The sequence below is a fragment of the Ambystoma mexicanum genome, chromosome 6q (genome assembly GCF_040938575.1).
Source record: "Ambystoma mexicanum isolate Mex_15411 chromosome 6q, UKY_AmexF1_1, whole genome shotgun sequence".
Classification (NCBI taxonomy): domain Eukaryota; kingdom Metazoa; phylum Chordata; class Amphibia; order Caudata; family Ambystomatidae; genus Ambystoma; species Ambystoma mexicanum.
The window spans coordinates 1,562,081,061-1,562,369,418 of NC_090937.1; the positions used below are offsets into that span (position 1 = coordinate 1,562,081,061).

Consider the following 288,358-nt stretch of genomic DNA (forward strand, 5'->3'; position numbering starts at 1 on the left):
GATGTGCAATGGGGTTTGCTTCAAGCCGGTTTAGACATAGTTCCTGAATCTACTAAATCTCACCTGCTATCCATAGTTTAAGTGGGCAGACAAATCACACACAATATGCTGAAGAAAACACTGGAGTCTGAACTCCACTGAAGCAGCAGCCAGAGTTTTAGCAAAGGGCATCTTACTTAAACACCACTTGTGGCTATGTAACTCAGGGTGTAAGCTGGAGATTCAAGCAACACTCATCAATAAACCCATTGAAGAGTCAACCATATTTGGTAAGGCAGTAGACAAAGCACTGGAGATTACTACAAAAGAGCACAAGACTATTAAGAACCAAAACCAAATTTCCAATAAACTGTTCGTTCAGCACGGTGTCTTCAACACCCGGCAGTTCTTACGGCCCTAGTCCTTCTCAACCAAGTTTCGCCTCTTCTAGCTACCCTTGGTATTCGCCACAAGGATCTTCAGCTAGATATTAAACCACGCAAAAGCGAGGATTTCGCTGTGGCAAAGGTAGGGGTAGGAGTGCAGCCACTAGAGGCTCCGCTACCGCTGCCAACAAATGACTCACCAGTCAGGGTTCCCCACCATGCATCGCCAGTCGGTCGAATAACATAATTTACCCACGGATGGGAGGGAATGACTTCCGATCAGTGGGTGTTAAAGACTCTGGTCGAGGGGTACTGTATAGAATTCCTCCAAAATCCACCAAAGACAGGAAAGATGACGCCAAACCATCTCCTCATCCTGCAGTTAGAAGTGGAGAGCCTGCTTCAAAGTGAGCTACAGAACTTGTCCCTGTTCTAGAAGTAAACAAGGGTATTTATTCAATATACATCTTTGTACCCAAAAAGGACGTAACCATGTGTCCGGTTTTAGATTTGCACCCTGCAAACAAGTATGTCAGGCCACGAAAATTCACATTAGGAGTTGCTGATACTCGTCTTATCCTTTAGGCTTGAGTACACAGCTGATTTCCTTCACCTTTAAGGCTTATGCATAGTCGTAATTTTAGGGGTGGACAAAAGTGTTCCCCTCCACCCCAACTTTCGTGGCACAACATTTTGTCCACCTCATTTAGCAGGGGCTACTTTCCTTTAGATGTCATGTCCCCCCCCAACATTTTCAACAAATCTACTCCATTAGGCTTACGTGCTCATCTTATCAGACTATAGTGCTCATGAATGTTGGTATTGAAGTGCTTTAGTGCAGATGACCCTTCAGACTAATTATTTTAAATCCTACGGAAAAAGAACAATAACCAGACAGAGTACAGCGACATTGGGAGAATGTTTGTGAAGTGTTGCACTCTCCACCACATGCTGGTTGAGAGTTTGCACTTTACAGGCATGTGAAATGATATTTTAATAGATACCTTTGGCAAGTCAAGCTTTGCAGAGGCGTCTGGATTTGCATGGAATGTCAGACAGCAATGTCACTGTGTGTTCCTCACCCTTTCTTATTGTTTTGGAAAAATGCTTCCCTTACAGAATCAGAGAATGCACAGTAGCTCAGAGACTGTGTACGACACTGCTGGCCCTTGAACATTTGGTGGTTGGTAGGGTTGTCCTGGCCGTGGGCCCCTTGGAAGATGAAGGTTACATTGGACTGGAATATACTGTGCTCATTACACCATTACTACTCAAATCTGGGCGGTATCATAATCATTGCATCTTTTCTCTTTGAGTATGAGGATCTTAGTTTATCCAGGTCATAGATCTCCTAAGTTCACGTTCATTGCATGTTGTTGCTCAGTCTTCTTCTTCGCTGCATCGCGGCCTCCCTGCCACCACAAGGCTTTGCCGGTTTGCTGACCTTGCACCCGCATCGGCCCTTCCAGGTAAGCCCAGCAAGGCTTTTACAGAATTTGACAGCGCTCCTTGGGCTACTACGGTTCCATTTACAAAAACTCCTGAATTTCATTGCGGGTTACTGCTAGAAGCACGGCTTGCGCTAATGCCTCTTTTTCTTCACCTGGGATTCCTCTGGATCTAACAGCCTACAGGGGGCACAAACACGTTCAACATTACCTACAATGGTGTCCCTCCCCAGCCCACCTGGCCTCTGCTTTGATTGCCCACCGGGTCAGCCTTAAGGGCCAATCGGAAAGCCGGCAGGCTTTGACGGCTTTCTCTTCCAGACCCACCACTAAGGCCCTGTCAGGATTCTGTCCAGGCCTTTCAGAGTTCGGAGGACCCCCCTCCGATCTCCTCCTCCACAGCACCTCACGCTCCATCACCTGCCAGCCTCATGGAACAGCAACCCTTCATGAAGCCAGCTTTCCCGCAAACTTTTTCCTCTAGAGCTTTGTTCACCCACTGAGAATACTTGTGAGTCATGTCCTGGACATTGTTATGCCTTTTTTTACTAACTCACACAACTGTTGAACCTAGGTGTGCCTATGCCATTCTGCCTTTCTATGCCTTACTATATCCTTTCTCCTCAATGCATTTCTGTGCTTTTTGGAAAATTCGAATCCCGGTGTGTTTTTATCAACTCTTCATCCCATTTTGCATTGCATTTCTGTACTTTTTGGTAAATTCGAATCCTGGTGTGTTTTTAACAACTCTACACCCCCAATTTTGTAACTCACGTGCTTCTATTGCTTTTTGGCTACTAGGCCGCCTGGTGAGTTTGTGTTTGTGCTGTGCCGTCTCTCCTCTATCTTCCATCCTTATATCTCCGCCACCCCTATGGCACTCACCACCTCCTCTATCTGTTCTAACTGCTATACTATCGCCTATCCTCCTTCTCTCACGAAGTCTGGAAGGAAACATTTTAAACAAGACATCCTGACCACTAACCCTGGTATACCCATTGTAGACACCTACATCAGCATAACCTCCAGACATATTGTCACTGATATCCTCTTTTCTGTCCCCTCTCCAGATCTTTGGACTCCTCATCTTATCTCTCCTCTCACATATTTACCCATTAATGGTGGCGCTAGATGGGAAGTACTCTTGGTGGGCTTTTACTCATCCAGGTGTATTATTGTCTATTGCAATGGCACTATCATGGTTCTGGGTCCTCAACCCAACCTCCTCCTCATATTCGACCGTCACTTGCCGTCCCTCATCACTTCCTTCCTACACCTGCTACTCCTTCCTCCTCTCTCTCTGTCCCCCATCCTCCGACTGGTGTACCACGCCCCTCTACCGCTCATCGGAAAACTTTCAAAGGCAGCGACTTGCTGCATCTAGCCACGCTTAATGCTTGCTCTACTATCAAACACTCACCTGACATCTGCCTCCTCCTTGAATACCTTCACCTCGATATTCACACTCTTACCGAGATGTGGTTCAATGTCTGCTCAGTCACTGCTTTTGACTCACTTCTACCTAATGGATACAAGACCATCTCCAAGTCTCGCCCGAACCATGTTGGTGCTGGGTTTACCCTGATCTTTCCTGAGTGGATCTCTTCCTCCCTCATACGCACCCAGCCACATGCCTCCTCCTGGTTCTCTCTCCCACTTCCTCCCTGGCCATTGCCACTATCAACAGACCGCCTGGCTCTATCACCCTGTTCCTCTCTGAATGGGCAGATTTCTCCTCCTCTCTCCTCTAAACTCTTTCTTCTGGGTGACTTCAACATCCACCTTGACTCCTCAATCATGGCGTCCAGTGTCTTCCGTGACCGCTGCACCTCACTCTCTCTCTTCATTCTCCTCTCTGGTCCTGCCCACTTGGCTGGACATACTCTTGATGCATTAATCCACACAGGACTAGTTATAAATATAGAGAAAAGCAAAATGATGGTGTTTTCAAGAGGTCCATGTAAATCACGTATCTACCTTTGCAAACTAAATGGTAAGAAACTGGAAAATGTTGTTACCTACAAATACCTGGGACTGCATCTAGAGAGTAATTTAAAATGGGACAAACACTGGTCTGAGACATAGCACAAATGTAACAAAGCACTGAACGTAATCAACAAATTTGTGTAGAAAGAACGTGGTATGTCATTTGAAACAGTCTTGCTACTCTATCTAACTAAAGTTACATCAATTATATTCTATGGCACTGAGATATGGGGCGGGCACCATATAGACATTCTGAGGAAATACCAAGCAAGTGCCCTTTGTAAACGGTTTGGTCTCCCTCCGGCCCTACCAGTTGAGTTACTATAGCTTGAATTAGAGATCACTGGCATTACATATGATGTTATTAGGAAAATCATGTGCTTTTGTACCAAAATGCTTAAGATCTCAAGCGTGACTATGATTGGGGTATTTATGGAAGCCTTTTGTAGACTTGAAAATTACCTCCAATTGGGCCAATTGTTCCGTGTGTGTATGAAATGGCAAGAAGGCTGCAGTTATATGAGATCATATGGTGGAATCCATATGATTAAAAGTCATATAAAGCAAAAGATGGTTGAACATAGTAAAGAACAGTACTTAACTAACTTGTTCGCCATGAAAAATTACACTAATTTCTGCTAATACATTTTAGTAAGCATATCAAGCCACTCTATATAACCGCTTACCCGAATAGTGCAATTGCAAAGCAATACATACGGCTTACATTCAATGTGAGTATTGCCTTACTGACCCAGGGTGTCTAGTTGGGGATCCCACGTGATAAACAGTACTGTAGATTGTGTGGTATGGACATTCTTGAATCCTTAGAACACCTTTTATTGGACTGTGAAAGTTTAGCTGAATTACGTTGAAAACATCTAATTGAGTATGACAATAGATTCTGTAAAGATGATTTTAGGACGATATAGCCTGCATTTTTAAAAGGTTGTGATTTAAATTTGATATTTTATTCAGTAAAATTTTATTGGAAATGTGCTGAAATTATGAAGATATTGAATTGTACAGTGGTGCTATGTTAAGATTGTATTATGTACTATACTCTCAATTGTAACGGTATTTTAGAATTATGAATGAATTGTACTATGTTAATTGTATGTATTTTAATTGAGGATAGTTTATTGTGTTGTTAGTTATGTTCTATACACAAAGCTTGTTGCTGTATGTGTATTAAATAAAAATAAATTAATCCACACTGATCTTTTGCTCTCCGAACCACTCACCACTCTCCTGGTCAGACCACTACCTCCTCTCCTCTGGGTCTTCTCTGTCGTCTGACGGCACCTCACCCAGTCCTGCCAACCTTGTTCACAGACACCTGCACAATGAAATGAGTGTCAGCTGCTGCCTTCGCATCCACATTCATCCCACGCTCTGCTGGCACTGTAGACTCATTCTTGCCCCAGTCATGAGGATCCACCTGAAACATACCACCAAGCATAACACCTGGTACGATTCTGAACTTGCAGCCCTGAAATCCAAGTGCAGAACTGCGGAACGGAAATGGCAGACCTCAGGCTCACCCTCTGACAAACTGGCCTGTCACCTTCTCCAAAGGCAATATCGACTATCCATTTGTTCAAAGGAAAGGACCCACATCCCGGCTCGCGTCTCTGGTGCATCCAACAACACGGCTGAACTCTTTAAAATCTGCAAGGAACTAGCCAATCCTTCCGCAGTCTCCACCTCGCCTCTTCCCTCTCAGGCCCTACGCAATGCATTGGCCACCCACTTCACTGCAAAAACTCAGGCCATCCGGAGCACTCTCTCTTCCTTTTCCCCCTTCCCTCTTCCTATCCCCATGCCACCTTGGGCCTCCCATCCTGCCTCTGCCTTTCTCTTCTCCTTCTCTCCTATCACATCCAATGAGGTCACTAAAGTTGTCCACTCTTTGAAGGTCTCCCCCTGTTCTTCCAGAACTATTAAGGACAATATCGGCTCTCTTGCCCATGCACCTGCTCATTTCTGCAATCAGTCTCTTGCTACCATGCTACCGGGTCTTTTCCCTCTTCCCTCAAGCACTCTCTTGCGTACCCCTTCCTGAAAACACCTTCTGCTGACCCCTCGTGTCAGGCTAACTACCTTCTCTATCACACCCTTCCTTGGGAAATTCTTGGAGAAGCTGGTCTTTCCCCAACTGACCGAGCACACTGAGCTTGTCGATTTCTTACATGACCATCAATCTGCAATCTGGATTCCGAGCATCCAGAGACACGGAAACTGTTCTCCTGTACACCAGTGAAGAACTGCTCGCATCTCTTGACTCTAACTCTCCAGCTGTTCTCATTCTACTTGATCTCTCCTCTGCATTTGATACGGTGAACCACTCCATCCTCATAAAACAGCTCATCGATACCCTTGGTAACTTGGAACAGGCACTGGACTGGCTGACCTCCTTTCTCACTGACTGCCCTTCCCAGGTTATCCTGGGCTCTTTCTCCTCTCCAACCTCTATCTCCACTTGTGGCATTCCCCAGGGCTCAAACATTCCCTTTGGATCTTTAACATCTATCTTGCTCCACTTGCACACCTAATTTCCACTTTCTCCTCTTACTTGCAGTGTTATGCAGATGACACACAACTCTTTTTCAAACTTTCCTCTTATCTTCTCCTTACTTCCTCCTTCATTCCAGACGACTTATCTGCCCCAGTCCTGGTGCACCTCCGACGATCTCTGCCTCAACGGCAGCAAGACTGAGATCCTTTCTACTGTGACTCCTACTCCCTCTTTCCTCCCTAGACACTGGCCACCTTCTATGGGATTGCAACTTTCTCCCTCATCTGGAGCCAGAAACCTAGGAGTCATCTTCGACATTTCTTTATCCTTCCTCCCTCACATCCAGGAACTACCAAGAAGGCCCACTTTCAACTCCACCTCCTCAAAGGAATCTTTCCTTTCCTCATGTTCCCTCAGAAGCTCAATGTCTCTAAATCTCTAGTACTCTCTCGGCTGAACTACTGCAACAACCTCGTTCTCTCTACGTCCACTCCAGCTCATCAAGAATAGAGCTGTGAGACTAATCCTTGGCCTCAAGCCCAGGGACTGCATCTCTCCAGCCCTGAAATCTCTCCACTGGCTCCCAATTGCTGCTGGGATCAAATTCAAATCCCTCTGCATCATCCATAGGGATCCCTTTGCTCGGCTCGCTCCCGCCTCTGGAACAGCCTCCACCTTCCTCTCTGTCTTCAGCCGGATCGACTCAAATTCCGAAGCTCCTCAAGACTTTCCTTTTCACCTCATCCTTCCCCCTCTCCCTCCCTTGCTAAACCCCACAGTCACTGAGATTGGAGACCAGAGCCGTATGTGTCCTTCTGGGTCCTGGCTTCCCCTACCCACCAATCGCCTTCCCCCCTCTCCCTCCCTTGCTAAACCCAACAGTCGCTGTGCTTGGTGACCAGGGCCCTTATGTGTCCTGGCCTCTGCCCACTCCCAGCACTTGCCTTTGGGCACCGACTGGCATGTGCTATCTCACAGGCCTCACATATTGATAGTTGACCACACTTACCATGTGATCTCTGCTAGGAACCTAACAGTCGCTTGCCATTTACTCACTAGCACCTTCCCTCTGTCAAACTCCTACCACTTACCCCCCTCCCTCGTCCCTTCTCTCTCTCTGCACTTGCACAATCCGAATGCTCACAAAGCCTAGTAGGACTGCCTCGTTTCTTTCTATTGATTGCTGTTATATCTGCCTTTCGATCCCATTTACCCTCCCCTTCCCCGGTTGGCTCTTTGAAACGCAATTTACTTGATGTATAAGCGCCTTAAAAATGTACAATAAATAGTTGGTAAAGGTTTCTTACTGGTTTCGCAGGACAAACATTGACCATGGTCATTTTTTCTTTGTCTTGCAGGGCTCTCTCTACCACACATCGCACAAGCATGCATGGCTCCATCTTGTCTGCTGTCTACATGGGAGTCTGCTCTACTTATTCAGCCGTAGTCCTTTTAATAATCGAAGATCTCAATTGCATTGCCCTTAATGTTAAAGGACACTCTTTTGAAAAGACTGATATCATTGACTACTGATGTTGCAGTCCTTTAGGAAACTCAACTACATAAGTCTGATGAATGCAGGTTGTGGGATAGTTCCTTTCCTCTGAAACCTATTTTAAAGGTAGGAAGGAACATACTTTTTGGAAGCAAGGGGCGTAAGAAACAAACATTAGTTGACTTGAATCTCTATTTATGCCTCTAATGACAAACAATCAGCTTTGTATGGACACTGTGGTTTTATGGACAAAGCTCATGGTCTTTAAACGTGGTGGAACTGTCCTTGGCAACAGGTCTAATGCATCTGTTGATCAAGCTAAGGTCCCAATGCATGCACCACTACAATAGGAAAATTATCCTCTCACCCCGGGAACATATATTAGACTCGGGACTAAACGACATATGGACACAACCACTGGAACATAACTATTAGCACATGGAAATGGTTATTGCCCTCCTCCCAGCCAAACGTAATATTTAGAGTGCAGTCAATAACTACTGGTATTAATAACTACTGGTATGGACTGTATTCTGAACAGTCTGTCTTCCTGTTGTGTCTTCTCTGTCAAAATTCCACAGGAGCTGCTGAACCCCACAGACCTTCCCAGGGTGCTTTGTTTCTATCTGTCACTATTCTCAGCTAAATCTAAGTCACCCCAGAAGGGAAAGTGAAAGTGGATAAAATAGCAAACAGATGTTTCCTGCCTCCTCCCACTGAGCAGGAATCTGCAGAACAGGGAAGAAAGAGAATAGACACAAGGTAAGTTGGCCTTTATGTGGGTCTCTCATCTCATTTATATTCACAGCCTTATTTGGTGTAATATACCTGTGCTCCTCCTCTAATGGCTAGGAGAAGAGTATTAGTTTTACTTGTTTTCCTGGTGCTGTATTCAGAAAATATAGAATCTTCTTTGGATTTACTACAAGCCAGTCCTAAATTCACTAACTATACCTAAGTAAACTAATTCCTTATGAATTATTTTTCCCCTTTCTTCAAAACTTAACTTTAATTTAGTTATCATTATTTCTTGAAAAAATGAAGAGTTTCTCTAAATCTACTGTAGAACTATATAGACATCTATATAGGCATTTTATTTTACTTGCCCTTACAACACTAGTGAATTAATGTCTCAAACGAAATGTGAGACGCTTGTAAACTCTCGGTTGTTTTGTGAAGTAATCTTGACTACTTGACAGAACTTCCTCCTTTTCTTCTTTTCCATGGTGTGCCTTCAAAATGCTGTGCTGAGCTTTGGCCTTGGAGAGAACTGTCTCCAGTCTGCGGGCAAGCTGGCAACTTCACAGGGACACTGTCCTGCAAGCGGTAGTGTCTAGCGCTTGCGCAGTTTGTACTGGTTGCATACTGCACTCCAACTCTGCAGTAACTTTTGAGTCTTTTTTTTGCTTCTCCTTTGAATAAATAACTGAAGAAATCTAAACGACTCCTGAACTTGTTTGATCCACTGCTACCTGACACAGATTATGTATACAAACCATTTGCTGTGCTCCCACTGTTTCTTCCCTGAAGAGTGTCCTTTTCCTTATGACCTGTTTCCTATAGACCTCTGGGTAGGTTTCTTCCTTAAATACTTCAGAATTTCTTAGTTTTCGTCCTTTTTCACTGGCGCTTAACAACATAGGACTCGTCTACTAAAATAGTTAGATGAAAGGCAGTTATTGAATGCTGCTAACATTTCCGGCTAGCTGCATGTTATGTTCCACAGCACGTCACTGCGCAAGGCTGGACACAGGGAAATAAACGTGCCGATGTTGCAAGACCTCCGGTCTGAAGCTCTGCAGTCGCGCACCACCTGGGTCTGGCCTGAGTCTGTTTCTTTACAGCTCCTGGCTCCATCATTTATTGCGCGTGCCACACGCAATACATAATATTGGCGACGAGGGGGCGTAACAACACACATATCAGGAGAGGAAGAGTCTCAACACAGCCATTGACAGATCCATGCATTAGAGGTGGGGCAATCTCACGCGTGTATTAAATAATCACGCAGGCAGTGTCCTCACAAAGAAAATGAAAGAAGGTAAAGCATCCCTTAACACACACTCACAGAATGCTGGGAAAAGAGAAATCCTCTCTACTAAGGTAACATAATGTTATAAACTGTTTTTTTTTTACTTTGGTTTATTCGCATTTTCTTATTGTTACAAACAGGTTCAATGCTGATACGAAGAGTATACAATCAACTAGCCCATTAAACCCATAACCCTCCTCCCCCCATGCCCCCACCCCAACACCGACCCTCCCCCGAATCCCTGCACCCAAACAGGAACTTTAATCTTGGGAGTCTCTGAATGATCTCTGCGTATCCTGTACTTAGGAGATGATGTGATTGGTGACCATATTGTCGGCTGAGTTGAGTCCGCCATTCCCCGGGCCGTGGGTGCCCAGTTTGTTTACAGCACGTCTCTGACCCCGTCCCCCCCTCTCATTCCAGGGTCCCACCTTGGCATCAGTGGACTTCCCATCCCCATGTCTGCTGCACCCCATACCAGTTCGCTAGGAATGAACAATAATCGTTATTCACCAATGCAGTCAGTTTGTCCATCAGGAACATGTTCTTCACTTTTTTCAGCCAGTCCTCCTTGGAGGAGGTCTCCGGGCTCTTCCACCTCTGCGCCAGCGCCACCCTCCCTGCCCTCAACATTGTTTCCCACATCCTTGGGTACCTATTTATTTCCGTTTCCTCCGGGGGGAGCCCCAGCAGCATCGTCAGAGGATTTAGTGGGAGAAGTTCGTCTGATACCTCCGCAATCCAGTCCCTCGCCTTCCCCCAGAAGTCTTGGACTTTTGGGCAGTGCCACCACATGTGGCTCCTGGTGCCCACCTGGCCGCATCCCCTTGGGCATCTTGGTGACACCCCTGGGAACATCTTTGACAGTTTCACCGGGTCCCTGTGCCACCCCTGCAGGGTCTTACAATTATGCTCCATGTCCGAGGTGAATAAGTTCCAGTGGAATGCTATTTTGAAAATCCTTGACCAAGCGTCCTCTGAAATATCCTCTCCTGCCAGGTCGTTCCAGAATGAGCGGAAACTCCTACTTCCCAGAAGGTTGTTGGTATTCAAGATTTTGTACATTCTAGATACAGCCCCCTTCCTTGAAGTCGCAGTGTCCAGGAGCTTCTCGAAGGGGGTCAACTGCCTCCTCAGGTTTTGACCCCATGACTGGTCGCAGAGGATGCCCTTGAGGTGGAGGTATTCGAAAATAGAAAGAAACCCATGACCGAGAGCGTCCCTTAGTTCCTCGTACGCTAGAAATTTCCCCTTTCTGAACATCTGCCCCGCCCATTCCATTCCCTTGTCTGACCAGATCTGGGAGTTCCGGTACCCCCTACCACCCAGTTTGAGAGGATGGCCCCAGAGAGAGGTCATCGGGGACGGCCATGAAGTGAGGTAAGCAGTCTGAGGGCCCTCTTTCCAGATTTCCCAGAGAACCCCCAGGGTTGGGTGGGTTTTCAGGTTTTTCGGGATTGTCTTGCACGGGGCCCACAGGAGGTCACGAACCTTCAGGGGGGTGGGCATCCATGTCCTCTAAATATGACCAGTATGTCCCCATCCATTCTTTCCTATGTTCCAGGAGGACACGCAGCTGGGCGGCGCAGAAATAAAGATGGAAATCCGGTCACCAAACCCTCCCTCCTCCCTAGGTAGAGATAGGATAGCCCTCCCGGTCCTCGGGGTTTTCCCTTGCCATATGAAGTCTCGTATCGCGTTCTGTAGATCTCTAAAGGTTTGATCGGGGACGCTGGTTGGGAGCGCCGTAAAGAGGTACAGGAGCCGTGGCAGAACGTTCATCTTTACCGCCGTCATCCGGCCATACCAGGACAGAATCATCTTACCCCATCTCCTCAGGTCTGATGTGATCCCTGCCATTATGGGGTCATAGTTGGTGGTGGCTAGTTTCGACAGGTCCCTGGTATGAAGGATGCCCAGATATCGTATAGAGTCCTTCCCCACTACGAACCCATAGAATCTATCCAGACGGTCTGGTTCCGGGTCCCGTACTCTCATTGGGAGGAATACTGATTTTGTTGTGTTGATTTTCAGCCCGAGAAGCGCCCAAACCTGGCCACCAAGGACAGGAAGTGGGGGAGCGAGGAGCCGGGATCTACCAGGTAGGCTAAAATGTCATCCGCAAACAGAGAAAGCTTAAATTCTACCTCACCTCTTCTAATCCCCCTGATATACGGATGAGCTCTGACCGCTATGGCTAGTGGTTCCATTGTAAGGACGTATATCAAGAGGGAGAGTGGGCAGCTCTGCCTTGTCCTTCGGGAGAGGGGGAAAGACTCAGACAACTTCCCGTTCACTTGGACCCTTGCTGTGGGGGCTCTGTAGAGTGCTGATATTTACTTCCTAATGTGTGCCCCGAAGCCCATTTTTTGGGAGGTGTTCCATATATCTCCATTCGACCCTGTCAAAGGCTTTCTCTGAATCCAAGGAGAGGACAGATGCTTCGAGCTCAGACACTTGGGCGTAATGAAACAGATCTATTGTTTTGCGAATGTTGTCTGACCCCTGCCTTCCTCTTATGAAACTCACCTGGTCCCCATGGGCCAGCTTTGGCATTATCCCTTCCATCTGCCTCCCCACCACCTTGGCCAGGATCTTTACGTCTATGTTTAACAACGATATAGGGCGGCAGGAAGAACACTCTGCAGGGTCCTTACCCTCCTTGGGCAGCACTGCTATTATGGCACCCATCATGGATTTGGGGAGAATGCCCCCCTCCAACACAGAATTGAAAACCTTCACCAGGTGCGTGGCTAGGGTAGAGCGGAATCGTTTGTAGAAGTACACTGTGAAGCCGTCCTCCCCGGGGGAAGTTCCCACATTCATCCCACTAATCACCTTTTCTACCTCCTCCTCAGTGACCGGGCCCTCCAAACCCTCCGCCATCTCTCTCGTCAGGGCCGGGACTTGAATGGAACTCAGGAAGTCCTCTATCTGAGCGTCGCCCCCGTCATATTCTGACGAATATCAATTTACGTAATATTGGCGGAAGGCCTCTCCTATGTGGGGAGTATCATAACCTACCTCACCGCCTTCACCATTCTACTTCTCTGGACCTCCCTCAATTTCCAGGCGAGGATCCTGTCCGCTTTCTCCCCTTTATCATAATATTTTTGCTTGACCAGCTGGCGACTCCTCTCTGTTTTGAGTAGGAGGAGGTCCTTTAGCTGGAGCCTGTAGTCCTCCAGGGTGGCCACCCGGTCGCGCTCAAGGGGCTGATCCAGGGGACCCCCCGGCTGGTGTCGGGCTATTTTTTCTCTCAAGGTCTTCTCCTGGGCCTCCCTCTCCCTTTTTTCTGAGCTCCTATTTTGATGAGAACTCCTCGTAGGGTTGCCTTGAAGGCGTCCCATAATGTGTGTGTGCCTACCTCCCCGTTATCATTTAGCTCAAAGAATTGTTATAGTATCTAACACTTCCTGAGCATGGCCCTCGTCCTTTAATAGGGCATTGTTACATTTCCAGCGTCCTCTGCGGTCTTTGAGCCATCCCCCCGCTATGGAGACGCGGACCATGTCGACCCTATGGCCAGAGATATATGGGCAGAGGGTCTCGTCTACCAGGATGTAATCAATTCTGGAATACGAAGTGTGGATAGCAGAATAATAAGTAAATGAGGGGTCGTCCGACCTGGGGGTCGGGATTGTATCCACCAGGCCCAGTTCTGAGTTAACCCTCTGGACGTTTTGTGCCATGGCTTTATCTGTGGACCTAATGTTTTGGGGCCCTACCCGCTTTCTGTCTGTGGCTGGGTCCAGAACCATGTTGAAGTCCCCCTCCCACCACCACTGTGCCCTGAACAAATAACTTGAGCCTGTCTCTCACATCTTCCCAGAATTGAGCTTGGCCTTCATTTGGGACGTATACTACTGCAAGGGTTAGGGGGGAGCCCTGTAGGGAGCCCCTTACCAACAAATAGTGGCTTTCGGGGTCCTTCAATATGGCCTCCTTTTCGAAGCCTACGTCCCTTGCCAATAAAATGGCCACCCCCCTTTTCTTTGTCTTGTGGGATGCGCAGAGGACCTCTCCAATTCCTCCCCCCTCACTTTGGGTTCCTTCCCCCGTGCCCAATGTGTCTCTTGCAAGAAAAGCAGGTCCAGTTTCGCCCTCCTGAATTCTCTACAAACCAGAGACCTCTTCGTAGGGGTGTTCAGACCCCGCACATTCGGGGTACCCACTCCCAGGGCCGGCAGATTATCAGTCGTAATCTAAGTTCCCTCTCTCTTGGTCAGCTTCATCACATTGTTGCTCCCTTCCCGCTCCCTTCGTCTTGCCTCTTGATTTCTTTCGTTCGCCTTTCCCCCCCCCCCCGGGTGGGCCTTAAACTTACCCACAACTGCCCCCCGGTCCCTATCCCATAAATAAGCACCCCAACTAACGCGTGACCCCCCTCGCCCCTTCCCGGCGTCAAGCCAGTTAGTTCAGCCATTACTGGCATTTGGCCGGACCACCAGCCTGCCCTCCTCGGCCTGGCGTTCAGTGCACTGCTCATTACTTTGAGACCCCCCCCACTGCTTCATCCCCTCGGTAGACCACCCTATACTTGCTGTTCAAGGGGACTCTGAATTCGGTGAATTCTCTAGAACTTCCACTACAGATCCGCCGCTGGTTGGGTCACCCCGACCATCAGCCTTCCGAGTCGTTACGCTCTCTGTCCATTGCGGGCGGCAGGGTGTTCAATTTTTTATATTTCCTCGAGCTGGTTTTTCTTCTCCTGGCGCCCGACTGGCGAGAAATGCCCACACCGATCGCCACTGGGCCAACTGGGCCCCTCCGGGAGGTTGGCTCCACCACATAGTCCTGGATGGCCCCCCTAATGACCTCTTCCGTGACCAGCATTGTCCATTGGCCCATGTATTCGAAGGCCAGGGAGAAAGGGTACCCCCACCTGTAGCGCACACCCTTCTCCTTTAGTAGCTGCGTTAGGGGGTGGCACATTCTGCGCTTGGCCAGAGTGTAGGCGGAGAGGTCTTGGAAAATTGTGATCTGGGAGTTGTTGTAGGTGATCACCCCCGCCTTCCTTGCTTCCTCCAGCACCTTTGCCTTTTCCGTGTAATAGTGGAACCGGGCCAGGACCGGCCGGGGGTTCCCCGCCTTTCCTCCCGCCCTGTACACCCGGTCGAACGTGAGCTCTGTTGTCATCTCTTCTGCGAACAGGAGGGTAATAATGTCTCTCACCAATCGGATTAAGTCTCTCTCCGTCTCTCCCTCCGTTTCAGGGACTGCGAAGAATCTGAGGTTGTTCCTCCTTTCCCTGTTTTCATAGTCATCCATCTGCCTGGCCCTTTCCTCGTCCCTCTTCTCCAGGGCCGCTAGCCTTATACCAATTTGAACCTCCTGGGATGCTGATGTCGACTGGTTGGTTTCCACTTGCAGAAGCCTGTCCTCGACCTTGTCCACCCTTTGGGCTATTTTTCAAACTTCTGAGCGATGTCAGATCGCATTTCCCTGATTTCCTGTAGGATAGAGGCGAAGCCCCTTTCCATTGCTGTCGTGGACTGCGTCGAGGCCTCTGGCTGGGCCATACCCTCAGTGCGGGTAGAGTCCCTAATATTGCTCCCTGTCGCCTTATAGCGATATAATTGCAGGGCCTCCTGCCAGTTCATTCGGGCATCCGGTGTGCCCACAGCGGGGTCCGCCGCGGTCCGGGGGCATTGGGGAGTCACCTCCAGGCCCCACCCGGTGGAGTCCGGACTGGGGTGTTCCAGGGGAGTCTGTGGGGGGAAGGCACCCCTCTGCGGGGAGGTAGCTTCCAGGCGGGCACACGCCCCACCAGCACCAGATGGGGGCCTCACACCTGAGACACTCCCCGAGGTCGGCGGTATTGTCTTTTATGCTCCCAGGGGAGGGAGGAATTGTTTTCTTTTTGTTTTGTTTTTTTAGTTTTTTTATTAACGGGGCTGGTGAGGATGAGCCACCGGGGCTACTCACTCATGGCGGGGGGACCACCGGTGCCGTTCCACCGTCTCCATCTGATGCCTCCTTTCCCCTCCTGGGTGATATCAGGCGGGCACACGCCCTGGGGATGGGCTCAGGGGCCACCACCTGTTTGAGTCCAGCCCAACTGATCTCCATCCCTCCGCCTGCCCTCGCCGCGGATGCGGGCCGCAGAAACCCCGGGACCCCTCGGGGGAGGGGTGGCCGTGCTCCTTCCCTGAAGACTGTAGTGCTGTGGGCCCGATTACACTGTGCGGGCCCTCCGCAGGCTTGTGTGTCTTTCGATGTGCTCGCTCCGGAGGGCGGGGGCCGCGGCTGCAAGGGTGGGTGGACGCAGCCTCTCCTAGTCTGCTGCATGGTGTGTCGCGGGGGGCCTCCGCTCCCGGGCCTGCGCTGCTGTCGCCCGACCGTCTCCGCAGAGTCTGGGGGGTGTTGAGCCCCGGAACCTCCGCCACCAGGTCCCGGATGCCGAGTTCGGGACTGCGCGCACTCTTTGTACCCCAGGCCGACACCCCGGGGAACACGCTCCGACCCGGGGGCGGGGGGGCGGAGAGAGCCTGCATCCTGCTTCGATGGGCTGTGCCTCCTCCCGCGGCCAATGATCTCTTCGCCTCTCTACCTTCGCGGCCCATACTCTGTCTTTCCGGGGTCCCCGAGCTTCGCTCTTTCGAGGGGTGCGGCCCGGGGGGGTCACCAACTCAATCTGGCCAAAGAGTCCGCATGGAGGTTCCGGGGGGGGCTTAATCCCCTTATTCGGCCCAGCGTCGGCGGGAGCACGGCGTTCAGGCAGCCATTACCTGTGCTGGTGGCTTCCCTACAAACAGTTTAAGGGGATGACGGCCACACCAAGCCCAAGCATGCCAACCAGCCTAGCACCCATATTCAGCCCAAACCTACCAACACAGGGACAAGGTGGTCTAGACATAATGATCGCCCCTTTCGACGCAACACAGGGACAAGGTGGTCTAGGCATACTGATGGCCCCTTTTGACCCATACATGGACCCATCCTCAGTGTGGCCTAGGTGGGCCATATGGATCCAGAAATTTGAGATGGCTATGGATTGCAGGGATGTGACAACCCTGGGGAAAAATGAGACCTACTGTTGAACGTGCGAGACGACGCATTGCACATTTTCAATTCACTGGCCACTGTAAACTGCACAGATGAATCCAAATCAGCAAAAGACACCCTAACCAACAATTTCATGCCACAACTGATTACTAAGAAATCTTTACTTTTTGCCCAACAGTACAAAATGAGGCTTAAAGTCTCGAGGCATACCATATAAGGCTGCACCGACTGGCACTGTCATGTGATGTTGAGGACGATGACAAGGAACTCGGGCCCAAATCATAAATGGCATGCAGTCCAAATAACTGAAGCGCATAATACAGAGCGAGAAGGGTTTCTCCCTGTCATGAGTAGTGCTATAGTATACCTTTCATCAAACTCAAAAGGGGGCGTGGTTTGCATAATGTGACAGGTGGCCACGCCCCTTTACCCGGAAGCCCCGCCCTAACCGGATGTCCCGCCCCTTGGGGTGTCCATGGCAACGTATGTCCCGCCTTAGCGGATGTCCCTGTGCTGTAGTGACGTCATGTGTTGTGTTGAGGGGCGTGGTGGTGTAGGAAAGGGCGTTTCCGGGGGGTGATGTCGTGGGTGATGTAATATTTTGGGGGCTAGGCGTGGTCTAGCAGGTGTGGTGACATCACGGGAGTGTCTCTGAAGTTTCCCCTAAGGCCTAACCTAACAGTGACGTCATGGCTTGTGTTTAGGGCGTGGTGGTGTAGGAAAGGGTGTTTCCCGTTGGTGATGTCGTGGATGAGGTAATATTTTGGGGGCTAGGCGTGGTCCAGCAGGGATGGTGACATCACGGGCGTGTCCCTGATTTTTTTTGTAAGGCCTAACCCAATAGTGATGTCATGGCTTGTGTTTAGGGCGTGGTGGTGTAGATAAGGGCGTTTCCCGGTGGTGATGTCGTGGATGAGGTAATATTTTGGGGGCTAGGCGTGGTCCAGCAGGGCTGATGACATCCTTTTGGGGTCAAGGTCCAGGGTTTTGATGAGATGATGTAGGTATGAAGTTGTGATGTCAGGGGGGCAGGCCGGTGGGCGTTGTGGGTGATGTAGTTGTGGGTCCACCCCTAGGGGTGGAGTATGGTGTATATATACAGAAGGAGCTCTGGAGAGAGGTAGACGGCGCTCTTGGAGTCTGACTGTACTATTTTCATAACGCTTACAATACCCCTGAATCATGAAGCGTTACAGCTACTACTCTAAGAATACAGGAGGGGAAGACGTCAGCAACACCGCTGAAAAGGCTGATAGTCCTAGAAGTCCGACAACAATAATTGCTGTAGCTGATGAGGAATCGCAAGGTCCCACTTATAGTGGAATGGCGTATGAGGATGAGTTGAGCCAAGGCATTTTTTTAATGAATCTGGGTGATATGACACCTCCTGATTCTTATCCATTTAAAGATGCTGATGGTGTAGAGGCTGGTATAATGGATGCAGACTATACAGAGGCCGACCTGAAGGCTATGGACGAAGCTATGAAGACTTCTGAAGAGCCTTTGTATGCGGATCTGGGGGTTTTGGACGAGCTGTTTCCAGATGTAGCCATGACCCCGGAGTTGGAAACAAGCGCTGATGAAGATCGGCTGTTTATGGAGACAGCAGATGCTGTGGAGGCCGGTTTGTCTATGAATGCCGCTGTTGCTATGGAGGCGGAGGCGGAGGGACCTGTTTTGTGTAAATTGGTATGTAGGAAAAGGGGTGTGTGTGTGTGTGTGAACTATGTGTTAAAAAAAATATATATATATATATGTATTGAAGAGTTACATTTCTTTCTTTTTTGAATTGCAGAAAACGGCAGATAAAGTTGACGGTACTGAAAGTCAGCGGTCTTCATTTAATACCGTCAATTTTTACTGTGTGTGCTGTTCAAAAATGATCGAAAGTCGAGCAACACAAGCCCGCAATATGTGTAAGAAGTGTGTTTGTTTAAAGCGCTTTGAAAGTTCTGATGAAGAAGAAGAGGAAGCTATGACTTTTTTGGAAACTTCAACTGTTCAGGCTTTTGCGGCCTGTGTAGTGAAAGTGTGTTTGAAGCGTGATTATTACCGTTGGTGTTATGGACATAAAAGCGATGACCCGCAACAGGATGCTCATGACTGTTTACTTCGGAATTATCACGCTAGAGCAATACGTCGGATATGTTTTCTGTTGAATTCATATAAAGGTTTTCAGCTGCTTAAAGCTGTATATAAAGGCATGGGCATGCGTGTACATGCTAGTATGGAGAGTGTTCTATCTAAAACATGGATAGAAATATACCATTGCCGCAATCCCGAGAAAAAATTGAGATCTTTACACATGGCTGGTCCTGTGCGTTTTAGAAACAGGGTAGCCCGTTTAATGGATAAAGATTTTTGTGACGTATACACTTTTGGGAATCCCCTGAAACCTTGTGTAGCACGCCGTAAACTGTTTTAAAGAGAGAGGAGAAATAAAGAGAGTTTTGTTTCTTATATGTGTATATTTGTTTCTAGGATAAGATTTCTGAAGGGCCAGCAAGGCGTGTGGATCGTAAACTGAAACCGGGCCGTGTATGTGTGGAAAAACTGTTATACGCTATGCTGAAAGAGCGGATATCGGAAATTGCCCCAGATACCCTGAAATATCTACAGATACCTACCCCCCGACCAGAGCCAATTTGTAAAAGTTTGATGTGTATAGGTAACATATGTACCAACACATGGCTCCCGGTATTGGATGAATACTGGCATTTGTACAAATATGATGTGGGTTCTTTATATTTACACCCTAGAGAGGTGTTACAGCAGCTGTTGGAGCAATTGTATGAACATTACTTTAGCATTAAAGGATACGTTTTACAGGATCGCGAATTGTATGAACTTTTAAATGCCTCAAGTGTTCTATGTATACAGAGTTATATGCGGGGGGAACGGGTAGTTTTGTATAATGCTATTTATAAGGCTGCAGAAAAAATATCAAAAAGGGTCACGTTGTGCCAGACGCTATATGTATAAGAGTTGTAATAAAATCATCTTTCAACCATTATGCCTTTGTTTATTTTTTGAAGTGTTTCAGCGGTGAACATCTATTATTGAAGCATGCATGAAAGCTATTATGATGAAAGCGGTGTTGGCAGTTATGGGGGTGTTGATGCTCTTTATAAAAAATTACAACAGGACAAGAAGCCTATCTCACGCGGAGCTGTTAAGGAATGGTTATCTGGTGAAGAGGCATATAGTCTTCATAAAAATGCTAGAAAACGTTTTAACAGAAGAAGAACAGTGGTTTCCCAAATAGACGAACAATGGCAGGGTGATATTGTGGATATGCGGACCTATGGGAAGCAGAACGACGGGGCGCAGTACATCTTGACGATTATTGATATTTTATCAAAATACGCCTTTGCCGAAGTTTTGAAGGATAAGACTGGATCAAGAGTGACGGCAGCTTTTAAACATGTTTTTAGCAAAGGCCGGGTGCCTGTAAAATTACAAACAGATGCTGGTAAGGAGTTTTTAAATAGACCCTTCCAAAATCTTTTAAAACAACATAAAGTGTATCATTTTGTAACGTATAACGAAGTTAAGGCGGCTGTTGTTGAGCGCTTTAATAGAACCTTAAAATCTAAGATTTGGCGATATTTTACAGCAAAGAATACACATCGTTATGTGGATGTATTACAACGTTTCATAGAGGCGTACAACCATAGCTATCATCGCTCTATAAAAATGACTCCAAATTCTGTAACGTCTGAAAATTCTTTAACTGTTTGGAAAAACTTGTACGCTGACATGGTAACGAAGAAGGTCAAGAAACCATCCTTGCGCGTGGGGGACCATGTCCGAGTTTCTAAGCTTAAAGGTGTCTTTACAAAGGGTTATCAGCAATCATTTACGGATGAAATATTTATAGTGACCAAAGTAACTGAAAGAGGGGGTTTACATCTATCAGCTGGTTGATTATGATGGTGATGGTGTGAGCGGTAATTTTTATACCGAAGAGTTACAGAAGGTCACCAATGAGCCCCAACGGTTTTATAGGGTTGAGAAAATTCTTCAGAGTAAAGGTAAAGGAAATAAAAAACAAAGTCTGGTAAAATGGACAGGGTGGCCTGAGAAATTTAACAGTTGGGTTAGTGCTTCATCTCTAAAGGATCTACAAAGCAAAGGCGCTCCCTGAGAAGATGGAAAGCAGTGGATTTTATATCACCTTACCCAGTAACGCTTCTCACGATACATTCCCAAACAATGAAATATCAAATTATTGTGTTAAAATGGCTAAACCCGTTGATTTACAAGGATTGTGGGAAGCGGGTCTAATGGAGATTCAATACCCCCATACCTGGGACACTGTGTCTAGAAGAGAGGCCAAATTTACCATCAAACGTGAAGGTCCTATTGAGCTGTTACACGCCAGTTTTCCTCATGGATTTTACAGCAGTATACAAGTTTTGTTGGAGGCTATCAATAAAAGTCTCGCAAACATTGAACGCTATTCTGATATACAATTGTTTCTGGATAAGGTGCAGAGAAAAGTATTTCTAAAATCGACGGATCTTACCACCGAGTTTATATGTAGTGGCAAACTTTTTCGTGTTTTGGGAACCGTTCAACATGTAAAAAGTACTAAAGATTTGGACAAAACACGTGCTGATATTGATGGGGGATTTTACAGTCTTATGATCTACAGTGATATAGTAGAATATCAAAGGGTCGGTGACTCGTACGCCCCGCTAATGAGAACAGCGCAGGTGAAAGGTGAAAATAATGGCATTGTTAATATACAATATATTAAACCTGATTATATACCGGTTTCTAAGAGTCATTTTGACACCATCAATATACAGATAAGGGATGATCAGGGGGAGTTGGTGTCATTTAAATACGGGAAGGTCCTAGTGAAACTACACCTACGTCCTAGGCGCGAAAAAGACTATTAAAAACATGGTATTTATGAAAAACTATGGGGAGCCGTACGTTTATAGGGATTATTACCGCCGACAAGCTGGTTATGGCAATCAACCTTACTTTCAAGGGGCACCCGTTATGTATGGTACGGGTTTCGGAAGTATTTTTAGAAGCCTCTTTCGAAGGGCTATGCCGTTTCTACGAAAGGGGTTTGAATTAGCCAAACCACATGTGAAAACAGCAGCCACAAATATTGCTAAAGATGTGGTGTCTACGGCTACAACATCCATCGCAAATCGATTTAACCAACCACCGCAAGAGGGTTCTGGGCTGGTTTATGTGAAAAACAACACAAACAAAAGAAAAAGGAAATCAGTACACAGATGGGGCCCTCCAGGAATGCATAAAAAACTAGGATCAGCAACAAAAACGGCTCAGAAGAGAAAAAGAACTCGCAAGAACAGATCGGTCAAGAAAAAAAAAAACAGCCCCGGCATTAATATTTTCTAAAAGATGGCGTTCATCCATTGTGCGTCGGGGGAATGTGTGAAATCTGAACTCGATCTGTTTGCTGTACCCCCGACACAAACGAGCATTGAAAACAGCTTTTTCATGGAAGTGGCGCCCCTTGCTGCACTATCTCCGCTAGCACCTATAGAGTTTTATATATCAGGCTCAACAGAGATGTATCTGGATTTAAATGACACGTTACTTTACCTCACTTGTAAAATAACAAAAGCTGATGGATCAGCTATCCCCGCAACGGCTAAAGTTGCTACGATTGCTTACCCTGTGGCTACCCTCTTTAATCAAGTGGATATTACGCTAGGCGACCGGCTGATTACACAGAGCGACAACATGTATGCGTACAGGGCCTATATAGAAAGCATTTTGAACTACAGTAATGACGCTTTGGACACTCAGTTTACAGCAGGGCTTTTCTATAAGGACACAGCAGGCCATATGGAGGATTATGCTCTAGATGGGGCTAATGCCGGTTTTATAAAAAGAGCTACACATGCCAGAGGGAGCAGAAATTTTGATTTACTAGGCCGTTTACACTCCGATCTATTTTTCCAGGAGAAACTAATGGTAAACGGCGTTGATCTGAAAATTAAACTTTCTAGAAATAAAGATGCTTTTTGCCTCAACAGCGATGATGCTGAAGCCTACAAGCTGATTATAGTATCAGCTAGTTTATTTATTAAAAGGGTGAATGTGTCGCCCACGGTCAGATTAGCTCATGCTGATGCTCTACAAGTATCAAACTTAAAATATCCGGTGGAGCGGACATCTTTGAAAATTTTCAGTGTTCCAGCGGGTAGCCGTGTCGCCAGTCAAGATAACTTATTCCTTGGACAGTTACCGAAAATAATCATCATTGGTTTTGTGGACAACACAGCTTTTTCCGGGGCTTACGCCAGCAACCCTTTTAATTTTAAACATTACAACATCAACTACGCAGCGCTTTTTAAAGACGGGGTCGTTATACCTTCTAAAGCCTACAGTCCCAGTTTTCAACAAAAAAATACAATTAGGGAGTATTTGGGACTTGTCTCCATCAGCGGTAAACATCTGCATGATAAAGGTTTTGTGATACCCCGGGACGATTATGATGGGGGTTATACTCTCTTAGCTTTTGATTTGAGACCTGATAATACATCAACCGGCCATTATAATCTTATTAGAAATGGTAATCTACGCATAGAAGTACGCTTTGCTGCAAATTTACCCAACACGGTGAATCTAATTATTATGGCTCTATTTGACTCGGTTATGGAACTCAACAATCAACGACAAGTCCTGTACGACATGTAATGGATACTTACCAGATCAAACGTTTTCTAAGTAAAGACAAACACGCTAAGAAAACATTCAAGGGTGTGTATTCATGTGATAACCTTCCAAGAGACATAAGTAATGAGCGACCCATTAGTCTTGTGGCGAACACCGATCCCCATGATCAGGAAGGCACCCATTGGATAGGTATGTTTATAAACAAGGATACAATAACAGTGTTTGACAGCCTGGGGTGTTTCCCAAGCCACCCCATATACAAAGGCGCTATCCTGGACTATGTGAAGGATATAGCACCCGTTATACATTATAATAAAACACCTGTGCAACATCCTGAAGACATCACGTGTGGCCAGCACTCCTGTTACTTTGTATCTAACATGTCTGAGAAACACTCGCTGATAAGGGTTATGCACACCTATTCACTGGACCTCCGGCAAAATGATGTCATGGTTACTGCTTTTGTGAATAAGAACAGCTTTCGGAGATCCCCTGTAAATGTTTTTGATCGTTGGCAAAAATGTACTCTTATTACTAAACCTTAAATTGTGTACACATATAAATAAACACATTTTCTTTTTAATTGAAACAGTCTTTTTTGTCTTATTTTTTCATTTATTTAATATTATATAAACATGTTAGACATGATCAAAATGATTAGACATAACGCCTTTGAAAGTATGAATAATATTTTTATTGCAATGAAATTATTATTATTTTTTTTGCAGACTGGAAAAGTAATAATAGTAAAAAAAAAATAAAATAAAAAAAAAAAATAATACAAAAAAAAAAAAATAAAAAAAAATAAAAAGATATGCATGTATATACATATTTTACAACGGTTAAAGATTTTGTTAAAGAAAAAATGAGGTTACACGTTAAACCAAGAGGCTCGTTTACTAGCTTTATTTTTTTTTCTTTTTTTTATTGACATTTCAGATGATTCAATAGCTGTTGTTAAAGGTTTGATCTCAGAGTCTTTTAAATTTTCCAACAGTTCGCGATGTCCCATATTTCCAATTAAAGTTGCGGGCAGGTTCACATCGGCAGCTGCTTGCATAAACAGGTCCCAACCTCGAGGTTTTGTGTGTCTTCCAAAAGCCTGAGGGTTGGTAATGCTGCGAACTAAATCGTGAACATTTGATCCTTTAACAACTGTTCCTTTATAGATAAATTCTCCCTTGTTGTTCCATGTTGCCACGTTTTTTTCACTTCCCATTTTGTTCATCAACAGTTCTGCATTTTTCCGATAACGGGGGTTAATAGTGTCCAAAACCTCCATTACGATAGGATCCGGGGCAGAGGTTGATAGGGAGGGCTTAGAGCTAATTGAAGGGTCTTCGGGGGGCATGTACAACATCAGTTTATTTTTCTCATTTTCGACCTGTCTAAAGTATGTTAAGTATTTTTGTAGAATAGTTGAATAGAGCCCCACTTTATCATAGTCTGATAAATCATGCCGCTTTAAAACCTCTTGCATTTCAGAGTCAAGCCTTAAAGTGGCTGATTTTCGGATATCTGCTTCTTCCCGCTTCGGGGTACTTATACCGTCCAACTGACGTTTGTCAACCAAATACATCTTTTGGGCATGCTCCATTAACCACCCCCTAAAAGCCTGGTAATTAGAGGCAATGCCAAACCTAGGAGTGCCCCTATAAAACCCCCAGATTGTTTTAGAAGCTTTCTTTTGGTTTTTATAGACGACCTCTTGTTACTCAGCTTTTTAAGGAGGGTTTTTTTCTTTTTTAAAACGCCTAGTTGCTGGGTGGATAACGGAACGTTACCTTTTATAGTGTTGAAGGCAATCTCTGCTATAGCTGATACTAGATCATCAGAGGCTGAGCACAAAATGGCCTTCCGTTGTTGGGGTGGAGCTGTTACTAGCATTTTAAGAAGAGCAAAATTCCTACGTATACGGGCCGTCATGGTAGCTGGTCGTCGTCGCTAATGAGGAAAGATTGTTTTTCACTGTGGTTTTCTAGACGTCTTTTGTACGTAAACCACGGGTATATCAGGAGGGAAAACACCGGTCCTCAATCTGTAGTCTTCTAAAGTGTTTGTTTTTAGATCCACCAAGAGGTAACCGTAAGGTTTTAAGGTAGCGTCTTCAAAAGCCTCCATAAAAAAACGGGTATTACCCGGGTACATCTGTCTCGCTAGGACGGTTAGTTGATGTTTATCTCTAGGGTTTTTAAACAACACTATATAGCTGGCGTTTAATGTTATGGAGCGGTTGCCCTTTCCGCGGTAGAATAAATTTTGAACAATGTAGCAAATGCTAAGGTTCCTGTGATGTGAGTATTGTGTAAAAGCTTTCTCGATTTCCGAGCTATGCCCTCCTTCCATCATAAGATCATCTACAATAATCATATTAACAAGATTTGGTGGTAGCAAGTGGTCGTCATTCAAAGAATTTGGTAAGCCCTCCACAAACTTCAGATGTGGTATTTTAGATGCCAATTCATTATACAAGGGCTGCCAGCAAGAAAAAAACCAAATAACATTTTCAGGAATGGTATTCATAACAGAGGGTGCGTTTTCTAATAGCTGCTTCATAAAATAGCTTTTACCACAACTAGAAGGTCCCGCTAACACGCATGAAAAAGGGTGTTGTAACCGGGTATCCATCGTATACGTTGTTCCCTTTTCAATAACCATAGGGTAATGTTTTGTAATTAGCAGTAAGCACACGCTTATCAAATACTACCCTCAAGGTTTTTTGCAGCGTTTCACTGCTAATCTCCCATTGTTTCTTTTTACGCACTATTGAAGGTTGATGAACTGTGATATTTTTGGTTATGTTGTTTAAAGAGTATTCTTGCACCAGCTCCTTTAAACTATCAAAATTAATTTTTATACTATTGCTAACATTTAAAGTGATACCCTTTACTTTCATACAGACAACGCTGTTGGATGTCCTATAAGAATAGGTTTTAGGACCTGCAGAAACAAATTCTACAATGTGCTCTCCCGGAGCTAGTTCGCTTGTTAAATTACCTAGATAATCACCCAGGGGTGGGTCCTCGTCACCGGGTGAGCTGACAAAAATAACAGAGTCAGTATCGTGGTACAAACAACGCTCTTGGAGGGCATCCATGACTTTATAAAGCTCCAAACGGGCGTGGGCTGTTGTAAAACATGCAATAAAAATGTTTATGTTGTTGGAGCACGTTGGGAACTCTTTCGCATACTTCCAGCAAAGACACGCTGTTTCCTCATCTATAAACTGTAAGCTTAAAATGTCATAGCCCAGGTCAAAAAGATAAGCGGTCAACTCTTCGGGGTCCGTTATAATGGTTGTGTTTGGAAGGTTGGTTCTTTGTGCAAATTTACCCCATAAGGAATTTAAACACAGTTTAGCTAACTGACGTCTAGAGGGATTGTTTTCAATGAACTCGGGTCTTAACCGTATCCCTTGGTGTTTGTAATACTCGTCTATATACCGCTGTCGAGATTCATCATCCTTGCAACTTTCAGGGTAACCCGACGCTTCCTGTTTGTCTCGAAGAAAAAGACAAATGTATTTTGTGAACAGCTCTACTGTAGCTTTCCCAAAGTGCCATATTTCATAAATTCTACCCAGCCTGTATCCTTTCTGTAAGGCCACTTGTAGCTCAACAGTACACCAGGTACCAGTAATAGAGCGTTCCTCGTCACTGTGTGTGCATTTCTCAGTTTGTTTTGTAGTGGCACAAGTCATACAAAGTGGGAACATTAGTTTTCCAGAAACTCTTTGAGGGAGCACTGGGAAATAAAGTTTTTTAGGGGGGTACACCTGACATTTAATCAGTCCAAAATATTGTTTAACATCTCCAAAATCTTCATAGATAATTTGGGGGTGTCCTAGCGGGTATGGTTTTGAATTGTTAACAAAGGGGTAGAGACTGGTGTAGTCAAAGTAATGTATCTTTTCACCAGGAGCTATCGCGTGGTAAAGTTTAACAGCATTAGTCCTTCCCCCAAAGAGAGCATCACGGGGTTCTAAGGGTTCTGGTAGATTTGTTTGTTTCAAAAAAATGTTTAGCCCCTCATCATTTTTTAGCATATCTGTCCATTCATGTTCCCAAAGTGTAATAACGCGCAAACCCTTGTTTTCAAGAAAATTCTTTTTTAAAAGTGTTCTTCTATGTAAATGGTCATTAGTACAGCCCATCATGGTGTTATAGTCATTTTCCTTATAGCATCGGGGGCACCCATGAAAAAAACAACCGTTAAATTCGTAGGCCAATTCCTCCCCATTTAGACACGCATAACCATCTAAAAAATAGGGACCAATCTTTTTTTCCCCTCCACGCAGGGCATGTTGTATAGGTATACCATCTTGATGGGACAAGTACATCAACCACTGTATAGAAGGGGTAGAAAAACGTTTTTGTTTTCCATGATACAAGTCGATTGGCACTAGAGCTATTGTTTCAGGCTCAAGAAACAGTTGTTTATATATATGCATACACATGCTAGCTAGCGTGATAAAAGTGAATGGATCAACATACGTCACATATTTTAACTCCTCTGGAGTATTGGGTTTTAAAATGTGCTCCTTTCGGGTTAGCTCAATGATACCGTTTCTAAAAATGTTACAGGCTGTTCTCAAAATATTAACATCTTCGTGACAATACCTTTTTAGCTCCCTCTTAAAATCAAAAACATCTTTACGGGCCTCTGAGTACCATTTTAGAAATGCCTCCTTTTCTTCAGACATCATAAATTCTGAACCATAGCACTCCACAGGAGGAATAGGACCTACATAGTTTTGATTCTGCTGGGTATTAAAAAAATGCGGAAAATAACCTTTCGACCCTGGAAATCCAAAAGCTTTAGGCAACTTACTTAACTTCATAGGCAAAAAATTTAAGCTGTCAATAAACCTAATTTTAAAGGGTATTACCTCTAAAAGTTTTAGCTTTGCACCATTCATAACCAGTTTGACTGCTACTCGTTCTTTAATCATTTCATGTATCAAAAAGAAGGAATCATACCCCTGACTGTTGTGTGCCAGAAAGCTATACCCCCTAAATTTCTCATCCAAGAAATTAGTAATAAAACGCTTAATGCAGTCTATACCATAAAAGGACCACGTCTTATCACCCGTCAAATGTTTGGCATAAACATAGTTTGGGACGTGTATGCCTGTCTCTTGCATACACTCTATATCAAACACAATGTAATCCTCAGTTTTAGCCACATCTTTTGGAACGGTCATGTAACACAAATGGTCCTCCATTGAAACAACTTCAATTTTACATCTAGGGCAAATTTTACCACGGCATTCATGATTAACATTTATAAAGCGACCGCATGAAACACAGTCTGTTTTCAAATAACATTGGGCTAAACCCTGCGCTGCTTTCTCAATGTGTTTTTTAAGGCATTGTTCAGACCGGGCAAAAGTTTTACATTTGGGACATTTAAACTTTGATTCGTCCAACACAAGACACCCATCTCTTTGACACATGTGACAATGTAATCTACATTTGTGAGCCATTCGATTGTTGTATATGTGACAACAAAAAGGACATAAATTCTTTACCCCTAGAAAAGCTTGTAGGTTTAAAATGCCGTAATAGTGTTTTTCATGATGTAAAAGGTAGACAGTGTTTTTATTAGAAGTGTCACCCTGGGGAAAATATTTCCAAATCCGATCTTCATTATACAAAATTTTGATCGGCACCCCAAAGTAATCTTCAAATAGACACACTTCATTAAAACCAACCATGACGTCAGGGGGTATACCCAGAGTCTGGTGGACCTCTAAAGCCTTTCTTTGTATGTAACCGTCAGTAACAGTTCTAGGCTCCAGCAGACCTATGATACTAGCAGCCATACATATATTTAAGTCCCCATAGTTAAAATCCAAAAGCCAACGCTTCTTCTTAGCCACAATCATACTGTAGAGTGTTTTCTTTAATGGCCTGTACACGCCACCCTCTCTAGATCTAACAACCACAGTTACAATTCTTAAGGGTTCCGTTACAAGAAGCTCAGCCTTACTTTGTAGCAAACGGCCAATGTTTTCTAAAAACTCTAAAACATCAAACACCTGTCGGTGGGTTCGTCTGGTAAAAAGAGGTCTATTTAAAGTAGAACTGTCTAAACGGATCTGGACAAAGTCATTAGGACCAGCAGATTCCAAAATGTGGGAAACAAGCCTCTCAACCGATTCTGTTATCAGTAATAGCGCGTGACCTGTTGATGTTATCCTATCTAGATTCATAAAACGAAAAACTTCATAGTATTCAACACTTTTATATTTTGGTATATCATGATGGTAAGTTCCCAAACTCTGTAAAAAAACAGTTTCTGTATCAGACGTGTCAGGTGTATCTGGAGAGTGAAGATCTAAATCTTTCTTTGCACGGCGGGTAATGATAGCTTTTGCTTTTTTTAAGCGTTTCAAAAACATTTTCCTCTGTCTCCTCGAGCGAAGCCATTTTAAACGCAAGGCCTTTGTACCTTTTACAGATAATTGTGGTATGTCTACAGGCTTAGGGGGTGTATGCACATCTTCCAAACCATACCCTATGGTGCTAGGGGATGTCATTACATCTATACCATTTGTGGACTTCCCAGGACCTAACACCGTCCTTAATGCTGTTATAGGGATTGTCAACTGATTTGGAACAGCCCTAGCTTTATTTTTTAAAGACTGCTTTTTATAGTCTTGGGCCAGTACATTGGTTTTAGATTTTATCTTAAACAAAAGGTGTTTGGCCTTACAAACACCTCGACGTGTATCAATTAAAGCTTTTTTAGTACCCTTTTGCTTTAATCTATACTTCTGGCAGCCTAAGTTTACTTTCTTCTGTATACCTGGTAAATGTTTTCCTTTTTCACTATTTAATACATCTACATCAAATAATCGCTTAGCAGTGTCACCCCTTTTATAACAGGGAACCGTCACCCGGGCGGCTGATGTGTTAACATGTTTAAAAGTATGTCGGGGAGACAACGGTTTATTATCAAGCTTCTGAAAATTGTTCACTGCACACATCCGTTTGTTTACACCATTTGGCCCTGTGCTTGAAAGATCTAACGGCTTAGGGGGGTCATTTAACCTACAAATAACAGAGGCATATATAAATTCTTCACAAGCTAATTTTATGTGGGAGTCTGAGTTAACTATAATAGGCTCTTTTACAGGAGGATTTACAACAGGCTCTTTTAGAGGTGGATTTACAATAGGCTCTTTTACAGGTGAGTCTATAATTATTATAACAGGTTCAGAAGCACGAGCTGTTGGTATATCTGGTACCAAAGGGACCTGTTTCAAATTCTGGAAAATATCAGCACCCTGCTCACTGTTGGGGCTTGTAGGTAAACACGTATATGGTATTGAATAATCTCCACAATCCAGAGACTGTTGCCTAATGGTATCCTGTATTGGGTCTAAAGCAGGAAAATCTCCAAGAGGGTCTTTTATAGGGGAGTCTATAATTATTATAACATTTTCAGAATCAGGGGCTATTGGTACACCTGGTACCTCCAACGCTGGTTCTAAATTTTGGGGAATATCAACATACCTCTCACTGCTGGGGATTGTGGGTGAATAGGTATGGGGCGGTGTACAGTATCCATAATCAGGAGACCGTGCCCTAACGACGGCCTGTATTGGGTCTAAAGGGGCTACTACCTTTAAAGAGGAAAACACATTAGACGGGGTAATATCGCCACAACCTCTTCTCTCCAGCGGCGCTCTATTAGCTGATGGGTCTATAGGTGGTATAACCTTTACACGAGACCTTGTTTTTTTATCACATCTAACAGACCGGACCTGAGGGGGATCAGCCGGAGTTACCTGAATACTTTGATCTTCCACAGCTTCACAGTTAGTCATATTTAAAACTGGTTGAACCCCTTTAAACCGTACATCTTTTTTCAAACTTAGTTTAGAGTTTTTTAAACATTTTTGGAGCCCCAAACACTCCTGATAACCCCCCTCCCTTGTTGTGCTAAAGTGTTCTGTGTAGGGCTGACCTGTTTTCTTCACACGAGTCGTTGGTGGGACCGCAAAGGGCGTAAGCGCAACACTAGACCCTAAAAATAAACATAATTAAAAGAACATTACAAACTCGAAGCAAAAGCCTATTCCTTATAAACATACACCATCCTATAACCTAATACATGCTTCCTTTTAAAACAATGAAATCAAATAAACACCTATAATAATATATCCCCTAGATACCTTTATAAACCTTTAATCTTTAAAGCTAGCAAGCATAAATAACATACCTTGCGTGCTGTCCCCTGAATAGGTCCTTTTCAAAATCCCCTTAAAATGCTCTAAGGTCTGGCCTGTTTTTTTCACACGATCGGCGGCCTGCCATCCAGAGGTACCATGTGCTAATCCTTTAGACTTCTTCACAACCCTAGACCCTAAAAAATTGACCATAACATAATCAGATACATGTTTACAAAACTAAAACATAAGTATGATTCCTTATAACCAAAGAAGCTCATAAATCCTATTAATTGTTTCCTTCTAAAGCATACAAAACCCATAAAAAATAAAAAATAAACTATCATAAGCCTTAAAGCTGCTAAGCAAACATAAATCACGTACCATGCGTATCCACCTCTAAACGCTTTCTTTTCGGCTGACCCTCAACATGTTCTGCTTTTCCCAACAATTGTAAATCTACATAAAAACATTATAACATTAATCCTTACATACTGCAGCCAAACACACACAAACACACACACACCACTATAAAATTAATTGGATTACCTTCCGTACACGTCTGTGTGTCTTCCACAAGTTTAGAATTTGCAGCATTTACATGCTTCCTCTTTCGGGAAGCCCTTTTCCCATAGACACGGTCTACTATAATGTTAATACATAAGCATACATTTTTAATTCATATGTGATTATACCTTGAACCCTGATATCCTAAGACTTCAGGTGTTCAAATAAAAAAACACTCTAAAATATCATTTACAAAACACACATGTCTAAATACATAAGCCACCTTGTGTCTTCACACAGTGTAACAAACGCACCATAACCAAATACAAACTAAAAAAATTCTGTTTAAAGGTTGCACCCTCCACTTATAAGCAAACCATGTTAAAATTCCTGCGTGTGTTACTTTTTTACTTAAAACATAATTTTCATAAAAACCATTAACTTGTAACCCAAATGATCCATTTTAAAAAGTTACAATGACCATGTTCATTTATACACTGCTGTTCAATATTTATCCACGGTGTCCTGGTCAGAGAAAAAATCAATAGTATAAACACACGTGTCTAAATACATAAGTCGCATCGTGTCTTTACACAGTGTAACAATCGCACCACAGCCAAATACAAACTGAAAATACCGTTTAAAGGTTGCACCCTCCACTTATAAGCAAACCCTGTTAAAATTCCTGCGTGTATTACTTTTTTACTTAAAACATAATTTACATAAAAGCCATTAACTTGTAACCCAAATGATCCATTTAAAAAGTTACGATGGCCCTGTTCATTTATACACCGCTGTTCAATATTTATCCACGGTGTCCTGGTCAGAGAAAAAAATCAATATTATAGATTGGCTAGTCAAATACAGCTTCTTTTTTTTTACTTTGCACGGGTCCCATAAGCATTGAAACATCTTTATTTTATCTAAAGTATCATGTGGCCGCTGTTTTCTTTTTTTTTTTTTTTCATTCATATCTAGAAAATATATTTTATTTGAATAGGCTCAAATAATTGTCTATCCACCCTACATTTAAAACTCTTAAATTCACAATTCTAAAACAACGAATGCCTGAAACCTTTCAAAAACTCAAAGTCCTTCGCTCTCCACCGCGTGTCTAACTAATCAATATTAGAGATTACCCACACATATATCCTTTACAAAGCGGCACACAACAAACAGGTTTTAAGCATCCACATTACCTTGTAAAGCGCCTATGTTCTCATCTTTAGCCGTATCTAATATAAATAAAACATACAGTATAGCTTTATTAGCCTCATACACAAACCTAAATACAATTCTTTTGGTTCTGCAGAACCTCCTACTTTTACATTGCCTTTTGTTTTATTCACAGAATTCTTTCAAACAATTTACCTTTTTCCAAGTATAACAGTAATTCTACACTTATAAAACAAAATACACATACCCTTGTCTAATATTTTTTGGCAGTCAAATTCATCGTAAAAGGACGGTGCTTCGTATCTCTAAATAAAAGGAATCAATAATTATACACCTTAAATCATTTTTAAAGATAAAAAAAAAAAAAAAAAAAAAATGCACTTACTTCGTTTCCAAACTCCATGACTTCAGGCGCAAAAGTGTAAATGAAAAGGCAGCTTTCCTGTTACCGGTATATTTATAACCTAGACTGTTTAATGTTTAGCTAGTCAGCCCACTTTATATCAATTTACATAGAAACGTATATCGTCAGAGATAAGACCCTAACCTCTTAGATCTGCGGACGTGGCCTTTTCCAAATGGTACACGTACACTCTACAAATACATACAATGACACGGCTTAAAATTCCATGTTCCATACAAAACGAAAGTAAGACTTCTTTTACAAACATGAGCCATTGCTACACATCAGAGTGCGACCGAAATATTGATCGTTCCCTCAGCGTCACAAAGCTTCTTTAAAAACACCAGTTAACTCTACATTGCCTGGATGATTCATCCATAAAAACCAAAGCTTTTTTTTTTTTTTTTTTTTTTTTTTTTTCTTCACCACATTTTACCACAACACAGCGCAACTTTTATAACTGTTAATCTTTTGTTATTTTGTAAGCACACACACACACACACACACACACACACACACACACACACACACACACACACACCCCCCCCAAACACACAGCCGCACACAACCAAACACACACCCAAACACACAGCCGCACACAACCAAACACACAGCCACACACAGCCACACACACAACCACACACACACACACACACACACACACACACACACACACAGCCACACACACACACACACACCCAAACACACACAGACACACACACACATATATATACCTAAACTTACAGGTTTTATAAATATATTTATCAATTAAAAAACATCCATAGCCCACCTAATCATAGGGTCAGACCATGCATACTAGCGCAAACCCCAAGAGCGCCGTCTACCTCTCTCCAGAGCTCCTTCTGTATATATACACCATACTCCACCCCTAGGGGTGGACCCACAACTACATCACCCACAACGCCCACCGGCCTGCCCCCCTGACATCACAACTTCATACCTACATCATCTCATCAAAACCCTGGACCTTAACCCCAAAAGGATGTCATCAGCCCTGCTGGACCACGCCTAGCCCCCAAAATATTACCTCATCCACGACATCACCAACGGGAAACACCCTTATCTACACCACCACGCCCTAAACACAAGCCATGACATCACTGTTAGGTTAGGCCATAGAAAAAACTTCAGAGACACGCCCGTGATGTCACCATCCCTGCTAGGACACCCCTAGCCCCCAAAATATTACCTCATCCACGACATCACCAACGGGAAACACCCTTATCTACACCACCACGCCCTAAATACAAACCATGACATCACTGTTAGGTTAGGCCATAGAAAAAACTTCAGGGACACGCCCGTGATGTCACCATCCCTGCTGGGACACGCCTAGCCCCCAAAATATTACCTCATCCACGACATCACCACCGGGAAACGCCCTTATCTACACCACCACGCCCTAAACACAAGCCATGACATCACTATTGGGTTAGGCCTTACAAAAAAAATCAGGGACACGCCCGTGATGTCACCATCCCTGCTGGACCACGCCTAGCCCCCAAAATATTACCTCATGCACGACATCACCACCGGGAAACACCCTTTCCTACACCACCACGCCCTAAACACAAGCCATGACGTCACTGTTAGTTTAGGCCTTAGGGGAAACTTCAGAGACACTCCCGTGATGTCACCACACCTGCTAGACCACGCCTAGCCCCCAAAATATTACATCACCCACGACATCACCCCCCGGAAACGCCCTTTCCTACACCACCACGCCCCTCAACACAACACATGACGTCACTACAGCACAGGGACATCCGCTAAGGCGGGACATACGTTGCCATGGACACCCCAAGGGGCGGGACATCCGGTTAGGGCGGGGCTTCCGGGTAAAGGGGCGTGGCCACCTGTCACATTATGCAAACCACGCCCCCTTTTGAGTTTGATGAAAGGTATACTATAGCACTACTGTCATGGATAGTAGAGTATGGGCAACAAAGAGAACTCTCCCATGCCAGTGACCATGACCCTGCAAAAGCGCCGACACATTCCAAGGCCAACGACTGCTTTAGTCACCAGCTGGTCACAACCCAGAGGAGACGCGAGAGAATCCAACAACAACCCCACGTGGCAGCCAAGAATACCAAGTCTGAACGGCTACAGATGGTGCAGTGGACAACATCATGGCAAGCAAAACTGCCTAGCACAAGGAACCATAAACAGCTCATGTGGCTGCTCAATCACTCCTCAAAAGTATGCCGATCATCAGGCCCACTGATGACAAACTGCCCTCCAGCCCCAAGGCTTGCTTCAAAGAAAAAAACATGCCAAGACCCGACAGGTAGAAGGCTGAAAACAACTCCTCAGATGACTCCACGGACGAGAAAGACAGAACAGCAGCGGCCGTGGAGGATCACCGTAAAGGAAGGTGTAGGAAAGAGTAGAGGGAAAGTCCACCTGATAACCGCAATAGAGTGTGGAAGGAGACAATCAACGAAAAAGAGAAGGCAAGTTGCATCATTCAAGTCGATGAGCAAGACGTAATAATAACCATTGACACTGGAGCCTCAGTGAACGTCATGTCGCTCGCAACACTGCAACGGATGAAACTCTGACTAATGCGGAAACACACAAACACGCTGTTATATGCATATGGCAGTAAGAAACCCCTACCTGTCATAGGGCGGTTTCGAATGACGCTCAGCAGAACAGACCTATAGATCCTGTTAAAAATATACGTTGTTGACACCGGCATAGAGGTCTACTGAGTCGGAGCGCAATTAATCCAATTAATCTACGACATCACAGACACAGATCACATACAGGACTTTCTAGCAAAATACCCCAACATACTTGACAGAATAAAAGGCAAGCTGATCAAACTGCACATCTCATTACTGTGCAGCCCAAGGCAGTGGAGCATAGCAGAGGGCTAATCCACATGCAAGACCTTGTCACAAAAGAGTTACATGAGTTAGAAAAGACGGACATAATCGAAAAAGTGACCGGTCCCACACCCTGGGTTTCCCCCATGCTAGTGACCAAAAAGCCAAAGCAACCAGGGAATATGCGTATATGCATTGAAATGTGCCTCCAAAATGCAGCTATCATCCGGGAGAGACGCATCGCACAGACCCTGGATGAAAACGTAGCAGACCTCACTAGGTCCAAGTTGTTCTCAAATCTGAACCTCAATGCAGGATACCACCAGCTAAAGCTATATACACTACGTTCTCGTTACACTTTGGACTAAGAGGGCATAAAGTACTGAACTTTACAAACAGTTCTCCAAGGTCTCCCAGGTGCACTGAATGTCAGTGATGACATCCTTATACATGCGGAAAACAAGGCGGAACACATACACAGGTTAGCGGCAGTCCTCAACAGACTAGATGAAGCCGGTTAAACAATTCACAAAGACAAATGTGAATTCCTAAAGGAAGAGTTGACATTTTTTGGCTAAGTGATTAACAGCAGGGGAGTAACAGCAGATTCCCTCAAGGCTGCAGACATTAAAGGAGAAACGCCACCCATAACACTCACGGAAGTGTGCAGCTTCCTAGGCATGGGGACCTACAGCAGCAGCTTCATAAACAACCTTGCCACGATCTCAGAACCACTGAGGGTTCTGATGAAATCAACCACCAAATGGGAGTGGAGCAATCTCTGTCAAGAACCTTTCAAAGGCATCAAAGAGTCACTGTCTGCCGACACGATTATGACGTATTACGATACCAGCCTACAAATGGAGCTGTATGTTGACGCAAGCCCTGTTGGGCTGGGAGCCTTCTAAGTACAAAACTTCCCTGCAGGTGAAATGCAACCAGTTGTCTTTCCCTCCCGAAATTCACACCAATGGAGCAAAGGTACTCCCACAATGAGAAAGAGGTGAATGATATACTATGAGGATGCAGACATCACCTATACCTTTACGGACTAAAATGTAAAGCCTACACCAACCATACACCTCTAAATCTATCTTCACTGGTTTATCACTGCACCCCCCTGCACAGATCGAAAAGTGTCTGCTACATTTTCAGCAGTACAAGTTTGACTTCATATATCAAGTAGGGCCAGACAACCGAGCAGACTACCTGTCGAGACATCCCTGCGCTGCGATCGCGGCAGAGTTCAGAGTCCACAGAGACGGAGGAGCACATCTGCCAGATAATCCAGGCCATGAAACCAAAGGCAGTCAGTCAGTCTTGCTGACATCACGGAAGCAATGAACGCTGACCCGTGCTGTGATTTGGTGAAAAACGGGATCCTATCAGGGCAGTGGAACTCTTTTCAACAGCATAACAACAACCATACAGCTGCAGCCAAGTATTTCCTCTCAGGTGTGTTCACGGTCCGCCACAAGCTATCTAACAAGATTGAGGGACTGATACTAGTAGGCGCACACATCCTTATAACACTCTATCTACAAGACATAATGGACACCCTTGCACACGAAGGGCACCAAGGCATGGTCAGAACAAAAGCCTGGATACGCAACAGAGTGTGGTTCCCAAAGGTAGTTGCAAGATCATCATATTGTCATGTCTGCCATGCCAGACCACAAGTGTACCAGCGAAGCATGAGCCCATCCAGTCAGCCTTAAGATGTACTTCACGATTCGAGGCAATGAGCATCAACTTCTGCTCTGTGCACGAAGGTACCCACCTCCTAGGAGTCATCGACGACTATTTCCACTACTCAGAGTAAGTCCTCAGAGAAAGTCCTCAACGGTGGCAGAAACAGTGCTGCAGATAAAGGAGAACATGTTCACCACTCATGTGCTACCACAATCCATATAGTGACAATGGACCAGCGTTCCAGGGTACAGAATTCACAAAATACCTGGACGACCTTCATATTCACCATTATCACATTACCCTGAAACACTTGTGTACGAGCGAGATAGAAATCAAATATCAATGTCAATACCCGCCGGTGACCCCAAGCAAACGTGGATGCCGAGCGGTTCATGAGGACTATGTACAATGTCCTCCGAATTGCAAAAGCACAAAATGTGCATTGGATGTTCGAATTGTACCGTTTCCTGAGAAACTACAGAATGACACCTTATCGTCGACCGACACACAAATCTATGTGCGCCCGTAATTCCGCAGACGAAAATGTTGACTGCAATTACTGTACAGTGCAATGATCACATAGATCACATCTGCCCACCTGCCCTGAGCCATAATCTGCACCCTGACACCCCAACACTGACCTTTACTGCAGCACAATCCTGTGTGCACCGCCGACATCCTTGTATCCCTGCGGCATCAGCTCCTCCCACTAATGTGGGGGTGGTGCTGACGCAGCAGGTTCCTTTTTTTAATCTTATCCCTCCGCTTACCTTAATGGTAAGCGGGGGTCACCCGCACAACTCCTGGCCCCGTTACTTTATCCAAGGAGAGCGGGGGACACCAACGCAACCTCTGCTCTGCTTGGGCACAGTAATGGGGGTCAGGATTTGTGTACAGTGCTCAGACGCATATTTAGTAATGCCGTTGAAATCATGGTGACATTATGGTACGATTTCCCTGACACACCACCGGTTGACCTCATGTATGGCACAATGTTGAACTTCTTCATAACACATCATCACAGCAAATGAGAGAAAGGCCTTGACTGATGCCATACACATGCATAGAGGATCAAGGCCAATGAGCACATGAGTGACAAACGACGGGCAAAGGAATCGCACCACAAAGTGGATGACCAGGTATTGGGTCCTCGAGAGTCCCATGAGATCAAAATTAGCAAGCCCCTTTGATACCACCCCCGGGACAGTAACAGGATGGGAACTAGGATAACAGCCATCCGAGGAAACAAGGCGATAGTAAGGAACGTGTTATGGTTCAAACAGATCCCAACGATAATGTAGAGGGAATACCACAGACCAACATATGTTAGGCGAGAGGGAGATACTCTCGGAGCCAACCAAGAGCAGACTGTCAGAGGTTACCAAGATGTGAGGGGGGGGATACCCGCCTGCAGCCCAGACGCCCAGGAAGAGAGGCTCGAACAGTCTGCCCCATTACCCAAAGAAGGCCAGTTGGCAAGCAGCCCACCTGAGGGTGGCACGTGTCATCCCAGGGAAACTAAGTGACTATGTGTGTGAATAAGTAATAATGGGGTAAGAAACACTGTAGAAAGTTATGTTATGATATTATTATGGAAAAAGGAGAGGGATGATATGTTGCACACCATGTCCCCGCCAAGTCGGGATGTGGGGAAATCAACGGGTCGCTGTTGCAGGACTTCCGGCGGGAAGTTCGGCAGTCGCACGACAACAGTAGATCATCCTGGGTCTCTTTCTTTACAGCACCTGGCTCCCCCATTGACTGCATAGCCCACACACAATACATAATACTGTGTTACCTCTGTCCAATCATTTCCCAGAAACAGCCCCTCCATTTTGATATGGGACGACGTCCATTTACTTTTAATCGCTCTTAAAGTAACATTTTTTTATTTCAACACCAAAACTCCAAAACAGGTATTGCTACTACCTAACGTGTGCTACTAGCTTTAGAAACCACAGGTGGTGACATTATCACCTGGTATAATAACCATTGCCCAACTTAACTTGGTGGCGGGTCATTATCCTGCGTTAATGGTGCCCCAATCGGTCTTTAAGGCTATATTGTATCCCAGAGGGTTCTTGAAGTGGCGACATCTGCCAAGACTGAGGAAACATTTCTGACTGATCCTCCTTGATCTTCTCTCGCAATTTACAGGGGCCTACTGCCAAAACTGATCTTCGGGGGAAGGTGGGTAAAAAAAAACCTTAGGGATCCTATACTCCAGTACACTTTGTGTAACCTACTATCCAACTAATTCAAGAATAACACTTGAGCTGCCATCTCTCCACTTACATTGTTGGAAGCCTGTAAGGCTGTTATTTCGGAGTGATTCCGAGTCTGTCAGCTTTCTTAAAGTGGGCTAAGTGGAAGAAAAAACCCAACAACTGACAAAAGATTCATGGGCAAATCCTGTAGCTTTTTACTGGCTAAACTCCAGAGGATTCCCTGGATTACTACTCCTTTTGACGATGGCCTTGTCAAACCAAGACACCAAAATGTTTGCAAAGTTTCAGGATACTCCCCTCATTATCACATTATGCCCTACCTGGTCGAGCAGAACCAGGCTGGATTTATATGTGGCAGGCTGGACCATTCACATTGCAGAAATTTGCAATTGAAACTCGACCACTTTCCCAAAGGACATCATGATGCTGGACACAGAGAAGGCGTTTGGTCGCCACAGTTGGCTATACTTAAATGAAGATATCATTACTCCGGAGGATAGCTCAGGGGCAACGCATTTGCCTTGGAAGCAAGACGACGCGGAACAAAACAGGTTTGATCCCCGGGTTGTGGATGCCCTTAAATGGGGAATGAGATAGGGCTGTCCATTTTCCCCTCTAAAACGTGTCCTAGCCATGTACCTCTTTACACAAAGAGTCTGACAAGACAAAAGCACCCTGGGTTTCCCTACCCCAAAATGTCAACACAAGCTGCTTATATTGAAAGAAGTTATTTTTTTATTTATGTGATTCTAGAGCTTATCAAACATTCGTAATTCAGGAACCTTTCCAGACAGTTGCTGGGTTAAAAATGAATTGTAAGAAATCCAAAGCCCTTACCCTGGCAGAGTCTCCATACACGCACTGCTCTATGGGAGCCTTTACTTTGCACTTGGGAGAAGAGCTATATTTTTAACGTATGCATTATCAGTACATCTATACGTTGCACACTGTGCATGAATAATTTACCCAACTTGCTGGTGGATCTAAATAAGGATTTACAAAATTTACAAAATGTATCAGAATGTAAGATTTCCCTCTCATGACTCGTCTATAAATGTAATGTATGCTCCACCTATTATATGTCCCACCAGCTCAACCCAACAATAGGTATGTCAAGATTTAGGGCAAAATTCACGCATTTCTATGGAAATTTAACCCTCACTTTTCAAGATGGATTATATTCCCTCTGCAGAGAAGGCCGGTCTTAGCCCCTCAGAACGTTATAGATATGCATTTGCAGCCCAACTCAAGATTAAGCTGAAATGGCATCTTCAAAAGACACAATTTGTCTGACACTACAATGGGAAGCGTGTATGACCACATCAAGCTCCAAAATTGAACAGGACTACACTGTTATGATTTATTTTGGCTGTAAACAAATATATTATCACTGCAAGTACTTCTCCACTTCTTCCAATATTTGGCAAAAGGCAGTTCACACTATGGCAAGACAGTGGGTCTTTCCATGCTGGGGCAGTGATTCAGTGAGTGTACCCGGCAGTCATCATTATGTGCCAGCATGCTTTTTATCTGACATAATCTGATTGTTATATTCATGTCCAAATTAGGGGTGGTTTTAAGAAGTGGCTCATCTATCAGGCTCTTTAGATTCCTACGTTTGACTGCCGAGCTATCCATAGCCCAGTGATGGAAACACAAGAAGGCCCATCCTATGTCTCTAAAGTAGGGCAACATTAGTCATCAATTGGCTATGGATCAATTAACATCCACTCTTTTCAATGCTTTTCCAAAGTATATTGACACATAAGCTCTGCTCTTGGAATACATTTTAAAAGAATCTATATTCTATCCACAGACCTGAATCCTGTGCAATTTGTATTTTTACTGAGGCACATCACAGCCCCAAAGGTAAATTCTCACTTGCACTTACCATAGGAGATCCATATATCATTGTTCTCGGACACAATTAGATTCTCAATTGGTAATATACTTTCCGAATGGGGGTTGTGCGGGGAAAAAGGTAGGCGTGCTTAGACATTTCTTTGTCCTTTTACCATATATCCAGAAAATGATTTCATTTTTCAATTTACTCTTGCCTGTATTATTTTTACTGTACATTATTTGTATATTTCTGTTATTGTATTTCTCTCTGAGATCCAAATAAGAAATCTAAAAGCGATTGTTAAAACACAGCGAAATGCCATTAGGTTCAGTTCGGCTTTTTCTTTCAATTGAAATGGGAAATTGCACTAAACAACTCTCCTGGGTAAAAAATGAGAATTGACCCGTCCATTGTTTAGCAAATATATCCAACATATCGTCTTGGTAGGATAGCTCAGGGGCAACGCACTTGCTTTGGAAGCAAGACGACGCAGAGCAACACAGGTTTGATCTCCAGGAAGGCACTTAGAAACCTATGGGTATTAATTATGCGCGGTATAAATAACAAATAATAATCAAATCCTTAAATAATGCAAGCATCTGCCTGAAAGTATTTTTCATGGACAAGGCCAATTTGAGTATTTTCTTTTCAAAACATTTCACACTTGACATCAATCCATCATATAGACATAAAAGAAATGATATACTAGCATGTATAAAAAGGAAGAAAGTCCTCCTAAATAATTATGGAAACACAACCAGTTATATCCTCAAGATCCAGTCTTTTCTCAATATGAATCCACATATTAATCAATGACATGTGTTTCCCTGGTTTGCAGATTCTACTGTTTAATTGATTTGGAGTTGCAATATTGGAAATAGTATTGAATTGGACTCAGATGAGTGGCATTTTTTCCTATAGTGCATCTCTGAGATCAGTGGGTAAAGAAGCCTCACCAATGCAATACTCTCCTGCCTGCCATACCCCATAGCTCTTCATCAACAGTTTACATTAACTGTAGTACTAAGACACAAGCACTATCTATCAACACATTGGAATGGCTTAACCAAATGCAGCCCCTCATTTATCATTGAGACCATGGTGTAGAACCTATCAATTACTAACACTTGAACCATTTAATAATGGCTGATAAAAAGGTATATGTGGGTCCCAGTAAGGAATATGGGAAGTTTCTCTCATGGTATATGAGGGTTAAAGCATTTTCTGGATGCCTATATGTTTTATGAACAGTCATATTTCCTTCTGGTTATAGAAGTCTAGAGTTTGAAAACTAAACATTATGGTTACTGTAGTTTTTATAATTTACAATGTTAGATGGTTTGGTATTTCTTATGGTTATGATTTGCATTTCACTGCGCTGTCCCCTGATCTTTCCATGTCCCGTCTCCCTCTCCTCTTTCTCTCTCCATATATCCATAAGCCCTTTCCTCTTTAATTTAAAAGTCTGTGTTGTGCCTGCTCAACAGGGGTCCTACGCCCTGCCTACTTTTGATATGATATTTCATGGCCTCCAATTTTGGCTTTGCTTTCAGACACCATTGCTCCTGTGTTTTCCCTGGCCATCAGAAATCCATTGACTGTTTTCTCTCCACCATTTCTGCTAAGAAAGTGCACAGTACATTTATCAACTATTTTTGAAGATATGTTTTTAATCGTATCCGGAGTTCCCAGGTCCTGTTTCATGACATCAATTCTTGTTGTAAGAATACTGTTTCATTGAACAAAATTGCTTAAATGCTTTGGATATCACCCGCTTACATCATTTACTTTAGAGTTCACATGTTCATATTCTTGGCCCTCTCTTAACTACTAGTTTTTCTAACCTTCTGGCGCCGTGACTTTCACATTTCACACATTTATGCACCTTCCGATGAGGTCTCATCAATAATGTGTACAGTGGCATGTCTCTCTATTGCACCCCAGTATTTGATATTTATCTAATAGCCAATGCTCCCTTCAGATTGCTATTCTTTAAGGCAAGAGGCACGTCTTCTAGTCATTACGCGTTTGTCTCATGTTTTTGACAAGATTTTCCTTCAGTCGCTTAAGCTTTGCCTGGGATGTTGAAAATAATTGGATCCCGTTGGGAATGAACAATGTCAGAGGGTTTAATTCCCTTCAAATTCAATCCATCTCTCACGACAATCCATCACGTCTTGTTAATCTCTTCAAGAAAAGGCCAGTCACTTGCTCAATATATAGGTTTATTTGTATATCTCTAAATACAGTTATTATTGCCTAAATGTTCCTCACATTTCATTTTGCTTAATTCACCCTCTTTCTATCAGAAATTCTATCTGGATAATGTTATCATGGGATTGCATTTGATGGCGTAATTCTTTGCTCTGTGATGCAACCGACAAATAAATAATGCACTATTGAGGCATGGTGGTATGATGTTCTGGTGACGATTGTATGAGCTCATTGAAGAAGAATCACAATGTTAATGTAGGCTGAAAATAAGTAGTTTATGGTGAAGAGATGGCAAGGGAGACTGGACTATTCTCACTAGTTGAAGACATTTAATTTTTTTCTCAAGCGAAAGATCGAAATCATGATACCTCACACTTTAGGAAGTCTTTTCATTGTGATGAAGATATAAACCTTATTGCAATCTGATTCTTTTCCACCTCAATCAAACATTTTTCAAGCAAGCCAACTTCCAATGTTGATAGCAACATCACTTCATTCTTTCCCACATCCCATATAACGACTATTCAGCGCCATAGTAATTCTTAGAATGGGCAATAACAACTTGCTGTATTCACAATTCAAACCTAAAGGTTTTCGAAAAAGCACAATATATCCAGGACAATGCAGCTGGTTTTCCTTTCCACAGATAATCAAGACCAAACCTAAAATATATGCATGGGTGGCTTCCAGTAAACAGCGGCTTCATGCTCAAACTAGTCGGCCATGCACAAAGGACGTACTGGAAACAATTCCCACCCTGCTTCATACCCAGTGTTAACCAATCTGAATCTAAATTGCAATTGATATAAAAATGGATTGGTGATAATATGCCATCGCATTATCAATCAGAAGTATGGGAGCAGTCTGTTCTCCAACTAAATTGGCTTGTTAAAGATTTGTGTGGTTTTCCAACTTTAGCCAACACCAGTCTATCAGACATGCATGAAAGCCAACACTAAGCTCACATGCATCTTAGTCTCCATCTGGCTCTGTCCCTATACGCTTCCTTGTAGATGTGTCTTCTCCACTTGTCTCAGCATCAGTAGTGCTCAGAGGCATTTTGACATGGCCATAGGCCTGGATCTTTAAATATCACAATATAACATGTTTATAGGCAATGTATTTGTATTATTTCTTTGCATTTGGCACAAACTATGCAGCAGTCTAATGCATAAAATTCAATGGTGTATACAACATTATCATCTATATTTTTAATACAATTCAAAATACAAAAGAATCCTCTTAGCACTAGACCTATTATTGATTCACATTAAAGGCCAACTGCTATAATAATGCCATACCCTTTGGAGATCAATTTAAATAAAACAGGGGCCTCAGATGAAATATAATAGGTTATTGCATCCAATTATATCAGGCGTCTTACACTAATAAACTGTCACAAGGCTATGTGGGTCGCAGGTGGGCTGATAGGTTTCAGCTACTGCAGAAACTTGCGTTTGGTGAGGCAGTAGGCTTGTGTCTGCTTAGGAGAGATGGATCTAAGGTCTCACCCAAGTGTAAACCAACTTCTGACTCGTGTGCTTTTGCCGACTTCCGTTTCCGCTTGACATCAAATATGTGCCTTGCCTTGAGCTCCTGTGGCATTTGTATTCTATTTACTACAGTCCCGGGCACAATGTATTTCCTCATGTCTTCTTTGGTTAGTTTGCTTGGAGATACCATGGTGCCCCCAGAGTGCACATTGATATTTGAATGATCAAACATGTCCTTAGCAAATGAGAGGTATGACCCAAAGTCAAAATTCTGCAGGTCCTCCAATTTGATTTGATGCTTCACTCCCTTAGTGCTGGCATTCCCTGTACGATGGACAGCTCCAGAAGGGGATCTTTCCTTCACAACCTCTTCTATTGTGACTTTCTCAGCGGCTTTCTTGTCGGGTAGCACTGGATGTGTCTGCGTTTTGCATTTGGAAGAAGGCTTACTTTCGGATCTTGGCTCTTCCTTTTGGGCCTTTACCAAGGCCTCCATTAGGGCTTTTTGATATCGTTCTTCTCTGTAAAGTAGCTTCTCAATCTCCCCCCGTCTTCTGCGGTAGGTTTGGCTGTCCACATCAGAGGTTTCCTCACTTTGATGCAAGAACGCCTTCTTCCGCTTTTCATCAAACTGCTTATTCTCCAGCCAGTCACAAAACGCCAGCTGGCAGAAAAGGTCTTGTTCTTTCTGTAAAAAAGCACATGCAACTATTATGTAGTACAATATTGTGAATTACCAGATAGGATTTGCTTTGGCCCACTGAAAGAGGTGATATTCGTATTCAGAAAGGTAAACAGCCTAGAATCCTAAGAGCATTATCTGCAGGTCAGTAACACTTCACTTTTTGTCAGAACTAATCTGATGTATGTCTCTCAAGCCCCAAATGTAGGTCAACACCAACTGATGCATACTTTATACTGCTCGAGACTAGCACCAATTATCATGAATATGAACACTGCTGACCACCTGGTTGTCGACATGGTTAATAGGCCAACAGAAACCCAAAAATTCAAAGAAAACCTGGGGAAATAATAAATGACTTTCACCACCGCCTTCGCGTCATGGCATCCACTATAGAATTTATGGATTTATGTGTTAAATCATTACTTAGAAAATTTGGATTTGTTTTAAATTCATGATTGTAAGGTTTCAAATACTGAAATAGACCTACAAGATAATGGTTGCATATTTAACACTCAGTTCATTAGACAAAATACAATACATCTTCCTGTTAGATTATTTGGAGATGATTTCAAATATGGATATTAAATTTTTAGACTATTGTGTGCATTCATTGTCGTCCTTATCCGTGGGGCCTGCCTCACGGCTAGAAGAAAAAATCATAACCCAGTCTCGGTGGACATTTATTTTCCCTCGTCAGAGAATGTAATAATTTGCAGAGAGCTGGATTATTTGAATATTACCGTTTTGCCTCCTGGATAATTGCCAACATGAACTCATATTTATATTGACATAAAATGTAGTCAGGTTCCGACCATTCTTCAGAGTCTTACTTGGTCTTTTGGAAGATGCTCACCATAATAGATTCCACATATTTCGTCTTTTAGGTTTAATTTAATTATAACTAAATAGATAATTTCATCCGAATGTTGTATGTGGTTGGGGAATTATATGTAAATGCAGTTTCTACACTGCAGGTGCAGTGGCCCAAAAGTAACAATCACAATTTGAAGTAGAGTATTGCAGAAATGGGTTGTTTATGCATGTTGCTTGAAATCAGTTCTTCGCTGCAGTTGCATAAACACATAACAGAGTCTAGTTGTAATTCAGGTTTGCATTGAAATACAAGTAGCAGTTTAAGGGATAAGATACCAGCAATTATTAAAGCAAAGCCTGATCAAGAGAAGAACAATACAGACTATTTAGACGTGCAGAGTGTAAGCTGCGAAGGGCAAAAGGCAAGTTTGCCCTTTGGAGTATAAACAATGGAAAACAACATGAACATATTTTAGAATAGAATTGTAGCCAGGAGAAGGGCCCTGTATGTGACTTCAACAGTGAGTTGAAATATGTGCCCTCTTAAATGTTTTTCTTTTAACCCAAAACAAAACAAGCTCAATCCCACTTCCCCTTTCCCAACCCGAGACCCTTCCCCAGATGTCCCCCCAAGCCCTGATTAGTGCTTCCCTTATCCTCTGCCCTTGTCCCAGCAGCTGGCGAAGGGCAGAGGATAAGGGACATTTCCTGTTTGACTGGCACCCAGCCCTGCACTGCAGCCCGCTCCACACCCAAACAGGGCTCCAGAAAGAGGGTAAGGGACATTGCTGATTTCAAATTTAGCCACACTAAAACTGATTTGGTTTCTGCTGCTTTACAATTCAGCCACCCAAAAAACTGAATGAGTTGGCTTCAGCTGCTTTAGAATTTGGCCACAATAAAACTGTACTGATTTGGGTCAGCTGTTTTAGAATTTGGCCACAATAAAATGGTACTGATTTGGTTCTGCTGCTTTAGAATTTAGCCACACTAAAACTACTGATTTGGTTTCCTCTGCTTATGAATTTAGCCACACCAAAACTGTACTGATTTGGTTTCTACTGCTTCTGAATTTAGCTACTCTAGAGTGCTACTGACTTGATTTTGGCTGCTTTGAACTTAACCAATTTGAAATTGTACAGGTTCGAACTCTACTGCTTTTGAATTTAGCCACTTTAAAACTCTACCGATTTGGTTTCCGCTGCTTTCGAATTTATCTACACTAAAACTGTACTGATTTAGTTCAGATGATTTAGATTTTAGCCTCACTAAAACTGTACTGATTTGGTTCCACCTCTTTAGAATTTAGCAACTGAAACCGTACTTTGTTTTTCCCTGCTTTAAAATTTTGGCAAACTAAAAATGCAATGATTTGGTTCCATTGCTTTAGAATTTAGTTGCACTAAAACTGTACTGTATTGGTTTCCGCTGCTTTAGAATTTAGCCATAGAAGAACTGCAATTATTTGGTTTCTGTTGCTTCTGAATTTAACCACTCTGAAATGGTACTGATTCAATCTCTGCTGCATTTGAATTTAGCCACTTTAAAACTGTACTGGTTTAATCTCTGCTGCTACAGAATTTAGCCACCTTTCAACTGCACTGGCTTAATCTCTGCTACTTCTGAATTTAGCCACCTGTCACAGGTACTGGTTTAATCCCTGCTGCCTTGAACCCAGTCATACTAAAACTTAAATGGTTTGATCTCCCCGGTTTTAGAATTTAGCCACACCAAAGCTCATCTAGTTCAATCTCTGCTACATTTGAATATAGCCACCTTTTTAACCTACTGGTGTAATCCCTACTGCTTCTGAATTTACCCATGCTAAAATTGTACTGATCCGTTTTCCACTGCTTTTGAAACTAGCCATTTTTAGGGCTTTATTGATACAGGTCCTACTACTGTAGAATTTAGCCACACCAAAGCTGGACCATTTCAATCTCCACAGCTTTTGAACTTAGTCACTTTTGAACCTGTACTGGCTTAATCTTTGCTGCCTCTTTTATGTCTCTGAATTTAGCCACACTACAACAGTACTGATTTCGTTTCTCCTGCTTTTGAATTTAGTCACATTAAAACTGTACTGATTTGGTTTCTCCTGCTTTGAATGTAACCACTTTAAAAACTGTACTGGTTCAATAACCGCTTTCGTTGAAGTTAGCCACAGTAAAGGTGTACGGGTTCAATCTCTACTGCTCTGAATGTATCCAATTTTAAACTGTACTGGTTTAATTTCTGCTGCTTTGAATTTAGTCGCACCAAAGCTGTACAGATTAAATCTCTGCTGATTCTGAATTTAGTTAAAGAAAAAGCTGTATGGGTACAATTTCTGCTGCTTTTGAAGTTAGCTACACTAAACCTGCACTGGTTTAATCTCTGCTGCCTTGGAATTTAGCCAAACTAGAGCTGTACGGGTTCAATCTCTACTGCTCTGAATTTAGACATACTAAAGCTGCACTGGTTCAATCTCAGGTGCTTTTGATTTGGTTTCTACTGCTTCTGAATTTAGCCACTCTAAGGCAGTACATGGTTTGGTTTTAGCTGCTTTGAATTTAGAGACTTTAAAACTGTACTGGTTTAATCCCAGCTGCTTTTGAATGTAGTCATTTTAGAGCTATACTGACTTGATTTCTTCCGCTTCTGATTTTAATTACTTATCTGGTTTAATCTTTACTGCTTTTGAACTAGCCTCTTTAAACTATACTGCTCTGATTCCGACTGACTTGAACTCGGCCTTGTGTAACCCTTCCGGTTTGAATTCCTGCTGCTCTGTTTTGACATCCTGAACTCTGCCACCTTTTTCTCAGAACCTACCTCTTCCAAACTCTACTACATTTACTCCCACAACCCCTCAATCCTACCAATCCGAACAGTGCCACCAATGAGTTTTGACACTTCAAATCCTCCCACTTCTGAACTTAGCCACCTGGAATTCTATTTCTTTACATTTTGCCACTTTTAATCTCTACGGCTTTGAATTTAGCCACCTTTTGTACCTTCAAGACCAGTGAATTTAGACACATTTAACCCTAACCACCTTGCATTCTCTCAAGACTGCACTTTCATCACCCTGAGTTCATCACCCGTAGGTTTAGCCACCCTAAACCTGGCCACATTGAATTCTGCTACCATGACTCAAGCCACTGTACGGTTCTACCTCTTCAAACTCAGCCATCACAAACTTTACCAATCCTGAACACAACACCACAAAGGCGATCAACTGCAAGACAACCACCACAGGGAGGTTACCACCCTTGGGAGCTGTATCCTTCAGTTCCACAAAATGTTTGCTGCTTCCAAACATTGCTACAATAAAGATGTGTGACATTCTCCACCATAAGGGTTGGTGGCCACAAAAGAATCCACCACCCAAGGGACCTCGCCGCACGGGGGCCTTCCTCCCCTAACCTAACTTTGCCTGCTGCAAGTGTTCCAAGCATACCACAATGAACTTTGGAAAACTCCAGAGACCAAGAAACCATGTCACCACAGGAGGACTTTCACTTTGTAACAACAGAGCAACTAAAGAGCATTCACTACGGTGTTAGCCTAACAAACACAATTGACTCAGCTTTGTATTTGCCCAACACCATAGCAAATCTGGCATGATGAGAACCAACAGGCCCTATCAACATCAGCAAACCCCCCAGCCAAGGGAGCAGACCACCGAAATAACTTGGTGCACAGCCACAACAATCCAACAATCACAAAACATCAACTGCAAATATATCCCGATTCAAGAAGGACAAATGAACGAGTATGGAAAAAAGAATAAGAAAGACAAAATAAACTACACACTCACCAAACAACAAATACTACCTACCAGAATTCACAACCCCTCTAAATCACCTGCAATCACCTCTAAACGCACTAGAGATCTGGACAATGACTAGATCAACAACATCATACATCTTCCGCTACATCTACAAACCAGCCACACCAGAAACCAAACAGCCCATGACAAAGGCCCCAGGGAATACTAGAGGAGCCCACACTATACTACCCAACCACCAGCCCCAAAACACAGAACCCGTCAATGGAGAAGACAACTACGAAAAGACACCAATAGAACCAGAGCTAGAATACCACAATCACTCATCACGTACACCCCTTGCATAACCACTGACTGTAAAAAGAACTACCCTGATAAACAAACATATAAATACAATGTCTCGGAACAGAGAATCCCATTGCGCAGCCCTATGGAACTCCTCAACGATGGGACAGATGACACAATTGCACAATAATCAGGCCAGCCCAACAGAGAGTTGAAGGACTGACTAACACCACCACCACCGAAATGCCAGAAATAACACTTAACAAAGAACAAGCCAAATTGCACACACTACACATGCAGCCTACGTACGATCTATGGTCAAAGCACAAAACAGAAATGTACGACCACTTAAGCAAAAGCGTCACAGACGCTCTATTCTTGACATACTTATGGCTCTCAGACAACTACAAAGTAATCACTCATGAAGCCATACCAGACAACTACAAACTATTGCAATCTAACAGAGAAACCCGAAGAGGAGGAGGAATCGCTCTAGCATACTGTCAGGTTCTTTCTCACCTGGATCCGCAGAAGCTGCTGAAACCCACAGACCCACTTGGGTGTCGCGTCTACAGCTGGCTATGTTTTCACAGCTGAACCCGTAACACCCCAGCGGGAAAGGGAAAGTGGATAAAATAACAAACAGATTTCCTGTCTTCCTGGATATATGGAGATCTGCAGAAATGAGAGAAGAAATTAATACATGTAATGCCATATACCTTTTAAACAATCTTGGTAAACATATTTGTAAACCTCATTCCTGTTACCTGTAATCCTCCATTTCAAGCTCAGAGGATAACTCAATTTCTTTTCTCAGACAATATGAAAACCTATGCAATCCTGACTTTTGCTGTTTATATATCTATTTCTTCTTGACTCTTTAAGAAAATAAAATGTTTGCTTTTAAGAAAATGTCATTAAAAATGTTCATCTGATTGTCTTAGTTGTATTATTCATCTTACTTGATCTCTCTTCTGCCTTTGACACGGTCAACCATGCCATCCTGCTCAACAGTCTCTGCGACAACCTGGGTATAACTGATCAGGCCCTGGTTTGGCGGACCTCTTTCCTCTCCGATCGACCCTCCCAGGTCCAACTTGGGTCCTTACTCTCCTCTATCTCTACCTGTGGTTTTTCCCCGTGGGTCTAACCTCTCTCTCCCTGGCTGTTCATCCAATACCTGGCACCTCTTGCCCACTGCATTGCCGCTCTCTGCCCCAACTTTCAGTGCTATGCGGATGACAATCAACTCATGTTCAGGCTCCCTTCCGCATCTTCTTCTCCCTCTCTCATCTCTGACTGTCTGTCTGCTATCCAGGAGTGGTGTGCTGCCAATGATCTCTGCCTTAAAGCCAGTAAGACCGAGCTCCTCATCGGCACACCTGCTCCATCCTTTCCTGTCACTCTCTGGCCGGCCTCTCTTGGCCCTCTTCCTGCTCCCACCTGTGAGGCCAAAAACCTTGGGTTCATCTTAGACTCAACGCTCTCCTTCTCTCCTCACATCTCTGATGTCGCTAAGAAGTCACACTACCAGATGCACCTCCTCAGAGGTATTCTTCCTTTCCTCTCCTTCACCAAGAAGCTCACTGTCTCCAGAGCTCTGGTTCTCTGTAGGCTGGACTACTGCAAAAGCCTCTTTCTAAATCTGCCTCGTTCTACTCTTCGTTCTCTGCAACTCATCCAGAACAGGACTGCAAGACTTGTACTTGGCCTCAAGCCCAGGGATCGTATCTCTCCAGGATTGAAATCTCTGCACTGGCTGCCAGTGGCTGCAGGGATTTAGTTCAAAACCCTCTGCATTGTCCACAAGGCCTTCTGAGCCCTAGGGTCTCAATACCTTCAACTCTTTCTCCTAAATATCTTCCTTCTCAAGCTCTTGGCTCATCCGCCTCAAACTCCCTCAGGGTAAGTCGCTTCTCCAAGCAACGAGTTGGTTGGTGGTAGATCTCTCTCTTCGGCCGGAAGCACCACAAAACCTTGCTCTTTGCTTCTGCTTTCTCTCCTCCTCTCCCCTACTGAACTGCTGGCTGAAACTGCACTGGCCTAGTAAGATCGTTGTCTCTGTCTTCCCTCTTTTCCCCCTCCCTTGCCTTGTCGCGCATTGAAACACTTGTGTATACGCGCTTTATAAATGTCATATCATCTCATTATTCTTAAAAGGAACTGCACCTATTTTAAACTAACTAGATGCAACTTTTGTTCACAAAACATCTTCTTGGATGTAAATGTCAAAGAAAACCTGTCGGAGCTTTATCTCCTATTCTTCTTTACTTTTATGCTCAGACACAAACTCCAATTGTATTTAAAGTACTTTGTTGTTCAGTGTCGTCTTTAGTTTGAAACAAACTTATCTCTCTCTCTCTCTCTCTCTCTCTCTCTCTCATCCCTACGATACCAGCAACACGAACACACAGGCCGCCTCCCACTGGCTGTCAATCACTGAGTAGATCTCTGGCTTTGGGTCTACGCTTGCATGCTAGAGAGATGTTGCCTTTGGATTTCCAAAAGCAACACAGCTCACACACATCAATGTCACTTACTTCAAAGAATCAAGTTCATTCAGCCCAAAATAACTCTGTTTGGAAAGTCGCTGCTGTGAAAAAGCTTTCGGACCAAAAAACCTCCTCAGCAGCGTGGCGTTTAAAATCTTCAGAAGGCACATGGAGAAACAAATGTAATGAGCGAAGAACTCGTCACTGTACTAATTTAAAGCATTTCCAGGAAGCAAAGTGTACTTAAGGTAATGCAATGCTTAATTCATTAGTTCAATAAATGGTACCTTTTAACCAGAGCACTGCACCCCACGTTATTCATCAATTGTCCCTTGTCGCCTCACCAGACCTGCATTCTCTCCTAAACTTCACGACAACCTGTTGTACGGGTAGTTTAGGTCCTAAATCAAAGGGGGAAACTAAAACGGACCTGCCTGTTAGAAATCCATGATGAGAGGTAGTTTAGAATGTTTTGTTAAGAGCACCAGGGACCATGGGTTGCCGCGCCCTCCATCTTTGTTATCTGTGCACTGGCAGCCAGTTGGTGGAAACTTGTAAAAAGGCCCGTGCTCATGGTGCCTATTGTGTGTGTCCAGAGAGAATTGTTATAGTTTCCACTAATTCGGCGCGTGTGCAGTTTCTTATGCTGGGATTTACCCCATTGTCTTTTGCTGCGTTTGAAAAATGTAGTTCCACAAGGTTTGTGACTTTCCTTTTTTCCAATCTTTTATTGTCTCAAATTCATCAATTGATGATATAACAGGTGGTGCCGACACGTTTTTCGAGCTAACAGGTCTTTTTCTAGGCTACCGTTCATAATTTTTAATAACAATGGATTCGATACATATTTGGTGCCAATGTGGTCCCAAGATCGGGCATTCACCATTTGTGATTGGGTGTATATCATGTGACATTTGTGTTTGGACATATTATGTGTTGGTGATTTAATTCCCAGTGATCGTGATATATATACATATTCATAGTGATTTGCAGATTGGCTCATACATTTTGCAGTCAAAAACAATTATCAATAGACAGTATTGAGTACGTGTTAAGGGTGAGAAAAGAAGAGATTTCCGTAAGTTTGGTTGGCAATGGTCCTAATTGGTTTAGAGTGTTTGGTAATGATTGGTAATGATTGACTCATTTGCAAGGGATCTCACCTGGTAGGTAAGATAGAGGGGTTGTCCTGGTTCCTGCTTGTTGCAGGTAGGTCAGTTAGTTACTGGGTAGTGGTAATAGCAAGGGCTCAGTCCGCCCAGTGCCTGGTTTAGCAGAGGTCAATACCTACAAATAAGGAATTAAGGTAAACTAGTGTGAATATTTCGTGCCCATGGGCTGAGCTACTGGGAATAGTTAAAAGACATGATTCCGTGGTTCAATTCATGTGTGGTATCAGTTGTTTCCATTGTGCGGTCCCGACAGTGGAGATGTGCCCAGTTGGGTTTCAGTTTTCAAGGTAATTATCATAATTAGGGCACTGGTGCCCTGGGACTCTTCCCTCGCTGTCCTGGAGCGGCTTCCGTGGGACGGGTCTTGGTGCTTATTTTGCCGATGATGTATATAGTATACATATTGCTGCCCCATATTGTGATGGCCGGGATCTAGATCTGTGCAGTGTTGGGCTTTGTTTGAGTGTGCTCTGACCATGGGCGCGCCGGTGCGTGAATACATATGATATTACGCATAAGGCGTTTTTACACAGTGCCTGTTCTATTAATTGCCGGTTAGCCATGGTGTGCAGACGGCGTTCAGTTGAGTATTAATTAGTAAAGGCATTGGTGCCCGGTGTCTTTTCCTACAAGGTGCCCCAGGAGGTGGCAAGTCTAGTAACGGTCCCAAGTGCTTTTAGCAGTGCAGGTTTGTATTTAGTCAGGTTGGTGGAGGGAGATGACGTGGGTGTCTGGATCTATACCCACCCACTGTCTCTTAGCTAATTGAGAGGTAGCCACTGTGGCTTGACAAGGCTCGCACTGGGTCAGAAGTGACAACAAGGTTACCAATAGGTGGTGACTGAGTTACGTGGTGCACCTGCATTTAAATCAAAGTAAAGCTAAATTAAGCGAAAGGTGCCGTGCGCGAGCTAGGGGAGCATCTTACCTCTCGTGTTGTATCTTTCTGCCTCTGGGTTCAGGTACAACTGGGGAGTGTAATGACTTGCATTATATGGTTTGTCAAACTAGTGTCCATTGGTCCATGGCCGGCAACCCTATTGGTTGTTGGGCTGTGCCTTCCGATTGGTTGCTAACAGCGCTGAATGCGGCTGTGGCGTCCTGGTGCGCATTGGGTAGAATTGGGCTAAAGGAGCCTAACTATTGGTGGGGGATCCTGTAAGGCAATCATGATATAGCTGTGCTTTGCGACCTGGCAGCATTGTGCCAGTGATGACATATATTTGTAATTACAGTAATCTGATGCAGGTATGTATTTATAGTTCATTCAGTATGTATGTATGCGCATTATGCGTGGCATTGGTCAGTTTAGTCTTAGTCCTTGTGGGTGAAATCGCGTTGGATTGTGTGCTGGGCTGCGGTATGGGGACAGTGCTCCCTGTGATAAAATCAAATCAAAGTCATGGGCTGCACCCAAGGGCAGGTGTTCCTGGTTCATTCAGGGTCTCCTAGGGTTGCAGTATTAAGCTGCGCATTGTCGTATGTCACTGTTGGTTGTGGTATGTCTGCCCTGCCAGGGCCGTGAAGCTGTTCTCATGGTGCCATATTGGCGTCTTGGTGTCAGTTGGGTCACCAAGATTGTACTAGTTCGTCCATGTAGGGGTCCAATGGAAATGTCAGGTAATGGGGGTCCTGGGAGATAGTGCCCAGAAAGGTGGACCAATGTCTGGATTACTACCTTTTCTCTGGTTGTACAGTGGGGTTAGAATAAATCAGGTAACAGTTACATTTTACAAGAAGACATTTAGCTCATGCTCGGTATTCAGACTGAGCTCCGTATTCCTTGTTTTACAAATTAGTCGAGCTTCATTTTGCCGTAGTCTCAGGGCTTGATTTCTTCCTCTGGAGTTTGGCTTGATTGTCTCAAGACCAAAAAATCTGATATTTTTCTGGTTGTCCATTTGATGTTTCTCTTGCCAGTGGGTGGCAGTGGATATCTTGCTTCAGTGGTTTTCAGGGAATGTAGGTGTTCCCTTCTCCTTGTCCTTAGTTCCCGTATAGTGCTGCCTATATATTTCAGTCCACATATGCGTTTTATTACATAAATAACAAATTTAGTACGACAGTTGATGAATTGTTCAATCTTTTTTTCATAAAGATTATCAAAGTGCACTCTATCGGTTGTGGTGGCTTGGGGACACATTGTGCAGGTTCTGCATTTATGGATTCCAGACCCAGTATGTTGGGTCAGCCAGTTCTCACCTGGTCCTGTATGAGGTTCCATGAATGAGGGACTGAGCATGCTCTTAAGTGTTGGCGCTCTGCAGTAGGTCATTTTCAGTTTCTCTGATATCCAATCCTTTATATCTTGATCTACTCCTAGGATATGCCAATGTCTAGTGAGTATCTTCTGAATCTTTGAGCTATCCCTGTTGTATTTTGTTATAAATCGGATGTCATTCATCTGTTCTGTGGCGTTCCCTCTTTGTTTTGTCTATAACAGCTCATTCCTGGGGATCGTTGATACTTGATCAATGGCCTGTGAGATGTTGGATGACTTGTATCCTCTTTGTAGGAATCTGTCGCTGAGTAATTCACACTCTTCTTTGTAGGAGTCATTTGTGCTGCAATTTCTTCTAGCCCTTGCGTCCTGGATCTTGTTAGTCTTAGGATGCCTTCTCTGTCAGCGGTGCGGTTTTTTGATCCCGCCCCTGCTTCCTCTGTATTTGGCCTTGCTACCCCCGTATTTGTTTCTAAGGGGTTCTTGAACTTCACCTGTTTGGTATTGGCGGGTTTGTTTCCCTTTCTCTATTTCCTTATTTGGTCTAAAAAACCGTATCCTCGTTGGACGCTTGCAGAAACAACTTCTGGTTCCGTAGATTCGCCAGGTTCATCCTGTTGGTTGGGTGCCTCCTCAGTCGCTTTGTCCTTATTACTTGTTCGAGGCTGTTCCGTGCTTTCAGATTCACTGTCAACGTCAGAGCTCTGAGGTGAGCTGTTGGGAGTACTTTCCCTTGAGGATGGTCTACAGTGTTCGTCATATTTTGGTTGAAAGGTGAAAATCCTGTTCTCTCTGTAGTCCTTGTCATCACTTGCAAATTTGCGGCATTTTCTAATCTTGACTTCATTCTGATGGTTTTTCAAAATATCATACATGATTTTAAAGTTTTTGTCCTTGGTGAGCACTGTTTTATCAGCCTCTATTTCTTCTTTTAGTGTGTCAATGTCTATGGTGATTCTCTTGTGCTCTCTGTCAGAGTGCTCTATCAGTAGCTCGAGAATGATTTTTGAGCCATTCATCACATCCTCTTCCCATAGGCCTGCTAAATCAGCATCCTCTGGATTCCTGAAGTCAGGAAAGATTATTATTCTCAGTCCACGGGGTAGTTTATCTTGTTCAAGATATGTTTCCAGGGTTATTTTCTCCCAAAACTTGTTGATTTCCCTCATGCATAGTCTTTCTAGTCTGATAAATCTGTACCGCAGTGTTTCCACTTGTGCAGATGGTGTTGCTGTTGGTTGTTCTGTTAGACCTCTGGGAATGAAGAGGGATTTGATATCCTCCTTTCTTGATAGTAGGTAGTCAGCCATTCTTTGGTTCATTGGGTTTGTTGGGTAGGCTGCGGTTGCCGGTTTCCTTGGCTTGAGGACAGTTTAACAGTTGCGTTAGGAGCACCAGGGACCATGGTTTGCCGCGCCCTCCATCTTTGTTATCGGTGCACTAGCATCCAGTTGGTGGAAACTTGTAAAAAGGCCTGTGCTCGTGGTACGTATTGTGTGTGTCCAGAGAGAATTGTTATAGTTTTCACTCATTCGGCGCGTGTGCAATTTCTTATGCTGGGATTTACCCCATTGTCTTTTGCTGCGTTTGAAAAATGTAGTTCCACAAGGTTTGTGATTTTCATCTTTTCCAATCTTTTATTGTCTCGAATTCATCAAGTGATGATATAACAGGTGGTGCTGACACGTGTTTGAACCTAACAGGTCTTTTTTCTAGGCTACCGTTCATAATTTTTAATAACAATGGATTCGATACATATTTGGTGCCAATGTGGTCCCAAGATCAGGCATTCACCATTTGTGATTGGGTGTATATCATGTGACATTTGTGTTTGGACATATTATGTGTGGGTGATTTAATTCCCAGTGATCGTGATATATATACAGATTCATAGTGATTTGCAGATTGGTTCATACATTTTGCAGTCAAAAACAATTATCTATAGACAGTATTGAGTACATGTTAAGAGAGAGAAAATAAGAGATTTCCGTAGGTTTGGTTGGCAATGGTCCTAATTGGTTTAGAGTGTTTGGTAATGATTGACTCATTTGCAAGGGATCTCACCTGGTAGGTAAGATAGAGGGGTTGTCCTGGTTCCTGCTTGTTGCAGGTAGGTCAGTTAGTTACTGGGTAGTGGTAATAGCAAGGGCTCAGTCCGCCCAGTGCCTGGTTTAGCAGAGGTCAATACCTACGAATAAGGAATTAAGGTAAACTAGTGTGAATATTTCATGCCCAAGGGCTGAGCTACTGGGAATAGTTAAAAGACATGATTCCGTGGTTCAGTTCATGTGTGGTATCAGTTGTTTCCATTGTGCGGTCCCGACAGTGGGGATGTGCCCAGTTGGGTTTCAGTTTTCAAGGTGATTATCATAATCAGGGCACTGGTGCCCTGGGACCCTTCCCTCGCTGGCCTGGAGCTGCTTCCGTGGGAAGGGTCTTGGTGCTTATTGTGCCGAGGATGCATATAGTATACTTAGTGCTGACCCATATTGTGATGGCCGGCATCTAGATCTGTGCCGTGTTGGGCTTTGTTTGAGTGTGCTCTGACCATGGGAGCGCCGGTGCGTGAATACATATGATATTACGCATAAGGCGTTTTTACACAGTGCCTGTTCTATTAATTGCCGGTTAGCCATAGTGTGCAGACGGCGTTTCAGTTGAGTATTAATTAGTAAAGGCATTGGTGCCCGGTGTCCTTTCCTACTTGGTGCCACAGGAGGTGGCAAGTCTAGGAAGGGTCCCAAGTGCTTTTAGCAGTGTGGGTTTGTATTTAGTCAGGTTGATGGAGGGAGATGCCGTGGGTGTCTGGATCTATACCCACCCACTGTCTCTTAGCTAATTGAGAGGTAGCCACTGTGGCTTGACAAGACTCCCACTGGGTCAGAAGTGACAACATGGTTACAAATAGGTGGTGACTGAGTTGCGTGGTGCACCTGCATTTAAATCAAAGTGAAGCTAAATTAAGCAAAAGGCGCAGACCACGAGCTAGTGGAGCATCTTACCTCTCGTGTTGTATCTTTCTGCCTCTGGGTTCAGGTACAACTGGGGAGTGTATTGACTTGCATTATATGGTTTGTCAAACTAGTGTCCATTGGTCCGTGGCCGGCAAACCTATTGGTTGTTGGGCTGTGTCTTCCGATTGGTTGCTAACAGCGCTGAATGCGGCGTGGCGTCCTGTTGCGCATTGGGCTGAATTGGGCTAAAGGAGCCTAACTATTGGTTGGGGTTCCTGTAAGGCAATCATGATATAGCTGATATAACTAAAACGGGACCCGCCTTTTAGAAATCCATGATGAAATGTAGTTTAGAATGTTTACTGATCTTTATTATGCCCTTCAACCAATCAAGCGCAAGCTGACCCTCCACCATCTTGACTTGGGATGATCTGCAACTCCTGATAATAATTGGTTAATGCAGAAACATGTTCCTTTTTTTTGATACAACTTCTTCCACCACACACATGCATGTATAGCCCGGTAATACTATTTTACTTTCTGAAGCAACCCCCCCCACCTTTTGAACTACCTTGTGCAGCCTTTCCACTCTGCCACGAGACCTGACACATACAAGATCACATCAGCTCCTCATCACTACCCTCAACAGACATAGAAGACTGTGAACCAGTCCTTGTGAACCTCAGGCTCAACGACCAATTCAACGTAATCTTCCTTCAGGCCTACAGACCGCTGGCCTATAACCCTAACTTTGCTGCAAAAATCACAGATGCTAACCTTTCCACAAATCACGATAACATAATTGTTCTGGAAGACTTCAACATCTGGTTTGAACGAGTAAATGAAACCACAACAAACTCCCTTAGTGCCTTAATGGAAACTCGTCATTTCAAATAAATAATGAACAGAGCCACTCAAAGAGCGGGACACACCCTAGATGCAATTTTCTCCACTGATGAACTTTTGACCGCTGCCCCACCGGTTCCAATCAAATAGAGCGACCATCATATGATCCCTTTCGCTGTCAAAATCCCAAGCTAAATGAAGCCCACAAACACAAAACTCCTGCCGATAAAGAAAGAAACTGGAAAAGACTAGACCATGCAACATTAACACGACTATTAGAAACTACCAAGCCATACACCTCCCACTTAAACAAAATTACACCAGACACAGTTATAGAGAACCTTCACACCTGGATACCAGACACATTAGACCACCTAAGACCTCTAAAACTCTTCAAACCCACAAGAAAAAAGTCACAGCTAGATTGTTCACAGAGGAACTGAGGGTACTGGAGAAAAACAACCATAAATGAGAAAAGCAATGGAGGAAGCACTTGTCAGGGTCCGGCTTGACTGAATTCCACAGGAGCTGATGCTGGCCCCACAGACCCTCAACAGGAGTTCACCTCTCAACCCTTAAATATAAGCTGAGCTGAAAACCCCAAGAAAGGGAAAGGGGAATTCGGAGAAAATAACAACGGAGACACTGCAGCCCTGAAACCGTCTGGTAGGCTCTGGTATCTGTGGTAAACAAATTCACCTGGTTACTTATATGATAATATAAACTTATTTTCTAAAATTATTCTAAATAAACTCTGAACTCTTTACCTCTTAAACCTCAGTAAAAGACTTAGAGGCTAATAATCTGTGTGGAATATCTTGTAAATAATATCTTGTGTAGTGCATATAGTTCAAAGCACTCAAGTCTCTTTAGAATCCTAAAGTGATGGCCCTTGCAAACACCTTTCAGAACTAGATATTCTTCTTGCTTCAAAGTTCTTTGAACTCTATGTAGTTTTTAATGCTTTTATAAAATGCAGTCTTTCTCTGAAGTATTGAATTCGATTTGCATAAATTACATTAAATAAATATTCTTTAACTTTCTGGAATGCTGCTTTCCTTCTTCGTGTGAATTGTTTCCTTATTTACACAAAGAACTTATAGTTTCTTCCTTGATAAGCGTGTGCGTTAAACACGTGAAATCAGAAGACGTGAAGAATTGTCCTCGCGTTTAAAATACACACGCGATTCTTTACCAAACCCGCGCTTGTGAAAAAATACGTAAACGCGATAAAAATAACACGCGCTAGTTAAAATGGACTCGCGCTCTATCGCTACCGAACTCACGCGGAGAAACGAAACATAATTCACGTAAAATAGTTCACGCGTTAAAAACAACTCGCGCTTAATCAAAATGGACTCGCGCTCTATCGCAAACCAACACGCGCTTTCCCATGAAACGTCTTTCGCGTTAAAAATGTACACGCACTAAAATTCACTTGCGCAATTCATTTGGGCATGCGCTCTATCGCTCTGAATACCCGCGCACTTTCAAAAAACACGTAAACGACGACTTGCAAGCTTGCGCACACATTAAACAGTCTTGAAGAACATTACACGCAGTTAATTAACTTTAAACTTCTACGCACAATCTTCAAGCTTGTTTTCCTTATAATAACTTTAACTGTAAATGTCTCTTTTCTCAAATAATTTTGAAACTTGTTAACTCTTTAAGTTTTCTTATAAAAGAAAATGAAAGTTCACTGTGACAATCTTAAAATCTTTAAAAGAACGATCCCACCTGATGTCTTCTTGTTCAAACTGGATCAGCTAACGATATTCTTACTTCTTTGGTAGATTTTCTGAGCTCTGAAAAGGCCTTACTTAAGGAGCTTAACTAATGTACAACCAACCACTGAATTTCTATGGATGAAAGGCAGTTTAGAATCTTGCTCACCTCCCAAGAATCAAACCCATTGTCCTTTCCACCAATCAGGCAAACCAAACATATCATTGTTCCTTTAACCAATCAGACTAAGTTTCTTTCGCTCCATCTTGACTTGGGCAAGCACAATGTTAATTCTATGTACAAACTCTTCCTGTTACTAACCCAGCCAGCTCTGATAGCACAACTAACCCAGCCAGCTCTGAAAGCACAATGTTAATCCTGTTACTCTTCCTGTTACTAACCCAGCCAGTCCTGACAGTACCCCCCTCTTCAAAGCCCTGTCCCAGGGCCTGGCTTAGCAGGGAACCTTTTGTGAAACTGTTTTATCAATTGAGGGGCATGCATGCACATCTGTTTGATCCTCCCAAGATCTTTCCTCAGGCCCGTATCCCTTCCAGTCAATAAGATACTGCAAGGTACCTCTAACAATCCTGGAATCTAAGATTTTCTTAACTTCAAACTCTTCGTCATTTTCCTCTGTGTAAACTGCTGGTGGTGGTTTTCCCAATCTAGTTCCTGACACACAAGGTTTCACTAAGTTGACATGAAATGTAGGGTGACTTTTGATACTTGCGGGTAATTTCAGTTTGATTGCTACGGGATTTATTATTCTTTCTATTTCAAATGGACCAATAAATCTCGGACTAAATTTAGTTCTTCCCTTTAAACGTAGGTTTTTTGTGGACAACCAAACTTTTTGACCCACCTGATAATGTGGTGCTTTTCGACGTTTCCTATCAGCAAATGTCTTAAATCGTAACTTACTTTTCTCCAAAGTTTCTTTAGCTTTCACTAAACCATCTCTAATACAAGTCAATCGCTGCTCAACCTCTGGATTGGAATACTCAGATGGCAACACTTCTTTCAAAAATCGTGGGTGGAAACCATAATTGCTAAAAAATGGAGAATACTTAGTAGAATCCTTGACAGAATTGTTATAACTAAACTATGCTAGCCAAAGAAGATCTACCCAACTTCCTCTTTCTTGCCAAAAAGCTCTAATATATTTTTCCAACTCCTGATTTACTCGCTCTGTTTGGCCGTTGGTCTGTGGATGATAACCTGAAGAAAGCTTTACCTCAATTCCCAACTCTGTACAGAAGGCTCGCCAAAACTTAGAAATGAACTGAGACCCTTGATCTGATACAATTTGTGTTGGTAGACCATGCAATCGTACCACTTCTTGCAAAAAACGTTTTGCCAGATTCCTTGCAGAAGCCTCTCCTTTCATGGGAATGAAATGCCCAGCTTTAGTTAGTAAATCCACAACTACTAATACTGTAGTGTAACTTTGATCTTTAGGAAGATCTACAATATAATCCATAGAGATTGTAAACCAAGGACTAGGGGGTACTGGTAAAGGATTTAATAACCCAGATGGTTTTCCTCCTCCTGACTTTACTCGAGCACAGACTTCACATGTTTTCACATAGTCTTCAATATCCTTTTTCATTTCTTTCCACCAAAACTTCCTTTCAACCAGTTCAATAGTCTTACGAATTCCAGGGTGACCCACCAACTTGGATTCATGACATTCTTGCATAATTTCCTTTTGCAGTTCCTTACTTTGAAGTAAATTTTAGAATGGACACATGGAAATCCTTCAAATAAATGTCTTCCAGAATCCTCTGCTAACAAAGATTGAATCGCCTCTTCTGGTAATTCCTTTTGAATCTTTTTAAGAAGCAGATTCTCTTCCTTTGTAGTACTTAGAATACATTTATCTTCTGCAATCACTGGTTCTGGTAATAATTGATTTTCAACTTCTCCCGAAGATCCTTGTCGCGATAAAGCATCCGCTTTACTGTTTAACCGCCCAGGCTTGAATGTTATCACAAAATCGTATTCTGAAAAGAAGAGTGACCACCTAAGTTGTCGAGGTGATAGTGTTCGAGCTGATTTCAAAAACAGAAGATTTCTATGATCGGTTAAAACGGTTACTGTGAATCTTGCTCCTAACAGATAATGCCTCCATTCCTGAAATGCCCTCTTGATTGCCAGGCGTTCTCTATCAGTAATCGTGTAGTTCACTTCTGCTGGAAGCAATTTCTTAGATAGATAGGCCACAGGATGCAACTGTCCAGTTTCAGGATGCCGTTGAGAAAGCACTGCTCCAATTGCAACATTAGAAGCATCTGCCTCCACAAAAAATGGTTGTGAAGGATCTGGGTGTAATAAGATCGGTCCAGATGTAAAACAGTTCTTCAATGTTTTGAAAGCTTCTTCCGCTTCATCTTTCCATTCAAATTTCATTCCTTTCTTCAATAATTTGGTGATAGGAGCAACAGTTTGAGAGACATTTTTAATGAATCTCCTGTAAAAGTTTGCAAAGCCCAGGAAGCTTTGGATATCTTTAACACAAGTTGGAGTTGGCCACTGTTCAACTGCTTTAATTTTCTTCATATCCATTTCCAAACCTTTGGGAGAAATCATAAAACCTAAAAATTCCACTTCCATGGTATGAAATTGGCTCTTTTCTAACTTAGCAAATAGTTTATTCTCCCTTAGTCGCTGTAATACTTTCTTTACATGTTCTTCATGTTGCAGTAGATCCTTAGAGTAAATGAGAATGTCATCTATGTATACTACTACAAAGATGTCAATAAAATCTCTCAATACCTCATTTATAAAAAATTGAAAGGCCGCGGGAGCGTTACACAATCCGAATGGCATTACTTGATATTCGAAAAGACCAAATTTTGTTCTAAATGCCGTTTTCCATTCATCACCTTGACGTACCCGCACCAAATGATATGCACCACGAAGATCTAGTTTGGTAAATACTGAGGCTCCTTGAATCTGGTCTAACATTACTGATATTAAGGGCAGAGGATATCTGTTTTTAATTGTTATCTTATTCAATGCCCTATAATCTATGCATGTTCGTAAAGTGCCTTCCTTTTTGGGAACAAAAAATAGTGGAGAAGCTGCTGGCGATTGAGAGTGCCTGATGAACCCCCTATTCAAATTTTCTTGGATGTAATCTTTCAAATGTTGATTCTCTTTTTCTGTTAAGGCATAGATGCGACTGCAAGGAATGTGGGCCCCTGGTTCTAAATCAATTTTACAGTCATACTCTCTATGAGGAGGTAATTCATTAGCTTCCTTTTCACTAAACACATCATTGAAATCATGGTAACACTTTAGTAATTCTCCAATTACAGCCCCTATAGAATGTACTATAGTTCCCAAATTCACCGAACTTTCCACTACTTCTGAACAATTACCACTACAAATATTTTCCTGAACTACTTCTTTACAACAATTTGTAACACAAAAAGCAGAATCCAATTTCACCACTCTTCTTCCCCAATCAATCTGAGGGTTATGATACGTCAGCCAAGGCATTCCCAAAATTATTTTCAACTGTGGAGTGTCAATTAATTCAAACACAATTTCCTCCCAGTGTTCTCCAATTTCCATTTCCAATGGGATTGTTTCGTGTGTAATTAAACCTGATGTCAGTTGAGACCCATCCACCACTCTCACATACTCTGGTATATTTATTACAACGTAAGGCACATTCATATCTTTAACCACATTCCAATCCATGAAGTTACCAGTGGCTCCAGAATCTATTACTACTGGACCGCTTCCCTTTAATTCCTCTTTAATATACAAGGATACATTCAATGTAATATGTGGTACCGCTGCTTGGATTGTATTTGCCACTTGCTGATTTTTGGAGCTGTTAGTAGATGCAGAAGTTTTTGGACACCAAGGGCAATTTCCAACAAAATGTCCTGATTTCCCACAATATAAACATAAATTATTCTGTCTTCGCCTATCCTTCTCCTCCTTAGTTAAAGGACCTCTCACTTTATTTACTCTCTCTGCATTCCCAGTTCTCAATTCTTATTTACAAATTCTAATCTTCCTTTATCAACTCTAGGGAAAACTCTTGGTTGCTCAACTCCTCCTCTTCTACGCTCAACCTTGCGTTCCCCTAATCTACAGTCAATTTGTATGACTAGATTAATTAAATCCTCACATGAAGTGGGTCTATTAACAATTGTAGATAAGGCATCTTTCAATTCCTCCTTCAAGCCTCTATAGAACAAAGAGGATTGCTTCTCTTCTGGCCAATTGCTCTCTAATACTAAAGATCTGAACTGTGTGATGTAAGACACTAAATCTTTAGTTCCCTGTTTTAACTCTAATAGTTCTCCATCAACTTCTTGAGATAATTGGCGTCTGTCAAACATCTTTTTAAATTCTAACTTGAAGGCTAACAAGTTCTTTAGTATAGGATTCTCTTGACCAACTAATAATACTGACCAAGTTGCCGCCTCACCAGTAAGGTAAGACAGCATAAAAGCTATTTTAGAAGCATCTGTATTAAAAGCTTCAGGTCTACAAAGGAAATGAAGTTCACACTGTGTAAGGAAAATCTGGCATTTCTTGGCATCTCCCCTAAAACGCTCTGAAGGTGCTAAGGGGACTGGACCTATAGGTATATTCAAACTTCCCCTACTTCTTCCCTGAGAACTCGTTCCTTCACCCAAATCCTCTCTAATTAACACTGGTAATTCTCTACTAGGATCCTCTGAATCTCTTGACTCCAAAGAAATGTCTTCACCCTTACGGGTAACCTTAGAGTTTAACTCTTCAAACTTGACTTGTTGACCTGGTTTTCTTTTCGCACAGCCCTCATTTCCTCCCTTAACTCTGAAAACATGTCCCTTATGGAACTTGCTACTGCCTCTGTGGGATCCATATCAGCTCAGGTGGAAAAAATTATTGTGGGCCTTTCATCCTGTCAGGGTCCGGCTTGACTGAATTCCACAGGAGCTGATGCTGGCTCCACAGACCCTCACCAGGAGTTCACCTCTCAACCCTTAAATATAAGCTGAGCTGAAAACCCCAAGAAAGGGAAAGGGGAATTTGGAGAAAATAACAACGGAGACACTGCAGCCCTGCAACCGTCTGGTAGGCTCTGGTATCTGTGATAAACAAATTCACCTGGTTACTTATATGATAATATAAACTTCTTTTCTAAAATTATTCTAAATAAACTCTGAACTCTTTACCTCTTAAACCTCAGTAAAAGACTTAGAGGCTAATAATCTGTGTGGAATATCTTGTAAATAATATCTTGTGTAGTGCATATAGTTCAAACCACTCAAGTCTCTTTAGAATTCTAAAGTGATGGCCCTTGCAAACACCTTTCAGAACTAGATATTCTTCTTGCTTCAAAGTTCTTTTAACTCTATGTAGTTTTTAATGCTTTTATAAAATGCAGTCTTTCTCTGAAGTATTGAATTCGATTTGCATAAATTACATTAAATAAATATTCTTTAACTTTCTGGAATGCTGCTTTCCTTCTGCGTGTGAATTGTTTCCTTATTTACACAAAGAATGTATAGTTTCTTCCTTGATAAGCGTGTGCGTTAAACACGTGAAATCAGAAGACGTGAAGAATTGTCCTTGCGTTTAAAATACACACGCGATTCTTTACCAAACCCGCGCGTGTGAAAAAATACGTAAACGCGATAAAAATAACACGCGCTAGTTAAAATGGACTTGCGCTCTATCGCTACCGAACTCACGCGGAGAAACGAAACGTAATTCACGTAAAATAGTTCACGCGTTAAAAACAACTCGCGCTTAATCAAAATGGACTCGCGCTCTATCGCAAACCAAAACGTGCTTTCCCATGACACGTCTTTCGCGTTAAAAATGTACACGCGCTAAAATTCACTTGCGCAATTCATTTGGGCACGCGCTCTATCGTAAACCCACACGCGCTTTCTCATGAAACGTCTTTCACGTTAAAAATGTACACGTGCTAAAATTCACTTGCGCAATTCATTTGGGCATGCGCTCTATCGCTCTGAATACCCGCGCATTTTCAAAAAACACGTAAACGACGACTTGCAAGCTTGCGCACACATTAAACAGTCTTGAAGAACATTACACGCAGTTAATTAACTTTAAACTTCTACGCACAATCTTCAAGCTTTTTTTCCTTATAATAACTTTAACTGTAAATGTCTCTTTTCTCAAAAAATTTTGAAACTTGTTAACTCTTTAAGTTTTCTTATAAAAGAAAATGAAAGTTCACTGTGACAATCTTAAAATCTTTAAAAGAACGGTCCCACCTGATGTCTTCTTGTTCAAACTGGATCAGCTAACGATATTCTTACTTCTTTGGTAGATTTTCTGAGCTCTGAAAAGGCTTTACTTAAGGAGCTTAACTAATGTACAACCAGCCACTGAATTTCTATGGATGAAAGGCAGTTTAGAATCTTGCTCACCTCCCAAGAATCAAACCCATTGTCCTTTCCACCAATCAGGCAAACCAAACATATCATTGTTCCTTTAACCAATCAGACTAAGTTTCTATCGCTCCATCTTGACTTGGGCAAGCACAATGTTAATTCTATGTACAAACTCTTCATGTTACTAACCCAGCCAGCTCTGAAAGCACAACTATAACCCAGCCAGCTCTGAAAGCACAATGTTAATTCTGTTACTCTTCCTGTTACTAACCCAGCCAGTCCTGACAGCACTACAAACAGATGGACAAAATAGGTACCAATGATTAATCCGGCAAGGCAAACGTAGTCCTCAAGCCACAAAAGCATACGATACGGGAGAATTCAACCTGCAACAAATCCACAAAAGGAAATGATTTGAATCATCAAGGAAATAACAAGCCCAACTTTATGCAACAACAGCATCGTCCCCTTGCAAGCTCCATGCGATATCAATACAGCCCAGCTAAGAGCAAGAATAGAAGCAATACAGCAGGCCATCGACACATCCCGCAAACAACATCCTCCCAGAAACAAACAATCAACACAACACTCAATTGATTCGAACCGATAAGCGAGGAAATCTTCGACAAACTATTAAAAGACACCAAGATATCTGGATTTCCCAGCGACACATGCTCACTGGACATCTACAAAAAATGACTCACCCACAAAACACCAACTATCTACATCCAACTACTAATAAGTCTATCCCTAAATACAGGAATAGTATCGATGTAAATGTAATTCAAATTAGTGTACATAAATCCTCTCCTTAAATGAGACGGGAAATACATATGAACCTACTAACTACAGATCCATATCAAACCTACCATTGCCAGCTAAAATCTTAAAGATTGACGTGTGTAAAACAGCTACTCATTCGCATAGAAACCAATGGAATACTTGACCAATAAAAGTTTGGCTTCAGACCCATAAGAGGAGCAGAATCAGCACTCTTCTCCATATGGGAAGCCGGAACTGAAAGAACCCACTTTGCACCATTTACATCAAACACAAAAAGTATCACCTGTGGTGTTCCAAAGGGATCAAGCCTCTCCCTGTTCCTCTTCAACATTTATTTTACCCCCACTAATGAAGTTCATCCAAACCTAGGGACTGACAGCCTATGAATCTTCAAGATAACTAATGACACTAATGAGAACATCGTCAATAAATGCCTCATTGACATAAACACTTGCATGGCAAACCCAACCAGCACAAAAATTATGATCTCCCCATGAGACGACAGTCCAACACAGACATCCCACACCTGGCCCCCCGAGCATGGCCACCCAACCGGAGATGTCAACAGTGATAATAAATCTGGGACTCACGTACAATGCTCTCACCTTGGAACCACAAGTGAACCCAGAAGCAAAAAAATTGTTCTACCTCCTACGGTTAATAAAATGGATCTTCCCCTACCTCATTTTCGCACACAGAACCCTTATGATCATCTCCTTGGTCTTATCTAGGATAGACTAATCACATAGTTTCTACCTAGGAATGACCAAACGACTCACCAAAAAACTATATTGCATCAGAAATTCTGCTGCAAGACTATTCCTGAGACTAAATAGAAGAGACCACATCACACTAGTCCCAAGACGGTCTACACTGGCTACCAGTATAGAAACGCATCAACTTCAAAGCCGTATGCATTGCCCAAAAATCATTACACAGACAAAAAGCCAAATTCACCCGAGCAAAAATCACTCAATACCAACCAAGAACAGATCTGGCATCAACCTCCAAATAGAAAGAAGACACTAAGAGAAAAGAAAATTTGGTGGCACCGCTATCTAATAGCCAAACTATGGCACTTGATCCCGAAAGAAAAAAAAACAGTGAAGACCACCTAACTTGCAGGAAATGCCTTAAAACCAGGCTATTGAACCCGCCAAGATAAACATAGGGCAACTATACAACAAAACCCCTCACAAGCGGAGAGCCCCTCCCCTTACAATGACTGCTTCTACAAACCATAAGCTGCAAACAAGGGATAAATACAGAATGAAAAAGATTAACATAGCTACAAATACCCAGAGATCACCCAATACCTACTAATCACTTCTCTCTTTGACATAACGAACACTGCCGGACTACAGAACACACGCCCAGAGGGTTAGTGAATCAACCAACCAAAACAAGCAAACCGCACATCATTCTCTAACCAAGCTACCAACCTAACAACCTCTGGCAACAAACAACTCAAACACTGCACACTGCCCTTCTGGACACCACAATCACAGTACACAAAACAAAACACACCCAAGAACCTCACACGCACAGACGCCAGTTCCTCCTGGTTCTACACGCATCAACAGATGAGCACAACATCTATCATATCCCTCTCTCCCTCACTAACCACCCAAACCCACTTTTCCTTACAGAGCAACATGAGTTCCTGGAGATCATGAGCATGTCAGTGGTGCACAGTACAAATCAATTCAACATAGCATAATATAACATTTGTGTGAATCAACGAGGTCATGAGCCAGTAAAGAAAGAAAAAGAATGTGATTATGCCCCACTAGTTTAAGTTGGGGACAGTTCCAGACGGATACTAGTAGATAACAGAGGATATCAAACGATTTGTATAAAAGAAGATACACTAAAAGTGATGACAATTTAGCAATCGCATGACACAGCAGATCTGAGTAATTCAGTCATCATCATATACTCCTGAGATATATGCCACTATCAGAGCTAATCTTCCCGAGTTTGTTGATTTGAGGGTGAAAGAGGCTTTCGGGGTGCTGTCTGTGTATCCTTATGAGCCTAGGGAGGTGATTTGTCACTCACAAGATGACAGCAATTTATTTCAGTTGGACAATGGAGGCCAAGGAGAAGGGCAGTCACATGAAGGGGAGGCTGAGATTCTAAGATATTTGAGAGTGTCCACAATTCCAAAAGATACTGCCACACAGTTAGACCAACGCACATAAATTCCTCCCCTGAACGAAGTCCAAGAGTTCTGTAAACTCATAGAGGAAAACATTTATGCTGAGAAGCCCGATAGAATGAAGTAGAGAGTGACAAATTCAGAAAGATATTTTTGGAATGGTTGTATTTGCCCAGGATGCATATGATTGTGGGCTCACAGATCTGTATTAAACCTTACTGGCATTTATGGGGATGTTTGAAACTATTGTTGGCCATTAACGGCAATCAAAATCTGTTTCCAGTAAAAGGCAAATACATGTTTCGCTGTGCATGGCTGGCCTTCGGGTGACAGTGTTGCGTCAAATATGAAGTGTGCTCATGGTGACATGCACCATTTTACAGAAAGCACTGATAAATATTGTGTCACCCGTCACTATGGGGTGAGTGCATTTCTCTTAGGTCAAGTATATATACTAAGGAACTCACCCTGCAGGTCTAGTGGGATTTTTACAAATGTTTTAGACCTGTGTGAATCACCCTATTTCATCCTGGTGTGAGGCCTAGCTGATTAGAATGGTTTATCTTCAGACTATTTTCTACCATTATAGAGATAATGGTGGATAATGTAACATTGTGTTTCAGATCATTACATATGGCGGGCACAGCATCTGTGAATCTCTGGTGGTTAGAGACTCTTCTATAAATGAAATAAAAATGCTGTTTTTGTGGCTCTTAATGTAAGAAGCCTCTGTCAGTGATGGGATCATAAGACGGAACAGAGTGATGCATGGTTTTGTGTGTGTGTGAGCTGGGCGAATGTTTCCCAAATTCCAGTAAGACCGGAGTGAGAGGATGGGTTGATGACCGGTAGATGCTATAACCTGACATCTTACTGAGACATGTAACATGATGATCTGAACTTTTCATCATGACGAATAAACTACTCTAGTGTCATGACTGACTGTCTGTATTGTCATCACTGTGTTCATCTTTCAAGACAACACCTGTTACATTTAAAGAGGAAGAAATGGTTCCTGAGGTGTAGTTCCTGAGGTGTATAAACGAGGCAGAGTAAATGCACAATGGTATGTTCAAACAGAATTGGGAGGAGCCTGTTGCCTCATTACACCTTCGCAGGAGGAGGAACTATGTCCTGCTCCATGTTCAATCTATACTGTAATACTATAATGCACATGAATTTCCCCCTTTGCCAGAAAGCACTGGGAACTCTGTATCTTGGTGGCCACTTCCTGTATCACAGATTAGCACCACGTGACCCCTCAATGTATGGAGGGGACAAACATTCATGTCGCAGTAGGAAGAAAGAGGTGACGCGTGCATACTATTGGACAAAGTTAACCTTTACCTTGTATTTTTTCTTCACATAATTGTCATCACCCATTAAGTTAATTTTTAATTTTTCCAGTTTTTGGATTTCTTCGTCCAGCTCTTCCTTATCCCGCATCCACATTGCATGACGGAGGTATCTAAAGAGACAGCATGGAGAGGACATACATTAGAAAGCGATCCACTAACAGTTTATAGAATATCTACACCATCACTGTAGTCCCCATTTAAATGCGGAATCATGGCATATTGTAGACATCAATTCCAATACAAAAGCATAATAGGAAACAGTAGCATGACAATAGCAAACACAAGAAATGACCTCTTCATTGGGCATAAAAACACTAATTCCACATACATATATGCATGGAAGGAAGGGATTTATGAAGAGCAAACCTAATTGGGAAACGACAGACCACTGTACATAGGTGACCCCCCCAAGTAGGTTACCGCTAGGGAGCAGGGTAGCACCCTACATATAACCTTGCTTGAAATAACTGGAATAGGTAGTGGGAACGACAAAAAGAGCTCTAGAGAGGGAAGCGTTGGATTCAGTGGAGCAATGAGTGTTTGGTGAGATGTTCTTTGCACAGTAGGGCTTTCAGGTTAGTTAATGTGCCTTCTACAGAGATATTTACTTCCCCTACAAGTAAGAGGGTGTAGTGCTAAGGGCAAGAGTTATTTGTTCTCAACTTGTGGGTGATAAGATTTATTTGCAATATTAGTAAAATGTTTTAAGTACAAAGATATAAACTGGGCATGGAGCACACTACACAAATGAACGCATAGCAGCAGATTCTCAAAAATGAATGCACATGAAGAACGCTTGTTTCATTTGCATTGGTTTTAGAAATGCAGAGGTCTCCTTATTCCTGTCAGTACAAAAAAAAACAACAAATTCCTATCTGTTTTTGAGGGACAGAAATGTAAGTTGGACAGTGTTATGGGCTCTGGGGAGGCCAGGCCTAAATCTAGTGCACACAACACGCCAGAGTCAGTGAGTGGGTAAAGAAACTGGCAAGCAAGAAGCAGCACGCTGCCTTAACTGGCATCTCACACGTGATCATGGCCGCACCTGTAGGTGACGTGCTGTGATCACTACAACATCAACACGTGACTGCACGCACCCTGCTGGTGACGTGCTTAAGTCACAACATCCCATGCCAAGGGCAAGACCAAGAAAACACTAACACAACTTTTCATCAAAAAAACAAGACTCGACCACAGAATCCATTTTCACTGCTAGTCTTGTCCACTCGCATTCTTGCAATGGTGGGCGTGAGCCTTCTTCACCTTCTTCTTCAGCCTTATTCGTGTTGCCTCTCCAGCATCGAATACCGGCGGTCTTTGCACGTGCTCCGTCAGGAAGAACACCTCTTAATCATCATAATCCACTATGGCCGCAACGTCGGCTTTGTTCCAGCACTCCTCTCCTCCGCCCTCTTCTGGCCAGCCGGCATCCTCCGCGAAGACCGCCATGTGGGCAACTACTACAGCCCACCTGATTCTCCATGACTCGGCCGCATTGGCCACGGAGACATCCAGGGGGCCATACAGAAACTGCCATAGTGTCCTGCCTTGTGGCACCAGCAACACTGCCGTTTTACCGCCGGACACGGTACTGCTTGCAGCATCCCGCCTTCACAGAACTCGCACATTCTCTGGAGTGCCTCTTCCTTGCCTCTCTTTAGTGTGGCGCTACCCTCTGCCCCTTCACCTGAGTCGTCTTCTTGCCCTGAAATCGGAGTGCATGTACGTCCACTTGCATCCCTTTCATGGCTGCTTCCATATGGGCACAAACACCCTGGGAAGAATGGAGGAACTATAAATGGGAAATGTAGTCAAATGAAGCAGACAAGGGAAGAAGTAATCAAACTGAGCAACGTCGAAAAGGGGAAAGGTCACATTGCTATCATGGATAACCAACTTAAAAAGGCCAGAGTAAGTCAGAAAGGCGCATACGCCTGGAACAAAGTACAAGAAGGAGGAATACATTTACAAATATCTTTCTGAAGAGAACTAAGGACTAAGTAGAGACATTACCTTAAGAGGAAAGAGATTCTCCTAAAATAATTCAAATAAGTCCAATGGCGGTAGGATCAGTTAGAAATAGGTTTGGATGGAGTACATATTAATTTCGGACTTCCTGACGACTGATGAGAGTTATTTATATAGGCAGGGCAACTCCTCTAGCAATAGGGAAAGATGGGCCTTATTATCATTATTTTAATAAAGAAACACTCACAATGTCTTTTAAGTGTCCGCCTCCTTCTTCTGAACCACCACACACATCAACCCCAAACACATGTTTCTGCCTTGTTTGGTGTATTGATGGATGTGAAGATCTGTCTCTCTATGACACAGACAGCAAGGGGTTCATGTCTGGATTACCCGTTTAACTTCCAAATTTGCAAAACTGTGGACTCTGCTGAGAATCGACAAGGCCAAATAACCTGTTCTCTGGAATGTTCCCACTCAGAAGGGTCTACAGCCAGATTTTAGGTCACTGTACCTTACACGAAGACAAATAACGATTTCCATATCACACTGGCCTCATCCACGAGGATAGTACAGCACCAAAATGCTAGGATAGTCTGCTCTCAGCAAGTGTGCATTACTGAACCTGAAGCCTCTGCAGCCAAGTAACCTCAACTTTGATCTCCTCTGTCAGAGAACATTGCTCTACAAAATGCACTGGAGTGCCGGAAAAAGTGCCTTGAGGGTCCTAATCTAAAACATACTTATAAAAGTGCCATCAAGTTTTTCTCTATACCCCAGCATTCCAGTTACTCATCCTTTTGATGCCATTCAATATTGATTTGGCATTATACCCCCAAAAATGTTTTATGATCTTTAGATTTGTTGAAGAAAGTATGTTAGGGAATGGTTATTCATTTGAATACAATTTGCATGTCAGAGGCTGATTTAGTTAGTAACCATAATAAAACAGTTTGGGATTTATTACAGGAAATGTTGTAATTCCTGGTCCGAATTGAGACCTGTGTGGAACGAGTCCATATTATGTATCCAAAATGCTTCTCTTTTTCGTAGGGCATTCATTCGATTTCCACCTGTTTCTGGTAGGATGATTTTGTCCATGCCGAAGAAAGTTCATTTGTACAGTTGATTGATTTCATGATTTGTTTAAAAGTGTGTTACCACGGGTGACCTTGGGTCTTTATTTATGATGGATCTAATGTGTTCTCCTATTCCGGTTTTGAGGGTCCTGATGGTACTCCCTATATAGAGTTTGTTGCAAAGACATTTAATACAATAGATGACATTCTTGCTGTTGGTATTGATTAGTTGTTTTATTTGTACTTGTTTGCCGTTTGGCTTCATTATGCTTAATTTCACATTGTCTGAATATTGGCACATCTTGCATTGGCCACATTTATAGTGGCCTGTAGCTGGTGGTTGAAGCCACTTGGTTAATGTTCCTGCTTCTGTGGATTGTTGCTGATGAAAATGCAAGGGGCTCAACATGTCTTTTAGGGTTTTAGTTTTCTGAAAAATGATGGATGATAGGTCATCTAGAAGTTGTTGAAAATCTGGATCCATTTGTGATATATTCCAGTTTTTTGCAATATTTGTTTTATTTGATAACTGTTTGTGCTATATGTTGTTATAAAGCGTGGTTTTGTTTGGTTCGAGAGATGCAAAATGTTGGGTTTATCTTTCAAAAGATCTTCTCTTGTGCGGTTTAAGGTTTTTGATAAGAACTGTTGAGGTGCTTGTGGCTGTATCCTCTTTGCTTAAATTTATGTAAAGTATTGTTGACATGTTTTTGGAATTCTTGTTCAGTTGTACAATTTCATTTGACCCTCAGCATTTTGCCATACGGTATGTTTTGTATTACATGAATCGGATGGTTACTTGATGCATGCAATATGCTGTTGAGAGCTGTAGGTTTGGTATAGAGTGTGGTATGGATGATGTTAGCTTTGACATAGAGGTGGAGAACCAGAAAGTTTATTTCCAATTGACTGTATTGTATAGTGAGTTTGAGATTGTATGTGTTGGTATTGAGGTAATTATGATAATCTATAAGTTCTTTGGAACCTTGCCAGATCATAATAATATCATTGATGTATCTACCCCAATAGGCCACATTGTTATTAATAGTGAATGCTGGGTGACTCCAAGCGTGTTGTAACACGAAGTGCCCCATACAGAGGTTTGCGTAAGTTGGGGAAAACTTTGCACCCATTGCAGTGCCTTGGACCTGTTTGAAAAGCTGGTGATTAAAGATTAAGATATTATTTGTCAAAGTAAAGTGTAGCATTTCTAAGATCATCATGTTTTGTTGGTGATAAGATACTGATCTCATTCTCAAGAAGTAGTTAACAGTGTCAATTCCTTTATTATGGAGGATAGTAGTATATAAGGCTGTCACATCTAATGTTACCAACCAAAAATCAGGTTCCCATTGAATATGTTCCAGCTGTTGAATTGTATGCTTCGTATCTTGAGTAAATGACGTGAGACTTGCTGCCATTGGCTGTAACTGGTGGTCTATATATTCTGATATCCTTTCTGTGAGAGATCAATACACAATCTCAGCCCACATACCGAGCAGCCTGATGGCTGCTTCTCCCACCCATCCATCTCCCCCCCACTCTGCCCTCCCCTCGGACCTCTCGTCCCTTCCCACTCCCCACCCCCACTTACCTGTTTGCTCTGTGTCCCTGCTGGCTGCCATGGAAATGGAAGAGGGGCTCTGTATCTTAAGTAAGTATTATGTTTCAATGAACGGGACTCTGCAAAGTGTCCCATTCATTGAAACAAAATACATTGCTCTTAGCACCCCCCATCACCTGGTTTCCAGAATTTAAAACTCTTGGTGCTGATAGCAATAACACCCGATCCGACGGGCCCATCATTAAGACCCTTGTTTTCAGGGTTATACCTTGGGCCCCGGGCCATTACCACCCGATCCAGCCCGCCGGATCGGCTGTTATTGCTATATTGTATTTTGTATTTTTATTTTATTAAATTTATAAAGTGCCTTTCGCCAAAGGCGCTGAACAGTAAAAATAATCCAAAAACAGTACAATAAAATTAATATAAATGAGTACAGGTTACATCAACAGAGAAAAAGTGAAGTGAGAGGGGAAGAGCATTCCAATGCTTAGGAGCCAAAAGAGAAAATGAGCGGAAACGAGACAGAGCACAGGGAGGCTTTGGAACAGTTAAGAGAAATAGATTCTGAGATTGTATGGGGCGTGGAGGGACACAGAACGAGAGTAGTGAGGAGAGGTAGGGTGGGGCCAAGCCATGGGTGCATTTGTAGACGATCAAAAGGAAGTAGTGAAATTGAGATCAGAGAGGATGTAGTAGGGGACCGAGGGGGTAGAAAAAAAAAGGAGAGTAACGATTGAGTTATAAATAGAATGAAGAGGGAAAAGGGCAGGCGAGAAACCAAGCAATGAAGATGAACAGTAGTCGGTACAGGAAAAAACAAGGGAAAAGAGAAGAAGTTTAGTAGCGTGAAAAGAAAGATAAGCACAAGCATAACAAATGTTAAACAGAGCATAACGGCAGGAGCGGGCAATAGAGGAGATATAAAGGAGACGGAGGTAGAGGGATCAAATATTACGCCCCGGTTGTGTCATGAAAGTGAAAAAGAAAGAGGATAGGGGAAGAAAAGAGGGTCGAATGGAGCGGATGATGCTGCCAACTGGATGGAAGACCGCGACAGCAGGAATCGACGGATGGAAAGTTGCAGGTAAGCAGAGACTGCTAATGAAGTTCTTTTGTCTCCTCTGCAGGTCCGCTATTCAAGGATCACCGGGTGCTGGTATCTGAACACGATGAGCATCACGCTGCTGGCTGCAGAATAACGCGAAGCACGTTCTGTAACTTGGGTGCGGTTTATATAGCCCTCTGTAAAGTAGTCCAGGTAAAGTAGTCCAGGTTACCATACCCTAAAACACTGCACCGCACAGTCTGGCTCCTAGGAACTAGACTGTATGGGTGCCTCCATGTTGGCTGCAGGCCTTCACAGGAAAAGTAGTCCCTTCAAGTCCCTTCATGCTAAAGTCCAAATCTGAACATGAGCCTGGCGTCAAAGGCGCCAGGACTGACTGCAGGAGAGTCTATGATGATAATGCAAGGTCCTTGGGGCCCCAAATGAGCTCTGAGTCATGACCCTACCTGGAATGTGACCATGCCAGTGGGGTTCTGGGTCACGGGTCGTGACAGCTATATGCTTGTCCAACGGCCAATGTCAACACTAATGGACAACTGTCAACTTCTTTTGAGTTACACAGGGGTATATGACAGGGGTGCCCACTGTCACCTCTGTTATTTGTTTTAGCCATTGAGCCGCTGGTGATTGCTCTGAGGTGTGATGCTGGGGTACGAGGTCTAACCTTTCAGGGAGTTGAACAAAAGATATGGTTGTATGCGGACAATTTATTGCTAGTATTGCAGGATTTGGCAGTGTCATTACCTACCTTGTTGAGCCTATTAGGCAGGTATCATGATGTAACTGGATACCAAATTAATTGGTCTAAGTTGGAGGTCTTACCGATTACGCGATATTGTGATAGATGTTTGGTGTCTGACTGGGGTTTCCAGTTGTGCGACAAAAGATACAAATGTTTGGGTGTTTGGCTGACACCGGTGATAGGTGATATGGCGGAAGAAAATATGACGGATGTATGTTAGGGCTCTGAAAATGAATCTTCAGAGGTGGTCTTTGTTACGTTTATTGCTCTGGGGCAAAGGGAACGCTCTTAAAATGAATGCGGCTCCAAAGGTCAATTACATATTGGGTCTGCTTCCCATAAATATTAGTCAGTTTTATTGGAAGAAAATTGATGGCTTTCTGCAGTCATTTCTTTGGCATGACAAGCCACCACGACTTCAGTTATGGAAGCTTCAACTGCCTATGGAGAAAGGGAGCCTGGTGTGCCGAATTTCAAAGCTTATCATTTGGCTTTTTCTAGTCACTTATAGTCCCCTTCTTGAAAGAACCCCCAGAAAGGTGGGCTGTGGTGGAGGCGAGTCTATTGGGCCCACTTCCTCCTAGGGCAATCCTCAGGGCGACAAATAGGCAATGTAGGAAAGTTCCATTGACTATGTTTTTGAAAGAGACATGGAAAAATGTGCATGAAATGTTGGGCTCTGTGGCTTTGAAGACTTCTCATGTTTGCATTTGGTTGAACCCAGTGATAGCTGATAGGGGTAAGCCTTTATTCTGGCCGGAGTGGTTTCTAGGTGGAATAAATTGGATTGGTGATATCAATAAAAGATGTATAAGAGAGGTGGATGAGCAGGGTGATGCAATTGTGAATCTCTTTCTTAAGGAGAGAGAACCAGGGTGCGGATCAATAGCTAGCAGGGTGTGCAATCAAATTGTGTCTAACTATAAAGAGAATACTGAACTAAAGGCGGATTGGGGCAGGAGATTGGGGTGTGTGATTTCATCTGAGATGTGGTTGGAGATGTGTGCTAATATAAAACTTTTCTCAATTAACTTGGAAGAACGATCGAGGCAAATAAAGATTCTCAACAGAGTGTACTGGAGTCCGGAAAGGTTGTTGAAGAGAGGTATGGTGGATTGTGATGACTGCTGGTGTTGTGGGAATGAAGTGGGTAGTTTGGAACATATGCTCTGGGACTGTGTACGAGTTTGTGGATTTTGGCAGGATGTGTGTAGCATTTGCTTGCAAATTCTGAATTTGGATATTGCATTGGATTTCAAAACGATGATTTTAGGAGGTGATGAGTTACTTGAGGATCTTTAAGTCTCTCAGAATAAAATGATGTTCAGAGGGGCTTGTATAGGCAAAAAGAAGATATTAAGGGGATGGAAATCACGAATTGCACCGACGGTTGTGGATTGGATTGAGAAGATGACTTGTCTTGCAAACATGGAGAGAGTAATCTACAGGAGGCAAGGGAAACTTACCTTGCATGCAAAGATTTGGGATAGCTTTCTGAAAATGTACTAGTTCTTTAACTGTAAATATGTGTTTTCCTATCTACATGTAGTTATATTGTTTTTGCTATTTATTATTGACTGTTAATTGTTGTTCTGCAAAATGTACAAATAAATATTCAAAGAAATCCTAAATAAAAAATAAAAAAAAATAAAAAAAATGCAAATTTAAACTACAACTCCCACCACATTAGTTGTAATAACAATGACTCCATGCACACAAAGTAGGAATCCTGCATAATAGGCCAGATTGATAGTTACAATTTCAATATAAATTTCATCATTTGTAATTGACTCACCCTCGCCAATATCCCAACCATTTGTAATAAGCTTGTTAATAAGTCAGTGTTCCGCAGATTTAATGTGTTTATGGGGCCCAACAAGTCATCCCATTTGATAAATACAGCTTTATAAGAACTGCAGATAACTTCATCCCTATTGACTCCCTTTCGGTGAGCCTGTGGCAACTGCAGGGACGTCATTTCACTAAAATACCAGATGTAGCGGAAGTGACATCACAGGACCCTTGATCTCTGATAACATCACAGGAAGTGATGTAATTTGACCCCACACCAAAGTGCCATCACGGGAAGCGATGGAACACAGTCTTTAACCCCTTAACAAAACAGGAAGCAGCATCACATAGCATTGTTATACACTCCGAAAAATAGTTACGATATCACTGTAAAGTGATATACATTTCATACAAGAATGGATCACAATATGTATTGTTAATATCAGCGCATATAGGCCCATTTACCAAATTACTATGAATGCAAGTAGACGTCCAAGGCCAAATAATGATGTGTCATTATACAGCACTAAGGCTTAAGCGCTTCATATAGAGCAAATATACATACAATTTCACTGACGACTATAACAATCAGAAAACCAGCCACTCCAGAAACAAAGAGCCACATGCTGCTGGCCAAAAGAGACACATTTTAGGGGTAGTTGCTACCCCTGGCAACCTCTAAATGACGTCCCTGGGGAATTGCAAGGGCCAATGGACATATTTGAAATATCTTGTCACTATTGTACAATTTCATAGTCCTTAAGGAGGTATTAACAGCAGTGGTGCAGCTTCCACACGAAAGTGCATATAATGCCTCTAAGCCTCACTCATGGAGCAGCGATTGAGCCTGATAATTACCTGTTGTTTCAAGGCTGTGTTACCATGTCCATCCCACTATTTACTTACGAATCTAGGGAATTACTTATGGGGATTCCAATATCGATGTTTTTGTGGCAGCGCACATCGTAGCATTCTCCAGACTTTCCTAGAAATTTAGCAGTTAAGGGTTTCAGAAGATCTTGGAAGCTGATGATTATGCTGCTTTTATTTAGTCTATAATACCCTGACACGCTTGTTTGGCCATAATGGCCCAGGGAGGAAATTGATGCCCCAAAGATAGCCAATGCCGTCTAAGACCCAGTAAAGACCACAACGAGGGTACGTAGCAATTAAAATGTGGAAAAAAAGAAAGCTGGCTATGTTTCAAGTTTTCAGTGAAGGGAAGAGGTGAGCAGGCAAAGGAGCAAAATGTAGCAGGGAGCCGGCCAAGAGAACCGGTGGTTGGAAAAGCAGTGCCTAAGAGGTGAGCTGAGATCTGTGCTAAAACGATCAGAGTGTTTGGAATGTAGGCCACTAGCAAAAGAATACGGTGCGCCACAACGGAGGAAAACAGAAGTTGATTACTACCATGCTTGATATCCCTAACCCACCTTCATTAAATTGCCTGCCACATAGGCAGCATATGTTATACGATTCATGAGTATCCTGAGGCCGCCCACAACTACATTATTATCCAGCAAAAGTCTACAAAGTTTACTTTCCCAAATGCAATGTCTTCTGAAGACAAATTGTTACCTTGTTTTCAAGAAATGCAATGAAAGTTCTACATTCTCGGTGTCAAGGGAGTTCTAATAAGTTCCAGGACATGATTTTAATATCTCTCTTGCTAGCTGCTAGCTATTTGAAGATTTCAAAACTATCATCCATTAACAAACGTAATAACATGCAGCCATCAATGTCTACATTTAAGGATAAGCTGCCCCCAAAAGTCCAATTCATGGGTAGTAGTGGAGACCCATTGTCATTGCCATCTGTTGGGTTCATACAGATGCAGACACTGCCACTGTTGACTCGCTGACATCACTTGAGGTGGATACATTAAAAGATCCATTAATCAAGCTTAGTAGTTCCTTTTTGATAATAACTCCTTTTTTGAACAGCTCTCTTTCAAATTTAATAAAGATTCAGCTATAAAAAAAGGGAAGTAAATGTGACATACGATATATCATTCCCACTGTTATTCCTATTAACGCTAAGTCTATAGCTTCAATGTCATGCAATAAAATTCCTTTTGACGCATGGACAGAACACATTCTCGCTAGAATGTTAGATCGCTTGACATAGGACATGGTTAATCATATGCTTTACTGTTTCACTCACCTGACACAGGATCTATGATTCCACATTTTGCTTAAGTCAATGGGTCTTTTCCCATAGGCATCCACTGCGTGGGTATCTGCTCCCGCTTCGGTCAGTACAACAATACAGTCCAGAAGTCCCTCATTGGCTGCCTGGTGCAGCGGTGTCACTCTGGTTTCAGTCTTTCTAAACACAACATTGAATTTGAATATAAACAGACCTTTCAGCATTTTTCACTGAGATTTGAATATGCATTCCATCGGCTAACAAATAGATGTGGGTATGTAATTTAATCTTTCCCACTTAACTATATATGATGCACTGTACAAGGTAGTGTGTAACAAGATTGGCATATTTGAGTCTTATGAGAACACAAAACCTGTGCCCCTGCTTTTTTGGAACTGGGTATCAACTTAGCCAAAATCACGGATGATCTGAACCCCCCCGAGAAGATTTTTTATCTCGGAGCCGAGTCTTCTGAAATATGTTTATTAATTTCAGAGAGAGTGAAGACAACAAAAGTGAGATAAAATCTAACACGGCTGATTTACATAGAAGTTACAAAGTCTTGGCTAAGTCAGGAGGATGTCAGAGTTTCTAGGAGTTAGTGCGAAGTAAATTTAAGTGCCTTAGTGCAATAAACTACTAAACATTTTTCTTTCAAACCTTCAATATGTGTTAGCAATTATTATCAGCCATGTATTTTAATATGCCTTCAAAACAAAAACACTATTTTTTGCATGAAATACTGCTCTCTCTCTCTTATGTATAGAACAAATATAGTTTAATGTTTAATGTTTCCAATTAATGCAGAACATAATTCAATGTTTCCAATAAGCACACATCCACCAAACATCAATCATACATGGAAAAGAAATATGCCATCTATATTTGATTTAATTTAATATGTAATGTAAGTGGTCTTGTACGGCGCATTTCTGCCGCTATTGACGCCCTTGCTGCACGTGATATGACAAAACCTTATGCCTGGTATTGTGACATCCAGAGTACAATTCGGGTTTATGAGGAAAAGAATACCAACCATACCTGACACATATTTAACTGGCTGAAGATTATCACTAAATCAATACAATATTAGATTTCTCAAATCAATAATTCACAAGTGCAAGTATGGGATGACACATATTTTGCGCTAAAGCTTTTTCAAGGCCTGTTGCGAGACAAACAAATAAGAGAACACATTTTTTCTATTCTTGTAAAATACCCAAACCTAATTTATTGAGAAAAATGCTGTTTTGGTAAGAAAAAATATATTAAAAGTTTTCATTTAGAAATTAACCTTGTTTGATAGGCACCAAGTCATGTTAGTTAACGTCTGAGGTATACCCTTAATTTTCCTTCTCAGTGGTCAATCATCTACTGGGGTTTCTTCAAAAATTATAACACTAACTATTGCTTATTCAAATTCAATTAAACGATTATTATGATCAGATGTTATCTATTTGATATTGTCAGAAGTAATTTACCTTGATGTACATTTATCATTGAGCAATATGTTGTTGAACAACGTCCGTAGGTAAAGTCACAATTTTTTATATTTGACGCATATCAGTCCTAATTTGGTAATGGTTGATAAGTAAGTAAGTATGTAGGTCAGTAGGTAGGTAGGTAGGTAGGTAGAAATCTTGTAGAGTGTCTCAGGAGAGGCATGAAGGTGCTAAAGTCAGATCTCTGAACAAACCACCAGGAAAGAGTCAAACTCTAGCGAACCACCAGGTCTGCAAGTGTTTCCAGATTCTAAGAAAAACAAATGTATGCATATGTATATTCAATGAAAAAACTTTGTTAAAGGGACGTTATGGTTAAGTTGCACTAATAAAAACCTATGAAATTCAATGAAAAAACTTTGTTAAAGCGATGTTATGGTTAAGTTGCACTAATAAAAACCTATGAAATTCAATGAAAAAACGTTGTTAAAGGACGTTATGCTTACAAGTAAAACCGAAAATCCTCAAAAATTCCCCAGTTATGGTAAGCTAAGCAACCGTAACTCGCACCACCACCATGCACTGCTAAGACTAACACCCAGAACATCAAGATGACATCAAATATGTCATTGTTTAGCTTACGATTACTGCTGAATTTCAGGGGTTTTTTGGTTTTCTTGTAACCATAACGTCCCTTTAACAACATTTTTTCATCGAATTTCATAGGTTTTTATTAGTGCAACTTAACCATAACGTCCCTTTAACAAAGTTTTTTCATTGAATTTTATAGGTTTTCATTGGTGCAACTTAACCATAACGTCTCTTTAACACCATTTTTTTCACCAAAAAAATATAGCAAGCTTCACATTAAAACTCTGCCATTTCCCACCTTCTAGCATCATTTTTAACACTTCTGTACTTTTTCCACTGTTTTTGCTTGCGTCAATGTCTGCGAATGTCTGACGTCATTGTGGAAATTCCGGACAGGCATGATGACGTGTCCATGAATGCGTTTACACTTCGCGTTTCGGGTCCTTGCTGCGAAACTGCTTTTTCTACTGATCTAGGAACTTTCAAGCTCAAAATGTACCCTTGCACAGCTCCTACACCTATTCTTACTCATTATACATTAACAATCTAGTACAAAGCACATACCTGGAAGAATATTAGCAAAACTGCTATTTATCTTAAAAATGACATCAGCTGTTGCCATCCCTCCTCCCCAAGAGCCACCGCCACCACCAGCTGGAGGACCCACACAACAAAAAAAGCACAGTATTTCAAAGACAATTAAGAGGACCACAAAGATGAGGTAGAGGAAGTGCCTACCTCTAGCAACCAGAGAGAATCAAGGGTGTGGCAGTTCTTTACCACTTTTGGGAATGTACCAAACGCTAAAGCTATAAAAGAGAAATGCACTGAGTGTAACTTTGTACTCCGTCACGGACTACCTGGACATTACTCCTACGGGACCACCTCCATGCGCCGCCACACCAAATCCAACAACTGCAATGCTCTCAGAAAGATTGTGCCTTTCTTAACAAGTAGTAGGCTGTCTTCCTCCACATCATCTTCCTCAACCAATACTGTAACCACACAGCCTACTTCTGTGGGACACAAAATCTCACCAGCTACCTTGCAAGCAACAAAAGAGGCTCCTGATCCATATCTTTGGAAGACAACAGTCCTCTGTATATACTGCAACACACCACTCAGCAGGGTGAAGCAATTTTGACATGCATTTCAAGCTGTAATCAAGGAGCATGAGAAACACTGCCCACTGCCTTAGAAGTAACACACATGCAACATCTTCCCCTGTCCACCTGTCCCTCCATTTAGTGCTTGGTGCCTCTTCCCTCATTTCGCTCCTCGCCTTACGTTCTAACCTCTCCTACAAACATTTTTTTTTAAACATCAAAGGAAAGGTTCCTTTAGGAACCACCTTTCACAGTTAAAAACTAGAACAAAAATAAATCTTATAGACTGCATCTACTTTACATTTCTCAGTAAAGTACTTAGACTCAATACGTTTTTCCAACATTTCCATTAGCATTTTGTGTCATGCTAATGGAAATAATGTGACGTTCATTCCCCGTTCCAGGGACCGGAACAGGGGATAACGGCCCAGCAGCCCAAGTTATCAGCCCAAGCGAAGTGTGTCTGTGTGCGCCCTGATGTCTGCGGGCTTTGGCGCGTTATAAATAAATAAATAAGGAGGGCTCAGGACCATTATCCTCCATTGCAGCTCCTGCAATGGGAGTTAAAGGCCATTAGCACCCCTGGTTCCCAAAGCGGGACCCCGGGGTGCTAAAAAATAGATTTTCCTTCCTACAGCGGCCCGCTGTATGAAGGAAAAACCTTTTCCAAGCTGACCACCATGGAAAGAGAAGGCGAGGCTCCGTACAGAGCCCCTCTTCCCTTTCCATGGCAGCCTGCAGAACCCTATGACAATATTACCACAAGCACATTTTTTTTCCCTTTCAAAGCTATCCTACTTTCGAATAACTTTACCACATAGGCGGTCCCAGGTGGACACGGCCACTTTAACAACATTTTTCGTCCCTTGCGGTCATGGCCAGTAGCCAGATTGTCCACGTCATGACCTTATACCACGACCCGGACAATCTGGCCACTGCCCATGGCCACAGGCTATACCTCAGTCACCAAAGGTATGTCACTATTTGTTGTACCTACATTATGACACTTGTCAAAAATAAAAACACGGGCACATTTGCAAAACCATGCTTTAAAGTCCTTGCCAATGCTCCTTACACGAGTTTGCTTGAAATCCGCCCATGTTTTATTTTTTCAAAAGTGTCAAAATGTATGTATATACAATAGTCATATAATTTGACATGATCCATTTAGTCTTTACACAAACATTGAAGGTTGGGTCTATAATCTTTCTCAAAACGTTTGTCCACATTCGTCAAACAGCAACAAAGTTATAAGCCATCTAAAAATCTTGAGACCCTTCTCTAATTTAGCCCCCTCATGAGACAATCCCACCAAACTTTAGAAAAACATGTATATATCGATCTAAAATCTTTTTGTTAAATTTTGTGTAGATTCGTCAAATAGCAAATTTATAAGCCTTTACATTATTTTGTGAATCCCCCTCTAATTTTGCCCCCTCTTGACAGAATCCCACCGGACTTTGAAAACCATTTATATATAGATCCAAAATCGTGTTGCCAACTATTGTGCAGATTCGTCAAATGGCACCGCATTTATAAGCCTTTACCATATTTTGGGACCCCCCCTCTAATTTTGCCTTCTTGACAGAATCCCCCACCAAACATTGCAAAACCATTCAGAATTAGGTCTCGAATACAATTAAAAAATTACATGCAGTTTCATTGAGTGGCGCCAAAGTCATAAGCCATCCAAAAACTGCTTTTCACCAACCCTCTAATGCAGAAATAGGCACATATGTCCTAGGACATCTGAAGTGTTTGCGGACACCGCAGGACTGCCCAGGACATCTGGAGTGTTCGCAGACTTTCTGGGGATGAAAAACACCATTTTTGACTGGCTTCTTATGGGCATATCCATCCCATCCTCATCACCACCCACCTCCCCAGAGATTGTTTGTTGAGTTTGACAAGTGCAATGTTGCGTTTTTTCTTATTTTTCCATCGCAGTGTTACACCATGATGTTGTGTAACCCTTCTTCATTGAGGTTGATGCTTCTGATGTAGTCATGTGGGGAGGGTTGTCGCAGCGACACATTGCTATGGGTCAACTTCATCCACTGCCCTTTTTCTCCAAGACGTTTTCGCCAGCAGAAAAGAATGAAACTATTTCTGATCTGGAATTGCTGGCTATTAAAGCAACATTTGAAGAGTGGAGGCATTATCTTCTGGGAGCAGGACATAAGGTGACGGTTCTCACCGATCACAGAAATCTGAAATGTTTACGATCTGCTAAGACCCTAACACTGCGTCAACCACGTTGGCCTTTGTTTTTTGGGGAGTCCGAATTCGTTATTACATTCAAACCTGGTCGCCTGATGCGGCAGCCCCACTTCCTTTGTTGGCAGATACACATTTAGTTGTTGAGAGATTCGAAAAATACGGATTTGGTGGAACAAATTCAACTAAACAGTGGAAGATTGGGCCGGAGAGGATCCAGTGAGGCGGACCAATGAGGGTCTTCCTTATTCAGATTCTAAGCTAAATCTTCATTTTGAGGGTCTGCGAGAGGAGGCATTGAAACAATGTCATGATTCGGTGCTAGCTCGTCATTTGACCTATAGGAAGATGCTGGAGTTGCTTCGTCGTGAATTCTGGTGGCAAGGAATGAAGGATGTTGTCTTGAATTATGTGAAGACTTTTGAAGTCTGTGATCGGGCCAAGACCGAGAATTAAACGCCTGCAGGCCTTAGAGTCTTTACTGATTCCTCCTCGCCTGTAGCGCACAGTTTCAATGGATTACATTGTGGACTTGCTCTTGGTTGTTCTACCATTTTGGTAGTTGTAGATTTGTTAACCAAGGCTGGGAACTTTATTCCAATCAAGGCCACTGCTACCGCTTCCTCCTTGACTCAGGCCCTCTTGCAGAACATAGGCTTCACGGCTTGACTAGTGAAGTAATTTCAGACCAAGGTTTGCAATTTGTTTGAAAGTTTTGGCAAGCATTTTGTAAGGAAATGGGAATTAACAACCTGACCATGAGTTACCATCCAGAAGGTAATGGGCAAACACAGGAGCTGGAGAAATATCTACGTTGTTATTTGCAGTCTGGGGAAGGTTGGTGGAATTGTTGTGGCTAGCCGAATTTTGTTATAACACCACCACAATGGACTTTACTACTATATCACAATTTTTTGTAAATCAAGGGTTTCACCCACGTTTCTTAAGTGAGATCATAGTGAAGGAGGTTCAGGTTCCTGAGGTGGAGGACAGGTTGAAATTAATGGGAGATAATTTAAAGAAGGCAGTGGAAGCTTTACAGAGGAGTTTGATGAGGAACAAAAAATTTGCATATTTAAAGCGTAGAATCGCTCAAAAGTATCAAGTGGGTGATGCTGTCTGGCTTTCAACTAAAAACATAGCCTTGAAAGGCAGAAACAATTTTAGTCCATGCTTTATTGGGCCATTTAAGATAGAAAGAGTTTACTCTCCAGTGACAGTGAATTTACATTTACCACAGGAATTAAAGATTAATCCAACGTCTCACGTTAGTTTGTTGAAACCAAGCTTGCAGGTAACTAGATTACACAAAATGACTGGGCCTGTGCTGATGGAGGGTTCTGGGAATGAATATGAGGTGCAGGCGATTCTGGATTACAAGAAAGTTCAAAGGTGATTAGAATGTTGGTGGTTATTGTCCTGAGGAGAGATCGCGGGAATTAGTGGAGGATGTGCATGCCCCTATATTTGTGAAGAATTTCCATCTTAGAAATCCAGAGATGTCTGGCCCTGGGTCACGGCCTTACAGAGGAGGTACTGACAGGGCCTTACGGAGAAGATACTTCAGGATGGGGTAGGTGGTGCATAAGGTTGGGGGTGTTTTGCCAATTGATGAGGTGTTTGAAGTGAGTGTTAGTGTTTTTTGCGACAATGATTTTTCCTTGACAGAGGTCTCATCAGGGACTCGAATTAGCCCATTCCAAGATGGAGGAGAGTTCTCTAGCAGCTGATTGCTTTGGGGCTAAGAAAGGCAGCTTGGAATGATAGGTAGAATTCTAAACTTCCTTTCATTCAAGACATGAACAGAGCAGGTCCCAGAAAACATGGAGTCCTGATCATAACTGAGAAAGAAACTGAAAATCACTAAGAAATACCAGATGAAGTTTCCCCTATCAAGACCAGAACTCCAGAGCTAAGTGTATTTAGTTGAAAAGTTAAATCTTAGAGATCGCTGTAAGAATATAAAACATCAAAACCTCTAAAAGATAAAACCAATGAAAAAAGTTGTAAATAATTGTAAATGTTTAACAAGTTTTTAACTGGGTACGCACTCGTTGTTTTTGGGGTTTAGCAGCTGTAAATTCAGAAGATCTTTTTCCAGCTTGAGTAATCGAGAACAGTTGTTGAAGCAGCAAGGCCTGGGAATCAGAGGAAAGGACCTCAATGTATGCGATTGCGTAGTGATATGGGTTAGAGGCTTCATGGCAATACAGCCCGTATGACATTGGTGCAAAGCTGAGTGAGAAGCGCAGTCAAAGTAAACATTATAGGTGCAATAGAAAAAGAACTGGTGGAGCGACACAGAAGCACGGCAGCACAGTTAATTAAACAATAGCAGGACAAGTAAGGTTTGGCAGCACTGCAGGCTCAAAAGATATTTCAGAGAAAAGATAGCACAGTGTGCATGCTGCGAAGCGAGGGTAGGCAGCAAACAGCTTATATCTCGTGGGAGAAACCAGAAAGAATAAAACAAGGTTAATGAAGAGGTTAAACAGGTGGGTCCATAAGCAACACGCTGTATAGAAGCAGTGAGTTATATTAAGAAGAAGATCAAACACAGCAAGGCAACAGGTCAGGTCAGCAACCATTTTGGCCAAGAGAAGTACAGTAAAGTTCAGAGTTTTAAAAATAGCATTCCCACGCAGAAAAGGAACATTGAAAAAATAAAGACACATTTACAGATTAGTCTGAAGAAAAAGGTTTAGCAAGACATCCTGTGAATTCCTCTAGTTGGAACTTAGAAAATACACAGAATGCAGTCCAGAGTATGAAGATTGAAAGAGGATTGAGAGGTGCCTTTTAGCTGTATTAGGAGGCAGACAGGTAATCAAAGGGAATAGCTCAACGAGAAGCGAAGGGAGAGCAAGAGGTGAGGAACCCATAGTAACCAGGTACTAACCTAATGTATTTGGTTTTTAGGTCTTCAGCTCATGATTGAAGAGAGAGAAGGGAAGAACGCCATAAGCAAAGTCCTATCATTTTGTTATTTTATCCACTTCCCTTTCCCTCCAAGTTTTTGGGCTCAGCAGTAGTCACTAAAACTTGTGGAGTTCACAGCCTCAAAGGGGTTAATGGGGTTCATCTTCAGCTGCCACCGGATCAGAAGTTGGGACCTGATAGCAGGGCAGGCCTAAGAGTAATGTCAGTCCAATTGACCACAGCTGGTCGAGTGTTCCTCTCGCTTAACGGTAGCAAGTTTGAGTTGTTCTCCATCCCTGCCCTTGTCCTATCGGGATGGTGCGATACATTACAATAACAAATAGTTTCAGAAATGATCTTATGTACAGGAAAGTTAGATGTTGATATTAGCCCATGGAGTGAGGAGTTAAAGGGACTGTATCTCCGACTCGTGTCCTTATCCCCATTAGAGGAGTTCCTCTCCATTAGGTCCTCCCACATATTACCACCACTAGGGGGACTATTGGTTTGCGGCTGCATCCCCCTAGCCTCATGGAATGAAGCTTCCTACTGGGGATAAGTGAAGCTATCTGAAGCAATGTTGCAAACTCTAATCAGCATGTAAATTTCAAGGTCCCAGCATTCAAGACCCATCCAACCATTGTGGTACCCATCATGATTCCTGAATGCCCACTAGGTGAAAGCCTAATATCTCCTATAAGTAAAACAGCCCTCATCATATATACTACAGCCTAGCTCTTGAACACTCTTTAAGATGAGGGCCTATGGGGCCTGGCAGTATGCCCAACTGCACATCCTTGTCCTAGGGCAAGGCCTGATTAGTTACCTCTGATGAAACTGGGCTATCAATTCAGGTACAGATTCTGAGTTCGAAATCATCGCTGGTAATAACCTCTCTTGGGAATCATGGATGGTAGCCTATGTTGTAGAAGAAGTGTGACAACATAGTGGAATCCTTAACAGGGTTATTGAAACTGGACTCAGCCAGCCATATCAAATCCATCGAACTACTACCAGGTGTGAAGTAACAGCTAAGATATTACTCCAGTTCTTGGTTGACTCATTTCACTTGCCCTTTGGTCTGTGGGTGATAATCTGAGAACATATCAACCTTGGTCTCCAATCCCTACAAGAGGCCTGCCAGAGCTTGTAAATAAGCTATGGGCCCCGATCAGATATGACTCAAGAAGACCGGGAAGTCGGACCGCGTTCTGCAAGAAATTCTCTGACAAGGGCTTCCCTGTCCTTATTGGAACCAGGCATTGCTGGTTGCTATAATCTGGACAGCACATATGCACCTAAGTCGCTGACACTGGACATTTTGCCTGCCTTTGGTGACAGGGGCAAGGCCACCAGGTCTGTGGCAGAGGTCGAAGTGGGCGGGAGCGGTCGGGAGCGGTGCTCCTATACTTTTTATTTTTACGCTTCACTGTTCCTATACTTTTATTTTAAAAAGAAACCGGTCTGGAATTGTTTAGTTTTAAAATAAGAACTTAAGAACTTGAAGCTTCCACTTCAGTGCACATCACTGAACATTCCCATAAACAGCAGGTGTGTTTGTTTGGGGCCTTGGATTGGATGTCTGAAAGGGTGCAGTGATGGGGTTTGTGGGGAGCAGGGGTAGGCCAGCGGGGGAACATATTTCCACTACTTTTTTTCACCACCATCTTGCACCTGGAAGTGAGACCCCATTTGATACATTATGGGCATGAACATAAAGGATGGACTACTCCCTCGAGACAATCATTGTCTTTGTTCTAGAAAATGCAGGAATAGTGTGATGAAGGTCCTGTCAAGTACCTTTTGATACCTTGGCGTTGGGCATCTGTAGGGTATTTAAGGACCAGGCTTGGAAGGTGGAGTGGGTAAGTGTGTTGTGGAAAAAAATCATTCTAGGATGCTGTCCGTTTGTACTGCAATACTAACTGAAATAAACCCTTCTGATTATTCAATTGCCTGAAATTAAGACAATTCTTTGTTTGACGTTCACACACTGGTGGTTTTGTTCTTGGGGAATGCATAGGATTAAGAAGTCAAGCAGTGTCATTCAGGAGCCATACGTGTGGCACATGTATTCAAGGTTTAGGTTAATCACATAAACATATGGAAGGAGGATGGGAAAGGGAATTAGGGTGTAATAACAACGTGAGATTGAAACTGTCAAAATGCAACAGCAGCCAAGAGCACTGCAGTTGTAAGGATGGATATTAAGGGCATATCAGGCTGAGAGTAGGTGATGGTCCAGCTCAAAAACAGCCCAAAATTGCCATTTCTAGTTATAAAACATGGAAGAGCCTATGCTGGGTTTGGAAGGTTAAATGTTGGAGATGAGCCCCTACAACCTGGACTTCTAGCAGTCCCCTAATTGTGTGTAAGGGAGTTAACAGAGCCATTAGCAGGGATGTGAGGTGGTAGGGCCAAGGATGGGAGGTAAGGTGGATGGGACATCAGAAGACTGCACGTAGAGGATGGTACGCAGAGTATGGGAAGTGCTGGTGTTGTTGCCTGTGTGGCCTTGTGCTCTTTTTTTGGGAGGGCTTTGCCTTTACCCTTTGTCCTTCAAGCCCTTGTATGGAGTTTCTGCTAGTTCCTGTTGTAGTTTGATGGTCTTCGGAGAGTGGAGAAGACTTAGGGTTAGGGCAGAGTCATGATGATGGCGAGCACCTTGCAATCTGGTTGGCAGGAATTTTCATTGTGGGTACGCCCACACCTTGCTGACATAGAATACGAGGGATGTGTGGATTTTGCTGTAATGCATGCTTACCTGACATATGGAGGCTTCTTGGGCTGACGTCACTTCAGCTCACCAGTCATCCTCTGGGCAGGCGGGTTGATTGTTAGGAGGTTTTTTGCAGAATTTGGGCACTTGTGTATGGAAATGTGATAGAGGGAAGTTTGTAGGGGATTCCCTTTAGCCATTACATACCCCGTTGGTCGCACATCCACCTCTGCATTTCAAGCAGTCTAATGAAAACAGCCTGTATAGCAAGCCCATTCTATGTACTCTCGCGATAAAGGTTACATAGTACAATACTTTGATATCCTACTTCCAAGTAAGGCACAACCCTATCTCCACGTGAACTAATAGAAAACCTGCCATCAAATACTTAGTAAACATTTTGACATCAAGGTGGCAGGGTTTTTCAATTTTACTGGACCAGTTTGACAACACCATTCCCTACCCTTCTGTTTCCGATAACATTCACCTTTATACAGTCTATTCTTGACTATGCCACTCTTGGCTAAGGCTTGGCAGTCACATAATTAACATTCAGGAGTTTGACCTGGGCTACAATGTATAAAGATGCCTGGACAAATAAAGATGCCTGGACAAATAAACCATCACACTTCCAGGTTTGCCTGAGCACACGGTCACTGCCCTCATGCACTGTGCACTAACTTACAATGCTGCATTTCTGCCTTGGAATAACAACCCAATTATCACACCACTTTAAGACATATCTGTCTCCTCCTTGTGGAGATTGACTTATAAAGACATTGCTGATTTTCATCTCTAATAAAGATATACGTGTTGATCTTGTCTGTATTTATCCTAAGGGAGTTACTTCTGGGCGGGTTGGAATGTGGTTATCAGGGCCGATAGTCTTCAAGGATCCACTGCTTGTCCCACAGAGCCCACAAGCCTGGTGCTCCAGCTGTATTGGGAAACCTGATGTTAACTGTTAAACTTGGGGCGGGGTGGTGGAATGAGATGGGGAATAAAATAAACCCAGCCTCTTCTGCTCTCAATGTCTGGGGCTAGACAACATAAGGTGAAAACACTTTTACTACTCATAGTTGTCTCTGAAGTGTTACCTCCTGCCCATCCTGGCATTGTATGCATCTTCGTTCACCAAACACCTGCCAGATGTATGGGCTTCACCTATCCCTGCTTATGCATAAGATGCAAACATTATGCTGCCTTTGATACCCTTGACCATAAAGCCCTTTTCAACATCCTAGCCTCATACATGGACTTTAATGAAAGAGCATTTCAGTTGTTTGCCTCATACCTCTCCAATAGGGATCCCAATAAAATGCCAACAACTGGCAAATCAAGCACTGATCATTCACAGAAAATATGGTCAATATTCACTTCTACCAGTGCTAACTTTTTATAAACAAAAAGCAGTGCCAGTGCTCATATATGGAGCAGAATGTGCACTAGGTAGTTCGTATCACCATTGGAATACTTTGGAAAATACATTTTGGTCCAAGGTCTTATATCTCCCACGAGGAACCCCGACAGCATGCATCCGCTATGAACTTGTGTTAATATCCATCCATGCCAGGGTTTGTTGGAACATGCTGACCCTGTATAGTAAAGTCACAAATACAAATACTCCATTGCAATTTAAAATCTTGCAAAATATAGAAAATATCATTGAACAAAATGTACTGACAGCCTGGACTGATTGCTGTAAAGAAATCTCAGAAGATCTTAATACCAACGTTGAAACACTTCACACCAATCCAAATTCGGTAAAGATACGTTTGTGGAGATATGACTGGATTGCAGCTGGGGATCTAAGAAGGAGTTATAAGATTATGAAAGATGTCCCCTGTGAGAAACGAGCTTTCAATGAAATCCCAAACTATTTGAAGCTATTTCCTGATTCTCACCGACGAAAGCTACTTCAAATTTCGTCTGGATTTGCTTAGGACAAAGGAGAGAGAAAGTCTGTGGTTAAAAAGGGACTTAACTTCTAAAATCTGTAGATTTTGTGGATTGCAAGATTAAAACGCTGAAACATTTAACTCTTTTTTGCATAGAATTATGTGCAGAGAGAACCACATGTTTAGGAGAATGCATCTTAAAAACACCATGCCTAAGTGCTGATGATTGGTGGCAATTAATGTTTGATGAAACAGAGAGACAGCTGACAATCACTTTAACATTCTTTCTGGATGTGTTAGATGTGCGCCTTAGTAACTGTGTTGATGAGAATAGGAAGATGAAGGAGATTCTTATTTAACAATCAGTAGCTTTGCACTTTTTCGTTTTTTGTTTCTTCTTAGATTCTTACAATATTGTTTTTGTTTTGTTATTTCTTCTTTCCTTTCTTGTTCGGTAGGAATATACTTGACTTTAAAAGTTTTGAGGAATGAAAGTTGAAATGTATTTATGTGTTTTAATTGCTGTGTTGGATGAAATGTATTTTAAAGGTTTGCAATAAACCATATAAAATAAAACAAAATAAAAAAAAAATAGAGATCACATCTTCCAGATGGGCCCAAACCTATCCCAGCAACACCCAGTAATCTGCAGAGTTCTGCAAGGCTCTATTTTGTCTCGTGCCGTTTTCAACATCTACATGGAACCTCTATGGTACCTCCTCTCCAACACTGACATCAAGATACAACCATATGCAGATTAATATGAGGCTCAAACTAAAAAATGTCAAGCGCTAGGAGGCATCCATTTTGTGGATGAGCCTCCTGTGCTTGTGTTAAGTTCTGCCCTTGCGGCACTAATGAAGCAAAAGCCAGCCAGCTGTAATAAACAAAAGCTACCTGTAGGTAGCTTCATTAGTGCCGGAGAGCCGAGAATGCAGGCAGGAAGGCAGCATCCCGTTATGCTTTTTAATTTGTTTTCCTTCCTTTTATTTTCATGGCAATCATAAATACATATATGTTGTATTTATGATTGCTGTGGTTTTCTTTCTAAGTTTCCTGGGCTTCTCCTGGCCGGAGGAGCCCATGAAACTTAAAAAGAAAACACAGCAATTATACAACCACGTTGTATTTATGACTGCTGCAGCTTTCACTTTGAGCCTCGCACACGGGAAACTAGAAAAGAAAGAACGTAGCAGCAATTATGAAAACTCTGCCGGCAGCCGGCAAAGTATTTATAATTGTTCTGCCTTTCATTTTACGTTTTCTGTGCTTTCCTGGGCTTGGGGAGCACAGAAAACATACAATGAAAGTGAAGGCAGCCTCCTCTCCATGTTAAGCTCTGCTATGGCTGCAGTAAGCAAATGCTCCCAGTAGGGGGCTTTTGCTGCTTGATTAGTGCTGCCAGAGCAGAGCTTAACATGCACAGAGGAGGCTGCTTGTAATCACAAAATGGATACCCCCCAGTAAACACTTTGAGCCTCATTTGCTCAAAACTTTACATAGGAACTTTCTTTAAAAATATGTTTACATATATTTTTGATTATTGCCCATCTTTTGGGATAATAACATTTTAGAGTCAACTATTCCTTCAAGCACTATCGGTTATTACCTGTGTTTACCTTAAGCCGATGCAAACACAGGGGTTATTACTTGGACATAATGTATATAACATGAAGATTTAAGTAAAAAATGGCGAAATGTCCAGAGGGCTGACCCGGGCTCCTTTTTTGCCCTCCTCGAATGGTATCGACTTTCCTTGGGCTCATGGATCTGAGATTACTGATGGATGGGATTGTTTGAGGTCAAAGTGGTCTACTGAGTTGAATTGTGAGTTGTCACAGTGTGAGTGGGAAAAGGCGACTAAAGAGGCAACCTTGATGAAGATGGATCTAAAGTTACAACTGATACAGCAGAAAATTGCATGCAGGTTGTAATGACTCCAGAGCAAAAGTGTTTGTTGGGGCTCCAGGACGATGATCATTGCTGGGGGGGTGTGGTGATGGTGGGGGACTCTGTTACACATGTTCTGGGGATGTTCAAGGGTTGAAGTGTTTTTGAGATAAGCCCTTGAACAAATTGAGTTAGTTGTGACCACGGATATTTCAAGATACCTCAAATAGCCATTACGATGGTGAAGTGGGTGCAGGAAGGGTGCAAACTTTTACTTGAAAATGTGGACAGTCACAGCATTGGTAATTGCTCAAAAACAAATCCTAAAAGTATAGAAAACAAGGAAAAAACCACAAATTGACACTTGGATAAATGAGTGGATCATACTGTCCACCTATGAGAAAGTGATGTATAAGAAAAAAGATTGTTCTGAAGACTATAAAACTATCTGGACACCCCTTAATAACTTGTACAGGTGATTCTGGTTTGGTCTGGATCATTGTGATGTTGTTCTTGTTTATGTGATTGTGCACAAATGGTTTTAAATTAGTGCAGTATTTTTTCAATTTTTTTTTTACTTTTGGGACAAATTATGCATTTGTTGTTTATTATAGGATTTTGTCATCGTTTTTCACTTTTTTCTACTTGTTTGTATTTATTTTTTATTCATTTAAAAAATGTTTTTCATAACTATTGGTTAAATTGATTTGTCTTTATTAGTACACCTGTTGATATGTATATCGCATTGCAGAGAACTACATTGTACTCATTCTGCTATTTTTTCGTAATTGTAATTGGTTATTTAAAAACGCGCTTCATACCCAGAGGTTTCTAAGCGCAGACCAGGGGATCGAACCTGTGCTGCGCCGCGTTGTCTTGCTTCCAAGGCAAGCATGTTGCCCCTGAGCTTTCCTCCCCAGGAATTTGTTACACATTACTATATATTTTACATTTTAAATTCAGTTTTTATTTTTAAAAGGGTGACATAAGGTGATTAATATGACAGATTTTATCAGACCAGGCCTTTAGAAAACAGTGCAACATAGAAAGTACTGGTGATAAAAGTTAAATAGTGTTGCTTAGAAGGATTACAAAAAATGCTGGCAGCTAGTAAATGACTCATGCAGGAAAATATAAATGGGGGCTAATCCTGTTCTTTCAATGGCCTGGTTTTCTTAAATTACTCAGACATTTGGTAACTCCAATAGTAAAGTGGCTAAACTAAACCCTGAGAAATTGGCAAAAGGGACTATAATTCTATGACAAGACAGGAGGCTCATATTATGCATTCAATCTTTACTCTGAAACCACAACAGCAAAGAAAAAAAAAACTTTTACAAACAAAAAAGTTAGAAAACAGAACTAAATAGAGTTCAATGTCAATGCAAGGGGGGACTCCCCAATCCATCATGGAGGACAGGTCATGCCCTGCAGGAGACCAATGAGCAGGGACCCTTCCTTATATAAGTCCATTACTCTAAACCCAACTCCTCTTTCTTTGCTACTGACAACCACAGCTAAGTCACTCCTAATTTTGTTGTGCCCTGCATGTTTGTCAGTAGTTTTCCTTGATAATATATTGGCCTTAATTTATGTGAATGTATTATATATATCTTTGTATTTTTGGATGCCTTTCATTTTGAAAGGGAGGAGGTTTTACTTTGGTATCTTGTTTAATGGCAGGCCGCGTGCGGCCGTTACTTATTTATTAAGGAACAATTTGATACTTTAGAAGGCTCATTAATGTATATGTTTCATGTTTTACTTTGTTTTTGACAAGCGCTGGTCTGTCAGAGGTTTCGGTTCAGACCCGGCGCGTGCAAGAGATTAATTATGTGAAGTCTGCCGAGTACAGTAAAGCTTCTTTGGGCAGTGCCGCCTTTGGGAACCGAGGCACGCCGGTTTGTCTGAAGCTTCTGTTCAGACCCGGCGCGCGCGAGAGCAATAATGCTCTCTGTCAAAGTTTGGGCGTTGCTGCCCTCTAGGCCCGATGCACGCCGGTCTGTCAGAAGCTTCGGTCAGACCCAGCGCGCACGAGAACAGTAACGTTTCCCTTCAGTGTGGCCATTGCCGCCCTCTAGGCTCACGTGCGAGCTCGGTGTTTCGTTTTTCTTTATTAATTTCTCAGTATGGCCATTGCACCCTCTAGGGTCCGCACAAGGGCTCTATGATTTACATTAAAGAAGCCTGTTTCTGTGGAACACTCTTTAAGTGTTCTGACCTGTACCCTGGAGGTTGGGAGTTCGAGCCACTCCTCCAGCTTAAACATTTTTTTTGGGGAATGTTGTGAAAAATAAATTTCAATTTACTTCCATGTTTTCCTATCATATTTATTTATATATTGTAGTGTATGTATGTATATAATATTTAAAGCGTCTGCTGCAGCCGGAAGCAGGTTAGCTCAATGGTACAGCTGCATGTTTTCCAGGCAGGAAAACCTGGGTTCTCTTCCCGGCATGCCCACTGTGCACATAAGTGTATGTGCATGTTTTTTTATATATACATATACATATTTTAAATTGATAAGTTTTATTTGGATATTTTAGTTGACATTTTATGTTTATGTTTGGCGCGGATCCGCCTGTTCGAGAGTCTGTTGCGCTGCCAGTCTACAGCTTTATGTTAAGCGCTGCTCTTGACATTGTTGATCTGTCTTCACTATAGGTGTGCCTTAACCTGCTCGGTTTCAGGTTTTGCCTGGGTTCTACTGCGAGGTGCTCCCTCGTGTACTGCTGGTTATCACGCCCTGCTCGGGCGAGCAGTTGGAGGTACACTTGCTCAGTGTATTCCTCCCTTAAAGGTCAGCAACTTTGTTTGGGTGCTGCATATGGCATTGGTGATTACCTTAACTGTTTGTGTGCCATAACCTGCTCGGTTTCAGGTTCTGCCTGAGTTCTAATGTGAGGTTGCCCCCTCGTGCACTGCTGGTTATCACGCCCTGCTCGGGCGAGCAGTTGGAGGTACACTTGCTCAGTGTATCCCTCCCTTAAAAGTCGGCAGCTTTGTTTTGGTTAGGTGCTGCATGTGGCAGTTGTCATTATCTTCCCTTTAGGTGTGCTGTCACCTGCTCGGTGGCAGGCTTGCCTGTGTTCTTCTGCGAGGTGAACCCCTTGTTTAATGCTGGTTCCACACCCTGCTAGGGTGAGCTGTTCAGATGCACTTTCTCAGTGTACTCTTGTGCTAAACAAATTGTTTAAATGATGCCTGGACAACATTTGCGTTTTCGGACTTGTCAGTAGCCCGAATAGCTCAGTAGGTAGCAGCTACTATAAGGTCGGGGTTCGGACCCCTGTGAGGGCGTAAACCCTCTTCCTTGGATATTTTTATATTATTTTATTTATATTATTTTATTTATTTATTAAATACCTTAAAGAAATGAGTGTTTGGAGGTAGTTATAAACAGACCCATGTGGGGGGTTGTTCCTTCCTCTCTAGCCATCACTCAAGTGTTAACCTTTGTCTTTTAATTAAAAGTCTGCCGCCCTTTACCTTAGTTAGTTTCAGGACAACTCAGTCCTTTCCTTAGGTTTTTGCTTTCCCCAATAACAATTGCTCCACCCAATACCTGTGCGGATTAAGATGCAGAATTTTTCTCTCGACATGAGGAAGAAAAGAATGAGGAGTTATGCCCCTATTGAGGTCTGCAGGGCTTGATGCTCTCTTTAGTGAGTGGCATGTTTCGCTTACTATTTGTCCCATTATGACATTCATTATACTATTTGGATTATTGGTGGAGAAAAGAACAGCTCGGGGATATCTGTTCAGATTTTGTTGCAAGGCAGGTTGGGCAACCATGTTCTAATTCGATGGAGTGTTTGGAAACACTTGCTGGTATCAGAGGGACGAGTCGCCAAATAATAACGTTCTGGCGCCTGCCCATGGGTTTCCTCCCAAAGCTTGACCTGTGGTTCTGCTAACCGCCTAGCAGTGTGTTCAAATGTCTCCTCTGCTCGAGGAGCACAAGCAGGCCTCTGCACCCTCAAGAGAGTTGTTTAGCCTCTTTCGTTATATATTATATATTTTTTTTTTCTATAGTGCAGCGAATAGAGTGCTGGTTTTCACATCCGTACTGACCCAATTGCTGCAGGTTCTTAATTTGGAGAGGCCTAAATCAGTCTTTCAGTCTGCCCCAATCGATAAGTGAACCCCTCACCACACACCGTGGGTAGTAGTGATGAGCAACGTCCGTATACCAGAGTTTGCGTAGCACTATATAAGTGCTATTTTGCTATGGGCAATGTGTTTTGCTTTTGTTCCCTTCCCCTAATTCCCATAAGTGGCCAGTCAGCCTCTCACACATGCAGAGACTCAGACCTCAGGGTTTGAAGGGACAGGGGTCCCAGTATTCTTTCACAACCTTTCATTTACGGAGTAGGATATTTATCCCAGAGTCCTTTCCCCCATCATTCCCCTTCCCGCTATCCTTGGGGGAGGTTGCATCATAATATTACACCTCTTGGAGTGTCACCCGATGGTTTGCGTTTTTTCCTGTTTCAGGAGTTCGGACTCATGACCAATGCAGGCTCGCACTGAGCATTTCCCTCCCGTCAGTTTACTTTCCTTTGCGCTAATTCCTGGTATTTCGATAAGTAAGCGGAGCCCCTTCCACGATCAGGGGGTTGGTTAGAAGTGCAAGTGTGTAGCTATTTTAAGGGTGTACAGCAGGGCTTTAGCGTGGTCCTCAGGGTAGCCTTCGTCTGGGTTGCAAGGTTTTCCTAACATAAGTAGGGAGGGTTCTCCTCCTTGGGAAGGCTCAATATTGTCAGGTTTCCGTCCCCTATTCAGGCTATTTTCACTTATTCAAGTTTCTTTCCCATTATTTCTCTTTTATTATCCTTTTTTAGATTAGCCTTGTGTGGGTGGGAAGTTTTCTATTGTAGTTGGCTTGGCCTTAACTTCCTGATTCAGAATCCTGTTTCTGACCCAAGGCAAAATGGAGTTTCACAGTGACAGCTCTGATTGGTTAGAAAACACTGCAGAACAACAATGAACATTCTAAACTGTCACTCTTTGCCTTTCATCATCTAAGCCCCAGCTGAGAGGACGTGTGTAGTGGCTGCTCCTGCTTAAGACTTGGGCCTGGTGGATTTTATCCTTCAGGCGCTAGCAGTTGAGCGGCTACTTTCTTGGGGGTTTCAGGAGAAGTTCTCAGCTGTCAGAAATGCGATTTGAAGACAGGAAACTCTGAAGATCTTTAGGAAATCGTTCTGGAGATAAGTGACTTTGTTTAGAGATTGTTAGACTGCCGCTCTGTTTATCTTAAAGACATTTAGGTGAGAACCCGTAAAATGTTTACTTTGAATTTATTTTTTTAACTGTTTGAGTGCGCTTGAAATTAAGCGCTAGGTTAACGGGTGAAGGCTATTTGTTAAACATGTACTACGTGTAATCTGAAACTAACCGTTGAACCTTTGCGCGTGCGAAAATTATTTAACGTCTTTGATTCCTCGCGAGTGAAAATTGCGCGTGTTTTCCAGCGCGTGTGCTTCCTAGCGCGAGAATCTGTTTGCCCCGTGAGAACTCTATTGCGCGTGTGTTTTCCAGCGCAGGTGCTTCATAGCGCGAGAATCTGTTCGCCACATGAGAACTCTATTGCGCGTGTGTTTTCAAGCGCGTGTGCTTCTGCGCGAGAACTCAATTGCGAGTGTGATTACCAGCGCGTGTGCTTTTTAACGCGAGAACCCGACCGCGTGTGATCTCTTTTGCGCGAGGGTTATAAGGCACGTGTGAATAGGCGCGGGAGTTCAACAGCACGTGTGAATACTAGCGCGTGTGTTTTCTGCGCGAGAATCCGTTTGCGCGTGAATTCTGCTTCACGTGTGTTTACAAGCGCGTGTGTTTTCTGCGCGTGGACTTTTCTTACAGTGCGCGTGTTCTTCAGCGCGGGAAGTTTTCAACGTGCGAATCTTCAGCATTGAGATCATCTGCGTGTGTGCTTTGCACGTGTTTCTTCAAGAATTCTCAAACTCTATTGAATTGTAAAAAGGTTTTGGAAACTAAAGAAAAGTTTGAAAGAAAAAGAAAGAAAATATTAAAGACAATTTAACTGGACAATTAGTTAACTTTGGAAAAAGGCAAAGAGCAAAACTTTCCAGGTTTACCCAAAATAAGAAGTTGCTGTGAATTTCAAGAGACTCAAGTAAGAGAGATTTTCAGCTTCTTTACAAGCTTCTCTAAGAAATTTAAAGAGAAGAACCAGATATGATTCTTACTTATTAGTTAAGGATTTAAAGTCTTTCCAACTCTAAAAGTTAAGTAAGTAATAAAAGGATTTGTATCTGTTTTTCTTGTATCCTCTGCAGGTTCAGCTTTGGTTAGCCTTGACGCAGTCAGACTGGTGTTGTTATGTTATCCACTTCCCCCTTTCCCTTTGGGGTGTAGTTTGCAGAGCTGAATTAATATCTAGTTCTGGGAATTACATTTCAGGGGGATTGTCGGGGGTTCAGCAGCTTCCGCGGACACAGGACCTCTCAGCCTGACAAATATCTCTTGGCGGGATTGAGGGGTCTGTGAGTGCTACTATTATCCCTCTATCAAAATGCGTCTCTACATGAGCTATCAGAAGGTGTCTGTCAGTGCGATTCCCAGAGGGCTGGGATATATTTAGTTAATGACTTGATTCTCCTAGCCACCTGCATGCCAGGTAGACCTGTTGGGGTTTTCACAGGAGATTGTTTTTGCAATAAGGTGCCAGCTCAGAGTACTGGGAGCTTCAAGGTTCTTCAAATTGGCTAAGATAGAGACTAGCCCTCTTCTGGTGAGCATCTTCATTTTAACGGTTTAGTGATCAGTTCTTTGCAGTTTAGAGTTTTTGCTAAGACTTTGGAATTTAGGGGTCCTCCTTCGGTTAGTTTATGATCCTATAGGGGATTTATCAACCATGGAGCAGGGAACAAGGTTCAAGCACCGGGCACATTAACAAGGGGGTTCAGATATCACTATAATGTTAGCGATTGGATGTAAGATACATTTTTTTCCCCTTGCCAGGTTTGGTCTCTTAAGGGTCAGGTTTTGTAAATATCTGCCTTTTTGTCATGGTAGCAGAGTCCTTCTTCAAGAGCTCAGGAGGTCTCAAGGTCTCTGTTTTGGCGGTTTGGCAGGTTTAGCTTTTCAGGTGGGGCCCTCTCTCTTCCATTCTGCTTCTGCCTCCAGAAGACATACCTTCTTTAGTAAACATATGTCAGGTTCCATAGTAAATAGGTGGTAATTAAAGAATTATTATCCTTATGTTCTTTGTTTATTTCATTGTTAGGTTTAAAAACTAAATATAGTCCTTTCACTGTTAAAATGGTTGGGCCTTAACTTCCATATTCAGAGTACTGCAGATAAACCAAGATGGAGGGCAGAGGCAGGAGTTCTGATTGGGTGGCAGGTTGACAATGGTGTGACTCCCAACATTCTAAACTGCCTTTCATTAGTTTAGTTTCCTGAGCTGGTCATGTTTCTGTTTATCTCCTATGTTTTGGGCCTTGGAAAACTCTTAAGAAAATATCTTCAACACTAAAAGAAAAAGAAACAACTCATTCAAGTTACATCTACTCTAAAGAACTTAATTTTCCCTGTGGAAGAAAATGCTGAGAGGTCTTCTAAAGCAAAAAATAAGCTAAGTACTTTTTATGTAATTAATCTAAATGAACTGCCAAAGTTAGCCTTATCTTCTGTTATTTTCTCCTCTGAAGTGCAAGGATTAAATGTTGTGAAGCCAGTGTTTTTACATAGCAAACTCATTCATCAGAGATTAAGGCACAGGCAACCTTGTTTTGTAAAGCAGCACCAAGAAGGATATTTATTTTTGAGCCAAGGTATTTTTATCAAAGAGGAAAATATATAAGACTTGTTTACCATATTATATGAGGAATCTTCCAAATGCATCTCATTACATGCAAAGACGTTTTTGAGGAATAACTTTACTTTAAAACTGCACTCAACATTAAATGGTATTTCCTTTGGTTGTTGAACTATTTCCATAAAGAGAGGTAAATGAAATGGAATGAACTGATTAAGGAAATAGTATCATTTTAAGGAAAACAAAAGATTATTTCTGTGTTTTCAACTATTTTTTCAAGTGTGCTTCATTCAAAAGACTCATCTTCTTGAGACATTCTGGAGTTTGTGTTCACAGTTTTATTGACATTGTTTGGAAACACATTTTCTTTTCTTCAAGTTCATTTATTTCAACAAGGAACCTCCATCAGTTTAGTCACTTGTAATGACATTCAGTTCATTGGTTTTCAGCAGCACAGTTATGAAACATGACCACATGACCACCAAAGTTTGCTTTTAGGGTAAAAGAGTTGGAGTTATTTCAAAACTAAAAAAAAAATATATAGAAATAATATCATCCTCTGGGCTTTTTGCAGAGGGTATTCAGGTAGGATTGTTGATATTCATAAAATAATAGTTGTTTAGTTGTGTAATATTATTTAATGCTTAACAATTTTCATTCATGCAGAGACCGGATGAAGATAGAAGATCCAGTGTCTGATTTGTTATTTTATCCACTTTTCCCCCTGCCCCCCAGGGGTGTCTAGTACTCAGCTGTTCAGTTTAGTTGTGAGCTAGACATCTTAGTGGGATCGTGGGACTCAGCAGCTCCTGCGTTGGATGTGGATATTACCAGCCTGACAACACATAGGTATCACTATAATTGGTGTTAAGTCTATTGCTTTTCAGCTCAGCCCAGGATGGGTCGTCCGATTACAGATTAATAAAATGACCTTTCTCCCATTTTTATGAAGATTTGTCTTTCCCACTTTTTCCCCGGTGTAGTTATGTGACATGCCCTGTTTCTAATGCGGTATCTTCCTTTAACGCATGGGATGGAACCTTAAAAGCTTTCACCCCTAAGGGGTATTTTTCTTTATCCCCAGGAGAGCTAAGTGCTTATCTTCTTTGGTTTCTTATCTAGGTTCCCAGAGATAGTATGAATTTAAGTGTTTAAATGTTTGTGTCATGATGCCCGCTCCCGGGAAGCCGGTTCAAGCCCTGCGTCCCCGAAAGCGGACATCCAGTCCCCAAGGAAGGACCCAGCAACCCCATATAGGGGCCCTTTGGACAGTGTCCTGGCGCGTATGGCGCCAGGCTCATAAAGGACATCAGTCCTGGCGCCATAGGCGCCAGGCTCATTATGGGAATGCTTGGGTGCACTTACCTGATGCAGACCATGCTGCAGGATCCCGGCCTCCTTGAGGTCTGAAAGGAACTACTTTACCTGTGGGACTAATTTACCATCCGGGCGTGGTCGGGGAAGGATACATACCTGATTGGAGGAAGGATACATACCTGGAACTTCTTCCAGGCTATTTAAACCCCACCCGAACAGCTACACGTGCTTCGCGTTGTTCTGCATCTAGCAGCTGGACGCTCACCGTGTCTGCTCCTGCATCCTGACTTCTGCCACGCCTGCCAGCATCCTGGATCACCTGCAAATGAAGAGAAGAAGAGAACAGAAGAAGGAAAAGTCCTTACCTGCTAAATCCGCATCCCGGAGACATCTCGCCGACAATCCTGAAAAGGAAGACTTTAATTTAAAAGCTCATTGCGTCGATCGCTGCAGCGCCGCATTCCACTCACCTTTACAGGGCGCCTCCATGTTCAGCAGCGATCATCCGGATTCGCAGTCACGCCCCAGCGCCTAGGGAGAAAAAGACCAGAACAAAAGGTGAGAGAGAGAAGGGAATAAGGAAAGCTAAATCTCCATGTTAAGACTTACCTGTTGATTCATTCCCTCTTCATTTCGGGTCCGCGCCGCATCCTGGCATTTCCGGACCCCGGCCCCTAAGGGGAAAAAGAGACATCAGCGTTAATGAGCGAATGAAAAGACATTACCAAAAAACGTTCATTAAAGACTTACCTGATTTCTACAAGGATTTCACCTCTCATCTCGGGTCGGTGCCTGTTCCCCGGCATTCCGTACCCCGGCCCCTATGGGGAAAAAGACACTAGCATTAGTACATTAATGCATGGACACAAGGGGAACCTCTTATCAAAATACTTACCTGGAAGCCAAGCAAGTTTAGTTCTCACCAATCCGAAAATCCAGTGAAGTAACTGGATACCAACGCGCCCCTGCATCAGAAGCAGGATGGAGAGCTCGTCCTTCCAGACCCTAAGGTGAGACGCTACGAGAAATCACAGAAGGGTTTCAAGGAGGGTGAGAGGGGAAAGTGGGAGGCCGATTGCATTACCCCGCAGACAGTTAATCCCCTATTTTCGCCTACAGAAGGATACTTCTGCGAGCCAGACAAGCCAGATTTGGGGGCCCGGTCCAGTCCGTCTTCCGAACCCTGCGCATCACCTTAGAAGAGGTCACAGCAGCGCGAACCAGGCCAGCGCCTCCGTGGGAGTCAGGTGAGCGTAACAGTTTGATTGGACAACAGAGGAGTTTATTATTCCGATGGGTTTTTCCTACCCTATTAGTATCGGAAATCTTTGTTCAGGATTTTCCCCCTCTTTTTAACCAGTTGGTTTTGGTGGCCTGTAAGGAACGCTGGAATTGGCACATCTTCCAGTTGTTTTTCTTGCAGTGGATTTGGCTATGCCTTATAAGACAGTTATTCAGGCAGCCTAGTCTTGGGCAATTCTCTTGTGGTCAGCTGATTGATCTAATGAAAGTATTTAACACATTTTCTTCTCCTATTATTTTATTTTATTGTCTCTATTGTATTTATCATGTTGTACTAATGAGATGCAAGGGCTTCGAACTTGCATAATATAAGCCTCCTGTCTTGTCATAGAATGGCTAATCCCCCACACTAACGTGAGATGGGGGTTTAGATTCTATTAAAGACAAGGAGGCGATTATTATCCCACCCACTCTTGATATGATATGATATGGCAGTTATGACACGCATGTGCACAGGTGTTTCAAGAGAACATTCTTTGGTTTGTTGTTCTTCCCATCCACCCACCCTTCTTGCTTGTTGTTCTTACAGCTACGAGCTGAAAATCTGATCAGGAGTGTGGCTCACAATTACAAGTTGTGGAGTGCGTGGTACGAGAGCTTCGCTGGATTTGCCTTCATCGTTTATCATCTGATCTGTGCAGTGGACGTCTGGTTCCAGACAGCTACAGAAAGAGGAGTTGGGTTTAGAGTAATGGACTTATATAAGGAAGGGTCCCTGCTCATTGGTCTCCTGCAGGGCATGACCTGTCCTCCATGATGGATTGAGGAGTCCCCCTTGCATTGACATTGAACTCTATTTAGTTCTGTTTTCTAACTTTTTTGTTTGTAAAAGTTTTTTTTTCTTTGCTGCTGTGGTTTCAGAGTAAAGATTGAATGCATAATAATCACCTCCTTGTCTTTAATAGAATCTAAACCCCCATCTCACGTTAGTGTGGGGGATTAGCCATTCAACCCTTTCAGAATTAACATCAATAATAGGTTAATTGAAGACCTTTGGGAGTCACCAGAATTGAATGGACTATGCAACAAACTAATGAAAAGGGCATCAGAAAATGTAGCCTGGTTGCTACAGCCCTTAATTATGAAACTAAGCCGGTAACAAACTAAACCAGATATCTACTCAACGAGCGGTGGAGAACAAAATGGTCAATTGGATGAGAGTTATAAACTGCTTTTCATCAGAAGATCCACAAGAGACAGTAGTGTTTATCATCAGCTCCAGTCCAAGACCCCTTCAGGAGTTTGTCCGAAAGAACATTCTGAGTTCAAAATAACCTTCGTGGGACCTGTTCCAGGTAATCTGGTGGGGTACAAATGTTATGTACTGTTGAAACTGGGACATTTATGGGAAGGGTTTCCAGGATAACGTGTCATGGAGAAAAATTGTAGCAACTTAGCTCACGACCTCTTGGATGTTAATATGGTCATGAGACGACTGAAATAATTGTATTTAGTTTGAGAAACGTGCAGCACCTGCTGTTGCTGCACCATCTTAGTGACTCAGCAAGCTCATTTCGGAGCGGAGCGGCGCAGCATATAAAGGTCAATACCAACAGTGAACTGCGGGTCCACAGGAGCAGGCATTGAATAGCACTCGGCAGCGATGCTGTAAACACAGACTTTGCTTAAGCGCGCTAGCCAGTGTGCGAGTGCAGTTAAATAACCGTTGTGTACGTTTTGTTGAATGCGTGCGAGTGGCCATCTTGATGCTGGAACCGCGCGTGTGTGCCTCAGCTGAGGCGTGCCAGGCATCCAGCCCACTTCACGGAGGAGCACAGATTCCGGTTGCTGGAGGAAAAGACAGCCTACGTCAGACGTCATCATGCGAACGTTTCCGTCTGAAAGAAAAGAGTGCGAGTGCACGAAGACCCAAAGATAATTTGACACAAAGACTGGAAAATTCAAAGAGCAAACAGAATTCTAGTCTTTTAAATGTACTGTAACCAAGACGAGCAGCAGGAAAGTAAAGAACAAAAGGTTGGAGTAGGATAGTTAGGTTTAACCTATTTAGTGAAATAGGGTTTAGCGTGCAACATTGAATAGGTGGAACTGCAAGGATTTGAAGAGTAGAGGTACTGATTAATCTAATTTCTGAGCGGCAGAACTATTGAACATTTAAATAGATATGTGCATATAACTATTAGAATGAAAACAAGAAGAAACACAGTCTATGCACATCTAGGCATTAATAGAGGTTATTTAGGTATGTAGAGTTTTGAGATATGGGGAGGCAGGGGCAAAAGATACGGCACTGCAAGAGTTAAGAACTTGATATAATAGAATTAAATATCTCGTTTTAGGTCTCACATTCAAGAAAGAAGAATCGAGACTGCTTTTATTTTGTATATTCGGTGCAAAGAACTTGCTGCGGGCTGTATATTGCAGGGCAGTGCGTCTAGAGGGTCAGCGGGGTCAGCAACTGCTGCGGGTGTTCTGTGGAACCGACAGGCTTGTACAAGAGTATTCATTAATGGGTATAATTAAGGATTCATTATTTAGGAGTGCTGGAATCTTTACCTCATGTTGCTGTCAAATGTGCAAGTCAAGTATAGCCCAACTAGACATATAAATTGAAAATGTTAAGGATCATATATACATCTGAACTAAAATAGTGTGGGATCATCAGAGCAAACATGATTATGTGGTGGCTAACAAGAATTCCCCTCAATATATGAAGATCTTCCCTGAGTTTCCATGCCCGGCATTTTATATTAAAATATTTCCATCAACTCATTTGCTAAGACTGTCTATGGCCCTCATTACGACCCTGGCGGAAATCGAAAAACGATGGCGGAAATGCAATACCGCCATCGAATACCGCTCGGTGCGACTATGACCCGTCACCGTAAAGTACGATGCCATTAGTGACACCGTAGTGAACGCCAACGCTAACTGCACCAAATACGCGCACGCGCGCCATGCAAAACCGTAATTACCACCATGGTGCAACGGTACGCGAATTCTGACCCCAGCGGACATTTACTTAACGCCATCAAGCAAGGCGGAAAGTACCATTACGCCATGGTGAGAATTACGGCATCGTGAACCAACCGTAAATGGCCCTACTGAGTGCCTGTACACCACTCCCTGGCCACATTGCACAACTCCTCGTAGGTGCAATGAAGTCACACAATGCAACCAGTGAAATGCACAAGTCACCCATGCATGCCAACGAACAAATGAATGTAGGGGCTCCAAGTGCCTTCTGAGTGGCCATCCATATTTGGCATGTCACCATTGCCGTACTGATGCAGCACAGGCATGTGAAGGTTCAAGTACAGCAAAATGAACTGAAAGATGAGACAAAACAACAACAGGCCCCCATCGCCTGACACCAGTGTAAGGCAACATTCAAAGCAGTATCCCGAGGCAGACTGCACCAGCCCTGTACACATGCCAGTAAACAAACCAACCATCAGCATAAGCATGTACCACACAAGTTGGCAGAGTGACTGAGCAGCCAGGCTCATCTCAAGAGGGGCCAATGGGAGCTGCAGGGCACAGATGGCACGAATACAGAAGCTATTCCAATGGACATGACCTCAGTCTCCCTCCAAGAAACGCACGCAAACACAGGCACCTGTGACCAGCCATATTCTGATAATCACGTCATTCCACCAATCCACCTGGCTGACCGGCATCTGTTACACAAAAGCTAATCCCCCGCCCCTAAGCATGACATCATTAAAACAGTCATAATGGCAGCCCCATCCCTGACCTTAGTGGGCTTCGTAGGCAAACGCGGCCAGTACAGTACCACGCAACTATACTCAGAAGCCGGAACCCAATGCAGATCTACTCACAATACATCGCTCCACAAATAGGAATATGCTACATTACTTGCAAAGAATAACGCTACACGGTTAACATCAGAATAAAATTTTAATGCACATCAAATTCACCAAGCCCATACAGCTATCAGGTCATAAACCCCAAAATATCTACATTACTGTGGGCTGCATCCGCAATAAATGACCAGCTACTCCTTGTGTGACGCCCTGTTCCTTCATGGTACACAGGGGCTACATTCACGTTCAAAAAGGCAACATGGAAGCGCCTAGAACCGCAGGGCCGTCCCATTAGGTAGGCACTAGTCCAGCTGAAAGGTAGATATGTTGCTCCTAGCCACTAGTACTGCGTAAGGGCATGTGGCCCATTGGCGATCGTCCCATAAGATCGTAATGGTGCTCCACTGATTAACTCGAAGCAGCAGGTGTCGGGAGTAAAAGCCATCTGCAGGAGTGGCATACAGATGGCAGCGGCAAAAGGGGAGGAGATACCTGTCACCCAAATGAAATGAAAAAGAATAGTATGGCCATCAGAACTTCATTAGTATTACTCACTTCAATGATCACACTAAATCTACAGCCATATGCATGCTAGCCCACTCAAAAGGATTATTTCCACCCAAAAATCACTTGCCAATCATAACCATATAAATCGAGGTGAAAACACTATTACAAACGAGTGTTTGTGTGCATGCGTCTGTTAAAACAGAATCCATGAGATGGGATTAGTAACGTGCAGAGACACAAGTGTCGGAAGGCGCGTCGAGACTGGGAGGGTTCAACAAGGGCAGATAGACGATGGTCCCACTATGGCAGCTTTGCATCACATAGCGCAGGGGAAGGGGATAGATTCCAATAAGCCATGTACATGGCAAACTCTCAATTAAATCATCTGTCCATGCATCCATACATCATTCCCTCATCCCGGTATTAAAACGCCTGATTATTTACTCACATAACATTTGAAATCTCCATTGAGTCTGTGCGTAATGCAGCCTGCAAAATCCACTGTGCTCCAGGCCGGAACAATAGTGTTGTGAAGTAACATGTATTTGGGAACGTCCTGCCTATTCGTCCACTACGCTATTGCGCATCCCATACTAATCATATCAATCATTGCATTCTCGCCATGGCCCCTGTCCCAAGGACATTAAACAATAGAACGTTATATTTGCAGTCAGACCTGTGGGCGTCTCCTCACCGCTAGCTGAATACCGAAAGCGCTGTCCTTCGAATTCCTCATTTGCAACATCACGTCGAAAAGGCATCTGTGACCGCTTGAAATCACAAATTCATCCATGTAGTGCGGCAGTGTGTGAAAATGGCAACTGGCTTCACTCACAAATGGGACGCCCCGCCCGTCGGTGAACCTCGGTACAGTGCTCGCCCAAAGGGGATTGCAGCTGGCACAGGTGGAATGAATCACCACAGGTGGAGGCTATACAGCCTGAAAACACATAAATTGCACACCCAACCCCCTCCCACAACCACACCCACCGATGTTGGGCCTGGGGGACCTGATAGCACTGCAAGTACTCCAACTCCAAGAAGAAGACGAACACCAACTACTACAACAACCGGGCGCACAGAGGAGACGCAGGAGGAGGAGGAGGGCAAGGCAGGGCCAGCAAGGCCCACCAGCACAGCCACTACCACCACGCAGGCAGCCCGCAATCCCACGCCTCCGAGCACATCCGTTCAACCTCACTGCTGAGCAGATCCACACCCTCTACCGTTTGGACCGGGACACCATAATCTCCATTGTGGACATGACACACGCTGACCTTGTCAGCATGATAGATAGCCCAACCGCCATCCCACCCCTACTGAAGGTGGTGTCTGTACTCCACTTCCTGGCCACAGGCACCTATCAGCACACAGTCGGACAGTTGCATGGCATTTCACAGCCACTGTTCTCACGGACACTATTGCAAGTGCTCGATGCCCTCCTGAAGCACGCAGACGACTACATCTTATTACCACGCTCGGAGCTGGAGATTACAAACACAAAAGTGGGATTCCATGCACTTGCCGGCATACCGGGTTGCATTGGTGCCATCGACTGCACCCATGTGGAATTGGTTGTCCCACATGCCATGGAGGTCCAGTACCGCAACCGGAAACAATATCATTCTCTTAATGTACAAATGGTGTGTGACTCCAACAGGATCTTTACACATTGTTGTGCCCGATTTCCTGGATCAACCCATGATTCTATGGTCTTGAGGAACTCTACAATACCACGCTACATGGAGCGACACGCAGGGAACAGATCCTGGCTACTCGGTGAGTCTCAATCCATGCATGATAATGTGGGGTATGTGATGCGGCAATGACCTGGCAGGAAGGGGGTGGGGGGATGCGTACGTAGCAATGTCATCCCACAAACATCCTTTCTTGTCCACATACATGTGATGCCGGGTATCCACTGAAGAGATGGCTCCTTACACCACTCCGGAACCCACAGGACCAGCATGAGGAGGACTACAACCATGCCCACTCACGTACCCGTGTAGTCATAGAACAGGCATTCGGCCTACTGAAGGCTCGTTTCCGCTGCCTCAGCAGGTCTGGCGGGGCACTCCTGTACCGCCATGAGAAGGTTGCAAAGATAGTCATGGCATGTGTCATGCTACACAACATGTGCGTACGTAGAAATGTGCCCATGCCCCCTGACGCAGAACTGCTAGCACCTGAAGATGGTCATAATGAGGCTGGGGATGTGGCAGCACCTCAAGGAGTCCGCGAGGCACAGGAGGCCCGTGAAATTCGTCAGAATATCATAGATTCATGCTTCTAGCACTCACGCCTGGTGGCTGATGCATGGACACGGGACTTGTGGCACTGTGTGTGTCGGGAACATGCACAATGTGGACTGTACGCCTATAAAGGCCTCGTACACAAGGAACAATGTCCACACATCTCATTGGATGATTATGTAATGTTTATAGCATATGTGAAATTATGTTACACACCCCATCGACCCGCAACCCAAGAAAGCCCAAACCCCCCCCTCCACCCTCCTACCTCCCCCCCGAACACCAGTGTCCAAAGATGCTCATTGTCAGTGGGCAGACGCTATTGCAAGCCCCCTCTCCGGGTATCAGGGGCACCCCTGCCTGTGGAGCGCAGGTTCCTCCCAGATCTACGTTGGGGGCTGCCCTGGACGGAACTTGCAACGGATGATGTCTCTGCCTGCTCACGCCCATGCATGTCCCTAAGGGTTTGTGAGAGCTCAGTGAGCACACGGCGCACAGCGGCAAGTTCACCACATACGTCTTTGGACGTCGCATGCAGTTCCCCCCTCAGGCTCTCGGTGCTTCTCTCCATTTGTACCCTTAGTGTCTCTGTACTTCGCTCCATTTGTGCCCTAAGTGTCTCAGTAGATGTTTCTATGGCTGCCTTAGATGCCCCACATTCATCAGCATGCTCCTTGAGGAGCGTGGCCAGTTGCTGCTGTTGCACGATCACCTGGTCGAGGGACTGTTGCCTCTGCTGGGCCATGGCCATTAGCGGTGGTGTCACAGAGGGGCTGATCAACTCATGTTGCCTTGCCACAGGGCTTGTGGGGGGTGGCCAGTCGTCGTCTTGTGGGTGCCCCTGCGTGGTATCCTCATGGTGTACGGGATGAAACAAACAGGGGGATTGTGACAGGTCATGGATGGGTCCTACATCGACAGCACCGTTGTCTGTGTCGGAGCATGCTGGCATTAATGCAGTGTCACCTATGGTGCTGCTGCCATCAGAAGCAGTGCCTTCTGTGGCATCCATTGGGGGGACCTGTGGTGCTGCTGGTGTGGGCATGCTGGCTGCTGGGGTGCCTGTTGAAGTCCCCTCCTGTGTGCTGCCACTTGATTTGTGCTGCTGCCGTTTCTTGATCCGTGCAGCTGAGGTGGAGGGTCTTTGGCCGTTGGTCTTGGCCCTCTTTGCAGGTGTGCTGGTAGGGGTGTCCTGCAGCTCGTCGTTTGACTCGGACCCTGTGGTGGAGTAAAGGAGTGCGAGCGTTATTCATGGGTCTGTGGAAATTGGAATGGCAATGTGTCACATGCATTGGGGTGGTACCTGTGGGTGATTTGGGTCAGGGCCTTGGAGGTGGTTTCATTTCTGTGTGGATTGAGGATGCAGTTGTTTTGCAGCCTGCAGTTAGGGTGTGCATGCTGCACGTGTAGAGGGTGTTTTTTAGGATTTTCAATTATTTATGTTTTTTATGTGACTTTTAAAGTGCGCTATCAGGCCTATGTATGTGGACGTTCTCCTGGACATGTGTTTCTGTTGCACTATGTGGACACATGGTACTTCACATGATTGGACATTGTGGATTTAGCATTGTTTTATTTGGCCCACCTACCTGATTCTTCGGATGTCTGCACTCCTTTCTCCATCCCTCCGACTCCCTCTATACTCTCCATTCCAATGGTGGAGGCACAGATTTCTTCCCAGGGGGTCAACTTGATGGGTGATTCCGATCCTCCCCCGTTAGCTGTGGCAATGTTACGGTTGGCTGATAGTATGCTCCGTACGCGTATCCGCAAGTCGTCCCATCGCTTTCTGCATTGCTGTGGGTTGCGGGGTGCGGTCCCCACCGCACTTACCCGCTGTGCCACCAGGGCCCATATGGCCTTCTTGTTCGCAAGTGCCGTCCTGGTCATTTGCGTCGAGAAGACGACGCCAGCATTCTCCTGGAGGGTCTCTGTGAGCACGGTGAGTTCCTCATGGGAGAAGTGGACCTGCCGCTTGCGGTCGCACGCTTTTTTGGCAACTTTTCCCATTTTGATTGTTTTAACTAGGGTGGCTAACGGGTTGGGATGTGTCTCAGGGTCGGATTTTTAATGGTTGTGTTGGGATTCTGATTTTATGGGTGTACGGCGTGCTGTTTCCCGTTCCGGCCCCATGTTTTTACTTCCGTTTCCGTATATTTACGGTCACCGTATTTTGCGATTAGCGCTCATTACGGTGACCGCTATGATGGGTGGCGGAATTGCACCTAGGGCGCCGTACGACGGCGGTGAGGGGCGTTTTGGGGAGATTTCCGCCATCGCGGACTTTGCACTTCCGCCATGGCGTAATGCTTGTGCCCGATGGGTCAGAATTAGCCGCACTTTACTCCATCGTGCAATGGCGGAAACGCTATTTACGCTATAGCGGTCGGGTCAGTTACTTTCCGCCAGGGTCGTAATGAGGGCCTATGTGTTTTAGGTTTTATGTATTAGAATCTTATAAAATGTTAGGTTCAAAGTAGAAAACCCTGAGAAAAGATCATAACAGTCAGTTTGCAATAAACAAACCCACATTCGTGACCATTAGCGCTTCTTTGTTGATTGTGTAGCGCTCAAAGAGTTTAGACCGTATTTTATGACTATATTTGTAAAAACTGCACAGGAAATGAATACCAAATGGTTCTGTTTATGAATTATGCGGGGGAAATCATTGTTTATGGCACCTATGCTGTTTTGGTTGTAAATTCTTTGAGGTGAAGCTTAATTTTATTATCCTATATTTTTTTTATTGAATTGAATTGTTTATTTATATAGCGCACCTGACCCTCAGGTAGCTGGGCGCATTGCGTAGGTTACATAGCAAGATTGCAGTAGCAGGTTACTGTATAATAAATAATACATAGTACAAGATAAGCATGTACGTTTTGTACAACGGTAGGTAGATACATCAGAAAATCAGTAGTAGATTACCGAATACTAAAAATACATAGTACGAGGTAAGTAGATGGGTTATGTACAATGAGTAGGGATTGTAGGTAGATACATTGTGAAGCAGTATAGATTGTAGGGGGAATGCATTGATTAACCGTTGAGTAGGTCTCACAGAGTGATAAGAGTTTATTGAGACTCATGAGTGGTGAGCCAATGTTTTACGTTTGTCCTGAATCGGGAAAATGAAGAACCTAATAGTAAGTTTAAGGATTTAGATACGACATATGGATTGTAATTAGTATATCAAATATGTGGATGTTTGTTTTGTTGATTGCTGTTGTAAAGTATGTAATCGGTTAAACCAAATATACATAAATAAAACATTAATTGGATGCCATCAGTTTCTTCGTTAAATCCTGGCAGCCATCCAATATCTATATATATGTCTCTAAGGAAGTCTGCGCATGTGCAAAGTTCTGCTGCTCCCAGACCCTGCAAGGCTAACCTCGTATGGAAAAGGAAACATTACCTCTGGAAGTGAGGCGCATGGCAGCACTGGACTATAACGGCGTGACAGGGGTTACAGGTATTTTGTCTTCACGCCTCAATCTTGAAGCTCTCCAAATGAGTATATACGATTCATGGTAACTAACACTTTAATGTTAGAGTGAGTGTTGTGAAAAATGGAATGGGATCAAGCACACTGTGCATTATTGTCCTAGTGATTCAGTCATACAACCGGTCTATCGCAGGTTCATTATCAAATAAAACGTTCTGTGATCATTCTTATGTTCCCCAAATGCTGTTTAAATTTATGCAAAGCAACCAGCCAGAATCCTCAATTGGCTAAATTTCCATGGTTCCACCACAAATCTACAATTGCAAAATGTATTAGACTATTCTATGTTTTGATAATGTCAGTTGCTCAGCAAGATAAGTATACCATTGTTGTTATGATTTTAATATATACTGAAAGTGATCCTTAGAAATGAACATCTGAACACTTTAAAAACTAGCCAGAGTGCATTCCCTTTTTTAAATAGCTTCTTTCGCCAAGAAAACACACCATTACAAACTCTGTCAGAACTTCAGAAATCTCTGCAGAACATAGCCGTGCCCCCCCCTTAACTTTCCCCCCAAACGCCCTTTGTAATGACAATGTATGTATCTAAAGATCAGACTGGTCTCCGCATCTGGGCATTCCTCTGTCATGGCTGATTTGATTTTACTTTGATCTATAATGGCACACCACCACTTCACTAACTCTTCAAAATATTTGTCATTCTGCTGTCAGCAGCAGCTAGGGTAGCTCTAGAAAACACACATATGACAATGTGATTCATGCTCACAAAGAGTGAGAGAAAGAGACATATGGCCTCATTACGAGCAGGCCAGTTCGGAAAAGGGTGGCAGTAACAATGATTACCGGCACCTTTTAGGTTTGCAACGACTGCTGAACGGTCTTCACCAATATGCATGTAAAAATGGGATCTCTCTAAACCCAACAAAATCGAAAATATTGGTTTTCAGATAGAAAAATAAACAGGTCGCATTTTACCAATGGTCAAGAATTGGTATACCGCGGCTATAAAATATATGCTACCCCGCAGTACATAAAGTGGAGTATGAGAGCTCTATGAAACTAAAACCTCTGGCAGCCCAGATGAAGACAATACTCGGGAGATATGGAAGATTTTCCATTATTCCGGTAATAAAAAGGTGTTTCCGTACTACTTTACGGCTCGGAGGCCAAACATCAGTTGTGGAACACCCTGTGGCAAAAATGGGAAGGTCTTTTGTGGAAACGTACACTGGGCTGCCATTGAATCTGTCAATGGACAATCTTAGATTTTAATTGGAACTTAGGTCCCTTAACGCTCAGGCAGGGTGTAAATTGATATCACTCCGGCAAAGGATCATCACTGCACAGGAAGATTCATTGTACTCAGTTATAAAAGCCCACATGGAAATGGGCAAATCAGCATTACTGGGTAACTTAAATCTCCTTCTGGAAAAGCTATTGTCGGAGGCTGATTTAGAAAGTAAATTACTAACAGAAGATCCGATGAAGGTTAAAAAGAAATAGGATGAAATGGATTGGATTCATACTATTGGAAAAATAAGATCAGATGCCAATCCAAATCTCCTTCAGGTTGTAGATCAGAAATTGGGCTTCTTGAGCAGGTATTTGGTAAAGTTTCCCAATTGGAGAATCAGGAACACATTTTTAAGATTAAGGTTGAATGTCACCCATACAGGAGAAGTCTTGGCAAAAAGGGGAATGGGTGATCTGGCAGTAAAGCTGTGTCAGATCTGTAAAAACCCAGAATCGCAATCCATTAAAAATGTATTGTTTGTTTTTTGAAGGCACAACACTGGTTAGGCAACATTTCCTTAGCAAATTTGCACACCCTGCATTATACCATATGCAAGACTCATTGTGGGAAAGATTGATTAGTGGGCAATCACAAGAAATGACAATTGCAGTGATACAAATGTTGGAGAGCTCTAAAATCGAGCTCTAGTCTGTTGACTGGGGGTGTGAATACATAATTAATCAATTCTATTCTAGTGTAATCGGCCCCTCTATTGAGAAATGGCTAAGAGCTCAGTCTAAGACTAATGCAAATGTTATGTTTTGTTCCCACTTTTAAGAAGATGTGCAGTGTCATGGCTATGATTCTTCCTGTTTTGGGTTGGAAAGGTTGTATCATTTAAAGTTGATTTTATTCATGATTTTTATTAGGATATTCAAATGATGTATGATGTATGTCTTGGTTTATTTATGTAAAGTTTGGAAATAATGTGAATTTTTTGTAAAAGGTTAATGTTAACCATAAACAATAAAATAAAAAAAAGAAGGGAAAACTTTGAGTCTGCCAGTGGGGCAGTGAACTATCGACAGGCCTGACCTGCCGGTAGTTCAGGCCTCTACTGGCAGATAATTTGCTGAAGCACCGCCACTTTCAACAATGTCCTATGAGACTCAATGTGAATGAGAACTTATCGTTCCGCCGCCCATAATATCCCAGTAATATTGGGCGGTGGAAACGGTAAACTGAAGTTGCCGGTAGGCAGCCGGTAGTACCGGCAGCCTACCGGCAACCTCGTAATGACCCCCATACAGTGAGACAGACAGAGAGAGAAAAAGTTCACAGAGAGTGTAAGGGAGAGGGAAAGAGTCAGATAGAGAGAGTCTGCTAGATCAGGGTATAATAAGGTGGTAAAAGTAGTCTTCACCAACACTTGGTAATGTCAGCCACAAAGCAGCCCACTTGAATCATCCAAACTACCTTCACACTGTCCCCATGTCACTTTCCTTTACTGTACAGTCAAGCCTTTATGACAGCAACATGTTTTGCAGAGCACTTTAACACCACCCATGTCATATGCAGTATCATTTGAAAACATCTAAAAATAAACAAATATCATGGTTCAGTATTCATATGTGTTTGTATAGAAATAGCTTGCATCCCAAGAATGTACTAACTACTACCTAGGCTGACCTGAGAGATCTGCTGTGGGAAGATGACAGCACTATAATGTGCACCTGCAGAGTTTTCAGACCCCAATTAAATTGAACTTTGTTGGTATAACCCCTCATCCTTCAGTCTTGTAGTTCATATGCCCACAGTACAGTATCCCGTTGTTTCCACAAAGTAAATTACTTGGCAGTAATTTACTTTGTGGTAATTACTTCGAATTAATTATGTGTAGTTGAGGGTTAAGGGGTCAAAGGGGGTGAGGAGGGGTTTGGGGTACAAGTGGTAGTGAGGAGGAACAGGGGCTATAGAGCAGGATCCCCTAATTAAACAAAGAATTGAAGTACAAATTCGAAGTACTTACCACAAAGTAAATTACCACGAAGTACATTTTTCATTGAATTAACATTGAATCCACAGAACTACTCAGTATTCTTACTCAGTAACCTATAGGTCAATGAACAGTATACAATGGAATGCTTTGAATAGCACAGTTATACAGGAGACAACATTGCATTTTGATGACGTCAGAAAGATGAAACACTGAATTGGCCTTCAGAGCATGCATGTTCTTCCCGTGTGTCATGTGCATGAATGGAATACGAGAGCTTGGAATACCACTGTTGTAGCTGAAGCTTTTCACAGTTACCATGCTGACTGACCTTCCCTTTTTATCAGGCTGTTCCCCAGGCATATAATAAATATTGAACCTATTTCCTATTCCCTTGTTTTATGTATAGAACATATCTGCTAATAGTTTGAGGCCAATACTCACGCATTGATGTCCGCGCCTTGCTCGATCAGATACTCCATGCATTCTAGCGCCCGGGGTCCACTCTTTTTGCTTAATACTAGATGGATGGGCCGCCAACCAGCCACACTGGCTAGGTTCACATCAGCATTGTAACCTTGGACTAATAGCTTTAGACACTGAAGCCTTCCATGAAGAGCAGCTAGGTGAGTCGCTGTGAAGCCCTGCAGAGAGGAACATTAAAGAAGAATGGGCATGTTACATGACAACTATCCATGGGTTGACATATTACATTATAGGGGTGCCATGACTACATACAAAGCCCCACGTATGAGTCTCTGATTGAGATGGCCAGGGAGACTTTTTTAGTCAACTTTAGTGTGAGTCATTAACAAGAAAATATTTAAAACATAGGTTGTAGCTCGTCTTCCGCCATGTAGTCTAAAAGTGTAGAAAGGGTAAGAACTTAATCAGTTCTTTGTTAATCTGGGGCCCAGATAAGTAAACAATTAAGTTGTAAGGTCACCAGTCTACCTATATGATGAATTGCTGGGGGCTCTGTATAGTAGGCGCTTATTAGTTTAGCATGCACATGTAGCTGTAATGTGAGTCTTAGTCAGAAATGTCCAAGGCGTATGGTTGCCAATGCATGCGGGGTGCATATGATGGAAAATGCACTGAGCACAGAAATGCAGAGCATGCTTTAAAGTGCATATTATTTCAGAATTATATTTCAATTAACTGATTTGCATTAAAACTAATACGAACATATTAACATAATTAATCAAACCCCAGTAACATGTCCGCTTAATAATATAATGTGCAAATGAGTCTATGTGGAATGGGCTGGAAAGTTTTGGAGAATCCGTTATAGCTTTGTGAAATGGAGTCTTGTGCAGACTGAGCTTGGTGCAGTAAGTTAAACAAACATGAAATTCCACACTGCTGAGGCGAACCATTGTTGAGCCAGGAAGCGAAGGAAGAAATGTGACATTTGTTTTTCAGAAATGCAGTTACTTCAATGGGGAAAATACAGAGGGCAGATTGGATGGTGTGGGTGGATCTAGATGATGAGATGTTGCATAGATTGACAGAAGAACCCATCCAAAAAACTGTGACTGGGTGTAGTCAGATCAGACATCCTCGGACACTGCACTGAGAGAGACAGTGAATTGCAAAGGGCTGACTGGAGAACAGTGTCCAATGCTGCCAAGGTGCTTGGTGCCGTAGCAGTCCTTATCTGAGTGGCCGACCCCGTTGGGGATTCCCATGTTTAGCTGAGCCTGAAATATCGCCAGCATATTTGGGTAAATATAAGTCTAAAGTGAGGCGTGTTGGATTGTCGGTCAGTTAATCAGGGAAATAGGTCAATTCATTTTTGGTGCTATCGATGTTAAATTACAAAATGATATGAATGCCTTTGCTGTTTTGCTCTCTCTTTCTTCAAAGTGTATCTCTTGCCAAATTCCTCACTTTCAAGGACGGATGGTAAGACTGGTCACAACTTATTCTATTTTTGAAATGTGCCATTACTCATTGTAATACACTCGCACTGTAAAACCTGATGTATGTATAATTATTGCCATGTGTAAATGGTACGTTTATCTGTTACAATAAACCAACACTTTATAAAGGCACTTGGTGTTCTGGTGCATTTTTGCGGCTGTCATTTTATTTGACCTACAAAAAGAAGCGGGTGCGCGACTAGAAACATCCTAAAGGGAAAAAGCTGCTGTGAACTATCTAGCCAGAAAGTGAATGAATGTGCATTATTTCAATTTGTTTGTTTTATGATTTTGAAACTGAGCCACAAGGGCATATTGCAGTATTGTACATAAAATAATGTAAGAAGGGAAGGTATAAGTTACCCATCCAGAGTGTATCAAGGCCAGTAATCTGTTATGGTGTGGCGCTTGTAAAAACAATTGTTAGGGAATATTCTGAACTTAGTCTCACTGTTAAAGAGGACATCATATTGTGCCTCCTTTCTTGTATATATTGGCCTAAGCCCAGTCACTCTGCGAAGAAAACCGCGTTGCAAAGTTCCGATTCTAGATCGACTTCGCTGCCATTCTAGGTCCATCCGCCATTTTGATTTCCATTTCAATGTAACTCTGTATTCTAAAATGGTGGACAGTGTTTCCCGCTTGTAACTGAGCCATCCTGAACCTTGTACGATAGTTAATGTGTAAACTGTCCGCTGGCCGAATGTTTGGGTTGAGTAAAGAGACCTTGTCCCATGTCTGACTTGTAGAAAAAGGATTGTCTGCGCCAATAAGTTTGATCCACGGACATACATCGACCACAATGTTGAGCAAATATTGAACGTGGACACTGGCTAAACTGCATTGTAAAGGACATGTGTTAAGGCTTATTGTTAAATCCAAGAATACACTGTTGCCATTGTAACCTGTTTGCATGCAAACCGAGGATGATCCATGTGCATATTGTCATACAAACCATAAGTGAACTCGACACAAATTCTAGAACATGGATTATTAACTTGCAGAGGGGCTGGACATTATTATCGAAAATTTATAAAATGCACAACTGTTTAGACGTCCAGTACCTTCACTTCTCACACCGAAAGGGCTGGTATTCGCTGTGATGTACTGAGGGTCAGATAGCTATCTGATTTTGTTTCTTTGTAACTGTACAGTATTAGAATAAAGATCTGTGAATCTTTATAAGCCTGTGTTTGGTGTATTTCCTTTTGGGGTACTTAGCCTCGATATTTCCTTTTGCTTTTACATCACCACTGTAAAAGGAAATACCCCAATGAATTGCCACAAGAGATAGTACCACCATAGAATACCACTCTTTACCACCATAATAAAAAATACCACAAAGTTAGCTATAAACCCAAAATATATCCCACATATTTGGTGCGTTGGCCATTGGGAAACTTTGAAACAGTTACTGGGCGTGGCATTGCATTCTAAGCATAGCCATTCTTTGCTCTTATTACGTGAATTAGTGGTGTGAAGTGATGCAGTACTGTGTGCTCACTTAACTTACACAATAGTGTCACCATGTCCCAAATCGAGGCTGGGTTTCCTGAATTGGCAAACTACCTTGAGGCAAAGCTTTTTGCCCACACGGTTTGGTATTCAGAAAAAGCGACAATATGGAAGGGCAGGATTACCACTGAAGTAGGAAAAGAGGCAATTGAAAACATATCTGATAAAGGGAGCATTGTGCAGATATGCCTTGTGAGACTATTCCGAGCAGCAGCCTGCAAGGAGGAGAAAAACTGCATTATCAGATTGTGCGCAAAGTTATGGTTTTTGTCGCACAGATCTTTAAAGATGCAGGGAAATGACACTTAAGTGATTACTAAGTTACAGTGCAGCTTAGATAATGCATGTGATTAGGTGCAGAAGCTAAAAGCAGAATTAAAACAGAGGGAGCTAAGCACTGAATTGCGATCTAAATGCAGCAATATGGCTACTCAATTGGCTCAGAAAGAGAAACAATTTAATGAGAGTGAGCAAGAATTAATGCACTTGCAAAGGATTTTAGATGCGATAAGACAAAGATGCTGCCATTTCGGAAATGTGGACTGTGGACTGTGCGTCTTTCTCTTCCTGCATCCTGTCCCCTTCCTCTTAACTCCTTCACACCCCTTATGGTGCTGGTTGTTTCTCCCATCTTCTCCAACTGCTTCTCTATCTCCTATCCTATCCCTCTCACTAAGTCTGGTAGGAAGAAGTTTAAAAGGGACATCCTGTTCTCCAACCCAGGCCTGCCTATCACTGATACCTACATCAGCGCTTCCTCCAGACAGACCCTTACCAACATCCTCTTTATCGTTCCCTCTCCAGGTCTATTGACCCCCCTCCCATATGGTCTCTGATCTCTCCCCTTTTTCCTCCTCTCCCATTAATGGTGGCACTCGGTGGTAGGTCCTCCTGGCCGCCTTCCACTCCTCGAAGACCATCATTAATGTCTTTCTGAATGGCAATGTCTTGGTCCAGTGCCCTCATCCCATGCTCCTCCATTTCGATAGGTGTTTCCCTCATCTTATCAAATTCCTTCCTTCTCCTGCTACCCCTACCTACACCCCTCTGGCTCCTCCGCCACCTCCCTCTTCCACCACCTCTCTGGCACCCTCCTCATCTTCTCTGGCCACTCTGCCTCCTCTGCATGGCGTACCTCCTGCCGGTAGACCGCCATGCCAATTTTTCAAATGTGGCAATCTGCTCCACATTGCTACTCTCAACTCTCGCTCCACTGTCAAACACTCCTCCGACATCTGCCGACTCCTCGAGGAACCTGATCCGGATGTCCTCTGTCTTACCGAGACATGGTTCATGGTCAGCTTTGTCGTACATTTTGACACTCTCCTCCCTGATGGTTACAAGATCCACTCCAAACTCAGAACCAACCGTCCAGGAGGTGGAGTAGATCTGATCTTTCCGGCGTGAATCCTTGTTTATGCCATTCCTAGGCAAGGACTACTCCACCTTTAAATGCTTGGTCTGCAGGCTCGCTATTGATCCTGGCCTTTCTCTTATCATTTACAGGCCACTGGGCCAGGTCGCCCTCTTCCTCTCTCAGTGGGCTGACCTTTCCTCCTCTCTCCTTGCCTCTACCTCTCACCTTCTCCTCCTTGGAAACCTCAACATCCATCTGGATGCTTCTAAGCCCTCCTCTGAGCTCTTTCACAATCTCAGTGACTCTCTCTCTCCTTCTTTTCTACCCTCTGGCCCGACACACTCTGCCAGGCTACCCTAGATGTTCTCATCTCCTCTTAAACCCTCTCACCACTCCTCTCTCTTGGACTGATCACTTTTTTCTCTCTTCTCACCTGATGCTCTCTGTCCCCACGTGAAGCCGACAACAGCACTGCCACTCACCTTCTCAGCCATGTGCCCATGAAGCGTGTGTCAGTGGAGGCTTTGAACCCTACTTTCTCGCCTCCTTCAATGCATAAGGCTGACTCACTCTATTGCCTCTAACCTGCATCTCTCTATCACTAACACTCTTGATGTCCTTGTCCCTTTCATGAGGATCCGTTTGAAGCCCACCTCCAAAACCAACTCTTGGTATGACGCCGACCTCCCCACCCTTAAACGCAAGTTCAAGGTGGCTGAGAGGAAGTGGAGGGAATCAGGTGCATCCTCTGACAAATTTGTCTGCTGCATGCTCCATAGGCAATACAGACTCTGTCCTGTCCAATAAGAGAGCCTACATCCAAGCCTGTGTCTCTGTGGCCTCTTAGAACACGACTAAACTCTTCAAAATCTGCAAGGAGCTGGTCAATCATGCTGTAGTCACCACCTCTCCTGTTTCCTCCCAGGCCCCCTCACAGTACTGGCTTCTCACTTCGCCACTAAAACTCTGGACATCCTGTCCTCTCTCTCCTCTACCTCTCTCTGCCCCTCCGCGGCCACCTCTCTAAACAAGTCCGATCTATGAAAGTATCATCCAAGCAGGTGCTCCCCTGCTCTTCTAAAACCATCAAGGACCACATTGACATACTCGCTCCAGCCTTGGCCGATTTCTGAAATCACTCTTTTGCCACTGGAACGTTCCCCTCCCCCTAAAGCACTCCCTTGAGCACGCCCTCCTGAAGAAGCTTTCTACCGATCCTTCCACTCCAGCAAACTAACGCCCAATATCTTTCACTCCTTTCCTTGGAAAACTCCTGAAAAAGCTGGCCATCTCCCAGCTTGCACGCCATACCGAATCTGTTGGTTGACTCCATGACCATCGGTCTGGATTTAGAGCAGCCAGAAGCACAGAAACTGTTCTCCTGAACACCTGTGAATACCTGCTTTCAAATCTCAACTCTAGCCTTCCTTCTGTCTTCATCCTACTTGATCTTTTCTCTGCTTTCGACACAGTCCACCATGCCATCCTAATCTATTGTCTCTGTGACATCCTGGGCATTACAGATCAGGCCCTAGGCTGATGGACTTCCTTCCTCTCTGATCAACCCTCCCAGATCCAACTCGGATCCTTTCTCTCCACCACCTCTCTCTCCACATGTGGTGTTCTCCAGGGCTCCAACCTCTCACCCTTCATCCTTTATTTGGCAACTCTGGTCCATCTAATCTCTACCTTATTTCCTAACCTTCAGTGTTATGCGGATGACACTCAGCTCTCCTTCAGGCTCCCCTCAGCCTCCTCTCCTCTCTGACTCATTCCTAAGTGTCTATCCACGATTCAGGAATGGTGAGCCTCTAACGATATCTGCATGAATGCCAGTAAGACTGAGATCCTTCTCATTGGAACCCCTGCTCCCGCTTTCCCTTTATCTCTCTGGCCGCCTTCCTTGGGCCCTCTACGACCCTCTACGCGCACCTTCCTTCGAGGCAAATAACCTTGGTGTCATCTTCGATTCCACCCTCTCCTTCTTTCCTCACATCACAGACGTCTCTAAGAAGTCCCACTACCAGCTGCACCTCCTCAGAGGTATTCTTCCTTTTCTCACTTTCCCCTAAAAGCTCACTGTCTCCAGAGCCCTGGTTCTCTCTAGGCTGGACTACTGCAACAGCCTCTTTCTAAATATGCCTGGCTCTACTCTTTGTCCTCTGCAACTAATCCAGAACGGGACTGCAAGACTTGTCCTTGGCCTAAAGCCCAGGGATCATATCTCTCCATCCCTGAAATCTCTCCACTAGCTCCCGGTGGTGGCAAAAATCAAGTTCAAGACCCTCTGCATTGTCCATAAGGCTTTCTGGAGCCAGGGATCACACCACATCCAACTCTCTCTTCCTAAAAACGTTCCTTCTCGAAGGTGCTTCTCCAGGCAGAGAGTGGGGGGGGGTAGATCTCTCTCCTCGGCTGGTGCATCCCTTTGGAACAACCTCCCTGTCTCTATCAAACTTGAGCAGGACCACCTCAGGTTCCGGAAGCAACTCAAGACCTTCCTTTTAGCTTCTGCTTTCTCTCTCTCTCTCTCCTGCTGATGTTCTTGTCTTCTGTTCTAACTGGTTACGTGGCCTCCCTCTGAACCTTATGGGGACCAGACTCCATCACGACCAGTAGCCCCATGCACTTCCTCCGGGCGTACTGCGCACTAGGGAATGTAGCTGCAACCCCCTGCTTCCTGCACTTACTAAGAACCGGCACCCTGGCGGCAATTACAAAAGATTTGCTTTAGATTCTCTTTTCCCTTCCCCTGGCACTTCTCCTCTCCCTTCCCCCTGCACTTGCACGATCTGAATGACACAAGGCCTAGTAAAATTGTTTGTTTTGTTCCCTTCTGTCTTCCCCTTCCTTATCTTGTCACGCATAGAAACACTTGTGTACAGGCGCGTTATAAATGACTTATCATATCATATAATATAATATAATATAATATCATATCATTTCATACCATAAGCTCAGCCGGCGTTGGGAATATCCGGCATGCTAGACACTTTGGGGTCACATGCGTGATCCTGCATAACAACCAGGGACACTATCCTCTTTGTAAAGACAGCTGCATCACTTTTACAATCCCACAGTTTGTACTGAGAGGCTTCACAGTGACGCTACCCTCTAGTGTTGGCAAAGAGTGCGCGAACTCAGAAGACAGAGCGAGCCAGCATTGTTTGTTCATTTCTATTTGTTTTGTGTCTCGCGCATGTCCGCCGCGGGGAGAAGATATTGTTACTGAGTACAGCAAGGAGATCCTAGTGCTGCCTAAACCTTTGAGTTTAGGAAAAGATATTCTGGTTATTGTAAACAGAACATCTCAGACCAGAATGAACTTCAAAATGAGTTGCTTAGAGTGAATGCAGAGGAATATGAAACAGTTTTCAATAACTTTAGATTCCATAATTAAACAGCACTAAAGACAAATATGAATTACAATTGTATATAATATACGTTTTAGAAAGTTTTCCAGAGTTGACTTAGAGTGAATATATAGATAGAGCAGTATACACTACGGGCTGACTGTTCTAGAGGAAAAAAACAAAAGAAAGTGGCATCACTCCTCAGGAGATTAGAGGATCTATACAGGTAATTAGAATACCTGCGTAGAGGGTGTCTGGGAACTAAGGATGACTAGCAGACTGGTTGAGTTAACCTTGTTATTATTTACTTTCCCGTTTGCCCTTCCATGCTGCAGATCTCTGAAGCAAGTTAAGAAGACCAAGAAGAAGAGACTGTTTCTTTTTGAATTTGTCCCATTCCCCTTACCCCCTAGGGTCTTGTGGATACAGTTGTAGCATTCACCTGCAAACTTAACACCAGTGAGCGCCTGTGGGGTTCAGGAGCTCCTGTGGAAAGTGGCCATTTCAGGACATGACACAAATTAAGCCATTGCTCCATAAAGCTTCTCATCTACAGCCAGAACTTTGAGGATGTCTTCTTAAAGACACGGCAAGCCTTGCCCCCCATGGAGCACCCCACATGCTGCCAGAAGAACTTTGAGGAGGTCTTCTTAGGTTTAAAGACACGGCAAGCCTTGCCCCCCATGGAGCACCCCACATGCTGCCAGAAGAACTTTGAGGAGGTCTTCTTAGGTTTAAAGACATGTCAAGCCTTGCCCCAATAGAGCACCCCACGTGCTGCCAGTAGAACTTTGAAGAGAGGTCTTCTAAGGTTTAAAGACATGTCAAGCCTTGCCCCCCCATGGAGCTCCCCACTACTGCCAGTAGAACTTTGAGTAGGTCTTCAGGGGTATTTGGAGTTGTTTTTCAAACTCGCATGATTATCTTTGTAGAGTGTTTTCTACAGTTTAACTTAATGTATCCGTCTGTGTTTGATTTTTGCAGTCTTAAGAGGATCTTGCTAAATGGGAATTACTGAACTGGGGGCTATTTGTTTATTATGTTTGTGTGTGTATTTCCCTCCTGCTGGAGTGTTGCTTTATGCTTTTCCTCATTTTCTTCTGCTTTTCCTCATTCATGATTGGTATTGCATGCCCTGGCTTTGATAGAATTATATTGGTAAGATTAAAAAATGGATGTATGTAAGGATGGTCAAGTGTTAGAATGTTTAAGTGTTAAATGTTTTACTTAATTAGTTCATTTTTTTACCAATTCAATAAAAGATGTTTTAACAATATTTCTACTCCTCCATCACTTCTAATAGGTGCTTTATAATAGTAGGTTTGAAATGTGCAGACAAATTCACTTACATATTTGTCTGCTTTGATTTCATCATTGGCAAATTTTAAGCTGAGCTCCAGACCAGTCAGGTTGCCAATCGCTGCTGCCAGGAGCTGTTCTCTTTCCGCGTGCTTCTTGCTGAGACCGCCATGGTTTGTCTGGGCTGCAGAGGACGTCATTCTAGAGAATCAGAGAAAACCGTACAACACAGTGACTAGAGTTCAACAGTTATTGCTTTTGGCAATTTCCCTTGCAGTATAAATGCTTGAAATAAAATTCACTTGTTGTGCATAGGCTTATGTTATCATCATCATACTGAATTTGACGAGAGCTGTGATTGAAAGCAAGTAATTTAGTACAAACAGACGTTCCTAACCTTGGAAATGGTCTGTAGCCCCAGATAGGTGCCATCACCTGACTTATGAGCAGAGGTGAGCACAAATTCAACGGGGGAAACCGGAGTGGCAAATTGAACCTGTAATTTTGCTTTTGCCATTCACCGCAAAAAAAGGATCCCAAGACGCATGTTGCTCTCTACAAAAACAAAACCTCAACTTGTACCCCAATGACGCACCTATATAATCGCCTGCACTACATGCCACACCTGTCTAAAAGAGTTTGCCACACACTACGCATCCCTCCTGCTCTACTGCAGGCATGCCCAGACCAGCGCCCACTAACTATCGGGTGGTACGCTCTAATATCTACGCTAATATGGCCGATCGTCCTCCCTTCTCTGTGGATGCATCCTATACACCATAAGAAGAATCATTCCCTCCTCCGTAGGCATGCACTTTGTGCAGCATCATTACCCCCAACTGTTTCCGGTGAAGCGTGTTGTACGGGGCATCTGTGGCTTACAATGCCTGTGTCATTTCTTGTGTAGCTGCCCCCACCATCCACTGTCTTTACTCTTGCCTTTGGTAGGTGCGCCCCTCTGTCTGGCCATGAATCAAGGTGTTTGTTGGCAGTGCAAAGTCACTTTGCACCAGTGAAAAGTCACTTTGCACCGTGAAAAATATTCCATGATTGAGGCCCTAAATATATGGTCAGATGTGGCAAAGTTTCAGCCTTGAATTGCACCGGTAGTGTTATGGTAAGCAGCCCGAGCAAACGAATGTCTGTCCCGTTGTACATCAGAATCAGCACAATTTGTTATTTTCAAGAAAATCATATTAAAAAAATCTTTGATAAAACTTATTTCCAATTGGTTTTCTTAATTGCCAGTACATGCTCACAAAAATTAGATATAACAGAAGTGGTGTGTGCTTATTGGAGAGAGCAAGCCCTGCCTTGCACATTTCTCTGGCTCTGAAGATGAATGTTTTGCTTTATTTCATTAAATGCAAGCCAGGACACTGTTGAAAATATTATTATTATTATTATTATTATTATGGTATTTATTGAGCGCGGTCCGAGCTCCGAGAAGCAACGGAGCGCTTTACAGAGGTATACACCAATACAGATACATAACAGAGTGCTTTACAGAGGTAATCCAAGATGGACGTTGAAATGGAAGCTTTACCTCCAGCATCTAGCTGGAGTTAAATCCTTCAATTCACATCATCAGATTTGCTGCGCCTCGTATTACCGTTTGTAGTAAATCGGACAAACTCACCATGGAGTCATATAGACTCTAACAAAAGGTACTAAAACTGCGTTACCGCTACTCTACCGCTACTCGTAATCCTGCAATAAATCTGTGGGACCGAGTAGCATTATCAGTAAACAAGTGTGATGGTAATTCCAACAGAATTACCACAAAACTCGCAATGAGGTCCTTTGTCTACGGAAAGCAATGCATTTTGGCACAAAAACTCTTAGAAAATGTACCATTAATAACAGAGCGGAGGAAATTGGTCCTTTACAATGGGGTCAGAGAATGTGGCCTGAATACCAGATGTTGCAGGGGAAGGTGGAAACAAACCAGGGATGAGGAGAGGACAGAATGACATAGAAACAGGATGGTGGAGGAAATGCCGAATTAAGGATGGAGGGGTGATGGAAAAGTGCTGTAGGGTTGCCCATGAAGGTTCGGGAGAGAGGAAAACAGGGTGATGCAGTAGCGTAGAGTGCAAGGAAACAGGCTCTTCAGAAAGAAGGAGAGCTTGGAAGTTGGATTTAAATCGTGATAGAGTTGGAGTAGTGCAGTGAGGAAGTGGAAGGGCATTCAAGAGTAGGGGAGCGAGAAGAGAAAGTGGAGACGAGAGTGAGCACAGGGGGCTCGAGTGGTGGCAAGGAGGTGAGCCGAGGATGATCGTAACGGGCGAGGCAGAGAATAAAGAGTGAGAGGAGCAGATAGGTAAAGTGGGGCAAGTACATGGATAGTTCTGAAGATGAGAAGAAGTTTATTCTTAGCCAGTTGTTTCATAGAAAGCCAGCCAATCGGGCGATGGGCAGAGGAGGTAGAGGTAAAGCGAGAGAGGTTGAAATGGGTGCACACCACGAGGTTGAGGACTTGGTCTGGAGGTAAAAAAGCATAGTTGGGAAGGCTATAGAGGAGACTGACACAGTGGTCAGATCTAGAAGGACTAAGGCAGAGTTTAGCTGTTTAGCAGAATTGAAAGGAAGAATATGACAGATTAGTTTGCTATTGAGGAGGTTGAGTCTGGGTGCAGATTTGGAGATGAAGAGCTTGAAGATGACACCAAGGTTACGAGAAGAGAAGAAGAGGGGGATAGGAAGAGAAAGCCTGTTTGGCCAGTATGTAGAGTCTTGGTTTAGTACCCTAGATAAGTATCCTTCAGATCCTGTTTGCCTTTTCAAAGGTATGTCATTTGAAACAGATGATTCTTTCAGCTTTAGGTCATCGCTTCTGTTAACTTGTGAGCTGTGACATTTCGAAGTAAAAAAATTAATTTCCTCATTATGGATCTGGTGGTAATGTCATGATAATCCACTGATTTCTTCACCAAATCATTTACTGTTACCTCCATTCAGTCTGGTGGAATTACCCCTGGATCACGAGTGGTGGTAGGGCGGTATAAATTCCATTTTCTGTAGTTCATAGGACTTCATGGGATTTATTGGGGTTTACTGTGAGTTAGTTCCACTGCAGTAAATCTGCCCATTTTTGGCATCAAAATGGAGGGGTTAGCTCCTATAATTCAAGTCCCGCCCCAAGTAGTATTCTCTGAATGGAGAAGCATCTAACCCTCAGAGTTGGACGTAACTGAGCGAAGGGCACGAGAAGGAAGGTATTTTGGAAGAGAGCGTTGGATGTAATGCAGGCCCTGGCCCCAGAAAGCCTTGTGGATAATGCAAAGTGTCTTGAACGTGTTCCTTGAGGCCACCGGGAGCTAGTGGAGAGATTTCAGGGATGGAGAGATATGGTCCCTGGGCTCGAGGCCAAGGATAAGTCTTGCATTCTTTCAAACATGCATTCTTTTAGGGATAGAATTCTTTTAAACAAGTATCATTCAAACTCGACTTCCAATTGGTTATTCCAAGAGGAGTATATGTGGAGTGAAATAACTAAGTAAATTTCAACCAATCGCTATGTGATATGTGACAGTGTGACATTGAGATTATAACTTTTTATATCCTTTCCCATTGACCTAAGTGATTGGCACTGTCTTACCGTTCTCACCATTATGAACTGCTCACCATCAGTTCACTTTGCAACTGGTCATTGGAAACATACTTGCATGTCCTCCCTTTTCTCATGATTTTATCTGTCCTGCCTCTGACCCCATGTGCTGAGGCTTAGCTGCTTGCAAACTTCATTCTCTCACAATGAAATGGATATGTGTATATATATGTATGTACATGTGCTTATATACCTTGTGTTTTTATAAAGTTGTCCTTACTGCTTTTATGTACATGCTCTGAAGGCTATATGTGCGCTTTGGTAGAAATCACATACTCATGTGTAACAGTGATTTGCAGGACTTCTTTCTCAGCAATTGAAGCTCTATTAGTGTGATTCATCCTACAGAGGGCAGTGATTTGCTGTGATAATTCTATCCTAAGCACCGTACTTCTTCTCTTCCAGTCGTTCAATTCCTGCCAACTTGTGGACTTCATTATGATACGTTTGGATGCACTGCCTAGGAACACACATTGTTATATCTCTCTTGAACATGGGCTTGGGAACCCAGCTAAGCTGATGTGTTTTGACCAATCAGTGTTATGTTGTTATGTTATGTTATGATATGTTATATGCGTTTGTAGCACGCACTTTCACCCGAGGGCATCTTAGAGCAAGGAAAGCAATGACAGAGCCTAGCCCTATGCTCTAAAACAGGAAGGTGTGCAGTGTCTTGTCCTTTTGCAGTAGAGTCTGATATCTCGTTTGTTGCTCTTTCATGACCTCACTATCACAGTTCAGGCCTGGGAAGATGCTCGCCCCCTTGCCCTGACCAATCATTGTGCAGCATTCAGCCTTTGGCTTTGGGAAGTTGCAACTTGGAATGTGTATGCCTCTCAGCAAGGGTCTGACTGATGTTCTCTGCTGAGGGGTGGTGAGGGGCTTTCATAATTCAGGGATAGTTAACTAGATCTCGAGGCATGCATTTACTGTGTATTCAGCTAATGTAAAAGTGAATATGAATACTTCTATGTTCACCTAACTAATGTTGAATGATGCTGTATCTGGTTAAGGACACACGGTTATGTTCATCTACAGGGTGTATGCATTATGGCTTAATAAAGCATGGCTACTAGTGCCTTGTTAGGACTATGCAGGACAACCTTCTTTATATGGGACTACTTGCATCTACGATGTGTGCCTTTTCATAGTGACTTCTGCAGCCTGTATTCTCGTTCACGTTTAGGGCGTTGGACATACTCTCCAATGTTACTGTATTCGCCAACATTCCCATACTCCCTTACACTCCAGTGCCTTATGGAAGGTAAATACTTCATTTTAATGCAAAAACCTGAAACGTGGGGGCTGCTGTAAAGGTTGCAGTAATGAAATTACTGCCACTTTTTTACTGCATTGCTGAAATTTTAATGGGGCCCTTAAGATTTACAATATTTTGGTGTAAGCAGGACCGAGCAATGCCATTAGGCAATCAAAATGTTAATTTTCAGACTGACTGATACACCAGTACTAGCATTTATCAACGCCTAGATACCCTATGTCTTGCATGTGGATCAAAGTTTGTAAGAACTTGCCGCTGCACTTTTCTAAGGCAATAAGAATGAATTGAGACCTGAGCTAAGGACTCACAACACCTGCAAAACAGTAGCCAACAGACAAGTTGGTATTCCTAGCCTTGAAATGTGTTGTTATGAAAAGGTTCAATGGCAAGCTTTACGGAGCCAGGTTTACATACAGAAGAGATAGTAATCCACAGACATCTTGTCTAGCTGACCAGCTAAGATGGACATCAATGGACACCATTGACTTGCTACCATTTCCTAGTATGGCTTTCAACTAGACAACTATTCAGGGAATCACAATATAGATACTGGTGCTCTATACAAGACATTCAATAATGACAACCAGAAATGATATAATTAGCACCGAAATAACAGCACAGGATATCAATGCCATATGCAAAGCCATCAGCATGCCGCCACAAAGGCGTACAGAGTCATCGCAGAGCAGTGCTAATATGAAAGTGACATCAAAAACCATATTAAAAGTCTGCTACAATGTCATGATCCTGAAGTACTCTGGGAGCTCAGATTGATTAGAGACGCCATTCACAAAGCTGAACTGGCTGACCCGGTATGTCAGATGTGTCAAAAGCTACAGATGAAGGGGCCAAACCATGATAGATGCCTTCTCATTGAACACTGTGAGAATCTTGAGGTGAGAGAAGGCTTTCTCTACAGGAGCGATCATGACCACCACACACTCTCCTGGTTGGAGTTTCCACAAAGATATTAGAAACACGTAGGTATCAAGAACACCATTGAACTTGTGACAAAATCATCCCAATGTCCTTGCTTAGCCGAACCTGTAGGTACCTAATACGAACAGGGTAACCACTGCATTGACAGACGTGTGCATGCACCATCTCGAAGGAAACATCCTAGTGCACCTGCTCGTCATCAATATTCTGTGTATAGAAATGGACAAGAAAGCAGTGTGTAGCCCCATATACCCCTAACTAGGATAAGAGTGCCCCATGAAAAACATACAGAGCACTAATGGGGGTAACCGGCGACGGAAGGAGGAGAGGGGCACACTATACGTACCTGAGTTCTTCAATAAACATTACAAACCCATTATGAACTCTTCTTAAAAATGAAACCACTCCCAACTTTTGTAACACGGTGGGTCTGACAGGAACCCAAACATGCCCCAACAGCAGCTGTCTAAACGAATACCAGCTTCACCAAAATGTCTGTGTGTTGTGACAACATGGCGAACAAAAGGGTCTCAGACTTTGAGTCTTTTCAAAGAAATCTCTTTATTAAGCAAGGACACAACATGGTTTGAGGAATAAAGCAAAGAGTTCAAAGGAGTCAAAAAGGTGACCAACGTACTGAAAACTCTAAAGTAAAGTAAATCCACTGTCACAACTAATCCTCACCTTAATATAAAGGTTTCCTGAATCAAATGTTCCTAAAATAGTGAGTTTTCAGAATGGCAAAATCAAATGGTGAAATGAGGAAAATAACTTAAAGTCCTGCCCTAAAGTGGAAAAGTGTTGGGGGAAAAGTATCTAACTTAACGTCCTTCCCTAAATAACAAAGTCCTTTATTCCTGAGAGGCCTTCTCCCAGGCCTCCTCGGGTAGACAAGCAATAGGGCAGCTCATGAGAAGAACTCAAACTGGGACCTGTTGTTGCCTTTCAGGTGCAGGGCCTCTTAGGCGAGGGATCAGTTGGGTCCTGCTTTTATGATTAGTTATCTCAGGAGCCTGGTGGATATTTTTTCTCTCTCTCTCTCTCTCTCTCTCTCTCTCTCTCTCTCTCTCTCTCCCTCTCTTTCCCTCTCTCTCTCCCTCTCTCTCCCTCTCCCTCTTCTTCTCCCTTTCCCCCTCTCCCTCCCTCTCTCTCTCTCTCTCTCTCTTTCTCGCTCTCTATTTCTCTCTCTCGCTCTCTCGCTCTCTCTCTTTCTCTCTCTCTCTCTCTCTCTCTCTCTCTCTCTCTCTCTCTCTCTCTCTCTCTCTCTCTCTCTCTCCTGGTTGTTTAGTATGTTACTCCAACCTTCTGTTGGGGCTTCTGCATTTCTCTCTCACTTTTATCCGCATGACTTTAGCTTCTGCCCCTCTTCTGCTTCAGGGGTCTTTTATGCCCAAACTCCTGTTGGTGCCCATTTTCCTATTTCTCCTTACCCCAGTCTTCCTTTCAAGGTTATTAACCTTCTCCTGTCTTCCTCCAGGGATTGTTGTCATTCTATCATGGCTTCTCCCTCTCTCCCCCTCTGTAGGGTATTCTCACATCTTACTTAATGTCTCTTTTCTCTTTCTCTTTGCTCCTCTTCTCTTCAGGCGACTTGACGTTTGCCCCTCTTCTCTTCAGGGGACTTGCTTCTGTCCTGGTCTCTCTACCAGGGTCTTAACAGGGTATTGCCTTAGCCTCTTCCCGTGCTTCTCAGGCAGGTCATCTCGCTCCCCCTTTTTGTTTAGCTTAGTTGGGGCTACAGGTGTTCTCTCCTTCCCCTTGGGCCAATCAGTTTCCTTCAGACTCTTCAGGCATCTTCCACGCAAGCAGTGCCTCTTTTTAAATATTATTTGTCCAATCTTTTGGCCTCAGGTTTCCATTTGATTAGTTTAGGTGCACCCTTACATTCCTATAAGTTTCTCTATGAGGATTCGAACTCGGGTCCTCCCACATGTTCTATGGTGTTACAAACATCCTGGACTTGTGCTAGCGCTGCCAAGGGAAAAGGTGTGGGCCTTTCCTCTGAGGTCCTACAGCACCTCTCTTCCAGCATCTCTCATCCAGTTCTATCCCTCAGAGCAGAGCACACCGCTGTCCTGGCTCCTGGCACAAGTATGCTGAGGGTTGGATGTCCTGTGGTTCTTCCATGTGTCTTGAGCTGTGCCACTACTTTCATTTTCCTGCTCTAGCGGGCAGCACCACTACCACCGCCAGGGCATCCTAGGTGTCTCTTGTGGGGATCGCGGCACCACGATTCACCACAATGTGTATACACTTTTTAAAAACAAAGAAATAGATAGAATGCTGCCCTCATAGCAGTGCACACAAACATAACATTTGCCCTCACAACTACCCATGCACTATAAATCGGAGTTCTTAATAGTCATCTGTCAGCGATGACAGGTGCGTCAACCCACTGGCAATGAGCACCCATAGGTTATTCGGGGCCACGCCTAGGCAATAACTGACACATTCTCCCTCTATGCCATGTTCATGATGGTTAAGACCATTTAGCCAATCTGCATTTTGCAAAAGAACTAGCAGTTGTGTATCAGCAAACACTTGAAAGATTGGTAGACAGCGTGACCCCTGTAAAATCATGTAGGCTAAAAAAGTTGACAGATACAAAATGGTACTCGGCAGATATACACAAACTCAGAAAAATGAAAAAAAGGCCTTAAATCAGTGGGAAGAAACTAAATCTGCTGAGGACAAGATTATCGACTCCCATGCAGATAAATCACATAGAATGTCCATCCTATATCTGAGCATGATCTTGCAGAAATGCTAAGAAAGCTAAAGCCAACCACCTGCAAAGGGGACATCTGCCCTGCCATCACAGCGAAGGTGTGTGCTCCGCAGCTACTTCCACTCATACCTAAATTTGTGAATGCTTCCATCAGGGAAAACTGCATCCCAAGAGATATAATACAGGCTTGGATTTCTCCACATGTTTAAGATTCTAGAGAAAGGGAATACTGCTATGCCTGTGCTACGTGATCTCTCTGCCACATTCGATCTGGTGGATGACTTCAGATTGGCGGAGAGATTTCATAGCACAGCACATTTTTCCTCAAGAGCCACTGCGTGGTTAAAATCATTTCTGACTGATCGTAGGGCCAGAGTTTTCTTTAAGGGTGCTCAGGCAGATGAGTTCACCTCCACATGTGCGGTTCCACAAGGTTAGTGCGTGTTGCTGACTCTTTTTAACATCTTCATGCTCCCTCTGTTTGAACAGTTGGATGAGGCAGACATTATATATGCTAGTTATGCTGACGGCACACAGTGTCTTTTCCCCCTCACAGGGAATTATGCCACCGAATCCACCATGCTGAATTCTACCTACGACCACATTTCAAATTTGGATGCAAGCTAATAAGCTCACACTCAAAGATTCAAAAAGGGAACTCAGGGTTCTGGGCACCAGCTCACAGTTGCGCAAGCTTAGTCCAGAATATCGAATATATAGAGTTGCAGGTTGTAGCATCTCTACTCAGTCGAAGGTCAAGACATTGGGGGTCACATTGGACCAGGAACTCAGTATGAAGGCCCAGGTTAACTTGTTTCCAGCACTTCATACCATCTATAATTGCTTGCCCAGCTTCACCCATTTCTTAGCACCTTTTCACTATGTAACGATCGTACGTGCAATTATAGGGGCAATTATAGGGGCAAAACTTGACTATTGCTCCAGTCTGCTTCTTGGCATCTCAAAAAATGACCTTACTCACTTGCTGGTTATCCAAAACAAGGCTGTTCGCATCGTTAAGGGATTACTCAGAACCTGACTACAGCCAGGAGAAACATACATTGGCTTCCTGTCTGCAGTAGAATCTCATTTTGTGTGCAATGTATTACGCACAGATGTCTATACGGGCAGACACCTAGACATCTGTCCAAATCCATTTTACTGCTTCCGGTATGCAGAGCGCTGAGGTCTAAGAAACCTCCCTCCTGGATATACCATGTACAAGACTCTCCTATGTGGCTCAGAGATCATTCCCGTATGCTGCCCCCAAATTCTAGAAACGATCCTCCATCCGACCTGAGAACATGTTCCTCAATTGCCTCTCTTAAGCGTTAGCTGAAAACCGCCCTGTTCCTCTATACCTGCTGATATTGCCCTGACTTGATTTTATTCTGTGCTCCTGTTTTTTGTCGTATGTCTTGTCTAAGCGCCACTATGCCTCTGGGCTTTTGTTATGCGCTATACAAATACATTAAATACATAAATATTGAAGGGTGATCCATATTGTCAGTTAGCCATACAAACACAGAGACTTCAGTCTATGTATTTGTATGTATAATACCTCAGCCCTACTAAGGTTTGGCTCTGATTTTTGTTACTGAAGGGATACTGTGCTCCATATCTCTATAGCCATGGAATGGCACTATGTCATCTCATTCCAGAACCTGCTCCCTGTGAGGTCATAGTAAGTGGCAGTTGGTCCTGAGATGGTGGTTTTGTGGTGCTGCCCTTAAAACTCCCTTACTTAGCCACTACATTTGTGCCAGTGTGGTTACTTCAGTATGTTTTTAAGACCCTTTCTCTAACAGGGAATATTGAACCCCAAGGTTTTTACAACACAGAACCTTTGTCAAGACTACAAAAGGCCCAGAATGCGGCAGTGAGGTTAACTGACCACCTGGGCAAAAGAGATCAGGTTTCTACATTCCGGAAAGCATTCCACTGGCTGATGGTGGAGGACCGTATTAAATTCAAGGTGGCGTGTCTGTTTTATAGATGTTACCACAAACTCGCACCCAGATACCTGAACACGAGAATCCACCAGTATTACCCTACCAGAGACCTCCGTTCAGGAGACAAACTCCTGCTATGTGTCCCTCGGACAAAATACACCTCTAAAGGAGACAGGAGGTTCTCCGTGTTCAGCCCCAAGCTGTGGAATCAGCTGCCTTTTGGCATTCGTTCATGTACTACACTGGCAACGTGCAGAAAGGAATTAAAAACATTCCTATTCAAATTAACTTAAGTAACCATGGTGACCCTAAGCCTCCACAGCGAAACATATAACATATAGTTAGCATCTGCGCCCGAATGCAATTGCTTGCTTGGTGCCCGTAAGAAATGAATAAAAATAAAAATCAAAATCAAAATCAAAATTTGTCCCTAAACATTGTAAGAGCATCCATCACCAGGCACCTCAAGGCTCCTCTCCATTCAGCCCACACAGCTGTCATTCACTTATGGGTGAGCCGCTTTCATAACATAGTACAAGGACAGTTCTGCGAGAATGGATTGCTGCAATACTGACAGACTGACCAATGAAAGTGCACTGCTGTCACTGGTAAACAAGAGAGAAATTTAACCCAATGCTTGCCAGACATCAAACCCGACTGGCTGCCTGGTTCCTTCTGATTCATACAGGGCACAAGGCCCTCACGCCCAGTCTAACCTAGCACCTCGGTCACCCTGACCCCCCCCTAATCTGCAATTGCCCTTCTGGGCTCTCTCCCCCTGCACTAGCATGTCTGGGCCTGCAGCACTATACTGAGCCCATTCTGCCCTGTTCTCGCACTTAGCATGTGGACTTTCATTCCCTGCACTCTGCATTCCCCTGGCACTTCACCACCTGTCCTCCCTTTAGCATTCGCCTAGCCTAGGGGCCTTCTCCCACATCCCATCTACATACTTGCTACCAGAATTCTGGTCCTATTGCACTCATAGCCCGGTGCTGTGCTTAATATAGGTTTTGTGATCCCTACAATTGAAGTTTAAACTCTCCAAATAAGTGGCCTCTGTGGGAAACCAGAGGGTATTCTCATTCCTACTCCCCTTGGATCCTCTATGCAGGTGGCCAGGGAAAGGCCATCACTTTTGGATCCTGTGGCCAACGCTGATGGCGTAAAGACGTGACTGTGTGGAGCTCCCGTCCCGATCCTGGCCTAGATCCTTTATTCGACCCTTATTCCTGGCCCGATTGTGTGCCAAAACTTATACCCAAGTGGGGGAAGTGATTCTGACCCCGTTCGGCGCTGGAACGAGAAGAATCGGAACCAGCGTCCCCGAAAACGCAACCTCGGAACTGACGCCCCCGAGCGAAACAAGATGGCGGACGACAGCGAGGCCTGACGGAGGGGCGGACCGAGCGGGCTGCGAGGCGAAGGGAAGAGGTTCCATCGGGCTTCGCCTCCCCTGTCCCTACGCAAGTGGCGGAAAGACCCCAGCAAAGTCATCGTCCGAAAGACCGGACACCCTCGCTTTTCCCTGCTCCTCGGGACTCGTCCTGCCGCTGGATGACACCGAGCACACGAGGAGACCACCACACTGCCAAGGGGAGCGGACGGAGTCACATCCATCGCCCCGGGACCACTGCGGAGGGGACACGAGATGTGCATAGCCCACTGACGCGATCTGCTGACCGCGAGGAGCTCTGTGCGAAGGAGCGGCGGAGACCTAAACAGGCCCCCAGCTGCCGCGGGGCCCTCCTCCTCTCTCCCCGAACGGACGGCCCGAGGACGGAGGAGTGAACAGTTTACCCACCAACGCACCGGTAAGCTTGCAGACCCTATCCTAGCGCTTGGGAGCCGGAACTCGCCTGTACCATAGACGACGGGGCCCAGCGAGGCCACGGCCCGGAGTGTCGGGAAATCGCTGAGCGCCCTGTCGCACTGCCGGGGGAACACCCTGCATCGTGTCGCCAAGGAACACCGCTGCTCTTCACTGAAATACGCCGTCCTGTGGGGCCGACGGAGGGCTCATCCCTGTTGCCACACTACCAGGTGGGACAAATGTCTACTTCGCGCAACAAGAACAGGGGTGCCACAATCATGGACTCATTCTCAGGGGCTAAACCCAAACAGCCCAACCAACATGAGATCCCCACGCAGACTGAAACCCCAACAACTGCTACCGACCCCAGCAACGCCCAAGTGCTCCAAGCTATCGCAGCACTCCAAACGTGCATGGAGACTAGGATAGACGAACTCAAGGTGGACATGCAGCTAATCCGCCAAGACGCCCGCAACATGGCAGAAAGAATAAACAAAGTGGAAATAAACCTCCGGGACGCCACGGACACTGCCAAGGACTTAAAGCAGAAAGTCATCACACTTGAGAGGCAAGTGGCTCATCTTGAAGCGAGATCCGAAGAAGCAGAGGGTAGAGCCCGCCGCAATAACATCAGAGTCCTGGGCGTTCCGGAGGGGATGGAAGGCGCTGACCCCACAGAATTTATCGAGTCCCTACTAATGCAGGAAGTCGGAGCTGGCAAACTCACACAGGGCTTCTCCATCGAGAGAGCCCACCGCGCCCTACAAAAGCGGCCCCCTCCGGGATCACACCCTCGCCCAATGATTGCCAAGGTCTTGAACTTTCGTGACAGGGAAACAATCCTCAAATTCTCGAGGGATGGAGGTGACATCAGACGCGATGGCTCCAAGATTGTAATCTATCCCGATTATACCCCGCAAGTCCAGCGAGCCAGGAACTCGTTCATACCTATCAAAGCCCAACTGCGGAAGTTCGACCTTAAATACATGCTACTGTACCCCTCGCGCCTCAAGATTCTACACAAAGGTAAAGCCGTCTACATGGAGACCCCGGCGGCAGCCACTATGTGGATGGAACATAATAACCTGGCCGAGGGAGAGGACCACGTTTCGACACCCAACGGCTAAACCCAAACAGATCCGATACAACAATGATTGATTAGTTCTCTCAAGGACGGGAGTTCCGCGGACCACCCCACAGACATCGGCGCAACCCACCCCACCCCAAGCATGGCTGGCCCAAGGCCAACACCACAACCGCACCACATGACCTGGACAGGCCGATGGGTAGCGGATGCCCCCGAGCGTTGTCCTCCCAGAACAGCTGCTGGGAGCAACACACAGTTAACTTTTCTGTTCAATCCACCTGTTCGAGTGGAAGTTAAATTCGTTTATAAGTCTCCGATTAACACGTCAACGCAACAATCAAGGCCAACAGGAAGAAAGCAGAGCATAGACCCTGGGGGCGACCACTCGGCACACAGAGCTGGCTCAAGGAGGGTGGAGCCAGCGCCCTGGCCACATTGCCATCATCATGCCCACACGCCTTAAAATCGCCACCTGGAATGTGAGGGGCTTAGGTACCTACTTACGCCGGAACAGAATAAAATCCTATCTACACAGAAAGAAGATAGGGTTGGTCCTATTACAAGAAACACATCTAACCAAGGAAGCCATGGCAGCACTCCAATCATACTGGGGTGGACAAGGGTTTGGGTCCACATACTCCAAATTCGCCAGAGGGGTGTTCACCTGGATCAGCCCTCACATCCCCTTCCAGCTCACCAAAATCGAACAGGATCCCGATGGAAGGTATGTCATAATTCTGGGCCACATTGAACAAACAGAGATCTGCATAGTCAACTCATACCTCCCCAACAACAACATCCCTGCGCACCTCACCAAGTTAAGCACAAAGATTGCGCCCTACAGAGATGCATTCCTTATCTGGGGAGGCGACTTTAACTGCATCAGTGACCCTGCACTCGACAGGTCGACCCCCCCCTTGGCTGGCCCATCAACTGCCACCACCGCCCTGAACACCATGCTGAACCGCCTAGACCTGGTCGACATCTGGCGGGAACAGCACCCCAAGGATCGTGGCTATTCCTTCCACTCCTCACCGCATAATCTTTACACCAGAATCGACTACCTCTTCATTGGCAGAGAGAGCTTCCCCCAGATCGACTCTTCCAACTACCTGGGCCGCACCATCTCTGACCACTCTCCCCTTGTAATTGAATGGAACATCACTGGACCCAGATCCCCCATACCCACATGGAGGATGCCCACTGAGGCACTTAAAGACCCCGAGTTCAGGGAAAGCCTTAGAGAAACCATAGAGAACTACATCAATGAGAATAAAGGCAGTGTAGCCCACCTAAGCACGGTCTGGGATGCTCTCAAAGTGGTTGTAAGGGGAGAGGTCATAGCAAAGGCCGGAGGCATGAGGAAACGCCTAAGAACTGAACTCGAATCACTAGAAGCTGAAATAGAACAGCTAGAATCCAACAAGCCTGGGACAGATTGGCCAAATTTGATTATATCACCAGAACCAACAGAACGCACGCCCATGCCGACAAACCTGGCAGACTACTCGCCTGGCTGTGTAAGAAAGAACACCCTAAGTTCCCGACCACTGCCCTAAGAGATGCCGATGGCACGCTACAAAGGTCCCAACAGGGAATTAACGACACCCTTAGGCTGTTCTACACCCAGCTGTACTCCCACGCTGAAGAGGTACCCCCCGAGGACATCTCAAACACCCTGGACGAAATTGGCTTGCCCCTTCTCCCCCTGCCACACAGGGAGGCTCTAGATGCTGACATCGATATAGAGGACATAAAAGACGCCATTAAGTCACTGGCCACCTGCAGGGCACCGGGCAGTGACGGGCTGCCCGCTGAATTTTACAAAGCCTATGAGCCGGAACTGTCCACGCTGCTACACGAGGTATTCCAAGAAGCCTACGAGTCGGGCACCCTGCCCGAGAGCATGCGAGAGACTTTATTGGTTCCGCTCCTCAAGCCTGGTAAGCCTGCGGATGACTGTGACTCCTATCGCCCTCTCGCTATGCTCAATTACGATGTTAAAATTCTCACAACCATATTGGCCAAGCGGCTGTCCAGGGTGATCGGAGAAGTGGTGCACCCCGACCAGAGTGGCTTTGTGCCGGGCCGCAACACCACTGCCAACCTACGCAGATTACAACACATATTGTCACATCCCTCTCACACTGGGCAAGCCCACACATTACTTTCTTTAGACGCCATCAAGGCATTCGATTCAATTTTCTGGGAATGGCTGATTGCGGTACTCAGGGAGTTTGGCTTCGGAGAACGATTCATTCGCTGGATCATAATTCTCTACACCAAGCCGCGAGCACGGGTGAAGACTGGTCGACTCATATCCACGGCATGGGATATACAAAGGGGCACACGGCAGGGCTGTCCGCTCTCCCCCATGCTATACATAATAGGGCTTGAACCCATTGCCATTTTTTTCAGGAAACAATTCTTTGATGCTGGTATCAGGATTGATGGGGTGGACCATATAATTTCCCTGTACGCGGATGATGTTCTCCTCTACGTGAGGGATCCGCAGCTGAATGTCCCAACTATGCTGGAGGTCCTTGACAACTTTGCCAAGGTGTCAGGCATACACTTTAGCAAACGCAAGTCCTGTCTGTTTCCGCTGGGCGCCCTCAGGGACACACATGTTGATGACCTCCCCTCACTGGGTATAGGATGGTGCCCCACTACGTTCCGCTATCTAGGCATTAATATTTACCACACGCCTGAACTCATGCACGCCAACAACACGGTAGCGGCACTTCCCCCCTTGCGCAAGTCAATCGGGTTTTGGGCTCGCCTCCCCCTATCCATGATGGGCAGGGCTTCCATCATTAAGATGATCGTCCTCCCCAGATTTCTCTATGGCTTCCAAAACATTTCGTATTACATTAGGGCTCCCTTCTTCCGTCTCTTAGGGAAGATACTTACAGACTTCCTGTGGGGAACTAGTAGGCACAAATTTGCATTATCCACCCTGACCCTCCCTTACGAGCAGGGAGGCATCCGGCTCCCTGATCTGGAGCGTTACTATCTGGCTGCTCAACTAAGCTTTGTGGCTAAATGGCTAGCCGATGATGTTACCCCTGAAACACTGCTCTTACAGCACTCGACGGCCCCAATCCGATTAAATGAACTCATTTGGGCCCCTCAACGTCTTGTGGGGGGGATACCCTTCTTAGCTACCCTGGGTCGTCAGGTATGGCAAAGGGTTAAAAGTCTTCTCCGCCTACAGCACAGTTACAATCCAGACACACCGCTCTTAGCTGACCTATGCCAGAACTCAGTAGACCTTGCCTCTATTCGACACTGGGAAAGGCTGGGAGTATACACGTGGGGGGACCTATACAGTGAGGGCACTTTCCGGGACTTCTCCTCCTTGCAGCTCGATGATGGCGTCCCAGCCGGTCAATTCCTTTGGTACGCAAGGATCCGCAATTTGGCTAGAACTAAATGGGACACGTGGCCTGAGGAGCCCGAATCCGACACCTTCATAACGCACCTATACAGCCTGGGAGACGGGTGGAGGCCTGTGTCCCGCATATATAGCCACCTAATTGACAGGCCTAACCCCCGCAGCAAGGACCTCAAAACCAGGTGGGAGAGTGATTTGGGCCACGAACTGTCCGAAGCTGAATGGAATAGAGCATTAGCGTTCCCCAATGCGGTATCCAGAAACTCTAGATTTAAATTAATTCAACTCAACATGCTATATCGATCATACTTGACACCGCTTAGAATAGCCAAAATATATAACCTACCCCAGCATAACTGCCCATGGTGTGGTAGAGATGAAGCCAATCTATTACACATGTTCTGGGGATGTGTCCAGGTCCGGAGACTCTGGGCGAGAGTTGAACTCCTCTGCAGCGAGGCAGGCATGACCAGATATGAATGGACTCCGTCAGAGTGCCTCCTCGGAACGTACCCCAGACTGGCCAAGTTCAAACACTCAGTCAGACTAATGGATCTGGTATGCATTCTGGTCAAAAGGACCATTGCCATGGCTTGGAAGCGACCCAGAGGCCCACAATACCAGGCATGGCACAACGAACTTGAGCGCTGGATAGGGGCGGAAACTTCAGCTTGGGAGAATGGTCTTACCACTTCCCCCGAAGACACGAGCTTGGGACTTGCTGCCTGGAAAACACTCACCTGGGCCTTACTTAACCCCCCCAATGACGATAAACCCCCCTGAACAATCAGCCCCCTGTTGACTCACAATACCTGAAACGGAACACTGGCACAGTATCCAACCTGTGCTCTCCTGCGGCCAGACCCCCCCCTTTTTGTTGCTTACATCATTGACATTATGGAGACTCGTTAATGTTGTTATTGTTTTGTTATTTCTGTTTAATTGTTTCTTCACAAAAGATCTATTTTGATGTATTCCAAATTACTACCACTGTGATTGTTTGGATCAGTGACGCAACTGTTTTATAACATAAACCCCAATAAAGAAACTCGAAAATAAATCACTTTTGGATCCTGACCCTGGGGTGGAGAAGCGAGGGAGGATCATTTTTGTGGAGGGTCCCGGGAGTGGGATGCCCTTGGGTACAGGCCAGTTCCCTTCCTTGTTCTACACACAACTGACAGTACTGAGGGGAAGAAGAGGCAGCTAAGTGTGATGAAGATTACCCCTCTTCACCACTAGGGTACTGGGACGAGGAAGCTGCATCCCGAAAACTAGGAAGGTCAGGCATGTCTGTGTAGTGAGGCAGATCCAATTGACCAGGAACACATGAAGCTCATTAGAAGGCTGCAGGTATATCAAATGAGAGGCAAGAGGCAGAGAGAGAGAAGAAATCCTGCAAAAAAAACCATAAGAGAGCCTGCAAGGAGAACCATGAAAAAGAAGCAGAGAGGCAGGTATGGCAGATGTCAGCAGGAGATCCGCTCTTCATGGGATCAGCCGTGGTGGCACTGGATGCCAAACCAGGCCACCGGCACCCTGGACCACAGAGGACGCCGTCTGCGTCCATGAAAAAACTGAAGAGTGAGCAGGGTTTCCGGTTGCAGTAGTCCCCGCATCAGAGGCAGAGCGGAGATAGCATGGTGAGTGTCGGAAGGACACAGGGGAGATCCGAAATAAACTGCAGACAAGAGGAACAGACCTCTGGTGCGTGTCGGGGGGACATGCATACACCGGGGAGCTACGAAATGGACCGCTGGTAAGTGCCAGTGCATGTATTGAATGCTGAACTATGTGAAAACGTAACATTGCAAGGAAACCCAGATATACTGAATACCGACCTATATGAAACTTTTACACTGAAATAAAACCAATAAATATTGAACACTGCTTTGTAGGGAGACTTCCCATTGAAGTAACTGAGCACAATGAATGGCAAACTTCAAAACGCTTTAACTTTGAGACAACGTGAGTCTGCACTAAAACTTCAATTTAATTAAGCAACATAGGATAGGAACACTTTGAACTGAAACCCAAATCATAGTAAACCTATGTTGCACAACAAGTTATATTTAACCTTACAGTTGACTACATTGAAGGCTAGACAAAACGTGAACAATGAACTTTAATGAGTGAATGCAGTTTGGCAAGGCAACAACTTGGGGAAGGGTGTGTGATATATGGTGACAGGGCCACGAACCAACCATCCCGACATTTCAGTTAAATAAATACCTTTTCTTTAAACTTGAAGTCTGTTGTCTGTGTCGTACTTCATGATGCCTTCACACCTCTCTCCTGGCTTCTCTGGTGGAGAATCTGAGTTTGATTGGTTTGGGACAGTATGCAAAATATTTGTGTGAGTAAGCGATATGTTATGCATCATGAGCTCCTGGGAGACATTGTGTTAAGCCCTGTACCATGTGGGAGCATGGCGGACGCATAATTCCTGTCTGATTGGCAGTACATTTTCTCATTGATTGTCAGATGTTTTGGGGTCATCAGAATAAGGCAAGAGGCAAAGCGCTGAAGTACTGCACTAGGGTTACCTATAATATGACTTTGCAGCATACCTTTCAGGTTTAAGAGTTTGTGATGGTGTGGGTCTTCAGAGAGACCACTCAGGTAGTCTCAAGCATGCACCCTAAAAGCTGGATATGGAAAGGAATGATCCTCCTGACCCTACAAATAGGCTGAAGGGGATTATGCGGGAACTGTCCTTCATTCTTAATCACACTGTCCAGTGTCTGAAAGAGGATTACTCTCCAGTGAAGAGGAGAGTACAAAGTGAAGAGGAGACTGCTTCCAGGCTTACCTCTCTCCTTCTGTGTGGCTTTTCCTCCTCCCTGCCTTTAAAATCGAGTGTTTTGGACTTGTTAGCCTGCATCCTATCTGCCTCTTTCGAATGGATTGTGTCCTCACACATATTCCTTATCTTATGATGTTTCCATGTCAGCTTCAGCTACTTTGGAATTATTTTCCAGCAGAGGGTGCTGCGCGTCGATGCCTGTCGACTCGATGTCCCTCGGAGACCTCCATCTCGATTTTGACATCATTGATGGTATAAAGAGCGCTGAAGCCACTGTTGGCTTCAGTTCTGTTCTTCGGCCTAAGCTATTGCTTTGGATACGGTGCTCTTCTACGAGAATCTTTGATCAAATTACTCACAAATGGCGTCATCATTAGCGTCATCAACTCCGAGATCTAGGTTTAAAAAGTGCCAGGACGGTGGAGCGAAGATGTGCCTTACGGACCCCCATCGGGTGTGTCTGTGGTGCCTGGGTTCCTCACATGCTACTTTTGACTGTAATGCCTGTCTATCGATGACAGCGAAAGCCCTGAGAGAGGGAAGAGGAAAACTAGCAGCAGGCAGGTCTAAATCCCGATCGACGACTGTGTTGAAAAAACAATCTTCGGACGAGTCGAGAAATATTTCTCCTTGTCGAAAGAAGACAAAAAGATCATGATCGTGCAGTGGCTCTCACCACTCATCATCATTGCGGCGTTCGAAGAAAAGGCACCATAGGTTGCCGTCTTCATCGTGTTCCTCTCCAGGTAAAGTGCCTGACGAAATCAGCCTCTCTGGCTGAGTGGGAACATTTCTGAGTAAAAATGATGAAAGTATTCGACAATGCGGCCTTGACACCCTCGAAGACTCATGAAAGCCATGCGCAAGTCGAAAAACGCAACAAGAAAAAAGATAAGGGCAAAACCTGGGCACCCTCGAGCCCGGGAAGCAAAGAAAAAAATCCTTGAGAGCGGTTGAAGGATCCCTCGAGTCGAGACAAATCTCCTACGAGGATGAAGTCATTGATGCCATCGGCACTGTCCTTGACGCCAAAAGCGCAGAAACCCTCGACGTAGAGTGAGTTAAAAATCTCAGCTCCACCATCAACGCCATCGAGAATTATTGAAAAACCATACACTCCACTACCAAGAAAGGATTCTTTTCATCACTTGAACCCTTGATCTCAGAGGAATCAAGGATCACAAATGTACAGGAGGCCCTGCAAAATGCAAGTGGACTGGATACGTCCCCAGAATTAGAATTTGGGAGACCTTATCCTACTGACGGATGGGTCCTACAGACATTTAATGTCCAGGGTGGTAGAAATCATGGGGTGGAAAAGACACACACCAATATATGAGCAGGATGATCTTAATGAGATCCTCGATAAAGATCGTGTTCTTCCCTTTCATGTGGCTCTGCAAAGGCGAGTTAATGCCAATTGGGAGACGCCAGAGTTGATTCCGGCCATAAATAAAAAACTAAGATCTAAATGCAGGGCGTCCAGTAGTGACCCCAGTTATCTGACAAAAACCCGACTCCTGAAAGTTTGGTAGTGCAGGCTGTCACATCCACTTCAAAACAAAATGCATACCCAACTATTCCCCCAGACAGAGATGACAAGCGTTACAACGCTTTGGCCAAGAAAGTCGGTGAATGCTACATGCACGTTGGCCAGGTTCACATTTACACTTAGAGAATGTACAGCAATGGTGGCTGAACATTGACAGATTTTTTAAACTAATCAAGAATGGGAAAGACGGGGCGTGGCCAAAAGCCGAACGATGGAGACGTAAACCTCCACCGCTCCCGAGCCGCCGGCCAGATCCTGCACTCATCCTGCGTAAATAGCAACTGTGAAATGCCCAGAAAACACCTCACAAATGCATGAATATATGCTGCATCGATTCCTGTAGAAGCGGAGCGCGACTCTGAGGTAACAGCGATCGAAAGGCACGGACTGTAAGCAGAGTACATCTCCCAAGATGGCCGCCGTGGACTTGCTGTAGGCGGAGAGAGCACGACATATAATCGTGGGGCCAGCCAGGGAAAGAAGACAGACGACGCCTGCAAGACCGAGGGCTGCTCGCAAACCACAGGACCCCTGACCTGCGGCTGGCGGAGAGTCCGCAAGGCCGCAGAGGACACTCATCACCCGCTACCCCACCTCGCACCAGCCCAATCGCACATCGCAGCGACAACGCTACCACCCCCTGAGGCGGCGCCGTGCAACTTGCCTCCCCCTGCTGTTGTTAATCGGCAGAGGGGAGCGGGACGATCCCGTGGGGGACGCCGCAGAGACTAGTCCCTGGGACTGGGGAGGCACAGATAGCTCCCGCCGACACGCTTTCATTGGCGCCGCAATTGGAGTGGGAAACGCAACGACCTGCTCTCCATGGCTTTGCTGCGGCACGCAGCTGGGGCCAACACAGACCGCAAGATCTCCAGCAAGATCGCGGGCGCTCCGCACTGCATAGAGTGCCTGCGGAATTCCCCGTGACCTGGAGACACTGATCCCGTCTCACTGCATCGGACAAAAAACACAGCGGTAAGGAGTGGGGGGTAGCTGAGAGCTGCGGCCAGAGACAAAAGATGCTGCCTGCCCACCCCCAGCCATATCCGCACACTAAGGTGGACTTGATAACTCCACAGTGGCCTCCTACAGCTGAAGGCGGACACAGTACTGTTCACCCAGGAGTCAGCGAAAGCAAGCAGGCCACTGGTGGTGGGTGGCAGGAAACGGACAGTCCCCAAGCCTCATACTGGTGCTAACGGACATTGGGAGGTGAGTGTGCGCGACCAAAACCCCGACCCTACCCCAGCCAAAGCAAAGAGCCGCAGTATCAGAAGCACACATACTATAAGAGCCCACTGGTGCTGTCTATAAAGAACCAGACAAGACTCACCGAATAGCCGATACCTGGCAGGAGCGCCGCAGGAAGCAGATCAAAGTACAACCGAACAGATCTGCCCCACATAGACAGTTGCAAATCACAGCGAATACACGCCAAAGCAGCAGAAGCTGCCTTCCCCCCGGTGGTGGAGGACACGAAGGAACCCAACACACACTGCAGATTCACGCACATGGCTCCGTACACCAAGCCCATCACCACCAGTGACAACCCAACACGTATGCCCTGTAACCAGAGTCGGAATTGCATTGTACCCCCGAGCAAAACAAACTGACTACAATAACCAAGGCGAACGAAAATGCACACCCAGAACTAAAGCAACCTCAGGCAGAACTCTCCGGCCGGTGGTCACCCCTCGAACAAGACGGAAGTGAAGTATTGGAGATATGCCTAATGTAGATCCATAAGATCACTAGCCACACTGCAATAAGACCCAGGGGTAATTACCCCCATCGCCTCGGAAACAGCTGCTTATCGAAGTTATCATTACCTCCCCCCTCCAAACAAGGCACTCACTTCTAGCATCGCCTTGCCAAATAAGCAAAATGGGGAAAGACAAACCCAGAAGAACCTCGACACAAAGCAGAATTGAACAATATGCAACCACATCCATGTCTCGCTCCCCTGAGTGGCTGTCATCAACGGAAGCAGACTGAATGGAAGATGGCATCTCCCTCAGGGTCATAATGAGTGCCATTGCCAGCTCCAGAACATCGATGGAGAAGAAGATGGACAGTATTGGCACGGACGTGTCCCTTTTAAGGCACGACCTACAAAAGCTAACCTCACGCACGGGAGAGGCAGAGGCACGAATCCCAGAGACTGAAGACAACATACGAGGGGTAAACCGTCAAATGTCCGGCATGCTAGCTCGGATCAAGATCCTGGAATCAAGAGTGGATGACAGCGAGGGCAGATCTCGGCGAAACAACATTCGCATACTTGGCCTCCCTGAGAAAGCAGAAGGGGCCTGCATGGAACTATTTCTTGAAGAATGGCTTACTAGCACATATGATCCAGAGTCCTTCTCCAGGTTTTTCTCCATTGAGCGGGCGCACCGCATACCAACCGGCAAAGCTACACCCGGCACACCGCCGCGCACAGTCATTGCAAGATTCCTAAACTACAGGGATAGAGACACTGTGCTACAGCTGGCAAGATCGAAGGGGGCAGTCATGTACAACGGATCAAAAATCGCTTTCTTCCCTGACTTCACCAGAGAGGTGCAGAAAGCGTGCCAGTCCTTTGACCCACTCAAAAAACGCCTGCACTCAATGGGAGTCAAATATGGACTAATCCTCCCTGCCCAGCTAAACATTTTTCATAATGGCACGACAGTGCACTTTACTGACCCTAAGGAAGCATGGAACTGGGCCGAGATGCACATAGAGGGTGATTGGAGCGCCAAGGAGAAGAAGAGAAGGGAACGCAACAGACCACATCTTGAGCGACCACCAGACCTGGAACCCCAGCAACACCCACAAGTTGGGATCCCGCAACAAGGAAACGAATAATAGAATGCAATGTCACCCAAGACAAAGATATCACTGTAAGTGAAAAGCAAGAGAGCTCATGCTCCGCACTGTAACCCAAATCACAAGGCATATTAAGGCTGGCGGCCAACTAACAGCCGCCCCCCTAGACGACGAAACAAACTCATAGTACCAAATGAAGGTGCTATACTGCCCAGCCCCACGCTGTATCCAGTCTGTAGAGCCCGGCTGAGACGGAGCGGGCATATGCGAGCTAAGGTTTAACTGTTTATAAGTTTATGTTGGGCTGACAGATGCTTCAGTTGTGGGTGAAGTTTAGGGAGGAGGGAGTTGGGAATAATGTTTTCATTCAATGTTTAGCATACGATGGCACTATGAGCATATTAATTGAGGCAATCGCCGTAATACAGCCTGCCTTGTTAACATCGGCACAACTACAACCTATGGAACACATCCGGGCACCTAACAGCCAAACACCTGATGGCACGTGAGACGGCTTCAAACAACAAGCACCTAACGCTCCTTAAATGGAATGTGAATGGGCTGGGATCCAGCATCAAAAGAAGACTGGTACTGCAGCACATAAACAGGCACTCTCCAGACATAGCCCTCCTAACAGAAACGCGCCTGGCGGGAACTGCATGCAAATTATTCCAAAGATCCAACTACCGCAAAGCGGTACATTCGGGTTTCTCCATGGGGGCGAAAGGAGTGCTAATACTGATCCACAAAAGGCTACCACTGGAGATCAAACACATAATACAAGACAGCAGTGGTCGCTATGTACAAATTCAGGCAACGCTCTGGAACCAAACGCCGGCTATTATGGCAATATATTCCCCACCAGCCCTCCTTAATACTCTGCTAGCCGACATTACCCCTATCCTGACAACAAGTATGGCAGACACATGTGTGATAGGAGGGGACTTTAACGAAGCAATGGACAATGCCTCAGATCGCACGCATTTGAGGACCAGAAACCCTGCCAAAGTCACCAAACTTGCCGCTTTTGCGTCCGCACTGGGGCTCCGGGATACGTGGCGAGACCTACATGGGGAGAAACGTGAATATTCCTTCCACTCAGGAGTGCATGCCTCAATATCCAGAATAAACTATTTCTTCCTACCAAATCAGAATATCCACAAAGCTTGCAACGCATCCTTCCTCCCACGAGGCATATCTGACCACTCTCCACTATTACTTGAACTGGAAACTGAGAGGCCGCGTCCCCCTCCCACTTGGCGGCTTACCTCCTACTTCCTAGGGTTCCCAGACCTACAAGAGAAAATAGAGGCAGCCACCTCCAACTACTTCGATCTAAATACAGGCTCGGTGGATGACCCCACTATACTATGGGAAGCATACAAACCAGTCCTGAGAGGCGAGATCATCTCGTGGATATCAGCCAAGAAAAAAGCACAACGTGAACTGATCATAGAAGCTGAAAGAGAAGTTGTGGACAAAGAAACAGAGCACATCAACAGTGACACCCCCCAGACAAGCAGAGCCCTAATGCTGGCGCAGAAAAAGCTACATAACCTGTCTCTAGATTGCGCCCAAAAAGCACACAGTGCCATGAAAGCACGCCTACATGAAATGGGGGAAAAAGCTGGCAAGCTGCTAGCATGGCTGGAAAGACGTGATGAGGGACAACAGAGGGTAAAGAATATTAGGACAAGGAATGCAGAAATAGTCTCATCCAATGCAGAAATAGCAGAACGTTTTGCTGACTTCTACGAAGAACTCTATGTGCCTCCCAGTGGCACAGCAGACAGCTCCATACTGGATAGCACCGATCTCCCAACACTCAACACGGAGCATGCCAACATGTTAGATAACAAAATAACAGAGGAGGAAATTTCAACAGCCATCGCCCAACTCCAAGCAGGCAAGACTCCAGGCGCCAACGGTTTCCCACTCGACATTTGGAAAAAACGAAGCCATCTAGATATATCCACCCACCTTCTCAACCTGTTCGAACACTCCCTAATAGAGGGTGTGCTCCCGCCAGACCTCCACAAAGCCACAATAATAGTGATGCCCAAAAAAGGAAAGCCCCCAGACGAGTACAGCTCCTACAGGCCCATATCACTAATAAACAGCGAAGCGAAAATACTGGCCAAAATACTAGCAAACAGACTCCAAACGGTCCTTGCAGCACTGATCCATCCGGACCAATGCAGCTTTATGCCTCAAAGATCAACAAGAATGAATATTCGCAGGCAACATTTGGCACTGGAGAGAGCACCCGCCCTACAACAGTCATTGGTGCTGCTAGCCATAGATTTCGAAAAAGCCTCTGATTCGGTATATTGGAAGGCTCTATGGGCAATCATGAGAAAGATGAATTTTGGTGAACCATTCATAAAATGGGTCCAACTTCTTTACAACAACCCGTTGGCAGAGGTGAGAGTGAATGGGTGGCCCTCGCGCAACATCCAGCTGGGAAAGGGCACCAGACACGGGTGCACCCTCTCGGCAATGCTGTTCGCACTAATAATTGAACCACTAACAGTCATTCTGCGGGGCTCAACCACATGGACAGGTTTTCGGTGGAACTCAGATTGGGAAGACAAGATATCCCTATATGCAGATGACCTCCTGGTATACCTAGGTGATCCGACGGTCTCCTGTCCTATAGTCACTGAAATATTAATAAAATACGGAGCCTTCAGCGGCCTCAAGGTGAACTGCTCCAAATCCGTGCTCTTTCCGGTGAAGGGAGTAGACTGTATACCGCCACTTGGCTCCCCATACCAAATAGAACTCACACAGTTCCGTTACCCAGGCATCATAATCACAAATAAACTAGATAGCTACTTGTCCCAAAACCTACACCCACTAGTTAAGAAATTTGCACAAGATGTGGTCCACTGGGAAGCACTACCGCTAACACTATTAGGCAGAGCAGCGCTCTTCAAGATGCTGGCCCTACCCCGGTCCTTGTACATCCTCCAAAACGCCCCTCTCCACATCCCCACTGCGGAATTCTGTAAAATAGATAGAACAACACATAAACTATTATGGGGAGGGAAGCACCCAAGAATAGCTCTCAAAACCCTCAACGCTAAGTCTGGGAGGGGGGAATAGGACTCCCGAACATCCAAGTCTACTACTGGGCGACCCAAATGGCGACGGTAAACGGCATACTTCATGGCAACCCAAATTTTCCCCATATACAAGCTGAAATAACTGCACGACATGACATGTCCCCGATCGAAAGCCTCTACGGCAAAAAGAACCACCCTCCCGAATACTCGATAATAGCGCACACAGCCCAAATATGGAAAGAAACACATAAACACATCGGCTGGGCCAATAGAGTTACTCCAGTTCAGCCCATCTGGAACAACGTCCACCATACGGGTCTCAGTAAACTCCACAAATGGCCTAACTGGGCAACAGCCGGTATACAAACCATACAGCAAATATATGTAAACAACCAAATCATACCGTTTGCCGAGATTTCATACACATACGGTCTTCCGGCCACCGAGAAATACCACTATGCACAGCTACAACAGGCACTCACCGAACAAAGGGACCAGTTGTCATACATGCCGGAATGCACACCAATAGAAAGAAACATAGTCGTAGATAGTGTGAAAAGCAAGGTCACATCCACCATGTATAATGCCATCTCCTCATTTGCCACGACTAAGCTATCGAGCCTGAAGTTGAAATGGGAAAGAGTAGTGGGTCCAATACCACCTGAAGATTGGATTTCCCTGATGTATCCCAGAGACACTGCAATCTCAGCTAGAATCAGACTCATCCAACTGAAAATTCTTCACAGAATATACTACCCCCGCCTAGCATTAAACAATTGGGGTAAAGTGACCGACCCCAAATGCTTACGTTGTAAACAAGAAGGAGGAACCTTCTACCACATCCTATGGCAATGCGCACAGATACAACACTTTTGGTAAAAATGTAGTGAAAGACTCTCAAGAGTCTTGGGCCGACCAATTCCAACCGACCCCAAACTCCTCCTCCTGGGAATTGAAGAGGAAGGGGGGATTGTCTCGCTTCGAAAAGCTGATGTTCTCAACTTCCACAGGAATAGCCAAAAGAAACATTGCACAACTGTGGGGCTCGGAAACAACTCCACACTATGACCAATGGACGACAGATGTAGATGCTATCATCCTAATGGAATGCCGAGTCTACCAAGCAAGAGGCTGCCCAGGCAAGGCAGATAAAATATGGGGGAAATGGGAACTAACGTCATAAAATACGCACAGTACGAACTAATGAACTCTGGTGTGCAACCCTGCCATCGCTCCTAAACGTAACACCACTACCTGTTATCACCCGAATGTGATTAGCAAGAATGTGCCAAAGTTGACTTTTTACTTGAATATTCTTCCTTATATATATATATGTTTGTTAGTGTATTGAACGTTTTTTGTACGTAAGGACAAAAATCCAATCAAATTTGTTATTAAAAAAAGAATGGGAAAGACGCAATGTGCGAATCCCTCCAGACAGGTCTCGACACTGCTGACAGTATCAGCAGGTCAATGGCGGCTAGTACAGTAATGCACAGATTTGCCTGGTTAAGAAAATCTGGTTTCGCGCCAGATGTGCAGTCCAGACTTCTTAACATGAAATTTGACGGCACAAATTTATTTGGTAACAAGGCTGACGAGAGCCTGGAGAAGCTGCAGACCTCCAAAGCAGCAGCCAAATCCTTTGGTGCTGCTATTAGATAGGCACAAAACCGCCACAACGGGGCACATTTTGGAGGGGTGGGTCATTTCGCTTTGCTTCCTCAGTTGGAAGGGGGAGAGAACTGTCGAATCAAAGAGGTCAAAAATGATTCCCCTGTGGAGGACGGGGAAGAAGTACTTGGACCGCCCAGGCATTGGCTACTTTACCATCAGCCACTGCTTTGGCTACCTCAAAATCTCTCTGAGGCCTTAGCTCACAAGACCCCGGTGGGAGACAGGCTCTCACTGCATCAGAAAGAATGGCAAGGTATTACTTCAGATGCATGGGCATTGGAAACAGTTGCCCAGGGTTACCGTCTTCCCTTTCTAGAAAAAAGCCTAAGAGTCATTCACCAGGGAACAGCTCTTTCAAAGTTCCAGATCTGCTCTTTATGCAGGACATCTTCACCCTGCTTGAGAAAGGTGCTATATAACCAGTGCCTGTAGCAGAGAGGAACAAGGGCTGGTACTCCTCGTACTTCCTAATCCCCAAAAAAGGACAGAGGATTGAGACCCATCTTGGACTTAAGAGACTTGAACAAGTTCCTCAGGAAGGACAAGTTCAAGATGGTTACCCTTTCTCAGATCCTTCAGGCCCTCCAGCTTCAGGACTGGATGGTATCATTGGACCTTTAGGATACTTACTTTCATGTGCAAATCCATCACAAGCACAGACAGTACCTGAGGTTCGCCATTGGCGGTTCTCATTATCAGTTTTGAGTTCTGCCATTTGGGCTGACCTCTGCCCCAAGGGTTTTCACCAAGTTGATGGCGGTGGTGCCAGCGAGTCTCAGGAGAGGGGGTATTCACGTCTACTTATAACTGGACGATTGGCTGATCAGGGCCAGTTCCCCGAACAGGCCTTGGAACATCTCTGCTACATCTGTCACTCTCTCCACGGACTGGGCTTCTCCCTCAACTTCAAGAAGTCCAACATGATACCATCTCAAAGGCTCCAATTCAATGGAGCAGTCCCCTGGATGCTTCCCTGGGAAAAGCCTTGCCACCAGAAGTGAAGGCTCAAGACTTTCTGCAGATGGTCACCAAATTTCAAAGTGCACTGTGTCTCCCAGCCATTGACTTTCTGAGGTTGCCCAGCCTCACGGCATCCTTCATTTTTCTGGTGCCAGAGGCACGCATGAGAATAAGATCTCTCCAGTGGGCTCTAAGGACTCAATGGTCTAAATTCTCAGGCAGGATGTCAGATCTCCTTCAGGTTCCAAGCAGGGTCGCACAGGATCTACTGTGTTGGGCATGTGAGGACTTTTTTGGATGCCATGGCCGGAAATAACGGTAGTAACGGGCGCCTCACTCACCCAGCGGGGAACACAGTGGCCATGTTGTGATGCTGGAAATGCATCGGAGGGACAGGGCCTACGAATCTGTGTCCTTTATTGCTTTATATCATGTGTTCTGTCTTGTTTTCCATGCAGGAGTTCATGTGGTACTCCTGGCGGTGCGGCTCTTCCGGTATTTGGCTTGGTGAACAGACCCTTGGGATACCCTTATGGCACCCATGAGTGGGAGCATGACCGTGTACTCCTAGTGTATGTTTTTGGGCACCTGTGTGTGGCCCACAGAGTCTGGTATGGGCTGGTGGCAGCTCCGGGCTGAATTGACAGGTGCCCTGCGCATCCTCCATTTTGGGATGCCCAGGCCCTGGCATTGGAATCAGTGGATTCCTGATAGGAAACAAGATGGCCCCTGTGGCCTCTTGCTTTCTATCGCCTGTTACCTTACTTTTCCCGAAGTCCCGGGAAGCCCTGACTCTGTCCCTTCCCCCTGACTATTTGTTGGGTGGAAGTTCCATATATGGTGTTCTGGGGAAGTCCAGGCCAGACTGGCTGGATCCTTCCCAATGACTGTATGTTGTGGGTACGCCCGTGGGGTGGAACCTGGGTGCATGGAGTGTGTGACGAATACGCATGCTGTGGTATGGGTGTCTAGTATCTGGTGTTTGACACAATGGCCCTCATTCCAAGGTTGGCGGTAAGGGATACCGGGCACCGGTAAGGAGACCGGTGCCGGTAATCCCTTACCGCCCTACTACAAGGTCCCTTAGCGGGTCCCTCCTTTAACGCCTGGTCTGACCTGGCGTTATGGACGGGACCCGTTAAGGGACCAGGGTGCAAATAACGGGCTTGACATTCGCTAGCCCGTTATTTGCGCCATCCCCATTCCCAATGAGCCCTATGGGGGCTCATATGGGAATGGGGAATGGTTTGGTGAATGGGGACTTACCGGTCCCGCCAAGGTCAGACTAGACTGTTTAGTCCCCATTGCACCAAACCGGACACGTTACCCCACCATACTCGGAATGAGGACCAATTACTGAGACAGCCCTGCCCGAAACTGGTATGAATGTAGTGTGTAGTGCTGAATGGCAGAGTGCTTGTCCGAATCCACATTCTGTGTTGTGTTGTGAATGTCTGGATGGAGAAGAATGGCCTGAATGTACCGTGCGTCTGATTGGCTGTCTGACTGCTGAATGCACTTCTGAGTGATTGGTTGCCTAAGTGTGACCCAGCAGAGTGAGTGGGAGATCAACAGTATATCTGGGGGCCTCTTACTGGTAGAAATCGTTCAGAAGCTGAAATTGAAACTGATGCTTAACGTTGAAGCCCACTGGAAGAAGAAGAACTGATGATGCTGTCCTTCGCTGATCTGATAGCTGCTGTGCCTTCAAGGAACAGCTAAGAGCCCTCTTCCCGAGCTAAGAGGAATCATCGTGCACCAGCTGATCTTTCCCAAAGCTTCCTGGTAGACAGACCTACGAAAGGCAGCCGACCGGAGGCAGGGACTGCCACAGAATCACAAAGAGAAGCGCCCGGACATTGAAGTCCATCACCGTCGACGACCGCCGTCGCCGACCGGAGCTGCAGTGCTCCTTTGCCTAAGAACATTTTATCCAAGGACTCCCTTGTTCATCATCATTGACCGCTTGGTTGCGTCCCATTCACCGACAACCAGACGCCCTTTCTGGGCCAAAGTTCTTCACTGACTTTTTGCGCAACGAAAAACTCGTCGACGAGGTGCACCGCACGTATCGGCTTGCAGGACGTTTTCAGCCGATCGTCAACGAGCACCGCAACAACCGAAGCTGCTGCCGCAACAACAGTGTTCACCCTTTTTCCTAGTGGGATCTCGACGACCTGTGGCTTCTGCCTTAAAGGGAGCCGCTCAAGAAGGATCCGTCGACAACCCAACGTCGAACTCTGCTATTCCATGTACATTGGGGTTGTAGAACTATTTAGAAGGAAATAAGACTCTTGTGAACAATATATGAAACGGGCTTGTATGATATATCTTTATTTAAAGGTCGCCCAGGTCGGGGATCCTCATACAGAACTGTGCCTAGGTGAACGAGGCCACTATTGTTCCAACCACTAGCACAAATATATATATATATATATATATATATTTGTATATGAGGCCCTATATATATATAGGGCCTCATTACGAGTTTGGAGGTAGCCATGGTGCTATTAGCACCATGGCTGCCTCCAAACCAGACTAAATTACCGGGTTCCTTCAATGGTTTTACCAGACGTCTGGTCCGGGTCCCGCAAAGGGAACCTTGTAATCAGCGCTCACGTAATGAAGGGTACCGAACCTGTACCGGCACCCTTCATTACGTGAGCGCCAGGGTCGTAATGAGGCCCATAGACTGTGTTTTAACTAACATAGTGTGCGGACATTCCTTTGTGGATGCTTGGGGACTACACTGTACATAAGAACAAGCCTGCATCACCTCTGAGAGCTAAGCCTTGATTGCTATATAGAGAGCAGGAGTACAGACACCCCCCTTCGGTCTTTACACATGTACTACCTGTAACGCTCACCTGACTCCCACGGAGGCGCTGGCCTGGTTCGCGCTGTTGTGACCTCTTCTAAGGTGATGCGCAGTGTTCGGAAGACGGACTGGACCGGGCCCCCAAATCTGGCTTGTCTGGCTCGCAGAAGTATCCTTCTGTAGGCGAAAATAGGGGATTAACTGTCTGCGAGGGTAATGCAATCAGCCTCCCACTTTCCCCTCTCACCCTCCTCGAAACCCTTCTGTGATTCCTCGTAGCGTCTCACCTTAGGGTCTGGAAGGACGAGCTCTCCATCCTGCTTCTGATGCAGGGGCGCGTTGGTATCCAGTTACTTCACTGGATTTGCGGATTGGTGAGAACCAAACTTGCTTGGCTTCCAGGTAAGTGTTTTGATAAGAGGTTCCCCTTGTGTCCATGCATTAATGTACTAATGCTAGTGTCTTTTTCCCCATAGGGGCCGGGGTACGGAATGCCGGGGAACAGGCACCGACCCGAGATGAGAGGTGAAATCCTTGTAGAAATCAGGTAAGTCTTTAATGAGCGTTTTTTGGTAATGTCTTTTCATTCGCTCATTAACGCTGATGTCTCTTTTTCCCCTTAGGGGCCGGGGTCCGGAAATGCCAGGATGCGGCGCGGACCCGAAATGAAGAGGGAATGAATCAACAGGTAAGTCTTAACATGGAGATTTAGCTTTCCTTATTCCCTTCTCTCTCTCACCTTTTGTTCTGGTCTTTTTCTCCCTAGGCGCTGGGGCGTGACTGTGAATCCGGATGATCACTGCTGAACATGGAGGCGCCCAGTAAAGGTGAGTGGAATGCGGCGCTGCAGCGATCGACGCGATGAGCTTTTAAATAAAAGTCTTCCTTTTCAGGATTGTCGGCGAGATGTCTCCGGGATGCGGATTTTAGCAGGTAAGGACTTTTCCTTCTTCTGTTCTCTTCTTCTCTTCCTTTGCAGGTGATCCAGGATGCTGGCAGGCGTGGCAGAAGTCAGGATGCAGGAAGCAAGGGCTTCAACCAGAACAATAGATCCTGGAATGAGCCAAGGGCCAGAACCCCTGCACAAAACCTAACCCCACCCTAACTTTCACACACAAACACTCAGCACTCACCAAGCACCTTCCCTGCTCTACCCAAAACAACTTAATCAACATCCCACTCAACCCGCTCCAACAAAACAAATATGCAACCTCATGCTAATCAACGCCCTCTCCACTGTATGTTACTCGGCAGACATTCCTGATATTGTCCCCACAGACATCCTTGACCCACTCTTTGGAACAGAAACATGGCTTACTCTCCACCTCTTCTCATATCCTGGTAGCCCTTGTCTCTGCCAACTACAGCATCCAGCATGTCAACTGTACAGAGAAGTCTGACTGGGCCTCAAAGTCATCCGCAAGACTTCAAGGACGTGCATACTACATATTCCATCACCCTTCATATCCAAGGCACTCCTGACGTGTCACTTTCTGCTCTCCCATACCACAGCTGCTACTTTCCACCTGATCTACAGCGCACTGCAGAGTAAGAAAACCTTCCTGGATGTAATCACTGACCTCATAACTGCATCAACGTCTTCCTAGAGGACTTCCTTCTAACAGAAACACAAGCAAACAAGAAACAAAATGGCACTCTACTGGACACCCTCTAGACCACACAGCTCATACTATGGGCATACCCTACCTTTGCTGCTTGACTCCCTATAGGATTTTGTGCTCTGGGTTTCTACAGCATCTTTCCCAACACATTGAAAACTGGCCTGATCCCCCCGAACTGGACGCCCTAGTAAACCATTGCCCAATCACCCATCTACCCTCTATTGGCAAGATCATTGAGAAGATTTCCATGCTCCAACTACACAAAAAGGTAACTCCACAAAACCTACTTCAAGAATACCAGTCCAGCTTCCAACTAAGATGCAGCACCGAGACCACCACCATCCAGGTCATAGATGAGGCACTCCTCATCATGGACAAAGATGATTCATGCAGCACTCTTGGTGAAATTCAACATCAAAATCCATCATATGCTGATGACACACAGCTAGGCTTGAAGGATAGCGGCCTCAACGACATTCACCAATTCAAACACAGATTCTCCGCCCTGCAAATCTGGATGTCAAGTGCCTACATGAGCCTCAACCCCACCAAAACAGAGTTCATTCTCTTTGGGGGCAAGAGGGATGCGCAACCAAAGGCACACAAGTTCAAAACTTCCTTGAAGAAGCTGGTATTTTCCTATTCTGTCATTTCATATGTACATTAACTGAACAGTGATGTTTAGAAAACATTAGGTTGTGTCATATCAATTGTTATCCCCACACATTTTATGTTTATTTGAACTGATTTGGTTGTTTAATGATAATACATTTACATTCTGTTATACATCATAGTCCAATGCAGCGATTCCAATGACAGGTCATGTGCTTCCTTTGGATATCCTGGTTGCGTTACCACAATCCAAATGCAAGGAGGAGGTACACCGTTATTTCTAAGTGTAAAAGTAATTATCTTTAAATACCTATAAGGGACCACAAACATACACAATTCTAGTACCCTGTTGTTATGTTGTGGTTGAATCTGGTATGAAACGGAGATGTTATATATAGTCCTGTACATTGTCATGGGCCTGGAGTGATTGCCAATAGAATGTGATGTATGATGCAGCCAGGAGAATGTTGAGTGCATCAGTGTATGAATGTTCTGAGTGAGTCAGCTGGGGGCCTGAGCTGGAGTGAGTGGATGGCCGGTGGGTCCTCTCCTTCATGTATACTGTATCTACCCATCCCTATCCATGTCCTGTCATCCATACTACTGTATATACCTAAAAGTAACTGGAACTGTATATACTGCACCAATAAAGCATACCTGGATCAACATCAGTCTCCACAGCTGGTCTGTGTGTCCCGTGTGACTAATAAGAGACTTTATTACACCTGTGAGGCTAGCTGAACCCTACAATTCCCTGGTACTGTCCAGGTTCTCAGCAGCCATCTTGAAAACAAAACTGAAAAATGGTCGTAAAGGAATGAACACAAATGTAAGTGTCACAAATGTTATCTTAAATGAGATGCGTTCTTATCTATGCTTTTGGCCTATTGGATTTCTCTTACCTCCTAATTTGTCCTGCTTCTCCAGTTAATTCCGGGATTGCCTTGTTGAAGGCATCTGTCGAAGTTACGGGCTGCAAATGATATGTCTAGACACATGGCATATCAGTCCACGTAGTGGAAGTAGCGGGATATCCAGCTGCAAAGGTGAAGCTCAGTTAGGCACAGGGAATGTTGTGTGGCCCTCTCACACTGAGACTCCTCTACTCTGAACCAGCATTCTCTTTCCTGATTGTGACATCAGAACTGCAGAGAAGTCATAGACCTGCTCATAATGGTTAGGTCTCCAGCAAAGGCAGACGACCATTCATTAAGGGAGTGTCTTAAGTGTACTTACACAATTAAATAAGAATATTTGTTGTCATCATTTCTGGCAAATCATGGGAACCAGGGCCAGTCCTTGGAGCAATTATAACGAGCATCGCAGAAGAGTGAAGGTCAATGGTGGTTTTGTTTTTGTTCAAAAATGAAAGTCTGCTAGAGAGCTCAAATTAAATAATTTTTCAGTGATCTAATCGGGACAAATTCTCAGCCCTAAAATTGAGGCATCTCCTACCCCTGGATGGGCCAATGGTTTTCCACGGCCATAGCAAGACAGCAATACCTTTCTGTGACAGTGGTTTCTTAAGATCACAACATACATGCTTTCTGATCTATCCTTCCTTTGAGAAATGCCAAATGCTGTGGCTTCTGAGAGTTATTAAAAGAAATCTGTGATGACAATCTTTATTTTCATTGCCAATTTACCTTAATAGAAGTGAGTAAACTCTATCTTTCTCTGATCCTGCAGATTCATTCAGTAGTTAGCTCTGGTTTTTCTCATAATAAGGCACAAGGGAAAATTCTGGCTGTTTTCTGAGAATTCCTTTTTTCAACCACAATGGCCAGAAGACTTGATTATGATAATTCTTCATACCTTGATTGTCGTCCCTAATTTATTGGATGCCTGCAGGTGGTTCAAAACACATAATCATCTCCACTTTTAGTGAGACTAATGCTTTAGGAATGTGACACGTGTTTTATGCCAGCTTTATTTGGCTACCAGTGTTCTATCAAGTACACTTGGAACCCTTATGTGTGGGGCCTACTATGACACATTTAGAGAGTACCCTCCCAGTGTAGTTTTGGGGTTCATTCCTTAGTGGCAAAGATGCCCAGCTAGGGAATATTCGTCTATTGTCTAAGTGCTCTATTTCCAGTCGCCTGGCCTTTAGCCGAGCAATTAAAGCCACACTCTTCAGAGAGGCTTATTAGACATGCTCCACACTCTTTCATTTCCTGTTTACTTTTCTTAACCTGCTAGCCCTGTGGTATAAGCGCCAGGCGACCTTTGGGTGGTAGTGAACTCTGCATGGGAACGATGAGTCTGAGTTCTTAGAAGGTAGTAAGGGACACTGTGGTCACCTATATGTGCAGATAGCAGTAAATGTTTGTCCCTAACACCTAACACAACTTACGTGCACCAAGCTCTTAAACATTGGCCATGACACGTTCTGAAGGTCACTCAATTCAGAGACTGAAGTACACATAATATTAGATTCTGTCAAGTTCATGTATGTAGTATCTGGGTTTACTCTGGCAAGTATAAATAGAAGTAGGCTTTATTGTGTTACAGGGTTTAGATAAGAAAGGAGGTAGAAAATAGGGAGGGAGGTAGGAGCTAGGGTAAATGCATCCTTCTATGTTTCATCTCCCATTCTGTGTGTCCCCAACCGTCACCCCTGGAACCATGCGGTGACATACGGTTCCAGGTCAGCTAGCATTCTATGGCTTGCATTCTGTACATCAACGCAAGCCCCAATGCTACACAGTACCATGTAGAAATCCTACGCTCCTCGTGTGTGGATTCAGTAGGGACCTTTCATGCAATGCATCTTGACTCTTAACTTTTGACTCATTCAAATAAGTATCCCCAATGAAGATCCTGTGACCATGGAATTAAATTATTTTATTCATGTTCCAAAGTAAGTTGTAGAAATAAGATACATGTCCACCAACAAACACCAAGCAGATCTTCTTTATTTCCCAGTCTTACTCCAAATGACACCAGTAGAAACCTCACTCTTTTTCGAATCCTGGCAATAATAAACAGCTGTAACTTACTTTACTTTCAAACACACTGTGGAGAAGATAGGAGACCTTCTGGGTGCTACCCTCTTGTACCAAACAGGAGATGGGTTCACTAGATGTGCATAACAACATGTAACCATATCACAAAACATGTGATCCAGCTTCCCTCTTTCAATTAATTGTGGTGGGTGGGAAAGTGAGAAGATGACAATGGGCCTCATTACGAGTCCGGCGGTAAAACCGCCTGGTTACTGCCGGACTCGTATTACCATTCTGCCTCCGTGACTCCCGGAATTACCATGGCATTACAGCCCTGGTGTCCCGGGAGTCACGGAGGCAGAATGGTGTTAATCCCCATTCCCATTGAGTCCCATAGGACTCAATGGGAATGGGGAAGTGGAAACACGGGCACCATCTCGTGATGGTGCTGGTGTTTCCACGTCCGCCTGCAGGCGGGAGGTGTTCAACCCGCCAGGTCAGACCTGGTGGGAAGATCACCTTCCGCCTGCAGGGGTCGGGATCGGGCGGTCCGGAATTAACAGTGGCGGCGGGTTTACCGCCACTGTTAATTCTGGACCGCCCGACCCGTAATGAGGCCCAATGTCTTTCTTTGCACTTCATATTTTGTGACCTTAGGAAATAGAGTTCCAATTCACTGTAATGGTCTATCAATGTTAGGGATAAAACCTCTGAAGACGGTGCTATGTAGCGCTTATCGGTCCAGCACCAGTTTGCTCCAAAACACCTGTAACGTAGGCATTCCCATTTGCAGGCAGCATGCCTGGCAGGGGGCAAGTACAGGGCACTCCTATGATCTCAGCTCCGAGCAGACAGTAATAACCACTATGAACTATACCAAAAGCCACTAGGCAACCAGCAAAAAACACCACTCCACTCTCTTGTATCAGTCTTTTACTCCTTATAAAATACATTGACAGATATATGTCCAGTGTCAGTCAATGTAATCACTGAAAAGTAGGTGCTACACCCAGGCTAAACCCTGGTGCGTTCGCTTTTTTGAGGGACTCTTCTGTGAGTTGCCACACACTCCATATGAAGGCCACAAAGGATTCCTCTGGGAACACCAATCCAGAAGATATTCCTTCATCCCAGCAATACCAGGGACAAAATCAGAGACCCACCACTGATGGACTAAGCGATCAGGTGACAAGAGCGACTGTCATTACTTTTGAACTCCCTATTGGGCATCCAGCCAGGGGCATCCCAGTTAAGAGCAGTACAGTGAAGGTTGAAGACCAGCCATTGACTAGCCTCTTGGCCTATGAGCATTTGCTTTTGCCTTCCTCCCAGCTGTACCTGTGGATACCCCTAGCTTCTTAATTATTGTGCTGTCTCAAAATGCATTCATTCCTGCTGCTCCTCCTACTCACCTCTCTGTATACTTTCTCCAATCATGCTACCACTTCCTCCTTTCCTATCCCTATCATAAAAATCCCATCTGGAAACTCCCACTACTCCATCTCTCTTGCACCTACTACTTCCAACAATCAAAGCCAAACATACCTACCATAACACCTATCAACCTCGCCGTCTCTTCCTCTGAGACTCAACTTCTCTACTCTTCCTTACAGCATCAACTGAACATTGTACTCTCGAATGCTCAGTCTGTATGCAACAGAACTTCTTTTTTCACAGACTACTTTCATTTTATTTATCTATTTCATTTATTTATTTCTAAAGCGCTTGAACAAAAGCCCTGAAGCATGGGAGCGCTGAGACTGACAGACAACAAGCAACAGACAAAATCAGGAAGGGATCAGAATTCAGGAAGACATGGTAGTTCTTCAGTTCATTCGAAGAGGAACGTTTTCAGTTTGCGTTTAAATATCGGGAGCCTAAGGCACAACCTCAGGTCAGGAAGAAGGGTATTCCATAGTCACGGTGTAGAGGTTAGAAAGCATCCGTCTTTTACCAGCGATAATCTTGCCTTAGGGATTTGCAGTTGACCCGAGTAACTGGATCTAAGGCTCCGCCTGTCAGGTAGCCATTTCAACTGCGCTGCAAGGTAAGATGGACTATTTCCAGAAAGCCATGAATGTGCAATGCATAGGATAGGAAACATGACCCTCTTTGCTAAAGGTAGCCAATGTAGTGATTTCTGTGCTACTGATACATGATCGGTTTTGTGTAGACCTGGCACAACCCTTACTGCGTTGTTTTGAACAACTTGTAGGCAGTTAAGTTCTCCTTTCCCTAGGCCTAGTAGAATACTGGCACAGTAGTCCAGACGGCTGCCAATGATTGTCCTAGCCAATGTGGCACAACTCGATGCTTCAAGATACGCCTAATTTGTGCCAGAAGCTTAATGTAATAAGATGGGTTTGACACTCAGCGAATGATGTGTGACCTCATTGAGAGCTCTCTTCCCCTAGACCTCCTTGCTATCATTCTCCTCGTCTGATTGGCAGAGGTGGCAGTTTTGGACACCTACCCTCTTCCCGCCTCAATGCCTCTCAAATCTCCAATGCCACGTCCTCTCCTACCTCTTTTGAATTCATAATCTCTACTATTGCCCCTCCTCACTCGGTTCATATCATCACCATCTATTGCCCTCCTGGTCCTACTGGACCATCCTTTGATGAACATGGGCAACTCCCTGATTATTTTTCCACTAAACATCACCTCATTCTCTTAGGTGACTTTAACCTTCCCTCTCCAAATACTTCTCAGAAATCTGAACTTCAGTCTTTCCTTAGTGATCATTCTCTCCACTCTCCATAACCTACCTAACCACACCAGGGGTAACTCTTTGGATCTCTTATTCATCGCCACCTCTTTCTCAGTCACTAATACTACTACTCCTACTACTACTACTACTACTACTACTACTACCACTACCGTCACACCACCCCTATCTGATCATTGCATTGTTTCCACCACCATCTCCTTTCCATCCTCTGAACTCTCATCACCACTTGCCTCACCTATTACTAAAAGAAAATGTGAACCTTCTGCCATTCCACTTTTCTCTTGGACTGACAGTTCTCACTCTCTTCCCTCACACCTGGTGCCTCTTCCACCAACACTGCCTTCTCCAGCTTCCAATCCTTACTATATTCTCCTCTAACTCCCCACTGCTTACTGTCACACCATTCATACTCTCTCTCCACACAGGCAAGTGTTGGCTGCTGCATAAATGGAGGGGGACCCACTCATATGAGGACCCGAAACTCTACCTCTCTGCCCTGAACTCTCTTAAGTCCTCTCTTGAAAGAGTGAAAACAGAATTCTACTGCACCCTCATTGATTCTCGCTCGAACCATCCTCACCAGCTACAGGGCACCCTAAACTCACTCATACCTCCTCCTAAATCTACGACTACCAACTCCACTCTCACAGCTAATGACCAATCTGAATACTTGGCTGCAAAATGTTCCCAAACTAGAGACTCTCTACTGACCTTCCTCACACTTCCTCCTCCTACATTCTACACTGCGCCTACTCTACCATCATCCTCTGCCTCTGCCTCCCAGTTTAGTCACACTAATGCTGAATAGGTCCAATCTCTACTGATAAAGGCTAACCCCTCTTGTGTCCTACCAGACCCTCTTGCTCCTCAGCTGGTCAAGCCTATTGCCCCTTTAGTGGTTTTTCACCCCCAATGAACTCTTCAACATGTCCTTAGACTCTGCTTGCTTTCCCTCCATTTTCAAAACGGTCACAGTCACCCATCTCCTAAAAAAGCAAGGGGCTTACCCAAATCACCTGGCTAACTTTCACCCTGGGTTTCTCCTTCCACACTACTCTGACATGCTTGAAAGGGTTGTATTTAACACTCTTAGACATTCACAACAGTCGAGACCCACTAAAAGCAGGTTTCCGCTCCAGTCATTCCACGGAAACTGCTCTCACGAATTTCTCCAACTTCATCTGCTCTGCTAATCACTCCAACTTATCCTCTATGCTAATTCTCCATGACCTGGCTGCTGCCTTTGACACTGTTGATCACTCTGATCTTTGTAATGCCCTCTTTCATCGTGGGATTCGCGATCAAGCCCTTGCCTGGATTGAATCCTACCTTGCATCTCACCAATTCTCTTTCTCCTGGAGCAACAACTCTCAACTCGCTCCTCTAACTGTTGGTGTTCCACACAGCTTTGTCTTGGGTCCTCTCCTCTTTACACTCTACACCTCTGCTCTTGGGGCACTAATCTCCTCCTTTGAATTCTCGTACCAAATCTTTGCAGACGATACCTAAGTCATCTTCTCTTTTCGTGAACTCTCATCTGATCTCTCTAACAAAAAGTCCAATTGTCTCTCTGCCATTAAATATTGGATGGCTTCGAACTCTCTGATGTTAGACTCAACCAAAACAGAGGTGTTATTCTTCCCTGCTAAATACTCTCTTTCATCTCCTCCCCAGCCTATCCAGTTCCCACCTGACACTCTCTCCTACTCTTCTTCAGCTAGAAACCTCGGTGTCATCTATAACCCTTCTCACACTTTCTCTACTTTGATCTCCAAAACTGTAACAGCAGTTCGCCTCAACTTCCTAAATATTAGGAAAATTAGACAACTCCTTCCTTTCAACACATCCAATCATCTCCTAACAACTCTTGTATTCTTACCCGACTATGCTTTCCGTCCTCTCGACAAGATTGTTAACTCTGCTACCAGGACTCTGAACTCCCTCACTTCACACCTACTTCCTCGCACCGTCACCAGTCTGGATGGCTGATGATGGCAAACAGGGTAAATTCTGCTCCTTATTCACAAATCCATACACAGAAAGGCACCACTATATCTATCCATATCTATCCAACTCTACAAGCCTTCTCATAATCTCCGCTATGCCTCCTTACCTACCCTTGTGGCACTTCGTCCTCTCTATCCTTCCTCTCACTTCCGCTCTCTCTCTTCTTGCCCCTCTTGCATGGAATTCTCTTCCACAAGGCAGCTGAGAAGCAGTCCACACCGATTTGTTCAAAACCAAACTAAAAGCTTACCTCCTCGACTCCGAGTTACCCTACCTCACATCTGCCTTCTAGCTAACATTTTTCCCATGCCTTTAACCTGCCTCTGTCCCTCACTCTACTTCCTCCACATGAACACTTCATCCAACATGGTCACATCCCTTACAGAGCTGGCCGTACCCCCTATCTGCACTTAAAAATATTTAATGTTGATTGTCCTTGATCTGTGTATGTCCACCCATGTATTGTCTCCGGTAACTGTTCCCCATCACATCCTGGTCAAAATCTCACTCACACTCACCCTCATTGTAAGACACTCAGTGTTTCCTGTCAAGATTGATTTCTTATATATTGGCGTTCTTTTGTGATCAAAAGAACATTGTTCCTCCCTGTATAAATACATAAATAAAATATGGGGATGCGTGTGGTCCCACGCAGAAAGGGATGTGACCAAGCAGTTTGGGCTGGACTGCCCATTTTGGGGTGGGACCAAGCCTGATTTACATATGGTATTACCCCTTTTGTAATGGCTTGGCAGGAGAAGAACAGTGGTCTGGGGGGTTTCCCAGAGCAATGCCAGAGGTCAGGATTAATTCCAAACCTTCCAACGATCACCTTTTTTTTGTGTAAGTCACCCTGAGTGGGACGGGTATGCCCACACGTGGGTCCTGTGCCTGCTGGGCCTAGAGACCCAAGCTACTCCTCACTGATAATGCCCAACAAGGTTGAAACACGTTTGGGGATGCTCGTGGTCTCGTGTAGAAGGGATGTGACCAAGCAGTTTGGGCTGTAATGCCCCTTTTGGGGTGGAACCAAACCTAATTTGAATATAGTCTTTCCCCTTTTGTAATGGCTTGGCAGGCGAAGAACGATGGTCTGGAGGGTTGCCCAGAGCAATGACAGAAGTCAGGATTCATTCCAAACCTTCTAACTATCACCTCTTCTGTTTTTAGTAAGTCACCCCAAGTGGGACGGGTATGCCCAGACATGGGTCCTGTGCCTGCTGGGCCTAGTGACCCAAGCTACTCCTCACTGATGAGGCCCACAAAGGCTGAAACCTGTTTGGGGATTCATGTGGTCTCGTGCAGAAGGGATGTGACCAGTTTGGGCTGGATTGCCCCTTTTGGGGTGGGACAAAGCCTGATTTGCATATGGTCTTTCCCCTTTTGTAATGGCTTGGCAGACGAAGAACTATGGTCTGGAAGGTTGTCCAGTGCAATGCCAGAAGTCAGGATTAGTTCCAAACTTTCCAACTATCACCTCTTGTTTAGCGTAAGCTGAGGAAAGCGATCGATCACCTACCCTCTTTTTAGCAAAATGAAGAGTTGGTACCAGAGGAACGAAGTGGACTATAGGGAGAGTATTTAGTAAGATAAAGTTGAAGATAGCATGGTCCCGGGCCCAGACTGCCCTGTGGATGATGCAGAGGGATTTGAATTTAATCTGTGCAGCAACTGGGAGCCAATGAAGACTTTTTAGGGCAGGAAAAATCTGGTCCCTAGGCTTAAGGCCAATGATAAGTCTTGCTGCCCTATTCTGGATTAGCTGGATGGGTCGCAGAGTGGAAGAAGGTAGATTCAGGAGGAGGCTCGTGCAATAGTCAAGCCTAGAGAGAACCAGGGCTAGGGTAACATTGAGACTCTGGGGGTAAGTGAGAAAAGGGAGAATTCCTTTGAGAAGGAAGAGCTGAAAGTGGGACTTCTTGGCAATGTCCTGAATGTGAGGTAGGAAGGAGAGAGATGAGTCGAAGATGACTCCAAGGTTTCTGGCTTCAGAAGAAGGAGCAGGGGCAGAGCCCAAGGAGGAAGGCCAGAGTGAAGGGAAGGAGGGAGCAGGGGTCCCGATGTGAAGGATCTCAGTTTTACAGGCGTTGAGGCAGAGATCGTTGGAAGTGCACCAGGACTGGATGGCAGATAGGCAGCCAGGGATGATGGAGGGTGCAAGAGGCTCATCAGGAAGTTTGAAAAAGAGCTATGAGTCGTCTGCAAAACACTAGAAGTTGGAGGAGGAGGGTAGATGTTAAAGAGCCAAGGGGAGAGGGTAGAACCCTGGGGGACACCACAGGTGGAGACTGAAGTAGGAAAGGATAAGGTGCCCGAAATGACTTGGGGAGATCGGTCAGAAAGGAAGGATGTCAGCCAGTCCAGTGCCCGTTGCGAGATACCAATGGTATCGTAGAGCATTCGTATGAAGATGGAATGGTTGACTGTGTCAAAGGCAGAAGAGAGATCGAGAAGAATGAGGACAGCAGGGGAGTTGGAGACAAGAGATGCAAGCAATTCTTCACATGTGTTCAGAAGAGCAGTTTCCGTGCCTCTGGATGCTTGCACTCCAGATTGATGGTCCTGGAGACCATCAACAAGTTCAGTGGGTGAGTTGAGTTGGGGCAATGCAAACTTCTCCATCAGCTTCCCCAGGAAGGGAGTGATGGAAATAGGGCGTAGTTGGCAGGGCAGGTAGGGTCTGCTGAAGTTTTTTCAGGTGCGGGAGCACAAGGGATTGCTTAAGGGAGGAGGTGAAAGATCTAGTGTCAAAAGAGTGATTGCAGAAATCAGCGAGTGCGGGCCGAAGGAGCCAATGTTCTCATTGATGGTTCTGATGAGCAAGGAGAAAACCTGTTTAGAGGAGAGCTTCATGGAGCAGACAACTCTGGTAACTTCTTCAGGTGTGACAGGGGAGAAGGAGGAGAAGGTGGAGAAGGAGGAGGCAGAGGGGTCAATAGAGGCAAGGGGGTGAGGGATGGGTTGGGAGGGTGGCTAGCAAGGGTGTTCAGGATGTCCTGCGTTTTGGTATTGGAGTGTGTGGCCAGTGCATTGTAGAGGGCCTGGGAAGGACAAGGGGAAGAGGAGATTGCAGAAGGGTTGGCTAGGTCCCGGCAGATCTGGAAAAGTTCAGCCATGTTGTTGAATGTACCGGAAACCTGTGCCTGTATGTGGGCTTTTTTCTTGGCGTGGATGGAGAGTCTGTATTGCCTTTGGAGCAGGCGGCAGGCCAGTTTCTCAGGTGGTGAGCCTGAAGTTTGACACTTCCGTTCCACCGCCCTGCACTTTAGTTTCAGAGCCACAAGTTCGGAGTCATACCAGGTATTACGCTTAGAGGCAGGTTTCGGGCAGATCCTCATGGTCAAGAGTATGGGTGATGGAAAGGTGGAGGTAGTTGAGAGAATAGTCAAAGATAGTATCATGCTATCAAATCTGTAAAGATGAGCTATATCGCCTGTGATTAATGTGGCTCCCAAATAGACCCCCGATATCCTCATCTGCCTGCAGCTGTGCTCGTTCTAGACAATTACACCATTCCTTAACTGAATTGAGAGCACACCTCTGGGTCCACTATGACATCTGATACCAGCTGCTGCATGTAAGTGATTAGTGGGTTGTTCCGTTTGATGTGCTTGAGGTACTGCCTCACTAAGGCGTCCACCAAACTGGCTGCCTGCATTCAAGCTTGGTACAGATACTCAAAAACTGCTACAGAGATACAAAACTGTATTTGGAGGCATTGACATTTATGATTGCTGTTTACAGATCCTGTGTAGCTAGTGGACATAACTGTAAAAACCCTACAATCCAATACAAGGGTAGCCCTCTGCGGCTTTTCTCCAAGAATCAAGAAAGCCTTCCCTCATATGAGGGAACTTTTACATCTTACAATCCAATACAAGGGTAGCCCTCCTCCCACTAATCGAATATTCAGGCAGCAAAGGCATAGAAAAGGTTAGCATCTCTGAGCCTTCAATGCTTTATATACCGCCTAACCTCAATATCAATCTGTGGTCAATTACAGCTGGGGCGACTGGTGATCCAGCTAACCAACCTGTCGCCGCTATGAAAATAATAGAGGAACTAAAAGGAAGCCGCCACAGTAAGTTGATTGTGCAAATAAATTGAGCGATTGGACATGTCGGTAGCATTCAGGTCAAATTGTCTAAGCTCGGAACCCACGCCAGAATTATGGAAGGGAGAATGAACGCTGCTGGTTCAGAAGTGGTGAGGCTCTCAAAGGATATGAAAAGAATGGAACAAGAGATGAAACTACTGAGTGATAAGGTGGAAGACTTGGAGGATAGATTTTGATGTAGCAATGACCGCATACTTGGCCTTAGGAAATAGGCGTCTACCCATGCAAAGTCAGAGTAGGAACAGCCCTCTGCGGCTTTTCTCCAAGAATCAAGAAAGCCTTCCCTCATATGAGGGAATTTTTACATCTTATTTGGCAGAATAGGGACTCGGATGTACCCTCACTCGCTCTATTATTAGAAGCAGAAAAAATCATTTGACAGGTTTGACTGGGGATATCGATTTGTTGTTATGTCCCGATTTAGTTTAAGCAAATCTTTTCCTAACCAAATTAGACTACTATATTGACTTCCTAGTGCCAGGATCTTTTGTAATTGACACATATCTGATGACTCTAATATCGCTAGGGAAACAAGGCAAGGAAGCCCACTATCTCCCCTGCTATTTTCTACTGTTGATAGAACTTCTATCACATTGCAAAATTATACTTATGTAATAGGTGTAAAAATACGAATGGAGGATCTGCAAAGAATGGAAGAAGGGACAAAAAAAACATGTGATAAAGTGGAAAACGGTAGATTGCAATGTTGCAATGACTTCATACTTGGGCGAAGGCAGAGTGCTGAGGATGGCAAGACTGGAGTATATGTTGAGAGCCTAGTACCAAGGCCATGATTTCTAAATAGATTACTGTACAACAGGCCCGTAGATCGCTTGATACATGCATAAAATTGCGTCCATCCCGCATCCACTCATAATGAACTTCTTGAACTATCACGATCCTAATAAAGAAGTGCTCAATTTTGAAAATTCAATTCTGCCATTTTTTCTGGATTTCCGTCAGTTGTTCAGGGGGTTAGGAAGTCATTTGAAGCAGCAAAGAATATATTACAAGCTAAGGATCGTCAATATTCTATAACCTACCCTGGATAGAACACTCATGAAAAACACACTTTTATGCTGACCATGAACAAGCAACACAGTTTCTGGAGTAACTGCCACAGAGCGCTTCTCCGATGCATGGCACTTCTTCTTATATGCCTAATTATTTTTTAATTTTTTTTATTTGTTTTGGCTACACAATAACCTTTACAAAAATAGTAATCTCATAATAAAATACCATAAAATCCAATACATAATATATAACAAAACACATACTATATAACAATAAACAGATAAAAGAGATCACAAAAAGGGATAATATTACATGTCTGATAACTTTTTTCTTTCCTCCATGATCTTTCATATTACATATCTGGTAAGACTTGACCTTTTTGTCCTTGATGCAATGTCTTTTATTTTTCTCCCAGTTTTCATTAGCACTCAGACCAATTACTCCGCTAGATTAGCAACCACGATTTCCAACCAGCATTCATCCTTGCAGTTCACATTTAGTTTTTAGAAAACGTAACACCGCCAATTGCAGTTTAACCCTGGAACCACAGAGCATGTCTATCCAGAGTGCTTCAAGATGAACACACTCTGGATTGGACACATAGTTAATAAAATAATCAATGCGTGCTTGTCTAAGTGTTATGCTTGATCTAAAATGGCGCTGGTGCGCAATGCATTCTGAGGGCGCTCGGAGCCATGATGGATATTTACTTCATGCCGCAGTGAAAAGCTGCACACATTTTGCTGAGTGTTAGATTCATAGTGTTGAGAAAAACATGCTTTCCAAACCTGGTATGCGGTCAAGGACATTTCTGCTGGGAAAGCTAACGTTATTATGGTTAGCTACTGTTCTCCCCGGAGCGTGTTTTTAGAGAAGGGAGGCACTGCGCTTCTTTGGGGGAGCTCTCGATTGACTCAGCTGGCAACCGACGGCTGTTCCTCAACTGCGCAAGTGCAATTTCCAGAAGTTTCGAGAATTGACTCCACTTTGTGGAGTGTGTATATATGCGGAAGCCCGGAGGTGGTCAGGTGAGACTTCAGCCGGAGAAGGACGCTTACATCTGGCACTCCTGTGAGCTGTGGTGCTCTCGGCCTGGCTGTTCCCGGTGTCTTCCAGCCACTTCTGGACGAGATGAGGAATCCTGATACGCTCACTGTGATGTATTTCCTTTTGACTTCTTTACTTCTTCTGTGATCTATGTCCTTATTATTTTTGTTAGTTATTTCTATGTACTTTTAAGATTTGAATAAATAGCCGTATAAGAGCTGATTATCTTCTAAGAGTGCGTGGCTGTGAGTTATTGTGTCTGTCTACGTTCAAAGTATTTGCTCTATAATTGCATTGATGATTTATGCTTGTTCCGTGCACTTTTGGGGAGAGCAATACATTTTTGGCATCACGAACAGGATGCTTGTGATGAGTTGTTCCGAGCATTCAAGATTCTGTTGAAATGTAGATAGAATTTGGTTGTCGTGTAAGTGAAGTTTTTGAATAGTGACGTTTTTTTCTCTCTTTTGTAAGTGTGTGAGTGCCTGTGGGAGTGATTGCAGTGTGGAGAAGAAAATATATAGATTCAACAAGGTTTTGTTTTGTTTGCGATAATGAGTAATTTGTTCAGGAAGAAGAACGTAACCGCTGGCGGTGACTGTTCTGAGGTTGTTATTCCAGGCTGGACTAAGAGTCCATATGATAAATTGGCTCAGGCGTGGGCATGTGGTGCCGGTTTAAGTGAAACTTGGGATCAAGGATTGGGAGATGGCGATCCGGCTGATGTAATGGCATGCTTGCAACAAGTTCCAGTAGAATGTGGCAAAGAATGTGCGGCATTAGGTAGGCAAGGTTGGGTTCTTTTGCATGCTTATAGGAAAATACATCAAATGAAGGTGGAAATGAAAAATGAGGTCTTGCGATTAGAGAGAGAGCTAGCTGCAGAACGGCAGACTGTGTTAATGCAGCAGATTCAAATGAAACTGTTTAAAGATAAGGCCAACACATATCAGGCGGTGGCCGAGAGGGCAGCAGTCAGAGTAGCCCGGTATAAGTATAGGAAAAGACGGGGAGGGGTTAACAAAAGAAAGGTGGCAACTGTAAACGCTACCGCTGGTGCAGACTGGGATCCAGATAAGTGGGATTGTGATATTTGTGATTCGACCAGTCTAGAAAGTAGTTCCGCAGATGAGTCTGACCCCAAACCAGAGGCGAAACAGAAAACAGTGGCGACTAATCCCGTTAGAAGACGGCAAGCCGGACCCCGCCCGCAGAATCCTGCTGGTGGAATGGTGGATTTAACCACGATGGAGGATTACACACAACAGGAGGTTGGGGAAATTATTACCCGGTTGAGGCAAAAATCAGGGGAAGCTTTATTGACAGGGATGGTGAGATTGCTAGATGGGGGTGCTGCAGGGTTGTTGGTAGATTCTACGGATTCCCCGCATTTTTCACCCCTGTCAATTGACACCAATGTACAGGAGGTCTTAAGAGCAGACCGCCCCCTGACGCAAATAGTCAAGATACACAGGTCATTTTTGCACCTGGTAGCCCAAGCATGTAACCGTAAATACCCTATTACCACAGATTGGCCCAGTGAAGAAATGAAGTGGTATACGTTGAGAGAAGCAATTAAAAAGTCGGAGAGCATGCAATGAAAGAGGCGATTCACATAGAGGCTCCTGATCACATGGGAGCCGTGCCACTCTCAGTTTCAACTCAAAACATGGTGATTAGAACTGCGCCACCCGCATACAAAAGTGTCATTATGACTTTGCTCGTAGGTATGACGGGCAAGGCTACTGATGAGGTAGCAGATGTCTTTCGGCAACTTGCAGATTTAGGAGAGTGGGATAAGAGCGATAACAAGCCACGAGAGAGAGAGGGGCGTAGTGAGAGAAGAACCGAAGGCAGGCGGCAAGATAGCAGAGACTCCTGAGTGTCCCGAAAATACATGTTTTTGGCCTTGTTAAAAGATGGTGTGCCACACGAGAAAATTGATGGCATTGAAACCAGAGTAATGTATGAATTATATAAAAAACAAGGACTTGAAGCCAAAGAGCGCTATAAACAGGTTAAGAAACAAGTAGTCACCACGCCACAGGGGGACACCTCACCTTCTGCTCCCCTTGCGGAAGAACAACACAAAGGTCTATGGGGACACCTTCCCCGTACTAGCCAACATACGCTAATTTGAGGAAGGTGGTGAGTGCGATGCTAGACGCGGAGTCGAGTCACACTCATTCGAAGTTTGACTAGGGCTTCGGCCAAGCTCCGGCAGCGTCTGCCCGCATAAAAGTGGATAGGTGGCCTCATGTTGATGTTAAGATTTTTTGGGGGCCAGGAAATACACAAGGGGTGCGAGCATTGATAGACACCGGGGCAGAGGCCTCTCTGATTCATGGTAATCCAACACGATTTGAAGGCAAACAGTTTACTATTAAAGGTTTAGGGGGAACGGAGACCCCTGCGGTACAAACGAGAGTGGAGATGAAAATAGGCAATGGGGCTTAGAAAATCCAAGATGGCCAAAAAGCCCACATGTGCGCCAGAATCCAGGAGAACCACGCAGTTTGCGCGTACACCAAAATGGCTGCCTAACTCGCCACCCACCAGTGCGAGCATGATGGGCCAGGGTGCCATGAGTGGAATGGGTGCCAAAGGTAAAACAGCAGCACCTGTTAGCTCAAAAACGCTTTAAAATTACCTTTGGTTTCTCTGAATGCCAGCTCAAAATGCCTATTTTCATACATTGCAACACATCCAAAAATCTCACTGAACACAAGCGGACATCTGGCAGAATGAAGTATGTGTGCATACAAAATCTGGGAAGATGAAGAGCCCAAAACAATGTTCATAACAAAACTGGCTGAGCTATGCATGTCAGCAGCCTAACTGAAACTGGATTAAAACCACCAAAATCGAAATGTTTAAATTAACTGAGTGACCTACTTTTGAGTGTCACATAGTTTGTAACTGTTAAAATGTCATAGTTTTGAACTTAGAATCAGCATTCTAGCTGCATATGTAAAAATTGTATTGACTTAAACTGGGGGACAAAAGTGACATTTTATCTGAAACCTGGCTTAATGAAACTGAATTCTGCCTGACATCTACCCCCACAGGAGTTAAAACCTGCTCAGCCACTCTTCCCCTTGCCAAAAAGAGTTGTCACCTCTCTGATTAGATTAGGGGTGGAGCAGCTGGGGACGACAGGGAGGTGAACAAAGGCCTGTCCTGGACTCAGGCAATTGTTATATTGGGGGTGTCGTAAAAGTGGCTTCCTCTTGGGAGAAGTGGGAGGAGAAGTGCCTCTGGGAGCCACCCGAGCTGGAGGCGGGGACAGGCAGAAGCATCCCCCATGTGCTTTGGAACCTAAACCACACCCATCTGGGCCAGAGCATAATTTTAAAAAGATAGATAACTCAAAGTGCGGACTTGTCAGAATTATATAAGTAATATCATTATTTTTGTGATTTTTCTGTGAACATTTTGAGATGCGTTAGGACCCTGTGGTGTATTCTGGGGGGTTGCTAGCGGAAAATAGGGTCTCATCCAAATGTCTGCATGTTAAAAATCTGACACTTCATCAATGCATGTCCATACTCCTTGAGCACATGTGTGTAAATTTGGGTAAATGTCCGATATTGCAAAACCAGTTAAAAAGCGCAAAATGTTGTCATTTTTGAATGCAAGCCCCCAGGAAGATCAGAGGCGGACAAGCATGGACCATAAGGAATATATAATGTGCACATGTAATTTCAACAAATTGTATATCTGGGAAGGATGTATTTGAATCAAATATAGATTTGTGGGCAAACTGACCAGGGGAGGATCCTCTGACCCATAAAACCTACAGCATCACTCTGACTCACATTTCCTTCCCCCAATCATGGGAGAGGGGAGAATTGGGCCAATGACAAGTAGAGAGGGCCAGGCACACACCCATTTTCAAAACACATAAAAAGAGACTGCTGGGACAGGTAGAGACATTCAAATCCAGTTGCTGCGGAGCGTTTTGCCGGACCACACAACATCCAGAAGATACCAGTTCCAGACTGACTCCAGCTACATACTCCAGAACCTAGAACTTATACTTTAGAACCTAAATCAGAGGCCTAAAACCACAAGCTGAGTTCTCTGCAGCAGGCCTCAAATCACTGCAAGCTACTCACAGCCGGGTGAGCTGCTTGAATCCCTTGCCAAGAACTTTTGCCAGGACCAGTGCAGAGATCCAGGAGCTGTGCAGAGACCGCTGTATCCGGACAGACCAGTCCAGTGCCAGACCCGACCAGACCAGACCGTGCAGAACCGCAGACCCAGAGACCAGATCGCTGTGAAGTGCCGCTAGCCTGATTGATCAGATCTGTGACGAGACCCAGTCCTTCCAAATATATTGTGAGTACAGCTAGGACGGGGCAAAAACCAAATCTCTTAGTTTAAAGTAATATTATTCAATCTATTTAACCGAAGTAGAACTGCCTCCTAACTGTCACCTGTCATTTGTAAAGCTGCACCACTGTCATTTGTCAATTCTGCAGCTGCAAAGCTGTCACCTGTCATTTTGAGTTTACTTTAAATCCGAAAAACGACCTTTACAATATCGTTCATATCTCTGGAACCGTTTGGGCTGCGAACTTGTTTTAACTTTCCCCTGAAAGCTCAGAATCTAAGCTTTCCAACAAGCCTAGGACCTTATACTTTTTCCGCAATCACGATTCACGCACTCGCGGATTTTACCGCGATTTGCGATTTGGTTAAAAATCCAGCCACGTGTAACCATCAGCAGTCATTTCTTTCCTTGCTAAAAATTTGTTTGCCTCTTAATCACCATCTCTGAATCATTGCTAAAGTGAGCCTGAACTCATCCCAAGTATCTCTCACTCACCCTGAACCTCCTAAAGGGAATTAAAAGCATTTTCAGCATATTTCTCACTTCATTGCCACCACATTCAAAGCACTTGGGCCTGTGTTTTAAAACTCATACCGGTTTTCTCTAAGCTTGCTGGGGGGGATCTGAATTTCGTATTGTATTTGATTGTATTCCTGAGAACTGTGTGCCCCTCTTTCCATCTACTTCCATGTCTTACATTGCATAGGGGAGGGGGGTGAATTGCCAGAGAAAAAGTGATTATATTATCTTTTGCTAAAATCATCTCAAGTATTTCTGTACTGCATTTTATTCCTCATTGCTTTTCCCTTGAAATCATAAAAGTATTTTTGCTACTTGATCCATCCTATACTAACTCCTTATTGATTATAAAGAAGTGCGCTAGTGTCAGATTACCCATTGTTGATTAACATTATATTTATAAGGGCGATATCGATAATTAATTTATTATAAAAGCTTGGCATCTATATTTTGTCTTATTTCTCAAATAAACCTTTTAAACTTGCAAAACAGAACTACTTCTTGGCTCAGTGGGGTCAGGGGGATTCTAAGAGAGGGGTGTTATATAGGGGTAGTCATCCAGAACTCATGAACTGGACATAAAGATATATCAATAAGGGTTTCCATTCAGTATCCCAGACTAGGCATTGACTTAGCTGTAGTGTTGAATTGAATCCTCTTACAAAGTGGGGGCTCGAGCAGATTAATACAGTGTGCCAGCTGACCAGATGCACATATCCGGTCGGATCACCACGCTGTGTTACGCTGTAAAGCACCCCTCAATGGAACGCTCTAAGGAAACGGTCTGTTTTGCAAAAATAAAATACAAACTTCTGTAAGTCAGGAAGGAACTCAAATTCCAGAATGACGACACTGGTAGACATCAAAATAGCCAGAGAGCACTTCTTACATAAGCTATTTGTGGGAGATGAGTGGACTCATCAGGACCAAACGGTCTGGTTACAGGCAATCGCGCAACAGGTCACTGAAACAGGGTCAGATAGATGGGGAGATCAGGGTCCCCTACATGTGGCCCTGAGTGAACTATATATGGCCCCTAAAGCCAAAGATGAACATAATAATATTGCCAGGATAGCAGCATATTTGTATCTATATATGGGAGCCATGCAGGACAAATGTGCTGGAGGCCAAGATCTGGCAAATAGGCAACAGCTGGCGTTAGAAAAGGCCCAATCTGACCTGGTCTCTTCTGAGCAGAGGCTGCAGAGGAGCCAGGAGTAAGAAAATGATAGTAGGTAGTATATCATTAAAATAAAAGAGGACATGGATAGACTGCAACAGGAGAAGGCTGACCAGGATACCAGATTCCTGGCCTTGCAGAAGGCGTACCAAGAAGGTTTGGACTCCCTTCTGCAGAGCCAGAAAAAGCTGGAGCAACAACTGGACTTCAACAGGGCATGCACAGAACAGGTAGCCACCCTGCAAATTCGATTAGACAGAGAGAAAGAGGAAAGCAATAAATTGATTCTGAAAGACCTGGATACCCAGGCAGAGTTTGATCAGGAGCACCAGAAAGCTGGTGCCTTCCAAAGGCAAAGGGACGACCTGGCGGCACAGATGCAGGCTCTTAGTCAGGAAAGGGACACCTTAGGCCAGGAAGTCTGCCACTTAAAAAGGAAAATGGAAGAAAATCACCTGGCCCTCCAGGGACTGGGTGACCTCCAAAAAGAACACCAGAACTTGTTAGAGCACACCAGGAGGGTGGAGGATGCTCTGGCAAGAAAGGAGCACGCCAATAGGGACACAGCTCAGGAGGTAACCCTCCTGCAGCAGAGACTGGCCCAGTACTCCAGGACCAATCAGGAGGCACAGAGAGAAAATGAGGCTCTCTGTCAGCACAATGATAGGCTCCAGCAACAGGTAGCGATGCAGGAGAGACTGATAGAGTTGAGTAAGGCCTTAACTGAGGAACTGAAAGTGCAGGCTCTTGCATTGCAACAGGAAGCAGGGGCGGATAGAGATGAGGTTCGCTGGGAAAGAGAAACTCCTGAGCATAACCTCAGGAGCCCTAGTACCAGAGGCCTTCATCTCTCCCAGTCCCTGGACTCTGCCACCCCCATGTCCCCTCGCGCACATGAGCCCAGGGCCACGGGGATGGCAGATTACTATCCAGCTAGAAGTATGGGGCTCATAGGCCAGTACCTCCCAGGAATGGATGGGCGGGCATCCGGGCATGGGTACCCAAGCACAGTGCAATTTAGTGGGGAACCCCAGGAGAGTAGGCCCATTAAGGGCATCCTGAAAACTTCTGCCCAGTTAGGTCAGTGGGGGGGTACCCATCAAATCCTGGCAGCAAGGAGGAATCTGAAGACTCCTCTGAACGGCGCAGGACACAGGAGACCAGGTCACCACATTCTGCCAGCCATTCCCAGGCTTGCAGAATCCGGGAAAACCTGGAAGATCAGACAGGAACCTCTGGGAGCAGTGCCTCTGAGTCAGAGGATGAATGGACCAGGGTTACCCGAACCAAAAAGGCCAATAAGGCAAAAAAATCCTTGCTTAAGGACCCATTGAAGCAAATAAAGGCAATAAGGAGTGTCATCACGCCTTATCATAAGAACGCCAAGTATTCCGTTTGGGAACACTTGGAGCTCTATGAGCAAATGATGGAGACTTTCCATTTGAAGGACAGCAGTAACTGCATCCAGTACGTCAAATGGACATTCTCCCCAGAATACTCGAGTTTCTTTGCGGGGCTGGAGGACCAAAATCATTTAAGATGGTCCACCTATAAGCCGGCCATCTTGAAACATTTTTCTGTTCACAGAAATCCTCAAGAGGCTCGCAAGGCAGCCTACAATTTGCAATGTGAGGAGGATCAGGCCCCACAAGAGTTTGTGCAAGAATTAAAACGTGCTTTTGCGCAGACCACAAGAAGGGTGCGCACGGATAGCAGAGAATTTATCAATACGTTTTTCCATGCCTTACCCAAATACATAATGACCCAGCTCGTGAGAGATTTTCATGAGAAAAGATCTTTAGACTGGGTCATTGAACAGGCTACCCGGATCTATGAGGTGCAGAAGCCCATCGAAAATAAAAATAATGCACCGAAAAACCCCAAAACCAACAGCACCCCTGCTGCTGCCAAGGTGGCAGAGGTAAAGGTTGCCCCTGTTTTAGATTTGGAGATGGGGGGGCCTAGAAACATGCCTGCACCAAATAATTCACAGCCCAGAAGGCCCTCGGGCCAGTCACAGACCGGGAGTCGAGGAGGTAGTCCCACAAATGGGGTCCCACGCTCCCCTGACTATGTAAGTCCCCGCTACAAGGGAAACCGACCAATCCTGGGTTATGTGTGGACTCCTCCAGCCCAAGGGGGGGATCCAGCCAAGCACCTAACCCAGGGAACTTCCCTCCCAACTTCCCACAGGAGGGCAGAAATTCTCCAAATCCTGGGCAGAACATTTTCCTCAGGTATCCATCCAATTTCCAGCCCCAAAATCATCCATCCTTCTTTCCCCAATTCCCTGAGCCCAGACAACCTAATCCGGGAGAGGGGAGGCCAAGGGTGGAGGGGTACCAAAATCTTCCCAACCAGGGGTACTACCAGAGAAGGGATAGCTACCCTTCCTGGGATCAGCCCAGGGGAGAAAATAGAGCTCTGTATCAGCCTGAGCAGGTTTCACAACTTGAGCGCCAGGTCCAAAATATGGCACGAGATCTGGGTCACATACTGAGGGCTCAACAGAACCCTCAGATGAGCATGCCTTCGCAGAATGCCCCAAATTCTGGACCTGGTGCTCCAGAACAATGACGGGGGCAGCACCCCGATAACCCACCGGTTCCCAGGGAGGAGGCACAAGGGGAAGGGGGGTGTAAAGCCTTGGAGGAAGCTTCCTTCCCAACTTGTAAACAGCCCCTGCAAAACCAGGAACCGGAAACAAAATCTCCTGCCCCTGAAAGCCTGCCTCCCAAGGAGCAGAGGGGGGGTAGGAGAAACAAAGGACCCAAACAGACCCACTTTGTGGAGGAGGTACAGGTCTTCCAATTTGAGGGAGAGGGATCCTCAGAAGATCCTGGGAGATGGGGAAACTCCTCCCAAAGAAAAATGGGTCCCAAGGGATTCCAATCCAGACTGGGGAGATATGGAGACTGAGCTACCACCGCCCATCATCTCATCCCAGAACCCAAAATACCGAAATCCCCTGGTTCAAACCCATCCTGATGACTGCCTCCAAAAAGGGCGGGCGGCCCAGAACCGGAACCAGGGGAACCCACAATGGCTCTGATCTCCAGTTGCCAACTTTTTCTTTCAGATTCCCAAGGCTCTCCACGGAATTCTGCCCAAATCTCTTCGCTAGCAATGTCCAAAACCAGAAAATTAGCCCACCAGTTGTCCAAAAATGTGCATTATCTGTGCCCCCTTGAGGAGAAGGAGGGAAGATACTATGCCCCGGTACAAGTACAGGGGCAGGGTACAATTTTGGCACTGGTGGACACTGGATCCCAAGCTACCCTTCTGTCCAAAAGGGCCTTTGAGGAACTAAATGCAGGAAGGGGGGAGAATTACCGTATTCCTCTCACCTCTCTTCCTGGACAACTGCAGAACTTAGACGGGAAGGAGATTCCTGTTGAGGGGACTGCAGACTTGGACATTAAAATTGGGCGACACAAGGTGAAACACCCGGTCATAGTAGTGACTCCAGAGGGCACCCCTTGTTTACTAGGGAATGACCTCCTGAGAAGGTTGTCACCCCTAATAGATTGTGTAAACAAGGTCCTCTGGACCCAGACTAGCCGACCAATAAAATTAAAACAGAGTGTCAACCATGTTAGTTTAAACGGCACCTGCCACATGGTTGAACAAAAATCTGACCAAGTAGAATTTCACTTCCAGAACAACCAAACTCCAGACGTGACAGTAATAGCAGTTGGACAACAGACTGGTGATGGGGGGGTCCTCTCTATTTATGAAAATCAACCTTCCTTCCAGTTTAAGGTGGTATTCCACACTGGAAGGAAACACCCTGAAATTCTTTACTAATCCACAATCAGAAACTCCCACTCCTATAGTCCAGAAAGATGTGAAATCAGCTCAGAGCCTGGCTGATATTCAGCAAATTGGAGAGCAGTTGTTCATCCCTGTTCAGTTAAATGATGGGAAGGACTCTGTTCTCGCTCGAGTGTGCGTGAACAACGGTAAGAGCTTCATCAGCGAAGCCATGTTCCGCCAACTCCCAAAAGATCCAGCCATTCCCACATTCAAACTGATAGACAAATGGTAAATGGACCTGGAAGCACCTAATTCCAAACATATCCTGCTAAGCAGGTGTATGCTCAAAATCTCCATTGGCAACAAGAGCATAGTCCATAATTGTTGGGTCGTGTGAGACGTCACTGCCGCCTTTTACTTAGGCAGTGACATTCTCAATCGTTTTGCCATTAGTTTGGACCTAATAAACTTCAAAGCTTGGTCCCGATTAGCGGATAATCCCATGGGCTTTGATGATCCAGAAAAAGCATTTAGGTCAGCTCAATTGCTACCTTATGCAGTTGAAATTCAGATCAAAGAGGAAGTCACCATCCCAGAAAGGACCCGACAATTCTCCCTGGAAGTGAAAGTTAAAAGAGGACAACATTTGAAAAAGCCTGATACTTACATACATCTAAATGCTTCTCTCCAACAGCAAGGGTTGGGGGTAAACCCAACTCCATTAGTCAACATAGAACATGACTCCATTCTAATAGAGGTGGATAAAGAGTATTACTCTAGCCGCAGGCACCATTATTGGAATGGCAGTTGATGACCGACATTTTTCCATCGATTTAGGAAATGAACTGTTAGGACCAATCCCCAAGGACTGCTTTGACAGTGACAGTGATGACAATACAACACCAGACAGGATTTTTACCCGGCATGGGGGGAACTTCCTGGTGTACACTTCCTGCCCCTATGGTAAGGAAGATGTGACTTGTGACTTCAGGAGGGATGAGGTGATTTTCCAGGTCCATGAGGGTTGCCTTTCCCACCTGAGGCCTCCAGTCCAAATCAGCACTCGGACCAGGGACTTCTCCACCCAGCTGGAGGAGGCCGCTGAGATAGCCAAACCAGAAGTCTTTCCAGGCTTCAGGCAGATGGTGGAAGAGAGAGTCAACCTAGCTGATGCCTGTGTGACTCTGGAACAAAAGCAAAAGTTGAAACAAGTTTTCTTGGATTTCCAAGATCTCTTTGCGGTAGACTCATATGACTGTGGCCGCACCGACATCCACACAACAACAATCCCCACGGACCCTGGAATGACTCCAGTGTTTGTGAAGCAATATCGCTTGCCTCTTGCATCCATGGAGTTCCTTACTGAAATAATTAAGAACCTTGAGTCCCGGGGAATAATCTGTCCAGTTCACAGCACCTTCAATAACCCGGTGCTGGGAATATTGAAGCCAAACGGCCAGTGGAGACTCTGTGCCGACCTCAGGGAGCTCAACAAATGGGTCCATACTTCCCGATGGCCTCTGCCCTACATTGACCAAGGGCTGGCCCAGATTCAGGGGTCACAGGTATTCACAGCAATAGACCTGACCAATGGATACTGGATCGTGCCTGTCAGTAGGGAGGACCAATACAAGCTGGCTTTTACCTTTGGGGGCCAGCAGTACACATGGACCCGGACTCCCTTCGGATACCTCAACTCCGGCAATGAATTCAACATTTTCCTACACAAGGCCATGCCCGACCTGGGTGCAAGGGGTAACCTGGCTTATGTAGTTGATGTCCTCATCAAAAGTTCATCTGTGGAGGAACACATAGCGGAGATCCGTTATGTTCTGACCCAGTTGAGGGCCGCCGGAGCAAAACTTTCCTTTCAGAAAGCACAGTGGTGTAGAACCCGTGTTAATTTCTTGGGGCATGAGATTAATCCTCAGGGTCTCTGTCCCCAAGAAAAGAAAGTGGAAGCACTCCAGAAACTGAAAGACCCCACCACTCTGCGGGAACTAAGGAGCCTCCTTGGACTATTTACAGCAGAAAGTTCATTGAGGGCTACGCAGAGATCACTAGACCCCTGATTCATCTCCTGAAAGGGGGGGTCAAGTGGGAATGGGGTCCAGAACAATCCGAGGCAGTAAGACAACTCAAAAGAAGCCTCTCACAAGCGCCTTGCCTAGCTTACCCTGTCAGAAACAAGGAGTTCTTCCTGGAGACGGGGTTCTCTAATACGTGCTTGATGGCAGTATTATACCAAAAGCATGACAAAGTCAATAAAGTAATCTCCTATGCGAGCAAAACGTTATCCTCTGTGGAGGAAAAATTCAACGATTGTGAGAAGGCACTCCTGGCAACGGTGTGGGCATTGAAGAATTACCGCCTGTTTATCCAGGGGGAACACATCATAGTGGAGACTCCACACCAGCCTCTGCAATATCTCCAAAGTGACAGAATCCGGGCCGGAAATGTGAGTAATTCCCGAATTACTTCCTGGATTCTGTCAATGCAAGGCTTTCCTGTGGAGGTCAGATATGGCCAAAACAAGAAGAGTCCCCTCGCGCAAGGTCTGGCTGACTTGCATGATTGTGCCAGAGAAAACTGTCTCGAGGACGAAAGTCTAAAAATCAAGGACAACATGGAGGCATACCTTAATTCCCCACACAAAGTCTTTGAAGAAGACAAGTGTGAGGGAATGCCCACTGTCTATGTAGATGGATGCTCTTACCATGTTGACAACGACGGGGAGAAAGAACTGGTGGCTGGCGTAGGGAATGCATGGGTGAAGGAGTTCCCAGAACCCTCCGCTGGATACAAAATTGGTCCCCGAAGTAGTCAGGTGGCAGAATTGATGGCTGTGCATCAGGCCATCCTCACTGCTGTCCAGCGTCAACTCCACGAACTGGTCATAATCACAGATTCGGATTATGTACGGAACGGGTTCGTGGAGCACCTGGTCAACTGGAAAATCAGAGGCATGTTTTGTGCTAATAACAAACCCCTGAAACATGGGAAGTTAATCCAAAACATTGATGATCTGGTCACCTCGAATGGGATGACCATCTACTGGAAGAAGATCAAGGGTCATTCCAAAGTAGAGGGACCAGACAAAACTGGAAATGACTTAGCTGATCAGCTGGCCAAAACCGGGGCCATTCAAGGGGATCTAATCGAAATAGAGTCCCTGTTGGGGGAAATCCAGGTCACCGCTATCACTAGGTCCCAGACAAGTGCTCACAATGATCTTTCAACTGCACAATGGAGTAAGGAGACCCCTGATGCTGATTTAATTACCGCTCAGAAGGGGGATCCAATTATTGGTAAGTTTTACCAGCACCTTGAGGACCCTGAGAACTTTCCCCTGACGGATACCGATTACATCGAGAGGACCTAAGAGTGTTGATGAAATGTCCAAAAATGTTCCGAATCCAAGACGGTTTGTTGGTAAGGAAATCCCAAGCTGGCCATGATCAGTGGGTGGTTCCTACCTCATTCCGAAGCCTGATGTTAAGTCACGCCCATGATGCGGCCACCGCCGGTCATAGGGGGTTTCACACAACACTGGAAATCTTAAGAGAGGTTGCATACTGGCCACACATGGGGCAGGACCTCGACCAATACTTGAAGGGGTGTCTTGTGTGTGCACAATTTCAGCCAACATCCCTCACACACCGGGCACCTCTCCAAAAGAGGGGAATGACACTCACATGGTCAGATTTGCAAATTGACTTTGTAGGCCCCGTGATTCGCTCTGCTAGGGGAAACAAGTACATGTTGACCGTTACATGCTTGTTTACCAAGTGGGTGGAATGTCTCCCAGCCCCAAACTGCAAGGCAGAAACAGCAGCTGCCTTGATGATTAACCACATCTTTTCCCGTTTTGGTCTACCTCAAAGGATTGAGTCAGACAGAGGTAGCCACTTCACCAGTGAAGTAATGACAAAGATGTGGGAGATACTGGGGGTTAAAAGGAAGCTACACATTGCTTACAGGCCAGCTTCTTCTGGAGCAGTGGAGAGATACAACCGAACCATTGTGAGCATATTAAAGACGTTTGTGGCAGATTCTCGGCCAAGTTGGGATATCCGATTACCTCTGGTCCTAATGGCCATCAGATCTACCCCTTCATCTGCAACCAAAATGTCACCATTTGAGTTGATGACTGGACGCAAGATGGGGCTTCCCCAGCATTTGCTCTACAGAACCCAAGAGCAAACGTTGATAAATGCCTCCACAACTCATGAGTATGTGGAGAATTTAAGGAAACACCTTCAACATGCTTTTGCCTATGCTCAGCGGAATCTATAAAGATCAGCTGAGAGTATGAAGACCCACTATGACCTGAAAACTTCCAGGAAGGAATATCAGGTGGGGGACCGGGTCTATTTATACAACTTCCAAAGAAACCAGGCAAGACAGCGCAAATTTTTGCCTACATGGAAGGGACCCTTTGAGATTATAGACAAGATCTCCCCTGTGGCCTACAAGATCCGCATCCCCAAAGGCGGTTTGGCAGAGGGGGAAGACAAGTGGGTCCACATAAACCAGTTGAAGTGTTGCCATCCCAGGCACACTTTGCAGCAACTGGAGGAGTCCTCTGCAATCCCAGAGGGTACCGCTCCAGAGTAATTCAATTCCAACCCTAAAATATCCTACATATAGCCTATCAAATTCTGTGTTTCTCAAGTTTATGTGTTCCTGTCGCTTAATTTAAAAAAATGTGCATGTTCATATCTGTTGAGTTCTAAAATATATATGCCACCCCACTATATCAATGGTGGGGGAGAAATGTCCATGAATAGGTATTGCCGCTTTTCCTTTGTCGTCCTAGGAGAAAGAAAACCTGTAGACTGGCCAAGGAGGACGATCCGGAGACCGGGAGCAGAGACCCAAGGGGCCCGGGGTACCGCCCAATATTCCCATCAGGACCGGCGAGGAGAACCGATCGATCAGTACCGGATGGAGGAAAAGATGCTGAACTGTGCCATTTGCAGAATTGGAAGAAGATTATGCGGACATACCAGTGCATTGGTCAAAACCTTCTGTGCACCCGACTCCCCATCGACTCAAATTCAAAGTGCAGTCGCGTGGGGGGGCCTTGTTGGGTGTCCTGACCCACGTTTGAGCTATCATGCTGCAACATTTGGTGCTGTGGGCTTAGAAAATCCAAGATGGCGAAAAAGCCCACATGTGCGCCAGAATCCAGGAGAACCATGCAGTTTGCGCGTACACCAAAATGGCTGCCTAACTCGCCACCCACCAGTGCGAGCATGATGGGCCAGGGTGCCATGAGTGGAATGGGTGCCAAAGGTAAAACAGCAGCGCCTGTTAGCTCAAAAACGCTTTAAAATGACCTTTGGTTTCTCTGAATGCCAGCTCAAAATGCCTATTTTCAAACATTGCAACACATCCAAAAATCTCACTGAACACCAGCGGACATCTGGCAGAATGAAGTATGTGTGCATACAAAATCTGGGAAGATGAAGAGCCCAAAACAATGTTCATAACAAAACTGGCTGAGCTATGCATGTCAGCAGCCTAACTGAAACTGGATTAAAACCACCAAAATCGAAATGTTTAAATTAACTGAGTGACCTACTTTTGAGTGTCACATAGTTTGTAACTGTTAAAATGTCATAGTTTTGAACTTAGAATCAGCATTCTAGCTGCATATGTAAAAATTGTATTGACTTAAACTGGGGGACAAAAAGTGACATTTTATCTGAAACCTGGCTTAATGAAACTGAATTCTGCCTCACATCTACCCCCACAGGAGTTAAAACATGCTCAGCCACTCTTCCCCTTGCCAAAAGGAGTTGTCACCTCTCTGATTAGATTAGGGGTGGAGCAGCTGGGGATTACAGGGAGGTGAACAAAGGCCTGTCCTGGACTCAGGCAAATGTTATATTGGGGGCGTCGTAAAAGTGGCTTCCTCTTGGGAGAAGTGGGAGGAGAAGTGCCTCTGGGAGCCACCCGAGCTGGAGGCGGGGACAGGCAGAAGCTTCCCCCATGTGCTTTGGAACCTAAACCACACCCATCTAGGCCAGAGCATAATTTTAAAAAGATAGATAACTGTCATGATCTCTGCTTCCAAAAGGTCAGGGTTTTCCCAACTCCCTTGGAAGCAGATCCATAACCCAGGTTCCGAGTGCCAACCAGTCCCAATTGGGACCTTTTGGACCCAGTCCTGGCGCCAGTGGCACCAGGCTCATAAATATGCCCAGTCCCAGCGCTGGAAGCGCCGGGCTCATAATGCTTGGGAGGACTTACCTGCAGCAGACCATGCTGCTTACTTGCCTGCCAGTTGAGCCTCTGATCCTCTTCTGTTTGGAACTACTTTTCCTGTTGGGTGGGGCAGGAGCCACTCCCTAGATTCAGAACACTGGAACTCTTCTGGAAAGCAGGAACTCTTTTCTTACCTAGGCGTGGCTGTGGAAGGAGACACCTAAGCACTACAGGAGGCTATTTAAACCACACCCGATGGATGAATCTTGCTTTGCGTTATTCTGCATCTTCTGCAGCAGAACGCTCATCGTGTCTTCTGCATCTGATCCTGGGCCTAAGGAAAAAGGCTTACCATCCTGAATCCAGTCTTCAGCAACACCTATAAAGACAAGAAAGAACAGGTTAGCATTACGGTCTTCAGCGACAGCTCTTCACTTACCTGGTCCATCGGCTGTCACCAACGCCTCGCGCTGCATTCCGGCATCTGAAAGACAAAGGCTTACCTACTCTTCGTGCGCTCCGGAGGTCTTCACACTGCATTCCGGCATCTGAAAGACAAAAGCTTACCAACTCTTCGCACGCTCCAGAGGCCTTCGGCGCTGCATCCCGCATCTGAAAGACAAAACAAGGTGCGTTTAAAGACATAGGGTAACTTTAATACTCACGTGCCATTACTCCTTTCCACATCTAACCCAGTGGGTATTCCGGCACCCTGCAGCCGCTCCGAACTTGTACCTGCAAAATAAAAAGACAGTTAGAGCGCATCGTGAAGCAGGCAACAAGCGCTTACTTACGTGCTTCCAGGTGCTTCTATTCATCACACGGGCTCCATCTTCAACTTACTTCAGCCCGTCATCCGTCATCGCCGGAACCCTGCAAAACAAGAAACATCATTACTAAAGACTTTAAAGACATTAGAATTACTCGAAACTTACCGTTCGTGCAGTAAACGACGGACAGCAGTCCTCTGAAGTCAAGAGGCCTGCTCCCCTTATCCAGTGAAGAAACTGGTTACAGCACCCTGCCCCGAGGCAGATGGAGAGCACGGCGTTCACTTACCTAAGACATCTTACCCTTCAAGTCAGACATACAGTGCACAGTGGTCCAGCCCAAAGAGCCAGCCGTGTGTTACACATCACCTTTGCAGATACGGTATACGCCCAGTCAAGACCGGCGCCTCTACGGGAATCAGGTGAGCGTTACAATAACTCAAAGAGCGGACTTGTCAGAATTATATAAGTAATATCATTATTTTTGTGGTTTTTCTGTGAACATTTTGAGATGCGTTAGGACCCTGTGGTGTATTCTGGGGGGTTGCTAGCGAAAAATAGGGTCTCACTCCAAATGACTGCATGTTAAAAATCTGACACTTCATCAATTCATGTCCATACTCCTTGCACACATGTGTGTAAATTTGGGTAAATGTCCGATATTGCAAAACCAGTTAAAAAGCGCAAAATGTTGTCATTTTTGAATGCAAGCCCCCAGGAAGATCAGAGGCGGACAAGCATGGACCAGAAGGAATATATAATGTGCACATTTAATTTCAACAAATTGTATATCTGGGAAGGATGTATTTGAATCAAATATAGATTTGTGGGCAAACTGACCAGGGGAGGATCCTCTGACCCATAAAACCTACAGCATCACTCTGACTCACATTTCCTTCCCCCAATCATGGGAGAGGGGAGAATTGGGCTAATGGCAAGTAGAGAGGGGCAGGCTTAGCTAGGCCCAGGCACACACCCATTTTCAAAACACATAAAAAGAGACTGCTGGGACAGGTAGAGACATTCAAATCCAGTTGCTGCGGAGCGTTTTGCCGGACCACACAACATCCAGAAGATACCAGTTCCAGACTGACTCCAGCTACATACTCCAGAACCTAGAACTTATACTTTAGAACCTAAATCAGAGGCCTAAAACCACAAGCTGAGTTCTCTGCAGCAGGCCTCAAATCACTGCAAGCTACTCACAGCCGGGTGAGCTGCTTGAATCCCTTGCCAAGAACTTTTGCCAGGACCAGTGCAGAGATCCAGGAGCCGTGCAGAGACCGCTGTATCCGGACAGACCAGACCAGTGCCAGACCCGACCAGACCAGACCGTGCAGAACCGCAGACCCAGAGACCAGATCGCTGTGAAGTGCCGCTAGCCTGATTGATCAGATCCGTGACGAGACCCAGTCCTTCCAAATATATTGTGAGTACAGCTAGGACGGGGCAAAAACCAAATCTCTTAGTTTAAAGTAATATAATTCAATCTATTTAACCTAAGTAGAACTGCCTCCTAACTGTCACCTGTCATTTGTAAAGCTGCACCACTGTCATTTGTCAATTCTGCAGCTGCAAAGCTGTCACCTGTCATTTTGAGTTTACTTTAAATCCGAAAAACAACCTTTACAAAACCGTTCATATCTCTGGAACCGTTTGGGCTACTAACTTGGTTTAACTTTCCTCTGAAAGCTTAGAATCTAAGCTTTCCAACAAGCCTTGGATACTCCTTATACTTTTTCCGCAATCACGATTCACGCACTCGCGAATTTTACCGCGATTTGCGATTTGGTTAAAAATCCAGCCACGTGTAACCATCAGCAGTCATTTCTTTCCTTGCTAAAAATTTGTTTGCCTCTTAATCACCATCTCTGAATCATTGCTAAAGTGAGCCTGAACTCATCCCAAGTATCTCTCACTCACCCTGAACCTCCTAAAGGGAATTAAAAGCATTTTCAGCATATTTCTCACTTCATTGCCACCACATTCAAAGCACTTGGGCCTGTGTTTTAAAACTCATACCGGTTTTCTCTAAGCTTGCTGGGGGGGAACTGAATTTCGTATTGTATTTGATTGCATTCCTGAGAACTGTGTGCCCCTCTTTCCATCTACTTCCATGTCTTACATTGCATAGGGGATGGGGGTGAATTGCCAGAGAAAAAGTGATTATATTATCTTTTGCTAAAATCATCTCAAGTATTTCTGTACTGCATTTTATTCCTCATTGCTTTTCCCTTGAAATCATAAAAGTATTTTTGCTACTTGATCCATCCTATACTAACTCCTCATTGATTATAAAGAAGTGCGCTAGTGTCAGATTACCCATTGTTGATTAACATTATATTTATAAGGGCGATATTGATTATTAATTTATTATAAAAGCTTGGCATCTATATTTTGTCTTATTTCTCAAATAAACCTTTTAAACTTGCAAAACAGAACTACTTCTTGGCTCAGTGGGGTCAGGGGGATTCTAAGAGAGGGGTGTTATATAGGGGTAGTCATCCAGAACTCATGAACTGGACATAAAGATATATCAATAAGGGTTTCCATTCAGTATCCCAGACTAGGCATTGACTTAGCTGTAGTGTTGAATTGAATCCTCTTACACCATATAGAGTATAAAAGGGTGTTTGTCCAGTACTGGAATGTAAGGAGTTGTTATAAGCGTACTCGGCTATCCAAAGTAAGTCCTTCCAGTCTCTTAATTCGTGATGTAACATACACCGCAGGCATTGCTCAAGGGTCTGGTTGGTCCTTTCGGTCTGGCCGTCCATTTGGGGGTGGTGGCTAGTGGATAGCCGGACGTCAATTTGTGCCATTGCACAACACGTTCTTCAAAAGTTGGAAACGAACTGACTACCTCCATCGGAGATCAGGATTGATGGGAAGCCGTGTAATTTAACAATATTGTCCAGAAACACCTTGGCTAGAGTGGAGGCATCTGGAGGCCTTTGAGTGGAATAAAATGGGCATCTTTGAGAATAGGTCTACAACTACAAGGATGGTGTTAAATCCTTGGCTCGTAGGTAGATCAGTGATGAAGTCGAGGGAAAGGAAGGGTGTGTCATGGCGCTGGAGGAATGTCCAAAGGTTTCAGAAGGCCAGATGGTTTGTGTTTTTGCGATTTATTTTGTGCGCAGACTCCACAAGATTGGATGTATTGGATGATATCTCTTCGCCAAGTAGGCCACCAGAAGTTCTGTTTCACCTTGGCTAAGGTCTTGGTAATCCCGGGGTGCCCTTTGATCAGGGTATCGTGGTAACTAGAAATGACTTGTTGTTGTAAGTTCTTGGTGGGGATGTATAGGCGGCCCTTAAAGACGGGTAAACGGTCTTGGATGGAATATTGTTCTCCCTGCGCTTGCCATGCAAGGAGGGTATCCGGATTCATAGTTTGTTGGATTTCCTTTTTCAGTTCCATGTGGGTTAAGGCTGTAGCAAGGCCTAAGAGTTTGTCTTCAGGAATGATGGGGACTGGATCTGGCACCGTATAGACCAAGTCATCAGTGTCAGTACGAGAAAGTGTGTCAGCTTTTCCGTTCTTGACGCCTCGTAGAAATGTTATGACAAAATTATATTCAGCGAAAAAGAGAGCTCATCGCAGTTGGCGTGAAGATTGGGCCTTTTGCTGTTTTAAGATATTGCAGATTTCGGTGATCAGTAATTACTCTAATGGTGTGTCTGTCTCCAGAAGATAGTGTTGACAGGCCTTGATGGCAGATTTGAATGCTAAGAGTTCTTTGTCTGTGATGGCGTAATTAATTTCTGGAGGTGAACATTTCTTCGACCAGAAGGCCAGTGGAAGTAGCTGGCCAGTTTTGGGATGCCATTGTGAGAGGTCAGCTCCCATAGCTATACTGGAAGCGTCTGTTTCCACAATATACGGGAGGTCAGGACATGGATGTCACAGGATCCGTGCTGAGGTGAATCTTCTCTTTAGTTCCTGAAAAGCCTTTTCTGCATTTTCGGTCCAGGCAAATTTCTTATTATTTTTTCTTAACAATGTGGTGATCGGGTGTACACCTGTGAGAAGTCTGATATAAACCGGCGGTAGAAGTTCGCAAAACCCAACATGCTCTGTACCCCTTTTATTGACGTTGGAGATGGCCATTTCAAAACAGCGTCCACCTTATGCAAGTCCACTCTGATGCCTCCTGGAGTAATTACGAAACCCTGAAATTCAACTTCGGTGACATGAAAAAAACACTTTTCCATTTTTGCATATAAAGGATGTTCCCGGAGCTTGGAGAGAACTGAACGGACGTGCTTGATGTGATCCAGTTTTGAAGTTAAGTACACTAAGATATCATCTATGTATACTAGAGCGCAGACATCTATTAACTCTCTCAAAACGTCATTCATAAAATACTGAAACGCTGCAGGGGCATTGCATAACCCACAGGGAATTAATTGGTATACGAACAAACCATACTTGGTGCGGAAAGCAGTCTTCCACTCGTCTCCGCTTCTGACCCGCACCAGGTGGTATGCTCCTCGAAGGTCCAGTTTGGTGTAAATGTGGGCATCTTTGACCTGGTCCAGCATTTCAGGGATGAGGGGCAAGGGGTAATGGTTCTTTACAGTGATCTGGTTTAATGCGCGGTAGTCGATACAGGTTTTCAGGTCCCCTTCTTTTTTCGGTACGAAGAACAAAGGACTGGCTGCTGGGGACTTGGATGGGCGGATGAATCCATTAGCGAGGTACTGGTCTAGATAAGCCTTCAAATGAAGGTTTTCGGGTTCTGTGAGAGCATAGATCCTGCCACAAGGGACCTGCACACCCGGTACAAGGTCGGTCTGGCAGTCATAGGGCCTGTGCAGAGGCAGGGTGTTTGCTTGGTCCTTCTGGAATACATCCTGGAAATCTTGGTATTCTTCAGGCAAAGTATTAGTCACTCCCAAAGCTGCCACTTCTGGAGTCGTAGAGATACTGAAAGCAGGTTTGTGTCCTTGGTAATAGCAGGCTGGAGAGCAGTTGCTGGGAAAGGTTAATTTTCTTGCCCGCCAGTCAATCATAGGGTTGTGAGCAACTAACCATGGCATCCCTAGTATGAGCCGGAATTGAGGTGCCTTGAAGAGATCGAACGAAATCAGTTCTCGGTGTCCGTCCTGGCACAGCAAGGTTAATTCGGCTGTGCGCTAGGTTACGGGTCCGGAAGCGATTTCAGTCCCATCCACTGTGGTTACCTTATCTGTAGTCGGCTTGGAACATAGGGGAAGCCACATCTCTGCAGCTAGGTCCTGATGTATATAATTCCCAACAGCTCCGCTGTCGATATATGCTTCAATGGCATGCATTCTTGACGATTGTTGGTTATTAAACAAGATCACCGGAATTGCAAAGTGTGAGGTCGGTGGCTCCTTTACCTCACTCGACAAACTGACCTCTACGTTTGCCGAACTGGGCAGTTTCCCGACTGACTCTCTTCCTCTTTTTCCGTGGCTCCAACGAGCTTCCTCTGAGGTTTCACTGGGCTGTCCCTCAGAAAATGCCCGGACTTCCCGCAGTATAGACATAGTTGTTGTTGTCTCCTTTTATCTTTTTTCTTGTTTTGTTAGAGGGGGTTGTACCCCTCCAGTTTGCATGGGTTCCACAGTATTCTCTTGTAGTCGAGGTGCATTGTCTCTAGGCCGAGCGTACCCAGGCCGAGGGTCCATCTTTGAACGGTCTGCTGTTCGGTCTTGCAACCGGTGATCCAGTTGCACAACCAGGTCTATGAATTCAGAACAATCTCTGGGAGGGTCAACCACTTGAGCTAGAACGTCCTTTAATTCACCTTGTAAGCCCCGATGAAACAATGTGGTTCTTTGGTTCTCAGCCACGTAGCTTCAGCAACCAGTCGGTTGAAAGTAGCAATGTACGTTAACAAATCCTGATTTCCCTGTCGGAGGGAAAGGAGTTCATTGTTCACAGCTTATTCACGGGTATGGCGAGCGAAGAGTTTATCCATTTCCCTCTGAAAGTCTCCAAAATTATGTAATAAAGGGTCATCTTGGGACACCAATGGTACCGACCAATCCGCGGCACTGCCACTTAAGTATGATAAAACAAAGGCTACCCGGGCTTGGCAGGCCTACAAAGAAAATGAAGGCGACACTGATTTATGAAGGCTGTGTATTTATGTGGATCTCCAGAAAACCTCTCCGTGGGTGCCAAAGGAACTGTACCTGGTAACACGACTTGTACCGGAGTAGAGACTGTGGATGACATACTAGGATGTTGCATCGGTGGGTTGTTTCCAGGTAGAGGTATCTGACCTGCATGGCATTGCAAGACTTGCCTGCTAATGTCTTTGGTATGCTCTTTAGTCACCAACAAGTCTCTCCGAAGAGCTTTAGTCTCTTGTCTGGCAGAGTGAACCTCTGCACGAAGTTCTCCCAATAAGTGGGCCAATTGGTCTAATTCTGATGTTTCCATGGCGCCCAGATGGATAGATTTGGTAGGCTTCGTGTTCTGTTACGCTCACCTGGTATCCACGGGGATGCCACCCAGCTGCCGGAACCCTGGTGCCCTTCTCGGTCGCTCCCGGGTATTATCAGCGGGGAGTTCTTTCTGGAAAACAGGTGGGCAATGTTCAAGATTGAGCAACTGGGGAAATAACCACCCAACACCCGGTATGCCCGCAGCGCCTCTCCGGGCCTTTCCTCACCTTGTTTTGGGCTTTGGCGAGCTCTCCGTCCTGCCTTCTTGGCAGGGGCGCGTTGTCCTCTGTGGGCGATTGCAATCGAGTTACTTCACTGATGCTGCCCCTTTGAGTCTCTCAGGTAGTTCTTATTACTTATATTCTGTAAGCCTTTCTTTGATCTAATGATGTCTTTTCTCTCCCAGTAGGTGCGCGAGAGTCCGCTGCGAGCCGTTGGCTGGATTTGGGCTCACCAGCAAGTGATGGTGTTTCGGGAGCGCCTCGATGCGGTAAGTGGGTGCTATACGTAGCGATATGGTGCCGTGCTTCTGCTACCCTGTTGTCTTTTATTCCCGTTGGCCGCTGCGTTTACCGAAGCAAGAGGCTCCTAAGCGGTGCTGGTCGATGGGCGACTTGAGAGTTAAGTTGCCGGCTCTGATCTAAATGTCTATTGTCGCTTTTCTCTCTTTTTGCAGGTTTGAAGATCCAAGAAGCTTGGGTGCTGATTGCAGTCTGCAGTGGAATCTCAGGTAAGCTGCTGAAAATAACGATGTCCCTTTGTTTTGCAGGTGCAGACTTTTCAAGGTTCAAAGATGCTGCAGAACACAATGAGCGTCACGTTGCTGGAATGCAAAGTAACGCGAAGCGTGTACTGGTGTTCGGGTGTGGTTTATATAGCCTGCAGGCATCCCAGGTATCACTGGGCCTGCCACACCCAAAATGCTAGACCGCATGGTTCAGTTTAGGAACTGAGCCATGTGGAGGCATCCATGTTGTTGCACAATGCCCTTATGGGCCCTGATTACTGCTCTTGCATATGAGCCTGGCGCCAAAGGTGCCAGGGCTGACTCCAAGAGAGTCTGGGGGCAAATGTCAAGGCCCTTGAGGGCCTGATGGGGGTAGAAGTAGCCCACCTGGCCTGGCTATCCAGGCTTAGGGCAGGGATCGTGATAATTCCCCAGCCTGTTTCCATGAGCAGAGGACAAGTGTAATGTCCCCTTCATCCCCAAAGTATGACTCCTGTAACCCGGTTGAAAACTCCCTTATCCTACCAATCTCGTCAGACAAGGAATATTTATTTTTTGAAAACCAGACACTGGAACTCCCCAATGAACAAAGAAATTGAAACAGAAGTTACGATAGAGGAAGAAGAGAACGGAACTAGCTGCCACTCCCTTGAAGAGAAATATGAATCTCATTTAGAGGTACCATTCTTCCCAGGGGTAACTGTTGATGAGTCATTAGAATCAGAGTCAGCGGATGAATCCAAAACTGGTCAGCAAGGATGGAATAATAGGGGGAATGGGGATGGGAGCCTCTCTTCCTTCTTGACATCGCAAGAGGGGGTAAGAAGGAGAGGTCAACCCTTAGATGAACCTCCAAAAGCAGATAAAATGACATCACTAACTGAGTATAAGAATAATCTTGAGCTGGGAGAGTAAGGAAAGACATCCATTTTGAGGGAGAAAAATCCAGAAAATGATCCCTTAGTGATAACTGCCCTCATCCTCCTAGCCCAAATTAAATCACTGTTGTCATATGATACCAAAGAAAAAACTGATATATCAAACAAGAGTGAGGTGATATTTTCAGGCTCAAAATTCAATCCTTGTTATTCCTGTCAGAAAGTTGAACATGTAGCGCGCGAGGGCCCCCTAAATAAAATCAATCTTATCCTTACCTAGGTAGAGGGGGTCAGTCGGGAGAGAACAGGTAGGAAAGGTAAAATTGAAGTTTCACATGCCAATATCCTTTGTAGCCATTCCAATGAAACACCCATTGAGAAGGAAATAAACCATCCGAAACCACGTTTGAGGAACAGCCATATGACAAACGGCCCTATAGCAGATGGCCTTTGTCATAGGGGATGGGTATGTGAGAAACCTGAGGTGTTTCTCCGAGGTTATTCCCAGGGATACTTGGAAAACGCAGGCGGGGGAAATGCGGGCAAGACAGGATATTCTTCTCTTCAAGGAGAAACAACATATCAAAACTCCCATCGACCTTTCCGAAAACCGAAATGCATTCTTTCCATTTCCATTACACAACAATAATCCCAGTTATTCCCTCTACAGACCTCCATTATTATTTTACGTTTTTTTTTTTATTCATTCCACAAACACTACAACTCCCCGGATTCTCAACCTTCTGATTTTACCAACGCTCCTAGGATGAGGAAAAATGAACCAGGAGACAGAAAAATCCCCATATGAATAGGAGGGCTATAACTAAATTTTTGTGATGTACATAATTTAAGTTATAGAATCATGTAGTTATCTGAAAAATTAGCATAGCTGCCATGTTGTTAGATTTTCAGAACCCAAAAAAGTAAAGCCCACCTGTCATTTTGAAATGATGCATTGTCCCTCCTCCCTCAGCCTACATCATACACATCTCCCAACTCCTGGTCCTATCAGCAGCCAGTGTGCGTCTTGGTAAGAGGTGAAGGGAGAGTGCTAACCAATCCTTAACGTGGGAATTATGATAATGTAGGAGTGTCATCAGCCCTATAAGAGGTTAATTTTGAATCAGAACAGGGCTTTTTCATTTTATTCCTGGAGGAAGTCTACTGCTGGACTCCTGCGATGAACAACTAGAAGAGAGGCCTCAATCCTTGCATTGGAGACAGTGACAGGGAAATCTAGAAGCTAGCTGGGACCCCCATCAGAGGAGCAGAGGGGTGCAGGAGAAAATCCTTGACCAGAATCACGTGACCAGATCTGTACTGTCCTCAGTAGAGCCCTGCTGTTTCCATGGATGCCACATAACCAAGGCCTCCCATGTAAGTAGATATATCCCAAAGCCATCAGAAGTGGGGGAGGGGGGACTGCCAGCCTTAATCTCCATCTCGCATAGCGGGTAGGGGGTGGTACTGGGAAGACCCTTGGCACATTTTATTAAATCCAAATAAAATGTATTCCACTATAGAAAATCACTGTATCCATTTAAATTGAATTGTGTTGGGAACAGCCTGCCTTAATCCTTTCCATTAAATTGTGGGGAGGTGGGATGCTGTGCAGATCCTTAGTACATTTGATTGACATTAAATCAATAAATTCCCATATAGACAATCACGGGATGAGTGCTGTTAGAGTTTGAAACTAACAAAGTTCATTCCCAGTGTTTTAGAGCAGGTATAGACAACAAAGACTTGGGTGACTGTACTTCTGAAACCCTTGATTCCTGTCCAGAAGGGTGGGTCTTGAATCCCAAAACAAGTCACCCTAAAAAGATTCTATTCAAGTGAATGTAGAGGGGGTAAAACAAACGTTCCCATGTATTCCCAGTGATTCTAAAGTCAGAACTACAAAGCCTTACATTTCATTTGTATGTGTGTTGCAAAACGAAATTTCCCATTGATTCCCTTGCCTCCCAAACCAGAATCCCAAAGCGCTGCCTGTCCTTTGAATGTGTGTTGAAAACCGACTTTCCCATTGCGTTTCTTTCTCAAACATTGGACCTTATTATAAGTTTGCCAGTCTAGGAACTACAGTACCGGTAAGCATGCCGGTATCGTAGTTCCCAGACCGACAAACTATGAGTTGTGCTCGTGGGTGCCTTTCTGCCCGCCAGGTCAGACCTGGCGGACAGAAACGTACCCGCAATCACAGCATGTCGGATGCACGGCACTGTTATAAACAGTGCCGTGCACCCAACCTCCCCATTTGGCCCTATGGGGCCGAATGGAAATGGGGAGCATCTTTTTTCCGGCGCCCGCAAATGCGCAATTACCAGGTCCGGCAGGGCCGTAATGACCTGGTAATTGTCCATTTGCGGGCGCTGGAAAAAATTGCAAGTTTGGCAGCAGTCTGCCAGTTTTACCGGCAAGGCTACCGCCAAAATTGTAATGAGACTCATTACCTTTCTAAAAATAAAGCCAAAACGATTTTCCTAATGAGTTTCTTTCTCAAACGTTGCCTTTCCCAAAATAAAGCCAAAACGATTTTTCCATTGTATTGTGAATGCTTTCTATTGATTAATTTGCAATTAATCAACTGCATATTTCAAAATTCTACCGGTGTTGTTTTAATAACAGAAAGTAAATTAGAGTTGTGATATGGTGAAACGGCACAGCATTGGTGGTTGATGTTAGGTGCTAGTCTTCTTTGTCCAACCTTAAATAAATATATATTCTTACTATGCACATAGGGTATTTGTTGGGGTGGTGCAAAATAAGTGGGAGGCCTCACTAAAGTTGAATCTATGTAAGCGCTTTGGGTGCGCGCCACCTTGCTTGGGGTGGGAGGGGAAGGAACTCCCTGAGTTGAGGGTGACCCTGTAATAAACCGCGACACATTGCTTCTGCCAACATGGTGTATATGAACACACCTATAGCCAATGGTGGGCCGCAGAGAGATAAAGGTTTGACATTTCCCCCCCCTACTCTTTGCCTGGCAGCACCTGCATGGCACCACGGACCCACCCACAGATTAGCAAATTTGCACCTTGGAGAGTGGAGTGCAAACACCCTTTGATGCGTCGTATTGTAAGTACACAGCAGGGAAGCATCGGGGCCTTTCAACCTTTTCAAATGGGGGCCGAGGGTAGCTGCAACAACACCAGAGTGCTTCCATGCAGCGAGTTGACAACCAAGGGGCCTCCAGAAGGGACACCTCAAGCAAACTGCCAGTAAGCACCATTGTTTGGGGGAGTCTGCAGACCATGGAGCTTTTTAAAAAAAAATAGAATATTCTTTTATTTTAAAGGTTCTGCCATAATTACACCAGCGGCATGCTGATCTTGCTGGGATCCCTACATGCTTTGTGCGAGGTTGAAAATCATCTTGATCTCTGTGGCAGCCCTGTTTTCTGCAACATTCTGAATTACTGGGCAGCACTCCAAGATGGCCAACATCATCTGACCTGGAGGTGTGCCTCCTCCACCAGCCCCACAGCTACTCCCATTGGCTAGCCCGTGGCCAAATGAGCCAATCATGGAGCCGGCAGGCTTTGCCTGCCCCCTTCCCAAGGTCCACCACTAGGCCCATGTCTGAACCTGTCTGGACAAAGGAGTGCTCGGAGGGCCCGCATCTTTTTCCCCCTCTTCCAACTATGAAACAGCCTCCTTAGTTACAGCCTGCTACCCCACGAACTTGGGCCCCTGCACCTCTACACTCTGTGCAGATCTACCAGGCAGTGATGGCTGAACGTTTCCACTGCCTTCTCCACTAACAACTTCTGAACCAACACTGTGCCTACCTCACTCTGCCTTCCTTGCCTCACCTAATCTACTTCTTCTGTCACTGCATTTTGTGCCCCTTTTTGAAATCCAATTTTAGGTGTGTGTTTTTACCATCTTTGCACCCCATTTTACATTGCATTTTGCGTCCTACTAGGCTGTCTGGTGAGTTTGTGCTAGAACTGTGCTGTGCAGCCACTCTTCTTTCCTTCAACTATCCTCTGCCGCCACTATGGTACTCACCATCTCCCCTATCTTCTCTAACTGCTACACTATCACCTATTCTCCCTCTCTCACGAAGTCTGTAAGGAAAAAGCATACAAAATACAACCTGATCACGAACCTTGGCCTTCCCATTGCCACACATATGTCAGCGCAACTTCCAGACAGGTCTTCACTGATATCCTCTTCTCTGTCCCCTCCCCAGATCTATGGACTCCTCATTTCATCTCACACTGACACTATCTTGGTTCAGGGTCTTCAACCAAAACTCCTTCGCTTTGAACGGCGCCTGCCATCCCTCATCAACTTCCTTCCCACACCTGCTACTCCTTCCTCCACTCTCTCTGTACCCCCTCCTCCGACTGGTGTACAAAGCTCCTGTACCCCTCCTTATAAAACCTTCAAAGGTGGGGACCTCTTGCATCTTGCCACGCTTAATGCTCATTCAGCCATCAAACACTCTGCCAACATATGCCTCCTTCTTGAAGACATTGAACTCAATATCCTTGCTCTTTCTGAGACCTGGTTCAATGCCACCTCAGTCACTGCTTTTGACTCCATTCTCCTTGATGGCTATAAGATCATCTACAAGCCTCGCCCTAACCGTGCTGGTGGTGGAGTCGCTCTGATCTTCTCCAAGTGGGTCTCTTCTTCCCTCATACCCACCCAGCCCTACTCTTCCTTTGAGAGCCTGGTCTGCAGCTGGTCATCTCTCCTTCCTCCTCTCGGACCATTGCTACTATCTACAGGCCTCCTGGCTCTACCACCCTGTTCCTCTCTCCTCACAACCACTGCTAGACTCCTTCTTGTGGGATATTTCAGCATCACCTTGACTCCTCAATCATGGCATCCACTCTCTTCCGTGACCTTTGCACCTCGCTCTCCCTCTCCATCCTCCCTTCTGGTCCTACCCACTCGGCTGAACACACTGTTGATGCCCTCATCCACACTGATCTTTCACTCTCCTCCCCATTGACCACCCCACTCTCCTGGCTAGACCACTATCTCCTCTCCTCTCACTCGGGTCCTCACAACCCTCTGACTGCTACTCCACCAGCCCTGCCAACCTCGTCCATGAACATCAATTCGATGAAACGCATGTCAGCTGCTGCCTTTGCATCTACCTTCATCATCCTTCCTCCCATTAGTGACTCAACCTTTGACTCTACTCTCAGCAACCTCCACCTTGCCATTACCAATACCCTCGACACACTTGCCCCAGTCAAGTGGAACCGCCTGAAACATGCCTCCAGGCGTAACACCAGGGACGACTCCGAACTTGCAGCCTTGATACGCAAGTACAGAGCTGTGGAACGGATGTGGCAGAACTCAGGCTCACGACAAACTGGCCTGTCGCCTGCTCCAAAGGCAATACAGACTTTCCATCCGCACCAAGAAAAGAGCCCACGACCAGGCTTGTGTCTCCGGTGCATCCAATACAGGGCTGAACTCTTTAAAATCTGCAGGGAACTAGCTAGCCCTTCCGCAGTATCCTCCTCACCTCTTCCCTCCCAGGCCCTCTGCAACACACTGGCCACTCACTTCACTGCAAAAACTAAGGACATCCTGAGCAAATGTGCTTCCCTCTCCCCCTCCTCTAGATCCACCCCCTACCTTCTACGGCCCCCCTTTCCACCTTCTGCCTTTCTCTCCTCCTTCTCTCCTATCACACCTGATGAGGTCACTAGAGTTGTACACTGCATGAAGGTCTCCTCCAAACAGGTTTGCCCCTGCTCTTCCAGAACTATTAAGGACACTTCACTTGCTGATCTCTGCACCAACTCTTTTGCTACTGGATCTTTCTCCTCCTCCCTCAAGCACTCCCTTGTGTGCCCCCTCCTGAACAAACCTTCTGCAGACCCGTCTTGTCCAGCCAACTATCGCCCCATATCTATCACCCCCTTCCTTGGGAAACTCTTGGAGAAGCTGGTCTTTCTCCAACAGACCCAGCATACTGAACTTGTTCATTGCCTTCACAACCATCAATCTGGATTCGGAGCATCCAGAGGCACGGAAACTGCTCTTCTGAACACTCGTGAGGAACTGCTTGCACCTCTTGATTCTGCACTTAGAAACCTCTGGGTATTAAGAGCGCTATAAATAACCAATTACAATTACAATAACTCTCCAGCTTTTCTCATTCTACTCGATCTCTCCTCTGCATTTGATATGGTCAACCACTCTATCCTCATAAAACGGCTCTACGATACCATAGGTATCTCAAAGCAGGCACTGGACTGGCTGCCCTCCTTCCTCAGTGACCGTCAGTCCCAGGTCATTCTGTGCTCTTTCTCCTCCCCCACCTCTATCTCCACCTGCGGCTCCACCCAAGGGCTCCAAACTATCTCCTTGGCTTGGCTCTTTAACAACTATCTTGCCCCACTTCCACACCTCATTTCCACCTTCTCCCCAAATGTCCAGTGTTATGCAGATGACCCACAACTCTTCTTCAAACGTCCCTCTGATCCTCTTATCACTTCATCTATCATTCCTGACTGTCTATCTGCCATCCAGTCCTGTTGTACTTCCAATGACCTCTGCCTCAACGCCAGCAAGACTGAGATCCTTCCTATTGGGATGCTGCTCCCTCTTCCTCTCCCTCACTCTGGCCATCTTCTATGGGCTCTCCCCCCTTTCCTTCACCTGAAGCCAGAAACCTTGGAGTCATCTTCAGCTCCTCTTTCTCCTTCATCCCTCACATTCAGGACCTTGCCAAGAAGTCCCACTTTCAACTCCACCTCCTCAAAGGAATCCTTCATTTCCTCACTTTCCCCCAGAAGCTCAATGTCTCTAGAGCACTGGTTCTCTCTAGGCTAGACTACTGCAATAGAATTTTCCTTAATCTATGCTCTTCCTCTCTACGACGGTTCAACCTAATCCAGAATAGGGCTGCAAGACTTATCCTTGGCCTCAGGCACAGGGACGTATCTCTCCAGCACTAAAAACTCTCTACTGGCTCCCGGTTGCTGCAAGGATCAAATTCAAATCCCTCTGCATCACCCACAAGGCTTTCTGGGGCCAGGGATCACGTTATGTGCAACTTGCTCTCACTAAATACTCTCCCTCCAGATCTTTACGTCCTCCGGCACCAACTCTCTGTTTGTTAAACACTTCGCTAAACAGCAAGCTGGTGGCCGATCTCTTTCCTCAGCAGGCTCCCTCCTATGGAACAGCCCAGCCCTTCCTCTTCGTCTTGAGCCGGAGGTCCTCCTTCCCTTCCTCCTTCCTCTGCTAAACCTCAAATCTGCTGAGATTGGTGTCCAGGGCCCTTATGTGTCGTCCTTGGTCCTGGCCTCCCACACCCAATCGCCTACACCCTTTGCCCCACCCTGCACTTTGCCTTGGCACCCACTGGCCTGCGCCACCACAGGCCTGCACTTACCTATTTATTGATGGTTGTCCACGCCACCTAGGCACTTACAGCTGCTCACTTCCTAGCACTTCCCACTTGATACACCTAGCACTTACCTCCTACTCCCCCACCCCGTCTCTCTCTCTGCACTTGCTCATTCTGAATGCTCAAAAGGCCTAGTAGGTCTGTCTCTATCTTAGTGTTATATCTAATTATTCCCATGTTCCCTCCATGTTGCCCTGTGGGCACGTTGAAACACAATTTACTTGTTGTATAAGCACCGTACAAATGCACAATAAATAATTAAATAAAAATAAAGGGGCCTCCAGCCTCAGAGGGGGCCCCACAACAACTTCAGTCATGTTGCCATGTCAGCAGTCTTATAACACGGCAACATATTCCTTTATACATTTTGTTCTGGGGCTTTAAATATGCACTTTGCAGCGCTCTCCTTACATGATGCGTTTGCTGGAGAGCTTCCGGCTGTCACTCCCCTTGGGATATACAGAAGAGTCATCACCTCATTGCCTTTTAACAATGGTTCCACCACAACAGCCCCTTGCTTATAAAGGATTATAGCTTTTCAGTGGGCAATTCGCGATTAAGCTCCCTGCTGGCTGGCCATCTGGTGATAACCGGCAGCTGTTAACCTTATTGTTGTCGCCATTTTAATGTATGGCACGGGTGCATACTTGCCATCCCTACAGATTTAGGCAGTAGGCTACTGCATTTTAAGCAGTCCTACCGCCTACGGATTTGGGTGATGGATCCTACTGCTTTTTACAGTGGGAGGTGACTCTAAGGCAGGCTGCAGGACAGAGCATGCAACACATTAATTAGTCTGTCTGTGCGGTGGGCTGGTGGGTGATTACTTTAATTGCACTCAGACCAATCCACTGACCTGACAGCTACGTGACTGTCCTGCGCTCTTGCGGTAAAACCCTTAGGTGAACCACCAGTGAAGGCAAGTGGCAGAGTGTAACACCATCACACAGCATCTGTCTTTCAGACTGAGCGGGGTATTAGTCTCCATGTCATTCAGTGTTCAACTTGCACTGCAGGAATAAATATGTACTGCCCAGACTGCTGCTACAGAGCAGTGCAAACGCATTTAAACATCTTTCCATGTTGTGCTGTTTGATGGGTTGCGCATTTTAGAATGCTTCAATGGTGCCACAATGTATGTTTTGTATTTTCCTGTGATGTCATTGTTATGCGCACTATTATTTGTGAAACTTGAAAAATCCTACATCTTTTTGGTCACAGAATGTTGGCAAGTATGCGGGTGGCTCGGACTGTTTTCGCTCTAAGCAAGGAGGGAACCCAACCATTATGTTGAAATGGGCCCCCACACATCTTCAGCCAGGCCTGGTGCACAGTACAGTATGCTACAAGTATAAACAGGTCAAAATCACTGGCAGTTTAGTATCAGATTTCAAGTTGAGTCAACAAAGCCTTTATTCTTACCTATGCCGAGGAGAAGCAATCCACAGAAGGCCCACGGGTGCTTCATAGCCTTTAATCATGACTTCCTGCTTCTCGGTTGTTCTGTGACAATGTATATTTAAGACGAAGAACCCCTTTTTGGAAAACAGACACAAAACGGCCACAGCAATGAACGAGGGGAAAAAAAGTTAGGGAAGTGTTGGGCACAAACTGCGTTGTTAAGCTAGCTGCAGAAAAGGGCTTGGTTGCTAAGTAAGCCGAAGCCAGCAAGTGACTATCTGCAGAGTGGGAAGTCCTGTGTGACCCGCCAGGCACAAGGGAGCTGGCGGAGCTCCTGTTAGAGCGGCACAGTGCCAGAAGCAGCAAACGGTCTCATTAACAGGGTTTAAAGAGAACTTTACTCAGAATGTAAACGTGTTTAACTAAATCCCTCATCTTCACGTAATATGTGTTTACTTCTTGGCTGTTTTACGCTTTTATCAATACTTTTCAGCATTTTCAGTGTTTGGAGAGCTGGTGAAAAGAGACTCTTGTTGCACTGTATTGGTGGTCGAGGGGCGTGGCGGCGAATAAACTCATCCCATGTCCAGTGGCACCTGCAAAAAGCGCGAGTCAAGGAGTTTGCTTTTCATGGGGCAGGGGTTGTCTATGCAGACATTGTTGATTTTAGTGTTGCTTGGCACCATAGCATCCCTCTCAAACCTCTGAGACTCCAAGGCAGGGAAAATCCGGCATTTCTGGATTTGCAAGGCCCTGGGATGCAAAAGATAAGGGGGGTGGAGGGGCGGGTAATTTGCACATTCAATGACGTCACTGAACGAGTCTGTAATACTCGATGTATTCATAATAAGACGTTGCCAGGAGTAAACCAAGAGACAAATAAACTATGATGTCCAGTTTATGAATTTTGACGGATAGCTATTACATATATGGCAATACCAGGAGTAAGGCTATTTTGGAGCAGAGGGCAGTGTGAGCGGAATCGTTTCTAGAGGCTTGTGATTTTGGCAGACAAGGAAAGGTGAACAAATGATTTGCCCAGGGGTACACACTTTTGGTTAATTGTAAAAGACAGATTTGATATCAGTCTGCAACACAGGCACTTGCACACACACACACATCTACTTAGCTGTAGTTGGTAAAAAATATTGTTTTCCACAGGACGTTTTGCAACTTTGGTTTGAAAATTCCACTTGGTTATGGAATGTAGACTGGGTTTCTGGCCTGGCTCTTTGGGCCAAACACAAGTTGAGCCAAGAAAGTGGGTATGCAAAAGGTGGGAGGGGCCTGTGTCAAGGAATGGGGGAAGAAAGGGTGCTAAAGAGTTTGGGGGCAACACAGGAGGCTAAAGTGGCCAAGAAAATGGGCTGGGCAGGATAAAGGGCTCAAAGTGACTGGGGCAACAAAATGGGCTAAAAGGCTTGGGGGGAGAAAAGGGGCTAAATGCAGCAAGAAAAGGGTATGGGTCAATAAATGGGTTTAAAGGAGACTGGGAAGTAAAAAGGGCTAAAGGGGGCTTGGGCAACAAAAAGGGCAAAAGGAACTGGTGGCAACAAATGTGGCTAAAGGGACTGAGACAAGTAAAGGTGCTAACGGGGTTGGGGTCAAGAAAATGGGCTGGGGCAAGAAAATGGACTGGGGTAAGAAAAGGGGAGAAACGGGACTGAGGCAAAAAAAGCTGTTAAAGGGTTTGGGGACAATAAAAGAGACATGAGGAGCTGGGACAGAAAAGGGGACAACAGGGGCTTGGCGGCAATAAAAGGGGCTAGAGAAACTGGGTCAACAAAAGGGGCAAAGGGGTGCTGGGGCAACAAATGGTGCTGAGGGTGAGAAAAGGTGGCGCAAAAGAATGGCAGAGAAAGGAGACTGGCGACACTCCAGGCGAGGTGGGGGAATTGTTGATGGTGGCGAGCGGAGGAGAAAGGGGGATGGCTGCACTCGGGAAGAGAACAAGGGAAAGGGATGGTGGGCCGCGAGGTGGGGGGAACAACGCTGGTGTTTTGAGGCTGGTGAGTAGTGGTCTGGGGCAGGGATGGTGCCAATTGGGGAGGGTGGAAAAAGTTCTTGTGTTTTGTGGGATGGGGAGGGGAGCTGGGACAGGGACAAGAGGATGCTGCTGCTTTGGGGGGAGCGGGTGGACCGCGCCAGTGTTTGTAATGGTGAGGGGAGGAGTTGGGGCATAGGATATGGCATGAGTAGCGAGCGCCGGAGAAGCACAAAGGTGGTAGGCTCTGCTTAACACCTCTATATGCTTACCTTTAAATTCGCCAAAAGTCGCTACACACAGTTGCACCAGGAAGTGCTCCTGTTCTGTCTCAGCCAATCAGTGAGTGGCTGGGGCGAGACAGAAGTCAGGTGCTTGCTACAGGAGGTCAGGTGGGGACACTACTGAAAGTGCTATCGGCATGTCAGGAGTGTGTTTTTTAAAAAAAAACATATTCATTTCTGTTATGGGAAAGGGGGCAGTAGGTGGGGCTAGAGGCTGACCCCTGCTTTGGACAAGCACTGATCCGAGAGGATGCTTAGGCCAGAGCCCCAGCTTCCCCGCTGGGCTCAGCCAGCTCTGCTGCCCAAAGCAGCAAAATGCTTTTCAACTGCAGATGAGGATTATTTTCTCCTGCTATGACCGTAGCTTTGAAGGATGTTAGGGCAGGGACAAGGTCTGGGGCGGACAGGGCTAAATATAGCGCTATGGGAGCAGACCCTATTTACCGGACCGGCTGTGAGGCAGTGAGAGTAAGCAGTTTCAAAGATCTACACATGTTAACAAAATGAGCCGGGCTCAAGGCATATAAAACAGGAGTTGCTCTTTTATATACATACATAAAAGGACCACCTCTTAAAGTTAAATATGCAAATGTAATTCAGCTGGCCCTTCTTAATAGAAGACAGTGCACAGGACAAATGAGCATTGACCTTTTAAAAAATGTTAAGCATCACCATCCGAAAAATTAACCAAGAGGGAAGATTTTCCTACAATGTTGCCAGCACCGTAGAAAAGGTGCACACCTTTTAAACCAAACAATCTATATTGTAATATTCAGTGCAAAACAAAATCCTTCGTTCAAGACATCCTTTGATGACACTTTCATGTGATCTTGTGGTCGGCCACACGAGCAAGCAAATCCTTTTTGTAATGCCGACCTCAAAATGACCTAAGGGGGATGGCATACACCCTCTGGAAAAAGTGGACAGACACTGTCCATCCACTTGTATGACTTGTGCCGTGAAAATTAGCACAGGAGAAAGGTAAACAGTCTCCCCAGTATTCCAGGCCAGCAATCTCTCTTCTCACATCCCCAGCTAATGGTCATAACTGGCGTGCACTCTCTTCCTTTTCCCTCCTCATCCTCCCCAGTCTCCAGGCCAGCAATCTCTCTTCCCACATCCCCAGCTAATGATCATTACTTCTCCTCCTCGTCCTCTCCAGCCTCCAGGCCAGCAATCTATCTTTCCACATCCCCAGCTAATGATCATTACTTCTCCTCCTCGTCCTCTCCAGCCTCCAGGCCAGCAATCTCTCTTCCCACATCTCCAGCTACTGATCATTACTTCCTCTTCCTCGTCCTCTCCAGCCTCCAGGCCAGCAATCTCTCTTCCCACATCCCCAGCTAATGATCATGGCTCACATGCCCTCTCCTCCTTTTCCCTCCTCATCCCTGTTTTAGGGAGGTCTCAGCCCCTGCAGGGGGCACTCGAGGGATGTCCCACATAGCATGGGTGCCCCTCTGGCTGACCCCTCTCCCCCTTGGGACTACACGTGTCACTTCCCCCTTCTGCCCTTCGGGAGTGGGGGGTGGGCCGTCCCCAGGGCGGACATTTCCGGCCCACCCTGGGGACTGCCTACAAATACAGAGGGGGACTGGAGCACGGCCTCTTTCCAGTCCTCTTCCGTCGAATTGCCCACCCACCCGAACCCCGGGATATGCTGGGGAGCATGGTCTGTTAAATTTGGGTGACAGTTAATTATGCACGTAAGGACGGGGAGGGGGGAATCAAGGTTCAGTGGAAGATCGAGGTGTAAGAGGAGGTTAAAAAATCGTTTCAAAGGTTTGCTTGCTTCGTTTGTTATTAATTGATCCATTTTTCAGCAGAGACCGAAGCGTAAGTGGGGGTAAAGGGTAATTGTTTCAAAGATGTGCTTGCTTCACTTTGTATGAATTGTTCCATTGTTCAGCGGAGACCGGGGTGTAAAAGGGATAAAAGGAAATTGTTTCAAATGCTTGCTTGCTTCAAATTTTATTAATTTTTACATTTTCAGCAGAGATTGAGGTGTAAGTGGGTGTAAAGGAAATTGTTTTACATTTTTGCTTTATGTTGTATTAATTGTTCCATTTCTGTCACAGGCGGAGTTCAGGGCAGTCCTCGCCGGGGAGGAGTACGACGCTGCTTGAACCGTGGGCTGGTGTCCCGATGGCCGCACTCGAGCCAAACTTGGACGACGGGCATTGGATCCCTTATGGACACTGGAGCCTCCTCACCTTCATGTGCATTGGCCTGAGGGAGAAGCACTCTGTGCACCAATCTGGAGCGTATGTCCTGTGCCTTGCGACATGCATGTTGGCAGCAAGGGGACGCCGGAACATCCAGACTTTTTGCCCCACTTTTTTGGGAGCTAGGCATTTTGTGGTATAGATGGTCATGAACCACTGAAAATTGCGACTGCCCCCTGTGTTGTATGCTCCAATAAACTGTCATCTGGCAGCGCAGGTTTTGGTTCCCAAGGTATGTCATCCTCACACGACAAGGGGGGGCGCCAATGGGGGCTGACACCGCATTGGCTTTCAACAGTACTCTATTTTATAAAGGTGACTTGAAATGTACACAAATTATAATGAAGTACTCAGACAAATATATAAAGATTTAAAGAAATATGTTAACCAAAAAGAGTATGATGGTGGAGTTAGTTTCCCCCATCTACAAAGAAGACTAATGCCAGTATGTGATTCAGCAGAAGGGTAAAAAATGGTAAAAAATTGCCTGTGGGTTTTGTGAATGTACTTTCAAGACTTATTGACAGAACACAAATGTATGTAAAGGTACCCTGGTTGTTTTTCATTGTTTGACAAAGGCCTGCTGCATAAAGGATGAGAGGAAAATATGACTTTTTGAACAACAAATGCTTTTTCGTTTGTCAAACAAGAAGATTTGAATATTACAGAGATATTCTTTTTTAAAACACTGCGTTAGTTCGCAAAATGGTGCCTTGTGTGCTTTTTCAGAATAAAGAAATTTAGCTTTTTCAGTTCTTTCAACAAAATCATTAAGGACATCTTGTCCAAAAACAACAGCTACTTAAATGAACCATCACTTATGAATAGCTTATGAATAGCTGCCACTTTAAATGCTCTGCAAAACAAAGAGAGAGCACAGTTGTATTTGCAGGCCCCTGTCAGACCTGCCACGCAGCCTCTGATGCGCCTGGGCTTCCGACGCGGGGGGGGTTATTTGTCTCTAGAGAGTCACAGGGGGTTGTGATGTGATGCGCTATCACCACTGCATATTATAACTCCTAAAAGTTAGATATCTGGTTTAATAACAAAGTCATTACAGCCAGAAAGCAGAAGCGGTATCAGGAACGCAAGTGGCGAAAAAAACCTTGAGGTGCTACTCTGTTATTATAGAGAGATTCAGTAAAAGAATGCAAGAAGACTATTTTTGGAGCCAAACAGGCCAGCTGTACCGAGAGAATTACTGCCGCAAAATCCACAGAACTGTTCTCTATTTTACACGAACTTGAAGGAAAATCACCTTGCAATTTCAACGATGAAGTTGTTAACAACTGGTGCCAATTTATACAGGATGAGTTTGTGTTCAAAACTCTCCGTCATCAAGAATCGCCTGCTGATATTAAAGACGTCTACATGATCAACTGCTGAGCTATTGTTAGAACAATCCGTGCAGGATCGGTTGAAGTTCTATTTTGAGCAAGTTATAGAGAGTGAGGTTTCAATGTAGTACAAAACATGAAACCCACTACTTGCCAAGGAGATACATGTCCTTCCCATCTTCTCAAAAAGTCCTTAGGTTCTTTAGTTCCATGGATCACCAGAATTATCAACACCTCTTTTGCAGAAACCCTAATGCATGTATGCCTCAAGGAGGCCTGGATCACTCCGGTTCTTAAGGAAGATAACATTGATCCTGCCTTCATGGTAACTACAGGCCCATTCCGAACGTGCCCTTTCTTAAATAAATCCTGGATAGAGTCACCCGTTGCCAACTGTACACGTTTAATGAAGACCACAATGTTCTAGGTATTAGACAATCCGGTTTCCGTACTAAACATGGTACCGAAATAGCACTTTTGGATCTAAATTTGAATATTGTCCGCATTATTGGTAAAGGCTGTATTGCCCTTTTAATACTTCTAGACATATCTGCAGCGTTTGACTTGGCTGTCCATGCTTTGCTGGTAGAAAGGCTGATTAAAATTGGAACGTGTTCCAAGGAAGCTGCCCTATGGATTGAGTCATTTTAAGAACCCCACGGTCAGAGACATTAGCTAAGGACAAATGTCTTACTACACCTATCCCTCTTACATGGAGTGTCTCTCAAGGCTCCTGCCTGTCCCCTCTTCATTTTAATATGTATGCAAAATCCCTATGTGATCTTCTGGATGGGTTGGGTGTATCATACACCAACTACACAGATGACACACAGATATTGTTTGAACTATCTGGTGATGATCTACAGGATTCTAGTGCATTCATCCAGTCTTAGATGGTGTCAAACTCTCTTGCTTTGAATGATAAAAAAACAGAGTTGCTCATTATAGGATCAACACCAAGCTTGAGAAAATTGGATTCCCTTTACAATCAATTTTTGATTGTGGGGTGCCCAGCATGTTAAGACTCTTGGAGTCTACTTGAACTCTCAATTGTCATTTAATAAACAAGTTGCTAGTATCCATTCCCTCAGCTCTTATACAACCAAACTTCTTTGGCAGATTCACCCTTATCTATCTGAGAAGAACAGGACGCGTATTGCTTCTTCGACTATCAATATGAAGCTTGATCATTGTAATAGTCTTCTGATGGGTTCATCACTAGTTCATTCGGTTCCATGTGTTAATATCCCTGCAAAAATATTGCGATACAAAAATATTGCCATATTTTTGCGGCGATATTGACCCATGGACCCTGCAGGGGAAACCCCTGCAACCCCCGCATTATTTTAAAATATGCGGGGGACACCCTGCAACCCCCGCTCCCACAAATTATCCCCCGCAAAAATATTGCCTATGGCAAGACAAACGGCCATATGTACGGCAATATTTTTGGTGGGGATATTTTGTAGGGATGACGTTCATTCTAAGAGATAAGTCATTCAAAATGGGCCTGTACGTGCAGTCTGTGGCCTAGGGAAACAAGATCATGTTACCAAAGCCTGGCGTAAACTCCATTGGCTTCCCGTACCACACAGGATACAGCACAAGGCCCTTACTCTTGTATATCCGTCTTTCTGGAGATGCCCCATGTTATCTCGCATTAAGAATGCTTCAATTTCTTATCGTGCCTAGAAACACTTGTGTACAGGTGCGTTATAAATGCCACATCATATCATATCACATAGAAGTGTTGTGCGCTCTAACATAGACAATTTGCTCGACCAACCACGATTTGCTCTGACAGTGTGCGGAGGAGCCTGTTTCGATGTTTGGGCTCCCTTGTTGTGGATTGCTCTTGGGATATTCTTGAAGACTAGGCCTTCCTTGTAGCAATTCAAGAAGGGCCTAAAGACTCACCTGTTTAATAAGGGAATGGGTTAGTTACTCCTCTTGCCTGCTTCCATGATTTTGCATCTTCCATATTCTGTTGTTGGTTTTTGTCTGTCTTTTTGTGTGTGTGCTCTGAGGCCTTTGGGTATGTAGCGTGTTATAAATAATAAACTAAACTAAACTCTTGTGAAGTATTGGTGTAGTGTGAGTTAAGGTTTAATTGATAGTTTTCCAGAGTTTGTACTAATGGACTGATTAAGGCGATATTCACCAAGGCGATGGGCCGACCCTACTGGTATGAGCCTGCCATTTAAGGTAAGGGTTCGAGTGAAGCAAGGGTGACCACCACCTCAGTTAATATCGACATTATGAGGACAAATAAATGATTAAAAAAATAAATCTGTTACCTTTGATACTGCTGCACCACTTGTGTGAGGGAGTCTGTTTTCAATGTTGATTATGATGACGTAATCAATCCTGAAAAGTGACTTCCTCTCACAGAACAGCCATACAACGGGAATGAAGGTAAGTGACATTTTCTTTCGTTGATAATTCGTTTTAGCATTTAGCAGCTGCATGTGCTTTTAGTGGGTGCTAAAGGCACCATAGAGAACAGGCGGGAACAAGTGAGGTCAGGGTGAGGTCCGTGCAGCACTGGGAAAGCTCGTAAGTGGGCTTAACCTAGTGAATATAGCCCACGTTCTGAGCTTTTGGATTGGCTACTGTCCCCGCCCATCGTGCGAATGTTGGATGTTAACATTGGCATTCCCATTGTTTGTAGACGTTACATTTTATAGCACGTACGCATAACTATTTTTTAAAACTTTCTTTTAACTGATTTTCTTATAAATATCTTATCAGAATCTTACAAGAGCTTACCAAAAATCATACGTATGCATTCAACAACAACAAATAAGGTATAAGACATTATAAAAATGAAATAAGAAAAAGGTTGTTATACTTTGTTTTGGATTGTGTGAGAACAGTTTGGAGCTTGTGAGAGAGACAGGGTAAACCTCTGGGAGAAAGGAGCAGGGATTCTGGCCTCCCCTCCCCGCCCACCCAACACCTCACAAATGCCTTGCCATGACCTCGATGGGCACATTTCCCAGCAGGCCACTGAGAACAGCACCTGAGCATTATAGTTTGAAGTTTGAGGCATCCCTCAGCTTCCTAACCAACATACAAAGGATGGTGAAATCGGTGATTGCAGTCCTCAAATTTCAAGCTTGCTTTTCTCTGAACCAAAGGTTCTTGCCTCCCATAGTTCTTAGCATGTAGTGTATGGTAATGAGTGACGTTTCCAGACTGCAATTTACCTCGCCTGCCAATTTGCAGATGCTTGTTTTGTTGTACATTACACGCAATGCATCTTTTTTAGACATTTGGCCTTATGAAAAATGTGCTAGTCCGGAATTGACGTGCCGGTAATTCCGTTTATCAGCATGTTTACGTACCACCAAACTAAGTGGCCTGCAAAAAACAGCCGGTAATACTGGCAATCCCAACATGCAGTCCTATGGGAATCCAAGGAATGTGGATTTACATGCCCCTACTGGCACCTGTAATCTTCCGGTGATTCTGACAGATTAAGCACTGGTAACAGTTTCACCGTCTGGTGGTAAATATGGCGGGGTACAACCAGACTTGTAATGAAGCTCATAGACAGAGACAGAGAGAGAGAGGAAGAGAGAGAGGGATTAGCAGGTGGCATTGCGAACTAGAGAAATGGGACCTGACTGCAAGTGGTAAGAGTGAAGCGTTGCAGGTTGGTTTGCTTTGAAAGGCCTAATCACCCCTAGCCTGCTCCACTATAAGATATATAAACATTTTACACTGCAGACACAAACGCCCCTACAGACCAAACGACCCACAAAGCTCTCTTCTTCAGCACATATCACTCTCCAACAACAACAGCCATTCAAACTCAAGGAGCTGCCATCTGTCAGGCTGTGGGTTGTTCCCTATTGATAACATACTCCCAGGTTTCTCTACCACACTCATAGAAAGCAGACTGGCACACAGGACCGAGTACTTCTGACCTGCACGACCGGTTTCGCATCAGCCTCTTCCACACTGTCACCTTTCCCCTTTTTCTTACATAGCCACGTGCAGGGAGGCTACCAATAGTGGCCGATGGGTTCTATAGAAGACCACTTATTTTACACTTACCATACATACGTTCTTATCGAATTCTTAGTACTGTTCATAATTCCCATTATTTTCTCATACCATTTCTAATAAGCTTCCCATATCTAAGATGGCTGTCGCATGCTAAAACTAGATGATGTCATTGCGCAACATAGCGTGATGACATCCTTGCACCAAATAAATAAAGATTGCGGCCAATAACCAGTAAAACAATCCAAAACGCGGATCGCAGCGCTCACAGCCTACTTTTGGATAACTGAATCCAAACTTTGCCCAACTTCTAATCCAGGTAAAACTAGGATCTTGAAGAATAGCTTACAAAGAAACTAGATAGTGAAACTAATGACATTTTTCTGCATCCCCCAAAGGAAGCAAACTACTACATTTTGAAATAGTATTTCCTTTTTCCTATAACCCTAGGAACACCTTAAAAACTAATTTAATATCACAAAAAGAAAACCACCCTACCAAAAAGAATTGAAAATAAAGGAGGAGTGTTCTATTATATTTATTGCTTGAAAAATGTATTTTCTTTTATATCTGCCAATACATGTGAAATCAAAACACAAATATAAGGGCTATATATAGCCAACAATAGGAACTCACAGCACTAAAATTAGATCCTTTCCCTATTTTCTTTAGAAAGGTTCCTCACAACCTCCTGATGATCCACTCCATAGCAGTGGAGAAACGTGTGTTGAGGATGTACACAATTTGAAGACTTCATTTTGGACAAAGCCCTAAGGAATACCTAAAGAGGATTTACACAATGTGAAGACTTACATTTTTAAGGACTCCAGGGAATGTACACAATTTGAAGACACTATTTTTTGGACAAAGCCCCAGGATATAAACACATTGAAGAATTATTTATGATCAAAGCCCTGCAGTCAGTAAAAAGAACTCCACACTACGTGAAACCCTCCAACAAAATCAGAAATGTACAATTCAAAAATGACAGTGTATCAATTGGAATACCTTTAAAGAACTGTTTGACAACATCAGAAATCACTCAAGTAAATATGAGCAACTCCAAAACTGTACATAGCTAGCACTTGAGAAGACAAATGGTGTCCTCTAGAAACCAAAGGAGACAGACATCACTTACATTATGATTGTCTAAATAAAAGTATCATCAAATAAAAAACATTATTTTGAACACTCTCCAAGTCTGTATGCAATTTAATATAATTATAACACCAAAGGTTGGCGCAATTTGTATAACCAGTAGCAGAAATCTGCCTCATATGCATATCGGTCTTGTTTTAAAAAAAAAAACACTGAAAAGGCAACATAGGATTTTAGGCTTAGTCATATTTTGCCTGCAAATTAAAACAACAAGCTATTACTTTTGATCTGGCTAACACGGTATTTACCAGTTCAGACCTGCAAGCTGGCTCAGGCCATCAGGATCATCTATATGTTGTCCTGTTTTTTTTAGACAACAGCGTGTTGCATGCTGAGACTTGTAGTTTTCCTTTAAAAGAATGGGACAACATGTCAAAGTATGCAAAGTCCAATTGGCTAAAAATGCTGGACTGAGTAAAGTTGAGCCCATCCCTTTACTTCAAATTAGTTGTCAGTTATTAATAGCTTAGCCAATCCTTTGCATTCTGTTACTTAGACCACTGTCATGAAAATCACAAGATACCGGAAGCACAGAAGAAATCTAATTCTCAATGAATTATAAATCACATGGGACACGTTGAAATCTTGTTGAATGGAGCATGAGTGCGTTCTAGGGTTGTCACCTTTGTTCAAAGCAAAAAAAGGATGTGAAGCCCCGCCCAAATGACAGAAGCCCCGCCCCTTTGACACTCCCCCTTATATAGATATGAAAACTGTACTATAATAGCAAGAGAAGAGAAAACACATGCTTGCAGTTATTCTTTGTAATACCTATATATATTCATTTTTAAAGGCAATCTGCATTATTGAAATACAAAATTATGTCAGGCTGAATTTGCTTTTCACTAAATTGTATAGTATACATTTTTTTTACATAGAAAAGTTGAAAAGCTGAGCTGGTTCTGCCAAAATTGGATCCAGCGACTGCAAAGCTGTTCAGATTTTAACAGGATGTTTATTAACCAACTTGACCATCTTGCCAGGTCAATAGATGACACTGACCATTTACTTTCTGAAAATGTTATTAGTTTTAAAAACAACTGTAAAAACATTCCTACAAGTTTTATTTTAAGCTTTGAAAACCAGTGAATCCTCGGAATAGCTCACTGGGTTAAGAAAGTGCAGCAGAGCTCCAGCTGCAGGTTTTACATGAATCACTGCAACGGGCACATTAACCCACCAAGCCAAAATTCCGAAAGAATCTCATGGGGAGAAAACGTGAGAGTGATTCCTGAACCATTTTATAAAGCGCACACCAATAACAGAATGGTTTGTTGCAATTGTTTAGGAAACGTTGCCATTATTATCTGGTGGGCCAGAGGGCGAGCAGTGAGCCATAAGAAAGGGCTGGTAGGCCAGAAAGAGGGGGAGTGGTGAGCCAGAGTTAGAGAGCAAGCTGAAACTTGGGAGTAAGGATGGGGGAAATGTGTGATAGACTATGGGAGAAAAGTTGTGAGATGTAGGAGGAGTAGGAACGAATGAAAGACTACAGGAGGATCTTGAGAGCATAAGGTGTGAGTTGAGAACATGGTTTGGAGTGGCAGGGACTGAGAAGCACGAGTTGTGGTTTAGCAGTGTTACAGCAAGTACATAGGGGCATGAGTGGCAGAGGGAGTGGTTTGGCAGTGTAAGTATATTTGTATCATGGACAATTCTTGAGTGAAGGGTGTTGGTGAGTGGAGCAATTGTAGAACATAGAATGGGAATATTTGCACAATTATAATTCATCTTGATTAATAAAGTTAATGCTATAACATAGGCTCACACAATAACCAAACAAGTAGAGCTAAACAAACACTGTTCTTTCAAGCTACATACTGTGATGCTGAAAAAAGCATTGGAGGGACAGGGCCTCCCTGTCCTTGTCCTGTACTCCCTTATCATGTGTGTTCTGTGTTACTTTCTGCTCAGGAGACAGTTGGGACCCCTGGTAGTGTAGCTCTTCCTCTTTTTGGTTGTTGTGAACCAAGACCCTTGGGCACCCATGGGTGGGGGTACAACCCTGTACCCCTAGTGTATGTTTTTGGGCACCTGTGTGTTGCCCACAGAGCAGGGTATGGGCTGGTGGCAGCCTCATGCTGATGTGAAAGGAGCTCTGGGTATCCTCCATTTTGGGACACCCAGGCCCTGCCATAGCAATCAGTGGATTCCTGATAGAAGGCAAGATGGCCCCTGGGGCTCTTGGTTTATATTGCCTGTTAACTTGTTTTCCCAAAGTCCTGGGTTTCTGTGTTTGTGCCACAATGAATGAGACAGCCCAGACTGAAACTGACATGAATGCAGTATAATGTGCTGAAAGGATGGGTGCTTGCCCCAATCCGCATTCCTTGTTATGGGTGTCTAGGTGGAAGTGAATGGCCTGAATGCCTGTGAGCCTGATTGGTTGCCTGCCTCCATGAATGCCCTCTGTGTCATTGGCTGACTGAGCATGGCTCAGGCAGAGGAAATGAGGGATAGATGTGTATTTCTGGGGACCTCTCGCTTACCAATTTGTTCAGAAGCTGAAGTCGAAACTTGAAGCTGATCCTTAATGCCCAGCTTGAGGAGAAGATTGCTGTGCTGCTGCATTTCCTTCGATGTAATCAATAAGCTGTCAAGTCTGTTGAGGATTGATGCAAGAGAGGACCTGGCTAGGAGACCTCTCCCTGACCTACGAGGGACCATCGTGCACAAACTGCTGCTCTTCCTCTAAGCACCCTGGAAGCCAGATCTGTGAGTCTGACATTCGGAAAAGGGGTCCACCGGGAATCCTGAAGAGAGTGCCTGGACATCGAGGGCCATCCATTGGCGTCCACCGCGGTCAGAAGATTTCGGTGACCATTGGAAGCCAAGTCGAATCGTGTTGCCCAGAAGTGGGGACACCTTAACGCTGGGCTGCTTGACGGCCAGAGCCGAGAGAGCTCCACCTTGTCTAAGAACATTTGAAAGAGAGCTCCCTTGCCATCATCGCCAACCACTTTATTCCAACGGAGAAAGCGAAGGTTGTCGGCCGGAGAGGAAAGTCCCCCGCTGGGGTTCCCACCACCAGAAGCCAACAGGTCGAGTCCCAACCGCCAAAGCTATCCCGAGGTACGTGCTGCAGCTGCAGCACTGACAGGCTAGAGGACCGGCACCCGACACCCGCTGCCAGGCCTGCATCCATCTCCGCCAAAGGTTTCCAAGTCTACAGAGTCGTACTGTCGGCACTGAACACTTTGCATCAAGTTCTATAGCACGCCTCATCTTCCCATGACTTCCACCACTGAGGAAGCGATCGATTGTCGAAGAGCACCACGAAGGTCGAAGCTGCTGTATCACCGCAAGTGTTCTACTTTGCTCTGAGGTTCTCAATGCCCAGTGGCTCCTTCTTCAAAGGGGTCCATCCTCGAAGGATACCGTGGAAGAACCATCGAAGAAACTCTTCCACTTTAGGTACATTGGGGTGGTTGATATTTTTAACCATGAAGCAAGGCTTATTGGGCATTTTTGGACTGGGCTTGTTAATTCTTTTATTACAGGCTGCTCAGGTGGGGGGAACCTTATTCAGAATTGTGCCTCCATACCCAAATAAAGCATTCTGCCATTGCTTAACCTTAACCTCCCCTCCTTCCTTATTCTCTATGCTGATATATTTTACTGAATAATTTGTGTGCTCTATTATAACGGCCAGCAGTTGATGCATTTTAAAGGAATCTAAAGTCTAAGTGTGGTAGCACATAGAATTGTATAGATGTGTCATTATTGTATTACCAGAGTACAATGTGTGTTATTGAATTGTGCATATATATCTGAACCTTAATGTTATATAAAGAGCTGTGCTAGCACATAACATAGTGTGTGGACATTCCTTTGTGGGGGCTTGGAGAGTTGCTGTACTCAAAAACCAGCCTGCATCACCTCCTGAGAGCTTAATACTTGGTTGCTCGCCCATAGCTACCATATAGATAACCTTAGCTGGGGTGCTCTGCGCCTCTACCCTACCATATAGAGGGCAGAAGTACAGATACCCCCCTCTATCCTTTACACTGGTGGCAACGGTGAGATGGTAATGGTTTTCAGACTTAGTGTGTAACCTTGCCACCTACAAAATATCCACACTTTGTTGATTTGAGGTTTAGTTTTGTATACTATTATAACTACATTATAAGCACTGGAATCTATTGCAAATGGCAGATTGACTAGGATGAACCTAAAGGCTCTCCAGAGTGCTTGTCATGAGAGAGAAATAGGTTTTTCTGATAAATCTAGAGAAGAGCTTATAGCTGCCCTTGTGGATTACCAGGCAGATTGTGACTCACATGATGTAAATGGGGTACGCTCTGATGGGGTCCTTACCTCTGGTGAAGTCACAGATGTTGCCACTGGGGATGCCACCTCTCCAGCCACTTATTTTCCGACCCACAGCATTGTTTCTTCAGGGGAAACCTTGGAACTTGAGTTATGAAGGCTGAAATTGGCCTTTGAATCCAAAAAGTTGGAAACTGAAGCTGAATTGAAGAAGGAGGAGTTGGCACAGAGTGGAGACTTCAGCCAAACCAGTTGAAAGTGTCAGGTCCCCAGCCACCAAGTTTATGAAAGATTTGGTTGGTGTACATGTGGAGGGTTCGGATATTCTCCAATGGATAGAAACATTTGAAATGGCTTGTGGTATCCATGATGTTCATAAAAGAGATTGGGCTAAGTGTTTGTTAAGTAGAGTACCTCAGCCTGGTTATGACTACATTCTGAAACTGAGTGTGGATGAAAGGGGCCAGTATGAGTGCATACAAGCTGCTTTGATTGGAAAGTTTGGCAAGACACCTACTCAATACTTTAAAAGGTTCAGGGAATATAAGAAAAGAAAGAATGTGTCTTGGGTTGACTGGCTGAGTGCTCCGCATATGAACATAATGGGGTGGATTGATGGATACAAGGTGAAAACATTTGTTGAAATGTCCCACCTATTTTGAGCATTTTTCTGAAACTTGTTCACCAGAGCTTCATCAGTACATTGCTGACCAGAACGTTTTGGATCCCTTTAAGCTGGCACAGCTGGTTGACAAGTGGTTTTCCTACCGGGTGTCTTCTAAGGATCCCAGTGGGAAGGATAAGGACAAAGATAAAGGGACCTCTCAGAAGCCTGAGGAGTGCCATTGTTAGACCATATAAGGAATTAAGACTTACACCCATATTCTAAGGACACACCAGTCATGAGGTTCAAAGGCAAAACATGTTTTTATTCTAAGTACACATTTGTCCAAGAGGATCTCAACACCCCACGACATGTGCATGCATACACCGTAAGAGGAGAGAGAGCAAGCATCAGAAAAGCTTCAACATATATACAGGTCAATTCACAGTATCAAAGCATTGTCCAGCCCCCTGCACGTAACTCTTGAGCTAGGGTTGACAAATCATGACAAATCATATACGTAGTTTGTTCGCCTAAACATTGTACATTCCTTGCAGCCGTTTCCAAGACGATTTACTGTCTGGGAACAAGGCACATTTGCATGTCGAAGAATATCTTGTTCTCCTGCAAGGTGACATTCCTTGCTTTACCAACTAGCGTTATCTTGTTGCTGCTTTCTTGGGCTAAGGTCAGACAGTTCTAAAACAGAGAAAATACCAGCTTCGGCGGAGGAGCACATACAGCCTCACATAATTCTTATTTTACTGCCCTCTACAATAGCACTAACAAGACTGGATGGCACCTGGTTTACCGATTAGTCATGCTCATGCACAGCTTCAAGGTTCTACGATGCAAGACAAACAATATATTGCAGTTGCTTCACATTCCTGCCTATGTAAGCATTTCAGAGTTCAAATCGCTGCTACCTTACCACGTTTAGGCCTAGGACACAGAATATTGTGCGAAGCAGAGAATAGAGAGAGGCAACAACATGGCGGACAAAACAAAATGGCTTCTCAGTTGTCACTTTCAGGTTCAACTATTCGCAATGCTACAGTGTGATGCGAGTGTGCTTCAGGTCAACATATTGCCAGACGGTATTATAGCAAACACGTTTTCACACCATAAGCACTCACAGTCGAACAAGCCTCAACATCACTCTCCTAAGACCCATAAACCTAGTGGGGATAAATCTCATGGGGGTGGGAGCAAGAGTAGTGGTTCTCCTGCTGTAAAGCAGGCGCCCCGTGGATCCAGTACAGTATCCCGCATTCCTGCCACTTGTTGGGACTGTGGGGCTCTGGACCACAGGAAGGGTGACCACAAGTCTAAAGGTAAGGCTCTTGGAATCCAGGCTGTCAGCCTGACCTTCCCTGACTTCATGCCTGAGGTGGAGACCACTGTCCTCCTCTCCTCTCCAGGAATCACCTGTGGTGCTCCTGCAGAGATTTCCCTAGTTCCACTGGTTTGAGAGACACTGGGGCAAGCATGACAGTGGTAGACAGGACTCTGCTCATGCCAGAGGACAATGCAGGTGCTCCTCTGAGAACTACCAAGTTAGCTGGTGGGCTTCCCAAATTACCCCTGTAGCCCTCGTCACCATACCGATTTAGGACAAGACAGCAAAGCTTCCCGTCCTGGTTCAGGACAATGTTCAGGCAGATGCCCACATATTGTTGGGGAATGATTTAGTGGAGTTGGGGTTGATCTCTGATGGACTACCCTAACTGCTGCGGCAGTCACTAGGTCTCAGGCCAACCAGGATCAGTTACCCATAATCAGTTACCCATGCCAAATGGGAGACCCAAGGCAAGAAGGAAGAGCAAAAGGACTACCTCTGTGAAGGGGGCTCTTCTCTTCCTGCTGTTTCAGCAGCACACACTGGGATCCAAGCTCTGGATGGGCTAGGCCCTGTGGTAACCCTAGACTCAACTCCGGAGGGAGAAGAGCCAAAAGACCCTCCTCAGGGAGAGGTACTCAACCCAGAGGATCACTCTGACATTCTGATATTCAATGCCAGCTGGCTGAATGTGGGACCCCTAGGGGACACTTCGGTAAGGGTGTGATGTTCGTGAGGACGAATCATTCCTCTTCTACCTATTCCAAGATGGCCGCACTGGATTATGACCGCGGCAGCCCTAGCAACGGTCTCGTGGTTTCCCCGCATTCCTCTTCTACCTATTCCAAGATGGCCGCACCGGGTGGTGACCGCGGCAGCCCTGGCAACGATCTAGTTGTTTCCCTGCCTCGAGCCACGCAGGATGCGGAAGTCGATCTTTCTTCGGCATATCAGCAAGGAAGTCCTGGATACCGGCGCGTTGCTACTCTCTTAGGAGTATACGGACGCTCAGTGAGTATAGCTAGTTCAGCCTTTAAATCTCAATGCCTCCCTTTGTCTCTCTCTCCGTACCTTGTTTCCTTCTCATTCTGGCCTCTGCTTGTTCTTAGTATTCGGAACAAGATCGGCGGATCGAAGGTATCGCACTGGTAACCACTAAGCCACGTCCCCACAGTACGCGGCAAATCCCGACATTATTCCGTGTTCCCTTCGAAGGTAGAAGTCTTTCTCGTACTTTCCAATCTTTACCTTCCGTCCTTCTTGATCCTTAAATACTTGGTGTCCTTGCTTCCCAGAACTTCCCATTTCATACAAAGGAGTACTTCCTGAACGAGCTCGGTCCCCCGGGCTCCTCATCTACTAAACTCCCCGGATAGATGTGTGAATGCATCTAACCAACATACAACGCTGCCATCAGATCGAGGTCCTTCAGTTTCCTCCTGTCCGCCTCGCCTATATCAACGCTCCCCAGCAGCTCTTCATAGGGTTTTCTTCCCCCTGAGGGTTTCCCTGGTTTTTCCACGGTCGCCCAGTATTCACCTAGGCTCCGAAGGGCTTGCCAGGGGGATTCCTAAGTTCTACTGGGATATAACTTTCCACCCTTTCTTCTTGAAGCCTGGTACACCACGGGAAATACGAATTGGTCGTTCATCTGATTCAAGGTAGGAGATTCTACGCTTTCTGTGTTGCAATGCATAAAGACTGTTTAATCGCCGGAATCGGCATCTAGTGAATCTTACAGATAGCAACGCCCGAAACAAACTTTTTGTCTTTAGTCATTGCAACTAGGAGCCTAGGATACCCTCATAATGGACCCCCAACAGCAACAGCAGATCCAACAGCTGATCGCTGCAATGCAATCCTTAACCACTGAGGTCCAACAACTCCAGCAGGCGAACACTGCCCTAAAGCAAAACCAACAACAGGCAGCTCAGCAGATAGCACAACATACGGCTGCCGCACGAGTTCCTCACTGTTCTGAGGTTCCTCCAGGGCCACTTCCTGGAGGCCAATTCGATGGGAATCCCCATAAGGTGAAAGAATTCCTAGATTCCTGTTACGTTCAGTTTGCCTTCAAAAACGCTTTTTTTCATACTGATCGGGATCGTGTGGGTTACATGGTATCCCAAATGACTGGCCCAGCTTTGGCCTGGGTCACACCCCTAATCACCAGTAATAATCCTATATTAGACTCCCACACGGCCTTTTGTAATAGTATTCGTACTATGTTTGGCCGGCAGGAGATCCGAGTAGCTTCCCAAGAACACCTACTAGACTTAAAACAGGGAAGTTCCGATATTTTGGCTTATATAACCAGATTTAAGCAAATGGCCAGCGAAACTACTTGGTCCGATGACGCACAGATAACCATCTTTAGGAGGGGACTGTCAGAAGAATTGAAAGACGAAATATCCAGGGTTCCACGTTCTTCTTCTTTAACTGAGTTTATTTCCCTAATCCTTCAGATCGATTACCGAATGAAGGAACGCATCAGAGAAAAAAAAGGAAAGGACGGTTGCCCCGTTTTCCTGCGAATCTGCCTGCTGCTCCACGGGTTCCATCCACCGAGGAACCCATGCAACTAGATGCAACAGGCAGGGGACCCCTTTCCCTTGAAGAACGGAGTCGAAGGCGATCCCTTGGATTGTGTATGTATTGTGGTTCCAATAGCCACACCGTACAGGAGTGTCCAATCGCACCACCAAGGAGATCGGGTAACGCAAACGCCCGACCGTAAGGGGAACCACGGTTCGGGATCCTATGACTAAGCAAGGTTCCTCACAAGTTGTCCATACCTCCACTTGTAACAATCCCTCGGATACTACCATGGTGGTTATAAAGGTATCCCTCACCATTGGGAAACAGGTCATACAAAATATCCCGGTCCTTATTGACAGTGGTGCTGCCGGGAATTTTATCGATGATCACTGGGCCTCTTCTCATGGTATCCCACGGTCTTGTAAGCTAGAATCCATTCCCGTGGAAAGTGTTGATGGCAGTCCTTTGATATCTGGACCCATTACTGATCATACTGGTCCTCTGCTTATGTCTATCTCTTCTCATCATGAACTCATAATTCTAGACATTATTCGGGCCGCACACCATCCTATTATTTTGGGGATACCATGGCTCAAGAAGCACAACCCCTTTATTAACTGGACAGCTGGGTCCTTCTTTTTGGGTTCCGAATTCTGTCTTGGCCACTGCATAAAAGATCAACAAGAGGTTCTGTTGGACACCAGCTCTTCCTCTCCAAACTTTCAGGGAATCACTACTCTCAATCAAATCACAGGTCTTCCCAACCTGTACCATCAATATAAGGAAGTCTTTTCCACCTCTGAGTACTCGCAGTTACCACCTCATAGACGAGACGATTGTGCCATCGATCTGATACCTGACCAACCTTTACCCTTTGGTCGAATGTACATCCTATCTCAGAACGAAAAAGAGGTACTACGAGAATATCTCAGAGTAAATCTTATGAATGGGTTGATCACTGAATCTACTTCACCTGCAGCCGCTTCCCTATTTTTTATATCTAAACGGAACACAACGGAACTTCGCCCTTGCATAGATTTCCGGGGTCTCAATAAAATCACTATACCAGACAAATATCCGATGCCCCTAATACCAGATATTCTGGAAGCAGTCAGGGGGGCGAATTTATACACTAAATTGGATCTCAAGGGAGCATACCATCTGATAAGGATCAAGGCCGGAGATGAATGGAAGACGGCATTCCGGACACCATTCGGCCATTACCAATACCATGTTATGCCATTCGGACTCTCTAATGCCCCGGCGATATTTCAACGCTTTATGGACCATCTCTTCGCTGACCTACTCTTACATAACGTAATAGTGTATCTGGACGATATTTTGATTTTCTCCTATACTCTACAGGACCATGTTAAACATGTGGAAGAGGTTCTTCGTCGTCTTCATCAAAATCACCTGTTCTGCAAATTAGAGAAATGCTCTTTCCACCTTACCTCAAGTCACTTACTTAGGTTATGTCCTATCGGCCAAAGGAGTAGCCATGGACCCGGAGAAGGTTTCCGCCGTATTGGATTGGCCTATCCCGACCTCAGGGAAAGACATTCAGCGGTTTATCGGCCTTGCCAATTTTTACCGGCGGTTTATTCCGGGATTCTCAAGCCTGACTAAACCACTGACGAATCTGTTAAAAAAGGGAGTATCCTTTTCATGGCCTGAGATTACAGATCAAGCCTTTAAGAGACTTAAAGATCTGTTCACGTCCGCACCTGTTCTACAGACCCCAGATCAGAATCGTCAATTCATAGTGGAGACTGATGCTTCTCAATATGCTTTGGGAGCAGTTCTTCTTCAGTCGGATAATTCCGAACAGGAACATCCAGTGGCATACCTATCTAGGACTTTGGTACCTGCAGAGTTAAACTACACGGTATTGGAGAAGGAGCTGTTAGCCATCAAAAGGGCTTTCGAAGAGTGGCGACATTTACTACTCGGAGCTAAGTACCCGGTGGTAGTTCGAACGGACCATCACAACCTTCGTATTTTACAGTACGCCCAGACTTGCAATAGTCGTCAGGCCCGGTGGGCTAATTTTTTTTCCCCTTTTAGGATCACTTTCTCCTTCATACCTGGGAAAGATAACGTAATCGCTGACGCCTTATCACGTAAAGAACAGCTCCCTAATGATTCCTTTAGATCTGAACCGATTTTTCCTAGGATAGCGTTAGGGTTACATACCTCCCATGACTTCCTGACGCGTCTGAGGTATCAATCCGAATCAGTTGGAAAATCAGGGATATCACTAGGGACGCTACCTACATTGGTCAAGGAGGAAGGATGCTATTTCCTTGGTCATCGGGCTTTCATCCCTACAACCTCCCTCCAGAAGGAAGTATTGGATATGTGTCACAAATCTAAGGTAGCGGGACATCGAGGAATCACTTCCACACAAGAAATGGTTTCACGTTGGTTCTGGTGGCCAACCCTACGGGAGGACATAAAAAGATACATCGGATCTTGTCCAGATTGTCTTCAGAACAAGTCTCCCCGAAGGTCTCCGTTAGGACTACTGGTCAGGATGCCCATTCCATCACGTCCTTGGCAGATAGTGTCTACAGATTTCATCGTTGATCTTCCCCCCTCAAAGGGGTGTTCGACAATAATGGTTGTGGTCGATTCTTTTACAAAGATGGCTCACTTCATACCTCTTGCTAGGATTCCTACAGCGGCCGGTATGGCCTGTATCTTTACCAACCACATTTTCGCGTTACATGGCCTACCAGATACTATCATATCTGACCGTGGAACACAATATACCTCTCTCTACTGGAAGCACATCTGTCAACATCTTGGGATTTCCTGTGCCCTCAGTTCCGGTTATCACCCCCAATCCAATGGGCAGACGGAACGGCTCAACCAAACTTTAGAGGGATATCTAAGGAATTACATTTCGGCAGCTCAGGATAATTGGACAGATCTACTTCCGTTGGCAGAGTTTGCTTACAATAACTCCTATCACTCCGCCATTCGCACTTCTCCCTTTTTCTGCTCCTATGGATTCAGTCCTTCAGCATTTCCGATACTAAAAAGATCGGAACACAGATTTCCTGATGTAGACCAATTAATGAATCAAATCAGACAAGGCCACAAGAGGGCCAAAGATACCCTATTGCAAACCCAGGATAGAATGAAGAAATTTGCAGATTGTTCTCGTTCTCCGTCACCTGTCATTAAATCAGGAGACAGGGTATGGTTGTCTTCACGGTTTCTCCCCAGACACCTGGTAGCATCCAAACTGTCTCCAAGATACTTTGGACCTTTCCGGGTGGATAAACCCATTGGCTGTGCTGCCTTTAGACTTATTCTTCCTAAAACCTGGTCCCGTATTCACCCTGTTTTCCATGTTTCTCAATTGAAACCGGACAATCGAAATTCATTTCATCCATCGATAACGACTCGTCCTCCCCCCATTTTGGCCTCATCTGGTCCTGAGTTTGAAGTGAAGGAAATCTGTGATTCTCGTATACATCGAGGACATTTGCAATATTTGATCGATTGGAAGGGTTATTCCCCTTCAGATCGTACCTGGGAGCCGGTAGACGCTGTACATGCTCCTCGTCTCATAAAGTTGTTTCACTCCAGACATCCTGACAAGCCGGGAGGGAATGGACCTAAGAAGGGGCATACTGTGATGTTCGTGAGGACGAATCATTCCTCTTCTACCTATTCCAAGATGGCCGCACTGGATTATGACCGCGGCAGCCCTAGCAACGGTCTCGTGGTTTCCCCGCATTCCTCTTCTACCTATTCCAAGATGGCCGCACCGGGTGGTGACCGCGGCAGCCCTGGCAACGATCTAGTTGTTTCCCTGCCTCGAGCCACGCAGGATGCGGAAGTCGATCTTTCTTCGGCATATCAGCAAGGAAGTCCTGGATACCGGCGCGTTGCTACTCTCTTAGGAGTATACGGACGCTCAGTGAGTATAGCTAGTTCAGCCTTTAAATCTCAATGCCTCCCTTTGTCTCTCTCTCTGTACCTTGTTTCCTTCTCATTCTGGCATCTGCTTGTTCTTAGTATTCGGAACACGATCGGCGGATCGAAGGTATCGCACTGGTAACCACTAAGCCACGTCCCCACAGTACGCGGCAAATCCCGACATTATTCCGTGTTCCCTTCGAAGGTAGAAGTCTTTCTCGTACTTTCCAATCTTTACCTTCCGTCCTTCTTGATCCTTAAATACTTGGTGTCCTTGCTTCCCAGAACTTCCCATTTCATACAAAGGAGTACTTCCTGAACGAGCTCGGTCCCCCGGGCTCCTCATCTACTAAACTCCCCGGATAGATGTGTGAATGCATCTAACCAACATACAACGCTGCCATCAGATCGAGGTCCTTCAGTTTCCTCCTATCCGCCTCGCCTATATCAACGCTCCTCAGCAGCTCTTCATAGGGTTTTCTTCCCCCTGAGGGTTTCCCTGGTTTTTCCACGGTCGCCCAGTATTCACCTAGGCTCCGAAGGGCTTGCCAGGGGGATTCCTAAGTTCTACTGGGATATAACTTTCCACCCTTTCTTCTTGAAGCCTGGTACACCACGGGAAATATGAATTGGTCGTTCATCTGATTCAAGGTAGGAGATTCTACGCTTTCTGTGTTGCAATGCATAAAGACTGTTTAATCGCCGGAATCGGCATCTAGTGAATCTTACAAAGGGCCAGAGAGAGTGCCACTCTCTCAAGGGTCTAAGGAAACACGCCCAGGCCCAAGGTGAAGTGCCTAAGTCATTCAAGATCTATTGGGAGGTTGAGCTCCTTTGTAGTGAGACCACTAAGCCTGAACCGGCTGCCCTCAAGTGGTTGGTGGAGCCCAAGGTTATCAGGCACTTCCTTCTGCAGTTGGCGCATGAGGTGCCATTAGCTGGTCATCGTGGCACTAAGAAGACCAAGCAAAGGCTCTCTGCACATTTCTACTGGCCCAGGATGGGAGTAGAAGTTGAGATCCACTGCCGGACCTGTCCCACTTGTCAGTTGTCTGGCAAGACTGGAGGCAGTCTCATTGCCCCACTGCAGCCTTTGCCAGTGGTTGGCACACCATTTGAGAGGGTCAGCATCAACATTGTCAGTCCCTTGGACTCTCCCACATCAGGTGGAAAGAGGTTAATCCGGGTACTGGTTGATCATGCCACCAGGTACCCCGAGGCTGTACCCCTTCGACCATAACTGCCAAGGTGGTTGCCAGAGCTCTGCTGGTCATTTTTACCAGAGTTGGTTTCCCTAAAGAGGTGTTCTCTGACAGAGGATCCAACTTGTCTAGTTACATGCAAGCAGTGTGGAAGGAATGTGGGGTAAGTTACAAGTTCTCTACACCCTACCACCCTAGAACTATGGTTTGGTTGAGAGGTTTAACAAAACCAGCTAGAATGCTGGGAATCATGTGAGTGTGTGTTGTGTTTGTGTGTATGCTTGTGTGTTTTGTATGTTATGGTATTTACTGAGCAGGGACCCAGCTTCGAGAAGCAACAAAGCGCTTTACAGAGGTATGCAACCATACAGATACATAACACAGCGCCTTTTATGTGTTTATGTGTGTGCTGTGTTTGTGTGTATGGCTTGGTCGGTATTGTTTAAGGTGACAAAATTATGCAAATGAAAAAGAAATGAAAGAAATGGAAATATTCTTGTCCTTTGTAATTTCTGATGTGTCGCGTCTCACTGAGTTGTGGTTTAAAAAGCCACTCAAAACCACTTGAATTGGTAAACAGTATGAAGGATACTCAGAAACGAGACTGCGGCAAGTTAGTATTGAGAAACCAGTTGGTTATATTTAAACAATTGCCCTTGCTAATGACACGTGTATCGGCTTAAGAACCAGCCTTTCTCAAATCAGGGCTTTATTGTCACTTAATAGATTTTTGTTCCCTATATGGAGAATCAGGTAAGTCTCAAGCAGTCGATTAGATTAGGAGTGGAGGTTTCTACAACCAGGACCTCGGTCTTGCTACCATTAAACTTAAGCCAGTTCCGAGTCATCCAGGTTCCAAGTTCCTCTAGGCATTTCTTGAGGCTGCTAGCTGTATCAGATTTTGTCAGGTACAAGCGGACCAGAATCTGGGTATCGTCAGCGTAAGAGTAGAAACGAAACCCATGAGATTGGATAAGGTGCAGAAGGTATCTTATGTAGATGTTGAACAGGATGAGGGACAATGCCGAGCCCTGAGGGACCCCACAGCAGAGGGGGGCAGGCAACGAACAGAAGGGGGGGGGAGACTGACTGGGACCGATCAGTAAGGGGCCCTGCGAGTGAGGCCACCCCATTGCCACTGTCAACTTAAAACATGACTCTAAGTCTGCTGACAGCACTTGTGAAAGAGAGACAATTGGGAACTATGCTGTTCTAGTTCCCTGTTGTGTTTTTTCCCTGGCCATTCTGCTATTGATTGAAAAATAGGATGTGGTCGTTGCATTGTTCTGTGATGATGATGATTATAACTGGTCATTTATAATGCGCTTAATAACCGGAGGTTTCTAAGCGTGGACCCAGGGTTCGAACCTGTGTTGAGTGCTTTGCCTCTGAGCTATCCTTCTGAGACCATGTGTTTCATTAAATACAAAGGAGTCACTCGCTATAGGTCTTCTCCTGAGCATCACATAATTGGTGTCCCCTTTCCTAAGGCCAGTCCACCTGCATTCACATTTCGAATGAGAGCCATACTGAACCTGCCCAAATATAACAGCTGGTTTAGTGTTGTTCCTCCTAACTCCATATTGCAGATTGTGTTTTCATTACAAGCTATAGTGCATACCTTGGCCTGAGAAAGCACCCCGGAACATCTGGAGATCACCATCTCCCTTGTTTGTGTCCCGAGTAAAACAAAGCTAGGCCTCATGGACCTTCCAGTTGCTTTTGAGGTGGTCGACCATCACACACTACTCACCCTCCGTGTCTCAGCAGACCCCATCACCGGCTCTAGGAAATATGATCACATCACCCCCATCTTGAGTGAATTGTACTGCCTGTCAAACCTGGTGAGGTTCTGGTTAAAAATCACATACCTCGTCTACAAGGCAACCACAGACGGTGCTCCAGATTATATAAAGCTTGAAAACATCAGGTGGCACACGGCCAACGCCGGTTGAGACCATCACCAGACTGTAAACTAGAGTGTCTCACAAGGAGTGAACTAGGAAACAGTACTCCTCTTCATACGTTCCTGTCCTCTGGTCCTCCATCCGGGTGGCAATCCCGGCTGGTCCAAGTCTCCTTTAGTTTAGGAAAGAAATGTAGAACTGGCTCTTCCAGCAACACTGTGGTGTATTGTATCATGATCATTTTTTATGGGTCATTTTTACAAATCTTTACTTGGTGACTTGTTACATTTTTGCAACCAATGTTTTGCTCCATGGCCTGCACAGTGCTCGGTTGCCCCCGAGCTAGGTTTCCACTATAGCAATACATGAAATAATGATACAAGAGTTCACTCAAAGGTCTCCAGGGATATGTGATAGAAATGTAGAGGTTTGAAACATTTCAAACATATCACTGACAAAGACACACATGTTTGAAGTATTTAATAAAGAGGTTTTCAGTCAGCATATTTACTATAAGGCGATGCCGATATGAGATGCCGGTTAGATTTGCTTATCCATATGGGTGAAGAATTGAAACATGCAATAAATAAAAGATGTGAAACATAGTTCTGCTTAGGAACTTTTAGTTGGTAGTCTGCATGTTTATTATGGTTATGTTGAATTATTAATCTATATAGGATTGTAAAAGACACTGTGAACTTTGAAAGAAAGGGTCCCTGTCTGCCTAATGTTACAGGTACTTTAGTACACAACAAAACTCGTGCAAGCCACCCCAAGAAGGAAAACTGCTAGGAAGGGATTAGAGATCATAGAGGGCTTTTGGCAACTCAGTGGGCCAATAACCCTGCATCCCGTCTCCTGTTAAACAACTCGGGTAGTAGCGCCTTTCTTGAATAGGTTCTATGATGTTTATTCGAGAAAATTTGTTTGCGGTCGATTTGTTGATTTCATTTTTTTACTCATTTCACCACAAAAAAGCTGGCGGAGACCACCCGCAAACCCGCACATCTCCCCCACCTTAATATATACCTAAACCTAACCCCCCCATCTACTTTGGAAGCAAAATGTGCAAAAGAATCCTCAAGCAATTGGTCCTCGAACAAATGGGCTTGCAAGCAAATGGGCTAGTACCTCTTGAATAAACATGGACCAATATATTGCCAGATTAAACTCTCAGGGGTTTAAGAACACACAGATAGTAAATATTTCTCGGTGCAAAGTAAACCTATGTGGGAAGGAATATAAACAATGTCATTGCACCCAAAGGTCCTGAAATCCAGAGGGAAAACACTCATCCAAAAGTGGAATGGTGGCTTGTTAAGAGACATTCTCCACTACTCTCTTACTACTAAAAGTTAGGTATATTTTGTATTGGAATTTATATAGTGAAATCCTATCTAGGAAGCAATAGAGTGCTGTACCAGGAGTTTATGATGAACAGATGTTGTTGGTGGGGAGTGTGCAGGTCAAAATAATTTAGATATCCCATGATACAGTGGTGGTATATACCTTGAAGTAGCAGGTCCTAAATGGCCCCTAAATGACCCCTATGTATTTCCTGAAGATTAGGGTCTTGAGCTGCCAAACAAGAGAGTTAATCTCCCACAAAACATAGTTATCATGTGAAGTGGTCTACAAAGGGAGATTCTCTCTCTCTTTCCAGGAAATACATGTTGCTCATTGTAGTTCTCCCCAACAGAGACCTTTAATAATGTCATCTACCGCTGCACCAGAAGTAGAGTGTTGAAAGGACATTGCCTGGCCACTAATCCATTTCATTGTAACCAATCAAACAAGAATGTTTGGACATGAAATGGCATTTTACCAAAGCTTTAAGGCAATTTTTCCAAAGTTAATGTTGCATCCCTTACTGAGCTCCTATGAAATAGTGTATGCATTAAGATTCATAAAAGGTAGTTCCTTGCTGTACCCTTACACGCCCAAGTTTACCCTGGAGAAACCACATCAGGTGCAAACAGAAGACAAACAATACTGTGATATTTTGAGAGAAAACCTCATGTTATGTTATGTTATGCTATGTTATGTTATTGGATATTTGTATAGCGCCTTTCACCATTGATATGATCTTAATGCACGGTGGGTTGAACGTCCTTGGGGACCGTCGTCCAAGTCAGTCGAACAATAGGGTGGTAAGTAGTGCGTGTGTGCACTCAGTATGTGTGCAGCAAGGCCAAACCGTTGTGGTGGGTTTCTCCCTCATTCAAAACTGGATAAAAGACAATGGATTGGCGCTAAAGGACGCCAAAACTGAGGTAATGATTGAGGGCTCTGCCACATGACTAAGAAGGCTGGTGCTGGACTATGAGGAGTTTGTGATATCCGGCAATGTCATCACTACTCTCTCCAAAGTCAAGACGCTGGGCGTGGTGATTGATAAGGAATTTGTTACGAAAGCCCATGTGATTTACCTGGTGTCATCTACCACATACTATTAAAAGCTTCTGGCTCATCTTATGCCCTTTTTGTCCTGGGAAAACCATGCCACCATTGCCCGGGCAATCATAGGAGCTAAACTAGACTATGACTCGGGTCTACTACAAGGGGCAAGTAAAGGGGAAATTATGATCCTTCAAATTATCCAGAACAAATCCGTCAGAGTTTTAGAAGTCCTGAGTAGGAAATACCATATCTCAGAAGCTAGGAAGGCTCTGCACTGGCTGCATCTAGTCAGCAGAATCTCTTTTCGCTCCCTTTGCATCGTGCACAAATGTTTGTACGGAATCAGTTCTGGCTATCTGTCCAATCACCTAGCCTGGCTGCCTGTACGAAGTGTTCTGCGGTCCAACAATCTAGGTTTCCTGCAAACACCCAGGGCCAAGCTTGATGCTGTGGCTCAGGGTTCTTTCATATATGCTGCTCCGAAATGCTGGAACGCATTGCCCCCGGACCTGAGGCTGTGCCAGTCTCTACCCAAATTAAAACATGGTTTAAAAACCCTCCCGTTTCACTGACTACTAGCCTAATCCGGGATAGGGTTCTGTTTTCTTTACTCTACTTGTTTTATGTTGTGCATGTTATGTCTGCGCTACTATGCCTGCGGGCCTGTTTCAGGCACACTAAAAATAAAAATAAATAAATAAATCGGTAGCTGCATTCTAATGCTAGGAGTGGTGTGGAGGTTGTGTGAGACCAGTGGTATGTGAGCAGTTAGGTATAGGATGAAATTACCCCACCAAAAGACCTAAAACACACAGCACAAAAAGTTCTAACTACCAAAAGTTCGAACTTTTCATGGGGTGTGTTTCGGTGGGGTCCGACTTGGGGCTGGGGGGGTGGACACCCCTCCAGAACCCTGCCAAATGCAAAAATCAATAATAATAAATACCCGCTCACTATGCTATACAGTATAGTGAGCGGGGTGTTGTAGGGGACATCCCCGCAGCACACCCGAGGAAAAAAAAAGAAAAGGACCCTGCGGCGTAGGTTTCCGATCACAGAAGTGAAAGGGAACTGGCGCCACAGGGACACAGCGTGAAGAAAAGATAAGTAGGGTTTGGTTATGTTGGGGGGTGGGTGGTAGTGTGTTGAGGGTGTTGTGGGTGTGTTGTGGGTGTGAGTGGGGGTATGTAGTGGTTTCCAGTGTATGTTCGCATGGAAAATGTACGCACTGTTTGAGGTGCGTACATTTCTCATGCAAACTTTTCCATCACAGACCTTTCCGTGATGGAAAAATAAGGCAGATCCAGCAGTTAGGCAGAATTGTCCTGAGTAGCTGCATTCCAGTGGAGGTGCTGCTTGTTTATGAGATGATGTGTGCTGCTAGGCTGATTTTATTGTGTGGTATAGCTGCGTTCTAAAGATCGTTGAAGGGTGCATGGTGGGCTATACTGCCATGTGCACCTAAGCCAAAGTTAATTATGATGAATACCTTAACACCTGTAGATCAAGATGGATCCCACGTCTAGTTTGATGTTGCTGAGCAGAAGATGTCTTATTTGGTTGGTACAGGAGCCTCCTATTGGGTCTGACTGTTTCCTAGATATTCCTCTATCCTAACCGTGAATGCAATGATTATTTCAAATACATCCATTACACACCCCGTTTATGCACCAGAATACATGACCATAGAACCAATCGCTGACAAAGATGATTTCCACCTTGGCCCTTCAGCAGCTGTTAATTTGGTTGGTACAGGAGCCTCCTATTGGGTCTGACTGTTTCCTAGATATTCCTCTATCCTAACCGTGAATGCAATGATTATTTCAAATACATCCATTACACACCCCGTTTATGCACCAGAATACATGACCATAGAACCAATCGCTGACAAAGATGATTTCCACCTTGGCCCTTCAGCAGCTGTTAATTTGCTGAAAAAGGTCCCACTGTGTAAAGTGAATTGTACAATGTATTGCAGCCCAGACAGGGTTTTTATGAATGCACCCAGTAAAAGCACAGAAGCCGTTTTGGCCACTGTGCCTGTTCTACAAGAGAAACCAGAACAGGACCAAGATATTCACTGGTCTTCAGATCTGCAAAACCTAATAAATGTAGTCCTTGAATCCCTTTGGTCCCTACATGATAGTGATGAAGTAGGTTACATCAGAAATACAGAACCTGGTAAAATCTAGAAAGATCAATCTAAGGCACTGACCCGTATCCCTCAATATCCTCGATGCACAGAAGCCAAAGAGGTTATAGAACCAGTGATGGAATCCGTACTAAAACAGGAAATTATAGTACCCACATCCAAGCCTTGCAATACCCTGTTTCTTTCAGTCAAACATCCAGGAAGAGATACCTGGAGACTTGTTCACAATTTAAGAGCTGTAAACACAGCTGTATTACCTGCTTTCTCAGTAGTACCAAATTCAGCCACTCTCATGCCCTCCATTACACCAACTGTTTCACATTTCACAGTAGTAGGCTTATTCTCTGCATTGTTTTTTATCCCTATACATCAAGAGAATCAATTCCTGTATGCTTTTTTCTATCGTGGAATTCAGTTTATTTGGACCAGCCTCCCACAGGGTTACACTGAATCAACCATACCTTTTTCTTAGCAGCTTAAGAAAGGCTTAGATGATATCATATTCGGTGTGCAGGTTGTTTTAGTGCAGTATGTAGATGACTTATTGTTTGCCTCCCATTGTATGATGCATGCAAGCAGGACACCTAAGTATTGTTGTCCGCATTTGCAATTAAGGAACATAAAGCCTCTAAGTCAGGGATGAACAACTTATTTTGCCAGGGGGCCGAATGTACCTTGCATACTGTCTATAGTGGGCCGAAAAGTAAAAGAGGGGTTGGGGGGGGGGGTGTGGAGGTTGCGGGGGGAGGAGTTGGGCATGGGTTGGGTGGCGGACAAGGCTTTATTGACCCCAAAAGTTTAATTGAGCACTTCTATTCCCCCCTAGCAATGGCATGGTGCAGGTCACTGTATTCCCCCCCCACGAAATAGCAGAGTACTGGTACTGCCCTATGTTAGGAAAGATTTCGTAATTGTAGGTAATTTTCCTTCCATGTGGCAACCCCTAAACTTTTTGCTTTTGTTTTTCACCTTGTTCTTGACTTTGCCAGAGAAGTGCAGCCTTATGCCGCACTCCTCTGGGCTTTCGCTCCTTTCTTACGGGGAAACTGACATGCCCTTAAGACAGTCAGTACCGGGGAACGCTGTTTCCCGTAGTTTCTTTTATCATGTTGCGGCTTTCGTGCAACATGACACAAGAGGGCACTGTAAGCTAAGTTACAGCTCTCTTGGGTCTCTAGCCTTCTACAGGCCCTAGATACTCGTTTAGGATTGTATCTGATCGGTGCAAGTGATTCAGGGACAGGAATGGTGGCAGCGATCGTTTCTTGTGTTTTGAGCTCCTTTTGGCGTTCTAAGCGCGTTTCTCACCCTTAACCCAAAATGGTGGCCTGGCTCCCAAAATGGCCAGACCACGAGGCTCCTTTGTTCTGTCCGCTGACCGTCTTGCTCCCTTCACCTTCCCCAGGTCGAGCCGACCCGGGGCCTTCCTTATTTGGGCATGTACTTTCCCGCAAAACACGGATGATTTCGCGGGCTTTTACATGTCTTGTGTGTGCCTCCAGGATGTGGGCTGGGATGTCTGGTCCCAATACACATCCTGGGTGCCAGAGAGTCTAGGGTGGTGTTAATGCCTGGGACCACCGTGGTCCACGAATGGTGTGAGTGTTGATGAGCGGATCTCCCATTGGGTCCCCTCCGTTTTGGCGCGAAGGGAACCGTGGATAAGAGGGGGCTGGAAACACCACTACCATGTCGATCTCCTGAGTTCTCACAAACGAAGGAATACAGGAGCCAAGTATCCTGCAACCAAGAGGCTGGACCGAGGAATTGCTGGTGACCCGCTGAAGGACTTCTTCTCTGCACTGCTGTCGCCTTGTGAAACCCTTTTCACCTTTGATCGAACCAGAAGGCCTGTACTGGTACTTCGTCCCTTGGAATAGCGGGAACAGCTATTCTCGGCATCTTCACCATCTCCTGCCAGTAAGCCTTCGGAAGCGTCTCTGTGCCATCCAGCTGACTGACCAGCTTACACGGGAGTCTTGCTCTGTAACCGCCGCCAGGTTGTGTAGTATTTCGAGTCCTTGTCACTCTCACACGCTTCGTACACTTGGCGTTCCCAGGTCTGAAGTGAGTAGTGTACATTTGGCTCAGATACACACGGCTGCTCCATTGCCCTGCTGTGGTAACAAACTGTGCGGGTTTCTTCGATTGGGACGTCTTTTTAATCAACACGACGACAAGGCTTTCCCTGCTCTTCTGAACCTGCCAGCTGCTGAAACTGACACGGAGAAGCCTGGGTCTGCTTGCATCGGGGACCGGTGAGTAGCATAGCTAGTATCTGGTCGCCCTCCTGCAGGAGCCCATTGCTTTTCCCCGCTGTGTAAAACAGCACCCTTTTCCGTACTCGCGCTCTGCTTCTGCCCACTGTGGAGGCTGCGCTTGAGTCGCGGAACTTGTTCTTCTTCTTTTGTGCACTAAACTGAACTGCCTGATTTCCCTCGAAGAGCTTCTCCTTTTGCCCTTTGGCACCAGCGCGTGCAGGTACTTTTGAGCACAAGGCTCCACTCTTCGCAGGGCTCGGACTTCCATCTAGTTAGGTGCCTCTGAAGGCGAACTGGGTCTAAGCATTATTTCGCACTGCCTGTCTTCCTTCCCTTTTAGGTGGACTACCCATTTCGTGCATCTAACGCTTGAGACTGTCATATTTGTATATATATTGTGTTGATATGGTATGTGTTGGTTTACTATCGTTATATTGTGATTTTCTCGCTACGGTCATTGTTTTAAAGGCCTTGAAATAAATGTGTATATATTTTTAATATAACAACTGTTTGGAGTAGTTTGTAAGTGATCTTGCTTTGTGTGCTCATTGCGGGCTTTCAGTCACCCTCACCCCTCTTGAGACCTAGTCTTGACCGCCGCGATCGCTACCTTGATTGGTCAGGCTCGTCCAGAGGTTACCCTGTTCCACGTAATTAGGTTGGCCTTCTGAACTTCTGCGCCACCAGGACAGAGTTCAGAAATCCGTCTTAACAAATTGGTGTACAGCGGTGGGATACGACTGAAGGTATCCAGTGTTGCGCACGAACTAAGGCATTTCAGGTTATTCCAACCAGGACACGTAGTGAATTGTTGCAGTATAACTTTAAAAAGGCCATAGTCCTATCTAACAGTATGGAAACAAATACCTTGTTAACTTTAAATGCTTCCAAATCAGAAACATTGAAAAAGATGTGTGCGGAGAGAGGTGTTTCCTCTCAAGGCACGAAATTGGAAATGATCCAAAGAATCGTGGCGTGGCAAGAAGCGCAGCTTGACGCTATAACTTCTGAGGACAGTGCGGAAGGTGGTGGGGCTGCTCTCACTGGTAGAACCGACGGTTCTGCCACTGCACTGATCCATCCCGACCACGAGGACAGGGAGGACGAGATGTCTCATGTTTCCTCTGCCAGTGCTGATGGGGAGGCTATGCTTGAATTCAAGAAGCAAGAGCTGCGGTTTAGGCAGCAGGTGCTTGAATTCAGCCTAGCCAAACTAAAAATCGAACAGGCAGAAAAACAAAAAGACAGGGATCACCAGTTGGAACTGGCCAAGCTTCAGCTTGCAAATGGGTCCAAGGGTCCTGGACATGGGTCTGGGGCCTCTTCTCATCCACGGTTTCCGAAAGATCTACTCAGTGTGTATGAGGAAAGGAATGACATTATCGACCGGCTGAATGCGTTTGAGTATGCATGCGAAGTTCAACAAGTTGACAATGCTGATATGATTGCCTGGTTACTCAGCAGACTGCCCCATTCTGGCTGTAGTGCCATTATGGAAATGTCGAAGGCTGAGCGAGCTGATTTCGCAATGTTAAAGCAAACTCTCATTTTAAAGTTTGGGAAGACTCTGGCCCAATATTTGAAACGTTTCAGAGAGTATAAGAAAAAGGAAGGTGGTACTTGGGTATCTTATGTCACTGAATCCTTGAAAAACTTAACTGGCTGGGTCGAAGGTTATAAGGTTTCTACCTTCGAAGGCATGATAAATCTTGTCATGCTGGAACACATTTTTGCATCTTCTTCCCCGGAGCTTAAGCAGCATTTGGCCGATTCGAAGGAGATAGATCCTAAGAAGCTGGCCATTGCAGCCGACTTATGGGTGTCACATCGAGTGTCCCATAAGGACAAAACTCATCCTGGTAAGCAGGAGGAAGGGAAAAAGTCCAAAGATAAGGAGGGTGGAGAATCTGATAAATCTTCTTCTCATAAGGGCCACAAAAAGAAAAATAAGGGTAAGACACAAGAGAACTCACAGGGTAGTGGAGGTCAGCCTCCGAAACAGAACTCTGGTTACAATAAGCCTCCCTATGTAAACAGACCCAATGGATCTTGTTTTGCTTGTGGAGCAACTGACCACGTGAAGGGGGATCCCCGGTGTAAGGTTAGACCTTTGGGGGTCCACTCGGCTAATCTGGCCTTCTCCTCCTACGAGGAAGAAGAGATTACAGGAGCATCCTTCTCCTCAGACTCATTTCCCAGCGGGATAGAGGCTGAGGTAGTTTTAGTTTCCCTGGGTTCCTGGGAGCCTAAAGTCGCAGAGGCTTATGCTAGGATTCCGGATAATACCAAGCACTACTTTAAAGACAGTGTGCTGATCAATGGAGTAGATACTCCAGCTCTTAGGGATAGTTAGTGCAGTCACACTGTAGTGGATTCTACCTTGGTAGACTCAGAGGAAGTTGCCAGAGCTACTCTGATGCCCACTAAGTTGGCTGACGGCCCACTCCATATGTTCCCAGTAATACCTGTAAATCTTACTTTAAATGGTACAGCAGTCAGGATTCCAGTGAGCATTCAGAGAAACGTCCCGGGAAAGGTCTTGTTAGGTAATGATCTCAGAGCTTTAGGGCTTGTAGGAGACACTGCCGAAAGACCCTACACACGGTCTCAAGCACGGGCAGCATTGGCCAAGACCAATACGTTGCCCCAGCCGAAGGGGAAACCCAAGGCGAAAGGAGTCGACAAGTCAAGACGAGGGAAAGAGAATATTCCCCCAAGCTCGCCTACCACTGCGGTGGAGGAAGTTGGTCAATCGCCCGGGCCTGACGAGGAGGTGGCGATGCCTGAAGTATTTGACCCCAACGATCATCCTGAACTAAAAGACTTGTTAGTTGAAGGAGGTCCTGATAGGGACGCATTCAGTAGAGGCCAACGTGAGTGCCCATCTCTGGAAGGCCTAAGGAGACAGGCCTGCTCCCAGCTTGAGGGTGAACCTCCTGGGACGCATAGGATTTATTGGGAAGGTGGACTCCTGTATAGTGAGCCCACAGAGTCTACAGAAGGAGACCATAGGAGGTTGGTAGTTCCCCTTGCTGTTAGGCCCTTCCTCCTGCAGTTGGCGCATGAAGTTCCCCTTGCTGGTCACCTTGTTATGAAGAGGACCAAGCAAAGGTTATTCATGCACTTCTACTGGCCCAAGATGGTGGTGCAAGTAGAAAGTCACTGCAGGAGTTGTGCCTCCTGCCAGTTGTCTGGTAAGGTTGGCGCGACAATCCAAGCTCCGTTGGTACCGCTCCCAGTTGTGGGGGTACCATTTGAAAGGGTAGGGATCGACATCGTTGGTCCCCTTGACCCGCAAACATCCTCAGGCAATAGGTTTATCCTGGTGCTGGTCGACCATGCAACCAGATATCCTGAGGCCATCCCATTGAAAACTGTAACTGCCAAGTCAGTTGCAAAAGCTTTACTTGGCATATTTACTATGGTTGGTTTCCCTAAAGAAGTTGTGTCGGATCATGGCAGCAACTTTATGTCAAAGTATATGCAGGCTATGTGGAAAGAATGTGGGGTCACCTACAAGTTCTCTTCTGCATACCACCCCCAGACCAATGGTCTGGTGGAACGTTTCAACAGAACGTTAAAGAGCATGATTGGGGCTCTGGAGGAACCTCAGAGAAGAAAATGGGATCTTCTTTTACCATGCTTACTGTTTGCCTACCAAGAGGTACCACAGGAGGGTGTTGGCTTCAGCCCCTTCGAACTTCTGTTCGGTCATCCCGTACGGGGACCCTTAGCCATCGTCAAAGAGGGATGGGAGATGCCCACTCCCCCTGTTACTACCAACGTAGTTGATTATGTGCTAGGGCTCAGAAAACGGATGGTACTTCTGATGGGCTTGGCTAGTGATAAATTGAAGGCAGGACAAGCGCTGGTGAAACATTGGTACGACCAGAAAGCTTCCCTCATCAACTTTACATCTGGTCAGCAAGTCCTGATCATGAATCCCATAAGGCCTCGAGCTTTACAGGACAAATGGTCAGGCCCTTACACAGTGGTGGAGCCCCTGGGTGAGGTTAACTATTTAGTGGACCTTGGAAGGCCTGGACAGGCTCCAAAAGTGTTTCACGTGAATAGGCTGAAGGCTTTCGTCCCAAGAGTCGAAATCGCAGCACTGCTACTGGCTTCAGATGTTGAGGAAGAGGAGTCTGAACCTCTCCCCGACCTGTTCCAAAGCGGTCCTTCAGATAGCTCCTTTGAGGGTGTCCGAGTGGCCCCTCACCTGACTTCTGATCAGCAGGCTGAGGTGAAAAGTTTGCTTAGGCAGGTTTCCCCCCTGTTTTCACAGTCGCCTGGTTTGACACCTTGGTGCAAACATAACAATGACACAGGAGACAGTGTACCTACCAAAAGTAGGGGATACAGGATGTCAGACAAAGTATGGTCTTATATTAAGACCGAGGTCAACAAGATGTTAGACCTTGGGGTGATTGAACCCTCTAGTAGTCCTTGGTCCACCCTGTGGTTTTGGTTCCAAAGGCAGGCACTTCTGAATTGACGTTCTGCGTGGATTACAGGGCTCTGAATGCTGTCACCAAGACAGATGCACACCCCTTGCCTCGAACAGATGAGCTGGTGGATACTTTGGGTGCCTCCAAGTACCTCAGCACGTTTGACCTCACTGCTGGCTGTTGGCAAATAGCGTTAGCAGAGCATGCCAAGGAGAAGACAGCATTTTCTACTCCAGACGGCCTTTACCAATTCCGGGTAATGCCGTTCGGGTTGAAGAATGCACCTGCCACTTTCCAGAGGCTTGTGAATCATGTGTTGAATGGGTTGGACGAATTCTGTCTTGCATATCTGGACGATAAAGCAGTTTTCAGTGCCACCTGGGAAGACCATGTGAAACACCTCGGGATTGTGCTCCAGGCTCTTCAGAAAGCACACTTGACCATAAAGGCTAGTAAATGCCAGATTGGACAAGGCTCAGTGGTTTACCTTGGACATGAAGTAGGTGGAGGGAGGATACAGCCTCTCCCCAGTAAAGTACAAGCAGTACAAGACTGGCCTACCTCCACTACGCAAACCCAAGTGAGAGCCTTCTTAGGACTCACGGGGTATTACCGCAATTTTGTGGCAAACTATGGCACCATAGCTGCCCCTCTGACTGCCCTCACAACTCCGCGAAGAAACCCAAGAAGGTAACTTGGACCGACGAGTGTGAGAAAGCCTTCAATGGCTTAAAAGACTCCTTGTGCCAGGCCCCTGTCCTCAGGGCCCCTGATTATCAAAGACCTTTTATCGTGCAGACGGACGCCTCTGACACTGGGATAGGAGCTGTACTATCACAAGTAGATGAGAAGGGTAAGGAACACCCTATTGGTTTTATTAGCCGCCAGCTTAAGGACAGAGAGCTCAGATGGTCCACAGTAGAGAAATAATGTTTCTCTGTTGTGTGGGCCCTAAGGAAGCTGAGGCCCTACCTCTATGGGACCCACTTCACTGTGCAAACTGACCATAAGCCCTTACAGTGGCTAATGAACATGAAGGGGGAGAATCCAAAGTTGCTTAGGTGGTCCATAAGTCTACAAGGCTTCGACTTCACTATTGAGCATAGGCCAGGTGTCCAACATAGCAATGCTGATGGGTTGTCCAGAATGTTTAACCGACCTGAACAAGAGACTCATCCAGGGGTGGATTAGTTCCCCCTGTCCATAGTCTGGGAGGGGCGAGTATTAGGAAAGATTTCGTAATTGTAGGTAATTTTCCTTCCATGTGGCAACCCCTAAACTTTTTGCTGTTGTTTTTCACCTTGTTCTTGACTTTGCCAGAGAAGTGCAGCCTTCTGCCGCACTCCTCTGGGCTTTCGCTCCTTTCTTACGGGGAAACTGACATGCCCTTAAGACAGTCAGTACCGGGGAACGCTGTTTCCCGTAGATTCTTTTATCATGTTGCGGCTTTCGTGCAACATGACACAAGAGGGCACTGTAAGCTAAGTTACAGCTCTCTTGGGTCTCTAGCCTTCTACAGGCCCTAGATACTCCTTTAGGATTGTATCTGATCGGTGCAAGTGATTCAGGGACGGGAATGGTGGCAGCGATCGTTTCTTGTGTTTTGAGCTCCTTTTGGCGTTCTAAGCGCGTTTCTCGCCCTTAACCCAAAATGTTGGCCTGGCTCCCAAAATGGCCAGACCACGAGGCTCCTTTGTCCTGTCCGCTGACCATCTTGCTCCCTTCACCTTCCCCAGGTCGAGCCGACCCGGGGCCTTCCTTATTTGGGCATGTACTTTCCCGCAAAACACGGATGATTTTGCGGGCTTCTACATGTCTTGTGTGTGCCTCCAGGATGTGGGCTGGGATGTCTGGTCCCAATACACATCCTGGGTGCCAGAGAGTCTAGGGTGGTGTGAATGCCTGGGACCACCGTGGTCTGTGATTGGTCCACGAATGGTGTGAGTGTTGATGAGCGGATCTCCCATTGGGTCCCCTCCGATTTGGCGAAGGGAACCGTGGATAAGAGGGGGCTGGAAACACCACTACCATGTCGATCTCCTGAGTTCTCACGAACGAAGGAATACAGGAGCCAAGTATCCTGCAACCAAGAGGCTGGACCGAGGAATCGCTGGTGACCCGCTGAAGGACTTCTCCTCTGCACTGCTGTCGCCTTGTGAAACCCTTTTCACCTTTGATCGAACTTGAAGGCCTGTACTGGTACTTCCTCCTTTGGAATAGCGGGAACAGCTATTCTCTGCATCTTCACCATCTCCTGCTAGTAAGCCTTCGGAAGCGTCTCTGGGCCATCCAGCTGACTGACCAGCTTACACGGGAGTCTTGCTTTGTAACCGCCTCCAGGTTGTGTAGTATTTCGAGTCCTTGTCACTCTCACACGCTTCGTGCACTTGGCGTTCCCAGGTCTGAAGTGAGTAGTGTACATTTGGCTCAGATACACACGGCCGCTCCGTTGCCCTGCTGTGGTAATAAACTGTGCGGGTTTCTTCGATTGGGACGTCTTTTTACTCAACACGACGACGAGGCTTTCCCTGCTCTTCTGAACCTGCCAGCTGCTGAAACTGATGCGGAGAAGCCTGGGTCTGCTTGCATCGGGGACCGGTGAGTAGCATAGCTAGGATCTGGTCACCCTCCTGTAGGAGGCCATTGCTTTTCCCCGCTGTGTAAAACAGCACCCTTTTCCGTACTCGCGCTCTGCTTCTGCCCACTGTGGAGGCTGCGCTTGAGTCGCGGAACTTGTTCTTCTTCTTTTGTGCACTAAACTGAACTTCCTGATTTCCCTCGAAGAGCTTCTCCTTTTGCCCGTTGGCACCAGCGCGTGCAGGTACTTTTGAGCACAAGGCTCCACTCTTCGCAGGGCTCGGACTTCCATCTAGTTAGGTGCCTCTGAAGGCGAACTGGGTCTAAGCATTATTTCGCACTGCCTGTCTTTCTTCCCTTTTAGGTGGATTACCCATTTCGTGCATCTAACGCTTGAGACTGTCGTATTTGTATATATATTGTGTTGATATGGTATGTGTTGGTTTACTATCGTTATATTGTGATTTTCTCGCTACGGTCATTGTTTTAAAGGCCTTGAAATAAATGTGTATATATTTTTAATATAACAACTGTTTGGAGTAGTTTGTAAGTGATCTTGCTTTGTGTGCTCATTGCGGGCTTTCAGTCACCCTCACCCCTCTTGAGACCTAGTCTTGACCGCCGCGATCGCTACCTTGATTGGTCTGGCTCGTCCAGAGGTTACCCTGTTCCAAGTAATTAGGTTGGCCTTCTGAACTTCTGCGCCACCAGGACAGAGTTCAGAAATCTGTCTTAACACCCTACCACCCTACTCCCATCCCCCATCAAATAGCATGGTCCTGGCCTACTTCTGTTTCTCCCACCCCCACCAATGGCAGGTCCCTCTATTCCCCCGCACCCTCACCAAACAGCATACCATTGGTGCCTCCCAAATCCCCCATCAGACAGCATAGCCTTGGCCTCTCCCTAGTCCCCTCCCACCAACATGGCCCCACAACTAAACACTATGCCCCATGACCTCCACCTCCCCAACCAAACACTATGCGCCATCACCTCCACCCCCAACCAAACACTGTGCCCCTTGACCCCCCACCCTCATTCAAACACTATGCCCCATGACCCCCACCCAACCAAACACTGTGCCCCATGACCCCAACCAAACACTATTCCCCATGAACACCACCCCAACCAAACACTATGCCCCATGACACCAACCAAACACTATGCCCCATGCACCCCACCCCAACCAAACACTATGCCCCATGACCCACCAACCATACACTATGCCCCATTACCCTCATCTGCAACCAAACACTATGCCCCATGACCCCCACACAACCAAACACTATTCCCCATGACCCCCCATCCACAACCAAACACTATGCCCCATGACCCCAACCCACCAACCAAACTCTATGCCCCATGATCCCATGCCCAACCAAACACTATGCTTCATAATCTCCCAGCCCCCACAACACACCATCCCCATGACCACACCACCACCATGCTAGAAACTCACCAGGACCAATGGCCAAATGGGGTGGCTTGGTATGGCAGGGGGCATGCCCAAAGAACATGGCCTGTGAAAAGTGACCACTGGCCATAGCCACCATCGTATCCTCCCCTGCCCCAAGTCACTGAGCCCATAAGGCAATCATTTTTAGTACCAGCCTTCTGGGCCACGGGAGTGGCCACTCAAAAGGTTAAACACATCCAAGACCATGATGCTCTATCACTGAAGTAGAGTGCTACCCACAACAGGGTCAGGATCAGTTGAGATAAGACCCAAACTGATGACCTCAAGTACAACCTGCTGATGAGTTGCAAAGCCCAAATTGTTCTACCTGACCCACTATAGGGAATCACAGCATGAGGGACTTTAAGTTTAGTTCACTTTGAGAACCTCCACAAAAAAGATATAATACGTGCACTGAAACCTGTCGCATTAGTGGTATTTATCTCAAAGGTCTGGCCATACTGGCGATAAATGTGACTCCGAGCCAGCAAGTCTTCCAGGATCAACAGTCAGCCCATTAGTAATTTGTGAATGATGTCAGGTGCACTCCTTTATCACACTGTTCCCCTGAAAGATGTCCCAAAGTTTCATTATCTTGCCTGGAACAGGTCAGCAAGAATGCAGGTTAGCAGAGGACAGCTGCATAAAGGCCACGCATTTACCTTGCTGTCACATTCACCCAGCACCATGCTCTAATTAATGTAATAAAGAGAATCAAATGTGACCTCTTCGCCACGTTCTACTCATTCCATAGAAGAACAGAATGGAAAAACCTTTGCAGCACCTTGTTAATTCCAATGTCTCACTGGTAAAAAGCCTGTTTTATGCTTCAAAATGGAACGAGGGATCACTGGCTCGAATACCTGCGGGTGCGCATGCAGAAGCCCAACATGTGCGGGCATTGGGGTGCTGCATTTATAAAAGTCTCACTGTCAAAGTTGTATCCTCTGCTAAGTGAACGAAAACGCAGCTGATTTGCGAAAGGAGCACAATGCTTACCCACACGTTCGATGTGTTATTTGAAAAAGAGCAAATTGTACCAGGTATGCACGAGGACTTTGAAGAGGAACCTCTGTTCTTTGGGGATACCCTAGGCCCCACCAGCAACTGCCTCATTATTGCCAGTCAGCAGTCTAATAACACAGGAATGTATTACTTCCTCTGCTGCCTTACAAGCTGCATTGGCTGAGCCCATCCATTTGTCACTTCCATTGGGGGCAAACAGAAGTGTCACCTCGTTGTCTTTCAACACTGGTTCCTCCACGTCAGCCACTTTCTCACAACAAAAGATTCATTGCTACTCCGTGCCGGGGCGTAGGAGACCCATAAAATCTGGGGGGGACAGGGGACACCTTGGGACTTTTCTTTTTTTGATTTATTTATTGTTTTTAGTCAAAGAACTCGACTTTTCGCAAAATTAAAATAGCAGTACATGGGGCTTCTGCAAGGTCATTAACACTCATTGGGTGTTATGCAGGAATCACACCATTCCAATAAGTGGGCAACAGATGCCATCCGCAGCCAAGGTTAAGCACACAATCAGGACATAAGATGGAGTTTCTAAACACATGCATACATTAGGTTATAGGCCTACTGGGTGGTATTATGCTGAGTGGATATGTACGAAGGGGCTGGAGGTGTCTCCCCTCTGTGCTTACACTTGGTCTGCAGGCTGCGGGAATGCTAAAGGGGGGTGGGACTATGCCACCTTTCCCCCAACACCATCCCATTGGAAATGGACTAGTATTATTTTTATTTACTTGTTTATTGCATTTGGTTATACCCCCAAACCCTGGGGTGTCACGGCGTAGGTTACAAGATTGCTTAGAAACTTGTTTTTTACATGATCGCAGCTTGGCATACATACAGGGTTATGTACAGTTACAGGGTGACGCAGGATTTCGACTTGCAAGTCTAGTAAATGCAGTCAACAGTGAATCAGTTACAAGGTAGTACAATTTTACAATTTTACAGTCAAGTATTTAAAGTCACAGTTGAATGTTGTAATGGTGGTCTCGTAGTTATTTAGAATTTGTTAAAGAGCCAGGTTTTGAGGCTTTTCTTGAATTTTTGGTGGGAGGGCTCATTACAGATATTGGCGGGTAGTGAGTTACAAATTCTGAGGGCTGCTACTGGGAAGCCGGAGTTACCTTGTCATGATCTCTGCTTCCAAAAGGTCAGGGTTTTCCCAACTCCCTTGGAAGCAGATCCATAACCCAGGTTCCGAGTGCCAACCAGTCCCAATGGGGACCTTTTGGACCCAGTCCTGGCGCCAGTGGCACCAGGCTCATAAATATGCCCAGTCCCAGCGCTGGAAGCGCCGGGCTCATAATGCTTGGGTGGACTTACCTGCAGCAGACCATGCTGCTTACTTGCCTGCCAGTTGAGCCTCTGATCCTCTTCTGTTTGGAACTACTTTTCCTGTTGGGTGGGGCGGAGCCACTCCCTAGATGCAGAACACTGGAACTCTTCTGGAAGGCAGGAACTCTTTTCTTACCAGGAACTCTTTTCTTACTTAGGCGTGGCTGTGGAAGGAGACACCTAAGCACTAAAGGAGGCTATTTAAACCACACCCAGTGGATGAATCTTGCTTTGCGTTATTCTGCATCCTCTGCAGCAGAACGCTCATCGTGTCTTCTGCATCTGATCCTGGGCCTAAGGAAAAAGGCTTACCATCCTGAATCCAGTCTTCAGCAACACCTATAAAGACAAGAAAGAACAGGTTAGCATTCCGGCATCTGAAAGGCAAAGGCTTACCTACTCTTCGTGCGCTCCGGAGGTCTTCACACTGTATTCCGGCATCTGAAATACAAAAGCTTACCAACTCTTCGCACGCTCCGGAGGCAGTCGGCGCTGCATCCCGCATCTGAAAGACAAAACAAGGTGCGTTTAAAGACATTGGGGAACTTTAATACTCACGTGCCATTACTCCTTTCCACATCTAACCCGGTGGGTATCCCGGGACCCTGCAGCCGCTCCGAACTTGTACCTGCAAAATAAAAAGACAGTTAGAGCGCATTGTGAAGCTGGCAACAAGCGCTTACTTACGTGCTTCCAGGCGCTTCTATTCATCACACGGGCTCCATCTTCAAGGCACTTCAGCCCGTCATCCGCCATCGCCGGAACCCTGCAAAACAAGAGACATCATTATTAAAGACTTTAAAGACATTTGAGTTACTCGAAACTTACCGTTCGTGCAGTAAACGACGGACAGCAGTCCTCTGAAGTCAAGAGGCCTGCGCTACCTATCCGGTGAAGAAACTGGTTACAGCACCCTGCCCCGAGGCAGATGGAGAGCTCGGCATTCACTTACCTAAGGTGAGAGCGTTAACCTGTGGGGGTCTACAGGAGAGGAGAAGAGGAAAGAGATAGGGACACCCCAATAACCCCAGTTCATTAACCCCGTATTTTCTATCTGCAGACATCTTACTCTGCACGTCAGGCATACAGGGCACAGAGGTCCAGCCCAAAGAGCCAACCGGGTGCTGCACATCACCTTTGAAGATACGGTAGTCGCCCAGTCAAGACCGGCGCCTCTGCGAGAATCAGGTGAGCGTTACAGAACGCAAAGCCTACCGCAAAACTCTCGCCCAGGCGCTATGGAAACCTCGGATACTGACCACCTAGCCCGGTTACTTGGGGAACTAAGGGCAGAAGTGCATGCAGCTCGTCAGGAAACGAACGCTCTAAGAAGGGAACTAATTATTTCCAAGGAGAGAACAGATGATCTTGCTAGACAATTGCTACAGTCACAAGCCGGACAGACCCCGCTACCCGCATCAGGGGCAAATCTTCCTTCAACATCCTCTATGAATCCAGTGCAGATCAACCTACCTGGGAATGTACCTCTGGCTCCGCCCGAACGATTTTCTGGTGACCCAAAGAGGTTTGCGGTATTTATCAATCAGTGCCGGTTGCACTTCTTATGCCGGCCAGCAGCCTTTCCAACTGATCAAGCTAAAGTAGGTTTTGTACTTTCGTACCTTAGTGGCAATGCGGCAGACTGGTCGATCCCTCTAGTTAATCAAGATGATCCGGTTCTCCATGATTTTCAAGCCTTTCAGCTTAGTATGGAAAAACTGTTTGCAAGACATGCACAGGGGCAGGCCTTGGACAATGAGCTTCTTTCGTTGCGACAGGGTAATCAAGACCTTTTGGCTTATATTGCATCTTTCAATAGACTAATAGTGGAAACTCAATGGCCTGAGGACAAAAGGATTACGCTGTTTTATAGAGGTCTACGTGGAGAGCTCAAAGACGTTTTAGCCCAAGTAGTGAATCCCCCACAAGACTGTTCGGATTATATAGACTTGGTCGTTCAAATAGATCACAGACTGCAGAACAGGAAGGCCGATCATTCCAAGTTTGATACCCGAGTATTTTCCAAACCGCCAACTCCTTCCAAAGGAGTAGACTCCGGGGAACCCATGCAAATAGGGGCTCTGAAAGGTCCTCTAACACAAAGGGAGCGGGAAAGGAGAAAACAGTTGCAATTATGCCTATATTGCGGAAACTCAGGGCACTTTCTTCGAGACTGTCCGGTGAAACCTGCCAAGAAGGCAGTAGGAGCTGCAGTTACCACAGTTAGAAACTCTGAGCAGGGAAACGACCTCGCCCGACAAGAATAGAGGTCCTCTTGCCGAGCGTGAAAACCAGTTCCGTGACCTCGCATTTCGTGATACCTATGGTCCTCATTAGCCCTGATAATCCGGATCGATTACATGCAATTGAAGCTTACGTTGACAGCGGTGCCATCGGCAATTATGTGGATCATGAAATGGTTTTGAGGATGAATCTAACTCTTTGTCCCAAGGCTGTAAAGGACGTCATTACTACGGTGGATGGTACGGAGATAGCCTCCGGGCCAGTAACGCATACCACTCAAGAGGTGACGCTAGTAAGTCAAGATGGACACCATGAGAAGATCGTGTTCGATGTGATCAAGGCCCCTCAGTTCCAGATTATTCTAGGAATACCTTGGTTAGAGAAACACAATCCTCTGATCGATTGGCGAGCAAGAACGGTCCAGTTTCCAGAATGTGTCTCTACTTGTCACCCTCCACCTGGTGTTGCACTGGCAGCAATTTCTTCAGAGACTCCCCAGTTACCTCCCGAATACCTAGAATACCAAGATGTTTTCCGGAAGGAGCAGGCTAACTCTCTACCTCCTCATAGGTTTTATGACTGCCAGATAGACCTGATACCTGGATCTACTCCTCCTTGTAGTAGAATTTATGCCCTCACCGAGCCTGAGAACCTTCACCTTCGACAATACCTGGATCAATACCTGGCAAATGGGTTTATTCGTCCTTCCAAGTCCCCTGCCTCTTCAGCTTTGTTCTTCGTTCCAAAAAAGGAAGGAGACCTTAGAACTTGTATCGATTATCGCTCCCTGAACTAGATCACCGTTAAGAATAGATATCCGTTACCTTTGATCCCTGAACTCCTGGACCAAGTCAGAAAAGCATGCATATATACAAAGCTGGATCTTAGAGGAGCTTACCACTTGGTACGAGTAAAAGAGGGCGATGAATGGAAGACGGCCTTCCGCACCAAGTATGGGCTATTTGAATATCAGGTCATGCCCTTCGGACTTTGCAATGCCCCGGCCGCCTTTCAATATTTTATGAACGATGTCCTCAGAGAGCTCATAGATGTGTGTGTTGTTGTTTACATCGACGACATTCTCGTTTATTCTTCATCGGAATCTGAACATCGGAAACACGTTAAAATGGTCCTCGAAAGATTGCGTCAACACAAACTTTTCGCTAAGTTGGAAAAATGTGTTTTCAACGTGACTGAAGTTGAATTCTTGGAATTCATATTATCGCCTGGCGGAGTGCGTATGGATTCAAAGAAGGTCGATGCAGTTCTCAAATGGCCATCACCATCTTCCGTAAAAGGTGTGCAAAGCATGTTAGGCTTCGCTAACTTTTACCGCAGGTTTATCCCCGAGTTCTCTCGAATAGTCCAGCCCATCACTGCCTTGTTAAAGAAAAACAAACGTTTTGAATGGTCTACCGAGGCGGAACAAGCTTTCCAGGATTTGAAGACTAAATTTATCTCTGCACCAATCTTAAAACACCCTCGCCCCGAACTCCCCTACATCGTGGAAACTGATGCTTCAAGCCTTGCCATGGGGGCAGTTCTATCACAAAAGGACCCGGTAACCAATCAGTTGCATCCCGTGGCATTTTGGTCCCGCAAATTCTCGCCTCCTGAAGTCAATTACACGATTACTGACAAGGAACTTCTGGCTATCAAGTCTGCCTTTAAGGCTTGGCGGCATTATCTGCTGGGGGCCCGACACACCGTTACTGTGATTACGGATCACCGAAACCTGCAATATTTGAAAACCGCAAAAGCCCAATCCTCTAGACAACTCCGTTGGGCATTATTCTTTGCCGAGTTTGACTTCATAATTACCTATCGACCTGGTACAAAAAACGGTAAAGCCGATGCCCTTTCTCGGATGGGAGTGGAAGAACACTTGATCAACCCTAAACCTGTACCAATCATTCCCGAACAAAGAATTCTGGGTGTAATCGCCACAGAATCCATAGAGGAAGTTAAGGATAAAGCCAGGCAACTTGTAACTCCAGCAGACATACAGAATTGGCATCTGCAGGGAAAGGACTTTGCAGTAAAGGACAACTTATTGTATTTCCAAGACCGATTATACCTACCCAGCACAGATTTACAGAAAAAAGTAATCTCTTGTTATCATGACTCTTTAATGGAAGGTCATCCCGGTATAGCCAAGACCTCAGAAAAGATCAAGCGCTACTTCTGGTGGCCGTCTTGGAAAAAAGATATCAGAGACTTTATAATGTCCTGTGGAGTATGCGCCCAAAACAAGAGTCAAAAGGAAAGACCAGCAGGCCTCTTACGCCCTATTGACATCCCACCTCGCCCTTGGCATACGCTTTCTATGGACTTCATCACCGATCTACCTCCATGCTCCGGATACAATACGATTCTAGTAATCGTGGACTTATTCTCCAAGATGGCGCATTTCATTCCGCTCAAAGGCTTGCCAACAGCAGCAACTCTGGCCCGAGAATTTCTCGAAAACATCGTCCGACTGCACGGTTTTCCTTCGGTTCTAATTTCAGATCGAGGTAGTCAATTTATTTCTCATTTTTGGCGAAGTTGCTGTCGGTCGGCTCAAATTGATGTGAGACTATCGACCAGTCACCACCCTCAGACCGACGGACAAACCGAGAGGACCAATCAAACTCTGGAACAGTATTTACGCTGCATGCTGCAACAAACTGAAAAAACTTGGAAAGATATCCTTTGGATAGCCGAGTATGCCTACAATAACTCTGTCCATTCGGGAACTGGGAAAACCCCATTTTTTCTTTTGTACGGCAGTCACCCTCGAACCTCGGAGTTGGATCCCCTCCAAGATCTTGAAACACCAGCAGTAGACTACCTGCATTCTACAATCACCCAAGCCTTTAAGGAAGCTGTTTCTCACCTTCAAAGGGCTAAAGAACAATACAAGAAAGGAGCAGATCAACATCGGAAGGAAGCCCCTCACTATCAAGTAGGGGATCAAGTCTGGTTATCCACCAAATATCTATCTCTAAAAGGGCCACGCACATTCAACCCAAGATACCTTGGTCCCTATTCCATCACTACCATAGTAAACCCAGTAGCGGTCAAGTTGGACTTGCCCCCGCACATGAAGATACATCCGGTCTTCCACGTCTCTCTATTAAAACCCGTGCAACCTCAAACCCGACTAACCAAATCTCCAAAACCTATCCTAGTTGATGGAGAACTCGAGTTTGAAGTCAAAAGCATTCTGGACTCCAAGATCTCCAAATCTAAACTACTCTACCTAATTGACTGGAAAGGCTACGGCCCCCAAGAGAGATCCTGGGAACCTGCTGAATATGTCCACGCTCCTCGCCTAATCAAAAGATTTCACCGAACATTTCCTGACAAGCCAAAACCGCCGGAGAAGCCCGGTTTGGGAGGGGCCTTGAGGGGGGGTACTGTCATGATCTCTGCTTCCAAAAGGTCAGGGTTTTCCCAACTCCCTTGGAAGCAGATCCATAACCCAGGTTCCGAGTGCCAACCAGTCCCAATGGGGACCTTTTGGACCCAGTCCTGGCGCCAGTGGCACCAGGCTCATAAATATGCCCAGTCCCAGCGCTGGAAGCGCCGGGCTCATAATGCTTGGGTGGACTTACCTGCAGCAGACCATGCTGCTTACTTGCCTGCCAGTTGAGCCTCTGATCCTCTTCTGTTTGGAACTACTTTTCCTGTTGGGTGGGGCTGGAGCCACTCCCTAGATGCAGAACACTGGAACTCTTCTGGAAGGCAGGAACTCTTTTCTTACCAGGAACTCTTTTCTTACTTAGGCGTGGCTGTGGAAGGAGACACCTAAGCACTACAGGAGGCTATTTAAACCACACCCGGTGGATGAATCTTGCTTTGCGTTATTCTGCATCCTCTGCAGCAGAACGCTCATCGTGTCTTCTGCATCTGATCCTGGGCCTAAGGAAAAAGGCTTACCATCCTGAATCCAGTCTTCAGCAACACCTATAAAGACAAGAAAGAACAGGTTAGCATTCCGGCATCTGAAAGGCAAAGGCTTACCTACTCTTCGTGCGCTCCGGAGGTCTTCACACTGTATTCCGGCATCTGAAATACAAAAGCTTACCAACTCTTCGCACGCTCCGGAGGCAGTCGGCGCTGCATCCCGCATCTGAAAGACAAAACAAGGTGCGTTTAAAGACATTGGGGAACTTTAATACTCACGTGCCATTACTCCTTTCCACATCTAACCCAGTGGGTATCCCGGGACCCTGCAGCCGCTCCGAACTTGTACCTGCAAAATAAAAAGACAGTTAGAGCGCATTGTGAAGCTGGCAACAAGCGCTTACTTACGTGCTTCCAGGCGCTTCTATTCATCACACGGGCTCCATCTTCAAGGCACTTCAGCCCGTCATCCGCCATCGCCGGAACCCTGCAAAACAAGAGACATCATTATTAAAGACTTTAAAGACATTTGAGTTACTCGAAACTTACCGTTCGTGCAGTAAACGACGGACAGCAGTCCTCTGAAGTCAAGAGGCCTGCGCTACCTATCCGGTGAAGAAACTGGTTACAGCACCCTGCCCCGAGGCAGATGGAGAGCTCGGCATTCACTTACCTAAGGTGAGAGCGTTAACCTGTGGGGGTCTACAGGAGAGGAGAAGAGGAAAGAGATAGGGACACCCCAATAACCCCAGTTCATTAACCCCGTATTTTCTATCTGCAGACATCTTACTCTGCACGTCAGGCATACAGGGCACAGAGGTCCAGCCCAAAGAGCCAACCGGGTGCTGCACATCACCTTTGAAGATACGGTAGTCGCCCAGTCAAGACCGGCGCCTCTGCGAGAATCAGGTGAGCGTTACATACCTGTTCTTACATTCTTGAAACGGGGGATGCACAGGTGCATGTCTGAGTTGGATCTCAGTGTTCTGGTTGTGATTTTGCGGTTGAGCATTGATTGGGGTAGCTGGGTGCAGTGCCAGATACACATTTATGTGCTATGGTGAGGGTTGTATGTAGTATCTTAGCTCGAATCGGCAGCCAATGGGCCTCTCTCCTATGTTGTGAAATATGCTCTCTCTTTTTTAAATGCCTAACGCTGCTCTGAGTGCTTTGTTCTGGAGAAGTTGCATTTTGTTTATGTTTTTTTTTAGGTCCTTAGAAGGAGAATGTTGCAGTAGTTGATCTTAGCCAGGATGAGGGCTCTGGCCATCGTGATGCAGTTTTGGGGAGTGAGGAAGGGTCTACTTAGGTCTATGAGTTTGGCCGTATATGCTGTAGATGAGGAGAGTGCGCTAATGTGTTTGAACAAGGCTATAATCCAAGAAAACCCCTAGTGTTTTGACTTGGTTGGAGATGTTGATTGGGGTACCGTCAATTACTATGGCAGAATTTTGCGGGTGAAGTTTACTTAGTCTATCTGGGGATCCTACTATCTGTATCTCTGTTTTTCCTCCGTTAAGGCAGAGACTGTTTGTCGCCATCCAGTTCTGGATGATGGAGTACATTTTGTTGACAGCAATGGTATCCTGCTCGAGGTTGACTGAGATGGCAATGAGTATTTGTGTATCATTAGCGAAGTTGGTGTATATTACTCCTGCTGCAAATAGTAATTTTGTGTACGCGTTGTAGTGTGTCGGGGACAGGCAGGAATCTTGGGGACACCCAGTGGGACTGTTAATGGGTCTGCTGCTACATCGCCTATCGCTACTCTCGATGTGCGGTCTGCAAGAAATTATTTGATCCAGGCGGTGGCGTCCTTTGAGAATTGGAAGTTCTTCGCTAACGTCAGACAGAGTTTATTATGGTCTACTAAGTCGAAGGCTGCGGATAAGTCAAGTAAAAGTAGAATACACAGTTTCCCTGAGTCCCTGATAGCGTCCATTTGGTTTTTTAGATCTAGTAGAGCTGTCTCTGTACTATGTCTCGGTCGGAAGCCTGATTGTCTTTCCCCTAGCAGCTGGTTATTTTCGAGATGTGATTGGACTTGTGTATATGCAATTTTATCTATGATTTTGAGAAGGAAAGGGACTGGGGTGATTGGCCAGTAATTAAAGGGGAGGGGGGTGGGGTCTAATGATGTTTTTTTAAGGAGTGGGGTAACCAAAGCTTCTTTGATGTTGGCTGGTATGGTGTTGGTGTTAAATGAGGCATTGACGAAGTTGGTGACGATGGGCGCAAGTATGGGGGGGCAATCCTTAATTGGTTTGGCGGGGAAACTGTCTCCATTACAGTTTGACGGGTTGAGAGAGGCTATAGTTTTGAGCACCAGGTCTGTGTTCACTGGCAGGAAATGGAACTCTGGGATGTTAGTTGTGGTGGAAGTCGAGGCTAACGTGATTGGCTCTGTAGTGGGTGTTAAGTGTTTTCTGTGCATCGCTATTTAATTTTGAATTGTGTTTATCTTAGAGGCTAGTGTGTCCTGGATGGTGGTGCACTATTCCTTGTTCACTATAGCTAGGCTAGGAGGGGGGATAGGAGTTTCTAATTCTCCGATGATGGAGAATAGTTCTTTGCTGTTTGAGGAGGCATTAGTGATGCGGGAGTTCAGTGAGTCGGCTTTCTGGGTAAATACTTCCAGTTTGTAGGCTATGGAAATTAGTTGAAGTTGTTTTTTGGTCTCGCTGGTAAGTCGTCATTGAACCATGAGTTGCTGCGTTTTAGCTTGGGAGTTTGGGTCTGAGAGCCGCTATTTCATCTATAGCTAATTTAAGACAGGTATGGTAGTGCAGAGCGATGCTCCCTGGGTTGGTGTCCACTAGGAGAGGATAGATTTTCGGGCGTGAGTTTTCGTGCATTTCTCACTAGGATGGGTGTGGGTGGGGTAGTGGGTGGACTAGGGACCTTGGTTAGAATGATGCTGAGTTTAATGAGGGAGTGATCTGTCCAGGACATTTCAAGGATCTCTTCTAAGTGGACTGTGGTGTTCAGTGTAAGAATCCAATCTAGGATTCGCCCTTTACAATAGGTGAGAGAGTTGACAATTTGTGAGAATTGCATTTCTGAGAATTGATTGTGGAAGGCGCTGGCTTTATGGTCAGAGATATCATTGTACCCTAAATTGATGTCTCCTAGGAGTATGAATTTGGTGTTGGGCTTTAAGTGGGGGGTAATGAAGAGTGGTAGTTCAGTGTCTGGGTTACTGGTTGATCTAGGGGTCTATATACAATTAGGAAGTTGATAGTGGTTTTGGGATATGTGGCCATTTTGAGTGCTAGGAGTTCGTACCTCGGTATTGTCTCTGTTTTACATTCTCTGAATTGAAGAGAGGTTTTGGAAATGATAGCAACTCCTCCGCCAGTAGTATCAAGACGGTCAGCTCTTAGTAATGTGTAGTCTGGAGGTATGGCGATGGTGATTAATGGGCCTGATGCTGCGTGGAGCCAAGTTTCTGTTAGGGCTAGGAAGTCCAATTTGTATTCTTGGATGATGTCATGTATATCGATGGCATATTCTCCTAGTGATCTTACATTGAGCAGGGCTTCTTTTAAGGGTGTTATGTGTGAGGCGGGTGGAGGTTTTAAGACTATGGGTGTTGGTGTGGAAGGGGCAGGGCTGCACTGGGTTATGTATTGTTTGAGATTCAGTTTCAGCGATGTCGATATACAAGTGCTAGTGGTTTTGTGGTTGCTGTTGGCTTGGTGTCTATCTGAGTTGTTGGAGGCGTTGGGGCGGGTGAGGAACTTGTGTGTTCTGGAAGAAAGTCTTCTTTTTCTCATAGAGCCTAGTATGGGTTTAGTGAGTGCACAGGAGCTGCGCATTCTGGATGAGAGTCTGAGGCGGCGTGAGTGCATGAATGGATTTGTGAAAGTATAATTCAGCTGGTAGTCGCAAATTCCTTACCATGGAAAGACACCCTCAAGGAAGCACTCAATGCCTATAGAATGACTGCCCATTCCACAACAGAAGCAGAGCCATTTGTCATGATGAGAGGAAGGCCACCATGCAATAGATTAAGCTTGTCATGGTTATACTTGTAGAACACCAGGAAGATTGACAATGAGGACATTCTCAAGAGAGTAAGAGAAAAAAAAAGATACAAAGTTTTACGACTGCACCATTTGTACAAGTGAATCCAAGTTTGAAGTGGGAGATTGTGTGTGCGTGAGGGAGCCCAAAAAGGTCCTTAAGTGTCTGTCCGAATTCAGGAATGCCCAGATGGTGTAGAAAGTGGGAAAGAAGTGCGTGATTTTAGACAATGGGAAGAGATGGTCTTTTGATGATGTAGTACATTTCTCTGGAAGGAAAAGTCCAGCTCCCAAACCTGGACTGTTGACTGACGAAGCAGAACCACTATTTGTGGCGTAACAACCGTCATGCCAGGAAGATGCCTTCGATGAGCAGAAGAATCGATCCAAATTTCAAAGTGACTATGTCTATTATTGGTGATACCCTCTGTTTTCACTAACACCAGGCTTGACCCCTTGGGGCCAGCATGAGATTCTCTCTGGTGACTGTCTGCCTGTCAAAAGCAGGGGTTACAGAATGTCAGACCATGTAAGAACCCACATAAAGGAAGAGGTCAACAAGATGCTTGATCTTCGGGTAATAGAGCCCTCTACCAGTCCATGGTCTAGTCCAGTTGTGTTAGTGCCAAAGGCAGGATCCAAGGAGTTGAGATTCTGTGTGGACTAAAGAGCTCTTAATGCAGTCCACACGACTGATGCCCATCCTTTACCTAGGACATATGACCTGGTGGACAATTTTGGTTCAGCCAAGTTTCTCAGTACATTTGACCTAACCTCTGGTTATTGGCAACTAGCTCTGACAGACCATGCCAAGGAGAAAACTGCATTTTCCCAGGAAGCCTCTACCAGTTTAAGGTTATGCCTTTTAGACTCAAGAATGCACCTGCTACATTCCAAAGGATGGTAAATCATGTTCTGAATGGGATGGGGGACCTCTGCATGGCATACTTGGATGACATTGCAGTGTTCAGCCCTACTTGGAAAGAGCATACTGAGCACTTGGGATATGTATTGCAGGCTCTTGAGCAGGCCAATCTGACCATAAAGGCGAGTAAATGTCAAATTGGTCAGAGCAAAGTGATCTACCTTGGACATGAGGTAGGAGGATGTGAAATAAGGCCATTGCCTAGCAAGGTACAAGCTGTACAAGACTGGGCCACCCCTATTACTCAAACCCAGGTGATAGCCTTTCTAGGTCTCACAGGTTGCTATAGGAACTTCATTGAGAACTATGGGAACATAGCTTCTCCCTTGAAAGTGATCTCCTCACCCAAATTCCCCAAGAAGGTCAGGTGGAATGAGAAGTGCACAAAGGCATTTGACGGACTTAAGAAAGCCCTTTGTCAAGCTCCAGCCTTAAGAGCTCCTGACTACAACCAATCCTTTATTCTACAAACTGATGCTTCTGATACAGGTATAGGTGCAGTTCTGAGTTAGCTGGATGAGAAAGGCAGGGAAACCCCATCTGCTACATCAGCAGGAAACTGAAGGAACTTGAGACAAGGTGGACAACCATTGAGCGTGAGTGCTTTGCTATTTTGTGGTCTCTGAAGAAGTTTAGACCATACTTGTATGGATCTACTTTTCCAATTCAAACAGACCACCAACCCTTGAGATGGTTAATGCAGATGAAGGGGGAAAATCCTAAATTGTTAAGATGGTCAATCAGCCTACAGGGGTTTGATTTTACCATAGATCACAGGCCAGGTTATAATCACCAAAATGCTGATGGTCTCTCCAGAAAGTAAGACCGACTGGAATAAGGATATTTATCCAGGGGTAGATTAAATCCTCCTGTCCCTTAGTCTGGGGGGACGAGTGTTAGGGAGAATTCTCAGAAATGTGCTAATTTCCTCCACCTTAGAGAACCCCAGCAACTTTGCTGGATTTTGAGGACTTGATTTTTTTGCCTGGAGAGAGTGAAACCATTTTTCCCACTCTCTCATGTATTTTAATGTGATTATGGACTCTGTGTTTCTTTTGGTTGTGGAGTCTGACAAACTCTATAGGCATCATCTTTTGCATTGTGTCACACAGCACCTTCAGTGCAGTGGCACAGGGAAATCTACCAGATTTCCCAAAGGTTTAAATACCTTCTCTTGGATAAACTACTGTTTCCAAAAGCAGTAAAGTGAAATTAACTTTACTTACATTTGTAACTTTCTAGACCCAGCACACACTATCTTACAATAGGGTGCTGGAGGAGTTACTTAGTATCTCCTTTGTCTAGCTTCTCATGTAACATTTTTATGTTACCCTTTCCTCGATGAATGGCTGGTGGCAGTGGTTTACTTTTAACTACTGTGGTGTGCTTTTATCGCGGGCTGCCGCCGCAGCTGCAGTAAGCCACTCATGGGTGGCATTTTTGTCAAAATGGCCCTGGTCTTCTTTTTTCGCCATTTCTTCTTGGAAATGTCCTTCTTGAGATTTTTTTCTGCACGCCAAACCAGGTTTGGTCCCTTTGTTCACTTTGCCTTTGGCGGGCTTCACTCGTCTCCAGGGTGTCTGGCGGGGGAAGGAAGCAAGAGAGGTGCCTGAAACTCCCTGTACTTAGTCCCCTAGGAGACAGCAATGTACTCTTAGGTGATTGGCCGGCTGGCTGTCCGGCAAGGACAGCCACCCTGCTGGGTGACTGACAGCTAGGCTGGAATGAATGGGAGTAACCTGCATAAAAGGCAAAGCTTTTTGGCTTGGAAGGCAGAGTCGACCACTGGGCGAAGGAATCCGAAGCAGAACTTGAAGAGGACGCCTGATGCAACTCCTGGACTGTTGGTTTGCCCGGTGAAGCCTTGCTGCTGTGCTGAATCTCCACTTTTGTTTCGACTAGAGTTGCCCCGCAAGGACGACCTCTCCCCTTGAGTTGGTGGGACCAATCAACTCCAAAGTAAGCCACCTGGACATCCTCTCAGAGCTGGTTGAAATTCCACTGTAGTTGCAGCTTGAACCGAATAGCCCGGGAGAGGAAAACCACATTGTGTGTTTTGTTTTTAAGCTAGCCAAGAGCTCCAGGAAGATCCTCTGGACTCCCAGGAAGCAGGACTGACCAAGCCTGAGCCACCTCAACAGAGTGCTAGACCCCAGATGCAAGGAAAGCCCATCTCGACAGCCAGGAAACGCAGTATTGCTATTTGCAGGTGACGCGAGGAGCTGAAACACCGAAGTGTCACTTGTTTGAAGATTGCCAGTTGCGTCGGTCACCGTCCCATTGCAGTGCAGGAGTCCCGAGATGTACTCCCTCTTGTCCCCACGACTGAGGCCCTGGAACACCAGAGCTGCACAAGAACAGAAGTCATCTGCTGCACTTTTCTTCAACCTAAAGGTACTGTACAGTCTAAGAGAACTTACCTCTTGTTGTGTAACTGCACTTGTTCTCTGTTGGTGAGACTTGTTGTGTTTGCTCTGTTGAGTTGCTGGCAGCTTCTTTACTTCACAAGTGTCACACCCTCTCTTGTACACACACCTGTTAATACAGTCACTCCTGCCATTGCCCAGAACCCTGGAATGACTATAGCTCGTCGCTTCCTCTGTCCCATCTCATTCCCCTTTCACAATCCGGCACTCACGTGGGCCTCCTGATGGCTTGCGTGCACATGCACGCTTCACCTGCAACAGAACGCTCTCCAGGTTACGTCCTTTTTTGCATTGGCAGCTTCCTTGGCGCCTAGGTTATCGGCGGAACGCTACTATGCTTCTGCGTCGCGTGAACAGCGCTGTGTGCTCACGTGATATGGGGATCCGCTCATGTGATGCGGCAGCACGTCATGTGACGGGAAGTAATGCCAGAAGCGCGAGTATTAAAACACGGCTCTCCCTGTACTCGCTGCTTCACAGCTGTTCTTTGCAACCTGTTTGGCGCTACGTGTTCCTTTGGATCTCATGACTCTTTTTGGACTTTTGACCTCGGTTTGCTTACTTGGACTTCGCTTGGATTACCTTACTGGCTTTGTTACATTGGATTTGCCTGTGCTTTGAACTCGGACTGCTCTTTGGACTGTAACACGGATTCCCCTTTTGCTTCTGGTTTTCTTTGGAACTTCTTGCTTTCAAGCTCCACAGCTATCAAACCACGTTCTTGTCATCAGGTGGTTCTCACGTCATTATTGGGACTACAGTCTACCTGCCCACGTGAGTCCCGGACCCTTACCTCATAGGTTCATTGCCTTTCTCCTGACCCTTCTGGTAAGACCTTTTTCACGTTATTTTGGCACTGTCATTTACTGTCATTTGCTTGGTACTTAATCAATATTTTCTTGCAGCGGATTGGGGTGCCAGAGGTTCGCGGTTCCGGAGTTGACCATCTCCACCTGTGGCCTCAAAGGTCGCACAGGGAGTGACTTTGAGTTCTCTCTGTGTGGCATTTGGGGACAGAGGACTCTTCTGCCTACACGACATTCAAGTCTCAACAGACTGTGAAGCCGTATTGTCGTCTAGGCAATGGAGGGAAACGTTGAAGATCCCATGTCCGCTATAGTCCAAGCCATCACAGTACTACGGGCAGACATGGCTGCCGCTAATACCGCCATCCACCAGCGGCTTGACCACATGCGAAGTATTAGACACCCATTGCCCCCAGACATGGAATTTGGGGATGCACCCACTGTCTCCCAACCTACGCCACCTCCGGCTCCATCGCCTCATAACCCTGTCCCTGTTGTTTTGCCTTCCCCGTTTCCTTTAGCGGCTCCTGAAAGGTATCATGGAGACCCCAGGAAATTTAGAACCTTTCTAAACCAGTGCAAGTTGCATTTTTTGTGTCGACCTCTTGCTTTTCCAGACCCCACTACCAAGGCAGCATTTATCCTTTCTCATCTAGCAGGCACTGCTGCAGCATGGGCCAACCCCCTCTTGGAAAGCGATAGCCCCACTCTCTATGACTTTGACCTTCTTGTCACGGAATTGTCCAGGGTCTTCGACACCAGACATAAAGTTCAGTCGAGAGACCTGGAGCTCCTGGATTCGAATCAGGGTAGGGGTTCCCTTATTGAGTATATAACTCGCTTTAACCAATTGTCCGCTGAAACATCCTGGCCCAAAAGCAAGAAGGCAGTGGTATTCTACAGGGGTCTCAGTAATCCCATGAAAGACGCCTTGTCAGTGGTCCCATCATTACCGACAGCATTCCAAGATCTGGTTGACCTCACCCTCCAGGTAGATGCACGAAGGTCCGAAAGGAGAGCAGAAGCTGGGTTCGCTCATTCAGTCACACTCCCCACTTCACATTCTCCTTCTGACAACTCATCAGAACCCATGCAAATAGGGGTAATTAGGAGCCCAATTTCCCCTCTGGAAAGAGAACGTACGAGGGTGGATAATGCCTTTTACTATTGTGGTCTAGTTGGTCATTTTGTGAAGGAGTGCCCACGTCGTCCAAAGACCAAGACTCAGGGTTTTCGGACAGCTCGATCTTAGAACCGGAGACGGGATCAAGCTCTTCTCACCATACCCCGAACCCGATTCCTGCTTTTGGCTGTATTAGGCCTATACAAGTACAGGCCACAGTTCAACCCTCTCCTACTATTACACATCCTGTCACCATTATAATAGACTCAGGGGCAACGGGTAACTACATTGACATTGCCTTATCTAATTCCATAAATCTGCCTCTTTTGACCAAGACTACACCAGAACCAGTACAGGCAGTGGATGGTACCCCTCTGGTGTCTGGCCCGATTAAACAACAAACGGCACCCATGTTACTGACAATCCAATCCACACACAAAGAAACTATACGTTTTGACCTCATTGTCATGCCCCCGTTTGGTCTCATATTGGGAATTCCTTGGCTCCAGGAACATAATCCACTCATTGACTGGAAGTTAGGATTGGTTCATTTCGAATCAGACATTTGTCAAAATTTCCGCCTACCCACAGATACCAGCATGATAACCCGGCTCATGCAATTGCTCAGTTAACCGTGTCCGACTCGCAAGAGTCATCCTCAGAACACATAGTGGGGCTAGTGGCCACGAGCATTCCCCCCGAATACCAAGACTTTGCAAATGTGTTTGATCGTGGTTCTTCTGAGGTCTTACCACCGCATCGCCCATACAACTGCCCCATCGATCTACTCCCTAACGACACGATACCACAGGGCAAATCTATTCCCTCTCACCGTCGGAGGAGTTAGCTCTGAAAGACTATATCCAAAAAGTCTTGAAGATGGGACACATACGCCCGTCCACCTCACCTGCAGCGAGTCCCATATTTTTTGTCCCTAAAAAAGAGGGTGACCTACGCCCATGTGTGGATTACCGGCGACTTAATGCTATTACAAGAAAGAACCGGTATCCCATTCCCCTCATTACACCTTTACTCGACCACCTTGCACATGCTACCATTTTCACCAAGTTGTATCTGCGTGGGGCCTACAATTTGGTCCGCCTCCGTTCTGGCGATGAATGGAAAACCGCTTTCTGTACCCGGTATGGCTTATTCGAATATACAGTCATGCCGTTCGGTCTGTGTAATGTCCCAGCCATGTTCCAAAGGTTTATGAATGACATCCGAAGCGATATTTTGGAGGTGTTCGTCGTGGCATATCTTGATGACATTCTAATCTTTTCTCAGTCCCCAGATGAACATGTACGCCATGTCCGTGAAGTACTTTCTCGATTACAGAAACACTCTTTATACGCCAAACCAGAGAAATGTCAATTTCATGTCAGCAGTTGTAACGCTCACCTGAATCCCTCGGAGGCGCAGGTCTGGGCTGGGGGTTCTCAGAGTCTTCTAGGGTCACGCGCAGGCCTCGAATGCCACCCTGGAAAGGCCCTCTCCTCACTGAGATCTTGATCTGAAGGGTGAGGTGTCTGCAATTAAGAGAGCAAGGGGTTAATAGGATATATAAGCCTGACTGGGCAAGCTGACTCCCCTTCCTGGTACTCCCCAAGTAGTTCGTAGGCTATATGTGCTCACCTTATATAGGTGAAAGCGGAGCTCTCCATCCTGCGTCTGTGCAGGGGCGCCGAAGCCAGTTACTTCACTGGTTAATTGTCCAGCCTCTTGGTTGCAGAGGATGAAGATTTGGAGCTAGGCCGTCGTTAGCAGCACGAACGGCGGTTGCTTGAATGGAGAGCGATGGAATGGCGAAGGTATTGCAGGCAAGTACGTAGAAAATGTCAATTCGAAGTTTAAAGCACTTCTTAATGTCTCTTTTCCTTTTTCAGGTTGCAGAAGCAGCTGGGTAGAAAAATAGATGTCGAGGAATGCGCCGAGGAGTGAGAAAGATGAGAGCTGTCCAAAACACGTGCGTATGGATGGAGTTTTGTATTTCTTAATGGTGTCCTTTTGTTTTGCAGATGCGAGTAGCAGCGTCGGCGGAGGCGAGAAGAATGCAGCGCAGGTAGGGAAAGTTTCACGATGGTTACTAACCAATGTCCTTGCTTCCACAGGGTGCCGAAAAAATGGAAAGCTGCAGCCGTAGCTTGAGATGCACCGATGGATTGGGTAAGTGCTGCGCTGGTTGTTATCTCGTGCAAACCTGGTGTTCTTTTCCCTTCTCAGATGCTGCAGAAGACGAAGATGGTATTTCAGAAGGTAAGATTACGGATTTCTCTTCCCTAGATGCAGAAGTTGAAGATTCTCTGGAGCTGACACGGTGAGCGTCCTGCTGCTATTGCAGAATAACGCGAAGCAAGTTGCTCTGATCGGGCGTGGTTTAAATAGTCCTACTGGAGTGCTTAGGTGTCTCCTTCCACAGCAGCCTCGCCTAGGTAAGAAGTCCCAGCTTCCAGAATAGTTCCAGTATCCAGTCCCAGGGAGTGGTGCTGGCCACACCCAGAAGGTAAAGTAGTTCCAGCCATGGATGGATGAGGATTTCATCCTGCAGGTGAGTGAGCAGCATGGTCTGCAGCCGGTAGGTCCACCCAAGCACCATTCCTTATATCATGAGCCCGGCACGTCCTGTGCCGGGACTGGGTCCCCTTATGAGCCTGGCGCCACTGGCGCCAGGACAAGGTCCATAAGGCCCCTATGGGAGCCGATGGGTGCCTGAAAATGAAGTTGTGACCCAGCTTCCGAGGCACTTGGGCTAAACCTGACTCCTTGGAGGCTGCGGTCAAGACAGCAGTGTGGATTTCCTTGGGTTCTGCATCACCCCTGCCGGCTTGTCTATGGATCACTCTAAGGTGAAAGCTGTTTTAGACTGGCCTGTCCCTGCGAATCTGAAGGCACTACAATCGTTCTTGGGATTCGCAAATTTCTATAGACATTTCATCTCGGGCTTCTCGTCCATTGTGTCTCGCCTCACTGCCCTGACCAGTCCTCATACACCCTTTTTGTGGACAGATACACACCAAAACGCATTCAAAACACTGAAGATTGCGTTCACTATGGCCCCTGACCTTCAACATCCTGACCCAGATCTTCCGTTTATAGTTGAGGCGGATGCGTCTTCTTTTGCTTTAGGTGCTGTTCTTTCACAGACTTGTCAATCCTCAGACCGCTTGCACCCGGTCGCTTTCCACTCCCGCAAATTCACTATCCCTGAAACACATTATACCGTGACCGAGAAGGAACTACTGGCGGTCATGGATGCCTTCCGTGTTTGTCAACATCATCTCTTGGGCGCCAAGCATCAGGTCACGGTCTTCACGGATCACCAGAATTTGCAGGATCTAGCATTCTTAAAATGCCTCAATAGTAGACAAGTGAGGTGGCATCTATTCTTTGCGGCATTCGATTTCCAGATACGTCATCGCTCTGGGTCGGCTCATGGGAAGGCCGATGCCTTGTCACGTTCTCCTGGGGGAGTTTGTCTGCCTGTGTACCCTGACACGCTATTAGACAACACCAAGGTAGTCTGTCTGTGCACACCATCAATGCCCTTGCTGGATGCAGTAAGGAAGTGGGTATCGCTTCATCCTAACGAGCTGTCAGAATGGAATCCGGTAATTCATGATGGCCTTCCCTTTGTCTTGAATCGCTTGTTTTTGCCCACTGCAGACACGCGGAACATGGCCCTTGAGTGGTCGCATGATGCCCCTGTGAACGGTCACCCGGGCCAACAACGTACGTTAGCTCTCTTGCAGCATTGGTGCTGGTGGCCGGGCATGAAGAGGGACGTGGACTCTTACGTCAACACATGCTCCATATGTACTCAATGTAAGCCCCGTAGGGGACGTCCTCTGGGTCTGTTGCTTCCTCTACCGGTACCCCCTAAATCTTGGCATACCTTGTCCATGGACTTTATTACAGATCTCCCTCGGGTGCAAGGTTTTGATACCATTTGGGTGGTAGTGGATTCTTTTTCCAAGATGGCACGATTCATCCCCTGTAATGGTATTCCTTCTGCCCCTGCCATGGCCAGAATGTTTTTTGACTCTGTTTTTTGCCTATTTGGTCTGCCTTCTGTCCTGGTGTCGGACAGGGGTTCTCAATTCACCTCACACTTCTGGCAGGCCTTGACCAAACTGTTGGGTATCGATGTCCGGTATTCCTCGGCCTACCATCCTAAGACAGATGGTCAGACCGAAAGGGTCAATCAGACTTTGGAACAGTACCTACGGTGCCTGATACTTCAACAACAATCCACCTGGTTGCATTCCCTGCGTCATGCTGAATTCTCTTACAACAATGCGGGTCATGCGCCCACTGGGTTCTCCCCCTTTTATGTCTTGTATGGCCAGCATCCCCGTGTTCTGCCTATACCCGACCTCATGGCCTCTTCCAATCCAGCCGCTACTGCTTGTGTCTGTTATAAACGCCCGCACCTCGGCACACCTCCGCGAGGCTCAGGCATCCATGAAATGCCAGGCGGACAAGAAGCGTGTAATGGCTCCTGTTTTTTCGGTGGGTTCTCGTGTCTGGCTCTCTACTCGTCATTTGCGGTTGGTGGGTTGCAGGAAGCTCTTGCCCCGTTTTGTGGGTCCTTATGTAGTGTCTCGGGTGATCAACCCTGTTACTTACCGTCTTGTACTCCCGAGCTCCTGGCGGATTCACTCTGTGTTCCACATCTCCCTCCTCAAGCCTTGTCCAGGTCCTTCCCGTCTTCGCACCCCTGCTGCCCCTGTGTCCCTATCAGCCCCGGATGTATATGAGATTTCTAGCATTTTGGACTCTCGTATCTACCGTGGGCGCTTGCAGTACCTGGTGGATTGGACTGGATATGGTCCGGAGGAGAGGTCCTGGGTCCCTGCTTTTGATGTTCACGCTCCTCACTTGGTGGCTCGTTTTCACAGGGATCATCCTTCCTGCCCACGGGGTCTTGGGCCTTTGGGGGGGGCTCTGTTACACCCTCTTGTGTACACATACCTGTTAATACTGTCACTCCTGCCATTGCCCAGAACCCTGGAAGGACTATAGCTCGCCCCGCTCCCTCTGTCCTATCTCATTCCCCTTTCACAATCCAGCACTCACGTGGGCCTCCTGATGATTCGCGTGCACATGCACGCTTCACCTGCAACAGAACGCTCTCCAGGTTGCGTCCTTTTTTGCATTGGCAGCTTCCTTGGCACCTAGGTTATCGGCGGAACGCTACTATGCTTCCGCGTCGCGTGACCAGCGATGTGTGCTCACGTGATCTGGGGATCCGCTCACTTGATGCAGCAGCACGTCATGTGACGGGAAGTAATGCCAGAAGCGCGAGTATTTAAACACGGCTCTCCCTGTACTCGCTGCTTCACAGCTGTTCTTTGCAACCTGTTTGGCGCTACGTGTTCCTTTGGATCTCTTGACTTTTTTTGGACTTTTGACCTCGGTTTGCTTACTTGGACTTCGCTTGGATTACCTTACTGGCTTTGTAACATTGGATTTGCCTGTGCTTTGAACTCGGACTGCTCTTTGGACTGCAACACGGATTTCCCTTTTGCATCTGGTTTTCTTTGGAACTTCTTGCTTTCAAGCTCCACAGCTATCAAACCACGTTCTTGTCATCAGGTGGTTCTCACGTCATTATTGGGACTACAGTCTACCTGCCCACTTGAGTCCCAGACCCTTACCTCATAGGTTCATTGCCTTTCTACTGACCGCTCTGGTAAGACCTTTTTCACATTATTTTGGCACTGTCATTTACTGTCATTTGCTTGGTACTTAATCAATATTTTCTTGCAGCGGATTGGGGTCCCAGAGGTTCGCGGTTCCGGAGTTGACCATCTCCACCTGTGGCCTCAACGGTCGCACAAGGAGTGACTTTGAGTTCTCTCTGTGTGGCATTTGGGGACAGAGGACTCTCCTGCCTACACGACATTCAAGTCTCAACAACAAGCCTAAACAGCTTGTGCCCCTACTTTGAATTCTTCTTTTCTACAAAGACTTCTGAAACATTGTTCAAGACTTTCTACATACCTCTCAGAAGTGCTTCAGCTCACCTAGACGTTTGCCCAATTGATATCACCAATCAGGCCTTGGCTTGGCTGACCTCCTTCCTCTCTGATCGACCCTCCCAGGTCCAACTTGCGTCCTTCCTCTCCCATATCTCTATCTCTACCTGTGGTGTTCCCAGGGGTCTAACTTTTCTCCCTGGCTGTTCAACCAATACCTGGCACTTCTTGCCCACCGCATTGCCGCTCTCAGCCCCAACTTTCAGTGCTATGCGGATGACACTCAACTCATTTTCAGGCTAGCCTGGCTCCCTGAATGACTCTTCTTCCCTCTGTTAGTGTGTTTGGTCTTCCTTCCAGGAAGGGATTAACTAACTTTGCATTGGGGGTTTTACAAAAGTACTTACCTGTTTTGAGAATATTCGTGAGATATCTTGTTTTGTCCTAATAACCTTTCTCTTGGACAAACTCTTAAGTCTGATACTCAGTGCCAACAGTAGTATATTAATGTCCACAGTGTCCTAGTTACTAAGGTCACCCGGGGGTGTAGGAAGTGTCTGTGTGCCATCCCAAAAGGGTACTTACTGATTTAGAAATATTAAGAGTGTATATTTTGAAGTGTATTTGTGTGTTACTATTATATTGCCCCTTCTGAAGAAGGCTTACTCTGACTGTTAAATAAATTAATAATTGTTTAATCAAGAAACCTTGTGTGTAAGAGTTTATTTGAATACTTGTCACTGTGAATTTCTGTGTAACTCCCCTACAGCTCACATTGACCCCTCTTGAGATAAACCTGGCTGCTCCACACGCTACCAACCTGTGTAGTACAAACGTATACCAAAGGTTGGGCTCCTATTGCCAGGAGGTCATGGTTGTTAGAGTGCACCCACAGGGTACTGCATTCAATCTTGCCTAACACTGGTGATTGGCTATCTCCCAGCTTAATCTTCACTCTGAATCTGTTGTTTGTCTCCATGACCATCGGTCTGGCTTCAGAGCTGCCAGAAGCATGGAAACTGCTCTCCTGAACATCCATGAAGACCTGCTCTCCAACCTTGATTCCAACACCCCTTCCGTCCTCATCTTACTTGATCTCTCTTCTGCCTTTGACATGGTCAACCATGCCATCCTGCTCAACCGTCTCTGTGATAGCCTGGGTATCACCAATCAGGCCCTGGCTTGGCTGACCTCCTTCCTCTCCGATCGACCCTCCCAGGTCCAACTTGGGTCCTTCCTCTCCTCTATCTCTATCTCTTCCTCTACCAGTGGTGTTCCCCAGGGGTCTAACCTCTCTCCCTGGCTGTTCAACCAATACCTGTCACTCTTGCCCACCGCATTGCCCCTCTCAGCCCCAACTTTCAGTGCTATTTTGGATGACACTCAACTCATTTTCAGGCTCCCTTCTGCCACTTTCACTCCTTCTCTCATCTCTGACTGTCTGTCCGCCATCCAGGAGCGGTGTACCGCCAAGGATCTCTGCCTTAATGCCAATGAGACTTCTCCTCTTTGGCACACCCGCTCCCTCCTTTCCTGTCACTCTCTGGCTGGCCTCTCCTGGCCCTCTTCCTGCTCCCACCTGTGAGGCTAAAAACCTTGGGGTCATCTTCGACTCCACACTTTCCTTCTCTCCTCACATCTCTGATGTCTCTAAGAAGTCACACTACCAGCTGCACCTCCTCAGAGGTATTCTTCCCTTCCTCTCCTTCCCCCAGAAGCTCACTGTTTCCAGAGCTCTGGATCTCTCTAGGCTGGACTACTGCAACAGCTTCTTTCTAAATCTGCCTGCTTCTACTCTCCGCCCTCTGCAACTCATCCAGAACAGGACTGTGAGACTTGTCCTTGGCCTCAAGCCCAGGGATCGTATTTCTCAGGAATGAATTCTCTGCACTGGCTCCCAGTGGCGGCGAGGATTAAGTTCAAAACTCTGCATTGTCCTCAAGGTCTTTTGGGGCCTGGGACCTCAATACCTTCAACTCTCTCTTCCTAAATATCTTCCTTCTCGATCTCTTTGCTCATCCAACTCCCTCAGGGTCAGTAGCTTCTCCAAGCAATGAGTTGGAGGTAGATCTCTTTCTTCTGCTGGGGCCTCCCTCTGGAACAGCCTCCCTGCCTCTCTGTAACTTGAGGAGAATCATCTCCGTTTCTGGAACCACCTCAAGACCTTCCTCTTTGCTTCTGTTTCTTTCCTCTTCCCCTGCTGATCTCCCGGCTGAATCTGAAATTGCTCTGGTTACCTGGCTACCCTCTGATCTTGGGTCCAGGTCTTCTCCGCGCCATCTGCACACCTGCACTGCCCCCCTGGCAACCCATGCACTCGCAGACTGTTTCTGTATCCCTACAGCCCCTGCTAGCACTTGACACCTATTGTCTGCACTTACCCTTGCACCTGCCACCAGCTGGCCGCACTTTTATTTATTGTCTTTATTTATTTTACTGTTATCTTTTATGTCTTGATTGTGTTTTCATTTGTTTGTGTTCCAGAACCTGTCCCATTTCAGTTAAGGAGCTGAGCTGGGCTGTGTGCCTGCTGTTCGCTCTGCTGTATACTTAATAAAATACCTGCTACTTTCCCACTTGTGTCCGGTTGCTGAACACAACACAACACTGGTGATGAGGATATCCTGCTCCAGGCGGTGTGAAGCTGGAGAGGATTCGAGGCCGAGATGAGATCCGCCCACTGTTGACGGCGGAAGTCCTTCCTAGGGCGCCCAGCCCATCGCCAGGAGGAGGTCAGAGAGCGGTGCAGCAGGCACAGCAGCCGTCTGTGACTCCCAGGTAAGAGTGGAAACGCGGGGCAGTGTAAGGGGAGCGAGGGTCAGATCACCCAAATCTAGCCCCACTCTCGTGCGCACAAGAGCTACATAGCACGAGGACAAGCAGCTGCGAGGTGTGCCAGGCCAGGCAACGTAGCGCATATCCGGAGACAGCCTCAGCTGCATCGAGTGAAGAGGGAGCTGACACAGGAGGGCTACTGTGTCACAAAGCATGTGCTTCACGTTTAGAAGGTGCTTACAAGCACAGGAACACTTTGTTGTAGTGCCGGGTGTACAGCAGGCGCCCCAGGCAACCTGAAAGGACCAACATATATATATACATTTTTTTTTTAAAGCAACCTAGCAAATAACGGATGCATCTGGTGACATGGGAAGACCACGTGTTACCACAAATAGCCACATATTTCAGAGTCAGAGCCAAGGAGAGCTTCAAACCAACTCAATTAGTGTACCACACCAACAAACATTGCCAATGTGTTGGTTGGTGACTGTTGGGGGCTGCTCCGGATCACCGGGCAGCCCCATGCTCGGGTCGGGTGGCACCCGACAACACACACTCTTCGGCGGCACCCATGCCGCATACTCAGGGGTGGGGGTTCCGCCCACCCCGCTCCAGAGCACCGGAGCCCCGAACACGTGGCCAGGTCCACCTGGCCACTGCGGCCCCGGCTCTGGGGGCACCCAGGCCGGGGTCGCATCCCCAACCCGCCTCACATGGCTGGGGGACCCACAGGGACGGCGTTGCCCGGCAGGGGCACCGTCCTTAAGCTGGGCCCCGTTCGTGGGCCCAGCACCAACAGCGCAGCACCAGCCTGGTGCAACAGGAACGACGCTGGAGCCAGAATGGGAGTGACTGGCCAGCCGGAAGCGGCTGGCTTCTTTTATTATGTTGGTCACGTGGCTACTGCCACGTGACCCATTACAACATCCTGGGAGCTACCACGCTCCCAGGAAGGGTTAACATGCAACACCACTCCATTTTTTAATGACAATAAACAAAATATACATCACTGCATTCTACTACTCATATAACCACTCTACTGATACACCCTTTATTAACCTGGGTGAGTGGTTTCACTATTACGCAACACTGATGATATCTACTGGCACCACATGACGCCCTCTACATGTGTAAGTGTGCACAACATCACATTGCCCACTACCAGGGCAATTATCAACAAGCCTATGTCTGCAGGCTCCCCCAGTCTTCATGGGGACGTCGAGAACACTGTCCCCCCTCCATTCACCAGAGTCCAAAACGGCCGGCAAAGCCGCACCTGGGGAAGCCCAGGGGCCACATCGGCCACGTCCATAGTCTGGGGGTGCCGATGGTGAGCTGCTGGCGGCAGGCCCCTCCTCCTACCTCCTTTCCCTGGTGGGGAGGTGTCACGACAACACCGGTGGCAGGATGCTGTTGCGCCCCTTTCTTTGTTGCTGTCGCTTGGGGGCTGCAGCGTGAGGCAGGGTGACATTGTGCCTCCATTGCCCCGTGTTCATTTTCTTTTCCTTACGGGCCCAGGTACAGTTGGGCCCGTGCGCCCCAGCGGTGCGGCAGTCGGCGGCCCAGTTCTAAGGAGGGCCGGGGAGCCGTGTCTTGCTCTCCCCTTTTCTCTTGGCTCCCCATGGAGCGCTGCAGGCCTCCTCGGCGGGTGGATGGCGCTGGCATCTGGCACACACCCAAGTATATTTTTTTCCTTGCGCCGACCATCGCACCTCCTCACTGCCATGGCATGCGGGTGGGGGAGGGGGGCAGCCGGTCCCCCTTCACGCTGCGAGTGCCGCTCACCTCAACCCGTTCTGGAGGCTACACCTCCCCCTGCGGCAGATCCCGCATGCATGGCTGTCCTGGTGGGGAAGGGGCAGCCTCACCTTGCCACAGCCGGCCGGCCGGGAATCTTATAGCGGCCGACGCCGCTTTTTCTTCTGTTGCGACATAGCATTCCTCCCCCAGAGATGGGAGAAGAGCAGCAGCTCATGCAGCTAAACGCCACCTTCATGGTGCAGCCAACGCCGCAGATCCTCCCACACACAGGGCGAGCAGCAGCTCCCCTCTGGTTTCCTTCGTGGGCCCGGATGGATTCGGGGCCGCCTCCTTTTTTTTTTCTTTTTTTTTTTCGGCGGCGATGTTTGCCGCGGCTTGCGGGTGGGGGAGGGGCAGCGCCTCCTCCTTGCGGCGCAGCCGCCAGCATGTTCCTGATCCACCCTCCCGAGGCCGATGCCGCTGAGTTTGCTCTCCCTCCAGGGGGAAAAGGGGGCAGCAGCTCGCGCAGCTGATGCCGCTCAGTCTCTTATGCTTGGGGCTTCTTCCCCTTCGCAGCGATAACCCGACATTCCTCTGTTGCGGCCAAGGCCGCATCTTCCTCTGCTCAGCAGGGGCGGGGCAGGCAGCTCTTCTCCTGCCCTTGGGAGTGGCAGAGGGGCCGCTCACACGCCACCACCCTATTCGTGCGGCCAGCACCACACTCCATCCTGGGGCACCAGGCGGCCAGCGGCTAGACACACGGGGCCCTGGGCCCCCCCAGCACCACTACACCTCCAGCGGCCGACACCCCTCTGCGCACGTGGGCTCCAGCCCTCGTTGCCATTGTTGGGGGCTGCTCCGGATCACCGGGCAGCCCCATGCTCGGGTCGGGTGGCACCCGACAACACACACTCTTCGGCGGCGCCCATGCCGCATACTCAGGGGTGGGGGTTCCGCCCACCCCGCTCCAGAGCACCGGAGCCCCGCACACGTGGCCAGGTCCACCTGGCCACCGCGGCCCCGGCTCTGGGGGCACCCAGGCCGGGGTCGCATCCCCAACCCGCCTCACATGGCTGGGGGACCCACAGGGACGGCGTTGCCCGGCAGGGGCACCGTCCTTAAGCTGGGCCCCGTTCGTGGGCCCAGCACCAACAGCGCAGCACCAGCCTGGTGCAACAGGAACGACGCTGGAGCCAGAATGGGAGTGACTGGCCAGCCGGAAGCGGCTGGCTTCTTTTATTATGTTGGTCACGTGGCTACTGCCACGTGACCCATTACAACATCCTGGGAGCTTCCACGCTCCCAGGAAGGGTTAACATGCAACAGTGACCAAGAAGCAGAGACAATGGCTGCTGCCATCCCACCACCCTCTCCCTTCCTAGCAGAACCTGGAACTCCTTCCATCAGATGGAAGAGGATGTTTGAAAATTACCTTGTGCATACATGCCAACCCTCCCGATTTAGGCGGGAGACTCCCGATTTTTCAGGGGAAAATACTGCTATTTTTCACGTTCTCCCGCCTAAAATGGTACTTTCCCCAATGCATTCCTATGGGGAAATTGTTCTCTCCCGATTTCTCTGAAGAAATCTCCCTCCCAGTTGCCTCGGAATGTTGGCATGTATGCTTGTGGCCATAGGAGGTGACAGATTTGGCACAGCCAGAAGAAAGGCTCTACGGCATCTGGGGAGCAGGTGAAAGTGGATCTAGGTCACCTGGCCTAAGCCCTGCCCATGTGGTGCCTTCCTGCTTGCCGCTAATTTTCACCACTTAGCAAGCCCCGCCCACCTGGTGCCTTCCTGCTTGCCGCTCGTAATCCCTTCTTAAGGAGCCCTCCAGCCTCTTTTCCTTTGCAGCTGGGGAGCAGCTGTAAGTGGATCTAGGTCACCTGGCCTAAGCACCGCCCACCTGCTGCCTTCCTGGTTGCCGCTCCTTTTCACCATTTAGCATGCCCCAGCCACCTGGTGCCTTCCTGCTTGCCACTCCTTTTCACCACTTAGCAAGTCCCGCCCACCTGGTGCCTTCCTGCTTGCCGCTCTTTTCCCTACTTAAGGAGCCCTCCAGCCTCTTTTCCTTTGCAGCTGGGGAGCAGGTGTAAGTGGATCTAGGTCACCTGGCCTAAGCCCCGCTCACCTGGTGCCTTCCTGCTTTTCACTCCTTTTCACCACTTAGCAAGCCACGCCCACCTGGTGCCTTCCTGCTTGCCGCTCCTTTTCACCACTTAGCAAGCCCCACCCACCTGGTGCCTTCCTGCTTGCCGCTCTTTTCCCTACTTAAGGAGCCCTCCAGCCTCTTTTCCTTTGCAGCTGGGGAGCAGGTGTAAGTGGATCTAGGTCACCTGGCCTAAGCCCCGCTCACCTGGTGCCTTCCTGCTTGCCGCTCCTTTCACTACTTAGCAAGCCCCGCCTACCTGGTGCCTTCCTGCTTTTCACTCCTTTTCACCACTTAGCAAGCCACGCCCACCTGGTGCCTTCCTGCTTGCCGCTCTTTTCCCTACATAAGGAGCCCTCCAGCCTCTTTTCCTTTGCAGCTGGGGAACAGGTGAAAGTGGATCTAGGTCACCTGGCCTAAGCCCCGCCCACCTGGTGCCTTCCTGGTTGCCGCTCCTTTTCACCACTTAGCAAGCCCCGCCCACCTGGTGCCTTCCTGCTTGCCACTCTTTTCCCTACTTAAGGAGCCCTCCAGCCTCTTTTCCTTTGCAGCTGGGGAGCAGGTGTAAGTGGATCTAGGTCAACTGGCCTAAGCCCTGCCCACCTGGTGCCTTCCCGGTTGCTGCTCCTTTTCACCACTTAGCAAGCCCCGCCCACCTCGTGCCTTCCTGCTTGCCACTTCTATTCACACTTAGCAAGCCCCGCCCACCTGGTGCCTTCCTTCTTGCCGCTCCTTTTCACCACTTAGCAAGCCCCGCCCACCTGGTGCCTTCCTGCTTGCCACTCTTTTCCCTACTTAAGGAGCCCTCCAGCCTCTTTTCTTTTGCAGCTGGGGAGCAGCTGTAAGTGGATCTAGGTCACCTGGCCTAAGCCCCACCTGCCTTCTTAGCCCTGCCTCTTCCTTCCTGCTCTTAACTCTTAGATGAAGGGCATCTCTCGCCCGGGTGTCCGAAGTGAAGGGCAATCAAAGAAAAGGGCTATTGCTGTTTGGACCTGTTCGGCCCAGGAGGATCCCCCTAAGCATGCACCAACATGTGTTTACACCCTCTGTCACAACAGGCCATCCCCACCCTCTCTGGTCCTCCCGTGTTGTTCCCTTGTGCACCCCCCCTTCCTGCACACAGGAGTCTGTCCTGATACATTCTGGTTTCACCATCACCGTCTTGTGGCCAATGCTGGATTTTACTTCTATGGACTTCATTGATTCATGGTGCGTGACCCTTTCTCAACTCTCATGCTGGTTTTCCTTTGCATCTTGTACTCATGGTAGCCCTGAATCATGCTGTTCCATCTTCATCTTGTATCCTGGCTTGCAACATTATGTGTTACTTCTGACTTCTGCAATTGTATTCACTCTCCTCTCTTGCTTCTCCACTCTTTTTGACTGCTTACTCTCTGTTCTCTCCTCCGCTCCCCTCTCCCTTTTCCCATCTCCTCCCCTCCTCCCCTTACTTTCTTCTATGCACTTACTCTATCAGAATTGTCCCTGGACCTACGATGATAGCAACCTCATCTGTCGCTCCCCTATCCCCTTACTGTTGCCCCCCTCCCTCCAGCACTATCTGAAACGTTGTCAGGCCTAATACGATAGTCACTTGTTTTGTTCCTCCCCTCCCTTTCTGCATCCCTCTCCC

General features: G+C 45.6%; 3 protein-coding genes across 5 annotated transcripts; 1 reads left to right on the forward strand and 2 right to left on the reverse strand.

Annotated features, from left to right (window-relative positions):
• Positions 1-22,237: 22,237 nt before the first annotated feature.
• Positions 22,238-23,542, forward strand: LOC138515367 (uncharacterized protein F54H12.2-like). Its single transcript, XM_069630237.1, has one exon. The coding sequence runs from the start codon at positions 22,238-22,240 to the stop codon at positions 23,540-23,542; it is 1,305 nt and encodes a 434-aa protein (XP_069486338.1).
• Positions 23,543-24,370: 828 nt separating this feature from the next.
• LOC138516840 (uncharacterized) lies at positions 24,371-31,875 on the reverse strand. The gene is made up of 2 exons (XM_069632268.1): positions 31,751-31,875; positions 24,371-31,555 (listed from the first exon to the last, which is right to left on the reverse strand). The coding sequence occupies exon 2, from the start codon at positions 31,353-31,355 to the stop codon at positions 26,169-26,171; it is 5,187 nt and encodes a 1,728-aa protein (XP_069488369.1). The 5' UTR covers positions 31,356-31,555; positions 31,751-31,875; the 3' UTR covers positions 24,371-26,168.
• A 12,734-nt stretch (positions 31,876-44,609) lies between these two features.
• Positions 44,610-214,393, reverse strand: ANKRD53 (ankyrin repeat domain 53). Of its 3 annotated transcripts, none has more exons than XM_069632269.1 (6): positions 214,219-214,393; positions 132,052-132,202; positions 122,997-123,196; positions 84,132-84,296; positions 73,748-73,868; positions 44,610-46,796 (listed from the first exon to the last, which is right to left on the reverse strand). In XM_069632269.1, the coding sequence occupies exons 1-6, from the start codon at positions 214,275-214,277 to the stop codon at positions 46,050-46,052; spliced, it is 1,443 nt and encodes a 480-aa protein (XP_069488370.1). In that variant the 5' UTR covers positions 214,278-214,393; the 3' UTR covers positions 44,610-46,049. The 3 variants fall into 3 exon arrangements, with proteins under 3 accessions (XP_069488370.1, XP_069488371.1, XP_069488372.1); XM_069632270.1 differs by lacking the exon at positions 214,219-214,393 and adding an exon at positions 167,638-167,864 and having other exon boundaries at positions 45,726-46,796; XM_069632271.1 differs by lacking the exon at positions 84,132-84,296 and having other exon boundaries at positions 45,921-46,796.
• Between the last annotated feature and the right edge of the window lie 73,965 nt (positions 214,394-288,358).

What these genes read in the sequence shown, in the direction of transcription:
- LOC138515367 (XM_069630237.1), top strand. Translation starts at nt 22,238, where the DNA reads ATGGCGTTCATCCATTGTGCGTCGGGGGAATGTGTGAAATCTGAACTC.
- LOC138516840 (XM_069632268.1), bottom strand. Translation starts at nt 31,355, where the DNA reads ATGACTAACTGTGAAGCTGTGGAAGATCAAAGTATTCAGGTAACTCCG.
- ANKRD53 (XM_069632269.1), bottom strand. Translation starts at nt 214,277, where the DNA reads ATGATTAAAGGCTATGAAGCACCCGTGGGCCTTCTGTGGATTGCTTCT. An exon ending in AAATCAAAGCAGACAAATAT is followed by an intron (nt 123,197 to 132,051) that starts GTAAGTGAATTT and finishes TCCTCTCTGCAG; the next exon opens with GGCTTCACAGCGACTCACCT. An exon ending in ATGTGAAGAAAAAATACAAG is followed by an intron (nt 46,797 to 73,747) that starts GTAAAGGTTAAC and finishes GCTTTTTTACAG; the next exon opens with AAAGAACAAGACCTTTTCTG.